The following is a 288,358-nucleotide window of genomic DNA, read 5'->3' on the forward strand; positions in this document are numbered from 1 at the left end:
ATTTATTTTTATTCTATGTCTAGCTATTTTCTTTACTTTTCGAAATTTGTCTATGTTTTCATGCATTTAACAATGTGCCACACATTGTGTAATGTAGTATATATTTAATAATTTATGAGTGGTATTCTCATTATTATACATTTTATTATTACCCAACCATGCTTGCTTTATAGATTTTACTATTTCATGCATTTTGTGGAGCAAATGACGTCAATTGTTATTATTGTTGATCTTTGGTTATGTTGTCTGTTAGTTATTTATTATTACAGTTCGCTCCTCTCTGTTCTCCGCCACGAATGAACACAACAACGCCTTCCCGCCCGCACGCGCCTTATTTTATTTCATTCATTCATTCATTTATTATTTATTTAGTTGGTTTTTTTGTGCTTTTTAGCTAACGGCACATATCGTGCCTAACATGAAGCCGATGTGCGCGCATGTGCACCGATATATTGACTTGCTGAAGTTTGTTAGCAAAAGTCTTCCCCCAACTCCCCCCTTCCAAACAATACAATACAGTTAAGTTGTTTACTTGCACCCAAAAAAATTAGAAAAAGAAACAACTCTAAAAACCAGAAATAGGTAAACACAAGCAATAACAATGATAATGTTATAACAATTGCCATTGCATTACCACTTGAAATAGAAGACATGGATATGAAATACAAAAATAAAAAAGAAAAATATTAAACAAATATTCATAGTTTTGTGTTGCTATTAAAATAATAATAACAATAAGGGAAAATCGTAATTAACAAAACTCGAAATGTATACAAAACTGAAGAGGAGAGGGGAGGGGAATAAATCAAATGATGTTGGTTTGCTCACACATTTAAAGGCACCATTATGTATTTTTGTTTTTATTAAAGTTCAACGAAGCTTGACATCTGCAAACAAGTGAAAATTTATGGTTGTACATTATAAAGTTTCACCTGTTATAATCCAAATAAACGAAACATTGTTCCATCTAGGAGTAATTATCAACAACAAAAAAAAATGAATGGAGTAACTCTCCAGCACGAAGACTAGTAAAATAAAGAAAATAGAAATTTATAAAAATTGTTGGTTATAAACATAATGCAGGGTTATGTTAAGTATAGTGGCAGCCCGATATTTCAGGCTCAGACTATTCAGTCCATTGTGATACCACAGTGGTGAACTTTTCTCTTATCACTGAGTGCTGCCCGGTTCTATGTTAAGCTCAATGACAAGGGACCTCCTTTTTATAGCCGGAACGGCGTTCCACATTGCAGTGAAACCACTTAGAAAATCTTTGAAACCCTCAGAAATGTCACCAGCATTACTGAGGTGGGATAATCCACCGCTGAAAAACTTTTTGGTGTTTGGTCGAAACTGGGTTTGAAGCCACGACCCTGTGTATGCAAGGCGGGCATACAATGGTTAGCACCACGGTGGCTCCCTAATGCAGGGTTAATAAGACTATAGGTGCAAAAGAAGCATATCAATTTTCCAAATACGAGGGTTAGATTAGGTTAGGTATAGGGCAGCCCGATATTTCAGGCTCACTTAGTGGTGGACTTCTCTCTTCTCACTGATTGCTGCCGGTTTCTATGCTAAGCTCAATGACAAGAGACCTCCTTTTTATAACGGAGTCCGAACGGCGTTCCACATTGGGTTGAAACAACCACTTAGAGAAGCTTTGAAGCACCACTGTCCATTGCACCGAACTATTGGGTTGATGACAAATCTTCTCCCAAGCAAATCAGTTCAACCAGTACGCTTCCCGAAGAAAAAAATTAAAGATTCTACCTATGAAGACCAGCTCAGATTCTGGATTTATGCGAACCAATTTTGTTTGAGTTTTAGAGAAATCATAAACATATCGTGTATATGATGAAATAACGCCTTGATTTGAAGTCCTAGAAATAAATTCGGGAGTTAGGTCTATATGGGGCCTATACCAAAACATGGACCAATACTCACCACCTCTTAATGTTCCTCAAATACCTCTATAATTCCACTTTCAGACGAATTGGTGAAAACTACGAATTCTAGAAGCCCAAGAAGTAAAATTGAGAGATCAGTCTATATGGGGGCTATACCAAAACATGGACCGATACGGACCATTTTCGACACACCTCTTTAAGGCCCCCAAATACCTCTAAATTTCCAATTTCTGCCAAATCGGATATTATATACATTTTCTAGAAGCCCAAGAACCAAAATCGGGAGATCGGTCTATATGGGGGCTATACCAAAACATGGACCGATACGGACCATTTTCGACACACCTCTTTATGGTCCTAAAATACCTCTAAATTTCCAATTTCTGGCAAATCAGATAGTAAATACAGCTTCTAGACGCCCAAGAAACAACATCGGGAGATCGGTCTATATGGGGGCTATACTAAAACATGGACCGATACGGACCATTTTCGACACACATCTTTAAGGTCCCCAAATACCTCTAAATTTCCAATTTCTGGCAAGTCGGATAGTAAATACATTTTCTAGAAGCCCAAGAAGCAAAATCGGGAGATCGGTCTATATGGGGGCTATACCAAAATATGGACCGATACGAACCATTTTCGACACACCTCTTTAAAGTCCTAAAATACCTCTAGATTTTCAATTTCAGGCAAATCGGATAGACGCCCAAGAAGCAAAATCGGGAGATCGGCCTATATGGGGGCTATACCAAATAGAGGTGTGCACGTGAGTAATAGTTTACTCACGCTCACGCACACTCACGACTGAAAAATCATACTCACGCACGATATTTTTTGGTAGGACTCACGCTCACGCACGCTTACGAAAAGAAAATTTGTACTCACTAACGACCTTCCAATTTTTTGATACCATTTTGGTAGTACTCCTTCGGTTTTGCTTAAAAATAGGCCTCAGTTTCGGCGATCACCTCTTCATTGCAGCCAAATTGTTTCCATGCGAGCATCCTTTTGAGATCTGAGAACAAGAAAAAGTCGCTGGGGGCCAGATCTGGAGAATACGGTGGGTGGGGAAACAATTCGAAGCCCAATTCATGAATTTTTGCCATCGTTCTTAATGACTTGTGGCACGGTGCGTTGTCTTGGTGGAACAACACTTTTTTCTTCTTCATATGGGACCGTTTTCCCGCGATTTCGACCTTCAAACGCCCCAATAACGCCATATAATAGTCACTGTTGATGGTTTTTCCCTTCTCCAGATAATCGATAAAAATTATTCCATGCGCATCCAAAAAAACAGAGGCCATTACTTTGCCAGCGGACTTTTGAGTCTTTCCACGCTTCGGAGACGGTTCACCGGTCGCTGTCCACTCAGCCGACTGTCGGTTGGACTCAGGAGTGTAGTGATGGAGCCATGTTTCATCCATTGTCACATATCGATGGAAAAACTCGGGTGTATTACGAGTTAACAGCTGAAAACACCGCTCAGAATCATCAACACGTTGTTGTTTTTGGTCAAATGTGAGCTCGCGCGGCATCCATTTTGCACAGAGCTTCCGCATATCCAAATATTGATGAATGATTTGACCAACACGTTCCTTTGATATCATTAAGGCCTCTGCTATCTCGATCAACTTCATTTTACGGTGATTCAAAATCATTTTGTGGATTTTTTTGATGTTTTCGTCGGTAACCACCTCTTTCGGGCGTCCACTGCATTCACCGTCCTCCGTGCTCATTTCACCATGCTTGAATTTTGCATACCAATCAATTGTTGTTGATTTCCCTGGGGCAGAGTCCGGAAACTCATTATCAAGCCAAGTTTTTGCTTCCACCGTATTTTTTCCCTTCAGAAAACAGTATTTTATCAAAATAAAATTCCTTTTTTTTCCATTTTTTTCACAATAACAAAAGTTGCTTCACAAAAGACGCTCTATCTCACAAACTAATTGACTTACAGACGTCAACTTTTGACACGAATCATTTGAATGTTGGTACTATATAAAAATAATATGCATTTAATACTAGCGACGCCATCTATGTGTCAGACCGGGGACTTATCAGCCAACCTGTTACAACAGACAGACAGACGGACATGCTTATATCGTCTTAGAATTTCTCCCTTATCAAGACTATATATACTTTATATAGTCGGAAGTCGATATTTCGATATGTTACACACGGAATGACAAACTTATTATACCCACATCACCATTCTATGGTGGTGGGTATAAAAATAGTGTTTTTGTACTATTTATCCCTTCATTTTGTATAAAATACTGTTGAGAAAAATTCCCTGGAATTCCCGCAATTACTTCCCGGGAAAGTGAGAGCGAGAAAAATAGCGAATTCCCGGGATCCCGGGAAGAACCCTAGTTATTATATATCACCTCAAAACAACTTCTTTTGAAATGAAAACTAGGCCCAAGAACTTTTTTGGATGTAAAGGGTGATTCTTTTGAGGTTAGGATTTTCATGCATTAGTATTTGACAGATCACGTGGGATTTCAGGCATGGTGTCAAAGAGAAAGATGCTCAGTATGCTTTGACATTTCATCATGAATAGACTTACTAACGAGCAACGCTTGCAAATCATTGAATTTTATTACCAAAATCAGTGTTCGGTTCGAAATGTGTTTCGCGCTTTACGTCCGATTTATGGTCTACATAATCGACCAAGTGAGCAAACAATTAATGCGATTGTGACCAAGTTTCGCACTCAGTTTACTTTATTGGACATTAAACCAACCACACGAATGCGTACAGTGCGTACAGAAGAGAATATTGCGTCTGTTTCTGAGAGTGTTGCTGAAGACCGTGAAATGTCGATTCGTCGCCGTTCGCAGCAATTGGGTTTGTGTTATTCGACTACATGGAAGATTTTACGCAAAGATCTTGGTGTAAAACCGTATAAAATACAGCTCGTGCAAGAACTGAAGCCGAACGATCTGCCACAACGTCGAATTTTCAGTGAATGGGCCCTAGAAAAGTTGGCAGAAAATCCGCTTTTTTATCGACAAATTTTGTTCAGCAATGAGGCTCATTTCTGGTTGAATGGCTACGTAAATAAGCAAAATTGCCGCATTTGGAGTGAAGAGCAACCAGAAGTCGTTCAAGAACTGCCCATGCATCCCGAAAAATGCACTGTTTGGTGTGGTTTGTACGCTGGTGGAATCATTGGACCGTATTTTTTCAAAGATGCTGTTGGACGCAACGTTACGGTGAATGGCGATCGCTATCGTTCGATGCTAACAAACTTTTTGTTGCCAAAAATGGAAGAACTGAACTTGGTTGACATGTGGTTTCAACAAGATGGCGCTACATGCCACACAGCTCGCGATTCTATGGCCATTTTGAGGGAAAACTTCGGAGAACAATTCATCTCAAGAAATGGACCGGTAAGTTGGCCACCAAGATCATGCGATTTGACGCCTTTAGACTATTTTTTGTGGGGCTACGTCAAGTCTAAAGTCTACAGAAATAAGCCAGCAACTATTCCAGCTTTGGAAGACAACATTTCCGAAGAAATTCGGGCTATTCCGGCCGAAATGCTCGAAAAAGTTGCCCAAAATTGGACTTTCCGAATGGACCACCTAAGACGCAGCCGCGGTCAACATTTAAATGAAATTATCTTCAAAAAGTAAATGTCATGGACCAATCTAACGTTTCAAATAAAGAACCGATGAGATTTTGCAAATTTTATGCGTTTTTTTTTTTTAAAAAGTTATCAAGCTCTTAACAAATCACCCTTTACAATAAAACGAGTGGTTAAATGTGGGTATTAATTTCGAGTTCAGCCGCTAAAATCGAAGTTTTTTAAAACGGCTAATTTAGTGCGACAATGCAAACTTAATACCGACCTTTAATTGGCCATTTTTCACCGTTACTTTTCTTTAGTAATTCATTTCACAGAAAATAAACATTTTAAATAGGCGAATTGTGGATCATTCCCCATCAAGTTAAAATAAAGTTTCCAACAAGAAGATATCATTTTATTTTTTTCTTGCAGATTTATTTTTGATTTAAGCGGCTAAACTCGAAATGAGTACCCACCTGGGAAAACTAAATTTTGTTTTGCTGTGATGCTATTAAAAACATAGGACACACATTTGATACGAGTTTGTGTCTTATTATGCAGGATCATGAACAACAAAAATAAAAAAGGAATAGTAGAAAGGTACATGGTAAAATGCAATACAAAAATGTCATAATGATCGCTTCCACCCCAGTCACCCTTGTTTATGTATGTCTTGTCGTCATTGTTGTTTTTTTTTTTTTTTTATCATGTTTTGTTTTTAGATGAATGTTATATACATAGAGATGTTTATAATTATTGGTGTTGTTTTATTCAGTGTGTATATAGCCTAACTTATAAATATATTCATTTTAAATTGGTTTTTGGTATGCAAACAATAGGTCCGTTTGAATAATTTTTTGGGTGAATCTCTTTTTCAGTCATTTTGAATGCAAAATTATTCTACATTTTTGTTGTTGTTTTCAATCGACAAAAAAACCAACGATGATCGAACCACCTGGGGACATAGGAATAAAAATTTCTTTTTGTTAGTCTTAATGGTTAGTGTTAATATTATACAAAAATGTGATACAATTATCAAGACAAAAACGAAACTCGAAACGAAAAAAACAAATGAAAGTATTAGGAGATTGCAAAATAGAAAATAAAAAATTTTGAACATAATTTTGAATGAAAAAAAAACGAAAAGAAAGAAACAATGGTCATTGAGAAAATGATTCCAAAACTCACCATGCTATTGATGTTATTCCATAAAAAAAACTTCGTTGTAGTGTTATTAGCTACAGCTTGTCTATAATTTTGTTGAATATCTAGGCCGACTATTTTCTTTGTCGTTTGGTAATTGCTTATATATTTTTTTCAGCTCTAATTCTTTCTCTCTCGCACACTGTCATCATCGAACATAAACGTTAATTAAGCTTTTTTCTGACCGTTAATGGTTGTTGAACTAAGAAAAATTAAAAGTAAACCGATTTGGAATTTTGAAAATTATATAAGTACGTCAAGTAAATCTGTAAATTGACATTTGACACTTGCATCGAAACAACTTTGCTGCTACCCAGTGGCGTATTTGGTTACTTCTCTCAAAAACATGTCTCGCATTAAGGCCGGTACTATGTTCATTCTTGCGAAAAATGTTTATGGAAACCATTATTTCGCACATAGAAAACGGCGTTTTTTTAGGTAGCTTGGAGCGCTATTTTACAGGGAGCGATATTGGATTAAGTTGGTGGTGTTGCTTGTTTTTACAAAATAACATTTTATTTTTACTTGGGCAATTGATCTGCTATTCCTTTGATCCTTTGTATAGTTTCGGAACAAAAATATAGTCCGTGTTTGATTTATAAACCCGCACAAATAGTTTTTAATAAATAAATTATTTCTTAATTCACATTGCAAATGGCGCCGTGCTATAAACGTCAGTTTTTCAACTCGAAAAAACAAAGTATCACAAATGGAAAAAATTTCGCAAATTTTTCGCATTTTTTGGTTTTGTATGGAGTTTCAACGCGAAAACCGAACAGAGTACCGGCCTTTAGGTATTTTTTTCTAATGATATTATGCTATGTACTACTTTTTTACGAATTAATTCAGGGGGTCCCTGCGATATAATTCACATTTCGTATATGAGGCCTTTTTTTAATGCAATGTGTCTAGCATACTTATTTGGATTTGCAAGTTATAACGCTTTGTTGCTCCAAGTATCTAAGGCGCACTGTTATCACGCTCAGAATATTCAAATCAAGTAAAAAATAAAAATATAAGAAGTAGTTGGATAAGGGCGATGCAAAATTTTCGGTTTTTTTAATAATTTATTGAGATTAAGTGTTTTATTAACCGGCCTTTATTCGCAATGACACTCTGTACAAAAAAATATGTATATAAAATTGGCGAACAGGGCCCACTAAAAATTATATAAAGTTGACGGACACGGTCCACTATTGTAAAATCAGCATTGGCATCAGACCTCCTACGTACCACTTTGTCGCCACTGGGTAAGCTTTCCCGACAAACAAATGCACACACACACACACAAACATTCACACACGTAATAAAGTAACGTTAGTTTTCCACTATTTTGCAAGACTTTCTTTTTTTCTTGCTTTAATTGAATTATCCACCAGTCAAGCGTTTCGTAAAAAAGATGAAAACACAAGAGGGATGGGGAGAATGAAAACCGAAGACTGAAAAGTGCTTACAGGAAAAACTAATTACCTATATACATCACATGGATATGCAATTATATAGAGCAGACATTTGATATCGATTTTTCCCCCATATAGGCTCTTTTATTAAAACATGTTTTTAGGAATTTCTTTTATGAAAAACCATAATCTCACATCCTTTAGTTTAACAATGCACAAACCTTCCATGTGAAAAAAATAAACTATCTAACAATTTTCATTTCCACTGTTTTCCTCCCCGCAGCTGTCATTTTTATTTTACACACACACGCACGCAAAGGCCGAATCTACTTAGTATATTTTATGCATCCATTTAGTATCTTTAATTCAACCGTCTTTGTAAATGGAGACGTTTTCTTAATACACTTGCATGAATTTAATTATTTTCAATTGTTTTTAATTAATGTTAAATTAAAAACAGCAACAACAACAAAAAACCCACTTGCACTCACACAATACACACACAAATTTTCCTCTTGTTTTGTTTTTATTGATTGCATTTATTGTCACACAGCCGAGCCGAATATCAATGACTTGAATTTAAATCGAAGAAACAAATTATGAAATGATTCGATAACTTCTTTTTTGTTTTGAAGACTCGTTTATAAAGATTAGTTTTTGAGTTTTTCTGTCATAATTTTACACATTTACGAAATATCTAGCGTTTTTTCCACACGGCTACAACAAATCCATCTACTTTGTAAGAAGTGGATAATGTGAATGATTTGTGTTTGGAATAATGTGAATGGTTTTCGTATATTTTACGATGTTGCTGCTTCCTTGGTGACTGCGTTGTTATTAAACTGCGACTATGTGGTGAGACAAGAACAATTCACAATGGGGGTGTGAGCATTTGCAGATATTGGCTGTTAACAACTAATTTGAGATATACTTATATTCAAGTCTATTTCAAATATATTTCTATAGAGCAATCCTAGAATTATACAAGAGAAATCACATAGGACCAGAGAATGAAGCCGCCGAGTCGCGCCGCCGATTTTAGCCGCCGCCGACTAGTTTCTACCAGTCGAAGCCGTCGCCGAATTTGTCGACTCATCTCGACTCAAAGTTAGCCGCCAATTAATCAATAATATTGATTTGAATCAGAAAAAAATTATTAATAATGGTTGCATTTTTTGTCAAAATGTTTAATTTTCCACCCAAAATCCGTCAGTATCAAGTTGCTATAATAATTTTGCAAAAATTTGGCTCAGAACATTGGAATTATATGTAAATGTGGTTGTAAGATAAGTTGTACAACTAATCTCATTACCATTCGGATAACATCAAATTGATTTTATTATGGATAATTGCCCGCCGTCGATAAGACAACTTTATATCGGATTAGCCATCAAGCCGCCGCCGGAGGCAAAAAATTAGTATTAGCCGCCGCCGACAAAAAATGGGTCGGCTTCATTCTCTGCATAGGAGGTATCCCAATAAACACAAACGTTTGAAAAATGCTAAATTTCAACAATTTTTCAAACATTTTTTCAAAGGATAAGGGTAATATTCAAGTTGAGAAACTCGCGTTCTCAACAAAAAACAGACATTAGCCTCAACAGGGAAATTCAACACATTAGCAATAATATCTCAAGTGTTATCCTCAAATTGAAATGCATCGCTACTCAATAATTTGTCAAACAATTTTCGATGCGAGTCGAAATCAAAATTAACATCGTTGCAAATACTTTTCAACCTAAACTTGTAGTCAAATTGATAGTCAAAGCCAAAATGCTATGAATTTTGTATAATTTATTCATTTTCATCAAAATAAAATATAAAATAATACACTACACTACATAATACACTATAATACCAATTGATAAATAATAATCTTGTTAAACATATAAACAAATAAGAACAAAAAAAAAAAACAAACAAACAACAAAACTTTAAATATGTTAAACATTATTAGTAAACACTTTTGCATTGATAATTCGTTTTCCTTCCTTTTGGTTCCTTCCTTTTATTAACATGCGGGCAATTTGAAATTAGGAACATACTGGACCGCGTGTTAGAATTGATTTCCAGCAGAAGGAATTCACAAAATATCCATTTTAAACTGATAATAGCATATGAATTAAACTGACGATGTGATGCACATTTTCGTCCAGAAGTTGTTGATTTCAACAATTTGTTGTTTTTAACAATTTTAATTGGTTGCGCTGGTAATGTTTCTGGAAACCTTTTCTTGTCGATAAGCCACTCATTCTTCATTGGTCAGCTTCTTATTGTTTGCAAGAAAGTAGCATCCAAAGAATTTAGTTTTCTGCAAAGAGATTTAAATTCAGTGACTTCTTTAGTGTTGATTTAATTTTTCATATCGACGTACCAATTATTATAAACTATTTGAAGCAGTTCCAGTTAATTGTCCACCATTTTTTCATTGGTCAGCTTTTTAATGTTTTCAAGAACGTAGAATGCATAATCTTAGTTTTCTGCAAAGAGATATACATTTAGTGACTTCCTTAAAGTTTTATATCATTTTTTATTTTCACTTACCTATTTTTATAAACTATTTGGTTTGTCTAAAATTTTCCTTTTTTTATTTCTTGCAATTGACCACGAACTTCGTTGCACAAATAAGTATTGAAAACCACATGGTTTTTTCGTTGCATTTTAGGGTAGTGTTTTGTCAAAGTTTTCTCATATTATCTTCAACACCTTTTCAAAAATTTCGTCAACATTTTGGCAAATTGGAAGTAATTCGCAAACAATTTGAAGATGTATTGAAGATGAGCTCTTTCAAGTCAAGTTGAATTTATGTTGAAAATTATATTTACCCTCAAACTGAAAAGTTGTTGCATTTGAAAAACGCTCATCCTTGAAAAATAGAGCAAAAATGAAATGAAATTAAATAAATCTAGTTTTTATATATGCCCAGTTTCACGAATATTGTTGTTATAAACATTCTTCTTGGTCTATTATAACAAGTAAAATATATTGACTATTGCATGAGCTGTCATGATGAGGAGTAAAATTAATTAATTAAAAATCTGCTGCACAAGTGTCCTGTATTTGTCTTATGGGGAGTACTAAGTTCGAATTTAGCCGCTAAACTCGCAATTTTTTTATACCCTACAGCACTAAGATGTATTAATAAATACCGGGTTTGTGTTAAACCCAATACCGTTTTGGTATTATTTGGTAATACCTCACTGTTTATACATCAATACTTCTATGGTATAAATATTAATACCGGTTAGGTATTACTTACAATACCATATTGGTATTTTCATAATACCATATGGTACTTTCATGCTTTGCGTACCGCTTGCGAACTATCAATAACGTACGGTATCGATTTGAGACCGTATGGTAATAATTTTTCAATGGGTGTATATGTAATAGGTATAAGTAAACATTTAAAATGCGGACTGCCATTTAAACCTAAAGGTGGGTATTAAGTTCGAGTTTAGCCGCTAAGTCTCCACTTTTTATGATTACTTTTCTTTTATAATCCATGTTAAAGTATATAAACATTATGAAAAGTTATCTTGGGCCTTGTTTGGAACAGCTAGAAGAGTAAACAATGACCTCTCAAAAAAATGCTATTAAGTCCGAATCTTTGAAGTAATGGGTTCTATTACCAAAGATTTAAGCGAATGAACTAATAGTAAACTTTTTTAATAAGCCCAGTGGCACTAGAAAAAAACCAAACTAAAAGATTCCGAGACACGGACTGAATAAGTAAAGAACAAAACAAAGGTATAAATTATCATTCTATCAGGCCAATGGATTTTCTTGGAGAAATTAATAAAAGGCTTAATGCAGATAAAAACGGTACAAAACGAAATATCAATTTTAAGCATATAAAAATTTGGAAAACACCATATACGGAAGGACAAATGCGAAAACTAATGTCTTCTAGGAATCTTCAATGGCAATGGAACGCCATTTCGAAAGCCATATGCTTATACGCAGCTGGACCACGAGCTTACAAGCATTCCAAAAGATTTCCTCTACCTGGTTAAAATTTCAAGGGCCGACGTTGATTTTGAATAAAACACAAACTATTTAGGAAATTATTGAAATTTTATTTTATCATATATTGGTATTACTCAATTATGTATGGAACAAAATGTCGGCCAAATGGGCGCCGCGACCTCGGTGGCACACCATCATCCGATAGTACAAATTTTCGATGACGCTGAGGCATAATGGAGGTTCTATGCCGTTATTGTGCCGAATTATCTCAGCCTTTAGCTCTTGAATTGTTGCTGGCTTATCGACGTACACCTTTCCTTTCAAATTACCCCAAAGAAAAAAGTCCAACGGTATCAAATCACATAATATTGGCGGCCAATTGACATCGTCATTAAGTGAGATTACACGGCCATTGAATTTGTTGCGTAAAAGAGCCATTGTTTCGTCATCTCACGATAGCGAACACCATTCACAGTAACTGCCTGACCGGCCTCATTTTGGAAAAAATACGGCCCGATGATGCCGCCAGCCCATAAACCGCACCAAACAGTCACTCTTTGTGGGTGCATTGGTTTTTCGACAATCACTCTTGGATTCTCATTCGCCCAAATGCGGCAATTCTGTTTATTGACGAATCCACTGAGGTGAAAATGTGCCTCATCACTGAAGATGAAGATGTACAATATGCATTTTGATTTGAACGCCCATTTTCGTAATAAGTCTGGATTGTGTATCTCTCCATGGTTCAAATTGAGTAAGTCTAAAATAGAGAAATGTCAAATAAAATTCGGAAAAAACTTGGCGTTTAGGTGTGGTTCACATTCAACATCGGCCCTTACACTTTAACCACCCTTATTTATCTCGTGAAGATAAAGTATGTGTACTTGCCTTCGACGAAATTAAAAAAAAATGAGGTAGCGAAAACATTAAATGCGAAAATGCCAGAGATTTTGTGAGAGAGCCCGTAACAATGTGTAAGTTGTAATGGCTCGTGAGCTCAGGAAGCGACCTCGAATAAAAAATAGAAAAGAGGGCATGCGAAAAGATTTAGATGAAAGTATATACCAATTTGGATTACTACAAAAAAATAGAAAAACTTAAAACAGATAATGCATTGGTGAGGAACCAAATCCAGAACTGCCATAAAAATAGCATCGTTGCAACACCATTAGATCAGGCAAAACTATTTGCAAAAGTATCTTGCTAATGAAACAAAAAAAAATGCATTTCCTAAATCGATAGAGTTTTTGCGAGATAGGAATAGTGGCAGCCCGTTATTTTTAGATTCAAGATCGCAATTTTCCTCAAGAACTACAATACATGTTTTCTAAATAGGGTCATTTCAATTTAGCTTAATAGGTACTTATTACGAATTTAAAGTATTATATCCAGCCAACATGCAATGAAATTCGTAAGCAATCAGGAGAAATTCCCATATTCCATAATATATGTATATTATATAGGAAGTACTAAGAATGAATGAGAAGTGGACGCTGGAAAATTGTCTAGGGGTAAATCTATGCCCAGGTCAATTTCATCCACTTAGGTAGTTTTAGAAACCCAATTACCTGAAGAAATATGAAATAAGATTCTGTTTTTATTGATATAACTAGCGTAACACGGCCCGCTTCGCTGCGCCTTCCGAAGCGTATTTGGAGGAACATTTTGCGTTAACTTAGTCAACTATATCCTTCGTGCTGAAAACAAATTCGAAAAGATTTGATTTTTTAAGGTACAGTGAAAATAAAACTAAACTCCCCCGACTGAAATTTTAGGGAAAAAATGGGTGAGGTTATGAAATTTATATCAGGTTGCTGATTTTTTAATAAAAATAAAAGGGCATAGGGAGACATCCGCTTCTCTTAAGTACATACAGAGAAACAATTGGACTTTACCGAGTTACTTGAAATTTACAGAGGACTGGGGAGAGGTTACGATATTAATAGTTGATACCTGATTTTGTGATATTTGGACGGAAGAGAGGCCGCCCCTTTAGACTTATAATTTGCTTGCTATTTTCTGGGACGTTTACAAAAAATATGCTACATCTCTTTTCGATATTTGGTCGGGGAGGAGGTCCTGCTCTAAAAAAAATCTTAAGTTTTCTTGAAATTTGCAAAGGCAGTGGGGGAAGGTTATGAACGAAGAGGCAACCTTCCTTGCCCAAAAAGTTTAAAGTTTAAAGAATTTTTAGGGAAGGTTAGGGGTGCTATTCACTACGGTGTTTGTCGATATTGTATCGGGGAAAGTGACGTCCCTTTAAAACAATAGAGCAAAATTTAAACATCTCCGATCTACTTGAAATTTACAGGGAACCTGGGAGGAGGTGATTACATTTATACATGATTTTTCAATTAGTATATGATTTTTCGATATCTGGTTGGGGAAGGGGAAAATTGAAATAAACTTTGTCGATTTACTTCGATAGAATTTATAGGGACTATTGAGTAGTTGTGAAATTAATATAGGGAACGTGATAGTCCGATATCAGGTCGGAGTGGAGCGAAGGTGGGGTGAGGGTTCCCTTTTGTCCGTTTTTTTTTCTTAAATTGAAAGTAAAGGGTTGTCCGTAAATGGGAACTCGGTACATAAATTTATGATTTTTGCACAGACTTCTTTTTAGTAATGAACTTAAATTTACATGAAATTGGCAGCCAACTTAGAGGGTGCATCATTTTCCAACATTTTAGCAAATGTTAAAGTGGTAAAATTTGTTTGCCATTTTTGCTTTTTCCGATTTATTGGATGGGAAACAGTAATAATTTTCAGATATGTTGATTTTTTTTAGCAGATATGTTGCTTTTTTTTAGCACGAAGGATATGGTTCACTAAGTTAACGCAAAATGTTCCTACAAATATGCTTCGCAAGGCGCAGCGAAGCGGGCCGGGTTACGCTAGTCTGATATAAATTTCATAACCTCACCCATTTTTCCGTAAAATTTCAGTCGGGGGAGTTTAGTTTTGTTTTCACTGTACTTTAAAAAAAGTCGGGCAAAGGGGTGGCCCCCCTCCCCGACCAAATATCGAAAAATAATGTAGCGGATTTTTGTCTAGATGCCAACCCCAACATTCAATGAAAATTTCATGCAAATCGCATAATTTTGTTCCAAGTTTCAAAAAGTAAAGCAAGGGGGAGGTCCCCCTCCCCGTCCGCATATGAAATCATCAGGTACCCCATATTAATTCCATAACCTCACCGCATGTTCTCTTTAAATCTCAGATAATTTAGAGAATTTTAGTTTTTTTCACCGTACTTTAAAAAAAGTCGAACAAAGGGGAGGTCCCCCTCCGCCACCAAATATCGAAATATAAAGTAGCGGATCTTTGTCTAGTTGCCAACCCCAACCTTCAATGAAAATTTCAAGCCAATCGGTCAACTTTGGTCCAATTTTCAAAAAGTCCGACAAAGGGGAGGTCCCCCTCCGCGACCTGGTGTCAAAAAATGAGGTACCCTATTTTCACCACATGAACGTCTCCTATGATCTCTGAAAGTTTCAAGTAAATCGGTTCAGCCGTTTCGGAGCCAACTCGGTTCATACAAACAAACAAACAAACAAATAAACAAACATAGATTGAATTTTATATATATAGATTTATAACTTATGACTGACAATAAGGGTTGAGTTACATATCATGCGTTAATCCGTGCTTTTATATGTAACTCAACCTTCAATAATAATTATAATCACAAAATTAACTGATAAATGACTATTTGACAATTTAAATGGACCTCCGGGGAATATTAGGAAAAATTCACTCTGGGACCCTAATAAACCCTGGATTGTATTAAAAAAAGCGTTTCTTTCCACAATACAACCATCCAATTCCCGGATACAGACTCGCACTCTCTTTAATTTTAGATATTGAGTATTTGACCCAATCTGAATAAAATGAAGCATGGAATATATATTCGGGCACTCTAGTTAATCCTCCATATGTTGATACAAGTGAAATTATATGTAAACGACTTGCATTGGCGCGTACCTCAAATTGAAGAGCCAAAGACCTCTTACGCATCTGATACAGCAGCCACAACTCTTCCAGCATTTTTCTGGATAGGGGACAAAAACTCCCATAACCTTCCGGATAACCTAGACCGCACGCTAACATCGAATGGGGTATGAGCACCTCCTGTCCCTTGGGTATTTGCATAAAGCACTGAAAATATGCCTCATATTCAGACACGGTGCAATTTGTTGTAATACCATTAATTGAGGAATTTTCCGAAAAATCGGAAAAATCCACACATTAAATGTCGCCAACCACACTATCATATGAGGACTTAGTTGACTTAGTTAGCACGTCCTCGATACAAGGTAAGAAATCATCTAAATCAGATTCGTTATCGAAGTCATCAACCAAAAAAACACTATGTGGAAACATAACTTTCAGCCATTTTTCCGTGGAACACTTAAACAAAAAAACAATAACTTTTTATTAGCTATAGCTAGAAAAACATGCAACGCCAATCCTCTCCGAACACAAAAAGACAATATGACCACATCCTGTCCATTGGGTATTTGCATAAATCACCGAAAATATGCCTCATATTCGGACATGGAGCCATTTGTTGTAACACCATTAATTGAAGAATTTTCCAAAAATCGAAAAAAAAACTTTGGATATCGCCAACCACACTATCATAGGAGGAACTAGTTGAGCAACGCACATCCTCCTTACAAGCTAAGAAATCAGCTTGATCAGATTCGTTGTCGAAGTCATCTCCCAGTAAACCATTATGTAGAAACCTAACTTTCAGCCATTTTTCCGTGGAACACTTAAACAAAAACAATAACTTTTTACTAGCTATAGCAAGAAAAACATGCACCGTCAATCCTCTCCGAAAACAAAAAGACAATATTGACTACTCGAAGTGATCTTTACCGAATTCATATAGTATAATTGTATTCATAGCTCTAAATTAAAATTAAGCCCTTTAAATCTCTTTAATCTTAATATTCATAATTCTTATCAATTGGTTTAAATAAAGAGCCAAAGACCTCTTACGCATCTGATCCAGCAGCCACAACTCATAGCATTTTGCTGGATAGGGGATAAAAACACCCATAACCTCCCAGACAACCAAGACCGCTCGCACACATCGAATGGGGTATGACCATCTCCTGTGCATTGGGTATTTGCATAAAGCACCGAAAATATGCCTCATATTCGGAAATGATGCCATTTGTTGTAACACCATTAATTGAAGAATTTTCCAAAAATCGAAAAAACAAACTTTAAATATTCCCAACCACACTATCATAGGAGGACCTATTTGAGCAATCGATACAAGCTAAGAAATCAGCTTGATCAGATTCGTTGTCGAAGTCATCTCCCAGAAAACCATTATGTAGAAAGCAATCCCCAACATAACTTTCAGCTATTTTTCCGTGGAACACTTAAACAAAAATAGTAACTTATTAGCAATAACAAGAAAAACATTCAACTATGGTACAATACACGCCAATCCCCTCCGAACACAAAACGACAATATTGACTACTCGAAGTGATCTTTACCGAATTCATGTAGTATAATTGTATTTCATAGCTCTAAATTAAAATTAATCCTTTTACATCTCTTTGTACTCTTTAATTTTAATGTTCATAATTCTTATCAATTAATTTAAATAAACCTTATTCAGGGATGTTTGTTTAATTTATGTTCTTTAATTATTTTAGAGACAATAAACTTGAAAATTAAGTGGTTTTCAACTCGAAACCCATTCATAGTATCGTCCTTTGATTGATTAACACATAATTATATGGAAGGAAATGGCCCAATCATAAATTTATTGAAAAGGAAAATATTTAATCTAAAAAATCTTATTCTACACTTAAAAGTGGCAAATGTTAACTTAAGCTGTCTGCTAATGTTTTTGGAACAAAAAAGTTGGCTTAACAGAAGAAAATAATAAGGGGTTCAATTGCAAAAACTATAAGTAAAGAACAAAACAAAGGTATAAATTATCATTCTATCAGGCCAATGGATTTTCTTGGAGAAATTAATAAAAGGCTTAATGCAGATAAAAACGGTACAAAACGAGATATCAATTTTAAGCCATTTCGAAAGCCATATGCTTATACGCAGCTGGACCACGAGCTTACAAGCATTCCAAAAGATTTCCTCTACCTTCCGTTTTATCTCTATACCGTTGGGCAAGTAAAATTGATGCAAATTAAGGAATTTTAACTAATGCTATTGAACTAATGAGCCATAACACATAAAGGGTGGTTAAAATTTCAAGGGCCGACGTTGATTTTGAATAAAACACAAACTATTTAGGAAATTATTGAAATTTTATTTTATCATATATTGGTATTACTCAATTATGTATGGAACAAAATGTCGGCCAAATGGGCGCCGCGACCTCGGTGGCACACCATCATCCGATAGTACAAATTTTCGATGACGCTGAGGCATAATGGAGGTTCTATGCCGTTATTGTGCCGAATTATCTCAGCCTTTAGCTCTTGAATTGTTGCTGGCTTATCGACGTACACCTTTTCTTTCAAATTACCCCAAAGAAAAAAGTCCAACGGTATCAAATCACATAATATTGGCGGCCAATTGACATCGCCATTAAGTGAGATTACACGGCCATTGAATTTGTTGCGTAAAAGAGCCATTGTTTCGGCATCTCACGATAGCGAACACCATTCACAGTAACTGCCTGACCGGCCTCATTTTGGAAAAAATACGGCCCGATGATGCCGCCAGCCCATAAACCGCACCAAACAGTCACTCTTTGTGGGTGCATTGGTTTTTCGACAATCACTCTTGGATTCTCATTCGCCCAAATGCGGCAATTCTGTTTATTGACGAATCCACTGAGGTGAAAATGTGCCTCATCACTGAAGATGAAGATGTACGATATGCATTTTGATTTGAACGCCCATTTTCGTAATAAGTCTGGATTGTGTATCTCTCCATGGTTCAAATTGAGTAAGTCTAAAATAGAGAAATGTCAAATAAAATTCGGAAAAAACTTGGCGTTTAGGTGTGGTTCACATTCAACATCGGCCCTTACACTTTAACCACCCTTATTTATCTCGTGAAGATAAAGTATGTGTACTTGCCTTCGACGAAATTAAAAAAAAATGAGGTAGCGAAAACATTAAATGCGAAAATGCCAGAGATTTTGTGAGAGAGCCCGTAACAATGTGTAAGTTGCTCAGGAAGCGACCTCGAATAAAAAATAGAAAAGAGGGCATGCGAAAAGATTTAGATGAAAGTATATACCAATTTGGATTACTACAAAAAAATAGAAAAACTTAAAACAGATAATGCATTGGTGAGGAACCAAATCCAGAACTGCCATAAAAATAGCATCGTTGTAACACCATTAGATCAGGCAAAACTATTTGCAAAAGTATCTTGCTAATGAAACAAAAAAAATGCATTTCCTAAATCGATAGAGTTTTTGCGAGATAGGAATAGTGGCAGCCCGTTATTTTTAGATTCAAGATCGCAATTTTCCTCAAGAACTACAATACATGTTTTCTAAATAGGGTCATTTCAATTTAGCTTAATAGGTACTTATTACGAATTTAAAGTAGTATATCCAGCCAACATGCAATGAAATTCGTAAGCAATCAGGAGAAATTCCCATATTCCATAATATATGTATATTATATAGGAAGTACTAAGAATGAATGAGAAGTGGACGCTGGAAAATTGTCTAGGGGTAAATCTATGCCCAGGTCAATTTCATCCACTTAGGTAGTTTTAGAAACCCAATTACCTGAAGAAATATGAAATAAGATTCTGTTTTTATTGATATAACTAGCGTAACACGGCCCGCTTCGCTGCGCCTTCCGAAGCGTATTTGGAGGAACATTTTGCGTTAACTTAGTCAACTATATCCTTCGTGCTGAAAACAAATTCGAAAAGATTTGATTTTTTAAGGTACAGTGAAAATAAAACTAAACTCCCCCGACTGAAATTTTAGGGAAAAAATGGGTGAGGTTATGAAATTTATATCAGGTTGCTGATTTTTTAATAAAAATAAAAGGGCATAGGGAGACATCCGCTTCTCTTAAGTACATACAGAGAAACAATTGGACTTTACCGAGTTACTTGAAATTTACAGAGGACTGGGGAGAGGTTACGATATTAATAGTTGATACCTGATTTTGTGATATTTGGACGGAAGAGAGGCCGCCCCTTTAGACTTATAATTTGCTTGCTATTTTCTGGGACGTTTACAAAAAATATGCTACATCTCTTTTCGATATTTGGTCGGGGAGGAGGTCCTGCTCTAAAAAAAATCTTAAGTTTTCTTGAAATTTGCAAAGGCAGTGGGGGAAGGTTATGAACGAAGAGGCAACCTTCCTTGCCCAAAAAGTTTAAAGTTTAAAGAATTTTTAGGGAAGGTTAGGGGTGCTATTCACTACGGTGTTTGTCGATATTGTATCGGGGAAAGTGACGTCCCTTTAAAACAATAGAGCAAAATTTAAACATCTCCGATCTACTTGAAATTTACAGGGAACCTGGGAGGAGGTGATTACATTTATACATGATTTTTCAATTAGTATATGCTTTTCCGATATCTGGTTGGGGAAGGGGAAAATTGAAATAAACTTTGTCGATTTACTTCGATAGAATTTATAGGGACTATTGAGTAGTTGTGAAATTAATATAGGGAACGTGATAGTCCGATATCAGGTCGGAGTGGAGCGAAGGTGGGGTGAGGGTTCCCTTTTGTCCGTTTTTTTTTTCTTAAATTGAAAGTAAAGGGTTGTCCGTAAATGGGAACTCGGTACATAATTTTATGATTTTTGCACAGACTTCTTTTTAGTAATGAACTTAAATTTACATGAAATTGGCAGCCAACTTAGAGGGTGCATCATTTTCCAACATTTTAGCAAATGTTAAAGTGGTAAAATTTGTTTGCCATTTTTGCTTTTTCCGATTTATTGGATGGGAAACAGTAATAATTTTCAGATATGTTGATTTTTTTTAGCAGATATGTTGCTTTTTTTTAGCACGAAGGATATGGTTCACTAAGTTAACGCAAAATGTTCCTACAAATATGCTTCGCAAGGCGCAGCGAAGCGGGCCGGGTTACGCTAGTCTGATATAAATTTCATAACCTCACCCATTTTTCCGTAAAATTTCAGTCGGGGGAGTTTAGTTTTGTTTTCACTGTACTTTAAAAAAAGTCGGGCAAAGGGGTGGCCCCCCTCCCCGACCAAATATCGAAAAATAATGTAGCGGATTTTTGTCTAGATGCCAACCCCAACATTCAATGAAAATTTCATGCAAATCGCATAATTTTGTTCCAAGTTTCAAAAAGTAAAGCAAGGGGGAGGTCCCCCTCCCCGTCCGCATATGAAATCATCAGGTATCCCATATTAATTCCATAACCTCACCGCATGTTCTCTTTAAATCTCAGATAATTTAGAGAATTTTAGTTTTTTTCACCGTACTTTAAAAAAAGTCGAACAAAGGGGAGGTCCCCCTCCGCCACCAAATATCGAAATATAAAGTAGCGGATCTTTGTCTAGTTGCCAACCCCAACCTTCAATGAAAATTTCAAGCCAATCGGTCAACTTTGGTCCAATTTTCAAAAAGTCCGACAAAGGGGAGGTCCCCCTCCGCGACCTGGTGTCAAAAAATGAGGTACCCTATTTTCACCACATGAACGTCTCCTATGATCTCTGAAAGTTTCAAGTAAATCGGTTCAGCCGTTTCGGAGCCAACTCGGTTCATACAAACAAACAAACAAACAAATAAACAAACATAGATTGAATTTTATATATATAGATTTATAACTTATGACTGACAATAAGGGTTGAGTTACATATCATGCGTTAATCCGTGCTTTTATATGTAACTCAACCTTTAATAATAATTATAATCACAAAATTAACTGATAAATGACTATTTGACAATTTAAATGGACCTCCGGGGAATATTAGGAAAAATTCACTCTGGGACCCTAATAAACCCTGGATTGTATTAAAAAAAGCGTTTCTTTCCACAATACAACCATCCAATTCCCGGATACAGACTCGCACTCTCTTTAATTTTAGATATTGAGTATTTGACCCAATCTGAATAAAATGAAGCATGGAATATATATTCGGGCACTCTAGTTAATCCTCCATATGTTGATACAAGTGAAATTATATGTAAACGACTTGCATTGGCGCGTACCTCAAATTGAAGAGCCAAAGACCTCTTACGCATCTGATACAGCAGCCACAACTCTTCCAGCATTTTTCTGGATAGGGGACAAAAACTCCCATAACCTTCCGGATAACCTAGACCGGACGCTAACTTCGAATGGGGTATGAGCACCTCCTGTCCCTTGGGTATTTGCATAAAGCACTGAAAATATGCCTCATATTCAGACACGGTGCAATTTGTTGTAATACCATTAATTGAGGAATTTTCCGAAAAATCGGAAAAATCCACACATTAAATGTCGCCAACCACACTATCATATGAGGACTTAGTTGACTTAGTTAGCACGTCCTCGATACAAGGTAAGAAATCAGCTAAATCAGATTCGTTATCGAAGTCATCAACCAAAAAAACACTATGTGGAAACATAACTTTCAGCCATTTTTCCGTGGAACACTTAAACAAAAAAACAATAACTTTTTATTAGCTATAGCTAGAAAAACATGCAACGCCAATCCTCTCCGAACACAAAAAGACAATATGACCACATCCTGTCCATTGGGTATTTGCATAAATCACCGAAAATATGCCTCATATTCGGACATGGAGCCATTTGTTGTAACACCATTAATTGAAGAATTTTCCAAAAATCGAAAAAAAAACTTTGGATATCGCCAACCACACTATCATAGGAGGAACTAGTTGAGCAAGGCACATCCTCCTTACAAGCTAAGAAATCAGCTTGATCAGATTCGTTGTCGAAGTCATCTCCCAGTAAACCATTATGTAGAAACCTAACTTTCAGCCATTTTTCCGTGGAACACTTAAACAAAAAACAATAACTTTTTACTAGCTATAGCAAGAAAAACATGCACCGTCAATCCTCTCCGAAAACAAAAAGACAATATTGACTACTCGAAGTGATCTTTACCGAATTCATATAGTATAATTGTATTCATAGCTCTAAATTAAAATTAAGCCCTTTAAATCTCTTTAATCTTAATATTCATAATTCTTATCAATTGCACGCTCACAAAAAATCGCTTCTGTAACATATACTCCCAAACATATTTTGCTTCAAGCATATACATTTTTGGGTATTGCCCAAACATTTATATGTTTGATCTCTTCCAATATATAATATGTTTGAAAGCATATTGGTCTAAACGATATATGTTTGGGTGGTCTAAGTTCCAAACATTTTGTATTTTTGCATCCAAATTCAATAATGTTGTCTTCCAAAAAACAATATGTTATTATGTGAACATATAATATGTTTGGAAGCATTTTGCACCCAAAAATATTATACGCTTAAAAAAAATTCTCCCAAACAATATTGTGCTCAAAATTTTATTTATTTATTTATATATTTACAATCATAATGAATTATGAAAATAAACAGGTAATATAGGTGCTAACAACATAGGTTTTCGACCTGAATGCTCAAAATTTTGTTTCTGCCCAATTGTATATTCCCCGACATCTTTCTTACTTCCACGAGATTTTTTAGTTCCTTTTTTCTGTAATACAAACATTGTAGAAGAAATTATTCAATTTTATGATTTTTTATTTTATTTTAATTTTACCTTTTGCCGGACGGGGATTCGAACAGCGGACCACACAGTTTGTAAGGATCAAAGAAGTAGCTGATCAATTGCCCAAGGAAAAATAAAATGTTAATTTTGTAATAACAAGCAACAACCACCAACTTAATTCAATATCGCTCCCTGTTAAATAGCGCTCCAAGCTACTAAACACATATATGTTTATAGGCTATTTCTAAATTAATATATGTTTGCATCCAAGCATATTATATTTACAAACATTTTATGTCCCAAACATAATATGTTCTAACATATTAACATATATGTCCCAAACATGTTATGCTAGTTTATGAACATTATATGCTTGCACTCAAAAATATTGTGTTTAAAAATTTGTGTTCCAAACATATAATGTTTATAGCCAAACATATGAAAAACAGTCTTTTTCAACCGTGTGGTTTAAATAAAGAGCCAAAGACCTCTTACGCATCTGATCCAGCAGCCACAACTCATAGCATTTTGCTGGATAGGGGATAAAAACACCCATAACCTCCCAGACAACCAAGACCGCTCGCACACATCGAATGGGGTATGACCATCTCCTGTGCATTGGGTATTTGCATAAAGCACCGAAAATATGCCTCATATTCGGAAATGATGCCATTTGTTGTAACACCATTAATTGAAGAATTTTCCAAAAATCGAAAAAACAAACTTTAAATATTCCCAACCACACTATCATAGGAGGACCTATTTGAGCAATCGATACAAGCTAAGAAATCAGCTTGATCAGATTCGTTGTCGAAGTCATCTCCCAGAAAACCATTATGTAGAAAGCAATCCCCAACATAACTTTCAGCTATTTTTCCGTGGAACACTTAAACAAAAATAGTAACTTATTAGCAATAACAAGAAAAACATTCAACTATGGTACAATACACGCCAATCCCCTCCGAACACAAAACGACAATATTGACTACTCGAAGTGATCTTTACCGAATTCATGTAGTATAATTGTATTTCATAGCTCTAAATTAAAATTAATCCTTTTACATCTCTTTGTACTCTTTAATTTTAATGTTCATAATTCTTATCAATTAATTTAAATAAACCTTATTCAGGGATGTTTGTTTAATTTATGTTCTTTAATTATTTTAGAGACAATAAACTTGAAAATTAAGTGGTTTTCAACTCGAAACCCATTCATAGTATCGTCCTTTGATTGATTAACACATAATTATATGGAAGGAAATGGCCCAATCATAAATTTATTGAAAAGGAAAATATTTAATCTAAAAAATCTTATTCTACACTTAAAAGTGGCAAATGTTAACTTAAGCTGTCTGCTAATGTTTTTGGAACAAAAAAGTTGGCTTAACAGAAGAAAATAATAAGGGGTTCAATTGCAAAAACTAGCATATATGTAATAGGTATTTTTAGTTAACAATGGTCTAAGTGAGTCTGAAATAATAACGATAGCCTCTAAACCTAACATAATCTATAACAAAGCGTTTACTAATAAGACATACTATTTTTAACTAAATGCTTGAAATTCATTTTATTTGTCGAAAGCGTTTCAATAAAGACGCCAAAGACCTATCTAGCGGTGGAAATACTCCCTCTGCAGAAGAGGGAATATTTCCACCATTTGACAATTTAAATATACCTCCGGGGAATATTAGGAAAAATTCACTCTGGCACCGTAATAAACCCTAGATTGTATTAACAAAAGCGTTTTTTTTTTCACAATACAACCACCCAAGTCCCGGTACAGAGCCGCAATCCCTTCAAATTTAGATATTGATCATATGCCCAATCTGAATAAAATGAATCGTGGAACATAGATGTGGGCACTCCAGGTACTGCCCCATATGTTGATAAAACTGAAATTATATGTAAACGACTGCCATTGGCGTGTAGCTCAAAATGAAGAGCCAAAGACCTAATATGCATCTGTTCCAGCTCGATATCCACCAGCAGCCACAACTTTTCCAGCATTTTTCTGAATAGGGGACAAAAACACCCATAACCTTCCGGACAACCAAGACAGCACGGTCACATCGAATGGGGTATGACCACCTCCTGTCCATTGGGTATTTCATTAAGCACCGAAAATATGCCTCATATTCGGACACAGTGCCATTTGCTGTAACACCATTAATTGAGGAATTTTCCGAAAAATCAAAAGAACCAAACTTTGAATATCGCCAACCACACTATCATAGGAGGACCTAGTTTAGCAAGGCATATCCTCGATACAAGCTAAGAATTCGGCTAAATCGGATTCGTTATCGAAGTCGTCTTCCTGTAAAACACTATGTAGAAAGAAATCTCCAACATAACTTTCAGCTATTTTTCCGTGGAACACTTAAAAAAAAATAATAATAATAACTTTTTATTAGCTATAACAAGAAAAGCGTTCAACTGTGGCACAATACACGCCAATCCCCCTCGAAAATATAAAATCTTATTCTAATGAATATTCTACAATTAAAATTGGTAAATGTTAACTTAAGTAGTCTGCTAATGTTTTTGGAATAAAAATGTTGGGTTAACAGAAGAAAATAATCGGGTGTGTTCAATGGTAAAAACTAGCCTATACACTCATGGAAAAAAGTCTGCTAAAAACAGCAGTCGATGTCTGCTGTTATATTTTTGTACTTCAGGGCCTAATGAACAACAATTTATAAATTTTTTAGGTTATAAATTTTTCCCCAAAGCAGGACCAAGAACAAAAAGTAGTTTTTGGTATATTTTTGCACTGTAATACATTTTGTTTGCTGTTATGCCTCAATTCGATAAATATTCAGATTTTTGGTCAAGTACTATTGATATTCATAAAATATTGTTTTTATTATGTTAGGATAGCTCCTAAGTTGACATTTTTATTTGTTTTAGCCAAAATAAAACATGTTTTAGTGTAATCGAGCTTCAAAAATAGCAGGAAATGTTTGCTATTTCAGCAAACAGTGACTGCTGTCCCTTTTTCAGCAGACTTTTCTGCTGTCCCTACTAACAAATTTATTTGGGTGTATGTAATAGGTATTTGTAGTTAATGTGGTTTCACAATGTGAGCCTGAAATAATGACGGCAACCTCTTAACCTAACCTAATCTATAATGAAACGCGTATAAATATGGCACACTATTTTTAACGAAATGCTTGAAATTCATTTTATTTGTCGAAACCGTTTCAATCAAGACGATAAATATCTATTTTGCGGCGGAAAAACTCCCTCTGCTGGAGAATACCTTACTAATTTTGCGAGCATTTCAAAGTTCGATTTTATCATAGACAATAGATCTTATATAGATAGGCCATGGGTATCAAACTATGCTTAACAGTTCCGAAGATTAAGAATAAACGAGAAAAATAAGAGCACGCGTACAATCTTCTTCGTTTTCCTTTTTGTAGTTTGCCAATTTTACACAAAATTAGACCGTTTATGATGCACCAGAGGATTTATAAATAAGTTTATTAAAAGTTCATATTTGAACAAAAAATTGTGACCAAAACCGCGAAAATCGAAATTTAATTTTGAGCAGCATTGCTCTTTACGAACAACACAAAAGCAAATGCACGAAAATTAATGTTTGGGACTGACTCTTTACGAAAAAATCAAAACGAAATGTCAGAAAATTAATTTTTGGAACTGACACATTTTTTTTAAAGAGACACATGGCCTATCTATATAACATCTATTGTCTATGGATTTTATCACCACACACACTTTCAAAAGACACTATAACGATTGCTAATTGCGATGGGGAAGTATACCAAAATTGTTGAAAGTATTTTGCTATCCCTAGTGCTAGTAGATCATTTTGTGAAACACCTGGAGTAAATAGCTTTTTATAATTTGGAGAAAAAACATTTTTTTAATTTAACTAGATCCCCAACACTTCAAAAACAGTCGTAAGCGACATTTAAAACCCACCGATAAAGCGCCGTCACTATTGAGAAGATGAATCACTCCATGTTACTATATTAAAATTAGAGGATTGTTCGAGTATCTCTAAAATGTTTCTATTTTGAAACAAACCCCAGTATATTATAAATAGGTAGTAAAATTATCATTTATTGATAAGTGACTAAAATTAAATTCGGATTTTAATCCTTCGAATTTTTTATCACCATTTCCAGTTTGACTCATCTTAAATGCGTTCTACGCAACGTACTGTATTAGGTTTTCACTTGGTAATATGGCAGCATTAATAATAGATGCTGCCAAAAATGTTTTAAACGTCGTTTCAAAGCATTCAGCGTTTGTTTTGGCGTAATAAAAATTATTGCAATATAACTAGTATCATGTAAACAAAATTCTTTCAAATAAAATTTGCAAAGTAATTAAAATAATTGTGAACTTATGGAATCAAAACACTGCAACACTATGTGGTGGTGTCTATGCCAGCACTCTAGTAAATGTCAAAGTTGAACTTTGGATTGTTAACGCCGGTATAAGGCTCGATGTTGTTTATAAAACAATCGGTTCATAAATGGAATTTACCCTAAAAGATAAAACCGGTTACAATATAGGAAATTCGATGTTTGGCGTCGGAACTCATCTGAGGCGATGGACGACTAACGAACAAGTTTTATGGCTTAAAAATATATGTCAAGTTAAACTGTATCTTTTTTTAATTTAACGGGCTATTTTCATTTATTTTTTTTATTTAATGTTAACTTTTCTTTTCTAAAGGTATTTACTACGTTCTGTTTTCGGTTCCGAAAATCATTTTATTTTCCCATTTTGTAAACAATTTCAAAAGACAAAATATTGCGCAATCAATGGTTTGAATTTTTTCCATCCAGGTTATGAAAAAATTGTATACAAATATAATCCCTGGATTTTGGAACACATACGGGGCACTCACCATAAGCACTCGTAGACGATGTATACATTTTGTCTATACATTAGCATCCCCACAATTGAGAAGTTTGGTAGAGTCCAGAATCCAAGGATTTTATTCTAGGTTAACTGCATGAGTAGATATTTATGAGTGTATATATTATAGGGCTGTCATTCGGAATCGATTTTTAAAAAACCCGGGATTCGGGATTTCAAAATATAGAATCCCGGGATAGTTTTCGGGATCCCGATTTCTAGATTAGGTGTATTTTCGTATACTTGCGATAATCCTTTTGTGCTTCGATTTAAGTAAAAATATCAAGGCATCCAAATTTTTATCATATAAACGCGATCTTGTCATATTTTCGACGAACTTTTTATCACTGTTTTTTATTTTATGTGGCACGAATCCCATTTCACATGAACTCATTATTCAAAGGACCTTATCGTTTACTTCGATTTTTGGTAAAATTGTGCTATTTAGTATACCTCCTATATAATAAATTCTTACTTACGGAATAACTGATAGTGTGTAAAGCGCATAACATAAATGTTTATTAATGCCCTTTACAGACTATCAGTTATTCCGGACGGAATGTCGGTGTTTGTAAAGAATCTTACAGTGTGTCGGATCGATACGACTTGTCGGCGATGATTAAGTCATCGGTAAATGTGTTATCGATCCCATAAACATGCAGCAGTATCGATTATGCCTTCGCACAATATATGGGATATGTTCGACACGAGCACTGTCGTCCGGAATAACTGATAGTCTGTAATGCGCATAACTCAATTTGTCTGGAATGGAATCTAAGGACCGTTTACACTGATTGAAGACTCCAATTTATTAATTAAAAAAATCCCGGGATTCGGGATGAATCCCGTCCCGAAAATCCCGGGATTTCGGGATGGTATTTATCCCGGGTGATAATAATATAATAATAATTGCGCAAATATTTTGTATAATACATTTTCGTGCAAAAACGTGAACTTAGTACTAGGCTATAATGCACGTTAACTGATGGTTTTAAAGTCACAAGCACCCAATTATTGTTCGCACACTCGTATAATTATGTGCGTTGCAACATTTTTCATCTTCGATTCATGAAAAACCGCTTACCGCCATTCGCTTTTGATCTGGCCTATCATTTAGTGGTGTAATACCTAAAACCCGGTTCATACATGTCGCTCTAAAATGTCAATGCAGTGAAATGTCAATGCTGTAAAAAAGTATAGAGTCTTGGCATAAAAAAAGTTCCAATGGTCAAGCCAAAATAGAAAAATATAAACAAAAGCCAAACAGAACAAATGTACAAAAAGACAAATTAAAAAACTGCAAACAAATTTTCGAAATAATTAATTGTATTGAAATATTGTTGGCTAGAATACGAAACCAAAAGAATTTGGTTGTGGTGGTGGTGCCTTGTGTCCCAGTGAACAAGAGAAATAAACTTCAAGAAAAAAAAACTTATATATAGGGTTTTGTGACGTCGTGTGTTTTCTTTAGCGGGAACAAAAAGTGTATGTGCGTACGATTTTTATTAAAGTATTTGGAGAATGAAGATGATATAGACCGAAGGCGAAGGCCCTCAGTGGTGGCCATTGATAAATGACAATCGATTAAAACTCTTTTTTCCGTGTTTGATAGACATCAATAGCGAAATTTCGAATATCTAAAACCAGTTCCACCCATTGAGGTCCCTTAAGACCGCTGGTGTCTTCCAGTTTACCACCATTGGACGTGGCCATTAAACGCGCGGTGACATGGAAAGCATCTGCAGATTGTGTTTCCAGCCGGCAGCGGTAAGTTTTCCCAATGTTTTCTTTTATCTACACTTTTTTCTAGCGCTCGTATATCCCCACTGTACTCTTTGGTGGCGTTCAACCTTTTGGGTTAGGTTAAAATAACAATTTGCGCGCGTCTTTTATTGCTTTTGCAAAAATGTGTGTGTATTTTGTTGTTTTTATTGATTTTAGTTCTTAGCGCCTTCTTAAGCGTTCTTGTCGCCCCACCAACATCTCATTTTAGAAAATGCTCCACTAAGAAAGATGGTCTCTTGCCTTTTAGGTGGTATATGTATGGAATCCGGATGGTGGTGGTGTGGCTTTGAAAACTTAGAAAACTTTTCTCCACTAATAGTTTTTGTTGTACGTATATATATATATATAAAGTAGAGACGCCTCGACTCACATCCTAAGGCATCCCATCAACAAAGTAGCACCAATTTCAACACCCCCCCAAAAAAGGGGCGGGGATGTTACAAAACTAAACTCTATTGCAAACTAATAGCATCCATCCAAATACCAAAAATATAATAAATATATTCTGCCCCCTATGGGATGTGTGGAAATGGTGGATGTCAGCGGCAATGCTGTTGCTGCCTCTGCTTAGAAAAAGGCTTAAAATTTTTCACAATAACAATTGTCCATAACTCCACACACACACACATTTTATACTTTTTGGGTGCGTATTTTAAACTCCAACTACAATTCCAGCATACTTTCTCTCGATTTTTCCTTGTTGCTTTGCTCTCTTGTTGGAGGAGAAATGCATGCATTCGTTTGATGCCGTGATGCCTATGTCGACGTCGTTGCTTTTGTCATTAATTTACTAGCCGAATAAAATACATGGGGAATCGTAACAAATGAAATTATTTGCTGAGAAATTGGTTACCACAAAGAGAGAGCAAGCAAGCGAGAGCAATATAAAAGTAGGAGAATCAAGTTTAGATATGTGGCAATGTGTGTGCGAATACGTTTATTACAAAGTTTTGTTTTTGCCTCTGCCTTTGTTTTTGTTCTTACTATGCATTATTGTTGTTGATGCTGCTTCTACTAATTCAACTAACTTGGCGAATGTCAAATAATTTATATCTTTTTGGGCGGTTGGGGCTGTTTAATTGAAGTTTGTGCGTGGTTGTGTGTGCAATTCACATAAGGGTTGTCCACATCGACAAAGTAATGACTATTTTTGAGGTTCGTCAAAGAAAAGGATTTTTCATTATTGATAGATTCTGGTTTCTTCACATAGGGGTTTTTCCATAGGTATATGATGGTCCAGTTAGAACACAGCAGATCAGTGGACACTTTTTAGAATTAGGGTCAAGCCGAAAAGTTAATATTTATTAATAAGAATATTTGCATCCCTATTTGCTATTCAACATTTTCGTAAAAGTCTTTTTTGTAGATTTTCGTAAAAGTCTTTTTGGTAGATTTTCGTAAAAGTCTTTTTGGTAGATTTTGACCAACAACATAGTCGATCTGAGTTGATTTTTAAAGATATCCAAATATGATTATTCGAATTTATGGAATAGAAATATTTGATTTCAACATTTTTTTTCGATTTTTGTATCTCTGCTAAAGAAAAATGTATCAAATTTCCAACAGAAACTGGCCCCAACAAGGGTAGATGAATACTTGCTTTTCAGTGCTTTTCATAACGAAAATATATTTTGTTGGAGGCTACGATATCTCGCTTTAACAAATGGCGAAATTTCAAATGTCAAACAATAAGATTTCGAGCACAGTCTAGAAGCATAAGAGAAGCGTGAGAAGTTGATATAGGATTTAGGCTAGGAGTTATGGGAGCCACCGTGGTGCAATGGTTAGCATGCCCGCCTTGCAGGGTTCGATTCCTGCTTCGACCGAACACCAAAAAGTTTTTCAGCGGTGGATTATCCCACCTCAGTAATGCTGGTGACATTTCTGAGGGTTTCAAAGCTTCTCTAAGTGGTTTCACTGCAATGTGGAACGCCGTTCGGACTCGGCTATAAAAAGGAGGTCCCTTGTCATCGGGCAGCACTCAGTGATAAGAGAGAAGTTCACCAATGTGGTATCAAAATGGACTGAATAGTCTAAGTGAGCCTGATACATCGGGCTGCCACCTAACCTAACCTAGGCTAGAAGTTATTTTCATCGCCTGTTGTTCCCAGATAAACTTGTCCACTCTGATACCAAAGATGAACTTTTCTTTTACGGAAGATTTCCGCATATTACTAAACGATAAGAAAAGTCGACCCCTTACAGCGTATTACATCCTGTCAAATGCTGAGAATACTGTCAATGATGTGGCTGACCAGTCCAACATTCACCTGACAAGGGTGCCCGCCAGCATGCAAATGTTGAGGAACAATGCAATTGGTATGCGTATTGAAAAAAATCTCATGAATTTTTATTCTAGCTTACAGGTGACACAAGATTCTAGGGTTCCCACTAGATTGAAGATGTTGAGGACGCGGTTGGAAAAAATCTCATGAATTTTTGTTCTTACTCATACATGACACAAGCTTGCCAGATGGAAAGATGATGGAAGATGACTCTGTATAATTTCTAGTCATATTCATTGCAAATGAGTCCGATGACACTTTAAACTTATCCATTCCTGGTTGTTTAGTGCCAGAGAATGTTGGGGAATAACTCAATTGGTATCCGATTTGAAAAATCTGCTCGCACATAACCCAAGATTAACTAGCAGGTGTTGCGAATATTTTCTTGATAACTTCTAGTCACATGATCATAGCAGATCAGTACTGAAGACGATTAAAACCGATTTACCTATCCTTAGTTATATGGAATATATTGGCATGGCTGGAATAATTTTCCAAGTATTCTGCTTAAGATTTCAAAAAGTTTCACTGAGAATGGCATATGAGTTTTATGTTCTGGTTTCGAAGTCGCCAAGCAATTGTGGTTTCATACAAGTTTAATGTGATTATAAAATTTTCAAATGTTCCCGGATGAGATACATCATTAAAGCTCGCATATGACACGAAATAAACGCATAGAAAACGATAATTTTTTTTAATTTTACATAATTTCTATTCTCATCGCCATAGCAGAAGGCCGGAAGGCTATTAAAAGTGATTTACTTGTACCTATTCCTAGTTATTTCGAATATATTGACATGGTTCGAATCATCTTCCAAACATGATGCTCCAGAATTCAAAAATTCCTGTCTGTGAGAATGTAAAAAACCATATGAGTTACATGCACTGGTTTCGAACCCGCCAAGCAATTTTGGCCTCATCCAAACATAATTCGATCTTAAAAATATTCCCAGGATGTGGGATATTATTACAGCTATCAGAAATAATGAATTATTTGAAAACAAAAAATTGCATGCATTTTTATTTTCACACACACGTGACACAGGTTTAGAGATACATGGCCAAAATTAATGAGTCCGGAAGACTATTAACCCTTATAGTACGTTGGGGTCATTTGATGACCCATATCGTATTTTTCAACACCGCATATCTTACTGTTCGAATATAATTAACAATTTCTATTACTCAGTGCATTAATTGGTAACATATGCTGAATTCATGCTGAGTAGTAAGAACTTTTAATTATAATCCAAAAGTAAGAAATTCGGTGATGAAAAATACGACCTAATACCCAACGTAGTATAAGGGTTAAAACTGATTTACCTATTCCTGAAATATATTGGTATGACTCGAAATTAATCTTCCAAATATAATGCTTCAGCTTTCGAAAAACCCTCTGTGAGAGAATGGAGTAGTAGAGCATATGAGTTTGATGCATTGGATTCAAAGCCGCCAAGCAATTGTGGCGTCATCCAAACTTAATGCGGTCATAAAATTTTCTAATGTTCCAAGGATTAGGGATATAACTACAGCTATGTGAGATAATGGATTATTATACGTAAGAGAAATCAGGAATTTTCCTACTCTTTTTGAATAAATTTGAAACATTGATTTTTCCAGAGTTCCTTTTGATATGGATCAAGCATTTTGCATACTCGTATTGTTTTACAAATTTCGACTGTGAAGACTATCACAATGATGGCAAATCAGTTTGAGTTTTGTGAAAATAGTAGAGTCCTATGAGCTACCGACGACTTCACAAGCTAAAATTCGAAGGAGATTAAAGTAAAAAGTTAATGCTTCGACTTAACCCACCGCCATGGTATGAGGCAATAATAAATTTGCCATTTCCTTTGTACCACATCCATTTCTGACGATAAAAAGTATATATTAATATATATTAAGAATATATAATTATTCTAAGACTATCTAACCATGTTCAGGAGCCCTCGTGATGCAAGAAAAAAAGACCCTAGTTAAGGAAGTAAAAAAGTGAGCTTACACCATGTGAATGGTACGTTAACTTCTCGCGCCTTGCTATCAAATTGGTTGTGGTACGAACTTCAGCCCCATCTGCTATATTCTTTCGATTTTGCCATTGCACAGGATGCTTTGGAAACTTTAAAAAGTGCTTCCCAGAGCGCTAATAACGAAGCTTTAAAGTCTTAAGAAATCCTATTTTTCAAATTCGTTAAAAAAGTTGAAACATTGCTGAACGAAGTATATCTAGTTAAAGAGCCAGCGTGGTGCCATGGTTAGTATGACCGCCTTGCATACAAAAGGTGATGGGTTGAATCCCACACACAAAAATTTTTTTTTCTGATTCAATCACGAAATTAATTGATCCAATTAATTTTTAATTGAAATGTCAATTAAAAAATTAATTGAAGGTCAATTAAAAAGTTAATTGATCCAATAAAAAAATTAATTGATACTATTATTTTTGTGATTGATTTTTGTTTCAATTAAAAAATTTGTTGAATCAATAAAATTTTTAATTGAATATTTTTTAAAACTCAATTAAAATTTTAATTGGAAAAGTTTTCGTGAAATTTTTTTGTGTGCAGTTTCGACCAAACACCAAAAAATTTTTCCAGCGGTGGATTATTCCCTCTCAGTAATGCTGGTGACATTTCTGAGTTGAGTCAAAGTTTCTCTAAGTAGACTCGGACTTTCTGACTCGACTATAAAAATAAGTTACCTTGTCATTGAGCTAAACAAGGAATCGGGCAGTATAAGAGAGTCGTTTACCACTGTGGTATCTCAATGGACTGGACAATGGAATAGTCTTAAGTGCGTTTATTAGTGTATCAAAACTAATCGAAATGTTTGAAAACATAGAGTGGTCTATCATTTTGAATCGGATTTCCAAAAAAATGGGAAGGCTTGTTGTCATTGGCATAGATATACCTACCAGGATGTAATTACTTACGCATGTTAACTTCTGTCACGGACGGGCATGATAACCGACCGCTACAAGCTTTTTTGTTAAGGGGATTCAGTGTTTTCATATTTTCTGTCCAAGTAATTTGAATTTTCAATATTTAATTTTTGGGTATTTCAGTATTTTTAGACTTTTAAAGAAGTGGAATTTCTTCGATTTGAGGAGATTCTGAAAGTCATCGCCATTTTTTTTTTTTTTTTTGAAAGAAAATTGAAAAAAAATCTGGCAAGAATTGATAGCCACTCAGACCATGTTGGTCCATTGTGATTCAATGTTATTTTTCATTGTTAGGATTATTTCTATCATCTATGCATTATCCAATAAGATTTCCTTCATTTGCAGTCTAACCTGAAAGAAACCAAGGATCGCAGTATCTTGTTTCCACTGTAGCCTCCGGGTCCAGTCACTATCTACAAATATCATCAATCATTAAGGCATGTCTTTTTCCAAGTTTGTTATTTCCTGTTGTGATGACTACTAAGGGTCTAAAATCCGCCATTAGAATTTCAGAGTCCTTAATATTCTTGCCGTCTCATATCAAATTGGCTTGTCCACCCACATCAACAAGCCATTATATTTAAAAATTACATTGTCGATATACAAAGCGAGCGGAGAAAAATATGGAATATTCCAAAATTTCTGGGTACCCATTATAGAGTAATATTGGGCTGTTCTAAGCTACGACATGGGCGGATTACCGTCGCTGCCACTGCCTTCAAATATTTTTGATCCATCCCTACAGGTATTCAGATCTCAGAAAATTTATCTTCTTTATTTCCCAATCAAGAACAGGGTCAAATGTTTAAATTCGAATCTACAAGTCATTTAATTCTTTACAACAAAATTGTAATTTTTCTTTGTACACTCAAAAAAAGTTTACCTTTTATTTCACTAAAGCCAAATTACCTTAATTTTATTTCATGTACTTATTATTTTTGGAGAAAGTTTCCTTTACTCTAATAATTTTTTGCGCATGTAAGTTAAATGAACTGAAAAAACGGGGAAAATACCAAGAAAACACAAATGAAGCATAAATATTCTCGAAATTCGTACTTCTCACAAAATAATGAACTATTTTCTCTTTAAATTTGTAAATTTTACTACAAATGCGCCCTTCTTGAACTTCGTATGGTACTAATGATATTCTTTTAATTTTAAACTCGAATTTTGTTCATTAAAACTACAACATTTTCTTTAACAAATTACTTATGTCTAATAAATTTTCTTGAATTTGTCGAAAAATATTTACTTATTTTATGATATCGGCGTGAAGTCAGCGTTCTGTTTGTTTAAAATTTTCTAAAAGTAATCAAAATTTTCTAAAATTAAGGTGAGTACTATGTTCGGTTTTTTCACTAAAACACAAAATTAAATATTTTGATCCAGTCTTGCCAAATAATGGATGGAAAAGATCCAAGGAATTGATTGCAAATAATGTTATATTTCTAAATTAATTAATTAAAAAAAAAGTAACCATGAAAACAAACTTGTTTTCAGCTTGAAAACTGAATATAGTACTCAGCTTTAACCAAAATTTTTTTCCTGGTAGCTTCACTGGTTTTTCAGTGTAATATGATAAAATAATGTTATTTTTTTTAGTTCTACTACGAGCCACTGTACAAAGTTGGTTACATGAGTTTTTAGAGAAACAATTTTTATTCTCTGGGAATTTGGCGAGTTTAGAGAACTTTTTATGGGTCATAGTGTAAACTTGACCATTTGCGATGGACTTGCAAACTCTCTCTGTTGCTCTCACTAAAAAACACATGCATTACACAAATCCCCCTCTTTAAATACGTAGCACAAATACCGGCAAGCAGCTGGTACAAATCAATTCAGTGAGTGTTTACGATATAACGGTAGAGTGCTGCTATTATGCTCTGGCTTGTGTGTGACTCTTTTTGAATTCACAACTATTTACTATGAAACGCTCTTTTTAGTAACTGTTTTTTAGGGGTAAGTTTTTGTTTTGCCTCTGTCTATAGTCCTTGGGAATAATAACATAGCCAGGCGGCTAAGGAGCTTCAGAGTGTCTTTATAGAATTTCTCACATATACACATATACATCACCACCATCAAATACTCTGAGTAAAAGAGTGCCAGCAGCTGCTATCATACTCATTGCTGTTTTTTACCAGAGGGCAAGGCAAGGCAAGGCAGTGTAGTATTGTTGGTGTTGTTTTGATTCCTCTTTGGAAGTTTTGCATTGCAATAGCGAACAAGTGTTTTGTGTTTGCAAATAAATCAAGTTAAATTTTTTTTTGGGTAAAAAAATCCAGCAAAACAATGTGTATGGGTAAAAGTTCATAATCAAAACAAAAACCGAGAGTAAAAACGACAATGATGCCATGATGTTGGCGACGACGATGATTAAAAAACGGAAACTGGTAAAAAAGAATGACTGCCGAAATAAGGCAAGCACAACATAAACATCATCATACGTACCGGTGGTCTCCAAACAAAAAACAAAATGCAAAATGGGGAAAACACATGTTCTTGCATATGCATGTGATGCGTGTTTATTTTAGTCTACAACTAGCGAGTATTGAACAAAGACTATTAATAAAGAAGACATGAGATAAGCTTGCTCTTCCTCTTTTTCTTGAAAAAACAGAGATTAATATCATACATGTTCCATGAGACGTTGCAACTTTTTTTCGGTTTCTCTTTTCATTTTGCATTCGTAACAAAACTTAATTCGCTTATTTTAGCAATTTTTTTAACTCTTAAACGAACAAAAACACTTTGTGAAACATTTAATTAATAATTTAGTGCAACCGACACAGAAATTTGCGTGAAATGTTGGAGAAAATAGCTAAATAAAAATTGTCTGCATCAAACCAGTAAGTTCGGAGCGCTTTTCCAACAAGTATGATATTAATCTCTGTTTTCTAGTACTAACACTATCAAAGCCCATTTCACGTCTTCTTTATTAATAGTCTTTGGTATTGAATAGTAAGTATATTGCCTATGTATTTGTACGAGTTGTAGTAATACTTATACACACACACATATACATAGAATAGTAAAAAAGTAAGTAAGCAAAAAATAGAGTAGGATTAAAAGGAATTTCGATAAAAAATGAATCAAAACAACAACAGCAGCCACAAACATTACACCTACTACACAACCATCTACAACAACAAAAACACCAAGACAAAAAAGAGAGAGTAACAGCATGTGAATGCTAAGTAAGGAAAACTTAGTTTGACGTTATCAAAAAGTAAGTCAAACAAATGCTAGGACAAAAACCCATGAATGAACGAATGAATGAATGAATGGATGGATGGATGGATAGATGGTTGCTGGCTTTTGGTTATGATGACTATCACTCTCTAGTGGTACTCTAAATGGCTAGGCTCTTCTGGCCATATCATGAAATGAAATGAAGAAGAAAGGATGACTGTGGATCGTTGGCTCTTGGCTGGCTGGCTGGCTGACTGTGACTGCATGAATAGATGGTTGTTGGTTTACTGGCTAGATAGTTGTAAGGGTTTTTGTTCGTCCGGTCAGATGGTATAAAAAACGAAAGTGTATTTATGGAAATTTCGTATGAAAGAAGCATTAAAAGCCAAAGAAGATAAAGCATCCGTACTGCTGTAGCAGTAGCAGAAGAAGTCCTAGCCAAGAACGTGATTAATTAAGAGAAACGTAAAAAGAATTGAACACATTTTAATGGCAATGTAGGAAAGGGGGGATGCAGAAGGGGGAGACATTTATCAAAAGTGGGGGGATTTGCAAAACAAAACAAAAAACACCATAGTCGAAAAAAATATGACAAATTGAAAAGAAAATGGGCGCATAATGATTTCGCAGTTATAATTTGAAAAATATGAAAACGACAAAAACGAAAAAAAAACAAGAAATAAAATGTTTGTAATTAAGATGGAGCACAAAAGAAAGTAAGCAAAAAAAAAAAAAAAAAAACACATCCAAAATACAATTACACATAAAAATTTCCAAGTGGATGGTAATTTGAGGGTGGGATTGGGAGGGAGTACTGGAAAATCGTCTGCGAAAAAAAAAACACACACACAAACTTAATGACTAAATGAAAATATATACTGTAGAAAAAAACTAATATTCGAAATAAAATTTGTAGAGATAATAAATTTTTCTCCTTCTACTCGTAAATAGAAATTACTACGAATTTAATTAGAAGATGGCAACAATGTTTTCTTAAACTAAATTATGGCAATTCTTTAGCGATGAATATAGAAATTTAATCGTAGATATATTAATGGTAGATATATTATTAATTGAAATAATTTCCTTTCGAAATTAATTATTTTTAAAATTAAATTATAACTAATTTAAGTTAACAAAATATGAAATGTTTTTTTTTTGTGAAATTTTATTTGAATTCCAAAATATTAGACATTATATTAAAGAATTCTAAATAGGTATTGGATTCAAAAACGTCTTTACTTTATATTTATTACTTTTGAACCCCAAAGGTATCCAAAAAGAATATTTTCAGTTAGGTTTTGAAGACTCATTTTTTTTCGTGGCAAACGAATTGCGTCTTCTACTGCCACATTTTGTATCAAAACATGGGCCTATTTAGCATATCGTCAAATGTTAACTTGCTTCAAACAAACAACTAATCTGAAGATTGAATCGTGATTATAAGATAGACGGATCCCATGGTGGATCTCAACAAACTTTATAATTAAGGATTTCTAAAAAGTGGCGCTTGCTATAAAAAGTGGCACTTTCATTTTGAAAAAGTAGAATAAATGGTGGCACACTTTTCCAAAAGCAAAAGTGTGAAGTATTTTTTTTTTTAATTTCTAATACAGAATTGGGAATTTGTACTTTTATAATTATCTCCATTACATCGAAAATCACTGCTTGAAATTGACAGTTCGGGATATTAACCAAGTTAACCTATTGTAGAACATTTTCTTTGCATACTTTTTGGCGTTCCATGTATTCGTTAAAAAAGTTTAAAATGTAGTGGAAAATACAAAAGGGTAACACTATTCCCAATAAAGATTAGAAGATAGACGGATCGTTCAGAATTTCTAAAAAGTTGCACAAAAAAATGGCATTTGCAATAAGTACCACAAAAGGTGTCACACTTTTCTAAAAGTAACAAGTATATACGGCCGTAAGTTCGGTCAGGCCGAATCTTATGTACCCTCCACCATGGATTGCGTAGGAACTTCTACTAAAGGCTGTCATCCACAATCGAATTACTTGGGTTGCGATAACACTTGCCGATGGCAAGGTATCGTAAAGCTTTTTAACACTGTCTTCTAAATTGTAAGTTAGCCCATACGGGGTATATATTAAACAAAAAAAGGCCGATTAAATACGTATATAATATAGTTTGACAAAATTTTCTATAGAAATGAAAACTTGACAAAATTTTCTATAGAAATGAAAACTTGACAAAATTTTCTATAGAAATAAAATTTTGACAAAATTTTCTATAGAAATAAAAACTTGACAAAATTTTCTATAGAAATAAAATGTTGACAAAATTTTCTATGGAAGTAAAATGTTGACAAAATTTTGTATAGAAATAAAATGTTGACAAAATTTTCTACAGAAATAAATTTTTTACAAAATTTTCTATAAAAATAAAATTTTGACAAAACTTTCTATGGAAATAAAATTTTGACAAACATTTCTATAGAAATAAACGTTTGACAAAACTTTCTATAGAAATGAAATTTTGACACAACTTTCTATAGTAATAAAATTTGACAAAATTTTCTATGGAAATAAAGTTTTGGTAGATTATTTTTGGCGATATGGACCAATTTTTGTGTAATAAGTCATCGGCTATATATAACTAAAGACCGATATTGACCAATTTTTACATGGCTGTTAGAGGCCATATATTGACAAAATGTACCAAATTTCAACCGCATCGGATGACTTTTGCTATATATAATTATGGACCGATATGGACCAATTTTTGCATGGTTGTTAGATACCATATACTAACACCATGTACCAAATTTCAACAGGATCGGATGAATTTCGCTCCTCCAAGAGGCTCCTGAGGTCAAATCTGGGGATCGGTTTATATGGGAGCTATATATAATAATGAACCGATATGGACCAATTTTTGCATGGTTGTTAGAGACTATATACTAACACCACGTACTAAATTTCAATTGGATCGGATGAATTTTGCTCCTCCAAGAGGCTCCGGAGTTCAAATCTGGGGATCGGTTAATATGGGAGCTATATATAATTATGAACCGATATGGACCAATTTTTGCATGGTTGTTAGAGGCCGTATACTAACATCAGGTACCAAATTTCAACAGGATCGGATGAATTTTGCCCCTCCAAGAGGCTCCGGAGGTCAAATCTGGGGATCGGTTTATATGGGGGCTATATATAATTATGGACCGATATGGACCAATTTTTGCATGGTTGTTAGAGACCGTATAATAACATCATGTACCACATTTTAACCGGATCGGATGAATTTTTCCCCTCCAAGAGGCTCCGGAGGTCAAATCTGGGGATCGGTTTATATGGGGGCTATATATAATTATGGACCGACATGGACCAATTTTTGCATGAATGTTAGAGACCGTATACTAAGACCACGTACTAAATTTCAACCGGATCGGATGAATTTTGCTCCTCCAAGAGGCTCCGGAGGTCAAATCTGGGGATCTGTTTATATGGGAGCTATATATAAATATGGACCGATATGGACCGATATGGACCAATTTTTGCATGGTTGTTAGAGGCCGTATACTAACATCAGGTACCAAATTTCAACCGGATCGGATGAATTTTGCTGCTCCGGGAGGCTCCTCAAGCCAAATTTGGGGATCGGTTTATATGGGGGCTATACGTAAACGTGGTCCGATATGGCCGATTTTCAATACCATCCGACCTACATCAATAACAACTACTTGTGCCAAATTTCAAGTCGATAGCTTGTTTCGTTCGGAAGTTAGCGTGATTTCCACAGACGGACGGACAGCCGGACAGACGGACAGACGGACGGACGGACGGACATGCTTAGATCGACTCAGAATTTCACCACGACCCAGAATATATATACTTTATGGGGTCTTAGAGCAATATTTCGATGTGTTACAAACGGAATGACAAAGTTAATATACCCCCATCCTATGGTGGAGGGTATAAAAATGTTAATTAGATGAACGTATATTAACTGCCCTGTATAGAACTGTGAAACGTCACTTCTAAATTTTGATCTAAACTTATCTAAAAATAATTTTATCTCCATTTCATCGAAAAAAACTCAGTTTAATGCTAGTATAGAACATACCCCTTGCATACTTTTAGGCGGTTCGGATAAATGAAAAAAATATTTTGGGGAAAAATTAAAATTGCAATAAAAGGTGGCATTGTCATTTTAAAAAAGTTGCACAGAAGGTGTCACAATTTTCCAAAAACAAAAATTCAAATTAAATAAACATACAGTTGTGCTCAAAATAATAGTAGTGCTGTGCTGAATTTTTTTTTCTGCTTCTTCTATTCCTTCCACTAAAGGTTTATTTTATCTTTGTTTTTTACTATATCATTGTTTGGAGTGTGCATAATAAAAAAATACCGTTGGTTTAATTTCTGATGCTATTGTTGTTGTAAAAAAATCGACATAAGAAGAATCCCTTTGCAAGCTCCAAAACAAATAAAAGGGTTATAAGCTAGCTTACAAACAATTAAAAGACGAAAATAATTTAGCTGTCCATAGTCCAAGAAAACTCACTCTCCTTTAAAAAAAAAACATGTATCGAAAAGAATAAAGTATGCCCAAGAGGATTTCCATTGGTCAGTACAGAAATGGAGGAACATTCCCCAGTACAGAAATGGAGGAACATTGGATGGATGAGTCAAAAATGGTGCTTTATGATTGAAGAGGATCCCGTCTATATGTTCGGCAACCTAAAAACACTGAGTACAGTACCAATTTTACGACAAAAACTGTAAATCACGATGGTGCTTTAATTTATTTGCTACTACTATTATTTTGAGCGCAGCTGTATATTAACTTTTATGTATAGCATTGAAAGCGAAATGGCCCTATTAAAAAAATTATTTATTTATTTATTTATTTATTCAGTCATCAATACAAATACAATTAATTGAGTTTTGCGAACACAACCTTTCAACGTTTTAATTAAAATTAATTAATTCTGCTATTGATACTATCAATTTAGTGATTAAAGACATCATTTCAATTAAAAACATAATAGGATTAATTAATTTCGTGTTTGAATGGCAAACAAAAATTTTCTGTGTAACCAAACCTATGATAGAAAATTGTTTGACATGTTACAAAAGGAAAGACAAACTTATACACTCCCTCCTATGGTAGAGGTGACATCGAGAAGCAAACTAGAAACTTCTTTGCATAAAACTTACAAAATATCTTTAAACATGAATGCTACTTTAATATTTCGGATTTAATTTACACATTATATTACGGAAAGAATAAAGTCCGGCGGAGCCGACTATATTGATCCTACACCTCCTTGATGTCTAGAACTACATCTTCACTTCACTTCATTGACAAAAATATCGACCTAACACCGAAAAAATAGCACCAAACTATTTCCAATTACAAAGTTGATTGAAGTTGAAAACTTAATTTAAAAAATTGATATAATTAACTTTTTAATCAAATTAAAAAATAAAGTCAATGAGGAACATTATTGAAAATTTTTACATTTTCAATTACAATATTTCTTATCCCAATTAATGTTTTAATTAACTAAAACAATAATTAAAAGTATAATTAAAAATTTCGTGCGGAAATAATTAAATTCAATTCAATTAAAATGAAATTAAATTATATTAATTTTGTTTTTTTTTTCATTCAATTAAAATTTATTTCAATTCATAAACCATAAAGTATTTTTAGTTTAAATAAAAAAATGTATATTTATTAATAAAGTAAACTAAATTAATGTGAATATTTAATTTAAATTAATCGAAATTATATTAAATTATTTCAACTGACTTTAATAAAATTGAATTAAATTTTACTTAAATTAGATAATATAAAATTAAATTAAATCAAATTAAGTTAAATTAGACAATATAAAATTAAATTAAACCACATTGAATGAAATAAAATTACTGAAAAACAAACAAAACTAAAATGGCTTTGTATTTTTTTTTTAATTCACAGAAACGATCTTTAGTTTAAATACACAGAAAAAAATTCACGAAATTGTTTCCAATTAAAATCTTAATTGAGTTTTAAAAAATATTCAATTAAAAATTTAATTGATTCAACAAATTTTTTAATTGAAACAAAAATCAAGCTCAAAAATTGATAGTATCAATTATTGTTTTATTCGCATTTAAAGTGACGATTAAAAACCAAAAATTATTTTTTTAATTGGATCAATTAATTTTTTAATTGGCATTCAATTAATTTTTTAATTGATACTATCATTTCAGTGATTGAAGACATTTCAATTAAAAATTAATTGGATCAATTAATTTCGTGATTGAAGACAAAAAAAAATATTTTTTTTGTGTGTAAAATAATATATTTATTTTTAATAAAGTAAACTAAATTAATGGAAAGATTTAATTCAAATCAATCGAAATTATATAAAAATTATTTCAACTGGACTTAAAAAAAATTAAATTCAATTAAATTCAATTAGATAATTCAAAAAATAAAATAAATCTATTTGTTTTAATTTCATGTAATTTTATTTTTTTTTTAATAAATTTTATATTAAATTAATTTTGGGTAACCCATATTTCCTTAAGTAATGAATTTTATAATTTCAAGCAATTTTGTTACAATTGCTAATTCCTAACTTTAAAATTAAAATTTAATTTCAATTAATCGAAATTATATTAAAAATAATTCAACTGAATTAAATAAAATTTAATTAAATTTAACTTAATTTCAATTAGATAAAATAAATAAATATAACAAAATTATTTCGTTTCGTTTCGTTTAATTTAATTTTATTTTTTAAATATTTTTGTAAATTAATTTGGGTAACTTATATTTTTAGTAATGAATTTTATAATGCTAATTCCTAACTTTAAAATTTGAATTTAATTTCAATTAATCGAAATTCTATTAAATTCTATTTTTGGGTAATCCATATTTCCTTAAGTAATGAATTTTATAATGCTAATTCCTAACATTAAAATTAAAATTTAATTTCAATTAATTGAAATTATATTAAATTAATTCAACTGAACTAAAAAAATTAAATGAAATTAAATTCAATTCAATTAGATAATTCAAAAAATAACATAAATATATTTGTCTTAATTTCATGTAATTTTATTTTTTTTAAATAAATTTTATTTTAAATTAATTTTGGGTAATCCATATTTCCTTAGGTAATGAATATTATAATTTCAAGCAATTTTGTTACATTTGCTAATTCCTAACTTTAAAATTAAAGTTTAATTTCAATTAATCGAAATTATATTAAATTAATTCAACTGAATTAAATAAAATTTAATTAAATTTAACTTAATTTCAATAAGATAAAATAAAAAAATATAACAAAATTATTTCGTTTCGTTTCGTTTAATTTAATTTTATTATTTAAATAATTTTTGTTTAATTATTTGGGTAACTTATATTTTTTAGTAATGAATTTTATAATGCTAATTCCTAACTTTAAAATTTAAATTTAATTTCAATTAATCGAAATTATATTAAATTAATTTAAGTGAACTAAATAAAATCCAATGAAATTTAACTTAATTTCAATTAGATAAAATAAACAGTACAACAAAATTATTTCGTTTAATATTATTTTTTAAATATTATTTTTTTTTAAATTAATTTTGGGTAGGCCATATTTCCTAAAGTAATGCATTTTATAATAATAATTCCTAACTTTAAAAATTAAATTTAATTAGATAATATAAAATTAAATTAAATCAAATTAAGTTAAATTAGACAATATAAAATTAAATTAAACGACATTGAATGAAATAAAATTACTGAAAAACAAACAAAACTAAAATGGCTTTGTATTTTTTTTTATGCATTTATAATAATAATTCCTAACTTTAAAATTTAAATTTAATTTAAATTAATCGAAATTATATTCAATACAATTCAACTGTACTAAGTAAAATTTAATTAAATTTGACTTAATTTCAATTAGATAAAATAAAAAGTATAACAAAATTATTTCGTTTCGTTTAATTTTATTTTTTAAATAATTTTTTCTTTAATTAATTTTGGGTAACTTATATTTTTTTAGTAATGAATTTTATAATTTCAAACAATTTTGTTTAGTTTGCTTATTCCTAACTTTAAAATTTAAATTCAACTGAACTAATTAAATTTAATTAAATTTAACTTAATTTAAATTAGATAATAAACAGTACAACAAAATTATTTCCTTTAATTTAATTTACTTTTTTAAATAATTTTTGTTTATAATAAATTTTGGGTTATCCATATTTCTTTTAGTAATGAATTTTATAATGCTAATTCCTATTAAATTAATTCAACTGGACAAAATAAAAATTAACTTAATTTCAATTAGATAAAATAAAAAGTACAACAAAATTATTTCGTTTAATTTAATATTATTTTTAAATAATTTTTGTTTTTAATTGATTTTGTGTAACTCATATTTCCTTAAGTAATGAATTTTATAATAATAATTCTGAGCTTTAAAATTTAAATTTAATTTAAATTAATCGAAATTATATTAAATTAATTCAACTGAACTAAAACAAAATTAAATGAAATTAAATTCAATTAATTAATTCAAAAAATAAAATAAATCTATTTGGTTTAATTTCATGTAATTCTATTTCTTTTTTTTTAAATTTTGTTTTAAATTAATTTTGGATTTCCTTAGGTCATGAATTTTATAATTTCAAGCAATTTTGTTACAATTGCTGATTCCTAACTTTAAAATTAAAATTTAATTTCAATTAATCGAAATTATATTAAATTAGTTCAACTGAATTAAGTAAAATTGAATTAAATTTAACTTAATTTCAATTAGATAAAATAAAAAAATATAACAAAATTATTTCGTTTCGTTTAATTTAATTTAATTTAATTTTTTAAATAATTTTTTTAAATTATTTGGGTAACTTATATTTTTTAGTAATGAATTTTATAATGCTAATTCATACACACAAAAAAAATTTTTTCTGATTCAATCACGAAATTAATTGATCCTATTAATTTTTTAATTGAAATGTCTTCAATCACAGAAATGATAGTATCAATTAAAAAATTAATTGACAGTCAATTAAAAAATTAATTGATCCAATTAAATATTTAATTGATACTATTAATTTGTGTGATTGATTTTTATTTCAATTAAAAAATTTGTTGAAACAATTAAATTTTTAATTGAATATTTTTTAAAACTCAATTAAGATTTTAATTGGAAAAATTTTTGTGAAATTTTTTTCTGTGTAACTTTAAAATTTAAATTTAATTTCAATTAATCGAAATTATATTAAATTAATTCAACTGAACTAAATAAAATTCAATTAAATTTAACTTAATTTCAATTAGATCAAATATACAGTACAACAAAATTATTTCGTTTAATTTAATTTAATTTAAATTTAAATTAGATAAAATAAATAATACAACAAAATTATTTCGTTTAATTTAATTTTATTTTTTAAATAATGTTTGTTTTTAATTAATTTTGGCTACCCAAAATATTTCCTAAAGTAATGAAGTAATGAATCGTAACATTAAAATTAAAATTTAATTTCCATTAATCGAAATTATATTAAATTAATTTAACTGAACTAAATAAAATCCAATTAAATTTAACTTAATTTAAATTTTCAATTATAAAAAAAAATACAACAAAATTATTTCGTTAATTTTGTTTTTATTTTTTAAATAATTTTTGTTTTAAATTAGTTTAGGGTAACTTATTAGTAATGAATTTTATAACTTTAAAATTTAAATTAATCGAAATTATATTAAATTAATTCAACTGTACTAAGTAAAATGTAATTAAATTTAACTTAATTTCAATTTTCAATTATAAAAAAAAATCCAACAAAATTATTTAATTTAATTTAATTTTTTTTTTAATTTTTTAAAAATTAATTTTGGGTAACTTATAACTCTAATGAATTTTATAATTTCTAACAATTTTGTTTATTTTACTTATTCCTAACTTTTAATTTTTATTTGTTTTTACAATATTTGTTAACTTATTCCGCGAATCGTTTAGAAACGTTATTTTCATTAAACAACAAATTTCTCAACATACCGACACCCCACCACCCCTGCCCCCTTGCTGTTTTGTTGTATTTCAAGACCCTCGAATCTAAATTAAAAGTTTGCAAATTTTTGGAAAAGTTTTTCTAAAATTTTCTTTTGTGATTAATTGAAAAATACGTGGATTTCGTTTTTTTGTGTTTTGCGCTCAGTTCTCTCGCTCTTTTCGCTTGCTTGTTTTTTTTTGTTCGCGCTAAAGAAAATTTTTGTGTTGCGGTTGTATTGGTGCTAGTGTCTGTGAGAGTGTATGCGTGAGTTTTCTTTTTTCCAGAATTCAAATATTTGTATTCAAATATATTTTAAAGTTGTATTAGTAATGTTGTTTGATGCAGGCAGTAGTGGATAATATGGCGGGGTGGGGGTCGGGGGAATTAGATGGTTAGATGGTGATGGGGGTATTTTCGCAACGTGGCAGCGAGGAAGTTAAGCCATCATCATCATCGTCATCGTCAAGGTGGTACATAGGTTGGTGGCCGATGGTGGGAATATAAATGGAGTTTGGTGTGACCATGGCAAGAGCGCGCTCGAAAGGAGATGTCGTTGCCGTTGCCCTTATCGTTGTTGTTGTTTTTGTTTTTGTCGTTCTCGTCGTCATCGTCATTTAGTTCGTGGGGGGAGAACGCATTGGCAAGTACAACGAAGAAAGCTGATGATGTTGGGGCATGTAAGCAAGGAAACACACAAGGAGGTGAATTCGTGGGCAAAGGGTTATTTTTGTTGGCGGGGAAGAACACAGTTTATTAGGAGTGGGTGGGTGGTGTGGGGCATGGAGACCGGGCAGAAAATGATGCTGCTTTTGCATGCTGCCTTTGTGTGTTGGTCGATGGCTGGCTCTTTATGTTGGTGTATATGAGCAGCCAGCTGCTTGGATGGCTGGCTGGCTGGCTGGTTGTGTGACTATTGCTATGTCTTTGTTGTTGTTGTTGTTGTGACTGTAGCATAGCATAGCTGTATAGTTTCTAATGAGTGTATTGGGAGAATTAGATAGATTTAAAAATTTGTGTCTGCTCATGACAAAATTTCAAAAAAGATTCATATTTTTGAGTTATAGAGGTTTTCGGTCGGTCGGTCGGTCGGTTGGTCGGTCGTTTGGACTATCGGTTGGATGACAGCACACAACGGTACACACACACACACACACTGAAGCAGCAGCATTTGCATCAGCCAGCGCGGCTAGGACTACGATTTGTGTGTTATTTGTTGTATTCCTTGTCCTGGGTTTCGCGTGTGTGGTGCGTTCTTCTCGGCGAGAAATTTCTTCATCGGTAGTACTTGTGTGCGAATGCGAATAACTTAGAAATTGTAAAAGTTTTCTTTTAAAATTAATCAACACCGAAATAACGCCGCGATCACGTCAAAAAAACAAAAAATTGAAATCCGTTTTTGACCGTTGGCTAGCTAAGCTGTGCTGGACTTCTTCTGTCTATCTGTCTGTCCATTTTTGTCTTCTTGACTCTCGTCGAATTGGAAAATCCCTCAGGGACTATTCTGAATCGATGCTCTAGGAAGGCTCTCTGAACATTTTTCAGACATTACGGACCGATGGATATATGGATGTGGATGCCCTTACAGCTTTTTCTAAGGAACAGGATTTGGATGACTTGTGGATACTAAAGTTGCTACTGGTTGTTTTGTGTGAGCTGTTGTTGCTGCACTCAGGAGAAAAAGGCTTGCAACGAGGTGCATATGACAACAACAAGCAGAATAACGACGACGACGACAACGACATCGACTACTACGACGAAAAACGCTCATAAAAAGTGAACTTAAAAAATCCCAACGTTTTTTTGCAAACTAAGAATACAAAAAATAAAGAGAAATTGCAAGTTGAAAAGTTTTCCCTTGAAAAAGCAAAGCAACAAAAAAAAAATATATTTTTTTGAAAATTTTGCACGAAAATCATTTGAAAGCAAAGAACAAAAGCATAAAAACGTAGAAAAGACCGGGAAAACTTGGTGAAAACAAAGGCACAAAAAATGCCCAAATAGACAAGTGAGAGATAGAAAAGTGAGTGTTTCTAAAAAAGCGCATAGGAGAAAGCAATTGAGCGCGTGTTGTTGGAAAAAGAGGAGTAAAAAACACACAAGGAGTACCACATATCAAAACAAAGTAGGTAACATTCTTATTTAGATCACTTTTGCATTGCATTGTGTTGGGGGATATTTAAGCGTTGATTTTTTTTATTGAAGTTTGAAAAATAAAATCGAAAAAAAAATCATTTTTAAGTAAACTTAAAAAAGAATTTAAAAAACTAATAAAAACTAATAAGAATCGAATAAGAATAAAAATATTGGAAAGCTTAAACTAAGCTTAAAGTAAACAAAACAAAAACGTTAAATAAAAAAATAAGAATTTTTGTCGTATTTTTTATTCAAAATAATATTAATATGAAGAAAATATTTAATTAAAAAAAAATACTAAATAATAAAATAAATTTAATAACGAAATAAAGTAAAACAAATTTTAATAAAAATAGGAATTTTTAGTTTTTTTTGTAATAAATATTTTTCTTTTAGTTTTTTTTTGAGCAAATGAAATACAATATATAAAAATAATATTAAATTACAATAAGTTAAAAAAAATAATAATTATAAAAAATATCTTAAGTGTAAAAAAATAGTTTGTAACGCATTAAGAATATAAAAAAAATTGAATTAAGCTTATAATAAAACAACGGTTAATAAACATAAAGATTTTTTTATTTTTATTTAATGTTTTTTTATTAAATGTTTTTGTTTATTTTTTAAGCGAATGAGTACAATTAAATAATTCACGGCCTTTTAATATTATATTTAAATAAAAAAATAGTTAAAAAAATAGAAGATCTTATTTTTTATTTAAAGGCTTAGTTTTGTTTTATGTTTAAATTTTTTTGCATTTTGTTATTAATAAATATAATAAACATAAATATAATTTTATTAATAAATTATATTATATTTATTAATAACAAAATGCAAAAAAATTTAAACATAAAACAAAACTAAGGCTTTAAATAAAAAGTAAGAACTTCTATTTTTTTAAAACTATTTTTTTAAATTTAAATATAATATTAAAAGGCCGTGAATTAGATTTAGCTACTAAAAACCTATTAGCAAAAATATTTAAATTATAAAAAATATATTTAACGAATTAATAAAAAATAAGAAATTTTATTTTATTTTTTATTAACTGTTTTTGTTTATTTTTTAAAAATTAAGTTAACTACAATAAATAAAAGTAATATTAAAATTTTTTAAGTACATGAGTACAATAAATAAATATAATAACAAAATGCAATAAATTTTTAAATATAAAAAACTAAGGCTTTAATAAATAAAAAAAAAGAACTTCTATTTTGTTAAAACTATTTTTTAAAATTTAAATATAATATTAAAAGGCCGTGAATTAGATTTAGCTACTAAAAACCTATTAGCAAAAATATTTAAATTATAAAAAAAAACATATTTAACGAATTAATAAAAAATAAGAAATTTTATTTTATTTTTTATTAATTGGTTTTGTTTATTTTTTATAAATTAAGTTAACTACAATAAATAAAAATAATATTAATTTTTTTAAGTAAATTAGTACAATAAAAAAATATAATAACAAAATGCAAAAAAATTTTAAACATAAAACAAAACTAAGGATTTAAATAAAAAATAAGATCTTCTATTAAAAGGCCGTGAATTATTTAATGTTTTTTTTATAAAATGTTTTTGTTTATTTTTTAAGTAAATGAGTACAATAAATAAATATAACAAAATGCAACAAATTTTTAAATATAAAAAAAACTAAGGCTTTAAATAAAAAGTAAGAACTTCTATTTTTTTAAAACTATTTTTTTAATTTAAATATAATATTAAAAGGCCGTGAATTAGATTTAGCTATTAAAAACCTAGTAGCAAAAATATTTAAATTATAAAAAAATATATTTAACGAATTAAAACTGAATAAATTGGATTTAGCTTAAAGTAAAACAAAGTTTAATAAAAAATAAGAAATTTTGTATTTTTTATTTTTCATTAAATTTTTTTGTTTTTGTTTAGTTTAAATATAATATTAAAAGGCCGTGAATTAGATTTAGCTACTAAAAACCTACTAGCAAAAATATTTAAATTATAAAAAAATTTATTTAACGAATTAAAACTGAATAAATTGAATTTAGCTTAAAGTAGAACAAAGTTTAATAAAAAATAAGAAATGTTGTATTTTTTTATTTTTTATTAAATGTTTTTGTTTATTTTTTTAAAATTTAATTAACTACAATAAATAAATACAATAAATGAAAGTTCAAATTCAGTAATTTATTTTAAATAAAGACTACTAAAAATCTATTATGTCTAAATTACAACTTTTTCTTTTTTAACAAATTAAAAATAAAAAAATACTTAAAAGCTTAAGTTAGGTGTTTAATAAATAATAATAAGTTTTATTTTTCTTATTTTTTATTTATGTTTTTTTTTTTTAAGTAAATGCATACAATAAATATTAATAAATTTGTAAAATAAAAATGCAATCAGCAAAAATATCTAAATTATAAAATAAATATTTTTCTATCGAATTAAAAATAATAATACATATAAGGTTGAATTAAAAGTACTAAAATACAAATAAATAAAAAAAATATTTAAAAGGCTAATTATCAAAAATATATAAATTATAAAAAATAAAAAATATTTTTTTATATCCCAGGGAGCCACTGTGGTGCAATGGTTAGCATGCCTGCCTTGCATACACAAGGTCGTGGGTTAGATTCCTGCTTCGACCGAACACCAAAAAGTTTTTCAGCGGTGGATTATCCCACATCAGTAATGTTGGTGGCATTTCTGAGGGTTTTAAAGCTTCTCTAATGTGAAACGCCGTTCACTGCAATGTGAAATGCCGTTCGGACTCGGCTATAAAATGGAGGTCCCTTGCCATTGAGCTTAACATGGTATCGGGCAGCACTCAGTGATAGAAGAGAAGTTCACCACTGTGGTATCACAATGGACTGAATAGTCTAAGTGAGTCTGATACATCGGGCTGTCACCTAACCTATATCCCAGCAAAAAAAGATCTTCCAAAATAGTAGTTTGGATCCTCTATTTGTGATCCGGAAGTAGTGCAAACTTGGATCATCCCCAATTAATTTTACATGGGCTTGTCATAGGACGGTTGTACTCCATTTTTGGATCCTTTGCATTGCTTTAGAAATTGTGCCTTGGAAGTTCATTTGGATGAAGAAATGTAAAAAAAGATTATAAAGCAAAAATCTTTTTCCAATTTCACTTTTTATTATATTTTGTTATACTTTTATTTTCTTATTATTTCAATTTTTACAAATTGAAAAACTTCTTCGCTCCACCGGGGGTTGAACCTGGGTCTGTTGGCATCATAACAGAACGCCTTAGCACACTCAGCCCCAAACGCCATTGAACACGATGCATCAAAACGTCTATTCAAATGGTTGTGATATGAAAGTAACCACACGCTCACCAAAAATCGCTTCTGTAACATATACTCCCAAACATATTTTGCTTCAAGCATATATATTTTTGGGTATTGCCCAAACATTTATATGTTTGATCTCTTCCAATATATAATATGTTTGAAAGCATATTGGTCTAAACAATATATGTTTGGGTAGTCTAAGTTCCAAACATTTTGTATTTTTGCATCCAAATTCAATAATTTTGTCTTCCAAAAAACAATATGTTATTATGTGAACATATAATATGTTTGGAAGCATTTTGCACCCAAAAATATTATATGCTTAAAAAAATTCTCCCAAACAATATTGTGCTCAAAATTTTATTTATTTATTTATATATTTACAATCATAATGAATTATGAAAATAAACAGGTAATATAGGTGCTAACAACAAAGGTTTTCGACCTGAATGCTCAAAATTTTGTTTCTGCCCAATTGTATATTCCCCCACATCTTTCTCACTTCCACGAGATTTTTTAGTTCTTAGCACCTTTTTCTGTAATACAAACATTGTAGAAGAAATTATTCAATTGTATGATTTTTTTATTTTAATTTTACCTTTTGCCGGACGGGGATTCGAACAGCGGACCACACAGTTTGTAAGGATCAAAGAAGTAGCTGATCAATTGCCCAAGGAAAAATAAAATGTTAATTTTGTAATAACAAGCAACAACCACCAACTTAATTCAATATCGCTCCCTGTTAAATAGCGCTCCAAGCTACTAAACACATATATGTTTATAGGTTATTTCTAAATTAATATATGTTTGCATCCAAGCATATTATATTTACAAACATTTTATGTCCCAAACATAATATGTTCTAACATATTAACATATATGTCCCAAACATGTTATGCTAGTTTATGAACATTATATGCTTGCACTCAAAAATATTGTGTTTAAAAATTTGTGTTCCAAACATATAATGTTTATAGCCAAACATATGAAAAACAGTCTTTTTCATCCGTGCACCACGGATTGACATTCTAACTACTTCCTTAGATGTTCTTTATTATTATGAATGAAAAAATAAAGAACGCTGGTTCAAATCTCACTAGCGGTAATTGTTTTATTTAACATTTTCTAAAAAAATATTTTTTTATGTTATACATCGTTTTTATTTTCTTTTTTGTTTGGCATATATTTTTGTATAAATTTTTTTTTCCATTAAAAAGTATCGTAATTTGCAAAACCTTCTCAAAAGAACTTCTTTGGATGTGAAAAAGTCAAACGGCACAGGTTAAAATCCCAACGGGGATGTTTTTTTTTCATTATTTGTTCTATTCTTTTTTGCGAAATTGATTTGTCCAAAACTTAAATTTTCCCTACAAACGACCTAATTCCTTACTTTCTAAGACTTGTCCAAAAGGACTGCACCGAAAGTGGAAAAAATCGATAAGGGATCCCGGGATGCGCTTTAAAAAAATGTTTGTGGACTTGTCCAAAAGGACTGCATCGGAAGTGGATTGATGGGGGATTCCGGGATGTTAGGATAGGTTAGGTTAGCCCGATGTATCAGGCTCACTTAGACTATTCAGTTCATTGTGATACCACATTGGTGCACTTCTCTCTTATCACTGAGTGCTGCCCGATTCCATGTTAAGCTCAATGACAAGGGACCTCCTTCTTATATCCGAGTCCAAACGGCGTTCCACATTGCAGTAAAACCACTTAGAGAAGCTTTGAAACACTCAGAAATGTCACCAGCATTACTGAGGTGGGATAATCCGGGATGCTCTTTAAAAGAAATGTTCGTGGAACAACTTCCATTTTTTTTGCTGGGTATATAAATTATAAATATTTTTTAATGGACTAAAAAAAACAATTACCAAAATATCTAAATATATATTTATATTTTATAATTTGCATATTTAGCGGACTAAATTAAAATTAAAGATAGAAAAGAATAATTTTTATTTTTAACATTTTTATTAAATATTTTTGTTTATCGTTTTACGCAAATGAAATACATTAAATAAAAATAATATTAAAATGCAAAAAAAAAATTTAAATTAAAAGGTCTAAATAACCAAAAATATATAATTAAAAAAATTTTAAGCAATTAAAAATAAAACTATTTAATACCTTGAAATAGATTAACAAAAATAATTTATCTTATTTTTTATTAAACGTTTTTGCTTATTTTTAATATTAATATTAAAGCGTTTATTGAAAGTATTGAACTCCCAATTAGATTATAAAACAAGTAAGAAAGTCTAAAGTCGGGCGGGGCCGACTATATTATACCCTGCACCACTTTGTAAATCTAAATTTTCGATACCATATCACATCCGTCAAATGTATTGGGGGCTATATATAAAGGTTTGTCCCAAATACATACATTTAAATATCACTCGATCTGGACAGAATTTGATAGACTTCTACAAAATCTATAGATTCAAAATTTATGTCGGCTAATGCACTAGGGTGGAACACAATGTTAGTAAAAAAATATGGGAAACGTTTAAATCAGAACCAATTTAAAGGAAACTTCAAAAAATTTTATTTATGATTTATCGCTCGATATATATGTATTAGAAGTTTAGGAAAATTAGAGTCATTTTTACAACTTTTCGACTAAGCAGTGGAAAATGTTGGTATTTTGACCATTTTTGTCGAAATCAGAAAAACATATATATGGGAGCTATATCTAAATCTGAACCGATTTCAACCAAATTTGGCACGCATAGCAACAATGCTACTTCTACTCCCTGTGCAAAATTTCAACTAAATCGGAGTTAAAAATTGGCCTCTGTGGTCATATGAGTGTAAATCGGGCGAAAGCGATATATGGGAGATATATCTAAATCTGAACCGATTTCAACCAAATTTGGCACGCATAGCTACAATGCTAATTCTACTCCCTGTGCAAAATTTCAACTAAATCGGAGCAAAAATTGGCCTCTGTGGTCATATGAGTGTAAATCGGGCGAAAGCAATATATGGGAGCTATATCTAAATCTCAACCGATTTCAACCAAATTTGGCACGCATATCAACAATGCTAATTCTACTCCCTGTGCAAAATTTCAACTAAATCGGAGTTAAAAATTGGCCTCTGTGGTCATATGAGTTTAAATCGGGCGAAAGCTATATATGAGAGCTATATCTAAATCTGAACCGATTTCTTCCAAAATCAATAGGGATCTATTCTGACCCAAAAAACATACTTGTGCCAAATTTGAAGTCGTTTGGACTAAAACTGCGACCTAGACTTTGATTACAAAAAATGTGTTCACGGACATGGCTATATCGACTCAGGAGCCCACCCTGAGCATTTTTGCCAAAGACACCATGTGTCTATCTCGTCTCCTTCTGGGTGTTGCAAACATATGCACTAACTTATAATACCCTGTTCCACAGTGTGGAGCAGGGTATAAAAAATATTTTTTATTATGTAGTATTTATCATTGGTCGATTTTAAGTATTTTTTACAGAAAATTTGAATATGCGAAAATAAAACATTCCGGATTTTTAAACACAAGGAAGAAAATGATGCATACACACAAAAAAAAAATTTCTGATTCAATCACGAAATTAATTGATCCAATTAATTTTTAATTGAAATGTCTTCAATCACAGAAATGATAGTATCAATTAAAAAATTAATTGAAGGTCAATTAAAAAATTAATTGATCCAATTAAAAAATTAATTGATACTATTAATTTTCGTGATTGATTTTTGTTTCAATTAAACAATTTTTTGATTCAATTAAATTTTTAATTGAATATTTTTTAAAACTCAATTAAAATTTTAATTGGAAAATTTTTCGTGAAATTTTTTTCTATGCACTAGAGGTGTGCGCGTGACTGAAATTTTACTCCCACTCACGCACATTCACGAAGCAAACTGTTTATTCACGCACGCTCACGCACGAACTACTTTTAAAGACTCACGTTCACGCACGATTCACGACAATTGTCGTGATTCACGACAAATTTACGAACCTCACGACATTTTCCAAATAGAATATAGTTAAATATAGTTAGTTCAGTTAACATACGAGTATGAATTAAATCTTGATTTTTTCGTGAGCGCGACTTGCAGAAATTTTATTCACGCACATTCACGAACAGATTTTATTTCTCACGCACGCTCACGCACGACATATTTATTTTAGTCCCATTCACGCACATTCACGAGACTTGGTTTGGATTTTGTTCACGACTCAGGTGTTCACGTGTGAGTCACGCGTGTCAAGCCCACACCTCTAATGTATACATTATGTGGTCTCAGACCAATATTTACATGAGTTACAAAACATAATGTCAAACCTAACGGGAAATAGACCAAACCCAAGACCGGTCAGGACTAGTATTGAAGCACAGAAAAAAATTTCACGAAAATTTTTCCAATTAAAATCTTAATTGAGTTTTAAAAAATATTCAATTAAAAATTTAATTGATTCAAAAAATTCTAATTGAAACAAAAATCAATCACACAAATTAATAGTATCAATTAATTTTTTAATTGGATCTATTAATTTTTTAATTAATTAATTTAATTTAATCATTTCTGTATTTTAAGACATTTCAATTAAAAAATTAATTGTATGTACCAATAGATTAGGTATGGTAAGAGTCCGATATTTTAGATCCACTTAAACCATTCAGTCCATTGTGTTACCACAGTGGTGAACTTCACTTAATCAGGACCATTTTTGACATTTAAATTTACGAACTAGAATACGTATAAAGGCTTTTACAAACGCCAATTTAACATGTGTTTGATTTCACTAAATTTGATTTTTTAAGAAAATTTCCAAGAAAACCAAAATATTGTTTTCACGCGGTAATATGAATTTAGAATTTTATGTTAATACCCTTAAACAGATCAGTGATCGGTTTATATGGGGACTATTCCTACAAATGTTCGGTATAGTCCATTTGCCTGATGCGGTAACCTACTACATTAAGAAGTTTCAAGAGGACAAACGATTACACCTGGGTCTATTCAGAACTTTCCGTGACCATAAGAATTTATGGTTAGCCTTTTTTGAGAAATAGAAAAAATGTTTGATTTCTGAGGGCATTTTGATCATAAAATCAGCAGGTTTTTTTCTATTTCAGTCAAACGAAAGAGTTCGTGTGACTTAGAGATTAAACAGATAAAACAGATTTGGGAGATTTCTAAATGTTTGTAAATTCCACCTAAAATCCCCAAGCTGCCTACTAAAAAAATCTTCCTCTTTCAAGGAAGAAATTCAAAAGTTGGGGAAAAATCTCATTGATTTGCATCAATTTCCCGTAGAGAAGTTAGTGCATCCCCCTCCTACACCCTCAAAAAAAATCGCTTTTGTAACATAAAGGGTGATACGGTCAAAATTTGGTCAAGGGAAAACGCGTTTAAATCGGTGAAATCGTTTATTTAAAAAATCTAATTAAATTTCTTTTTCAAGTTCAATTAGTATAAAATTCAGGAAAAATATTCAGTTAGGCTTTCGTTTTTCCAAATCCGAATTGCCGGGCCTCACGCTTGACACCTGCCATCAGATTTTGTACAGCCACCTTGTCCACTTTCTTCGCCGCAGAAAGCCAGTTTGCCTTGCAGTTTTCTTTAGGTTCTTCTTTAGGTTCCGCTTGACAATAGCCCAGTATTTCTCAATTGGGCGGAGCTCTGGCGTGTTGGGAGGGTTCTTGTCCCTGGGAACCACCTGCACGTTGTTGGCGGCGTACCACTCCATGGCCTTTTTACCGTAATGGCAAGATGCCAAATCCGGCCAAAACAGTACGGAACAACCGTGTTTCTTCAGGAAAGGCAGCAGACGTTTATTCAAACAATCTTTCACGTAAATTTCTTGGTTGACAGTCCCGGAAGCTATGAAAATGCTGCTTTTCAAGCCACAGGTACAGATGGCTTGCCAAACCAGATATTTATTTGCGAACTTTGACAGTTTTATGTGCTTGAAAATATCTGCTACCTTTCCCCTTCCTTTTGCCGTATAAAACTCCTGTCCCGGAAGCTGCTTGTAGTCGGCTTTGACGTAGGTTTCGTCGTCCATTACCACGCAGTCAAACTTCGTCAGCATCGTCGTGTACAGCCTCCGGGATCGCGCTTTGGCCGTCGTATTTTGTTTATCATCGCGATTTGGAGTCACTACCTTCTTGTAAGTCGATAGTCCGGCCCGTTTTTGGCTCGATGCACGGTTGTAGACGATACACCCAGCTTATTTGCGGCATCTCGGAGAGAGAGGTTAGGGTTTCGCTTGAAACTACCGGCAACTCTCTTTGTCGTCTCAGCGGCTTCCGGTTTTCGATTTCCCCCCGATCCAGACTTCCTGGCTGTCGGCAAACGTTCCCCAAACACTTTAATTACATTTGTAACGGTTGATTTGGCAACTTTTAGCGATTTTGCCAGCTTTGCGTGCGAGTAGCTCGGATTTTCGCGATGCGCGAGCAAAATTTTGATACGCTGCTCTTCTTGCTTGGACGGCATTTTGACAACTGAAGAGTGAATTCCATAATCAAAATAGGAGCAACATTCTACACACACGCACCTTCAAAATTCACGCGTGAATCACGTGAGTCGTGGACAAAACAAACAACTCTCGTGCGTAAATGAGGCTAAAACAAATATGCCATGCGTGAGAAATAAAATCTGTTCGTGAATGTGCGTGAATAAAATTTCTGCAAAATCACGCTCACGAAAAAAATCAAGATTTAATTCCTACTCGCATGTAAACTGAAATTAATTTAGCTGTCGAACTATATTCTTCGAATTTGTCGTGAGTTACGTGATTTGTTGTGAATCTTGAGTCTTTAACAGTAGTTCGTGCGTGAGCGTGCTTGAGTACCGGTTTTCATTTCGTGAATGTGTGTGAGTGGCTACCACACGTATCGTGTGGTTCTGTCTTTCCTGAATTTACCTCTAGAACATTCTCCCTCACCCATCGCTCAGTCAGGTTTATAGCTTTCGCTTGACATGTAGGTTGAGTTTCATTGTGAAACACAGAGCACCGTCAACTTCTGTGTACCACAAGAAAAAAATTACTTTCCTCCGCATTGATATTTTCGACAAAAGAAATTCCCTTTTCCAATAGAAAGGTAACCAAACCGATTAAACGTTAAAAGAAATCTTCGCTTAGGACATTTTTTCTGATTCAATCATGAAATTATTTCATTCAATAAATAATAAAATTTAAATAATATCCATTACATTTTTGGTTGGGCATAAAAACATACTTGATTAAAAAATTAATTAATTTGAAAATTTCAATTAATTTTTTAATTGATTTGAAAATTTCAATTAATTTTTTAATTGATTCAATCAAAAATATAATCGATGTCAATTGAAAAACTCAAATAATTTTTAAATTGATTCAATCAAAAATTTAATTGATGTCGATGGGAAACCTCAATCCGTTTTTTAATTGACTCATTAATTAATTGAGTCAATTTAAACTTCAATCCAATTTACAATTATCTTTTTAATTAAATCCTTTTTATACCCACCACCATAGAATGGTGACGGGGGTATAATAAGTTTGTCATTCCGTTTGTAACGCATCGAAATATCGATTTCCGACTATATAAAGTATATATATTCTTGATCAGGGAGAAATTCTAAGACGATATAACGATGTCCGTCTGTCCGTCTGTCTGTCTGTCTGTCTGTCTGTCTGTTGTAATCACGCTACAGACTTCAATAATGAAGCAATCGTGTTGAAATTTTGCACAAGCTCGTCTTTTGTCTGCAGGCAGGTCAAGTTCGAAGATGGGCTATATCGGTCCAGGTTTTGATATAGTCCCCATATAAACCGACCTCCCGATTTGGGGTCTTGGGCTTATAGAAATCGTATTTTTTATCCAATTTGCCTGAAATTTGAAATCTGGAGGTATTTTATGACCATAAAGAGATGTGCCAAAAATGGTGAGTATCGGTCCACGTTTTGGTATAGCCCCCATATAGACCGATCTCCCGATTTTACTTCTTGGGCTTATAGAAACCGCAGTTTTTATTCAATTTACCTGAAATTGGAAATCTAGAGGTATTGTAGGACCACAAATATGTGTGCCAAAAATTGTGAGTATCGGTCCATATTTTGGTATAGCCCCCATATAGACCGATCTCCCGATTTTACTTCTTGGGCTTATAGAAACCGCAGTTTTTATTCAATTTACCTGAAATTGGAAATCTAGAGGTATTGTAGGACCACAAATACGTGTGCCAAAAATTGTGAGTATCGGTCCATATTTTGGTATAGCCCCCATATAGACCGATCTCCCGATTTGGTGTCTTGGGCTTATAGAAACTGTAGTTTTTATCCAATTTGTCTGAAATTGGAAATCTAGAGGTATTTTAGGACCATAAAGAGGTGTGCCGAAAATGGTGAGTATCGATCCATATTTTGGTATAGCCCCCATATAGACCGATTCCCCAATTTTAATTCTTGGGCTTCTAGAATCCGAAGTTTTTATCCTATTTGCCTGAAATTGGAAATCTAGAGGTATTTTCGGGTCACAAGGAGGTGTGCCGAAAATGGTGAGTATCGGTCCATATTTTAGTATAGCCCCCATAAGAACGATCTCCCGATTTAACTCCTTGGGTTTCTAGAAACCGTAGTTTTTATCTGATATGCCTGAAATTGTAAATATTCTGGTATTTTAGGCTCACAAAAACGTGTATCGGATTAAGTTTATATCGGTCCATTTGGTAATGCCTCCATATAGACCGACTTCACTTCTTGAGGGTGTAGAAGGCGCACTGATCATGAAAATTGCTTGAAACTCAATGTAAAATTTCCAGATTTTACTTCTACAGATTTAAGATTTCAAATCAAGACGTTATTTTATAATTTTCTTGCACACTTACAAGAGATGTTAATGATTCCTCTAAACCTCAAACAAAAATGGTTCTTATAAATCCAGAATGTGATATAGTCCTCATAGGTGAAATCTTTAAATTTATCTTCGGGTTGTGTCCTCAAGTCCTCAAGCCCTCCTGAAATTTCAAAGGAAACCCTAATATTTGGTTCATGGTGGTGGGTATTTTAGATTCGGCCCGGCCGAACTTACTGCTGTATATACTTGTTTATTCATTTTTTTAATTGAAAAGTCTTCAATCATGAAATTGATAGTATCAATCACAGCTTTAATTGGGCATAGAAAAGATACTTGATTAAAAAAATTAATTGATTTCATTGGCAAATATCAATTCATTTTGTAATTGAATCAATAAAAAATTTAATTGATGATGATTGCAAAAATCAATTAATTTTTTAATTAAAAACGTAACTATTTTCAATTACTTTCTTAACTGACTTACCCCCATTTTCATGAAGCTCCGTTAGTGCTACGTTAGCTAACGAACTTTTAAACCGTTATATATATAGATATCTGTCATCTTGCGTATAGATTTCCTATACCAGTTAGAAACTTAACTGCTGAAAATTTTTCAGTTAAAGTTAACCGGAGAAAAGATATTTCCATTTTTCTTTCTGTTAACTGGCAGTTAAAGCCTAACAGAGCTACATGAAAATGGCCGTTAGTGTTTTTAGTTTGATTAAAAAATTGATTGTTTGAAATAAATGTTTAATTAAAAAAATTTCCATCACTTTTTCTTTCACTGACTTAGTCTTCCGAGTTTGATTAAAAAGTTGTTTGTATTAATTAATTTTTTTAATTAAAAATTTCAATAATTGTCTTAATTATTTTAGTATTTCTTAATTAATGTCTTAATTATTTTAGTATTTCTATCTTGATTAAAAAGTTAATTGTACCAATTAATTTTTTAATTGATTACGTTTTCATCCATTCAATCAATTTTTTAATTGAAAATATTTTGGTGATAGTTTTTTTTGTGAAATTTTGATAAAAACCATTTTAATTTGAATGAAGTTTTCTTTGGGTTTCTTCTGATAATGTTCTTGGTATTTCTAAATATAATGAACATTTTCATAGCATTTATGAATATAATGTTTAAAATATTATACTTATGGATGGAAACTTTACAATATTAACAAATACGTGGTGGTTTCAATCACAAAATTAATTGATGTAAATAATAACATCAATCACCGATACCAATTAAAAAATTGATTCAAAATTTAATTGATCGAAATAATCTATCGAGATTGATTTCTATTTTGATGAAAAAATTAATGAAATGAATTACATTGTTTATTAAATATTCTCTCAGCTTCAATTAAGATTTTAATGTAAAAAATATTTATAATATTTATTTCCGTGAACACACAGATAAGAAAAATCTCCAAAATATATCCAATTAAAAAGTTGATTGAATTTGAAACTTTTTTCAATTAACAAATTATTTGATACAATTAACATTTTATTCAAGATAAAAGCATCAAGTTAAGTAAGTCAATTATTAAAATTTTAAAAATTTTTAATTAAGAAACAAGTATATACGGCCGTAAGTTCGGCCAGGCCGAATCTTATGTACCTTCCACCATGGATTGCATAGAAACTTGTACTAAAGACTGTCATCCACGGGTTATAATTAAACAAAAAAAAGCCGAATAAAAAATTTTCTATAGAAATAAAATTTTGACAAAATTTTCTATAGAAATAAAATCTTGACCAAATGTTATATAGAAATAAAATCTTTACAAATTTTTGAATAGTAATAAAAATTTGACAAAATTTTCTATAGAAATAGAATGTTGGTAGATTATTTTGGGGGATCGGCTATATATAACTATAGACCGATATGGACCAATTTTGGCATGGTTGTTAGCGGCCATATACTAGCGCAATATACCAAATTTCACCACGTACCAAATTTCAAACGGATCGGATGGATTTTGCTCCTCCAAGAGCTACGGCGGTCAAATGTGGGGATCGGTTTATATGGGGGCTACATAAAATTATGGACCGATGTGGACCATACATATAATATAATATTGGCCGATGTGGACCAATTTTTAGAGACCATATACTTACACCATGTACCAAATTTCAACCGGATCGGATGAAATTTGCTTCTCTTAGCCAAATCTAGAGATCGGTTATATAGAGGCTATATATAATTGTGGACTGCTGTGGACTAATTTTTGCATGGTTGTTAGAGACCATATACTAACACCATGTATAAAATTTCAGCCGGATCGGATGAAATTTGCTTCTCTTAGAGGCTCCGCAAGCCAAATCTAGGGATCGGATTATATGGGGGCTATATATAATTATGGACCGATATGGACCAATTCCTGCATGGTTGGTAAAGACAATATACCAACACCAAGTACAAAATTTATGAATAGGATGAATTTTGTTCATCCAAGAGGATCAATTTTGGAGGACCAATTTTTGCATGGAGGACCAATTTTTGCATGGTCATTAGAGACCATATACTAACACCATGTACAAAATGTATGAATAGGATGAATTTTGCTCATCCATGAGGCTTCGGAGGCCAAATCGGGTGATCGGTTTATATGGGGGCTATATATAATTATGGACCGATGTGCACCAATTTTTGCATAGTTGTTAGAGATCATATACTTACACCATGTAGCAAATTTCAGCTGAATCGGATGAAATTTGCTTCTCTTAGAGGCTCCGCAAGCCAAATCTGGGGATCGGTTATATGGGGGCTATATATAATTATGGACCGATGTGGACCAATTTTTGCATGGTTGTTAGATACCATGTACCAAATTTCAACCCGATCGGATGAATTTTGCTCCTCTAAGAGGCTCCGCAAGCCAAATCTGAGTGTCGGTTTATATGGGGCCTATACGTAAAAGTGATCCGATATGGCCTATTTGCAATACCATCCAAACTACATCAATAACAACTACTTGTGCCAAGTTTCAAGTCGATAGTTTGTTTCCTTCGCATGTTAGCGTGATTTCAACAGACGGACGGACGGACATGCTTAGATCGACTCAAAATTTCACCACGACACAGAATATATATATACTTTATGGGGCAATATTTCGATGTGTTACAAACGGAATAACAAAGTTAATATATGGTGGAGGGTATAATAAGACTAAGTCTATTAAAAAAAGTGATGTATTTTTTTTTTCTAATTTTTAACTAAAAATTTGTTTCAAACAATCAATTTTTTAATCAAACTAAAAACACTAACCCCCATTTTCATGAAGCTCCGTTAGCTAACGAACTTTTAAACTGTGATATCTACATATCTGTCATCTTGCGTATATAATCCATATGCCAGTTAGAAACTTAACTGCTGAAAATTTTTCAGTTAATGTTAACCGGAGAAAAGATATTTCCATTTTTCTTTCTGTTAACTACCAGTTAAAGCCTAACGGAGCTACATGAAAATGGCCGTAAGTCAGTTAAGAAAGTAATTGAAAATAGTTACCTTTTTTAAATAAAAAATTAATTGAGTTTTGCAATCAACATCAATTAAATTTTTAATTGAATAAATTAAAAAATTAATTGAAATTTGCTAATGAAAGCAATTAATTTTTTTAAGTATTTTATTCTTGTCCACACAAAAAAGTTTTTTTCTGATTCAATCACAAAATTAATTGATCCAATTAATTTTTTAATTGAAATGTCTTCAATCACAGAAAAATTGATTGAAAGTCAATTAAAAAAATAATTGATCCAATTAAAAATTAGTTCATACTATTAATTTTTGTGATTGAGTTTTGTTTCATTTAAAAATTTTGTTGAATCAATTAAATTTTAAATTGAATATTTTTTAAAACTCAATTAAAATTTTAATTGGAAAAATGTTCGTGAAATTTTTTTCTGTGCAATTAAAACTATAATTATCAATTATATCATCATTTTCGTGATTGAAGACATTTCAATTAAAAAACTAATTGGATCAATTAATGTCGTGATTAAATCCGAAAACATTTTTTTGTGTTCACTAATTGAAAACCTATTTAATTTTAGTTGAGTCCATTGTCAGGATAGACAATTTGGAATACAAATGATTTCTTTCATGATTTCTACAAAGGAGCAAATGCCAAATTTTAACTAAACTTTTTTCTTTAGTATATAAAAAAAAAAACACAAAAAAAAAAAAAATTTGAAAGCAATTTCCAAGACTTGTTTGCTTTCTATATAAAAAGTAAATATTATTTCCGTTCTACTATGATATTTCGAAGAAATGTCTTAAGGTTTCGGGCGATAATGATGGTAGTCTCTATATACTTCTTTATGTATATACTACATAAATTTCCAAGAAAATACTTCTAAATTGGATGGTCTTGCCCCATCCTCTTCGCCCTTTTCCCAACCTCAACCCATTCCCCCCTACTACACAATATTAAAATAAAAAAACAATCAGTCTTTAATTCTTATTATTTTTTTTTTCTTTTTATTTCTTCTTACTCTGGCTTCCTTCCTTTTTCCTCTTGGCCGTTTAATTTAAATTTTTTTTTCTTGATTGTCTTTGTAACGATGTTGTTTCAAATTGCTAGCGAGGAGCTTGAAAAAGTACCTCTATCAATAGTAGTACATAGACCAGCAGCAAGTAGATCTACAACCATGGCCATAACGTCCACCCCTATATAAAAGTCCATTTGCTTCAATATTTCTTTTTTAACTGTAGCAAAAACAACAAAAATACACCGACACAATACAATAAAACAAAAAACTACTAAAACAACAAACGAACACACTCACACTACTAAACCATAAATACACCCAGCTAACAGACATAACGGAAAAAAGGCAACGAGAAAAAATTACAAATCAAATAAAAAAAATACAAGGAACGAGAAAAAAAGTCTTCATCATCATTTTGCCAGCCAGCCAGCAGTTAAAAAAAATCCAACGCTATTATTTTCTATAAGTAGATGAAGAAGAAGAAGAAGCACCACAAATGAAGGGATTTCAAAATGGGTTGGGGGCCACATCAAGGGTTGGGTGATATTTCTATTGTAGATGGGTGGGGGTAAATGAAGCTGTGGCGTTAGCTAGCCATAGTGGCCAAAGAACAAGAAAACGAAGTAAAAGGAATACAAAAGAAAGCCAAGCAAAGTAACCAACACAAGCATACAGTTGTAGTAGACACTGGCCACCTCATATACACTCAAGGAGAGTTTTTGCCATGTACAGCAACCAACAATTTTAATACTCACAGTCCACCTCTCAAAATCACACACACACAGACACAGACTTAAGGCACTCACAAATATAATGATAGCCATGCTCATTTTAAAATCCCCCTCAAAACCCAAAAAGCAAAGGCGCAAAGACAGCAAACCAAAGACACACAACTTCAAGTCAAAGACAGTGTAAAGACAAGGTGAATACAGGAGTGGGGAGTTCAACAACTAACGGCGTCGGTGGTGGCCGGCAACGCCGTCATATACATTCGGGTGTGTGTGTGTGCAAAGCAACCATTATATGCCGAGGCATTCGTCCTTCCGCCGTTGCCTTGCAGCAGAGGTGTTAAAAGGGTTGTTAATTACTCTCTTAAAATCTACATAGCTCGCACAAAAACTGAGTATGTCCGAAGATGATGAAGAAGAAGCATAAGAACACAAACAAGAAATAGATGTAGAAGAAGAAGAAGAAATATAAACACAAGACAAAACAAGCACCGCCAAAACACAGCCACATTCAGCCAGCCAGTCATCCATCCGGCCGCAGCCGAAGTCTGCTACAATGAGAAAAGGAATTAAATGAAATAAATGACAAGGACTTCGTTAGGTCAGTGATGGAAACTGCATAGGTCCCAATGGTACTAATTTGAGATTTTTTTTATTGTTCTATAAAGACCTTTCAATTTTCATGGCATTGTTTTAAATTTGTCATGTAAAGGAGTTATATTACTCCGTATGCAGGAGCATAGAAGGAGCATTCAATAATAGGTCCTTTCGCGTATCCGATAATTTTTAGCATAAAAATTAGCATAAAGGTTTACTGGAAGTCGATCATTTACTCATCATCATAAAAGACCCAGAGAGTGAGGGAGGGAGATCAAATTTGACATTTGGTATTATCTGGACATTGAAGGAATTTTAAATAATGGTTCCGTTCGCGTATCCGATAATTTTTGTTAATTGTCACAAATATTTAGTGCAAGTTGTTCGTTTCCTCCAAAAAACTATCAAACAAGAGCCAGGGAGAGAGAGAGAGAGAGATCAAATTTGACATTTGTTATTATCTGGACATTGAAAGAGCATTCAATAATAGCTACGTTTGTGTAAGCGATAAGTTTTGATAATTATCACAATCCAGCAAAAGAGAGCCAGGGAGAGAGAGAGACATCAAATTTGAAATTTGAGAAATAAAATAGAGAAAAATAGCATATGATTGCTATCGATTTTTTAGGAATATGTTTACTGTTTTCATTGGTTTAAGAGGCCATAAATTAGTTCATGGTAAATTGGTACGAGAAGGCGTTAGACATAATATGAACCAATAAACATATCTGTGGCCATTGCAGATATGAGATCTGGGGATGAAATCCTGTCATTCAAATTTTTGGAAAGACACAAGAATTTGTTTATATTTATTTTTTAATTAAAATCTTAAATGAATTCGCACAGAATTTTTTATATGATGTTCACGTTTAGTTTATGCTATTTAATTTCATTTAAATTCACAGCCAATCAAACTGAAGCCATTCATTGATTTGGATTTTCAACAATCTATGGTCATTTCGAGTTGAGGAAAATAGAGTCCAAGAATGTTAATGCAGCTTGTATTGGACAATTTTTTTGGAATAATACATCTCAGCCAAGTAACCGTTCTTATTATTTAACCCTCTAACGCCCAATCCCGCCTTTAGGCGGTCTACTATAAAACAAGACGTTTATAGTGAACACACACTTAAAGACAGCAAAAAATGCGTAAAATAAGAGCATAACTTTGTCAAAACTCTACAAGAGACTTTTGCAGAATACACTGAATTTTACCGTATTGATTTTGCTTGTTTCGTTCTCTGTCGTAAACCTAGACTATTTTATCAGATAGCAGAAAAAATGGGGCATTAGAGGGTTAAGGAGCCAGACTGATATAATAGTTAGCATGCATTATTTGCATAGAAAGAGTCCTGAGTTGAATCCCAGTTTCAGCGGCATTTTGTACCCTTTCAATAATGCAGGTGGCATTTCTAAGCTTCTCAAAGTGTTTCACCGTAATGTTAAACGTCGTTCGGCCTCGGCTAGAAAAAGAAAGTCCCTGAGCTAAACATGGAATCGAACAGTACTCAGCGATAAGAGAGAAGTTCACTGCTGTAGTATCACAATGGAATGGATACTTTAAGTCAGCTGGTTCAAAAAAAAAAAACAAAACAGAGGTGCCTTCCTATAAGTCTTGGAGCACGGTTGCTAGAGTTGGTAGAATTCTACCAAAAATGGTCGATTTTCTACTGTTTGGTAGATTTGTGGAATTCTTGATGTTTTGGTAAATTTTGCAAAATATTCCTCTCCACCAAAGAGGCTTTACAAATTTTCTATAGAAATAAAATTAAAAAGTTTCTATAGAAATAAAATTTTGACAAAGTTCTCTATAAAAATAAAATTTTGAGAAAATTTTTTATAGCAACAAAATTTTGACATAATTTTTTATGCAAATAAAATTTTGACAAAATAGTCTATAGAAATAAAATTTTGAGAAAATTTTTTATAGCAACAAAATTTTGACATAATTTTTTATGCAAATAAAATTTTGACAAAATAGTCTATAGAAATAAAATTTTGACAAAATATTCTATAGAAATAAAATTTTGACAAAATTTTCTATAGAAATAAAATTTTGACAAAATTTTCTATAGAAATAAAATTTTGACAAAATTTTCTATAGAAATAAAATTTTGACAAAATTTTCTATAGAAATAAAATTTTGACAAAATTTTCTATAGAAATAAAATTTTGACAAAATATTCCATAGAAATAAAATTTTGACAACATTTTCTATAGAAATAAAATTTTAACAAAATTTTCTATAGAAGTAAAAATTTTGATAAAATTTCCTAAAGAAATACAATTTTGACAAAATTTCCTATAGAAATAAAATTTTTTTTTAGAAGTAAAATTTTGACAAAATTTTCTATAGAAATAAAATTTTGAGAAAATTTTTTATAGCAACAAAATTTTGACAAAATTTCCTATAGAAAAAAAATTTTTACAAAATTTTCTATAGAAGTAAAATTTTGACAAAATTTTTGATAGAAATAAAATTTTGAGAAAATTTTTTATAGCAACAAAATTTTGACATAATTTTTTATGCAAATATAATTTTGACAAAATAGTCTATAGAAATAAAATTTTGACAAAATATTCTATAGAAATAAAATTTTGACAAAATTTTCTATAGAAATAAAATTTTGACAAAATTTTCTATAGAAATAAAATTTTGACAAAATATTCCATAGAAATAAAATTTTGACAAAATTTTCTATAGAAATAAAATTTTAACAAAATTTTCTATAGAAGTAAAAATTTTGATAAAATTTTCTATAGAAGTAAAAATTTTGACAAAATATTCTATAGAAATAAAATTTTAACAAAATTTTCTATAGAAATAAAATTTTGACAAAATTTTCTATAGAAGTAAAATTTTGACAAATTTTTCTATAGAAATAAAATTTTGAGAAAATTTTTTATAGCAACAAAATTTTGACATAATTTTTTATGCAAATAAAATTTTGACAAAATAGTCTATAGAAATAAAATTTTGACAAAATATTCTATAGAAATAAAATTTTGTTGTTGTTTTTTTTTTTTTATTTCAGCTTAAAACCATACATTGACTAAACTACAAGAGTAGCTTAACCAACAGAGGAAAAGAATGTTTGTCAAATTTATTTGGGCAAAGCCCTATAGACTGCAAGATGGTTGGATGGACGCACGTTTCGGAATTACCACATTCCTCATCAGCATCCTCTACTTGCAGCAAAACTATCAACCAATTATCAGAATAAATTCAGGCAGTTTATTAAACCCAACAAAAACCACACTTGAACCCTCCGAAAAAAGGTTTTACATTGATAGCCGGCTTATGCCGGCTATCAAATTGACAAAATTTTCTATAGAAATAAAATTTTGACAAAATATTCCATAGAAATAAAATTTTGACAAAATTTTCTATAGAAATAAAATTTTAACAAAATTTTCTATAGAAGTAAAAATTTTGATAAAATTTTCTATAGAAGTAAAAATTTTGACAAAATATTCTATAGAAATAAAATTTTAACAAAATTTTCTATAGAAATAAAATTTTGACAAAATTTTCTATAGAAATAAAATTTTGACAAAATTTTCTATAGAAATAAAATTTTGACAAAATTTTCTATAGAAATAAAATTTTGACAAAATTTTCTATAGAAATAAAATTAAAAAAATACAATATACGTTTTTTAAATTTTGTAGAGTTTTTGGTAAAATTTTCTTCAAAATTTAATAGATTATTTTTGCTGACAGCAATCTCTGGAGTGGCGTACGTGATAAATTTAAATAGTTTGGTCAGTTGTATATATTTTGGATTTTGGAAGCTCGCAGCTTGTGTCAAAAAAAATGAACTTAGATCCCACAATCGGTTTGTTTTATATATAGAAATAAAATTTTGACAAAAAAATTTAGACAAAATTTTCTATATAATTACAATTTTGACAAAATTTTCTATAGAAATAAAATTTTGACAAAATTTTCTATAGAAATAAAATTTTGACAAAATTTTCTATAGAAGTAAAAATTTTGACAAAATTTTCTATAGAAATAAAATTTTGACAAAATTTTCTATAGAAATACAATTTGGACAAAATGTCCAATAGAAATAAAATTTTGAGAAAATTTTCTATAGAAATAAAATTTTGAGAAAAATTTTTATAGCAACAAAATTTTGACATAATTTTTTATAAAAATAAAATTTTGACAAAATATTCTATAGAAATAAAAATTTGACAAAATTTTCTATAGAAATAAAAATTTAACAAAATTTTCTATAGAAATAAAATTTTGACAAAATTTTCTATAGAAATAAAATTTTGACAAAATTTTCTATAGAAATAAAATTTTGACAAATTTTCTATAGAAATAAAATTTTGACAAAATTTTCTATAGAAGTAAAAATTTTGACAAAATTTTCTATAGAAATAAAATTTTGACAAAATTTTCTATAGAAATAAAATTTTGATAAAATTTTCTATAGAAATAAAAATTTGACAAAATTTTCTATAGAAATAAAATTTTGACAAAATTTTGTATAGAAATAAAATTTTGACAAAATTTTGTATAGAAGTAACAATTTTGACAAAATTTTCTATAGAAATAAAATTTTGACAAAATTTTGTATAGAAATAAAATTTTGACAAAATTTTGTATAGAAATAAAATTTTCACAAAATGTTGTATAGAAATAAAATTTTGATAAAATTTTCTATAGAAATAAAATGTTGACGCGGGCTGCCTTTAATATATTTCGGGATTAGAGGACAAAAACAAATATTAATCATCGAATATCGCTTTTTTGCTTTTCAAAATATTCCCCATTAACTAACATATACATGCGTTTGTAGCAATTGACGAAGCATTTTCGCTTCGTCAATTGCTACAAACGCCTCTTAGAGTTACCTCTTATTGAGGTAACTCTAAAACATGCATTCTGAACCCATAAACCGTTTCTTTAGGTGTAGAAATTTGGACAGCTGTTTACTTTTGGGCTCATAGGCGTAAATCCACAATTCATCACCGGTCATGATGTTATAGACGTGTTTCGAAGCACCGCAATTATATTTTTCGGGCATTTCTTTCGACCAATCGACATAAGCCTTTGTTGAGCGATTGGCAAGCTGTGATGGGATCCAACGTGAAAAGTTTGTTTGACGGTCAAATTTTCATGAAATATTGAAATATAAGCTCGGGTCCCAATAATATCTAAAGTTGTCTCAATCTCACGATAGGTGACATGACGATCTTGCAATATTGCAAGTTGGCTTACAGTATCAATGGATTCCGGAATAACAACTGATTTTGGACGACCTTCACGAAATTCGTTGAATTCATCATAACACTGATAAACACTGGTCCTTGACGGAGCTTCATTGCCAAAAATTGAATTAAGTTCATCAATGTACTGTTGTTGAGTTAATCCATCGATGAAAAATAATCGCATGAAAATGTTCACAATTTAATCTCGCCAATTTTTGGGCGATATGAATTATTGAAGTTGCTGTAACACAGAAAATAATTTCACCAAAATTTAAACTTTTAATTGAGTTTTAAAAAATATTCAATTAAAAATTTAATTGATTCAACAATTTTTTTAATTGAAACAAAAATTAAAAGTATCAATTAATTTTGTAACTGGATCAATTAATTTTGTAACTGGATCAATTAATTTTTTAAATTGATACTATCATTTCTAAATTAGGCATCTTTTATTGAACAGGCTTTGACAAAGCGATAATTAAAGATGTGATATTAAATAGCTTTGCAAAGACTGTGATCATCAATGCAAATGTTATGATCATGTCGGTGATTTTCTATTGCACTAAAAAAAACGGTATAATTTCCAAACAACCATAAAATCTCTTCTCTTGCATAAAGAACAAATGCTCTTCTTGTGAGAAATATAATTAAAATTTGTACAATTTCTCCCCCTCAAAATGGTACCATTATTGCTTCATTAAATCTCTTCTCTATTTGGGGTGGATGGTTGATGAGTAGCTGGACTTCTATGGACGATGATGATTATAAACAACAACAACAATAAAAGCGGCAAGACAAAGATGTTGTGGCTGCAGCTGCGGCTGCTGCTGCTGCCTCTACATTTTGAAATTGCAGTAACGTCTGCTAATGTTATTCTGCTGCTGCTGCTGCCTGCCACCTTCGAAACAGTTGTTCTTGCATTTTGTGTACTTGTATTTGTTAATAATAACAATAATAAGGTTGTACACATTTAGTTGTAGTTGTATTGGTGGTGGTGGCCATTGGCAATACTTAATGCGATGCTTAATGTGTCTTTGATTCTCCCCTCTTGTGCAATAGATTTGGAGATTTAGGCTGCTCATTATCGTTTTCTTCTTCTTCTTCAATAAATGCGGTGGCAGATTCTTCTTCTTCTTCGACTTCATAATCGTCTAAGGCTTGTTTGCTTTCTTGTGTTACCGTTAGTTGGCAGTTAGTAGCAGCAAATCGAGAACTGAGCAGAGCTGCCTCATTTCCATATATATTTTTTTCTTCTTCCTAATTATAAATTAGGGTTGCGAAATAATTGTTTCACGTTTTTACTGCTTTCTAACATATAACAATAAGAACAACAACAACAACAACATCAATAATAGCAATCGTAATGGTAATAGCAATGACAATAACAACAATTCTCCTTTATATTTTACACTCAACAAAGATGCTCTTAGCTCAAAATTCATCAGAGCCACACACACATACATACACTCCCAAACATCTAACTATTTTGCTACACCGACACTACTCTCGGGAAGCATTAAAGAGGCGAATGAGCGCCACCATATCGCCACCAACAACAACAACAGCGACAACAACAAAACTATTAATTTTTGGTACGCATGTCCCCGTTTTTGAGATAAATGGAAATTACTTTATAGTTTTAAGATGTTATTCTAAGAAATTATAGATTTTTCTTTTCTAAGACGACGATGGCAATGTCGTCGACGACGCCGACTACAACGAACAAGGCAATGGTAACGATGATGATGATAATGATGCTTAGATGGGCAAAGAAAGAAATTTTACGCGGGGGTGTTATTGTTGTTGTGTTGCGTTGTTGAGGAGGGCCAAGAGCATTGAGAGGAGATGAGGAGTTGAGTTCTTAGAGGAGAAAATTGTATTCTAATACATCTAAGAACCAACCAACCAGCATTAGAAACGATAGCAGAAGCCCCAGCTTCTATCGTCTTACAATAGCCCAGCCCCAACTAATGCCTGCACCAAACATCTCACCCCCCTCCCCACTCAACGAAGAGGTTTCTTTGAAGCTCTCTTATCCCCCTTCAACTATTGAACAACAATCTAAACACCCACTTTCTTTTAGTTTTACTATACCAAAGAACCGTTAAAAAAAAAGAAAAACTATAGAATTTTTTTCTAATTCTAACTTGGGTTACCATCACACCATAGACTATCATCAACCCTGTGTAGCATACGGCGGCAACATTGTTTGTAATTTCAATGTTTTATGGTTAAAGAAATCCTGTTTTTGGGGATTTTTGGTTTTTTTGTAATGAGTCGTAATTTTTTGTGAATTCAAGGTAACCCTTTCATATGCTGATGGTGGATAGAAAAGCAATTTTGTAGTGAAATGAAGTTTTTTTTGTTTTTTTGGGAAAAGTGAATGAAGAATATAAGAGATTGTAAATTATCAATAGATTGGGATATTAAAGGAATGTAGTCCGTTTTAGGACAATAATCTTTTTTCCTTTAAGCCTAAGAGTATGCAATAATTATTTGTTATGATTTTGAGAATTTATAAACAAAAATTATCAATAGTAAAAGTAAACACTAAAGCCTAAATACAGTTTAAATATTGGATAGTTTTATTGGCGATGATTTTCCCCCTCAAGGTGGGTACTATGTACGGCTTTCCCACAAAAACAAAAAAGTAAAGAATGCGTTTATTTTGTATTTGCTCATATCTTGTCAATTAATAGATGAAATTCTATTGCTTAATATTTCGTCTTTCTAAATTATAACTTTAGAGAACAAAAACAAATATTAACCATACACCGAAAAAAGACCGCAGTTAAACTAAAGCTAATTTAAATTTTTTATTAAAATTTTATATTAAAAAAAAAATTATTTGTTTGCAGTTAAATTTTATTTTTTTTTTTTTTTCAAAGCCCAATGAAATTTTCCTTTTGTTAAGTAAGTCTCAAAAATGTTATTAACCAAACGTGGATATAAAGTTCAAGGACCGTACACATAAGTTCTATATGAACTAAAGCAGACATTTTCGTACGATTATCAAAAATAGTGAGAATAAACTACTGCACGGTTAAAATGTTCACGATTTGGCGCCATTTTCATTAATTTTAGTTTATTTTTTCTTTCTTTTGGGAGGATATTTTAAAGTTGTGTATTTAGAATAGCTTCCAGCTGAGAAGTGCATCGTGTGCGAGCAACTTTTGTTGTATTTGCCTTATCCTGAAAGGCCCATAGGTTAAAGTAAGTTAAAGTGGCAGCCCGGTTACGATTCAGGCTCACTTAGACTATTCAGTCCATTGTGATAAAAAAAGGCCCATAGAGTCGGGCTTATACGCGTAAATCTACGATTCATCACTTGTCGCGATGTCATAGACGTATCTCGAAGCATCGCGATGGTACTTTTTTCGTATTTTTTTTTACCAAATTGTGTGGAATCCAAAGCGAACAATTTTTTTTGACGGTCAAAAATTCATTCAATATGAATGTATGCTGGTCCCACTAAGTTTGTGAACAAACAAAATGATGGGGTTTACTTGCCAAAGACGTCAACCGAAATTTACACCATCGATTGGCCAACAGCCGCCGTAACGTCCGATGGTTGCTCCACGCTCATTGACCTTTGCGATAAACTAAATGTGAAATATTATAGGGCAAATGTTCTAACAAATGTTCTGACAGCATTGAAGCCCTGGGCAGTGTTACCGTTGGAAATTTTGAAAAAGTCGCAAAAAAAGTCGCATATTCAAAAAAAAGGTCGCACAAAAAAGTAATGATAATGACAAAAAAGTCGCTTACATTTGTGATGTCTTTTTATTACAAAAAATGTTCTATAAAACAACACAAAAACAATAAAGGAACAGTCCCTTTAACATAAGAAGATATTTTACCAACTTATTATAACATAAAATCGAGTAAAATATAAACTTGACAGAGAGTAAAAATGGATTTTTTTCTCTTTGATAAAATTAGCAGAAATGTACGCGAACATCATCCAAGTACCAATGTACCAACAGCCAATTTAAAGTTTTTAAATCAATGAAAATAATAAAAATAATTATTTTTTATACTACACTTCTAATTGACTCTTTTAAAAAATATATTGCACATATGATTTGTTTATGACAAACTCTTCCAAATTTTTACGGGGGAAAACAATCCTAACAAAAGCTTGCTAACATGCCACATTTGGCTCTTATTTGCTGGCTTTTAGGAGTAAACGAACGACTTCCAGCAAAAATTTGTGATAATTATCAAAAATTATTTGGTACTAGAACGGATCTAGTGGTTGAAATGGTATGCAATAAAACTATCAAATCAGAACACCGAGTAGGTTAGGTATCGTATGTTAGGTGTCCATTGTGATATCATAGGTGATTTACTTCTCTCTTATTAATGAGTGCTTCTATGGGTAGGTTAGGTTAGGCGGCAGTCCGATGTATTAGGCTCACTTAGACTATTCAGTCCATTGTGATACCACATTGGTGAACTTCTCCCTTATCACTTAGAGAAGCTTTGAAACTCTCAGCATCCACCGCTGAAACACATTTTGCTGTTTGGTCGAAACTGGGATTGAATCCATGACCAAGGAGGGTCATTGCAACGCGTGGATCCTACTTAAGGTATACGGCAATGAATTCCCATTTATAAAAATTGCTTCAAATTGAAGTACCTGCCTTTTGTACATGCGTGCGACTAAAGTCGCACATTTTGCATATTTTAAAAAAGTCGCATGACGTCAGAAAGGTTGCAAAATTCTACTAAAGTCGCACAAGGGTAACACTGGCCCTGGGTAGATAAACATTTCGACCGCCGTAACGGTCTACGGTCGCTCCCGCTCGTAAACATCGAACGAATAATAAATACCTAATATTATCAGGGACATATCCTAAAGACATTATTGAACCCAATTTCATCCGCAGACTATGGACATTCCAACCGGACTCAGCATTCATCAACCTAAAATGCCTTAAAAAGGAGGTTCCTCATTTCATATCAACCACACAATAGCCATCAAAATCTCCGGATCCCAGTTCGTTGGACTTTTGAGCCTAGGGCATTTTGGAGAGTCGAGAATGGGCCAAAATACGGCAGAGCAACTTTTCCTATAAAATTCAATTTTGACAAAATTTTCTGTTAATATAAAAATTTCACAAAAATTTCTATAGAAATAAAATTTTGAGAAAATTTTCTTAAGAAACAAAATTTTGAGATAATTTTCTATAGAAATAAAATTTTGAGGACTGTGTACTTGAGTACCATTAACTTCCAAAATTTTGAGAAAATTTTCTATAGAAATAAAATTTTGAAAAAATTTTCCAAGGAAATAAAATTTAAAAAAAAAAAATCTATAGAAATAAAATTTTGAGAAAATTTTCTATAGAAAGAGAATATTGAGAAAATTTTCTTTAGAAATAAAAATTTGAGAAAATTTTCTATAGAAATAAAATTTTTAAAAAAATTTCTGTAGCAATAAAATTTTGAAAAATTTTCTATAGAAATAAACTTTTGAGAAAATTTTCTATAGAAATAAAATTTTGCGAAAATTTTCTATACCAATAAAATTTTGACAAAATTTTCTATGGAAAAAAAATTTTGCGAAATTTTTCTACAGAAATAAAATTTGAGGGCTGTGTACTTGAGTACTATTAACTTCCAAAATTTTGAGAAAATTTTCTATAGCAATAAAATTATGACAAAATTTTCCAAGGAAATAAAATTTTGAAAAAAAAAATTCTATAGAAATACAATTTTGAGAAAATTTTCTATAGAAAGAGAATATTGAGAAAATTTTCTTTAGAAATAAAATTTTGAGAAAATTTTCTATAGAAAGAGAATTTTGAGAAAATTTTCTATAGAAATAAAATTTTGACAAAATTTTCCAAGGAAATAAAATTTTGAAAAAAAAAAAATCTATAGAAATAAAATTTTGAGAAAATTTTCTATAGAAAGAGAATATTGAGAAAATTTTCTTTAGAAATAAAATTTTGAGAAACATTTCTATAGAAATAAAATTTTAACAAAATTTTCTATAGAAATAAAATTTTGCGAAAATTTTCTATAGAAATAAAAATTGAGGACTGTGTACTTGAGTACTATGAACTTCCAAAATTTTGAGAAAATTTTCTATAGAAATAAAATTTTGACAAAATTTTCCAAGGAAATCAAATTTTTAAAAAAAATTCTATAGAAATACAATTTTGAGAAAATTTTCTATAGATAGATAATATTGAGAAAATTTTCTTTAGAAATAAAATTTTGAGAAAATTTTCCATAGAAATAAAATTTTAAAAATATTTTTTTATAGAAATACAAAATTTTCTATAGAAATACAATTTTGACAAAATTTTCTGTAGCAATAAAATTTTGAAAAATTTTCTATAGAAATAAACTTTTGAGAAAATTTTCTATGGAAATTTTACGAAAATTTTCTATAGAAATAAAATTTCAGAACTGTGTACTTGAGTACTATTAACTTCCAAAATTTTCTATAGAAATATAGAAATAAAATGTTGACAAAAATTTTCCAAGGAAATAAAATTTTGAGAAAATTTTCTATAGAAAGAGAATATTAGAAAATTTTCTTTAGAAATAAAATTTTGAGAAAATTTTCTATAGAAATAAAATTTTGACAAAATTTTCTGTAGCAATAAAATTTTGACAAAATTTTCTGTAGAAATAAAATTTTGATAAAACTTTCTATAGCAATAAAATTTTGACAAAATTTTCTATAGAAATAAAATTTTGATAAATTTTCTATAGAAAGAGAATATTGAGAAAATTTTCTTTAGAAATAAAATGTTGACAAAAATTTTCCAAGGAAATAAAATTTTGAAAAAAATTCTATACAAATAAAATTTTGCGAAAATTTTCTATAGAAAGAGAATATTGAGAAAATTTTCTTTAGAAATAAAATTTTGAGAAAATTTTCTTTAGAAATAAAATTTTGAGAAAATTTTCTTTAGAAATAGAATTTTGAGAACATTTTCTATAGAAATAAAATTTTGACAAAATTTTCTGTAGCAATAAAATTTTGACAAAATTTTCTATAGAAATAAAATTTTGACAAAATTTTCTGTAGCAATAAAATTTTGACAAAATTTTCTAAAGAAATAAAATTTTGATAAAACTTTCTATAGCAATAAAATTTTGACAAAATTTTCTATAGAAATAAAATTTTGATAAATTTTCTATAGAAATAAAATTTTGACAAAATTTTCCAAGGAAATAAAATTTTGAAAAAAATTCTATACAAATAAAATATTGCGAAAATTTTCTATAGAAAGAGAATATTGAGAAAATTTTCTTTAGAAATAAAATTTTGAGAAAATTTTCTTTAGAAATAGAATTTTGAGAAAATTTTCTATAGAAATAAAATTTTGACAAAATTTTCTGTAGCAATAAAATTTTGACAAAATTTTCTAAAGAAATAAAATTTTGATAAAACTTTCTATAGCAATAAAATTTTGACAAAATTTTCTATGGAAATAAAATTTTGAGAAAATTTTCTATAGAAATAAAATTTTGACAAAATTTTCCAAGGAAATAAAATTTTGAAAAAAAAAATCTATAGAAATAAAATTTTGAGAACATTTTCTATAGAAATACAATTTTGAGAAAATTTTCTGTAGAAAGAGAATATTGAGAAAATTTTCTTTAGAAATAAAATTTTGAGAAAATTTTCTTTAGAAATAAAATTTTGAGAAAATTTTCCATAGAAATAAAATTTGAACAAAATTTTGTATAGAAATTCTTTTTAGAAAATGTTCAATACAAATAAAATAAAATGTTGACAAAATTTTTGCAGAAATAAAATTTTCTATAGGATTTTATATTTTGACAAAATTTTCTATAGAAATAAAATTTAAATCTTCTATAGAAATAAAATTTAAATTGTCACGGTTAAATACTTCTTTGTTCGTAACACTTCCACTTGTAAATCTGCGGGACTATGTACTGGAGTGCCACTAACTACCAAAATGTTGACAAAATTTTCTATAGAAATAAAATGTTGTTAAAATTTTCTATAGAAATAACATTTTGTTCAAATTTTCTATAGAAATAAAATTTTGTTCAAATTTTCAATAGAAATAAAATTTTGATAAAATTTTCTATAGAAATAAAATTTTGACAAAATTACCTATAGAAACGAAAATTTGGACAAAATTTTTTAAAATTTGTTTCGTTGGCTCAATTTCAGTGACACAAGCTTTTTTCCCATGGATAGATAGGCCTAGATAGATTAACATTGTAACAGCCAATGGAATCTATAACCATTTCTCACCACCAGTTTTTAAATTTGCTCAATTACATTTTGGTTTCCGTTATTTATAGAGACCCTTTAAATAAATTCCTTTTAACTTTTGGCCTCTTTTGGACTTATCAGAGTTAATCTGTTCTCTCTCTCCCCATCTACCAAAAGTCTATTAAATCTTTATATTATTTTCATTTCCTTCCTTTATGGCCTTCTCCGTCTTCGGTCTTTTACTTTAACTACCAACGGAAGTGCAATCAGGCGAAAAGTTCGCAGGACACAATATTCTCCTATGGCATTGAATGTATTCCAGAGCTGCATTGACATATTTTCTTCATCTTCTTTAGTTTACTTAACATCCTGCTACGTCTACGTCTACATCCCTGCCTCATCTTTGGGGGTTTAGTTTTTGTTGCTGTTGTTTTCGATCACAAATGACCTTTGACAAGGTTAAACACTTCGCCTTGTTAGAACTTTTCAAGAGTGTTAACTTCATTTTGACCACTTTGTTGTATTGCCAAAGTGTGATGCTGTTATAGCCCGGTAATGTTACTACATTGGAGGTAGTTGGTTGGTATTGGTGTTGCCTGCTGGTTGCTGATACTTTGGAATGCTATTGCTGCGTTTGGTTCGTCCTTCATCTGCAATCAGGATTTTGGAAATATGCAGTTCTTGTGTTCATCCTTGTGATCTCAGTGAGCCATACGCACAACTATGCCATAGACAAAACCAAACACTTTAACAGACACACACTCACGAACATACACATATACCCATACACACACACTCACATCTACGCATAGAATACCTCGTGCGTGCAATGACTCTAGAATACGGTAAAGCTTTGTTGGTAAAGAACATCTTTGTGGAATATGTTCCGGTATGTAGTGATGGCCCTTAACTTGAAATTTTGTCTGAACTGAGACGGGGTTTCCTTAAAACTTTGTCTGCCTAAAAAATGAAAGCACAGTGGCCTTAAAAAGAGAGAATAGTTTGGGAGTTTTTTTATGGGGGATGGGGGGAGGGTAAATGGTATATGTGTTTACCTTTTAGACTTTTATTGAGAGACTAGCATCGTGATGATGACGTTGCTGATGATGTTGATGATGACAGAAAGTCAAATGTTTTCTATTTGAGTAATATTGGTCACTGGTTCATTTCTGTCAATTTGTCTTGGCTAAAAAGCCTACTACGAGTATAAGGAATGCAGTTTGCAATTTGGTTTATAATCCTTTGGCATTTGGAAAATCCATTGAAATGTATACGTTTTGATAAATCATTCAGACGCATGTTGAATGCCGCATGGGCAAGATATTTGTATCAACTTTGAGGAAATTTATCAATGAATTTTGATTCATATCTCAAAGAAAATAAAAAAGTCGAAAATTTTGAAATTTTAACAAAATTTTCTATAGAAATAATAATTTTGACGAAATATTCTATAGAAATAAAATTTTGACAAATAATTTCTATAGAAATAAATTTGTGACAAAATTTTCTATAGAAATAAAATGTTGACAAAATTTTCTATAGAAATAAAATTTTGACAAAATTTTCTATAGAAATAAAAATTTGACAAAATTTTCTATAGCAATAAATTTTTGATAAAATTTTCTATAGAAATAAAAATTTGACAAAATGTTCTATAGAAATAAAAATTTTGACAAAATATTCTATAGAAATAAAATTTTGACAAAATTTTCTATAGAAATAAAATTTTGACAAAATTTTCTTTAGAAATAAAATTTTGACAAATATTCTATAGAAATAAAATTTTGATAAATAAATAAAATTTTGACAAAATTAACTATAGAAATAAAATTTTGACAAAATTTTCTATAGATATGAAATTTTGACAAAATGTTCTATAGAAATCAAATTTCGACAAAATTTTCTATAGAAATCAAATTTTGACAAAATTTTCTATAGAAATAAAATTTTGACAAAATTTTCTATAAAAATAAAATGTTGACAAAATTTTCTAAAGAAATAAAATTTTGACAAAATTTTCTACAGAAATAAAATTTTGACAAAATTTTCTATAGAAATAAAATTTTGACAAAATTTTTTATAGATATGAAATGTTGACAAAATTTTCTATAGAAATACAATTTTAACAAAATTTTCTAAAGAAATTAAATTTTGACAAAATTTTCTAAAGAAATTAAATTTTGACAAAATTTTCTATAGAAATAAAATTTTTGACGAAATTTTTTATTGAAATAAAATTTTCTATAGAAATAAAATTTTGACAAAATTTCCTATAGAAATAAACTGTTGACAAAAATTTTTATAGAAATAAAATTTTGACAAAATTTTCTATAGCAATAAAATTTTGACAAAATTTTCTATAAAAATAAAATTTTGACAAATATTCTATAGAAATAAAATTTTGATAAATAAATAAAATTTTGACAAAATTTTCTACAGAAATAAAATTTTGACAAAATTTTCTATAGATATGAAATTTTGACAAAATGTTCTATAGAAATCAAATTTTGACAAAATTTTCTATAGAAATAAAATTTTGACAAAATTTTCTATAAAAATAAAATGTTGACAAAATTTTCTAAAGAAATTAAATTTTGACAAAATTTTCTATAGAAATAAAATTTTTGACGAAATTTTTTATAGAAATAAATTTTCTATAAAAGGTGATACGGTCAAAATTTGGTCAAGGGAAAACGCGTGTAAATCGGTGAAATCGTTTATTTAAAAAATCAAATTAAATTTCTTTTTCAAGTTCAATTAGTATAAAATTCAGGAAAAATATTCAGTTAGGCTTTCGCTTTTCCAAATCCGAATTGCCGGACTCACGCTTGACACCTGCCATCAGATTTTGTACAGCCACCTTGTCCACCTTCTACGCCGCAGAAAGCCAGTTTGCCTTGAACTGCTGCTCGTCCTTAGCAGTTTTTTTGGTCTTCTTTAGGTTCCGCTTGCCAAACCAGATATTTCTTTGCGAACTTTGACAGTTTTATGTGCTTGAAAATATCTGCTACCTTTCTCCTTCCTTTTGCCGTATAAAACTCCTATTCCGGAAGCTGCTTGTAGTCGGCTTTGACGTAGGTTTCGTCGTCCATTACCACGCAGTCAAACTTCGTCAGCATCGTCGTGTACAGCCTCTGGGATCGCGCTTTGTCCGTCGTATTTTGCTTATCATCGCGATTTGGAGTCACTACCTTCTTGTAAGTCGATAGTCCGGCTCGTTTTTTGGCTCGATGCACGGTTGTAGACGATACACCCAGCTTATTTGCGGCATCTCGGAGAGAGAGGTTAGGGTTTCGCTTGAAACTACCGGCAACTCTCTTTGTCGTCTCAGCGGCTTCCGGTTTTCGATTTCCCCCCGATCCAGACTTCCTGGCTGTCCAAAAACGTTCCCCAAACACTTTAATTACATTTGTAACGGTTGATTTGGCAACTTTTAGCGATTTTGCCAGCTTTGCGTGCGAGTAGCTCGGATTTTCGCGATGCGCGAGCAAAATTTTGATACGCTGCTCTTCTTGCTTGGACGGCATTTTGACAACAGAAGAGTGAATTCCAAAATCAAAATAGGAGCAACATTCTACACACACACACACCTTCAAAACGAGGGGTGTTCAGATGTTTTAAATGCAAAATTTAAAGAAATACGTCAAGTTTATATTGACCAAATTTTGACCGTATCACCCTTTAGAAATAAAATTTTGACAAAATTTTCTATAGAAATAAACTGTTGACAAAAATTTTTATAGAAATAAAATTTTGACAAAATTTTCTATAGCAATAAAATTTTGACAAAATTTTCTATAAAAATAAAATTTTGACAAAATGTTCTATAGAAATAAAATTTTGACAAATATTCTATAGAAATAAAATTTTGACAAATATTCTATATAAATAAAATTTTGATAAAATTTTCTATAGCAAATTTTTGACAAAATTTTCTATAGAAATCAAATTTTGACAAAATTTTCTATAGAAATAATATTTTGACAAAATTTTCGATAGAAATAAAATTTTGACGAAATTTTCTATAGAAATAGAATGTTGAAAAAAATGTATTGAAATAAAATTTTGCCAATTTTTTTATTGAAATAAAATTTTGACAAAATTTTCTATAGAAATAAAATTTTGACAAATTTTTCTATAGAAATAAAAGTTTGACAAATTTTTCTATAGAAATAAAATTTTGACAAAATTTTCTATAGAAATAAAATTTTGACAAAATTTTCTACAGAAATAAAATGTTGACAAAATTTTCTATAGAAATAAAATGTTGACAAAATTTTCTATAGAAATAAAATGTTGACAAAATTTTCGATAGAAATAAAATTTTTACAAAATTTTCTATAGAAATAAAATTTTGACAAAATTTTCTATAGACATAAAGTTTTGACAAAAGTTTCTATAGAAATAAAATTTTGAAAAAATTTTCTATAGAAATAAAATTTTGACAAAATTTTCTATAGAAATAAAATTTTGACAAAATTTTCTATTTCTATAAATTTTTTTTTGGCTCGAGCGGCAACCGTGTATGCAACTCCGACATTTCATTACCATTCCTAGCCATTTATTTCGAATTTGTTGGTCCTTTTCAATGAATATTTAAGCTAGGCTAGAATTTTCTGAACAAAATTCAATGAAGCATTTTTTGAGAAGAAACTGCTTTGGAGTTAGTCGAGAAGGAGGACTAAAAGCTTGTCTATTTATCATGAAGATCAGACAAATGCTATCAATATCCTAATTTAATTTTATAGATCCCATCTTTGAGGCTAGATTACTTTCTAAAAATATCTCTTTATATTAAAGGAGCCGGAGTCTCGGAGTCAATAGCAAAATCCTTAAGAGAGTGTCAAAATGTTTGGATTGAGGTAGAGTTATTTTATGGCGAAGCTTTGTGATGATTGACAATTTTAAATTTTTTAGTGTCAATTAAAGGTGGCACATTCATTTTAAAAACGTGACACAAAAAGTTTCACACTGTTTCATAAAGAAAATTCAAAAATTAAACCCTTGAATATCAGTGTATTATATAGCGTAGTGAAATAACTTATACTTGTTTCGATCATAACTAGTCTAACATTAATTTTGCCTACATATAGTTGAAAATCTATGAAATTTTATATTCAAAAGCTTAACCTGGTTTATTTGCTATAGAACATTTTTCGTGCATACTTTTAGGTGGTAAAAGCAAAACGTAAAATGTATTGCAGCATAAATGAACGTAATTAAAACGTGGCACAGACCGACAAAAAAAGTAGCACAAAAAAGTAAAAAGTAACACATGAACTCGCTTGAGGTAAAAATGATATCAGAAACAATTTAATTTAAGATTTTACTTAACCGTAGAAAAAAACTTTAAAATTGATAAAAATATCGTGCACCATCGTAAAAAAATTAAATAATTTAATAACCGCAAAATTGTCTTCAGGGCCAAATCATGATCATTTTTACCATCATTTAAGAAAAACAGCCATTAATATTTATAAAAATGAACTGACTGGTATGAAAAAACTTTTGTAATATGTGTAAGTAAAAATTTCGTTACTGGCACAAAAAACTGGCCAAATCTTTGTAATTTCAAACTCAATTTTTACTCGGGTATAATTATTAAACAGAAAAAAATATCGCCAAAATATTTCCAATTAAAAAGTTGGTTGAACATGAATTTTTTTTTTTCAATTTTAACCAAGTTAATTAAGACAATGTATTGAAAATTTTAAATTTTAATTAATTTAATTAAGTCAATGTATTGAAAATTTTTAATTTTTTAATTAAAAAATTAATTGATACAATTAACTTTTTAATTAAACTGGGAAGACTAAGTCAGTTAAAAAATGTGATGGGAATTTTTTTTGAATTTTTAAATAAAAATTTATTTCAAAACAATCAATTTTTTTTTATCAAATTAAAAACACAAAGTCAGATAAGAAAGTAATTGAAAACAGTTACGTTTTTAATACAAAAAAAAATAATTGAGTTTTGCAATCAACATCAATTAAATTTTCATTGAATCAATTTTCATTGAAAATTTTTAATTAAAAAATTAATTGATACAATTAACTTTTTAATTAAACTGGGAAGACTAAGTCAGTTAAAAAATGTGATGGGAATTTGTTTTAATTTTTAAATAAAAATTTATTTCAAAACAATCAATTTTTTTTATCAAATTAAAAACACAAAGTCAGATAAGAAAGTAATTGAAAATAGTTATGTTTTTAATACAAAAAGTTAATTGCGTTTTGCAATCAAAATCAATTAAATTTTTCATTGAATCAATTCAAAAATTAATTGAAATTTTCAATTAATTAATTTTTTAATCAAATATTTTTATGCCCAATTAAAACTGTGATTGATACTATAATTTTAGTGATTGAGGACATTTCAATCAAAAAATTATAACTAAAATTAATTGGATCAATTAATTTTGTGATTGAACCAAAAGCAAAAAAAATTGTATGATATATATAATATAAAAACCAATTATTTCCAAATAAAATTATCAACTAGGATTTTAATTTGAAATCAAGTTTTTTATTTAAATAATTAATGAGACAATTATTTTTTATTTATTAAATTTATTTAATTAATGGGACAGGACAATTAATTGTATAGTTACAAACTGAAGAAAATTTCAATCATTTTCTTAACTGATTTATTTTTTTAATTTGATTAAAAATTTAATCGTATCAGTGATTTTTTAATGTTTACGTTTTCAATTGCACTAAAATGTTTAATTGGAAATTTTTTTGGCGATATTTGTTTCTGTGTAAAGATTGGCGTATCTATAGTCTTCAAAAAAATTTTATGCCCTATATCTCAGTGCTTAATTCTATATTTTTTTTTAGACATTTGATAGAATTTTCTCTCTGCATATAAGCTGTTAGGTCAATTAACAGTTATAATTAATTAATTTATATAAATAAAAGCCAAATTTATTAATTCCCTTAACATTATGTTAATATTATGAATTACTTTCTTTTTGTTTTTAATTGACCCTCCTTTGAGCCACTGTCCTTTTTTTACATTTCCCCCAAAAACCAATGGTAGACTCCTTTTGTTGTTGTTGCTGTTTGTATTAGTTTTCAATATTGATGATAGTTGATTGCCGGGTCGTTGGTTGTTGTTGTTAATGCTATTTGGTATGTCTTGTAATTTTGTTGTTGTTGTTGCTATTGCCGATTTTGACTGCCAACCATATTCGCATACGGATTTTATCCAATGAAACTAAGCACAAAAAAAAACAAGAAATCGCACGCCGACAACAACGAACCGCAGAGGTGCACCAGCTCAAAGCCACGATGTGCATCTTTACACTCCGCCTTTTTGCCAATCTTATGACGGGTAAGCAAAGAGGAGTTACACAAGAACGATGATGAGCCGGCAGGAGAAGATAACGACTACGAGAAGAATTGTTGCAACAACCCCTTCCATCGCCCCCACCCACCCAAATGCCTATCATCGCGAAAAACATTCTCAAGTCAAGCCATAGTCATAGTCATAGTCAACGTCTTCGTTGTCCTCCTCGTCATATTTCGCCACATTGTCGGCCTCGTCATCGCCATCGCAATAACCATCGTTGTGATGTTTTATTCTTTTGAGAGGAGCAATCTTGAAACGAAGCACATAGACGCACACACACACACACACACTCGTCTCCCTATACATTCCAAAGCTTGGGAATCACATGAACGTACGCACTCACTCATTCACTCACTCAGAGAGTGATAAAAATCAATAGTTGGTCACTTTAAAGTGTGGCTGGTTGGCTCTTTGGTCTGCCAAGAAATTCGTTTGAGCTTGAGGTAGGTACGAAGGTGTTGGTGGGTGGAGGATATGTGGTCGTCTAACCGATGGTCTCTACTACAACAACACCAATACGCCGACGAAGACGATGATGATGATTTCCTTAAAGACGTTGGGTGTTTGGCCAAGGATTCTGTAAATTGGTGCTTCTTCGATTCTGTTGGGTGCCTGAAGGGGGGTGAGGCGGAGGTGGTGTGCGATGGTGTGAGTGTTTAGGTTTTTATTCCTTTGCCATAGGGTTGAGAGGAGCTGTATTATGTATTTGTATTGTAAATGCTGGCAATTCTGCCTCTGATAGATGGCGGGGTTATTTATTAACCGCTTTAGCGTCTTGAAACTTTGCTCGCAGCCCACGTATAGTTTTTGAGGAAAATAATGTTGTTTGCGGCATTACGACGACTATGATGACTGTGAGAAAGGCTACAATTCCATATTCAAACACCATTCCAGCAGGAGTCATTCACACAAACACAAGCACACACACACACACACGCACATACACATACATTCGCATTTGAAATTAAGGCGTGTCCTAAGGTAGTTCATTTCTAAATTAGAAAGAACTCCAAGATGGCAAAGGGTGTCAGGGAAGAGGCTTAGATATTGAGTGGAGCAATTGCTTAGGCTTTGAGAAGAGAGTGGGGGATTACTGGTGGTGGGATGGCGTGGGACTATAAAAACCTAACGCGGCTTTAGCGACGGCATTGGTAGCGGCGGTTCCTAGCGGCATTCATAGCCTGGCTATAAAAGCCTCAAATATGCTGAAACTTTCCCAAGACACTAAACACTGGGATTTCAATCGTATGGATAGATGGATAGCTCTCTGAATACCGACGATGCTGATGCTGACAATGATGATGATTACATAGATTTCCAATCAGGGTTGACAATATTGAATGAGAAATAATTTTGTAGTCAAGTGTAAGCAGTTCGCCTCCTCCTGCTCCTCGTCATCGCGACTGTAAGGCCTTCTAAAACTCCCCAAAATCTTCGGGTAGGCTTTTGTTTGTCTCTAAACTCTAAACCGTCTTCTCTTTACCCCTACCCCTACCCCCAACTCATTAGAATTGTTCCTTCCTTACCGTCTTTGAAGGCTCATACAAAAAAACCCCAAAACTATTTTTTTTTCTCTGAAATAATTATGCGTACATGGCGGGTGTAGTTGGGTTTTTTCCTTCTTCTTTTGTTTGGCTTTCCTTTATTTTTTCTTCCCTGTTGTAGGATTGGGTTTTTTCGATTGTGTGTGTGTGTGTTTGTGTTTGCCCATCATTCTGTCAGCCGCCAGCCAGGTCTTCTTTTTTACCAAAATTCTACAAAACTTGAAAGTTTCTAAATCTACATATGCAAATGTCCCAAATGGGGATGATCAGTTAGTGCCTTCATCTCACTGAGGTTGTAACAATGACAATTGATTCATTTTAATGCACTGAGAGCAAATGGGACATTGAAGTGTTAATAGACGAATTGATTTTTACGGCTAATTGGTAATAATTTCCGGGAAATTAAATTTTTTCTTATCATACATATTTATAGGCTCAATCGCGTTTTATGAAAACTAAGGCATACTTTTAGGCGAATGTTAGAAAATTTTCTCAAGATTTTAGTTTTATAGAAAATTTTGTCAAAATTTTATTTCTATAGAAAATTATGCCAACATTTTTTTATTCAACAGAAAATTTTGTCAAAATTTTATTTCTATAGAAAATTTTGTCAAAATTTTATTTCTATAAAAAACTTTGTCAAAATTTTATTTCTATAGGAAATTTTGTCAACATTTTATTTCCATAGAAAATTTTGTCAAAATTTTATTTCCATAGAATATTTTGGCAAAATTTTATTTCCATATAAAATTTTGTCAAAATTTTATTTCTATAGAAAATTTTGTCAAAATTTTGTTTCTACAGAAAATTTTTTGAAAATTTTATTTCTAAAAAAATTTTGTCAACATTTTATTTCTATCGAAAATTTTATCAAAATTTTATTTCTATAGAAAATTTTGTCAAAATTTTATTTCTATAGAAAATTTTATTTCTAAAAAAATTTTGTCAACATTTTATTTCTATCGAAAATTTTATCAAAATTTTATTTCTATAGAAAATTTTGTTAACATTTTATTTCTATAGAAAATTTTCTCAAACTTTTATTTCTATAGAAAATTTTGTCAAAATTTTATTTCTAATGAAAAATTTTCAAAAAATTATATTTCTTCTTCACCGAATAACTAATTTAATTAAACGCAATAAAAGTGCAAACGTTCTACAGGTCTTGTGCTTTTAGACATTGAGAAAGCGTTTGACACTATTTGGCATAATGGACTAGTATATAAATTGCTTATTAACAATGTTCCCAAATATCTATGTAAAGTTATTTTAGACTTTCTGGAGTCGCGATCATTTATTGTATCAGTCAATTCAGCCAATTCGTCTCCAAAACTACTTAACACTGGACTTCCCTAAGGATCTGTACTGTCTCCATTACTATTTTCCATTTTCACATCCGATTTTAAAACACCATCTTATGTTAAAACGGCTTACTATGCGGACGATACGGCTTTAATCACCTCCAGCAAGCTTACGAAAGCCTTACTAAAAATGATGGAAAAAGGATTAACAGCATGCAGCAAATTCCTTACTAAATGGAAAATAAAAATCAATCCAGCTAAAACCCAGGCAATTATATTCCCTTTTAATAAATCTCCCAAACGTCTGCCCAGCCGTTGCCTAAACTTTGGTAATGAGAGAATCACTATATCTGGTAGTGTGAAATATCTAGGCGTCACACTTGATAAAAAACTCACATTTGGTAATCTCATTGATGATATCCGCCAAAAGGTGCTCAAAACTATCACTGCCTTATGGTCACTACTTCACAGAAACTCGTATCTCAATCACGAAAATAAAAATCTGCTATTCAAAAGTGTAATTAGACCTACTATCACATACGCGTGCCCAGTTTGGTGCAGAGCAGCAAAGTCGCACTTGAAAAAGTTGCAAGTTCTTCAAAACAAATGCCTAAAGATGATATATAATAAGCATTGGAGATACTCCACATCTCTACTCCACAACGAAACAGGATACATGAAATTGGAAGAATTTGTTGTTATGCTTAATTCCAATTACCTGAACAAAGCAAAATATTCTCCTTATCCGCTGATAAGGTCTTGCAGTGAATAAGACTTCTATTAATACTACAATCATTAGAATTATCAAATTGGAAGTCGTATGTTTATCGTGGCTATTTCTGTAATATCTCTGTATAGTCATACATATTCCAAAATATTTGAATTGTTTATGAAAATGTAAATAAAGGTTTTATCCTAATTTTTCCCTTTGATAATGTATAGATAAAAAACAATCTCATTCAAGCATTGTAATTATATTGAGAAATGAAAACTAATAAAGACGAATTCAAAAAATTGAATTGAAAAATTGATCGACAAAATTGTCTAAAGAAATACAATTTTGACAGAATTTTCTAACGAAATACAATTTTGACAAAATTTTCTATAGAAATAAAATTTGGAAAAAATGTTCTATAGAAATACAATTTTTCAAAAATTTTCTATAGAAATAAAATTTTCCATAGAATTAAAATTTTTCAAAAATTATATAGAAATAACATTTTTCACAAATTTTCTATAGAAATAAAATTTGGAAAAAATTTTCTATAGAAATAAAATTTTGAGAAATTTTTTTAAAGAAATAAAATTTTGACAAAATTTTCTATAGAAATAAAATTTGGAAAAAATGTTCTATAGAAATAAAATTTTTCAAAAATTTTCTATAGAAATAAAATTTTCCATAGAATTAAAATTTTTCAAAAATTTTCTATAGAAATAAAACTAAAATTTTGACAAAATTTTCTAAAGAAGTAAAATTTAGACAAAATTTTCTATAGAAATAAAATTTTGAGAAAATTTTCTATAGAAATAAAATTTTGACAAAATTTTCTAAAGAAATAAAATTTTGACAAAATTTTTGATAGAAATAAAATTTTGAGAAAATTTTCTAAAGAAATAAAATTTTGACAAATTTTTTATAGAAATAAAATTTTTCAAAAATGTTCTATAGAAATAACATTTTTCACAAATTTTCTATAGAAATAAAATTTTTCAAAAATTTTCTATAGAAAATTAATTTTTCAAAAATTTTCTATAGAAATAAAATTTTTCAAAAATTTTCTATAGAAATAATTTTTTACAAAAATTTTTTATAGAAATAAAATTTTGACAAAATTTTTTATAGAAATAAAAATTGTGAAAAAATTTTCTATAGAAATAAAATTTTGACAAAATTCTATAGAAATAAAATTTTTCAAAAATTTTCTATAGAAATAAAATTTTTCAAAAATTTTCTATAGAAATAAAATTTTTCAAAAATTTTCTATAGAAATAAAAGTTTGAGAAAATTTTCTATAGAAATAAAAATTTTTTAAAATTTTCTATAGAAATACATTTTTTCAAAAATTTTTTATAGAAATAAAATTTTGACAAAATTTTTTATAGAAATAAAAATTTTGAGAAAATTTTCTATAGAAATAAAATTTTGACAAAATTTTCTATAGAAATAAAATTTTGACAAAATTTTCTATAGAAATAAAATTTTGACAAAATTTTCTATAGAAATAATATTTTGACAAAATTTTCTATAGAAATAAAATTTTGACAAAATTTTCTATAAAAATAAAATTTTGACAAAATTTCTATAGAAATAAAATTTTGACAAAATTTTCTATAGAAATAAAATTTTGACAAAATTTTCTTAGAAATAAAATTTTGACAAAATTTTCTAAAGAAATAAAATTTTAACAAAAATTTCTATCGAAATAAAATTTTGACAAAATATTCTAAAAAACTCAAATATTCTATAGAAATAAAATTTTGACAAAATTTTCTATAGAAATAAAATGTTGACAAAATTTTCTAAAGAACTAAAATTTTCACAAAATATTCGATAGAAATAAAATTTTGTCAAAATTTTCTATAAATTCAATATTTTTAAAAGTTTTAATTTTCTATCAAAAAAAGGTTTGGTAGATTATTTTTGGCATCGTGGTTGCGATGCCTTACCGCTAAGACTCTCCAACTCTCTTCTTACTTCTCTAACAGCACAAATTTTGGTTAAACGTTCGCCTGCATATTTATAGGAAACTAAGGCATACTCTTAGGCGAATATATAAATAAATATAATTTAAAATAGTTGTGTTTATTTACCTTACTCGTAGTAAAACAAACCATAAATGAGAGAAATGTGAAAAATGAAATAAATTTGGCTAAAAATACCGGAATGGAAGAATCACTAAAAATCAAAATCTTGGCAAACGTTTTTTTATTGAGTGATGTTACCTTTTTTCTAATTTAATTTCTATAATTTATTTAATTAATTTTTATAAATTTTAATTAATTTAATTTAGATGAAATTTCCACAAAATTTCCCTCTCGTCAAATTTTCCAAGTGTATGTATTCAAATAAAATTCCTTGTCTTGGCGTTTCTTTTGTTTAAAAAAAATCATTTTGCGTTTGGGATAATCATCAACCTTTTTGCCTAAGAAAACAAGTTCGTGCCAAAGTTCTTTTACACACATGTGTTGTGTGATTTGCCTTGAAGGTGGTTGAAATATTTTTAATTTTTTTTTATTCAAATTTTTTTGGGTAGTTTTCCTTGGCAATTTCAAATCTAAAATAAAACAAAACAAAAAAACTAGTTTTACTTCTTCATATGTTTGATCTTCAGAAATAAGGGTTAAAAATTTTCATTTTAATTTTTTTTGCTATCCGGTTTGGGAATACTCGTTAAAATTTGTTTGAGACAAAAAAAAAAAACAGAAATCTTCACCTCATGCCAAAAGCATTCCAATTTTATATTCAACGAAAAGTAATTTAATTTTTTCCGCTTTTAATGAAAGCGCTGAATATCCCAGAAAAAAAAAACACACAAAAAGAATTAAAACAAGTTTTTCTTGATTTTTTCCCTCATATGCAAGGATTTATCCACGTATGGGACAGCAGCGCGTGCCACTTCACGCGTTTTCACCCCCTTCCCTCCCAATGTCACATATGCCTGCCCTACCGCTGCCAGCAAACGCCATTGCCGCAGTAATTCATATATGTTTTCTCCCCGTATGATATGTGGTGATGTGTGATGCCGTCGCCGCCTATAGATGTACCAATCGAAAATTTTTCTGTCATTCTTTTTTTAACTTTTGAAGTTAGAAAGTGAATGAGTTTTTTTCCAAAGTGCAATAGTTTTTAATTATAAAAAAATCAAAAAATAAATTGATTAAAAAACGTTGAAATTTTGTGGTTATTTTGACAAGTTGTTGGTGATTGAATGATTGTTTGCATTAAGAAAAAAATCAAAATTAATTTTTTGTAAGGTAAAAAAGTGAAAATTAAATTTGGATTTTTTTTTGGAATATAATTTTTGTGAAATCAATGTCGAAAAATATTCAAAGCTCAAAAAAAAAAAACAGATCTTCCAAATAAGTGCTTTAGATCCCCAACATGTGTTTGGGAAGTAGTGAAGATGTAGATCATGGTGCTTTAGGGAGAAGGTCTTCTATTTCTCCATCCTTTTCCCTATTTCAAAAGTTATGCCTTAGAAATTCAATGACGAAAAATTATTTTAGGCCCAATAAAAAATACTTTCCAAAAAAGTGGTTTGAATCTCTGGAAGTAATGAATATGTAGATTATTTCCAATGAATTTTACATGAATCTGTCATAGGGAGAAAGTCCTCTATTTCCCCATCCTAAGGCTCAATAAAAAAGAGCTTTCAAAATTTTGGTTAAATCCTTGGAAGTAATGAATATGTAGATCATCCCCAATGAATTTTACATCGAAGTACTTTAGAGGAGAAGTCCTCCCTTTTGGCATCCGTTTTCCTACTTCAGAAGTTATGCCTAAGAAATTCAATTCCGCAATGGATTTTGAGCTCAATAAAAAAGAGGTTCCAAAAAAGTGGTTTGAATACCTGGAAGTAGTGAATATATATCTCATCCCCAATGAATGTTACATGGATTTGCCATAGGGGAAGGAAGTCCTCTATTTCCGCATCCGTTTCCCTACTTTAGATGTCATGCCTTAGAAATTCAATGCAAAAAAAATTTAAGGCCCAATAAAAAAGAGCTTCCAAAAAAAAAGGGTTTGAATTCCTGCAAGTAGTAAACATATAGACCACCTCCAAAAAATGGACTTACATGGACTTGCCATAGGAAGGAAATTCTCTATTTTCGCATCCTTTTCCCTACTTCAGATGTTAAGCCTTAGAAATTCTATAACGCAAAGGATTTACAGTTCAAAAAAAAAAAAAAAAAAAAAAAAGAACCTTTCAAAAAATTAGTTTGAATCCCTGGAAGTAGTGATTATATAGATCATCTCCAATGATTTTTATATGGACGAGCTTTAGGGAGGAAGTCCCCTATTTCCGCATCTGTTTCCCTACTTCAGCAGTTATGCCTTAGAAATTCATTTGAATTTCAATTTTAAAAATTTAAAAACAAAAAATGTGCATATAAGACCCGTATTGCATTGATTTGCATGCCTGAATTTAAAAAAAAGCCCAGTAAAAAGAGAACTTACAAACTTGTGATTCGGAAGTAGTGCAAATGTGGATCATTTCCGATGAATTTTGGGCTCAATAAAAAAAGGCTTCCAAAGACGTGTACATCATTTAAAATTAATTTTACATCGTCATGGGGAGGAATTAATCTATTTCCGCATCCGTTTCCCTACTTCAGAAGTTATGCCTTAGAAATTTTTTTGAAATTAAAAAAAAAAAAATAAATTTCCTATTAGAATTGCATTGTAATGATTAATGAAATATGTCACAGCAAGGAAGGTCTCTATTTTTGCCTACACTTCCAATTAATTTTTAGGGTAAATTATGGCAAAATTTTTTGACCGATTACCCGGCATAACCTCGGTAAGTAGTTGAGGTTAAAAACTCAACTACTTACCGCAATATCGATAGGATCCACGGGCAGCAATACAGGAAAAATCCAAGAAATGAAGGGACTTTGAATGATCGTTCATAAATAGAGTTAAAAGTAATAGAACACACAACAAACTCAGTGTTGGTTCTAGGTTTAAGTCTGAGGACATGAGGTTGAGAAATTGCGAGCTCCAAAATATCTAAAGAAAAAACTACAAAAATATTTCTATATACCAAGTACACCACTCTAAATCGCGAATATCTTCACGAAATCATACAAACTCGGTATTGATTATTCATGAACGCTTGTTCTTGAATTCGTGACCATACGTTCACGGTCTTGCACTGTCGTTACTCAAACATAATAGGATCCAATTTCGATATGATCCACGCGCAGGATATACATAGACAAACGAAGAACTTTAGTGATTTTTTATTATAGATAAATAGAGTAATAAAGAATAAATAGAGTAATAAAGAAATAAACGTGTACCGAAAACGTTTTTCTTTTGTTAGAGTTTTTTGAATTGCTTCGAAAATTATAAACTTTTATCACCAAAAAATTCGTTTGTTACAAAATTTTTATTTTTTCAATAAAAAAAGTTATATTTGAAACAACAACACAGTCCATTTCGTTTATATCAAACACTGTTCTTTTCTGAATTTAGGTTTTTAATAAGACACATTTTACAGTTCAAAATTAAATATAGTACAATGTAATGTTGAACATTTTTTCGGAATCTTTCGAACATATCTGGAATATATGTAAAAAAACAAAAAAACTTTGGTCGAATCAGGGATTGAACCCACGACCCTTGGCATGCAAGTCGGACGTAGCAACCACTGCTCCACGGTGCCAAACTAAATGTTTGTTTCTGTTAAATAAACTTTATTCGGTTCGTGGGCGCCGCAAGCTATGCTATATAAATATAACTTATATGGATAATTATCTATAGATGGCCATAACAGGTACATAGCTCAGTGGTTAGTGTGTTGGCTTACAAAGTGCATGGTCCGGTTCGATTCTCCGTCCAGGCGAAAGGTAAAAAAAAATTTTAAAATTTATAAAATCGTATAATTTCTTCTATATTGTTGGTATTACAGGAAAAGGTGTTAACTAAAAAACCTCGTGGATGTGAGAAAGATGTGAGGGAAAATGCAATTAGCAAGAAAACAATGTTTTTCTTTTTTTTGAGTTTGACTTTATGAAATCGTTTTTACATCCTGGAAAAGAATAAACGTTTATCACAAAAAGTATATACTTTTCTTCCAAATACACTTCCTTACAGCGAAAAGCAAATGAGAAACGAACTTTGTTTGTCTAAAATTTCGTTTGGGAGGAAAGAATTATTTTTTTGAGTGTATGGACTCTAGGTTTATGTCTTTGGACATGAGATTTATGAGCTGCGAGCTTCAAAAATCCAAAATATCTAAAACTGACCAAAACATTTCAATTTATCAAGTACACAACTCCAGTGGATTGCCGTCGGCAATCGAATAACAAGAGAATTTTCTCAAAACTATATTTCTATAGAAAATTTTGTTAAAATTTTATTTCTATAGAAAATTTTGTCAAAATTTTATTTCTATAGAAAATTTTGTCAAAATTTTATTTCTATAGAAAATGTTGTCAAAATTTTATTTCTATAGAAAATTGTGTCAAAATTTTATTTCTATAGAAATTTTTTTTCGAAATATTATTTCTATAAATTTTTTTCTCAAAATTTTATTTCTATAGAAAATTTTCTCAAATTTTATTTCTATAGAAAATTTTGTCAAAATTTTTACTTCTATAGAAAATTTTGTCAAAATTTTTTACTTCTATAGACAATTTTGCAAAATTTTATTTCTATAGAAAATTTTGTCAAAATTTTATTCCTATAGAAAATTTTGTCAAAATTTTTACTTCTATAGAAAATTTTGTCTAAATTTTTATTTCTATAGAAAATTTTGCAAAATTTTATTTCTATAGAAAATTTTATCAAAGAATTTCTCAGAATTATTAAAGTTTACCTTACTCTTAAGGACAGGAAGCCATCGTGGTGCTATGGTTAGCATGCCCGCCTTGCATACACAAGGTCGTGGGTTCGATTCCTGTTTCGACCGAACACCAAAAGTTTTTCAGCGGTGGATTATCCTACCTCAGTAATGCTGGTGACATTTCTGAGGGTTACAAAGCTTCTCTAAGTGGTTTCACTGCGGCGTTCCACATGTCGTTCGGACTCGGCTATAAAAAGTAGGTCCCTTGTCATTGAGCTTAACATGGAATCGGGCAGCACTCAGTGATAAGAGAGCCTGATACATCGGGCTGCCACCTAACCTAACCTAACCTACTCTTAAGGACATGAAATCTTTGGCTCACGACTATATTTTTTCAGTGTACAAGAGAGCTTCAAAAATCCAAAAATGATTTCTTTTATTCCTACACTAGATTGCCGCCGGCAATCGAATAATAAATTATTTTTATTCTCATACATATTAAAAGTAACGTGGACAATTCGACAATTCGAAGGAATTAAAGATGCCAGCAAAATTTTTTTTTTACTTCTATAGAAAATTTTGTCAAAACTTTATTTCTATAGAAATTTTTTTTCAAAATTTAATTCTATAGAAAATTTTGTCAACATTTTATATCTATAGAAAATTTTGTAAACATTTTTTTTCTGTAGAAAATTTTGTCAAAATGTTTTTTATTATAGAAAATTTTGTCCAAATTTTATTTCTATAGAAAATTTTGTCTAATTTTTATTTCTATTGAAAAATTTGTCAAAATGTTATTTCCATAGCAAATTTTGTCAAAGTTTTATTTCTATAGAAAATTTTGTCAAAACTTTATTTCTATTGAAAATGTTATTTAAAATTTTATTTCTATTGAAAATTTTGTCAAAATTTTATTTCTATTGAAAATGTTATTTAAAATTTTATTTCTATTAGGTTAGGTTAGGTTAGGTGGCAGCCCGATGTATCAGGCTCACTTAGACTATTCAGTCCATTGTGATACCACATTGGTGAACTTCTCTCTTATCACTGAGTGCTGCCCGATTCCATGTTAAGCTCAATGACAAGGGACCTCCTTTTTATAGCCGAGTCCGAACGGCGTTCCATATTGCAGTGAAACCACTTAGAGAAGCTTTGAAACCCTCAGAAATGTCACCAGCATTACTGAGGTGGGATAATCCACCGCTGAAAAACTTTTTGGTGTTCGGTCGAAGCAGGAATCGAACCCACGACCTTGTGTATGCAAGGCGGGCATGCTAACCATTGCACCACGGTGGCTCCCTTATTTCTATTAAAAATGTTATTTAAAATTTAATTTCTATAGAAAATTTTGTCAAATTTTTATTTCTATAAAAAATTTTCGTTTCTGTTTTTTATTGTTGGTTTGTACTTCAATCATATTTGTTGTTTTGATCTCAGCTTAAAAACCATTGCGTTGACTAAACTACAAGAGTAGGTTAGGTTAGGTTAGGTGGCAGCCCGATGTATCAAGCTCACTTAGACTATTCAGTCCATTGTGATACCACATTGGTGAACTTCTCTCTTATCACTGAGTGCTGCCCGATTCCATGTTAAGCTCAATGACACGGGACCTCCTTTTTATAGCCGAGTCCGAACGGCGTTCCACATTGCAGTGAAACAACTTAGAGAAGCTTTGAAACCCTCAGAAATGTCACCAGCATTACTGAGGTGGGATAATCCACCGCTGAAAAACTTTTTTTGGTGTTCGGTCGAAGCAGGAATCGAACCCACGACCATTTATATGCAAGGCCGGCATGCTAACCATTGCACCACGGTGGCTTCCTACAAGAGTAGCTTAACCAACAGAGGAAAATAATGTTTGTCAAATTTATTTGGGCAAAGCCCTATGGTTGGATGGACGTACGTTTCGGAATTACCACATTCCTCATAAGCATCCTCTACTTGCAGCAAAACTATCAACCAATTATAAACTCGGTTAGTTCAATAAACCCAAAGTGAACCACACTCGAACCTTCCGAAAAAAGATTTATGATGGTCTCTGCCTAAATAAATCTTTGTACAAACATCTTTCTTTGCCTTTGCCACTGTCAAATCATCGATTTGAGTGCAGTTGGCTGTTTTTTTTTTAGCGTGCTTCCTCTTACTTCATTCGTTTCTGTTTTTTATTGTTGGTTTGTAGTTGTTGGAGGAAAAGAATATTTGTCAAATTCATTTGGTCAAAGCCCTATAGACTGCAAGATGGTTTGATGGACGCACGTTTCGGAATTACCACATTCCGCATCAGCATCCTTTACTTGTAAAAACTTTTACTTCTATAGAAAATGTTGCCAAAATTTAATTTCTACAGAAAATTTTTAGAAAACTTTGTTTCTATAGAAAAAAATTGTCAAAATTGTATTTCTATAGAAAATTTTGTAAAAATTTTATTTCTTTCGAAAATTTTGTCAAAATGTTTTTTTACTATAGAAAATGTTGTTTTTAAAAATTTATTTGTATACAAAATTTTGTCAAAATTTTATTTCTGTAGAAAATTTTGTGAAAATTTTATTTCTATATTGGGTCAAATTTTAATTTCTATAGAAAATGTTTCCAAAATTTTATTTCTATGGATAATTTTGTCAAAATTTTATTTCTATAGAAAATTTGGCAACATAGAAAATTTTGTCAAAATTTTACTTCTATAGAAAATTTTTTTTAAAATTTATTTCTATAGATTTTTTTTTTTTTTTTTAATTTATTTCTATAGAAAATTTTGTCAAAATTTTATTTCTGTAGAAAATTTTGGGAAAATTTTATTTCTATAGAAAATTGGGTCAAATTTTAATTTCTATAGAAAATTTTTCTAAAATTTTATTTCTATGGATAATGTTTGTCAAATTTATTTGGGCAAAGCCCTATGGTTGGATGGACGTACGTTTCGGAATTACCACATTCCTCATAAGCATCCTCTACTTGCAGCAAAACTATCAACCAATTATAAACTCGGTTAGTTCAATAAACCCAAAGTGAACCACACTCGAACCTTCCGAAAAAAGATTTATGATGGTCTCTGCCTAAATAAATCTTTGTACAAACATCTTTCTTTGCCTTTGCCACTGTCAAATCATCGATTTGAGTGCAGTTGGCTGTTTTTTTTTTTTGAGCGTGCTTCCTCTTACTTCATTCGTTTCTGTTTTTTATTGTTGGTTTGTAGTTGTTGGAGGAAAAGAATATTCGTCAAATTCATTTGGTCAAAGCCCTATAGACTGCAAGATGGTTTGATGGACGCACGTTTCGGAATTACCACATTCCGCATCAGCATCCTTTACTTGTAAAAACTTTTACTTCTATAGAAAATTTTGCCAAAATTTAATTTCTACAGAAAATTTTTAGAAAACTTTGTTTCTATAGAAAAAAATTGTCAAAATTGTATTTCTATAGAAAATTTTGTAAAAATTTTATTTCTTTCGAAAATTTTGTCAAAATGTTTTTTTACTATAGAAAATGTTGTCAACATTTTACTTCTATAGAAAATTTTATCATAACTTTATTTCTATAGAAAATTTTTTTAAAAATTTATTTGTATACAAAATTTTGTCAAAATTTTATTTCTGTAGAAAATTTTGTGAAAATTTTATTTCTATATTGGGTCAAATTTTAATTTCTATAGAAAATGTTTCCAAAATTTTATTTCTATGGATAATTTTGTCAAAATTTCTATAGAAAATTTGGCAACATAGAAAATTTCGTCAAAATTTTACTTCTATAGAAAATTTTTTTTTAAAATTTATTTCTATAGATTTTTTTTTTTAAATTTATTTCTATAGAAAATTTTGTCAAAATTTTATTTCTGTAGAAAATTTTGTGAAAATTTTATTTCTATAGAAAATTGGGTCAAATTTTAATTTCTATAGAAAATTTTTCCAAAATTTTATTTCTATGGATAATTTTGTCAAAATTTTATTTCTATGGAAAATGTTGTCATAATTTTATTTCTATAGAAAATTTTGTCAACATTTTATTTCTATAGAAAATTTTGTCATAATTTTATTTCAATAGACAATTTTATCATAATTTTATTTTTATAAAAAAATTTGTCATAATTTTATTTCTATAGAAAATTTTCTCAAACTTTTACTTCTATAGAAAATTTTCTCAAAATTTTATTTCTATAAAAAATTTTGTCATAATTTTATTTCTATAGAAAACTGGGTAAAATTTTAATTTCTATAGAAAAATTTTCCAAAATTTTATTTCTATTGAAAATTTTTTCAAAATTTTATTTCTATAGAAAAATTTTGTCAAAATTTTATGTCTATAGAAAATTTCCTCAAAATTTTATTTCTATAAAAAATTTTGTAAAAATGTTTACTTCTATAGAAAAATGTTGTCAAAATTTTATGTCTATAGAAAATTTCCTCAAAATTTTATTTCTATTGAAAATTTTGTCAAAATTAATTTCTATAGAAATAAAATTTTGTGAGTTATATTTAAGTCGGTTTAATGGATTGCTACTTGTTTTTTATTATTTTTTTTTTTGTTGTATTTATATAAATCCTTTGTATTGATCTGATTTATATACTAAGCTAAAGCTCCTTTCCTGTAGTTTTAGCATGGTCTTCTTTCTATGAGGTATCGTTTATTTTTTCTGCGCTTGTGTTGTTTCATTATGGTTATTTTCTTTTTTAATTTTGTTGCACTTTTTTTTGTAGAGTATATCTTCATTGTGATTATATTTTGTTGTCTCTCCTCTCTAGTGTTGTTGTTTCTTTTTCCCTAGTAATTCGCTATATTAAGAACTGCTTACTGCTGGCTACTATAGTAGTGCATAGGACAGGTGTGGTGGTGGGGGTAGAGAGTAGTAGAAAGAATTAAGAGAAGGTCTAAACAGTGTACGGGTCTCTCATGGCTACACCGACGAGGGTTCCGGAGATATAAAGATAACGACACCAACAACTTACAACAACAGTTTGCTATGAGCTTTGAATGTTGTAGTTGTTGGAGATTTTATTTCGATTTTTTCCTGTTTTGTTTTTTTTTTCCTCTGTTTCTCATTTTTTTGTGCTTCATGTGTTTTTTTTTTTTGCTATAGCAGTTGACCGGTGCCTTTACAGCCAAAGAAAATGGGTATAAATAAATGCGAATTTATGTTGTATAATACTCTATGTATAATTAAGACAATACATTATAGTCTTAAGGATTTCCTGCTAACCTTTGATTGTATCATTTACGTAAAAAAAAAACAGACTCAATAAATACAAATTACAAATTATATAATAATTTTATATAAAACAAAATATTTTATTTTAAATAGATTTAAATTAATCTAGCAATTATTTTACTTTTATTTCATTACAAATTATTCATTCCAATTGGTAGATCAGGGTAGTTACCTCGTTTGCCTACTGTAGAAAATATCCATTGATATCGTTGCATACTTTTAGGCGTTATTCATAAAGTATGAGCTGTATGATAAAGTTCTTACATACACGCAGAGAAGGAATATGATCACCTCAAACATGTTTCAAGAGCAAAATGTTATTTGTGTATGGTGACCATGTAACATATTTGTCACTAAAATGTTATTTTGTCGTCAAATATAACCTGCTTGCCGAAACCATGTTAAATGGTCACCACCCAAAAATAACATTTTGCTCTTAAAACATGTTTGAGGTGATCATATTCCTTCTCTGGGTGTAGAAAACAAAGTAAAAATTTTATGGGGAAAATAAACTACTTCGTGTGCAAATTGAACTACATTCTACTCCAACTTTTTGAGATTTCCACAATGTCTTGTTAAACCAAGGAAAAGTATTAATTTACAAATTACACTTTCTCACAGAAGCAAAAATGAACTAAATGTAAAGACAAAAAATCATTGGCGACAAATCATGACTTTTTTTATACCCTCCATCATAGGATGGGGGTATATTAACTTTGTCATTCCGTTTGTAACACATCGAAATATTGCTCTAAGACCCCATAAAGTATATATATTCTGGGTCGTGGTGAAATTCTGAGTCGATCTAAGCATGTCCGTCCGTCCGTCTGTTGAAATCACGCTAACTTCCGAACGAAACAAGCTATCGACTTGAAACTTGGCACAAGTAGTTGTTATCGATGTAGGTCGGATGGTATTGAAAATGGGCCATATCGGTCCACTTTTACGTATAGCCCCCATATAAAGGGACCCTCAGATTTGGCTTGTAGAGCCTCTAACAGAAGCATATTTCATCCGATCCGGCTGAAATTTGGTATATGGTATTGGTATATGGTCTCTAACAACCATGCAAAAATTGGTCCATATCGGTCCACTTTTACGTATAGCCCCCATATTAACGGACCCCCAAATTTGGCTTGCGGAGCCTCTAAGAGAAGCAAATTTCATCCGATCCGACTGAAATTTGGTACATGTGTTGGTATATGGTCTCTACCAACCATGCAAAAATTGGTCCACATCGGTCCATAATTATATATAGCCCCCATATAAACCGATCCCCAGATTTGGCTTACGGAGCCTAAAAGAGAAGCAAATTTCATCCGATACGGCTAAAATTTGGTACGTGATGTTGGTATATGGTCTCTAACAATCATGCAAAAATTGGTCCATATCGGTCCTTAATTATATATAGCCCCCATATAAACCGATCCCCAGATTTGGCTTGTAGAGCCTCTAACAGAAGCATATTTCATCCGATCCGGCTGAAATTTGGTATATGGTGTTGGTATATGGTCTCTACCAACCATGCAAAAATTGGTCCACATCGGTCCATAATTATATATAGCCCCCATATAAACAGATTTGGCTTGCAAAGCCTCAAAGAGAAGCAAATTGCATCCGATCCGGCTGTAATTTGGTACATGGTATTGGTATATGGTCTCTAACAACCATGCAAAAATTGGTCCACATCGGTCCATAATTATATAAAGCGCCCATATAAACCGATCCCCAGATTTGGGTTGCGGAGCCTCAAAGAGAAGCAAATTTCATCCGATCCGCCTGAAATTTGGTACATGATATTGGTATATGGTCTCTAAAAACCATGCAAAAATTGGTCTACATCGGTTCATAATTATATATAGCCCCCATATAAAACGATCCCCAGATTTGGCTTGCGAAGTCTCCAAGAGAAGCAAATTTCATCCAATCCGGTTGTAATTTGGAACATGGTGTTAGTATATGATCTTTAACAACCGTGCCAGAATTGGTCCATATCGGTCCATAATTATATATAGCCCCCATATAAAACGTTCTCCAGATTTGACCTCCGGAGCCTCTTGGAGGAGCAAAATTCATCCGATCCGGTTCAAATTAGGAACGTGGTGTTAGTATATGGTCGCTAACAACCATACCAAAATTGGTCCAATCACACAAAAATTGGTCCATATCGGTCCATAATCATGGTTGCCACTAGAGCCAAAAATAATCTACCAAAATTTTTTTCTATAGAAAATGTTGTCAAAATTTTATTTCTATAGAAAATTTTGTCAAAATTTTATTTCTAGAGAAAATTTTTTTAAAATATTATTCGGTTCATAATAAAATTTTCATCATTGTCAAAATTTTATTTCTATAGAAAATTTTGTCAAAATTTTATTCGGTTCATAATCATGGTTGCCACTCGAGCCAAAAATAATCTACCAAGATTTTATTTCTATAGAAAATTTTGTCAAAAGTTTATTTCTATAGAAAATTTTGTTAAAATTTTATTTCTGTAGAAATTTTTGTCAAAATTTTCTTTCTATAGAAAATTTTGTCATACAATTTAGAAGATGGTGTTAGGAGGTTTTAAGATGCCTTGCCATCGGCAAGCGTTACTTAAGTAATTCGGTTGTGGATGGCAGTGTTTAGAAGAAGTTTCTACGCAATCCATGATGGAGGGTACATAAGCTTCGGCCTGGCCGAACTTACGGCCGTATATACTTGTTTTTACTCATACAGTAGTTCCTATTACTATTTTTGGGTATCGTAAGAATATTTTCTTCTGATTTAGTTCACATTGAACTTATGTGTACGGTCATTGAACTTTATACACATATTTACTTTAAAAAATGTGTGAGTGGAAAATTTCGAAAAAAAAATTATTAAAACTAACTAGAAGCAAATATTTTCTTCGCAATAAAATAAATATGGATTGTCTGCTCCATACGTCTTAGCATATTGCACCACCGACGGAGTTGCCATCAAAACGTCTAACGATTATTTCAAGATTTTTTCCGGGCCAAAGAAAAGCGAACTCATCGTGACATATTATTACAATTTTAATAGGAGCTTTTTGGATATGAAGATTAAAGAATTGTCAGATACCAATCTCCACAAACCTAACTAGACATAGGTTTCATTGCTGGCTAATGCAAATTTCCAAAGTGTTTTCCATAGATCTGGCGGGGTGAGATGAGATGATTCAATTTGGGTCTTATATGCCAATTTCCTATGGAAATTACATATGACAATTATTTTACCCAAATTGAACCATTTTTCACCACCACTGTGCATCATTTTCTCACATAACTACAATTCTTTAAACTTATTTTTTTTATACCCACCACCATAGAATGGGGGGTATATTAACTTTGTCACTCCGTTTGTAACACATCGAAATATTGCTCTAAGATCCCATAAAGTATATATGTTCAGGGTCGCGGTGAAATTCTGAGTCGTCCGTCCATCCATCAATCCGTCCGTCTGTTGAAATCACGCTAACTTCCGAACGATACAAGCTATCGACTTGAAACTTGGCATAAGTAGTTGTTATTAATATAGGTCGGATGGTATTGCAAATGGGCTATATTGGACCACTTTTACGTATAGCCCCCAGATTTGGCTTGCGGAGCCTCAGATCCCCAGATTTGGCTTGCGGTGCCTCAAAGAGAAGAAAATTCCACCGGAACCGGTTGAAATTTGGTACATGATGTTACGATCCCCAATCACACAAAAATTGGTCCATATCGGTTCATAATCATGGTTGCCACGCGAGCCAAAAATAATGTACCATTTCTATAGAAAAAATTAAAAATTTATTTCTATAGAAAATTTTGTCAAAATTTTATTTCTATAGAAAATTTTGTCAAAATTTTATTTCTATAGACAATTTTGTGAAAATTTTATTTCTATATAAAATTTTGTCAGAATTTTACTTCTATAGAAAATTTGGTCAAAATTTTATTTCTATAGAAAATTTTCTCAAAATTTTTTTGTATAGAAAATTTTGTCAAAATTTTATTTCTATAGAAAATTTTGTCAAAATTTTATTTCTATAGAAAATTTTGTCAAAATTTTATTTCTATAGAAAATTTTGTTGAAATTCTGTTTCTATAGAAAATTTTGTTAAAATTTTATTTTGTAGAAGTTTCTACGCAGTCCATGGTGGAGGGTACATAAGCTTCGGCCTGGCCGTACTTACGGCCGTATATACTTGGTTTTAAATTTTTGGTTGTTACTACACTAATGCAACAACAAATCGAAATCTATTTAGATACATTGCTGAATACACCTGATTGGTGAACGATCACACAATGTATTGATGATCGCTGTTCATGAAATCGTGAACGTCCGTAGACGAAATCGTGAACGCCCGTAGACGAAATCGTGAACACTCCGTTACATTTTGTTACCGTCCGTTCACTATTTTCGATCGTAATTTTTTCTAATAGTCTACAGCCTAAAGATAATGTCTATACAGACAAGCCCGGTTCAAATGAAGTATTGGAAGTCAACAGCATTGAAGCTTTTTTTCTTGAAATACTAGCCGTCATGTTGTCTAGCAGTTCTATTTATAGATAAAAAATTCGACTCGTGGACACAAACAAGTCGATTTAAAGAAACTTTATTTAAAGAAAATAAAGCTCTTTCGTTGTTACCTTCCCCACATGAAAAAAATGTGGAAACGGAATAATACATAAAGGGTGATTTTTAAGAGGTATAGGAAATTTATAGATCAAAAATTCGACTTATGGACACACACAAGTCGATTTAAAGAAACTTTATTTAAAGAAAATAAAACACATTCGTTGTTACCCTTCCCGTATAAAAAAATGTGGAAACGGAATAATATATTTTTACGTAAAAAGTGATTTTTATAAGCTATAGGAAATTGTTAAAAAAAAACACAAATTCATGAAATATTTTTTTTTTGAATCCTATCGATAGTCCATATAATTTAAAGATTATTTCATACTAATATTGATCGCGACTGGACCTCAAATGGTCCGTCCCCTTAGTCCAATTTTGGCATACTCTTTGCAACATTTCGGCTGGTTTCTCAAGAATAAAAGCTTCAATGCTGAATACTTCATTTGAAGCGGGCTTGCCTGTATCAGCGTTGCCAATTTAGCTTTTTTCCCGCTAGATTTGGCTTTTTTTGAAGACGTTTAGCGGGAAAAAAATGCATTTAGCTTTTAGCTTTTTTTCTGGCTTTTTTTCATGACCCTTTTAGCTATTTTTAGCTTTTTTATTTTCGACATGTTTCTATTGAAATATGGATAAATCGGCGTTTTTATCTAAAGGGCACCTTATACGGTCGGATAAACCCTGCGACACAACACGTTGCGGCGACAAATCCGGTAGTATAAGGCCATGTTCGCGTGTTGCGGGGACGTGTTGGTATAAAATCAAAACAACTTTGATTTTTTCCGGTTGGGAGGCACAAATCTTCACGTGTAAGGGGATGTTCGCCAAACATTAGCAAAAACAAATTTATTTTCATAATTAAAACAAGCATTTCTGGGATGAAATTAATGAGGGATCGCTAATTAGGCTTGGAATTTTTATTGTTTCTTCCATTTTTACTAAAAAATGGCTTTACACCTAACTTTTCGTCCATCTTCATTGTTTGTGTTTATGCTTCTTCTTATTTCTTCATGTTGTTATCATAATTGTTCGTACAGTGTGAGGGTAAAACTTGAACGAACACACAACAAATAGGCGAACCTCTGTCGTAGTGTTTATCCGACCGTCTAAGGTCCGCTTAAGCCTTGCTGCAAGTATAAGGGTTTTCACATATTTCAAAGCTCAGTTGAAACATTAATAATGAGTCCAGCCATTATGCAGGCATTTTTGTAGCAAATACACCTTGTTGTAAAGTTTTTTCATTATATACATAAAAGTTATCGTAAACTTTAAATCTACTATTACCATACAAATTTGTTAGATACTCTGTCAGTAAATTATTGGGAATATTATCATTTGAGTCGTTTATCCTTTTTATGTTATTATAATATTCTAAAGTTATTACGATATTACTAAATTAAAATAGTGGATGTGAATAGCTTTGTGCACTGAAAAAATATTGTCGTCTCCTTAAAATACGAACGCGAATTTTGGTTATAATAGCATTTGTGAATTTCTTTTATATAAACTGTTTTCCTTGTCCAAAAGACGATAAAGTCGTTTTGTCCTTATAATTAAGTGATTCAACTTAAAAATGGGTATGTTTTCATGAAAGAAGGAAGAATTAATGAAATAGTCTTTAAATGTGAGGAGTTTTTGCATCTTAACCACAAACCAAAATAGCGTTCAAAAATAGAAGATGTTTTTCAACACTTTATTTTAAAAACGTATATATACAATAATTTCTACTTGATGTCGAGTCTGAATTTGGAAATTTAAGTTGGCGTTAGCACGTTTTTAAAGCACTTTGATAGCTCATGAAGAAAAGGAAAATGTTTTTACTGGGAAATGTAAACTATAGGTATTTTCTACAATTTAAATAAAAGTAATGTATTTCGAATTTTTCACAATTTCAAATCCAAACTAAAATTTTATTTAAAAAAATGACAAATCATTTTTTTACCAAATCCAAAGCATGCTTAGATCATTTAATATTTTAAAATAACAAGTAAATAAAATAGAGGTGTTGGGAAGGTAGCTCCCACAAAACGAAGGACTTCCAGTAAAAAATTTGTGATAGTAATCAAAATGTATCGAATACTCAAACAGAGCTAATATGCCTTAGATATTGTTACAGTCTCACAGAAGTGGAATTAAAATGAAAATAATATGCATTGTAAGTGAAATAAAGCCTTTAAGTTTGTTAAATTTCAATCAAAAATGTGACTTTTGATACAAAAAAAAATTAGCTTTTTTTCTAGCTATTTTTTAACATTTTTTAGCTTTTTTTTAGCTATTTTTTTGGGCAAATCTAGCGGTTTTTGGTGAAACAATTCTGGCAACGCTGGCCTGTATAGACATGGTCTTTAAAATAGCCTCACAAACAATAGTCTAAAGGCAGTGCGTCAGCTTTTTAAACCAGTGTTGCCAAAATGATAATAGAAAAAAAATCACCGTTTACATCAGCTTTCCAAACAACATGTGTTATGACACAATGTTGCTGGTAACACTGGCGCGATAGAAGACATCAACGCCATCTATTAACAAAATACCACAAAAAAAATATTTTTGTTTTGTCTGCTATCACGAAATTAATTGATCCAATAAATTTTCAATTGAAATGTCTTCAATCACGGTTATGATAGTATCAATTATCAAAGTCAATTAAAAAATTATTTGTTCCAATTAATTTTTGTGATTTTGTTGCAACTAAAAAATTTGTTGAAGCAATTAAATTTTTAATTGAATATTTTTAAAAATTCAATAAAATTTTTAAATGGGAAACTTTTGGTTCTAATTTTTTCTATGCAAAATAAAATTATTGACTGGTGCCAAATAATGTTTGAATTTCTGTATAAAAATAATTCTAAAAAAAAAATCGAAATTTTTTATTAGGTTTTTTTTTAGGATATGCCAGGATATGTCTGAAAATTTGCAACCCTGTATCATCAGCTGTTTAAAAATAGAATCACAGAAAACTAGTGAAATCTTGGATTTTTAATGTATGCATTTCTCAAATAGTAATAAATCATTACTGCTGTGATTATTTATGACACTTTTTGTCACTGTTAATTTCGTATTATTCGATAAATTCCTCACTAAAAATCGATATTGAGAATCTCGGGAAAACGTTACTTTATCAAAATGCAATCTGGCAACACCGACGCGATTTTCACTTATGAGATATTCTGGATAGCTCATACAATTATTACATCGAGTACTAATTGAAAACAGGCCTATTATTATTTTTATTTGTCTCTCTTAGGATCAATATTTTTTCCTTGAGTGTATTCTGGGGGTTTCATATGGTTTTTTATTTTTCATTTTTTTTTCTTCTCATTTTTTCCCCCATTTGGTTTGATTTAGATATGTAGGTTTCGTTGTTGTTTTCCTTGGTTCCCTTAGTAGCCTTAAAGCCACACAGGGCTAAAGTAGCATTCTTAAGAGAGTTGAAAAAAATAAATGTAATATAGAGAAAATCAAAATTTCTTTAAATTTATTAAAAAAAAAAAACAAAATATTTATAAATATTATAAAATGTTCTTTTAAATAATTTATACTAATGTAATTGTTTTAATTATTTTCTCATTACAGTTGTTCCAAGTTCCCGGCTATAATATACCCACCTGTGTAAAGTGTTCGGAACATTTGACAAATAGTGGTAATGGTTTTTATCAATCAGTAGCTGCTTCCGCTGCATCCGGTCAACCGGCATTGTCAGCAACAGCTGCTGCAGCAGCCGTAGCAGCTGTGGTAAATAGTACAACTAATTCAGCAAATGCATTGAATCAACAGCAAATGCCTCAGCAACTTCAACAACAGCAACAACAGACATCGTCGAACCAGCAACAGCCTAATCAACAGCAACAACAACAACAGCAGCAACAGCAACAACACCAGCAACTGCAAAATTCCACAAATTCAACAAATAGTCTACAGTCGCAGGACGATTCAGAAGATGTAAGTGTTTCTTCACCCAGTTTTTTAAGTCAATCAAGCAGAAGAGCAAAAAAAAACCCACCAAAATAAAAAAGTATCCATCAAGTCCAAGTTAAAATTGGATCGTACCGCAAAACCTTAACCGCAAACACCTCCAACTTTTAATAAACCTTCTTTTAGTAGTTGTGCTGTAAAAGCAATATCCTTTCAACCCATCATCATCAGTGTGTTTGTGCTCGCTGCTCTTTCCCAAAAACCTATGACGAAACGTTCGTCCCATGAGTCCCTCTCCCTCCCTCTCCTCTATTTTGTAAACAATTTTTTATTATAATAATTGTCTTAACCATTGAATTTTTGTCTTCTCTTTTTTCTCTTTCTCCCATATTCTCTCTTTGGATATCTTTTCTGTTTTGTTTTTATTTTTTTTTTTAATTTTTTGTTTCTTCTAATTTTACACATGCTGCATCATTTGTTTACGGCAAACAAAAACAAACAAAAAAAAAAAAAACTCTAATGTCGTCTTGCAATGTTCGTTCGTTCGTTCTTTGACCTTCTCCCCCCCAAAAACAAAAAACAAAACCCAAAATGCCACAAACTATTACAATTTTCTTCTAATAATTGTAAAACTATGAAAAAACAACACACACTCTCTCACCCATATTGGCAATATCCTGGCCATACTCCCACAAATACAAATGCATTTGTTTCCATTTAAAAAACTGCATTCTCTTTTTATATGATATCTCTTATGAAATGGTGAATTTTCTCTCTTGAACACTCTCTCTCTCTCTCTCTCTACGTGTGTGTTTCTTATATGTTTTTGTATTCCATGTTATCATTCTCAATTATATCTGCTGCTGTTGCAGACGACAGTTCAGCAACAGCAACAGCAACCAACGCGCCGTCCACGTCAAAACGGTGTTAAAAATAAATTACAACAAATCACCATGTCCTCCTATGAATTGGAGAAGACCATACAACATTTAGATGTACCTATTATTTCCATATATATAAAACTATTGTAGAAACATTATATTACTTTCAAATCACAAAACAAAATGTAAGCTTAAGCTTTTGAAAAGAGCGCATATAACGGTGCCGCCCTATTATTATGTTTAACGATAATTCAAACAACTAATCAAGCTGAACTAAAAAAAGTGTCGGTATAACAGTTTTTTGAAAATATTAAAAACAAAAATGTGCTTGCTGTTTAAAACATCTTCTGAAGAAAACGGTATAATTACTTTATATACACATGTTAACAATCTCATTATCCCCAAAAGCCCATTTCAAAAAAATTAAATTCAATATCAAACATTCAAAATCCAACAATTATTTCCAATTTAATAAGTGCTTAATAAAATTCAACATACTGGCCTTGAATTTTATATTAAATATATAGTTATAACAGTTTTAAATCCCATTTTGTAAACTTTAGTTTATGCAAAAAAGGTTTCATAAAAATCAATTCCAGATATTGCTGTTAGTTCCGAGCATGAAAAATAGTTTAAAACAGTTTCAGAGCCAGTGTTTATTAAAATTCAAAATGAATCTTTTCAATTTTATAATATTCATTCAGTTATAACAGTTTTAACATATTTGGGCCGTAAAAGTAGTTCCAAACGGTTGATCTTTTTAAGTATAACAATTTTAAAACAAGTGCTTAAAGAAAATTTAAAATGACTCGATTTTTATGTTACTAATTGAGTTATAACAGTTGTAAAACATTTTGGGAAAATATAGAATATGCAAAAATAGTTGATGGCCTCAGTAGCCAATGCTTAAAATAAACAATAAATAAATAGAATATGCAAAAAAACTTTCATAAAAATCAATCCCAGATATTGATGACATATTCGATTAATTACTTAATTTTACGATATTTATTCAGTTATAACAGTTTTAATATATTTTGTTGAAGTTAGCATATGCCAAAAGCTTTCATAAAAATCATTAACAGATTTTGATGATAGTTTCAAACGAAAAAATAGCTAAAAAGAGTGGAACTTCTAGACTTTAACATTGTCTCAAAACAAGTGATTACAGAAAATTCAATTTTATTATACTTATTAAGTTATAACAGTTTTACAACATTTTGGTCAATTTAGATTTCAAAAAAATTTATTCCAGATATTGATGATAGTAAGGAAAAATATCAAGGAAAATAGTTTAAAACACTTGATCTTTTTAAATCTGAAGAAAATTCAAAATTGCTCGAATTTTAGGTAATTTAATCAGTAATAACATTTTAAAAACATTTTGGAAAATGTAGAATATTCAAAAGGCTTTCTTAAACATCAATCCCAGACTGATAATTGCGAAGAAATAACTTAAAATAGTGGATTTTCTCTAGTATACCAGTGTCTCAATACATGTGATTAAAGAAAATTCAAAATGAATGGCTTGAATTTTACGATATATATTCAGTTATAACATTTATGAAACATTTTAGGTAAATTTGATTTCTATCCAAGGTATTCATGATATCTTCGAGCAACGAAATTATTTTAAAACAGTAGATCTTTTCAAATTTAAAGAAAGAGGCTTTCTAAAATACCAGATATTAATGATATTTTCAAGCTATGATATTTTCTTCTCAAGTATAACAGTTTCAAACAAAGTGCTCAATGAAAATTCAAGGCGATATTTGATCAGTTATATTATAAAACAATTATAAAACGTTTTGGATAAATTAGATTTCATAAAAATTTATCTCAGATAGTTGACGATAGGTTCGAGCAAGGAAAATATTTTAGAACAGTTGATCTTTTCAAGTATAACAGTTTTTGAACACAAGCGCATAAAGAAAATTCAACATGGCTCGAATTATACGTTATAACAGTTTAAAAACATTTTTGAAAATATGGAATATGCTAAAAAGCATTCAAAACAATCAATCCCACATATTCATGATATTTTCGGGGGGAAAATAGTACAAAACAGCTGATATTCTCTTTCTCTTGCTTTCATAAAAATTTACATTGATGACATTTTCGAGCAAAAAACAGTGGATCTTCTCAAGTATTAGAGTTTGCAAACAAAATGCATATTTATTAAGTTATAACAGTTTTAATACATTTTGAAGAAGTTAGAATATACAAATCGCTTTCATAAAAATCATTTCCAGATTTTGATGATAGTTTAAAAGAGTGGATCTTCTCAAGTAAAGAAATTTGAAAACAGATGGCTTGAATTTAACGATATTTGTTCAGTTTAAACATATTTTCGAGAATTTAGATTTTATAAAAATCCATTCCAGGTATTGCTATAGTTTCGATCTTTCGATATATATAGTTAGTTTATTTTAAAATAGTTGATCTTTTCAAGTATGACAGCTTTAAAACATTTTTAATTTTCTTAATGCACTAAGAAAATTAAAAATGGCTCGGACTTTATGTTATTTATTCACTTTCAACAGTTTTAACATATTTTGGAGAATTTAAAATATGAAAATAGCTTTTATAAAAATTATAAAAATCGGTATTATAGTTTCGAGCAAAAATATTGCTTAATAGAATGTATCTTCTCAATTATAACAGTCTCAAAATAAGTATTGAAAATATTTTCAAACTGTAATCCTATATAGTTCTAACAGTGTATAACGCGGAGACTTATAATATGACTATAACATTATAAAAATAGTAAAATTTATTATTAAAAATACATAAAGATTAACCCATATAACCAAAAAGTTAATATGGAATTTAAACCTTTCTTATCCAATTCCTTCGATAAATTGTCAGTAAAACTAACTGCAAAAATGAGCACAATTTTTCGTCGTTTATTACAGGAATATATAATTATTTTTCTTTTGAAATATAAAAGTCTAGCAAAAGAAATTGTTAATAAATTTCTTATTTATATGCCAAAGATTCCAGTAATGGCTGGTTTCTTAGAATTAATTTGTTTTTTTCCGAAAAAGTTAGTGTTGTCTGACTTTAATAATATCTTGAGCACTTTAGTACTTGTTGACACATTCTTCTCTTTAATATTAACAGTGTTGGCTGTTAGAAAAGAGAAATTTATTAATTTCTTATGAAAATAACCAGTGTTGGCTGGTCAAATTTCAAAGGGCATATATGAACTAAACACGTTGTATAACAGTTGAGATCTTTGAGATTTAATTCGTTAAATATCTAAAAATGAAGCACACAAGTAATGAATAAAAACATTGGTTTTTATTCAATAATAATTTATAAATTTACTTAAAAAAGAATTAATTATATATTATCTTGTGTTGTTATTATATTTTTTTTTTGGTTGTGTTGTGTTATACGTTTTGTTCGAATATATCCTATGTTGGTTTAATTTTTTTCGTTACGTAAAATAAGAGTGGAAAAAGTTTTCAGAATATAGGTTAACAACCCTGACCTTTATAGGACTATTGACCTAATTCATTGCCGTAGCATTGAGTTCCGGATTCGTAAGTTGCAATATTTTTCTCTCTTTGACCATTATTCCTAGTATAACACTATGATTATAATATCCTAGATTTAAGTTTCCTCAAGGAAATTTGACATTATCGTTCGTGTTTTATCCTCATTTTGATACAATAGCCCAGAGTTAATTTGGTAAAAGTAATTTCAGTTTTGCTCACGGCACATATACCTACAAAAGAAAATCATTTTTGTAAAGTATTGGTACTGAAAGTAATGAATTGCCACTCTGCAGATTACTTGGCACCAGTCTATAGAAAATTTTGTCAAAATTTTATTTCTATAGAAAATTTTGTCAACATTTTATTTCTACAGAAAATTTTGTCACAATTTTATTTCTATAAAAAATTTTGTCAAAATTTTATTTCTATAGAAAATTTTGTCAAAATTTTATTTCAATAGAAAATGTTGTCAAAATTTTGTTTCTATAGACTATTAATTTTGTTAAAATTTTATTTCTATAGAAAATTTTGTCACAATTTTATTTCTATAGAAAATTTGGTCAAAATTTTACTTATAGAAAATTTTGTCAAAATTTTATTTCTATAGAAAATTTTGTCAAATTTTATTTCTATAGAAAATTTTCTCAAAATTTTATTTCTATAGAAAATTTTCTCAAAATTTTATGTCTATAGAAAATTTTGTCAAAATTTTATTCCTATAGAAAATTTTTTTCAAAATTTTATTTCTATAGAAAATTTTGTCAAAATTTTATTTTGGTAGAAAAATTTGTAAAAATTTTTTTTCTACAGAAAATTTTGTCAAAATCTTAAATCTATAGAAAATTTTGTCAAAATTTTATTTCTATAGAAAATTTTGTCAAAATTTTATTTCTATAGAAAATTTTGTCAAAATTTTATTTCTATAGAAAATTTAGTCTAAATTTTATTTCTATAGAAAATTTTGTCAAAATTTTATTTCTATAGAAAATTTTGTCAGAATTTATTCCTAGAAAAAAATTTGTCAAAATTTTATTTTTATATAAAATTTACTCAAAAATTTTATTTCTATAGAAAATTTTCTCAAAATTTTATTTCTATAGAAAATTTTGTCAAAATTTTATTTCTATAGCAAATCTTGTCAACATTTTGTTTCTATATAAAATTTTGTCAGAATTTTATTTCTGTAGAAAATTTTATCAAAATGTTATATCTATAGAAAATTTAGTCAGAATTTTATATCTATAGAAAATTTTGTCAAAATTTTATTTCTATAGAAAATTTTGTCAAAATTTTATTTCTCAAATTTTGTCAAAATTTTATTTCTATAGAAAATTTTGTCAAAATTTTATTTCTATAGAATTTTGTCAAAATTTTATTTCTATAGAAAATTTTGTCAAAATTTTATTTCTATAGAAAATTTTCTCAAAATTTTATTTCTATAGAAAATGTTTGCCAAAATTTGTTCCTATAGAAAATTTTCTCAAAATTTTATTTCTATATAAAATTTTCTCAAAATTTTTTTTCTAGAGAAAATTTTGTCAAAATTTTATTAATATAGAAAATTTTGTCAAAATTGTATTTCTATAGAAAATTTTGTCAAAATTTTATTAATATAGAAAATTTTCTCAAAATTTTATTTCTATAGAAAATTTTGTCAACATTTTATTTCTACAGAAAATTTTGTCAAAATTTTATTTCTATAGAAAATTTTGCCAAAATTTTATTTCTATAGAAAATTTTGCCAAAATTTTATTTCTATAGAAAATTTTGTCAAAATTTTATTTCGATAGAAAATTTTGTCAAAATTTTATTTCGATAGAAAATTTTGTCAAAATTTTGTTACGAATTTATTTCCGCATAAGCCGGCTATCATACAAAACCTTTTTTTGGAAGGTCCAAGTGTGGTTCATTTTTATGAACTGCCTGAATTTATTCTGATAGTTTTGCTGCAAGTAGAGGATGCTGATGAGGAATGTGGTAATTCCGAAACGTGCGTCCATCCAACCATCTTGCAGTCTATAGGGCTTTGCCCAAATAAATTTGATAAACATTCTTTTCCTCTGTTGGTTAAGCTACACTTGTAGTTTCGTCAATGTATGGTTTTAAGCTGAAATAAAAAAACAACAACAAATTTTATTTCTATAGAAAATTTTGTTAAAATTTTATTTCGGTAGAAAAATTTTTAAAAGGTTTATTTCTATAGAAACTTTTATCAAAATTTTATTTCCATAAAAAATTTTCTCGAAATTTTATTTCTATAGATAATTTTGTCAAAATTTTTTATAAGAATAAAATTTTGTAAAAATTTTATTTCTATAGAAAATTTTGTCAAAATTTTACTTCTATAGAAAACTTGGTCAAAATTTTATTTCTACAGAAAATTTTGTCAAAATTTTATTTCTATTGAAAATTTTCTCAAAATTTTATTTCTATAGAAAATTTTGTCAAAATTTTATTTATATAGAAACATTTTTAAAAATTTTATGTCTATAGACATTTTTTTTTTTAATTTTATTTCTATAGAAAATTTTGTCAAAATTTTATTTCTATAGAACATTTTGTCAAAATTGTATGTCTATAGAAAATTTTGTCAAAATTTTATTTCTATAGAAAATTTTGTCAGAATTTTATTTCTATAGAAAATTTTGCCAAAATGTTATATCTATAGAAAATTTAGTCAGAATTTTATGTCTATAGAAAATTTAGTCAGAATTTTATGTCTATAGAAAATTTTGTCAAAATTTTATTTCTATAGAAGATTTTCTTTAAATTTTATTTCTATAGAAAATTTTGTCAAAATTTTATTTCTATAGAAAATTTGATCAAAATTTTATTTCTACAGAAAATTTTGTTGAAATTTTTCCTCTGTTGGTTAAGCTACACTTGTAGTTTAGTCAATGTATGGTTTTAAGCTGCAATAAAAAACAACAACAATTTTATTTCGATAGAAAATTTTGTCAAAATTTTATTTCTATAGAATATTTTGTCAACATTTTATTTCTATAGAAAATGTTGTCAGAAAAAAATTTGTCAACATTTTTTTCATATAAAAAATTTTGTCTAAATTTTATTTCTATATCAAATTTTCTCAAAATTTTATTTCTTTATAAAATGTTCTCAAAATTTTATTTCTATAGAACATTTTGTCAAGATTTTATTTATATAGAAAATTTTGTCAAAATTTTATTTCTATAGAAAATTTTGTCAAAATTTTATTTTTATAGAAAATTTTGTCAAAATTTTATTTCTATAGAAAATTTTGTCAACATTTTATTGCTATATAAAATTTTGTCAAAATTTTATTTCTATATAAAATTTTGTCAAAATTTTATTTCTATATAAAATTTTGTCAAAATTTTATTTCTGTAGAAAATTTTGTAAAAATTTTATTTCTATAGAAAATTTTGTCAAAATTTTATTTCTCCAGAAAATTTTGTCAAAATTTTATTCCTATAGAAAACTTTTGCCAAAATTTTGTTCCTATAGAAATTTTTTCAAAATTTTATTTCTATAGAAAATGTTGTCAAAATTTTATTAATATAGAAAATTTTGTCAAAATTTTATTTCTGTAGAAAATTTTGTCAAAATTTTATTTCTCTAGAAAATTTTGTCAAAATTTTATTCCTATAGAAAACTTTTGCCAAAATTTTGTTCCTATAGAAATTTTTTCAAAATTTTATTTCAATAGAAAATTTTGTCAAAATTTTATTTCTATTGAAAATTTTGTCAAAATTTTATTCTATCAAAAATTTTGTCAAAATTTTATTTCGTTAGAAAATTTTGTCAGAATTTTTTCAAAATTTTATTTCTATAGAAAATGTTGTCAACATTTTATTTCTATAGAAAATTTTGTCAGAATTTTTTCAAAATTTTATTTCTATAGAAAATTTTGTCAAAATTTTATTTCTATAGAAAATTTTGTCAGAATTTTTTCAAAATTTTATTTCTATAGAAAATTTTGCCAAAACTTTATTTCTATAGAAAATTTTATCAAAATTTTATTTCTATAGAAATTTTTCTCAAAATTTTATTTCTATAGAAAATATTCTCAAAATTTTATTTCTATAGAAAATTTTGTCAACATTTTATTGCTATATAAAATTTTGTCAAAATTTTATTTCTATATAAAATTTTGTCAAAATTTTATTTCTATATAAAATTTTGTCAAAATTTTATTTCTGTAGAAAATTTTGTAAAAATTTTATTTCTATAGAAAATTTTGTCAAAATTTTATTTCTCCAGAAAATTTTGTCAAAATTTTATTCCTATAGAAAACTTTTGCCAAAATTTTGTTCCTATAGAAATTTTTTCAAAATTTTATTTCTATAGAAAATGTTGTCAAAATGTTCCTATAGAAATTTTTTCAAAATTTTATTTCAATAGAAAATTTTGTCAAAATTTTATTTCTATTGAAAATTTTGTCAAAATTTTATTCTATCAAAAATTTTGTCAAAATTTTATTTCGTTAGAAAATTTTGTCAGAATTTTTTCAAAATTTTATTTCTATAGAAAATGTTGTCAACATTTTATTTCTATAGAAAATTTTGTCAGAATTTTTTCAAAATTTTATTTCTATAGAAAATTTTGTCAAAATTTTATTTCTATAGAAAATTTTGTCAGAATTTTTTCAAAATTTTATTTCTATAGAAAATTTTGCCAAAACTTTATTTCTATAGAAAATTTTATCAAAATTTTATTTCTATAGAAATTTTTCTCAAAATTTTATTTCTATAGAAAATATTCTCAAAATTTTATTTCTATAGAAAATTTTGTCAACATTTTATTGCTATATAAAATTTTGTCAAAATTTTATTTCTATATAAAATTTTGTCAAAATTTTATTTCTATATAAAATTTTGTCAAAATTTTATTTCTATAGAAAATTTTGTCAAAATTTTATTTCTCCAGAAAATTTTGTCAAAATTTTATTCCTATAGAAAACTTTTGCCAAAATTTTGTTCCTATAGAAAACTTTTGCCAAAATTTTGTTCCTATAGAAATTTTTTCAAAATTTTATTTCTATAGAAAATGTTGTCAAAATTTTATTAATATAGAAAATTTTGTCAAAATTTTATTTTTATAGAAAATTTTGTCAAAATTTTATTTCTATAGAAAATTTTGTCAACATTTTATTGCTATATAAAATTTTGTCAAAATTTTATTTCTATATAAAATTTTGTCAAAATTTTATTTCTATATAAAATTTTGTCAAAATTTTATTTCTGTAGAAAATTTTGTCAAAATTTTATTTCTCTAGAACATTTTGTCAAAATTTTATTCCTCTAGAAAACTTTTGCCAAAATTTTGTTCCTATAGAAATTTTTTCAAAATTTTATTTCTATTGAAAATTTTGTCAAAATTTTATTCTATCAAAAATTTTGTCAAAATTTTATTTCGTTAGAAAATTTTGTCAGAATTTTTTCAAAATTTTATTTCTATAGAAAATGTTGTCAACATTTTATTTCTATAGAAAATTTTGTCAGAATTTTTTCAAAATTTTATTTCTATAGAAAATTTTGTCAAAATTTTATTTCTATAGAAAATTTTGTCAGAATTTTTTCAAAATTTTATTTCTATAGAAAATTTTGCCAAAACTTTATTTCTATAGAAAATTTTATCAAAATTTTATTTCTATAGAAATTTTTCTCAAAATTTTATTTCTATAGAAAATATTCTCAAAATTTTATTTCTATAGAAAATTTTGTCAAAATTTTATTTCTATAGAATATATTGTCAAAATTTTATTTCTATAGAAAATTTTGTCAAAAATTTATGTGTATAGAAAATTTTGTCAAAATTTTATTACTATAGAAAATTTTGTCAAAATTTTATTTCTATATAAAAATTTCTCAAAATTTTATTTATATATAAAATTTTCTCAAAATTTTATTTCTATAGAAAATTTTGTCAAAATTTTATTAATATAGAAAATTGTGTCAAAATTTTATTTCTATAGAAAATTTTATCAAAATTTTATTTCTATAGAAAATTTTGTCAAAATTTTATTTCTACAGAAAATTTTGTCAACATTTTATTTCTATAGTCCACATTTTGTCAAAATTTTTTTTCTATAAAAAATTTTTAAAAATTTTATTTCTATAGAAAATTTTGTCAAAATTTTATTTTGGTAGAAAAATTTGTACAAAGTTTATTTCTATAGAAAATTTTTTCAAAATTTTATTGCTATAGAAAATTTTGTCAAAATTATTTTTCTATTTTCTATTTTATTTCTATAGAAAATTTTGTCTAAATTTTATTTCTATAGAAAATTTTGTCAAAATTTTTTTTCTATAGAAAATTTTATCAAAATTTTATTTCTTTAGAAAATTTTGTCAAAATTTTATTTCTATATATAAAACAAACCGATTGTGTTATCTAGGTTCATTTTTATTTAGATTCGATTATATTAAATCTGAGCTACATATACTAAATATTTTTATTTAATTTAACTAACTTCAGTTAAATTGGTTTAGACTAAACAATTGTGATACATTTAGTCTCACAAAAGGGAAGCATGGTCATAATAGGCCCTTGTCAATGCTATTTGCCTTTATAGAAAATATTTAATGGCCGAATGGAAATTTGTCTAAAATTTTATTCATGACAAAGGAAAGCTAATATTTTAGTGCAGTGTTAGACAAATAAAAATCTGCTCTTATTTCACAAGTATTTTTTTTTTTTCGTTTAAATATTAGATTATTTATGAATCTATTACGTTTTGTTTGTATGATATTATTTTTATAATTTTTTTTTTTTTTTTAGTTTTATTAATAATTATTTTTTATATATAATTTTATTTATATTGAATAATTTTATTTATATCAATTTTTAAATAAAAATCTGCTCTTATTTCACAATTATTTTTTTATATAAATATTAAATTATATAATGAATCTATTAAATTTTTTTATATGATATTATTTTTATAATTTTTTTATGATTATTATTAATTATTATTTTTTTTATATAATTTTATTGACATTGATACTGAGTTTCAATTTTTAAGACTTTTTAAATTAAATCTTGTTGGAGATTTATTATTAAATAAGATTTAAAAAGAATATGTCTTTTTAAAATCTAAGACTTAAGCTTGCATTTTATAAATGTATTTAATATATAAAAATTATATCTATAATTATATATATCTCGAAACCCTTATTCAAATGCTGATTTGAAATAGTGCAATCATTAAATATTCTTATATATGTAAATATAAAGAAAAAAACTAAAAAAAGCTTAAAGCTATTACACAAAAAAAATATATTAAAAAAAACGAAAACACTATTACAAAATCCATTTGAATTAAGAAAAGCAAAATATATATTCCTTTTCTTTTCTTTTTCTTTAATTTCGAACATTTTTTGCACAAAATTTTTCCCCCTAGGTGGACTTAGTATCTTGTCCTTTATGTAATAAAACATTTTCAGGGAACTCACCCTTGATCTCACATATACGTAATCATGCAGCTGAAGTGCTAATATTTACAGTAATATGTGCTAAACTTACCTTATACTCTTATTATTATTATTATTAACTAATTAACAAACTAACTAATTTAACTACTAACTTACATATTTTAAGCCACAAAAAAAAAAATAAGAAATAAAACAAGTAACTAAATAAAAACCTATAAAGAGATAAACAAAAATACAAATGAAATTAACAAAGCTTATATAGGTTTTTATTTATGGAACTTTCAAACACTTTCTTTATATTTAATATTGTTTTGCGATAACAGCTGAGATGTGTGGAGTGTATTTATTTAATATAATTATAAATAAACAAAAATTGAAATTGATTGGAATGGTTCTAGGGAAAAAGTAACAAATGTGTGATTAAATAAAAACAAATAATAATGGATTTTAATTTCTTTTGTTGGAAAGAAATTAAAAGGCATAATTTCTAAATGGTAATAGAAGAAAATTTCTTTTGTTGGAAAGAAATTTTATAAAAATCAAAACTTGTATCGAATGTTTGTAACAAAAAATAAATTAAATTAATTCTTATTGAAATCATGATTAATTGAATAACTATAAAAAAAATCTTTGTATATTGTAACAAAAAATAAATAAAAATTAATTTATATTGAAAAATCATGATTAATTGAATAATTATAAAAAATCTTTGTATAAAGTCTATGTAAATAATCTTATACGCTTTTATAGAGCTATATAAAAATTAGAAACCAAACTATTTTAGGGAACACATGTATGAACTGTATGAAATTGTAATTTTTTTTATAATAATGATCTAAAAAAGAATATTTTTTGATTAATTAAAAGAAACCAAGTTAACAGGTTATAATTAGAGCGATCACAAACCGGATATTTTGAAAGTCTTTTTTCTAGCTTTTAAAAACTTGGACGGTTTCCCCAAACCCGTGGGGGGAAACAATTAACCGGCATAACCAGTTCAACCGGTTTTCATAAAAACACGAATTTTTCAAAGAAATTCTAGTTTTATTGTCACTAAAAATCAACGATAATTATTTAAAGTTGGATAATTTATTAAAAGTTGGACACAATTTAATTGAAATGTACGTTATGTCTATTTGGAAGTGCTACACAGAAATTTTTTTCAATTAATAAATTAATTGATACAATAAACTTTTTAATCATGATAAAAAAAATTAAGTTAATTAAGTCAATTATTGAACATTTTTTTAAATGTTCAATTGAAAAATTAAAGTTGGATTAAAAAGTTAATTATAACAGGTTGGCTGATAAGTCCCCGGTCTAACAAATAAAAACACTTTTTTTTTTGTCAAAATTAGTTTTTATTAAAAATTTTGTCAAAATTTTATTTCTATAGAAAATTTTGTCAACATTTTATTTCTATAGAAAATTTTGTCAAAATTTTATTTCTATAGAAAATTTTGTCAAAATTTTATTTCTATAGAAAATTTTGTCAAAATTTTATTTCTATAGAAAATTTTGTTAAAATTTTATCTCTATAGAAAATTTTATTTCTATAGAAAATTTTGTCAAAATTTTATTCCTATAGCACATTTTGTCAAAATTTTATTTCTATAACAAATTTTGTCAAAATGTTATTTCTATAGAAAATTTTGTCAAAATTTTATTTCTATAGAAAATTTTGTTAAAATTTTATTTCTATAGAAAATTTTGTCAAAATTTTATTTCTATAGAAAATTTTGTCAAAATTTTATTTCTATAGAAAATTTTTTAAGAATTTTATTTCTATACAAAATATTGTCACAATTTTATTTCTATAGAAAATTTTGTCAAAATTTTATTTCTATAAATAATTTTGTAAGAATTTTATTTCTATAGAAAATTTTGTTAAAATTTTATTTCTATAGAAAATTTTGTCAAAATTTTATTTCTATAGAAAATTTTGTCAAAATTTTATTTCTATAGAACATTTTGTCAAAATGTTATTTCTATAGTAAATTTTGTCAAAATTTTATTTCTATAGAAAATTTTGTCAAAATTTTATTTCTATAGAAAATTTTGTCAAAATTTTATTTCTATAGAAAATTTTGTCAAAATTTTATTTCTATAGAAAATTTTGTTAAAATTTTATTTCTATAGAAAATTTTATCAAAATTTTATTTCTATAAAAAATTTTGTTAAAATTTTATTTCTATAGAAAATTTTGTCAAAATTTTATTTCTATAGAAAATTTTATCTAAATTTTATTTCTATAGAAAATTTTGTCACAATTTTATTTCTATAGAAAATTCTGTCAAAATTTTATTTCTATAGAAAATTTTGTCAAAATTTTATTTCTATAGAAAATTTTGTCAAAATTTTATTTCTATAGAAAATTTTGTCAAAATTTTATTTCTATAGAAAATTTTGTCAAAATTTTATTTCTATAGAAAATTTTGTCAAAATTTTATTTCTATAGAAAATTTTGTTAAAATTTTATTTCTATAGAAAATTTTGTCAAAATTTTATTTCTATAGAAAATTTTGACAAAATTTTATTTCTATAGAAAATTTTGTCAAAATTTTATTTCTATAGAAAATTCTGTCAAAATTTTATTTCTATAGAAAATTTTGTCAAAATTTTATTTCTATAGAAAATTTTGTCAAAATTTTATTTCTATAGAAAATTTTGTCAAAATTTTATTTCTATAACAAATTTTGTCAAAATGTTATTTCTATAGAAAATTTTATCAAAATTTTATTTCTATAGAAAATTTTGTTAAAATTTTATTTCTATAGAAAATTTTATTTCTATAGAAAATTTTGTCACAATTTTATTTCTATAGAAAATTCTGTCAAAATTTTATTTCTTTAGTAAATTTTGTCAAAATTTTATTTCTATAGAAAATTTTGTCAAAATTTTATTTCTATAGAAAATTTTGTCAAAATTTTATTTCTATAGAAAATTTTGTCAAAATTTTATTTCTATAGAAAATTTTGTCAAAATTTTATTTCTATAGAAAATTTTGTCAAAATTTTATTTCTATGGAAAATTTTGTCAAAATTTTATTTCTATAGAAAAATTTGTCAAAATTTTATTTCTTTAGTAGATTTTGTCAAAATGTTATTTCTAAAGAAAATTCTGTCAAAATTTTATTTCTATAGAAAATTTTGTAAACATTTTATTTCTTTAGTAGATTTTGTCAAAATTTTATTTCTAAAGAAATTTTTGTCAAAATTATAATTCTATTAAAAATTTTGCCAAAATTTTATTTCTATAGAAAATTTTGTCAAAATTTGATTTCTATATAAAATTGTTTTTTTTTTATTTAGTTAAGCGTATACAAGTTGCTTAAATGTTTACTACAACTAGTCTCAAAAATTTTATAAATGTGACTAACTAGTAGCTTTGATATTGATAATTATAACATATCAACTTTTTAATTCAACTCGGGAAGACGTAAGTCAATTAAAAAAAATGATGGAAATTTTTTTTAACTAAAAATTTATTTCAAACAATCAATTTTTCAATCGAACTAACAACACTAAATAGTTACAAAAGTAATTTAAAATAGCTAAGTTTTTAATGAAAAAATTAATTACATTTCGCAATTAAATGTTTAATTGAATTAATTAAAAAATTAATTGAAATTCACAAATGAAATCAATTAAGTTTTTAAATGTCCAATTAAAACTGTGATTGATACTATAATTTTGGTGATCATAGACATTTCAATTAAAAAATTAATTGGATCAATTAATTTCGTGATTGAATCAGGATTTTTTTGTGTGTCTACCTAGATGTATGTGCGTAAATTTGGCATTAAATTTGCAATTTTACAATGAAAATATAAAAAGGGGCGTTGAGGCCTTGAAAACGCCGGCTTGTCTAAAATGGGATTTTAACGAAAATCGAGAATCGGTGTAAGAAGATAAACAGGTATACCGGGTTTTATCTACCGGTTTTGATCACTCCACAGAAAAAAATTTACGAAAATTTTTCCAATTAAAATCTTAATTGAGTTTTAAAAAATATTCAATTAAAAATGTAATTGATTCAACAAATTTTTTAATTGAAATAAAAATCAATCACACATATTATTAGTATCAATTAAGTTTTACTTTGGATCAATTAATTTTTTAATTGACTTTCAATTAATTTTTTAATTGATACTATCATTTCTATGATTGAAGACATTTCAATTAAAAAATTAATTGGATCAAGCAATTTCGTGATTGAATCAGAAAAATATTTTTTGTGTGTCTAATTATAATAATTATTTTAATTTGTTTTACTTAAATTTTTTATTTTAGCCGAATTTTCATACCCTCCACCATAGGATGGGGGTATATTAACCTTGTCATTCCGCTTGTAACACATCGAAATATTGCTCTAAGACCCCATAGAGTATATATATTCTGGGTTGTGATGAAATTCTGAGTCGATCTGAGCATGTCCGTCCGTCCGCCCGTCCGTCTGTTGAAATCACGCTAACTTCCGAACGAGACAAGCTATCGACTTGAAATTTGGCACAAGTCGTTGTTATTGATGTAGGTCGGATGATATTGCAAATGGGCCATATTGGACCACTTATACGTATAGCCCCCATATAAACCGACCCTCAGATTTGGCTTGCGGAGTCTCTTAGAGAAGAAAATTTCATAAGATCCGGTTGAAATTTGGTACATGGTGTTAGTATATGGTCTCTAACAACCATGCATAAAATTGGTCCATATCGGTCTATAATTATATATAGCTCTCATATAAACCGATCCCCAGATTTGACCTCTGGAACCTTTTGGAGGAGCAAAATTCATCCGATTTGGCTGAAATTAAGTACATTCCCAGCAAAAAAAAAAGCGTCGCCAAAAAAGTAATGAAAATGTTCTTTTTAGATCCGGAAATGGTGCAAAATTGACGCAGAAGCGATGAATTTAACATGGGCTTGTCATAGCACGGATGTCCTCTATTTCCACAGCCGTTGCACTGAATTTGCATCACTTCTTTAGGTGTGATCCAAATTCAATGGATGTAAATTAAAAAATTCTGTGTTATTCTGTCAAATAAATAATTTTTATAACTTTTTATAATCTTTAATGGATTCTCTAACGCTTGTCGGAAACGTTTGACCTCAAATATTTTCAAAAATTCACAATTTTTTCAGAATGGATTTTGCAAATTTTTCATCAATATTTGAATAATTTATACCATTTTATTAATTCTTACTCTGTTTTTAACGTATTTGAAACAAAAAAAGTTAAAATTACCCCTTATAAGTATGAAAAACCCGAGTCATAAAAAATTATTTAAAAGAACTTCCTCGGTAGTTAAAATAAAGAACATCATTGGGACTGCATCTTCTGGAAGTGCTATTAAAGTTGTGCCTTTGAAAGAACTTCCAAAATTTTTTGCTAGGTTGCGCTAACAACCATACCAAAATTGGTCCATATCGGTCTATAGTTATATATAGCCGATCCCCAATTAAACAAAACTTGGTCCATATCGGTTCATAACCAAGGTTGCCACTCGAGCCAAAAAAAAATTACCAAAATTTTATTTCCATAGAAAATTTTGTCACAATTTTATTTCCATAGAAAATTTTGTCAAAATTTTAGTACGATGGAAAATTTTGTCAAAATTTTATTTCTATAAAAAATTTTATAAAAAATTTATTTCCATAGAAAATTTTGTCAAAAATTTATTTCTATAGAAAATATTGTCAACATTTTATTTCTATACAAAATTTTGCCAAAAAATTTATTTTTATAGAAAATTTTGTCAAAATTTTATTTCTATAAAAATTTTGTCTAAATTTTATTTCTATATAAAATTTTGTCAAAATTTTATTTCTATAGAAAATTTTGTCAAAATTTTATTTCTATAAAAAATTTGTTTAAATTTTATTTCTATAGAAAATTTTATCCAAATTCTATTTCTATAAAAAATTTTGTCAAAATTTTATTTCTATATAAAATTTTGTCAAAATTTTATTTCTATAAAAAATGTTGTCTAAATTTTATTTCTATAAAAAATTTTGTCTAAATTTTATTTCTATATAAAATTTTGTCAATATTTTATTTCTATAGAAAATTTTGTCAAAATGTTATTTCTATTGAAAATTTTATCCAAATTTTATTTCTTTAAAAAATTTTGTCTAAATTTTGTTTCTATAAAAAATTTTGTCAAAATTTTATTTCTATAGAAAATGTTGCCAAAATTTTATTTCTATAGAAAATTTTGTCAAAATTTTATTTCTATAGAAAATTTTGTCAAAATTTTATTTCTGTAGAAAATTTTGTTAAAATTTTATTTCTATAAAAAATTTTGTCTAAATTTTATTTCTATATAAAATTTTGTCAAAATTTTATTTCTATAAAAAATGTAGTTTTAATTTTATTGCTATAAAAATTTTTCTATATAAAATTTTGTCAAAATTTTATTTCTATATAAAATTTTGTCAAAATTTTATTTCTATAGAAAATTTTGTCAAAATTTTATTTCTGTAGAAAATTTTGTCAACATTTTATTTCTAAAGGAAATTTTGTCAAAATTGTATTTCTATAGAAAATGTTGCCAAAATTTTATTTGTATAGAAAAATTTATCGAAATTTTATTTCTAAAAAAAATTTTGTCAATATTTTATTTCTATAGAAAATTTTGTCAAAATTTTATTTCTATAGAAATTTTTGTCAAAATTTTATTTCTATAGAAAATTTTGTCAAAATTTTATTTCTGTAGAAAATTTTGTCAAAATTTTATTTCTATAGAAAATTTTGTCAAAATTTTATTTCTACAAAAAATTTTGTCTAAATTTTATTTCTATAAAAAATTTTGTCTAAATTTTATCTCTATAAAAAATTTTGTCTAAATTTTATTTTTATATAAAATTTTGTCAAAATTTAATTTCTATAAAAAATGTAGTTTAAATTTTATTGCTATAAAAAAATTTGTCAAAATTTTATTTCTATAGAAAATTTTGTCAAAATTTTATTTCTGTAGAAAATTTTGTCAACATTTTATTTCTAAAGGAAATTTTGTCAAAATTTTATTTCTATAGAAAATGTTGCCAAAATTTTATTTGTATAGACAATTTTATCGAAATTTTATTTCTAAAAAAAATTTTGTCAAAATTTTATTTTTATAGAAAATTTTGTCAAAATTTTATTTCTATAGAAATTTTTGTCAAAATTTTATTTCTATAGAAAATTTTGTCAAAATTTTATTTCTGTAGAAAATTTTGTCAAAATTTTATTTCTATAGAAAATTTTGTCAAAATTTTATTTCTATAGAAAATTTTATCCAAATTTTATTTCTATAGAAAATTTTGTCAAAATTTTATTTCTATAAAAAATTTTGTCTAAATTTTATTTCTACATAAAATTTTGTCAAAATTTTATTTCTATAGAAAATTTTGTCAAAATTTTATTTCTATAGAAAATTTTGTCAAAATTTTATTTCTATAGAAAATGTTGCCAAAATTTCAATTCAAATTTCAGAAAATTGAAAAAAATTAGAACGTTTTCGATTTTTTTACTTTATTTTATTTTTTTTTATTTTAATTAATTTATTCTATTCTTTATTTTATTTCAATTCCATATAATTCAATATAGTATAATTCAACCTAATTTAATCTCTTTTAAAATCTATATTCGCACGAATGTGTGCATACCCCTCACATACAGAAAAAAATTTTTCACAAAAATTTTTCCAATTAAAGTCTTAATTGAGTTTTAAAAAAATATTCAATTAAAAATTTAATTGATTAAACAAATTATTTAAAAATTAATAGTTTCAATTAATTTTTTAATTGGATGAATTAGTTTTTAATTGACTTTCAATTAATATTTCAATTGGATCAATTAATTTTTTAACTGACTTTAAGTTATTTTTTTTTCATTTCTCTGAGTGAAGACATTTCAATTAAAAAATTAATTGGATCAATTAATTTCGTGAGTGAATCAAAAAAATCTGTTTTGTGTGCATATGCAATGCAAGGGTTCGTTTATTAACCTCCCAAAGCAAGTATTTTATTTGTTGTCATCTCAAAAAAATTGTTTCGTATATGAACATCCCAAACAGTTTTTTTTATTGAATAAAGATCTGCTACTTCCAAGTAGACAGTATTAGAGAAGTCAATTTATTTTATTTTAATTTTGTCCTCGTTGTGTAAGATTTTTATCATTTATTTTATTTTAATTCTTAAAAAAAAAAAAAAAAAAAACAAAACAAAAATAATAAATAAATAAAAATCAAATTTACAATAAATACAGTTCATATACAAAACCATTCCAATCTTGCATAATGCATGTTTGTATAAGTAAAAATAGACTAAGATTGAGTATACAGTAGAAATAGTACTTAAAAACGCTAAGATTTATAAAGGCAAATAATTTTGGTTATTTTGCCTTTAATGGCAAATAATACGTTGGCGGTTTGTTTGATTAATGACTCAAAAATTTTCTTTAATAAAAACAAAATAAATAAAATAATAATATTATAAACTGATCGACTTAGCGGTTATATCTGTTATAATTTTTAATTATAATAAAGATTAAAATTAAATATATATTTAATATATATTTTTTATATATTTTATTTAATATATATTTAAATATATATATATTTTTTAAATTAATAATATATTTAAATAATTTTATATTAATCCGAAAATCGTAAACATAATCTTTGATAACAATTTTTAAAAATTTGCGAATTTTATTACCAATTGGTGCTGGATGCTACAAACCCGCCATAGTATTATTATAAAATAAATTTTATTTAATTTTTTTATTTTATAAAATCATATTCTAAGTAAAAAAAAACTTGCATATAACAGAGTATACATTTTACTAAGTAATTGTTAAGTGTTTAAAAGTATCAGATTAATCCTTGATAATAGTACAATATCTAGTGTGCGACCTCAGGAGATGCTCGATGTTTTTGATAAAAACGAAAATTCAAAACGCTCTCCCAGTCGAACCTAGACGCGAATTTCTAGGAATTCGTCTTTAGTCTTAGTAGTTGTGTATTGTGATTAATGTTGAGATAAAAGAAGGTTGAGTATAAAAGAAAAAAAGTTAGGGACCGACCCCCCACCGCCCCCCTGCCCTGCCTCACCGCCTCAAGACCACAATCTTCGAAAATCGTCCTTTGCATAAACCAAATGTTGAATGATGTGGACCTAAACTGTGGAATTAAAGTGTGGAGTTCCCTCGCGAAATAAAAGCTTCTTCAGATTGCCTAGGATCATCCAGAACATCATGTATACCCCCATTCCCCCTTCAGTCATCTAAGAATTAAAGAAAGCCCTCAATGAATCGTCCTTTATGTTTAGATGGATGAAGGTTACGATGCAGTCTCAGGTACGTAGCGTTGTAATTGTATTTGTTTGGGGAATTTTTATCCAGTAATTATCATTGTTTTGCTTCTATTTTCAGAGATATCAAGAATTTTGCATTCATTTCAGACTAAACCAAAAAAAAGAAGAAACAAGTGGAAATTTTGCTAACTAACTAAGGAAAAGTATCAAAGGCTTTAGTAACAAGAGTTTCTAAGAAAATGAAACTCATGTCATTAAACAAACGGGGGAATACAGAATGTAATTAATACAAATGTCAACAAATTTTATTTTATTTTATTTTTATTAAAAAAAAAAAAATTTCTCCAAATTTTGGTTTACATCCAATGATTGTGTATTATTATCTCTTTTTTCTCTCTTTCTCTCTCTCCTTCTTAATTATATGCTCTATGTGTATAACATTTTTTGTCTATGCTAATTTTTTTAGTCTATAGGCAATAAAACAGGAGACTTAAGCTTAAGCTCGGCAAGGACATGTGGTTCCCAGCTCTTCAAACACAAAGAAATTAAAACCTGATCAGGAAACCAACAAAAAAATATCTAATCTAATTCCCCCCAAAAAAACACAAACTTTTTAGAGATCTCTAACAAAAAAGTACTGTATACAATTTTATTTATTAGAATTTTCTTGTTTTTTGAAAATGATGGTTTTTATAACAAAAAAAAAAAAAACAACAAATGGTATTGTATACTCACTATGGGAGTGTTGGCTCCAAAAATAATTTTTTTTTTTTTTATTAGAAAAAAAACGTTTGATCGATCGAACATTATTATTTTGTATCAATTATAATTAACAAACCAACTATAAATAGACAATAAATACAAAATAACACAATTATAACAGTATAACAGTATAACAGTTTAACATAATAACATCTAACACCCTAACACAACTCTTTTTTATTGACAATACCTAATTATATACTCCTTATAGATAAGTTATAGATTATAAATTATAAAATATTAAAAAGAAAATTAAATTATAAACTCGAGTCCTAAATGAAAAAGATGTCAAAATTCATATATTTTGGATCATGATTACGTACAAAATTTAATCAAAATTTATCTAACTTAAAATTTTTGGAAAAAAATATTTACACAAAAATGAAAGAAATAATAGAAAAAGAAAAGATTTTTATAGATGAAAAAAAAAAAACAAAATTAAAAGGCTTTAGAATTCGAAAAGATTTATTAAGACAAAAAATTTATAATTATTTTTTAAAAAATTATAAGTACCTAAAAAGGATTTTATTTTATTTTTATTATTTAGTATAGTTTATATATATATTTTTTAATTATACATAAAACCAATTTTTTGCGAGACGAAATTTTATACCATTAAAATTTCCTAGGGTTCTTAAAGTTCTTTTTTTTTCAAGCTCAAAAAAAATTTTGAGGACAAACGTTAGCTATTATTTACAAAAAGGAATTCCGTTGGTCTTATAATGGAAATTAAATTTATTTATATTAAGTTTACGACTACGTTTCGTTGAAAATATGTTTCCTTAGTGCTACACTACTTTTCCCCCATTTTCGCGCCATTCCGATGTTATTGTTACTGCATAATATTGTGAGGGATTCTATATGCAAAACCTAGGAAAAAGTCTTTAACCAATTGCAATTGATTTCCAGAAAATCGATTTTCTACAAATTCCCTAATTCTATAAAATTGTTAGCTAAATTTTATAATATGGCACCTACTTCTTATAACTGTATCCAAAAAGATAAATTTTCGACTTTTTTTTGCCAAAAATGTCTTTAGTCTCCTTTTTGCAAAATTGAGCCAAATCGAAATTTCATTCTCTTGGGCTATGTTACCTACAAAATTATTTGGTAATGAGAGTTTTTCCTGGGTAATAAAAACAGTTTAGTTAATAAACTACTTACTACGAGAGTTTATACCATACCCACTGCAATACCGTATGCATGGAAATAATGACTTTCGTTTACCATATATCAGATTTTTACGAGAACTGTAGCTACCAATTTTGAAAAATTAAAATTTCATTAAAATTTTAATTGGAACCATAATTAACAGACTGATGTTTTTATCACAAATATGATAGTTTTATAGTTTTTAAAATTAAATTTTGACAAAAAATTTCCTATAGAAATAAAATTTTGACAAAATTGTCTATAGAAATAAAATTTTTACAAAATTTTCTATAGGAATAAAATTTTGACAAAATTTTCTATAGAAATAAAATTTAGACAAAATTTTCTATAGAAATAAAATTTGGACAAAATTTTCTTTAGAAATAAAATTTTGACAAAATTTTCTATAGAAATAAAATTTGGATAAAATTTTCTATAGAAATAAAATTTGGATAAAATTTTCTATAGGAATAAAATTTGTACAAAATTTTCTATAGATCTAAAATTTTGACAACATTTTGTATAGAAATACAATTTTGTGAAAAGTTTCTATAGAAATAAACTTTTGACAAAATTTCCTATAGATATAAAATTTTGACAAAATTTTCTATAGAACTAAAATTTTGGTAAAATTTCCTATAGATATAAAATTTTGACAAAATTTTCTATAGAAATAAAATTTTGACAAAATTTTCTATAGAAATAAAATTTTGGTAAAATTTTCTAAAGAAATAAAATTTTGGCAAAATTTTCTATAGTAATAAAATTTTGACAAAATTTTCTACAGAAATAAAATTTTGACAAAATTTTCTATAGAAATAAAATTTTGGCAAAAATTTCTATAGAAATAAAATTTTGGCAAAATTTTCTATAGAAATAAAATTTTGACAAAATTTTCTATAGAAATAAAATTTTGACAAAATTTTCTATAGAAATAAAATTTTGTTTTGTTTTGTTATTGTTGGTTTTGTTCTTTAAGCATTGTTGTTGTTTTTTATTTCAGCTTAAAACCATACATTGACTAAACTACAAGAGTAGCTTAACCAACAGAGGAAAAGAATGTTTGTCAAATTTATTTGGGCAAAGCCCTATAGACTGCAAGATGGTTGGATGGACGCACGTTTCGGAATTACCACATTCCTCATCAGCATCCTCTACTTGCAGCAAAACTATCAACCAATTATCAGAATAAATTCAGGCAGTTTATTAAACCCAACAAAAACCACACTTGAACCCTCCGAAAAAAGGTTTTACATTGATAGCCGGCTTATGCCGAAATAAATTCGAAACAAACATATCTCTTTTCCTATGCCACTGTCAAATCATCGATTTGAATTCACATGGCTGGGTTTATTTTGAGCGTGCCTCCTCTTCTTTTTCCATTTGTTTTGTTTTGTTATTGTTGGTTTTGTTCTTTAAGCATTGTTGTTGTTTTTTATTTCAGCTTAAAACCATACATTGACTAAACTACAAGAGTAGCTTAACCAACAGAGGAAAAGAATGTTTGTCAAATTTAAATTAAAATTAAAATTTTGACAAAATTTTCTATAGAAATAAAATTTTGACAAAATTTTCTATAGAAATAAAATTTTGACAAAATTTTCTATAGAAATAAAATTTTGGCAAAAATTTCTATAGAAATAAATTTTGACAAAATTTTCTATAGAAATAAAATTTTGACAAAATTTTCTATAGAAATAAAATTTTGACAAAATTTTCTATAGAAATAAAATTTTGGCAACATTTTCTATAGAAATAAAATTTTGACAAAATTTTTTATAGAAATAAAATTTGGATAAAATTTTCTATAGAAATAAAATTTTGACATAATTTTTTATAGAAATAAAATTTGGACAAAATTTTCTATAGAAATAAAATTTGGACAAAATTTTCTATAGAAATAAAATTTTGGTAAAATTTCCTATAGAAATAAAATTTTTACAAAATTTTCTATAGAAATAAAATTTTGACAAAATTGTCTAAGAAATAAAATTTTGACAAAATTATCTATAAAATAAAAATTCTTCTATAGAAATAAAATTTTAACAAAATTTTCTATAGAAATAAAATTCTGACTAAATTTTCTATAGAAATAGAATTTTGACAACAGTTTGTATAGAAATTCAAATTTGTGAAAAGTTTCTATAGAAATAACATTTTGAGAACATTTTCTTTAGAAATAACGTTTTGAGAATATTTTCTATAGTTCTAAAATTTTGAAAACAATTCTTTAGAAATTAAATTTTGCAAAAATTTTCTATAGATATAAAATTCTCATAAAACTAAAATTTTGACAAAATTATCTATAGAAATAAAATTTTAAGAAAATTTTCCATAGAACTAAAATTTTGACAATATTTCCTAAAGAAATAATTTTTTAAACAAACTTTCCTAAAGAAATAAAAGTTTGACAAAATTTTCTATAGAAGTAAAATTTTGACAAAATTTTGTATAGAAATGAAATTTTGACAAAATTTTGTATAGAAATGAAATTTTGACAAAATTTTCTATATAAATAAAATTTTGACAAAATTTTCTACAGAAATAAAATTTTGACAACATTTTGTATAGAAATACAATTTTGTGAAAAGTTTCTATAGAAATAACATTTTGAGAACATTTTCGTTAGAAATAACGTTTTGAGAAAAATTTCTATAGTTCTACAATTTTGACAAAATTAAATAAAGAAATCATTTTTTAAACAAAAGAAATCATTTTTTAAACAAAAGAAATCATTTTTTAAACAAAATTTCCTAAAGAAATAAGATTGTCACAAAATTTTCTATTGAAATAAAATTTTGAAAAAATTCTTTAGAAATTAAATTTTGCAAAAATTTTCTGTAGAAATAAAATTCCCATAAAACTAAAATTTTGACAAAATTATATATAGAAATAAACTTTTAACAAAATTTTCTATAGAAAAAAAATTTTGACAACATTTCATAAAGAAATAATTTTTTAAACAAACTTTCCTAAAGAAATAAAATTTTGACAAAATTTTCTATAGAAATAAAATTTTGAGAAAATTTTCTATAGAAATAAACTTTTGACAAAATGTTCTACAGAAATAAAGTTTTGAAAAAACTTTCTATAGAAATAAATTTTTGACAAAATTTTCTATAGAAATAAAATGTTGACAAAATTTTCTATCGAAATAAAACTGTGACAAAATTTTCTATCGAAATAAAATTTTGACAAAATTTTCTATCGAAATAAAATTTTGACAAAATTTTCTATCGAAATAAAATCTTGACAAAATTTTCTATAGAAATAAATTTTGACAAAATTTTTTGGCTCGAGTGGCAACCATGGTTATGAACCGATATGGGCCAGTATGATATGATTGGGGATCGGCTATGTATAACAATAGACAGATATGGACCAATTTTGCCATGGTTGTTAGCGCAATGTACCAAATTTCGACCGAATCGGATGAATTTTGCTCCTCCAAGAAGTTCCGGAGGTCAAATCTGGGGATCGATTTATATGGGGGCTATATACAATTATGGACCTATATGGTCCTATTTTTGCATGGTTGATAGACACCATATACTAATACCACGTACCAAATTTCAACCGGATCAGATGAATTTTGCTCCTCCAAGAGGCTCCGGAAGTCAAATCTGCACGCAGAGAAGGAATATGATCACCTCAAACATGTTTCAAGAGCAAAATGTTATTTTTGTATGGTGACCATGTAACATGTTTGTCACTAAAATGTTATTTTCTCGTCAAATATAACCTGCTTGCCGAGATCAGATACATGATTTCCGAGAAAATAACATGGTTGCGAAAACCATGTTACATGGTCACCACCCAAAAATAACATTTTGCTCTTAAAACATGTTTGAGTTGATCATATTCCTTCTCTGGGTGTGAGGATCGGTTTATATGAGGGCTATAAATGGCTAGGTTAGGTTAGGTGGCAGCCCTATGTATCAGGCTCACTTAGACTATTCAGACCATTGCGATACCATTGCGATACCACATTGGTGAACTTCTCTCTTATCACTGAGTGCTGTCCGATTCCATGTTAAGCTCAATGACAGGGGACCTCCTTTTTATAGTTGGGTCCGAAGGGCGTTCCACATTGCAGTGAAACCACTTAGAGAAGCTTTGAAACCCTCAGAAATGTTACCAGCGTTACTGAGGTGGGATAATCCACCGCTGAAAAACTTTTTGGTGTTCGGTCGAAGCAGGAATCTAACGCACGACCTTAGGTATGTAAGGCGGATATGCTACCCATTGCACCACGGGGCCATATATACTTATAGACCGATATGGACAAACTTTTGCATGGTTGTTAGACACCACGTACCAAGTTTCAACCGGATCGAATGAAATTTGCTTCTCTTTGAGGCTGCGCAAGCCAAATCTGGGGATCGGTTTATATGGGGGCTATACGTATAAGTGGTCCAATATGGCCCATTTGCAATACCATCCGACCTACATCAATAACAACTACTTGTGCCAAGTTTCAAGTCGATAGCTTATTTCCTTCGGAAATAGCGTGATTTCAACAGACGGACGGATATGCTTAGATCGACTCAAAATTTCATCACGGCCCAGAATATATATACTTTATAGGGTATTATAACAATATTTCGATGTGTTACAAACGGAATGACAAAGTTAATATACCCCCATCCTATGGTGGAGGGTATAAAAAGATTTCCGCTACCGTGACTCGAACTGTGTTGAGTTGCCATTTTTGGTAAACTTTTTACCACATTTATTTTTAAATGAATTGGTATTATGACCGTCTTAGCTCCTTCGACGGTAATGTTGCTACCGATACTCTCAAACTTATCATAGAAATATTTCCCTCATATTCGCCTTTTTAAAACCAATATCGACTTTTGGACATTTTCTTTAAAAGTGGATGAGTCAATTTGGCTAACATTAAAAGTCAAAAGTCGAAATGTCGACATTTACATCACTATACCTCACCTATTTATTCCTTATGAAGCCAAACATTTTAGCAAATTTATTTTTTTTAAATTAATCTTTTATTCTATCCGTCTTGGGTCCTTCGACAGTAACGCTGCTAGCGATACTTTCAAACTTGCCATAGAAATATTTTGTTCATATATGTCTGTTAATTCAAAGTCGATTTTTTTACTTTTTCATTAAAAGTGGAGGGGTCGATTTGATTAACATTAAAAGTCGATTTTTAAAAATGTCAAAAGTCGATTTTCAACTTTCGTAAGCCTATACCTAACCTATTTATGCCTTACGAATTTTATGGCCTTATGCGTTACGAATTATAGTCGATATTGAAAAATGTCAAAAGGTAAAATGTCAGTTTTCAACTTTTGTGATCTTTATGCCTTACAGATTTATGCCTTATGAAGCCAGACTTTTTACCATATTTATATTTAAATTAATCTGTCTTTCATCCTTCGGTACATGGTATGCGGTACATGGTGTGGTTTTCTAAAATTTCAGACCGATACTCTCAGACATACCATAGAAATATTTCTTTCATATTCCATTCAATGTCGACTTTTGGACTTTTTCATTAAAAGTGAACGAGTCGATTTGGCTAATATTAAAAGTCGATTTTTAAAAATGTCAAAAGTAGAGAATGAAGCCGACCCATTTTTTGCCGGCGGCGGCTGACACTTATTTTTTGCCTCAGTCAAGCCGCCGTGACGGCTAAGCCGATATAAATTTGTCAATTCGGCAATTTCCTGATTTAAATCGGTATTTTTTATTAATTGGCGGCTAAATTTGAGTCGACATATTCGGCGCCGGCGTCGACTGACAATAAATGGTTGGCGGCGACTGAAATCGGCGGAGCAACTCTGCGGCTTCATTCTCTGGTGAAAAGTCGATTTTCAACTTTCGTAAGCTTATACCTAATCTATGTATGCCTTACGAATTATATGTATGTTCAGAGGTATTTCTTGTTTGTGGTTCATGGTTTTCGAAAAATTTGGAGATCCAATCTTTTTATCACATTTATTATACCTTTCACCACTACTGTGGTACAGGGTATAATAAATTTGTGCATTTGTATGTAACGCCAAGAAGGAAAAGTCTGAGACGTTTAGTATAGTATATCGTTTAGTATACCGATCGTCTTAGAATTAAATTCTGAGTCGATTTAGTGATGTCCGTCTGTCCGTCCGTCCGTCTGTCTGTATATGTAATTTTGTGTGCAAAGTACAACTCGCTGTTTAAGTCCGATCGTCCTCAAATTTGGCAGAGAGTTTTACATTGACTCAAAGACAATCGCTATTGATTTTGAAAAAAATCGGTTCAGATTTAGATATAGCTGCCATATATATTCATCACCGATCTGGTCATAATTGACGTATTTATCAACGTATTTTCTAAAAATTTCGGTCAGCCAAATGTTTTGGGGCTTTCGTAAGATATGCAAAATATTAGCCAAATCGGTTCAGATTTAGATATAGCACCCATATATATCTTTCGTCCGATTTGCACTTAAAAGCCAGAGACTTGCCTTAATTTTCTTCAAATTTTGCACAATGAGTACGTTTAATAGTATCATTAAGAGTGTCAATTTTCGTTGAAATCGGTTCAGATTTAGATATAGCTCCCATATATATCTTTCGTCCGATTTGCACTTATATGTCCTCAAAAGCCAGAGTTTTGTCCTGAGTTGCTTCAAATTTTGCATAACAAGTACGTTCAATAGTATCGTTAAGTGTGCCAAAATTTGATTCAAATCGGTAAAGATTTAGATATAGCTCCCATATATATCTCTCGTCCGATTTACACTTATATGGCTTCAAAAGCCATAGTTTTGCCCTAATTTCCTTAAAATTTTGCACAAGGAGTACGTTTAATAGTATCATTAAGTGTGCCAAATTTAGATGAAATCGGTTCAGATTTAGATATAGCTCTCATATATATCTTTCGCCCGATTGATACCCATATGACCACGGAGGCCAAAATTATTCTCCTTTTATTATTGTAACTATGCATGTCAAATTTAGTCAAAATCGGTTCATGTACGCCAGAGTATTTTCGACCCATTTTCAATGGGAGTTTCCTCCAATTGACTCGATAGTTTCCACAAAGACTACATCCTACACAAAATTCTGTGATGATTTCCCCATATCGTAGTCATTTCCTACACACTGTAATGCCAAACTTTCCACAGAACGGTCGAATTTTAAAGCTCCGACTTGTGGAAATATCGCCCAAATTGGCCATATAATATATCACAACCCACAATTGACCACATATCTTGGCGAGATCTAACCAATTTCCTTGTAAAATCGCCACTGCTGAGTGGCAAAAATTGTAAATATTACTCAAGTTGTCCTATATCTCCAATACGTATGTATCACCACATAAATCATAAATGTTCTTTTGTACAATTGTATCAAAATTGCCCTAGCTATCATCCCAGGGTGTTAGCCGATTTAATTTTTAGTTCTATCGATTATGTAGAAGTACAAAAAATTGTCTCCAAATCGTTTCAAATATAAATAGGACTATAACCCTTGATAATAACTCCAAACAAATTTGAAGGAGTTGAGATGGTAACACAAGTTTTGGTCTACATAGTGGTGAAGGGTATAATATAGTCGGCCCCGCCCGACTTTAGACTTTACTTACTTGTTTTTAAATAATAATTAAAAATTGGAAGATGGAAATCTGAGCATAGGTTTTATTTCGAAGGTTGATTTATTATTTTAATCCAAAAATTAGTTTTAGCAAAGAAAATTAAATTTGAGAATTTCGTGTATGTGGTCCATGTTATGATGAATTTCCTTAAATGCTGGAGAGTCGAACTTTTTCTCGACATTTATTCTTACATGAATCTGTATTCTATCCGTCTTAGAAAAAATTAGAAGATGATATTCTGGGATGTAGGCTTTATTTCATACGTCGATTTATTATTTTAAAGCTCGAAGAAAAATAAAAGAACAACTATAAAAAAAAAATAATTAAATTAAAATATTATTATATCTAAATAAAAATAAAATTGTAGCAAAAAGTTTAGGAAAATATATCCAGAAAAAAAATGTAATTAAAATTTATATGAAAAAAAAATATCTAATACAAATGTATAGATAAATATTTTGGCAAATTTATAAAGAAAAAAACGCTTACAAATTTGAATTATTTTGGCAATATGTTTCTATAATAGTTTTTATATATTTAAAAAAATGTAAATTATTTACACAAAAAATCAAAAAAAAAAAAATCATAATTGGCATTAACCTTTGACGAACGTATGAATATTTCGGTGTCATTAGAATATTTTGAGAGATTCGCAATCGCACACTACGTGAAATCTGATACACGAATAACTCAATCCCTCATACCCCCACCCCCCCTCACAAAAGAAATACTCTCTTTCAATCTCTTGCTGTAACATTCGCAAACAAACAGATCACTAGAATACATGAAAATAGAAAATACACTCACACACATTCATATATACATTACTCTCTTGAACTCTATCTCTCTACATATTTCTCTTCAACTCATATACACTTACAACATACACAACAAAATCAACTCTACTATCTATCCTACACTTGGCTTTTTCCCCCTCTTTTTCCGAAAATCTTACGCAAAATTTTTTCCTTAGGTGGACTTAATATTTAACGAAGAAGGCTCATGTCCTTTGTGTAATAAGACATTTTCAAGGAAATCCTCCTTGATAACCCACATTCGAAACCATGCGGCCGAAAGAAAATTTGTTTGTAATTATTGTAATAAAGGTAAATCAAAAGAATGTTTGTTTATTTTTAATCAATAAAATAAAAAGAAAAAACAAAATATTAAAAAAATCCCTAAAATATTCCTTTTCTCCCCCCATATTCCTGGACATTCCCCTCCATTATAACAAAAAAAAACTAGGTTTTACTCAAGCGGCCAATTTACGGAATCATGAGCGTATACATACCAACGATCGTCCCTATGTATGTGTGGATTGTGGCAAAACGTTTACTCAGGTGAGTTGTTTTTGTTTTTGCGTCGTTTTATTAGTAAATTTAATTTATTTTCTTTAATTTCCCCCTCAGATTACCAACCTCAATAACCATAGACGATTACATACGGGCGAAAGACCTTTTGTATGCATTGAACCGGAGTGTGGACGCTCCTTTGCCCAGGTCACTAATCTCAATAATCACATGAAAACCCACCATAAAGTCCAGCAATATTGTTGTAATCAATGTCCGAAGAAATTCACCCAAGTCACCTCACTGAATCAGCATCTGCAAGCGCATGCCGGCATTACCGGCTACTATTGTCCCCGATGTCCGGAGAAAACGTTTAAATTACAATCACAATTGCATACGCACATGAAAACGCATGGCCTACAATATCCCTTCGAATGTACGAAATGTGATGAGAAATTCTTGCAGCAAACGCATTTGGAGACCCATCTCAAGATGCACGAAGAATTCAAATACAAGTGCAATATATGTCCGAGTTCGTTTAATCAGGAATCACTGCTAAAGAAACACGAACAACGTCATTTAGAGGGCAGGTGCTGGCTAAAGAACCTTAAAAAGTTCACATGCTTAACTAATTATGTAGTGGAATATAGTTGTAGAAATTTGCAAATTGACCCCATAGAATGGTCGATTATTTAAGTGATTTTGCTATTGATTGACATAGACATAGATAGACTTTTCAGTTATTTTTGTGATACCGATACAGGGTGAATGATATGTAAAGTGAAGCGCTATTTTTAAAATTTTTATGTCCAAAAGCAAAAAATATCGAAAATATCTTCAAATTTTGGTATCAATTTATTCGAATTGAATACCTTTGGCTCGGATTATTGGTCTTCAAAGCCATCCCCCGCGGCGATATTTTGGCTCATTCACGCCGATACTGGTATTTTTTGTGCCATCCTTACTCTTCAAAAAGTCTCAATCATAAAACTCCAATGGATTGAGATCCGAAAATTTTGTGTGGCGGAAGGGAAGCAACGATTGAATCTCCTTTTTAAACCAATCTTCGTTGACTCAGCACGCACCATCTTTGGTAGAATTCTACCAGAAATGATAGATTTTTTACTGTTTGGTAGATTGGCAAAATTCTAGATGTTTTGGTAGATTTTGGACAATATTCCTCTCCAACTAAGAAGAACTTCACAAATTTTCTACAGAAAAAAAATTTTGACAAAATTTTGTATAGCAATAAAATTTGACAAAATTTTGTATAGCAATAAAATTTTGACAAAATTTTTTATAGAAGTAAAATTTTGACAAAATTTTCTATAGAAATAAAATTTTGACAAAATTTTCTATAGAAATAAAATTTTTGCCAAAATTTTCTATAGAAATAAAATTTGGCAAAATTTTCTATAGAAATAAAATTGTGAAAAAATTTTCTATAGAAATATAATTTTGAAATTTTTTTTTTATAGAAATTCTATAGAAATAGAATTTTGACAAATTTCTTTTATAGAAATAAAATTTTTACAAAATTTTCTATAGAAATAAAATTTTGACAAAATTTTCTATAGAAATAAAATTTTGACAAAATTTTCTATAGGACTAAAATTTTCTATAGATATAAAATTTTGACAAAATTTTCTATAGAAATAAAATTTTGACAAAATTTTCTAAAGAAATAAAATTTTGACAAAATTTTTTATAGAAATAAAATTTTGACAAAATTTTCTATCGAAATAAAATTTTGACAAAATTTTCTATAGAATTAAAATTTTGACAAAATTTTCTATAGAAATAAAATTTTGATAAATAGAGTGGTAGTTTTGTTGGTTATTTTTGACTCGGCTGGCAACCGTCGTCACGTGCGATGATGTTGAGTCCCGCTCCCGGCGAGGCGTTGTCTTGAGTTGATCGAAATTTTGTAGTGTCGACCTTGCTCTCCAAAATGCCCCAGGCCCAACAAAAGATCAACAGATTGAAATCCGAAGATTATGGTGACCATTGTACGATAGAAATGAAGCAAAGAACTTCCCTTTGTAAGTCATTCTTGAGTTGAGGCGTGCCGAGGGCAATGGTATTGAGTCCTCTTGAAATGGTCTACGACCGACATATTTGTCTTCATTCATTTGGCTTCAGTATTGTCTTTAGGACATTTTTCATATATTATTCGGCATTTATTTTGACCCTGTGCTCGAAAAATTCGAGCGGTGAGCGACCATCGGCCTTTACGACATGGTATTTTTTAATTCCAACCTTACTCTCCAAAATGCCCTAGGGGCAAAAGGTAGAGATTTGTGTGTGCATTCTGTGGTAGAAATGAAGTCAGAAACCTCCTCTGGTGTCCGGTATTGATGTCCACGGCCTTTTTGACTTCCGTTCTACGCTTTTTCCGCTTTTCCAGGCCGTTACACTGATCTCATCATTTTATTTGTCTACCATGTCCCATCCATATCGGCCCATGTAACCTCTATGAACTTTGTGTTCTCTAACTTCACATTCATTTATTTCTTATGCTATGGTCACACTAGGCAAACATTTGACCAAAATGAGGGTCCAACATTTTTCCAGAACCATTTTCCATATATGTGGATACGGTTTTTGGAAAATATTCATACCATGATGTTCTATATCCAATATGAGCTAAAAATGTCTGCTGGTTTGGCTATGCCGACGGATTCTTTTTTGATTTCTGTCAAATATTTGCCCAATGTGACCATAGCATTAGTTTTAATCTCCAGTTCCTTTGCCTTCAGGCACCCATATGATGCACATACAGTGAAATCCCAGATATTGGTGTTTGTTTTGCATTCCAATATGAGCAGTCATAAACCTGTTATTGCTCTCAATGTCCTCAGGCTATTGATGAATGTGGACATTTTTAGATATTAGTATTTTGAAACTCACCTCTCAATTTTGTCTATATTTTATATCTATGGAAAATTTTATTTCTATAGTATATTTTGTAATATTTTATTTCTATAGAAAATTTTGTCAAAATTTCATTTCTATAGAAGATTTTGTTAAAATCTTATTTCTATAGAAATAATTTGACAAAATTTTATGTCTATAGAAAATTTTGTCAAAATTTTAATTTTTAGAAAATTTTGTCAAAATTTTATTTCTATAGAAAATTTTGTCAAATGTTTATTTCTATAGTAAATTTTGTCAAAATTTTATTTCTATAGAAAATTTTTTAAAACTTTTATTTCTTTAGAAAATTTTGTCAAAATTTTATTTCTATAGAAAATATTGTCAACATTTTATTTAATTTTATTTTTAGTCAATTTTGCTAAAATTTTATTTCTATAGAAATAATTTGACAAAATGTCTATAGAAAATTTTGTCAAAATTTTATTTCTATAGAAAATTTTGTCAAAATTTTATTTCTATAGAAAATTTTGTCAAAATTTTATTTCTATAGAAAATTTTGTAAAACTTTTATTTCTTTAGAAAATTTTGTCAAAATTTTATTTCTATAGAAAATTTTGTCAAAATTTTATTTCTTTAGAAAATTTTGTCAAAATTTTATTTCTATAGAAAATTTTATCAAAATTTTATTTCTATATATAAAACAAACCGATTGTGGGATCTAGGTTAATTTTTTTTTTGACACAAGCTGCGAGCTTCAAAAATCCAAAATATATACAACTGACCAAACTATTTAAATTTATCACGTACTCCACTCCAGAGATTGCTGTCAGCAAAAATAATCTACCAAATTTTGAAGAAAATTTTACCAAAAACTCTACAAAATTTAAAAAACGTATATTGTATTTTTTTTTTTAATTTTATTTAATTATTTAATTTTATTATACCCGTGTAAAAATTGGGGGATCTGATTTGATATGGTTAGATATGAGCCAAGATATGGTCAGATCTGAGCAGATCCGAAAAATGGTTATATCTGGTCAGATCTAAATACTATGAAATTGGATCTGATCAGATCTCAAAAATGAGACACATCTAATCAGATCTAATTTGATATAATTGTATATTATTTGATACAATTGTATCTTTCGAGATCTTTCAACACATAAAAGCCCATAATTTGTATATAAAATGAGATCAATTGTTTTATTTAATAATACAGACAAAAAGTATGTGCATAATTAATATGTTTAATTTAAATTGATCCATCAAAGCTATTTAAGAGTATTGACAGTTGAGTTAGAGTGTTGTCCAAGGGTTTTTTCGTTTGTTTCTTCTGCTTTGGACTTAGACACGCGACTAAAGTATTACAGCGTTAAGGCAATCTGCAATGAAATTAAGTAAAAAAACAATTATTAAACATATATAGGAATAAACAAATATGGGAATATATTGAACTATGTAAGCAAGTATTAGTATTGTTTTGGATCATTCTTCTTTAAGTTGCAATAAAAATTGCCATATAATTTTATGTTGCTTTTAATACTCACATTTAAAGTGTATTTGGGATTAGGTTAGGTATAGCGATAGGCTGTTATTTTAGGCTCATACATACTATTCAGACCATCATGACATCACAGTGATCAACATCTCACTTATCACTGACTGCTGCTCGATTCAATAATTAGCTCAATAACATGGGACCTCCTTGTTATAATCGAGTCCTATCGGCATTTCACGTTGCGCTGAAACAACTTAGAGAATCTTTGAAGCAGAAATATCACCAACATTACTGCGAGGAGATAATCCACCGCCGAAATAAGTTTTGGTGTTGGTCGGAACTGGGATTGAACCCGTGACCTTTTGAATGCAAGACGGGCATGTTAACCAGTACACCACTGAGGTTTCCTTTTTTCCAAATCTAGAAAATAGTAAAACAATATGAAAATGACTACTAAGGAAATAACAAATACAATCTACTTACCTACACAATCTCCGCAATAAAGGAAACGATATACACTTTATCAAAGGAACACATTTAAAACAATTATATTAAATTTCTTAATTTTCTCAGCTAGTCTTGCGTTAAATTTGTTTAGAAGTGATGTCCCTGACGGCGTTGACATTTGACATAATGACATTGAGGTTTAGACGTGTATTTCAAAATTCTTTTTAACTTGTTCATGATTTTTTATTATATTTTGGACCGTATTTAACCCCATATATAGTCAGATATGATGTTATATCTACCATATCTTATTAGATATAGTGCTATATATGGTCCTATCCAAGCATATATTATTAGATATGCCAGATATAATTAGATATTATACTATATATGATGAGATATGCAATTATATCTAACCAGATCTAGCACCATATATAGCATATCTGTGCATATCTAATTATGTCTGAACCAATATCTGAACAGATCCAATTTGATATTATTAGATAGGATTGGATCCTCCAATTTTTACACGGGTATAGAAAATTTTGTCAAAATTTTATTTCTATAGAAAATTTTGTCAAAATTTCATTTATATAGAAATTTTTGTCAAAATTTTATTTCTATTTTTCTATTTTATCTCTATAGAAAATATTTGGCAAAATTTTATTTCTATAGAAAATTTTTTCAAAATTTTATTTCTATAGAAAATTTTGTCCAAATTTTATTCCTATACAAAATTTTGTCAAAATTTTATTTCTATAGAAAATTTTGTCAAAATTTTATTTCTATAGAAAATTTTATCAACATTTTATTTCTATATATAAAACAAACCGATTGTGGGATCTAGGTTCATTTTTTTACACAAGCTGCGAGCTTCAATAATCCAAAATATATACAACTGACCAAAATATTTAAATTTATCACGTACGCCACTCCAGAGATTGCCGTCAGCAAAAATAATCTACCAAATTTTGAAGAAAATTTTACCAAAACTCTACAAAATTTAAAAAACGTATATTGTATATTGTATTTTTTTTTAAATTTTATTTCTATAAAAAATTTTGTCAAAATTTCATTTCTATAGAAAATTTTGTCAAAATTTTATTTCTATAGAAAATTTTGTCAAAATTTTATTTCTATAGAAATAATTTGGTAAAATTTTGTTTCTATAAAAATAATTTGGCAAAATTTTTTTCTATAGAAAATTTTGTCAAAATTTTATTTCGTTGGAAATAATATGTCAAAAATTTATTTCTATAGAAATAATTGGCAAAATTTTATTTCTATACAAAATTTTGTCAAAATTTTATTTCTATAGAAAATTTGTCAAAATTTTATTTCTTTAGAAAATTTTGTCAAAATTTTATTTCTATAGAAAATTTTGTCAAAATTTTATTTCTATTTTTCTATATTTCTATTTTATCTCTATAGAAAATATTTGGCAAAATTTTATTTCTATAGAAAATTTTTTCAAAATTTTATTTCTATAGAAAATTTTGTCAAAATTGTATTTCTTTACAAATAATTTGACAAAATTTTATTTCTATACAAAATTTTGTCCAAATTTTATTCCTATACAAAATTTTGTCAAAATTTTATTTCTATAGAAAATTTTGTCAAAATTTTATTTCTATAGAAAATTTTATCAACATTTTATTTCTATATATAAAACAAACCGATTGTGGGATCTAGGTTCATTTTTTTTACACAAGCTGCGAGCTTCAATAATCCAAAATATATACAACTGACCAAAATATTTAAATTTATCACGTACGCCACTCCAGAGATTGCCGTCAGCAAAAATAATCTACCAAATTTTGAAGAAAATTTTACCAAAACTCTACAAAATTTAAAAAACGTATATTGTATATTGTATTTTTTTTAAATTTTATTTCTAGAGAAATTTTTGTCAAAATTTTATTTCTATAGAAAATGTTGTCAAAATTTTATTTCTATAAAAAATTTTGTCAAAATTTCATTTCTATAGAAAATTTTGTCAAAATTTTATTTCTATAGAAAATTTTGTCAAAATTTTATTTCTATAGAAATAATTTGGTAAAATTTTGTTTCTATAAAAATAATTTGGCAAAATTTTTTTCTATAGAAAATTTTGTCAAAATTTTATTTCGTTGGAAATAATATGTCAAAATTTTATTTCTATAGATATAATTGGCAAAATTTTATTTCTATACAAAATTTTGTCAAAATTTTATTTCTATAGAAAATTTGTCAAAATTTTATTTCTTTAGAAAATTTTGTCAAAATTTTATTTCTATAGAAATTATTTTTCCAAATTTTATTTCTATGGAAAATTTTGTCCAAATTTTATTCCTATACAAAATTTTATTTCTATAGTAAATTTTATCAAAATTTTATTTCTATAGAAAAATTTTGTCAAAGTTTTATTTCTATAGAAATAATTTGTCAAAATTTTATTTCTTTAGAAAATTTTGTAAAAATTTTATTTCTATAGAAAATTTTGCCAAAATTTTATTTCTATAGAAAATTTTGCCAAAATTTTAGTTCTATAGAAAATTTTGTAAAAATTTTATTTCTATAGAAAATTTTGTCAAAACTTTATTTCTATAGAAAATTTTATCAAAATTTTATTTCTATAGAAAAATTTCTATAGAAAATTTTGTCAAAATTTTATTTTTATATTTTTGTTAAAATATTTCTATAGAAAATTTTGTCAAAATTTTATTTCTATAGAAATAATTTGTCAAAATTTTATTTCTATAGAAATAATTTGGCTAAATTTTTTTGTCTAAATCTTATTTCTATAGAAAATTTTGTCCAAATTTTATTTTATAGAAAATTTTGTCAAAATTTTATTTTATAGAAAATTTTGTCAAAATTGTATTTCTATAGAAGATCTACCATTTTTGTTAGAATTCTACCAACTGTGACAACTGCGCTTGGGATCCCCAAAGAAATATGCAAAATATGACTCTTGTCTGTCCAGATTCGTAAGCGCATAGAAGCCTCTACATTCATTCGATTTGACTAAAATTTGAGCCAAGTCAATATGAAATTAAAGTTTTTCACATCAGCTTCTCCAAGCTGCTACAACAACAACGCTCTCATATAAATGTTCTTACGAATTGGCAAAGATACCCTAAATTTTTCTTGTTAAATCGCCACTGCTAATTCGCAAAACTTATGAACATGACTCAAATGTTCCTGTAACTTTAATACATATTATCGACCAATAAATCATAAATTTACTTATACGAAATTGCATTGCATACGAAACATTGTGTTCCTCTAGGGTATTAGCCGATTTAAATTTTAAGTCTAGAGATTTTGTAGAAATCAATTTTTTTTTTCAAAATCGGTTCAGATTTAAATATGTATACGGGAATATAAGTCTTTATACATACCACCCAACAAATTTTAAGAATTTGAGATGGTATCGAAAATGTAAATCTACAAAGTGGTGTGCAGGCTATAATAGAGGCGACCCCGCCCGACTTTAGGCTTTACTCTGTTTTGCATACCAATAAGAATCGTGATTGAGATGATATTGAAAATGTAGATCTACAAAGTGGTGCAGGCTATAATACAGTCGACCCCGCCCGACATTAGACTTTACTTGTTTTGCATATCAATAAGAATCGCTATACATGTTGTTTACATGTTGGCATCTGATTTCGCAACCTTAGCTGCCCGTCCATTATTCGGTGGCGTTAAAGAATGGCTTGTTTTTTTTTTCAAAGCAAGGATAATCCCGATCAATTTTTGACATAGAATATGTAAGGGTCTATAGGACCCTTAGGAATTTCAGAAAAGATATAAATAATATAAATATATACACATTGTATAGAATTTATTTTTTGTCTGCTTTTTTTTGGAAATTGTCATAACCAATAGCAAAATCAATTAAAATCAATTAGTTTAGTTAAATTTAGTTTTTATAGTATTTTCATTGGAATTTTCTTCAAAACAAAAAAATAATTAAACTACATTTCATTTATTTTCCTCTCCCCACCGTATATAGATACCTCACTTGCCCTGTGGCCAGTTGTAATGAGGCCTTTGCTGTTCGCCAACATCTCTCGAAACATTTGTTAAATAGTCATTCACATACGGAATTGCCGCCTCCAAAACGTTCGAAGAAATGTATAACATTACAACCGCCTCAACAACCATTGGCAATGGTGGGTCAGCCATTGTCGCTGCAACATGCTCCCCAACGTATGTTTATAAAAAACGAAGATGATGATTGAGAATAAGAGAAAAAGAAATATGACTAAAATACACAAAAGAAAACAATCCCAATATCCAAACATCCAGATTTCCCCACCTGAAATTCCTTTTTTATTAAACACAAGAACAAGAAGAAAAAAAAAAAACGAAATTACCCAACTATCTCCCTATCAAACTATTAATTCTCTGTTTTATTTTTCTTTTGCTTAAACTAATTTATAAAAACATAAACAAAAAAACATATTTAATTAATATACATACTAATATATATCTAAATGATATACACATACACACTTATATATAGATCTACTTAAACATGAGATTTTTGAAATACTGCATAAATTGTTATTTAAAAACAAACAAAAAAAGTAAAAAAAGAATTTGTAAACCTTCTTTTTATAAGACTCCATGTTCTTCTGCCTTTTATCAATATAAAATTATTTATTGGAATTTTTTTTTCTTTTTCTAAATTTACCTAACTAAGTTTTTAATATGTTGGCAGGAGTATACAGCATGGAGTTCTCAAAAGTGTTGTAATGGAATAATTAATTATTATTATTAGTTGTATAAATGTATAATTTATACCAAATTATGTGTATACAACAATTGTGGAATAAATTGAAATTTTCTATGTTCGAACATGATTGTAATGTATGGAGATTATGTTGCAAAAAAACGGCAGTTATCTAGCTTTTGAGTTCGCTACAAAAAAAAAAAAAAACAAAACGATTTATGATTAAAGTACCCAATCTTGTATCATGCGTTGGGATGTTGTTTCTTGATATTTAAAATCACATTTTCTTTCCGTTCTATTCGCTAAAACAATAACGATTTATGATAAACTATCCAATGTCATATCATTTATTCTGATATTCTTTCATGAAATTTAGAATCACAATGTCGACTTTTCGATTTTATTTTGGAATTTTCCGCTCTAAAACTTGAAGAAAATTGGACAAACTTTTAAACATTTACTATATTCGATTTGTATACCCTTCACCACTACTGCGGTACAGGGTATAATAAGTTTGTGCATTTGTATGTAATGCCAAGAAGTAGCCCATTGAGACCCATCGTTTGGTATCGTCTTAGAATTAAATTCTGAATCGATTTAGCGATGTCCGTCTGTAAGTATTGCTTGCAATTTAAGTCGTCCGATCGTTCTCAAATCTGGCATAGGGTCTTTCTTCAGGTCAAAGACAATCGTTATTTGATTTTTTTAAAATCGGTTCAGATTGAGATATAGCTGCCATATATATTTATCACCGGTTTGATCATAAATGATGTTTTTATACCCTCCATCATAGGATGGGGGTATATTAACTTCGTCATTCCGTTTGTAACCCATCGAAATATTGCTCTAAGACCCCATATATTCTGGGTCGTGGTGAAATTCTGAGTCGATCTAAGCATGTCCGTCCGTCCGTCTGTTGAAATCACGCTAACTTCCGAACGAAACAAGCTATCGACTTCAAACTTGGCACAAGTAGTTGTTATTGATGTAGGTCGGATGGTATTGCAAATGGGCCATATCGGTCCACTTTTACGTATAGCCCCCATATAAACGGACCCCCAAATTTGGCTTGCGATTGCTCTAAGAGAAGCAAATTTCATCCGATCCGGCTGAAATTTGGTACATGGTGTTAGTATATGGTCTCTAACAACCATGCAAAAATTGGTCCATAGCGGTCCATATTTACATATAGACCCCATATAAACCGATCCCCCGATTTGGCTTGCGATTGCTCTAAGAGAAGCAAATTTCATCCGATCCGGCTGAAATTTGGTACATGGTGTTAGTATATGGTCTCTAATAACCATGCAAAAATTGGTCCACATCGGTTCATAATTATATATAGCCCCCATATAAACCGATCCCCAGATTTGGGTTGCGGAGCCTCAAAGAAAAGCAAATTTCATCCGATCCGCCTGAAATTTGGTACATGGTATTGGTACATGGTCTCTAATAACCATGCAAAAATTGGTCCACATCGGTTCATAATTATATATAGCCCCCATATAAACCGATACCCAGATTTGGCTTGCGAAGAAGCAAATTTCATCCAATCCGGTTGTAATTTGGAACATGGTGTTAGTATATGATTTTTAACAACCGTGCCAGAATTGGTCCATATCGGTCCATAATTATATATAGCCCCCATATAAAACGTTCTCCAGATTTGACCTCCGGAGCCTCTTGGAGGAGCAAAATTCATCCGATCCGGTTCAAATTAGGAACGTGGTGTTAGTATATGGTCGCTAACAACCAGACCAAAATTGGTCCAATCACTCAAAAATTGGTCCATATCTGTTCATAATCATGGTTGCCACTAGAGCCAAAAATAATCTACCGAAATTTTATTTCTATAGTAAATGTTGTCAAAATTTTATTTCTATAGAAAATTTTGTCAAAATTTTATTTCTAGAGAAAATTTTGTTAAAATTTTATTCGGTTCATAATAAAATTTTCATCATTGTCAAAATTTTACTCCTATAGAAAATTTTGTCAAAATTTTATTTCTATAGAAAATTTTGTTCAAATTTTATTCGGTTCATAATCATGGTTGCCACTCGAGCCAAAAATAATCTACCAAGATTTTATTTCTATAGAAAATTTTGTCAAAAGTTTATTTCTATAGAAAATTTTGTTAAAATTTTAGTTCTGTAGAAATTTTTGTCAACATTTTCTTTTTATAGAAAATTTTGTCAAAATTTTTATTTCTATAGAAAATTTTGTGAAAATTTTATTTCTATAGAAAATTTTGTTAAAAGTTTATTTCTGTAGAAAATTTTGTCAAAATTTTATGTCTACTTTGTCAAACTGAATTATATACGTATTGGATCGATCTTTTTTGATTTAATATATACCACGTATGGACTTACATACAATTTAGAAGATGGTGTTAGGAGGTTTTAAGATACCTTGCCATCGGCAAGTGTTACCGCAACTTAAGTAATTCGATTGTGGATGGCAGTGTTTAGAAGAAGTTTCTACGCAATCCATGATGGAGGGTACATAAGCTTCGGCCTGGCCGAATTTACGGCCGTATATACTTGTTATGAACCGATTTTAACTTTTCTAATTTCGTACATCTGAGTGGCTTGCAAGTCCCGCAAACTTGCAAAACATGAGCCAAATCGGTTGAGATTTAGATATAGCTCCCATATATATCTTTCGCCTAAAATGCAATGGCGTCAGAGGCTAGAATTTTAATTGGTTAAAATTTTGCAAAAGGAGTACAGCTGCTGATAGTATCGTCAAGTATGCCAAAATTGGTTGAGGTTTAGCTCCCATATATAAATTTCGTCAGATTTTCATTCGTATAACCACCGGAGGCCAATGCTTTACTCCGATTCTCATGAAATTTGGCAGAGATAGTAGAATTAAAATTCTTTTGCCCGATATCCACTCATATGGTCAGATTATCACCGTAATTTGCTTCAAATTTTGCACTTAGAGTACATCTAATAGTATCATCAAGTATAATATGGTTGAAATCGGTTCAGAGTTAGATATAGCTCCCATATATATCTTACGCCCGATATAAATTCATATGACCATCGGAGGCCAAAGTTTCATTCCGATTTACTTGAAATTTTGTACTGAGAGTAGAATTTTGACAATGTCAAATTTGGTTTAAATCGGTTAATATTTAGATATAGCTCCCATATATATATGTACGTCGGATTTGGGAAAATATGGTGGAATATTTCATATTTATACCCATTATTTCGACTCTTTTTTTTTTTATTCGGTTAACTCAAATATTTTAAACAGAGAATTCCTTCAAAAGTTGACAAACATTTTACAATTTACAATTCCGATTTCAAATTAGAATAGAAGATTGTGTGGGACTTTGTAAAAATTGCTAATACAGAGATATACACGCAAGAAAACGGGTATCGTAAACTTTTTTGTTAGAAAATCATAATCAATTTCGTTTATATCAAGCACTGACTTTGTTTAAACAAAATACATATTTTTCACATCCTGTAAAAAGAGTCAACGTTTATCACGAAACTGGGATTGGAACCATGACCCTTTATATGCACGGCCATGCTACCACGGTTGCCATAGTTGGTAGAATTCTACAAAAAATGATCGATTTTTACTGTTTGGTAGATTGGTCGAATTCTAGATGTTATGGTAGATTTAGCAAAATATTCCTCTCCAACTAAGAGAAATTTTCTATAGAAATAAAATTTTGACAACATTTTCTATAGAAATAAAATTTTGACAAAATTTTCTATAGAAAAAAAAATGTTGACAAAATTTTCTATAGAAATAGAATTTTGATAAAATTTTCTATAGAAATAAAATTTTGACAAAATTTTCTGTAGAAATAGAATTTTGACAAAATTTTCTATAGAAATAAAATTTTGACAAAATTTGACAAAATTTTCTATAGAAATAAAATTTTGACAAAATTTGACAAAATTTTCTATAGAAATAAAATTTTGACAAAATTTTCTATAGAAATAAAATTTTGACAAAATTTTCTATAGAAATAAAATTTTAATAAAATTTTCTATAGAAATAAAATTTTAATAAAATTTTCTATTGAAATAACATTTTGACAAAATTTTCTATAGAAATAAAAATTTTTATAAAATTTTCTATAGAAATAAAATTTTGACAAAATTTTCTATAGAAATAACAATTTTGACAAAATTTTTTTTGTTGAAATGGAATTCTGACAAAACTTTCTATAGAAATAAAATGTTGACAAAATGGTCTGTAGAAATAAAATGTTGACAAAATTTTCTATACAAATAAAATTTTTTATAAAATTTTCAATAGAAATAAAATTTTGACAAAATTTTCAATAGAAATAAAATTTTGAAAAAATGTTCTATAGAAATAAAATGTTGACAAAATTTTCTATAGAACCGAAATTTTGACAACATTTCTTATAGCAATGAAATATTTCCTTCAAAATAAGATTTTTTAATATTTGGTAAAATTTTCTTCAAATTAATCTTTCAAGATTGTTTTTGGCACGAGTGGCAACAGTGCATGCTTCCCATTGCACCACGGTGACTCGTAAGGTAGGATTTAGAAAATATCTATTAGTCCAAAAATCAAGATTTTAGTAAATGCAAAAGTAGACTCTAAAATTCGGAAAATTCTAAAACAGTCAGAGACAGAGATTTTGAAAAAAAAAAATCGAAAACTCGAAATGTCCAATTTTCCAAGGATTTAAAATAAGCCAACATATCCAAAATTTGAAAAAGTCGAGACGTCAGTGCGAAAAGTCATCATTTTGATTCTGATTGTAATCCCTAATACAACAGTTTTCACATTTCTCAGAAAGAGATCGAAAAGAATTTTCAAAAAGCCAACATATCCAAAATTTGAAAAAGTCGCGATGTCAGTGCGAAAAGTCATCATCTTGATTCTGATTGTAATCCCTAATACAACATTTTTCGCATATCTCAGAAATTTTGTCAAAATTTTATTTATATAGAAAATTCTGTCAAAATTTTATTTATATAGAAAATTTTGTCAAAATTTTATTTATATAGAAAAATTTGTCAAAAATTTTATTTCTATAGAAAATTTTATTAAAATTTTATTTCTATAGAAAATGTTGTCAAAATTTTATTTCTATAGAAAATTTTGTCAAAATTTTATTTCTATAGGAGATTTTATTAAAATTTTATTTCTTTAGAAAATTTTGTCAAAATTTTATTTCTATAGAAAATTTTGTCAGAATTTTATTTCTATAGAAAATTTTATTAAAATTGTATTTCTATAGAAAATTTTATTAAAATTTTATTTCTATAGAAAATTTTGTCAAAATTTTATTTTATTTCCATAGAAAATTTTGTCAAATTTTTTTTTCTATAGAAAATTTTGTCAAAATTTTATTTCTACAGAAAATTTTGTCAAAATATAATTTCTATGGAAAATTTTGTCAAAATTTTATTTCCATAGAAAATTTTGTCAAAATTTTATTTGTATAGAAAAATTTTGTCAAAATTTTATTTCCATAGAGAATTTTGTTAAAATTTTATTTCCATAGAAAATTTTGTTAAAATTTTATTTCCATAGAAAATTTTGTTAAAATTTTATTTCTATAGAAAATTTTGTCAAAATTTTATTTCTACAGAAAATTTATCTTAGTTGCTAAATCTACCATAATATCTAGAATTCGACCAATCTACCAAAAAATCGATAATTTTTTTGTAGAATTCTACCAACTATGGCAACCGTGGTAGCTGGCCGTCTTGCATATAATTTTGTCAAAATTTTATTTCCATAGAAAATTTTGTCAAAATTTTATTTCTATGAAAATTTTGTCAAAATTTTATTTCTATAGAAAATTTTGTCACAATTTTATTTCTATAGAAAATTTTGTCATTTTTTTTTTCTATAGAATTTTGTCAAAATTTTATTTCCATAGAAAATTTTCTCAAAATTTTATTTCTATAAAAATGTTTGTCAAAATTTTATGTCAATAAAAAATTTTGTCAAAATTTTATTTCTATAGAAACTATGGCAACCGTGGTAGCATTGCCGTCTTGCATATAAAGGGTCATGAGTCCTATCCCAGTTTCGTGATAAACGTTGACTCTTTTTACAGGATGTGAAAAATATGTCTTTTGTTTAAACAAAGTCAGTGCTTGATATAAACGAAATTGATTATGATTTTGTAACAAAAAAAGTTGACGATACCCGTTTTCTTGCGTGTATATCTCTGTAATAGCAATTTTGACAAAGTCCCACACAATCTTCTATTCTTTCTTCTAGAGCAGCGTAAAAACTAATTTTAAATCGGAATTGTAAATATGTTGGACAACATTTATTTTTGACGCCGTAAAAACCGAAATGTTGGCTTTGAAGCATAAAAAATTGCTCGATTTTTTTATAAACTTGAAGTTGTCGTATTTTTTTGGTACTGCTGATATATGGAATATGGAATAAATGCGTCTTGTATGAAAAGCTAACGGCGGCTGTCCCTTCTCATCCATTGTTAATGAGTTGACAATGGATTAGACTTATGGTTGGTCGACGACGACTTTAGTTGGGATTGTAAATTGAATCAAAAAGTCGAATATTCCGATTATTGGTCAATTTTTAATGAGCTTCGTTCTTGTGAGAGACGGTCAAACATTCGACTTCGAATTAGGCATAAGATAATCGATTAATCAAACAACTTTTAGCCACTATACACTAAATCATATAATTTTCTAAAAATTTTTTTTTTTTACGGTCAAAGGTCGACTTTGATTTTTCTAATTTTCGCTTATACCATTGTCGGCTATGGCAGTTAATTTATGACGATTTATTGCGGGAAAGATTTTTCTACATTTTATATTTTTGAAGAAAGTGGATTTGACTTTGGTGATTTAAAAAAAACCCCCTACCGGTGTAGGTATAGTGACAGCTCGTTATTGTAGTTTTACTTAGATATTGGTGCTGAAAAACACTTTTATCAATGAATTCTGCCCGATTCTTTGTAATGACAAGCCTAGTCGGAAGGATTTTCCATATTACTCTGAATCAAAAAATCGACTTTACGAATTTTTAACAATTTTGGAATAGCATATTTGTGACTTTTTAAAAACTCGATGTTCGAAAAATTTGATTTTGGTGGTTATTAAAAATCGATTTTTAACGAAACTACTTTTTGCAAATTTGTCGAATTTTCGATATTCGAGGCTGTTGAAAATTTTGAAAATTTTGTCATCGCCACTTTTGACAGTGCTACATGACGTTACCCGTTCAAAATATTTTAAAATGACAACTTTCAAACTTTTGAGATTAATAAAGTATCGAATTTTGACTTTGCAACATTCGACTTTTGTATGAGTTCCCCAATCCACTCAAATTTCACATATTCGTGAAAATAATAAGAGAGAAGTTCACCACTGTGGTATCACAATGGACTGAACAGTCTTAGTGAGCCTGAAATATCGGGCTGCCACTATATCTAACCTAGTCGAAGAAAGTGGATTTTCGACATTCAAGATCATTAAAAGTACTTTTCGAATTTTAAAAGTACTTTTCGATTTTTTTTTTGCATAAATTTTGAATTTTAACATTCGAGATTCTTTTTTCAATTTTGACTTTATGATATCGGCTCAAGGTGATACCTTCCCTGGTAAATTTAATTTCGACTCTTCGATTTTGTTCATTATAAAAAGTCTATATAGTCCAACATGTAAGGTCGATTGGTACATTTGGTTAGGATTTTCAAATAAATCAAAAGACGATTAGTCTAGTTTATAGATTACAAAATCACTTTTTCAGATAAAAGGTTTTTGTTTTGTAAAAAACTATTTTCCTGTTTTATTAACTAAAAAAAAGTCAATTAGTCGATTTTCCAAAATCTATAATCAATTATTAGTGGACTTGATTCGATTTTCAAAGTTATCAAAAGGCGATTAGTAGCATTCGAAGATTACAAAAAGTCGACCTAGAATTTATCTCACAAAAAGTGTCGACTGATCGACTTTCGATATTTGACTACAGAGACTACAATTATTTTAGTATTCCGCTGAATCAAATTTCGATTTTCATTGCATTAAAAGTCGATCATTCGAATATGGGCAATGTCCAAAGACGATTTTGATATCGATGCTTGACACGCTTAGCTGGTTTGCTTAACATAAAAATGGGAGCCACCGCGGTGCAATGGTTAGCATGCACGCCTTGCATACACAAGGTCTGGGTTCGATTCCTGCTTCGACCGTACACCAAAAAGTTTTTCAGCGGTGGATTATCCCACCTCAGTAATGCTGGTGACATTTCTGAGGTTTTCAAAGCTTCTCTAAGTGGTTTCACTGCAATGTGGAACGCCGTTCGGACTCGCCTATAAAAAGGAGGTCCCTTGTCATTGAGCTTAACATGGAATCGGGCAGCACTCAGTGATAAGAGAGAAGTTCACCAATGTGGTATCGCAATGGCCTGAATAGTCTAAGTGAGCCTGATACATTGGGTTGCCACCTAACCTATCCTAACCTAACATAAAAATTCGATTAGCGGTGCGCGAAGAACATCAATATAGTCAAAATTGATCTCCACATAAAGTTCGCATTGACTCTTAAAGTTGTTTTTTCATAAAAATTAGTCCTTTCATTTACGAAAAAAAATATAGATCTTTGCCAATAGATTTTAATCAATTTGATGGTTCGTCTTTGAAACCCATTGTATTTCAAGAATCTCTAAACAGAAACAAATCGACATTTGCAATACAACTTTTTAGGTTATGTAGAGCATTCTAAAATGGCTCTTAGTAAAACTTCAATACATATATTTTCTTAAGTTTATGAATTTTGCTTTATTTTCCCCCCAATACTAACGTATAAGATTTACAAAACAAATTAATATTTTTAATTTAAGATGCTTTAAATTAACTCAGTTTATTTTTTCTTTGATGTATACGAAAAATATTTTTACTTATTAATTAAATATATATAAAAAACTAAAAACAGATTTTTAATTAGTTTTTTTTTTAATAAGTTTTAAAAATATACGCTCTCTTTGTTTGAAAAATATTAAATAAGTTTTAGAAATTGTGATTTTATTCGATCTTTCTTTTATTCAATAGAAAATAATTATTCAAGCTTGAGATCGTACTTGAATAATTATTTTCTATTAAATAATTTTTAAAAATACCCAAGTAAAAATTACGAGATCTGATTTGCTATGATTAGATCTGTGCAGATAAAATCTGATTATATCTTTTCTGATTAAATCTTAGTATTGGACTAGATCTAATGACTTGATATAATTATATGTATATCTGGATCTGATTTTCTATCTCACATATATCATATCTACACAGAAAAAAATATATTTTTCTTCCATAATGAAATTAATTGTTTTTAGTTAAAAAAATTTTAAATTTCATCTAAAGATGAAGTAATTATAAATAAATAATAATATAATAAATAATTGATTGTCTCTATTAACAAATTAAACTGTAATTGAACCAATTAAAAAATCAATATATTTATACCCTAAACCACATAGTGGTCAGGGTATAATAAGTTTGATCGGCCAAAAAATGTGCCTACCTGAAATATTGATTTTAGACCCCATAAAATATATACCGATCGACCTCCTGAGTCGATCTAGCGCTTGGTGTCCGTCCGTCCGTCTGTCCATGTACTTGTTATTCACTGGATTCCGGTCGCAATTATTAACCGATTTGGATGAAATTTGGTACAGGGTTGTTTTTGAGCACAAGGACGAACGCTATTGAATTTGGAAGAAATCGGATCAAATTTAGATATAGCTCCCATATATATGTATCGCCCGATTTCGACAAATGGAGTCACGTTGCGCTTTTTTACAAACCGATCGTCATCAAAATTTGCGCATAGTAATCTTTTTCATCGCCCTTTAAGTCTGCAAAATTTCATCGAACTCGGTTCAGATTTAGATATAGCTTCCATATATATGTATCGCCCGATTTTCCCAAATTTGGCCATAAAAACCTTATTTATTAAGCGTTATTACTCAAACTTGGCTTACTCTAATCTTTTATGGTACTGACAATATGTGCCAAAAATAATCGAAATCGGTTCAGATTTAGATATAGCTCCCGTATATACGTATCGCACGATTTTGCCAAATTTGGCCGTAAAACCCTTATTCATCAACCGATAGTACTCAAAGTTGGCTAAATTTAATATTCTATACCTCTAACAGTACGTGCGCAATTTCATCGAAATCGGTTCAGATTTAGATATAGCTCCCATATATATGTATCGCCCGATTTGGTCAAATTTAGCCGTAAATCCCTTATTTATCAACCGATCGTACTCAAAGTTGGCTAAATGTAATCTTCTATAGCTCTAACTGTATGTGCGAAATTTCATCGAAATCGGTTCAGATTTAGATATAGCTCCCATATATATGTATCGCCCGATTTTCCCAAAATTTGGCCGTATAACCCTTATTTATCAACCGATCGTAACCAAGGTTGGCTAAATGTAATCTTCTATAGCACTAACTGTTTGTGCAAAATTTTATCGAAATCGGTTCAAATTTAGATATAGCTCCCATATATATGTATCGCCCGATTTTGAAAAATTTGCCCCTAATAACCTTATTTTTGACCATAGGGGCCTCATTTATTAACTGATCGTACTCAAATTTTACACCAAGTGGCCTTCTGTGGTATCAATCATACCTGCAAAATATTATACAAATTGGTTCAGATTTAGATATAGGTCCCATATATATGCATCGCTCGATTTTCCCAAATTTTACCATAATACTTTTATTTATTAACCAATGTTACTCAAATTTCAAATTTTGATGTACTAGCCGATCGTATTTAGACTTACATTTAGCTCTTACATAAATCTATTGCCCTATTTGCAGAAATTTGGATTTACTACCCACAACTAATTGACCGATTTCCTCTTTTTTAATAATGGACTCAATATTAGTAGCATACTAACTCTTTTGGTGCAAAATAAACCATAGCTGCTAATATTAGACATTTCTGCTCAGATTGTGACAAGACACCCATAAACATGTACCCCCTTTATGTTCCCCAAAACCTATACCAATAATACCCCACAAATGCTTATGTTTACTAATTCAGTAGGGGTGGTTTAGGGTATGATATAGTCGGCCCCGACCGACTTTCTACTTTACTCACTTGTTTTTAATTAATTCTGTGATTGAGGCAAATTTATCTAAATGTTATCCAATTAATAGTTTGAATGCAAAAATTACTAAACCAAATTTTTTTTCTGTGTATGATTGAGTTTTATAAAAAAATAGAAACAAAAATGTTGAATCATTTAGATTTTTTAATTAAATTTTAATTGTAAACATTTGGTTGATATTCTTTTCTGTGTATGTATATCTGTTCGCGTCTACTCAGGTCAATCTTAAGATCAAGTCACATCAAATAAAATCCCCCAATTTTTATAGGTGTATTTTTTTTTTATTTTAAGGGTTTAAATATATTTCATAATTTTTGTCTAAGGAAAGCCAATTTAATTTAACATATTTTATAACTTTTAATTTTATTTTTCCCCTCATAACCCATCCATGACCCTCTACAGTTAAAAGAGAAACTTTTCGGCTTCAAAACCGATCATTGTACCTACCAGATGTCTGTATATGTGAATCGCAAATATTTGAAGAGTTATCATATTCCCTATTTAACCCAAAGACAAAGCCGTTTAATTGATTTTGGCCAGCAAAAAAATAGATTTTCAATATATACTATCCAAAGTGGATTAATCGAATTTAACAAAAATCCGACTTTAAGATTTTTTTTTTGTTGAAAAAAATCGACTAATTGACATTTTGTTGTCTTTTGCCCAAGGATGAGGGATTCAATTATTTTTTTTTTTAATTTCTTAATAACTCCAATTTTAATTTAATTTAATTTAAATATTTCTTTTGCTATTTTTTTTTTAATTTTGATAACTCCATTTTTTCTCCTGATTCAATTATTACTCCTAACTTTAAAACAAGATTTTTTTGGATTCAAATCCGATCATAGTACCCTCCACATGTATAAGCAAATCTTACATACTTTCAGAGTTATTCTCCTTTTAAAAATTATTTTTGAAAAAAAAAAAGACTAATCGTAATTTTTTTGTCTTTTTTGCCCAAGGATTAGGGATTAATTTAAATTGTTTTATAAATTTTAATTTTAGTAAATATTTCTTTTGCTATTCTGTTTTTAATTTTTTGATAACTCCAATTTTAATTTAATTTAAATATTTCTTTTGCTATTTTTTTTTTTAATTTTTTGATAACTCCATTTTTTCTCCTGATTCAATTATTACTCCTAAATTTAAAACAAAATTTTTTTCGGCTTCAAAACCGATCATAGTACCCTCCACATGTATAAGCGAATCTTACATACTTTCAGAGTTATTCCCCTTTTAAAAATTAGTTTTGAAAAAAAAAATCGACTAATCGTATTTTTTTTTGTCTTTTGCCCAAGGATTAGGGATTAATTTAAATTGTTTTATAAATTTTAATTTTATTAAATATTTCTTTTGCTATTATTTTTTTTTTTAATTTTTTGATAACTCCAATTTTAATTTAATTTAAATATTTCTTTTGCTATTTTTTTTTAATTTTTTGATAACTCCATTTTTTCTCCTGATTCAATTATTACCTCTAACTTTAAAAAAAAACTTTTTTCGGCTTCAAAACTGATCTAGTACCCTCCACATGCGTAAGCGAATCTCACATACTTTCAGAGTTACAATTATATACCCCTTTTAAACCAAATTCTACATTTCCGCTCAAAGTCATCGATTTTGGCCAACCTAAAAAGTCCATTAGTCGAATTTGAAGTTTACAAAAAGTCGACTTCCACTTTTAAGATATTTTTGACAAACAAATCGAACGTTTTTCCAAAAAAACAAAAATGTTTTTTTTTCATAATTTTTGCCTATGGAATTAATTAATTTACATAGTTTTATAAATTGTAATTTCATTATTATTTTTCCCCTATTTTTTTAACTTTTCCCCTGATAAATCCCATCCCTGACCTTCCAAATTTTTAATTTTTTTATTAAATTTTATTATTATTTTTTTTAAATTTTAAATAAATTAAAAAATAAATAAATGTCTGTTTTCTACGACTAATCGACATTTTGTCAAAAATCATCATGATTGCTAAACTTTTTTTTATAAATTTTAATTTTATTATTTTTTTAATTATGTTTATGTCATTTTTTTTAACTCTTTTTCCCCCTGATAAGTCCCATCCACGAACTCCTAATTGAATTTTAAACAAATTTTTAGAAAGTAAATTGTCTTGTTTTTATGACTAATCAACATTTTGCCAAACACATATTTTGCATATTTTTTTTATAAATTTAAATTTTTATTTATTTTTTTATTTTATTTTATTTTTTGTTTTGTTTTGTTTTTTTTTTCTTTTTTTTAATTTTTTTTTACTTTTCCCCTGATAAGTCTTATCACTGACCTCCCAAATTTAAAAGTTTTATATTTAATTTTAGTTTTTCAATTTTAAATAAATGTTTAAAAAAATAAATATAATTTGCATAATTTTTTTTTTATAAATTTTAATTTTAATTTTATTTTTTGTTTTGTTTTGTTTTGTTTTGTTTTTTTCTTTTTTTAATTTTATTAACTTTTCCCCTGATAAGTCTTATCACTGACCTCCCAAATTTAAAAGTTTTATATTTAATTTTTGTTTTTCAAATTTAAATAAATTTAAAAAAATAAAATGTATTTTTTTACAAAAAAAATCTAAAAATAACTTTTTGTAATCTTCAAATTCGACTAATCGACTTAAAAAAAATATTAATAAATTAGAAAAAAAAAAGATTTTTTTACAAAAATTTTGATAAGTGGTTTGTTTTTACTACCACTTATCAAAATTTTTGTAAAAAAAATATTTTTTTTTTCTTTATATTTTTTTTTTTTGTAAAAAAGAATACCTTTTGGAATTTTGTTTTTTTTTTACATTTCTGATAAGTCCCATTACTGACTTCCCAAATTGAAAAGTGTAATATTTAATTTTTTAAATTTTAAATAAATTTTTGAAAGAAAAATAAATTGTCTTGTTTTCATGACCAATCGATATTTTGTCAAAAATCATAATTTTTACATAATTTAATTTTTTTTTTATAAATTTTAATTTTATTACTTTATTGATTATTTTCTGACATTTTTTTTTTAAATTTTGTAACTCTTTTTTCCCTTGATAAGTCACATCCATTACCTTCTAAATAAAATTTTATTTGATTTTTTTTTCAACTTTAAGCTTGATTATTTTTTTTAATTTAATTTTTATTATTACTTTATTAATTATTTATTGTCATTTTGTTTTCTTTTTAACTTTTCTGATAATGCCCATCCCTGCCTTCACAAATTAAAAATTTTAATATTTTTTTTTCAATTTTAAATAAATTTAAAAAGAAAAATAAATTGTCTTGTTTTCACGACCAATCAAAATGTTGTCAAAAAATCATAATTTTTTTCTAATTTTTTAGTCGATTAGATTACAAAAAGTCAACTTCGACTTTTACACATTGTTGACCAAAAAATCTTCCTTTCTTCGAAAAAATTTATATTTTTCATAATTTTTGCCTAAGGAGAGCTTAATTTAAATTGCTATTCTTTTTTTAATTTTTGATGTTTTTGTTTTTGACCACTTATCAAAATTTTTGTAAAAAAAATAATTTTTTTCTAATTTATTAATATTTGTTTTTTAAGTCGATTAGTCGAATTTGAAGATTATAAAAAGTCATTTTTAGATTTTTTTTTTGTACAAAAATACCTTTTGGCATTTTGTTTTGTTTTTTTTTTTACTTTTCTGATAAGTCCCCCAAATTGAAAAGTTGAATATATAATTTTTTCAATTTTAAATAAATTTTAAAAGAAAAATATATTGTCTTGTTTTCATGGCCAATCGACATTTTGTCAAAAATCATAATTTTTACATATTTTTTTTTTAAATTTGAATTTTATCACTTTATTGATTATTTTCGGACATTTTTTTTAAATTTTTGTTAACTTTTTTCCCTTGATAATTCCCATCCACAACCTTCTAAATAAAATGTTATTTGATTTCAACTTTAAGCTTGATTATTTTTTTTAATTTAATTTTTATTATTATTTTATTAATTATTTATTGTCATTTTGTTTTTCTTTTTAACTTTTCTGATAAGTCCCATCCTTGACCTCCCAAATTAAAATTTTTAATATTATTTTTTTTTCAATTTTAAATTAATTTAAAAAGAAAAATATTTTTTTTTTTTTCACGACCAATCGAAATGTCAAAAATCCTTCATCATTTTTTTCTAACTTATTAGTTTTTTTTAAGTCCATTAGATTAAAAAAAAGGCAACTTCGACTTTTACACATTTTTGACCAAAAAAATCTACCTTCGAAAAAATTTATATTTTTCATAATTTTTGCCTAAGGAGAGCTTAATTTAAATTGTTTTCCAAATTTTGATTTTATTATTATTTTTGAAATTATTTGTTTTTTGCCACTTTTTTAATTTTCAAATTAAAAATTTTAATATTTAATTTTTTTTTCAATTTTAAATAAATTTAAAAAGAAAAATATATTGTCTTGTTTTCACGACCAATCGAAATGTTGTCAAAAAATCATAATTTTTTTCTAATTTATTAGTTTTTTTAAGTCGATTAGATTACAAAATGTCGACTTCGACTTTTAAACATTTTTGACAAAAAAAATCTACATTTCTTCGAAAAATTTTATATTTTTCATAATCTTTACCTAAGGATAATTTAAATTGTTTTCTAAATTTTAATTTTATTACATATTATTTTATTAATTATTTTTTGCCATTTTTTAACTTTTCTAATAAGACCCTTTCCTGACCTTTCAAATTAACCCTCTAATGCCCAATCCCGCCTTTAGGCGGGCTTCATTAAATAAGGAAGCTTTTAGTAAAACACACCTTAAGACAACAAAAATGAATAAAATAAAAAGAAAACTTAGTTGGACCTGTTCCAGAGCCTTTGCAGCATATTCCGAACTTTACCGTATAAATTTTTCTTGATTAGTTTTTTTTTGCTGTGGCGTCGTTAACATTGAATATTTAATCAGCTGACAAAAAATGGGGCATTAGAGGGTTAAAAATTTTAATATTTAGTTTTTTTTTCTTTCAATTTTAAATAAATTTAAAAAGAGAAATAAACTGTCTTGTTTTCACGACCAGTCGAAGTTTTGTCAAAAAGTCACTTTTTTTAAGTCGATTAGATTATAAAATGTCGACTTCGACTTTTCGACATTTTTGACAAAAAAAAATCTACATTTCTTCGAAAAAATTTATATTTTTCATAATTTTTGCCTAAGGAGAGCCTAATTTAAATTGTTTTCTAAATTTTAATTTTATTCCAATTTTATTAACTATTTTTTGCCATTTTTTAACTTTTCTGATAACTCCCATCCTCGACCTTTCAAATTAAAATTTTTAATATTTTATTTTTTTTTTCAATTTTAATTAATTAAAAAAAAATAAATTGTCTTGTCTTGTAGATTACAAAAAATCGACTTCGACTATTAGACATCTGCGAGAAAAAAATCGACCTTTTCATAAAAAAAAAAAAATATTTTTCATAGTTTTTGCCAAAGGGAAGTTTAATTTTAATTTTTTTTTTAAATTTAATTTTATTATTGTTCCCATTTTGTTTTTTTTTTTAATTTTCCTTTGATAAGTCCCATCGCTGACGTCACAAAATAATCTTAATTTTTGCAATTAATGAATAAAGTTTTTTTTTTATAAATTTTAATTTTATTATTATTTTATTAATTATTTTTTTTGCCATATTTTAATTTTTTTTTATCACTGATAAGTCCTATCCATGACCTCCTAAATTTTATTTTAACAAACAAATTTTTAAAAAATAAATTGTCTTGTTTTTATGACTAATCAACATTTCTTCATAATTTGTTTCTAATTTATTTTTTTGATAAATTTTATTATTATGTTATTATATATTTTTCTGCCATTTTGCCAAATATTTTTCATATTTTTTTTAATTTTGTTATTATTTTATTAATTATTTTTTTGCCATTTTTTACATTTTTTGTCACTGATAAGTCCTATCCTTGACCTCCTAAATTTTATTCTAACAAACAAACAAATTTTTAAAAAATAAATGGTTTTGTTTTTATGACTAATCGACATTTCTTCAAACAAATATTTTTCATAATTTTTTCTAATTTATTTTTCTTTTTTGTAAATTTTAATTTTATTATTATGTTATTAATTATTTTTCTGACATTTTGATAAATAATTTTCATAATTTTTCCCAATTTATTTTTTTAAATATTAATTTTATTACTTTTTTTTGCAATTTCGTTTTTAATTGTTGTAAACCTCTTTTGTTTTTACGACTGATCGACATTTCTTCAAGCAAATATTTTTCTTCAATTTTTCTAATTTTTTTTATAAGCTTTATTTTTATTATTATTTATTTATTTATTTTTATTATTATGTTATTAATTATTTTTCTGCCATTTTGCCAAATATTTTTCATAATTTTTCCCATTTTTTTTTATAAATATTAATTTTATTAATTATTTTTTCACAATTTTTTTTGTTTTTAATTGTTTTAAAACTTCTTTTTTCTCCCTGATAAGTCCCATCCCTGACACCTTAAATTTAAAATTTTTATCATAAATTTTAAACCAATTTTTATAAATTGTCTTGTTTTTATTGCCCTGACCCCTCTCTTTTCTCACTGGTTTCAATCTTTCTCTCTCTGTTTCTTCCCCACCCCCCAAACCGGGCATTTATATCCTCTTTCATAGGTGGTCGTCCTCCCAAAAATAAATCCAAGGCGAATGCTTTGAATATTCCCTCATTGATTAAAGTCGATATCAATGATGTTCTGCCTTATAATCAGAGCGTTTTGAGCAATGTCAGCGGACTGTCAATACCCCAGCAAATCAATCAACACCTCCAGCAGCAGCAACAACAACAGGCCGCCCAACAACAGGTCCAGCAACAATTACTGCAGCATGTCCAACAACAGGCCCAACAACATGCCCTACAGCAACAGCAACAAGAGCAGCAGCAGCAATTGAATGCCCAGCAACAACAATTGTTACAGGGTAACCAGGTGAAGGTGCGCTATATACCCAATACTCAAATCAAATAAAATCCCTTGTTGCGGTTTCCTGTGCCAGCGTTACCCTTCCATCCCCACCATCATCACTACCACCTGGACCGGTGATAAATTCTTGTCCTCGTAATGGTCGTCTTCTCAGTTGAAAGCAAATGTGTTTGTTTTTAACTAATCTACAAAATAAATATTATTATTATTATTATTAGCAATAATAATAAGACAAAACAAAATAAAAAAACAGAAAAAAATATATATAAAAATTTTAAATATAGTCTACATTTGTTTATAGATTGTGTTTTGTTTAATTTTTCCTTTAAAAGATTTTTTTGTAAAGCCCTCCCCTCCTCGACCCCCTAACCAAGCCTTCCTTTTTGCTGTGTAATTAGGAGGGTATGAGCATGTTTTTCTGGAATTCTGTTCTTCCTTGAATTTAATATAAATAGTCTAGTATATATAACCCCAATAATGATGATGCAAATAATGTAAAATGTATTAATAATAATTAATTTTATTTTCATATTTTGTAAAACAAACCGAAAGAAAAAAAAAAAGAAATAACAGAAATTATCTTTTTATTATTTTGTTGGTCTTAAATAATGTGGAAAAAAACCCCGAGTAACAACAACACAGATAAAGTGAAAGAAAAAAACTCAAAAATTAGTAACAAAAATAAAATTAAATCAATAATATAAGTAAGTTTAAATAGTTTATAATATAAACAAAAATTTTTTAGATGTATAACATATCTTCGAAATTTTTTTAAATAAATTTATAATTAATGAAATAATGCATAACAAATGATAAAACAAAATTGTCTTTTTTATTTACCCCAAGGAGGTTACTTTATATAGGGCAGGGATGATGAAAAAGTACTAAAAATTTATTTAAATGTACTTTTCGAAGCCAAAAGGTGCTAAAATTACATAATATCAAATTTAAGGACTATTGTAAAAGTATACATATATTTTAATTTAGACCGATTTGGACAATTTTTTTAGATTTTCTAAAAAATCTAATTTTGCACAATTTTATTCTTATCGAAAATTTTCTCAAAATTTTATTTCCATAGAAAATTTTGTCAAAATTTTATTTCTATAGGAAATTTTGTCAAAATTTTATTTCCATAGAAAATTTTGTCAAAACTTTATTTCCATAGAAAATTTTGTGAAAATTTTATTTCCATAGAAAATTTTGTGAAAATTTCTTTTCCATAGAAAATTTTGTGAAAATTTCTTTTCCATAGAAAATTTTGTTTCCATAGGAAATTTTGTCAAAATTTTATTTCCATAGAAAATTTTGTCCTATTTTTATTCTATAGGAAATATTGTCAAAATTTTATTTCTATACCAAATTGAGTCAAAATTTTATTTCTATAGAAACTAGTTGTCCAAATTTTATTTCTATAGAACATTTTGTACAAATTTTATTTCTATAGAAAATGTTTTCAAAATTTTATTTCTATATAAATAATTTGACAAAATTTAATTCCTATACAAAATATTGTCATAATTTTATTTCTATAGAAATTATTTGCCGAATTTTATTTCCATAGAAAATTTTGTCAAAATTTTATTTCTATTGAAAATTTTGTCAAAATTTTATTTCCATAGAAAATTTTGTCAAAATTTTATTTCTATTGAAAATTTTGTCAAAATTTTATTTCCATAGAAAATTTTGTCAAAATTTTAGTTAGTAGAAAATTTTGTCAACATTTTATTTCTATGGAAAATTTTGTCAAAATTGTATTTCCATAGAAAATTTTGTTAAAATTTTATTTCTATAGAAAATTTTGTCAAAATTTTATTTATATAAAAAATTTTGCCAATTTTATTTCTATAGAAAATTTTGTCTAAATTTTATTTCTATAGAAAATTTTGTCAAAATTTTATTTCTATAGAAAATTTTATTAAAATTTTATTTCTATAGAAAATTTTGTCAAAATTTTACTTCTATAGAAAATTTTGTCAAAATTTTAGTTAGTAGAAAATTTTGTCAACATTTTATTTCTATGGAAAATTTTGTCAAAATTTTATTTCCATAGAAAATTTTGTTAAAATTTTATTTCTATAGAAAATTTTGTCAAAATTTTATTTCTATAGAAAATTTTGTCAATTTTATTTCTATAGAAAATTGTGCCAAAATTTTATTTCTATAGAATATTTTGTCAAAAATTTATTTCTATAGGAAATTTTGTCAACATTTTATTTCCATAGAAAATTTTGTGAAAATTTTATTTCCATAGAAAATTTTGTCCTATTTTTATTCTATAGGAAATATTGTCAAAAGTTTAGTTCTATAGAAAATTGTGTCAAAATTTTATTTCTATAGAAATTATTTGGCAAAATTTTATTTCTAATTAAACAATTATTTTTCGAGCTTTATGGATAGATATAGATTAAGCAACATGGTTAATAGAGCCATTGAAAAAAAAATTATTTATGTAGAAATTAGTTGTCCAAATTTTGTTTCTATAGAACATTTTGTACAAATTTTATTTCTATAGAACATTTTGTACAAATTTTATTTCTATATAAATAATTTGACAAAATTTTATTCCTATACAAAATATTGTCATAATTTTATTTCTATAGAAAATGTTGTCAAAATTTTATTTCTATAGAAAATTTTGTCAAAATTTTATTTCTATAGAAAATTTTGTCAACATTTTATTTCTATAGAAAATTTGGTCAACATTTTATTTCTATAGGAAATTTTGTCCTATTTTTATTCTATAGGAAATATTGCCATAATTTTAGTTCTATAGAACATTTTGTCAAAATTTTATTTCCGTAGAAAATTTTGTCAATTTTGTTTCTATAGAAAATTTTCTCAAAATTTTATTTCTATATAAATATTGTCATAATTTTATTTCTATAGAAAATTTTGTCAAAATTTTATTTCTATAGAAAATTTTGTCAAAATTTTATTTCTATAGAAAATTTTGTCAACATTTTATTTCTATAGGAAATTTTGTCCTATTTTTATTCTATAGGAAATATTGCCATAATTTTAGTTCTATAGAAAATTTTGTCAAAATTTTATTTCCATAGAAAATTTTGTCAATTTTATTTCTATATAAAATTTTCTCAAAATTTTATTTCTATAGAAAATTTTGTCAAAATTTTATTTCTACAAAAATTTTTATTAAAATTTTATTTCTATAGAAAATTTTGTCAAAATTGTATTTCTATAGAAAATTTTGGTAACATTTTATTTCTACAGAAAATTTTGTCAAAATTTTATTTCCATAGAAAATTTTTTGAAAATTTTATTTCTATAGGAAATATTGTCGAAATTTTATTTCTATAGAAAATTTTGGCAAATTTTATTTCCATGGAAAATTTTGTCAAAATTTTAGTTCTATAGAAAATTTTGTCAACATTTTATTTCTATAGAAAATTTTGTCAAAATTTTATTTCTATAGAAAATTTTGTCAAAATTTTATTTCTATAGAAAATTTTGTCAAAATTTTATCTCTATAGAAAATTTTGTACAAATTTTATTTCTATAGAAAATTTTGTCAAAATTTTATTTCTATAGAAATTATTTGGTAAAATTTTATTTCTATAGAAAATTTTGTCAAAATTTTATTTCTATAGAAATTTTTGTCAACATTTTATTTCTATAGAAAATTTTGTCAAAATTTTATTTCTATAGGAAATTTTGTCCTATTTTTATTCTATAGGAAATATTGCCATAATTTTAGTTCTATAGAAAATGTTGTCAAAATTTTATTTCCAAAGAAAATTTTGTCAATTTTATTTCTATAGAAAATTTTCTCAAAATTTTATTTCTATAGGAAATTTTGTCAAAATTTTATTTCTATAGAAAATTTTGTCAAAATTTTATTTCTACAAAAATTTTTATTAAAATTTTATTTTTATAGAAAATTTTGTCAAAATTGTATTTCTGTAGAAAATTTTGTCAACATTTTAATTCTACAGAAAATTTTGTCAAAATTTTATTTCCATAGAAAATTTTGTCAAAATTTTATTTCTATAGGAAATATTGTCGAAATTTTAGTTCTATAGAAAATTTTGTCCTATTTTTATTCTATAGGAAATATTGTCAAAATTTTATTTCTATAGAAAATTTCGTCAAAATTTTATTTCTATAGAAAATTTTGTCAAAATATTGTTTCTATAGAACATTTTGTAAAATTTCATCTCTAAAGAAAATTTTGTCAAAATTTTATTTCCATAGAAAATTTTGTCAACATTTTATTTCTATAAAAAATTTTGCGAAAATTTTATTTCTATAGAAAATTTTGTCCAATTTTATTTCTATAGAAAATTTTGTAAAATTTTTATACCCTTCACCACTACTGTGGTACAGGATATAATAAGTTTGTGCATTTGTATGTAACGCCAAGAAGGAAAAGTCTGAGACCCATCGTTTAGTATACCGATCGTCTTAGAATTAAATTCTGAGTCGATTTAGCGATGTCCGTCTGTCTGTCTGTCTGTTGGTGTATTTTTGTGTGCAAAGTACAGCTCGCAGTTTTAGTCCGATTGTCCTAATTTGGTATAGGGTTCTGTTTCGGCTCAAAGACGATCCCTATTGATTTTGGAAAAAATCGGTTCAGATTTAGATATAGCTGCCATATATATTTTTCACCGATCTGGTCATAATTGGCGTGTATATCAACCGATCTTCCTCAAATTCCGTACATCCGAACATTTTACGAGTCTCGAAAAACGTGCAAAATATCAGCCAAATCGGTTCAGATTTATATATAGCTCCCATATATAGCTTTCGCCCGATTTACACTCATTTGCCCACAGAGGCCAATTTTTTGCTCCGATTTAGTTGAAATTTTGCACAGGGAGTAGAATTAGCATTGTAGCTATGCGTGCCAAATTTGGTTGAAATCGGTTCAGATTTAGATATAGCTCCCATATATATGTTTTTCTGATTTCGACAAAAATGGTCAAAACACCAACATTTTCCTTGTAAAATCGCCACTGCTTAGTCGAAAAGTTATAAAAATGACTCTAATTTTCCTAAACTTCTAATACATATATATCGAGCAATAAATCATAAATAAACTTTTTCGAAGTTTCCTTAAAATTGCTTCAGATTTAAATGTTTCCCATATTATTTTACTAACATTGTGTTCCACCCTAGTGCATTAGCCGACTTAAATTTGGAGTCTATAGGTTTTGTAGAAGTCTATCAAATTCTGTCCAGATCGAGTGATATTTAAAGTATGTATTTGGGATAAACCTTTATATATAGCACCCAACACATTTGACGGATGCGATATGGTATCGAAAATTTAGATCTACAAAGTGGTGCAGGGTATAATATAGTCGGCCCCGCCCGACTTTAGACTTTCCTTACTGGTTTTTTATTTAATTTTATTTCTATAGAAAATTTTGTCAAAATTTTATTTCTAGACAATTTTGTCAAAATTGTATTTCTATAGAAAATTTTGTCAACATTTTATTTCTATAGAAAATTTTGTCAAATTTTTATTTCCATAGAAAAAATTATGAAGAATAACTCTATATAGAGTAATTGTGATGAAAAAGTACCAAATAGCTCGCGGTCGTGCCACGGTGCTTTTGGTAGTCGAAATGTATCAAAAAAAGCACAAAAGTGTCAACTTTATCAACCTTGATAAAGGGCTTGTTATTTTTTAGTACTGCACTTTTTGTACAAGCCTTGAGGGACTAAAGGAAAACTTAGTAATGTAGAATAAGTACACAATTAGGCAACATTGGCATCAGCTGTTCAAAAATATGAAGACTGAAAATAAGTGTCATCCTGCTTTTTCATAGCCTCATAGGACCTCTGGGTCCAAATGGAGAAAAAAATCAAGCCTCGTGAGTCCACAAATAAAAGTCACTCAGGAAGAGTGACATATTCAAAAAAAAAAAACATTTAAGGAAAGTCTAAAGTCGGGAGGGGCCGACTATATTATACCCTGCACCACTTTGTAGATCTAAATTTTCGATACCATATCACATCCGTCAAATGTGTTGGGTGCTATATATAAAGGTTTGTCCCAAATACATATATTTAAATATCACTCGATTTGGACAGAATTTGATAGACTTTTACAAAATCTATAGACTCAAAATTTAAGTCGGCTAATGCACTAGGGTGGAACACAATGTTAGTAAAAAAATATTGGAAACATTTAAATCTGAAGCAATTTTAAGGAAACTTCGCAAAACTTTATTTATGATTTATCGCTCGATATATATGTATTACAAGTTTAGGAAAAATAGAGTCATTTTTACAACTTGTCGACTAAGCAGTGGCGATTTTACAAGGAAAATGTTGGTATTTTGACCATTTTTGTCGAAATCAGAAAACCATATATATGGGAGCTATATGAACCGATTTCAACCAAATTTGGCACGCATAGCCAACAATGCTAATTCTACTCCCTGTGCAAAATCGGAGTTAAAAATTGGCCTCTGTAGTCATATGAGTGTAAATCGGCCGAAAGCTATATGGGAGATATATCTAAATCTGAACCGATTTCAACCAAATTTGGCACGCATAGCTACAATGCTAATCCTACTCCCAGTGCAAAATTTCAACTAAATCGGAGCAAAAAATTGGCCTCTGTGGTCATATGAGTGTAAATCGGCCGAAAGCTATATATTGGAGCTATATCTAAATCTGAACCGATTTCAACCAAATTCGGCACGCATAGCTACAATGCTAATCCTACTCCCTGTGCAAAATTTCAACCAAATTGGGGTAAAACTCTGGCTTCTGGGACCGCATTAGTCCATATCGGGCGAAATATATATATGGGAGCTATATCTAAATCTGAACCGATTTCTTCCAAAATCAATAGGGATCTATTCTGAGCCAAAATACATACTTGTGCCAAATTTGAAGTCGATTGGACTAAAACTGCGACCTAGACTTTGATTACAAAAATGTGTTCACGGACAGACGGACATGGCTATATCGACTCAGGAGCCCACCCTGAGCATTTTTGCCAAAGACACCATGTGTCTATCTCGTCTCCTTCTGGGTGTTGCAAACATATGCACTAACTTATAGTACCCTGTTCCACAGTGTGGCGCAGGGTATAAAAATTGGAAAATCCCTAAATTTTTGATAAGTCCCTATAAAATCCCCAGTGTTTAGTGGTAACAATACCTCCTAGCACCTCTGGGGTCACATGGATAAAACATTTAGATCTCATGAGTTCACCAACAACAATCGTTCAGGAAAATTTACATAAAATTAGTCCCGAAAAAAAATTGAAAAATCCCAAATTTCTGTTAGCTCTCCGTAGCACCTCTTAGGGTCGCCTTGAGAACAGATCTCGTGAGTTCACAAACAAAAGTTGTTCAGGTAGAGTGGCATTTCATTTGATTCTGAAAAAAATTGGAAAATCCTCAAATTTGTGAAAACTCCCTATTAAATCCCCACTGTTACTGGTAACACTACCTCTTAGCACCCCTAGGTTCACCGGAAGAAAAATCTCAATTTTCGTTAGTTCACAAACAAAAGTCTTTCAGGAAGAGTGGCATACAAATTGATCCCGAAAAAATTCGAAAATCCTCCTCTTTCTGATACCTTCCCATAAATTACCCAATGTTACAATGTAATACTGTCTTTTAGCATCTCTGGAGTCGGCTGGAGAAAAAAAACGAAATTTCGTGAGTTCACAAACAAAAGTCGTCCAGGAACAGTGATATTAAATTGATACCGAAGAAACACTGGAAAATTCCCAAATTTGTGAAAACTCCCCATAAAATATCCAATGTTACTGGTAACACTACCTTATAGCACCTCTGGAGCTACCTGGAGAAAAAAACCAAATCTCGTTAGTTCACAAACAAAAGTCGTTCAGGACGAGTGGCATAAAATTGATTCCGAAAAAAAATTTAAAAATCCCCAAATTTCTGAAAACTCCCCATAAAATCTCCAGTGTTACTGGTAACACTACCTTATAGCACCTATGGGGCTACCTGCAGAAAACAATTCAGATCACATGAGTTCACAAACAAAAGTCTTCCAGGAAGAGTGACATAAAATTGATACCGAATAAACACTGGAAAATCCCCAAATTTATGAAGACTCTCCATAAAATGTCCAGTGTTACTGGCAACACCACCTTATAGCACGTCTGGGGCTACCTGATCTTGTTAGTTCAAACACAAAATTCGTTCAGAAACAGTGGCACAAAAAATTGATCCCGAAAAAATTGGAAAATCCCCAAATTTTCTGAAAACTTCCCATAAAATCCCCAGTATTACTGAAAACACTACCTTTTAGCAACTTTTACCACTTGGAGAAAAAATCAATTCTTGTATGTTTATCCCAAAAAAGTTTGTAAAATCAATGCCATATCGCTTAAGAGAAGTAATTCGCTATATTTACGCCCAGCGCTAATTATTCTTTACTTAACTTCCAGTATGTCCCTGGTTCGATTGACGGATGGATGGTACAATACACACGGTTGCCACAGTTGGTAGTATTCTACCAAAAATGGTAGAATTTATACTGTTTGGTAGATTGGTAGAACTCTTGTTGGTTTGGTAGATTTTGCAATATATATCATTCAAACTAAGAAGTACTTACAAAATTTTCTATAGAAATAAAATTTTGAGAAAATTTTCTATAGAAATAATCTTTTTATAAAATTTCCTATAGAAATAAAATTTTGTACAGAAATAAAATTTTATCAAAATTTTCTACAGAAATAAAATTTTGACAAAATTTTCTACACAAATATAATCTTGATAAAATTTTCTATAGAAATAAAATTTTGACAAAATTGTCTATAGAAATAAAATTTTCTTTAGAAATAAACTTTTGACAAAATTTTCACTAGAAATAAAATTTTGACAAAATTTTGTACAGAAATAAAATTTTGACAAAATTGTCTATAGAAATAAAATGTTGACAAAATTTTCTATAGAAATAACATTTTGACAAAATTTTCTATAAAAATAAATTTTTGACAAAATTTTCTATAGAAATAAAATGTTGACAAAATTTTCTATAGAAATAAAATTTTGACAAAATTTTCTGTAGAAATAAAATTTGGATAAAATTTTCTATAGAAATAAAATTTTGATAAAATTTTCTATAAAAATAAAATTTTGACAAAATTTTCTATAGAAATAAAATTTTGACAACATTTTCTATAGAAATAAAATTTTGACAAAATTTTCTGTAGAAATAAAATTTTGATAAAATTTTCTATAGAAATAAAATGTTGACAAAATTTTCTGTAGAAATAAAATTTTGATAAAATTTTCTATAGAAATAAAATTTTGATAAAAGTTTTATAGAAATAAAATTTTGATAAAAATTTCTATAGAAATAAAATTTTTACAAAATTTTCTATAGAAATAAAATTTTGACAAAATTTTCTACAGAAATAAAATTTTGACAAAATTCTTTATAGAAATAAAACTTTTACAAATTTTTTTTATAGAAAATTTTCTACAGAAATAAAATTTTGACAAAATTCTTTATAGAAATAAAACTTTTACAAATTTTTTTATAGAAATAAATTTTTGACAAAATTTTCTATAGAAATAATATTTTGACAAAATTTTTTATAGAAATAAAATTTTGACAAAATTTTCTTTAGAAATAAAATTTTGATAAAATTTTCTATAGAAATAAAATTTGGATAAAATTTTCTATAGAAATAAAATTTTGACAAAATTTTTTATAGAAATAAAATTTTGATAACATTTTCTAGTGAAAGAAAATTTTGACAAAATTTTTCATAGAAATAAAAGTGTGAGAAAATATTGACAAAATAACATTTTGACAAACTTTTTTATAGAAGTAAAACTTTCACAATTTTTTTTATAGAAATAAAATTTTGACAAAATTTTCTATAGAAATAAAATTTTGATAACATTTTTTATAGAAATAAAATTTGGATAAAATTTTCTATATAAATAAAATTTTGACACAATTTTCTATAGAAATAAAATTTTGACAAAATTTTCTACAGAAATAAAATTTTGACAAAATTCAATATAGAAATAAAACTTTTACAAATTTTTTTTATAGAAATAAATTTTTGACAAAATTTTCAATAGAAATAATATTTTGACAAAATTTTTTATAGAAATAAAATCTTGATAAAATTTTCTATAGAAATAAAATTTGGATAAAATTTTCTATAGAAAAAAAATTTTGACAAAATTTTCTGTAGAAATAAAATTTTGACAATTTTTTTTTATGGAAATAAAACTTTCACAAATTTTTTTTATAGAAATACATTTTTGACAAAATTTTCTATAGAAATAAAATTTTGATAACATTTTTCAATAGAAATAATATTTTGACAAAATTTTTTATAGAAATAAAATCTTGATAAAATTTTCTATAGAAATAAAATTTGGATAAAATTTTCTATAGAAAAAAAAATTTGACAAAATTTTCTGTAGAAATAAAATTTTGACAATTTTTTTTTGTAGAAATAAAACTTTCACAAATTTTTTTTATAGAAATACATTTTTGACAAAATTTTCTATAGAAATAAAATTTTGATAACATTTTCTATAGAAAAAAAATTTTGACAAAATTTTCTGTAGAAATAAAATTTTGACAATTTTTTTTTATAGAAATAAAACTTTCACAAATTTTTTTTATAGAAATACATTTTTGACAAAATTTTCTATAGAAATAAAATTTTGATAACATTTTCTATTGAAAGAAAATTTTGACAAAATTTTTTAAAAATAAAAGTGTGAGAAAATATTGACAACATTTTCTATCGAAATAAAATGTATAAACTTGTTAGGTTTGTGGTAAAATTTTCTTCAAATGTTGGTAGATTTTTTGGAAATAGTAGCAACCGTGATAATACTTCGTGGTCCTGGCTGGTACACAGCGTTTCTCCATAGGGTATGAAAACTTAGTTGTATGTTATATGCTCGTAGTTGTTGTACTAAACTTCCGATTTCGAGGCTTTCTCTGCCACTTATTCTTTTCACATAAAGATTTAATAAAAAATTCAGCAAGTCAGCAAAACGTCCAACATTTCAATGCAGTTAGTGACCGGATGTATGTCTGTCATCTTGTGTTCACTCTATTGATTTGTAGTCAAAGGGGCACAAAAAAGTCTTTTTTTCTTTACTAATTTTACGAGTCTATAGAACAGCATTGGCTTCTTTTTTTTTGAAAAGTCCCTTTGATTTTGTTAAGGAAATGATGATTTGTTCTTCTTCACTTGGTTTAAGATTTGGTATCTTTTTTTTGGCTATTGTTCGATTTGTCTTTCTATCTACAAATGCCTTTTGCTGGTGTTTTTGATGATTCGAATTATTAGCCGGTTTCACTGGAAGTTATCATTGATGTTGTTATACTTAAGATGGGAGGGGTAGATTTTTTTCCATGGCATTGAAGAAAATGAAATGACATTGGAAAAATATAAATCTTTAGAGATATATCTTTAGATATATGAGATTTATCTTTACCAAACACCAAAAAGTTGTTCAGCGGTGCATTATCTCACCTCAGCAATGCAGGTAACATTTCTGAGGTTTTCAAAGCTTCTCTAAGTGGTTTCAGTGCAATGTGGAACGCCGTTCGGACTCGGCTATAAAAAGGAGATCCCTTGTCATTGAGCTTAACATAGAATCGTTTAGCACTCAGTGATAAGAGAGAAGTTCACCACTGTGGTATCACAATGGACTGACTAGTCTAAGTGAGTTTGAAATAACGGGCTGCAACTATACCTAACCTAACCTAACCATCATCCGAGGAGAAATGATGAAAATTTTACTTCTATAGAAAATTTTTTCAAGATTTTATTTCTATAGAAATTTTTATCAAAATTTTATTTCTCTAGAAAATTTTCTCAAAATTTTATTTCTATAAAAAATTTTGTCAAAATTTTATTTCTATAGAAATTTTTATCAAAATTTTATTTCTATAGAAAATTATGTCAAAATATTATTTTTTATATTATCTCTATAGAAAATTTTGTCAACATTTTATTTCTATAAAAAATTTTGTCAAAATTTTATTTCTATAGAAAATTTTCTCAAAATTTTATTTCTATAGAACATTTTCTCAAAATTTTATTTCTATAGAAAATTTTGTCAAAATTTTATTTCTATAGAAAATTTTGTCAAAATTTTATTTCTATAGAAAATTTAGTCAAAATTTTAATTCTACAGAAAATTTTGTAAAAATTTTATTTCTACAGAAATTTTTATAAAAATTTTATTTCCATAGAAAATTTTGTCAAAATTGTATTCTTATATAAAATTTTATCAGAATGTTATTTCTATAGAAAATTTTCTCAAAATTGTATTTCTATAAAAAATTTTGTCAAAATTTTATTTCTATACAAATTTTTATCAAAATTTTATTTCTATAGAAAATTGTGTCAAAATATTATTTTTTATATTATCTCTATAGAAAATTTTTCTCAAATTTTTTTTTTTCTCAAAATGTTATTTCTATGAAAAATTTTATCAAAATTTTATTTCTATAGAAGATGTTGTCAAAATTTTATTTCTATGGAAAATTTAGTCAAAAATTTTAATTCTATAGAAAATTTTGTCAAAATTTTATTTCTATAGAAAATTTTGTCAAAATTTTATTTCTATAGAAATTTTTATCAAAATTTTATTTCTATAGAAAATTTAGTCAAAATTTTAGTTTTATAGAAAATTTTTTCAAAATTTTATTTCTATAGAAAATGTTGTCAAAATTTTATTCCTATAGAAAATTTTGTCAACATTTTATTTCTATAGAAAATTTTTATCCAAATGTTACATCTATAGAAAAGTTTTTCAAAATTTTATTTCTATAGAAAATGTTGTCAAAATTTTATTCCTATAGAAAATTTTCTCAACATTTTATTTCTATGGCAAATTTTTTCAAATTTTATTTTCATAGCAAATTTTGTCAAACTTTTATTTCTATAGTCCACATTTTGTCAAAATATTATTTCTTTACAAAATTTTGTCAATATTTTATTTGTATAGAAAATTTTGTCAAAATTTTATTTCTATAGAAAATTTTGTCAAAATTTTATTTCTATAGAAATTTTTATCAAAATTTTATTTCTATAGAAAATTTAGTCAAAATTTTAGTTTTATAGAAAATTTTTTCAAAATTTTATTTCTATAGAAAATGTTGTCAAAATTTTATTCCTATAGAAAATTTTGTCAACATTTTATTTCTATAGAAAATTTTTATCCAAATGTTACATCTATAGAAAAGTTTTTCAAAATTTTATTTCTATAGAAAATGTTGTCAAAATTTTATTCCTATAGAAAATTTTCTCAACATTTTATTTCTATGGCAAATTTTTTCAAATTTTATTTTCATAGCAAATTTTGTCAAACTTTTATTTCTATAGTCCACATTTTGTCAAAATATTATTTCTTTACAAAATTTTGTCAATCTTTTATTTGTATAGAAAATTTTGTCAAAATTTTATTTCTATAGAAAATTTTGTCAAAATTTTATTTCTATAGAAAATTTTGTCAAAATTTTATTTCTATAGAAAATTTTGTCAAAATTTTATTTTTATAGAAAATTTTGTCAAAATTTAATTTCTATACAATATTTTGTCAACATTTTATTTCTATAGAAAAATTTCTCAAAATTCTATTTATATAGAAAATTTTATTTCTATAGAAAATTGTCTCAAAATTTTATTTCTATAGAAAATTTTCTCAAAATAGGAAATTTTGTCAAAATTTTATTTCTATAGAAAATTATTTCAAAATTTTAGTTTTATAAATTTTTTTTTTTTTTTGCGAATAATTTTCTATTTTGGAATGCAAAAGATCAAAATGTAAGCTTGTATACAAAAAAATGAAATTTTTCCCAATTTTCCTACCATTGGGCCGGGGGCGGTATTTTCTAAAATTCAATTTTAATTAGAAGAATATTTTGATTCGTAGTTAGCTATATCATATCTTTCACAACCGAGAATTATAAACGACCAATGAAACACTTCAAGTACCGCCCCTCTATGATGGAGTATGGTATAGTCAATTGGATGGTTATAAAAACAAAGGCGATAAGAACTTGGCCTAATAATGGCAACGAAACAAGTGCGCCCTATCATATGATAACGATAAGGGTATGGAACTATAGATGAGTGTACATTCATAGACGTATGGATTCAATTGGGTACTCTCTTCCTAACCAACAATGATTCATTTATATTCAAAAAAAAAAAAAAAAAATAATAAATAAATGGCCAAGAGAAAAGAAGGAGTGGTTTATTGTTTTTTTAATATGAGTTATCTCTAAGTTGATAACTCATATTTTGGTATTAGGACCACGGTTATCACAATTGGTAGAATTCTACAAAAATGATATTTTACAGTTACGTAGGGTGGTTGTTTGTTTTGCACAGCTGCTTTTATAGAAATAAAATTTTAACAAAAATTTCTATAGAAATGAAATTTTGTAAAAATTTTCTATAGAAATAAATTTTTGACAAAATTTTCTATAGAAATAAAATTTTGACAAAATTTTCTATAGAAATAAAATTTTGACAAAGGTTTCTATAGAAATAAAATTTTTGACAAAATTTTCTATAGAAATAAAATTTTGAAAAATTTTCGATAGAAATAAAATTTGGACAAAATTTTCTATAGAAATAAAATTTTGACAAAAATTTGTATAGAATTGAAATTTTAACAAAGTTTTCCATGGAAATAAAATTTTTACAACATTTTCTATAGAAATAAAATTTTGACGAAATCTTCTTCATTTAAAATCCAAAGGATATTTATACAGATTTTGTTTAAATTTGAAAGATTTTTATTAAAATTTTCTTTTAATTTTGGTAGATTTTTTTTTGCACGAGTGGCAACAGGGATTGGAGGTGATTTTTGGAGTAAAACAAAAAAAAAAAAAAGAAGTATATACAGCCGTAAGTTCGGCCAGGCCGAATCTTATTTGTACCCTCCATCATGGAGTGCGTAGAAACTTTTTCTAAATATTGTGATTGTGGTAACACTTACAGATGGCCAGGTATCTTAAAATTTAACACCGTCATCTAAATTGTAAGTTAGTACATACGTCGTATATATTAGACAAAAAATGTCTATATAGAAAATTCTATAAATGCGCGGTAATTAGAGAGAAAGAATTGAAATATACGGGTCGCTTTATATGGGGGCTACATACAATTATGTTATGAGCCGATATGCACCAATTTTTGTGTGATTAGGGATCGGCTTATCTGAGGGTTATATATAACTATAGACCGATAATGACCAAGTTTGGCATGGTTGTTAGCGGCCACATACTAACACAATTTACCAAATATCAATCGAATCGAATGAAGTTGCTTCCTCCAAGAGGCTCAATAACCAAATCTGAGGATCGGTTTATATGGGGCTATATACCATATAATTATGGACCGATATGGATCAATATGAGCATGGTTGTTAGACCAAACTTTCAACCGGATCGGATGAATTTTGCTCCTCCACGAGCCCCGGAGGCCAAATGTGGGGATCGGTTTATATATAGGCTAAATTTAATTATGAACCGATATGGAATAATTTTTGCATGGTTGTTAGTGTCCATATAGTTACACAAAATACCAAATTTCAATTGAATCGGATGAAATTTGCTCCTCCAAGAGGCTCCGGAACTCAAATTATATATAGCCGCAATATAAACCGATCCCCAAGGTTTATATTGCGGCTATATATAATTATGGGCCGATATGGACCAATTTTGGAATGGTTGTTAGATACCATATACTAACATCATGTACCAAATTTCAACCTGATCCGATGAATTTTGCTCCTCTAAAAGGCTCCGCAAAGCCAAATATTTGGCGTTGCACAGTGGTTCCAAAACGCTTTTTTTAAATAATTTTGCAACTTTTGAACGGATAAAGATATCAATATAATTTTCTGTTGTGAAAGCTGAGGTGTTTTCCTCTAAGTTTGCAAATTTGTGGGGGCCAGTTGGTCCACGCGCTGACCTGTAGGCGTTGAAAGTGGGTCACCTCGGGGGGTATGAAATTTTGTTTTATCTGTCAACTCCGCAATTTTGAACCCATTTCGTTTATCTTTTACGGTTCGCAAGATATGGGCCCCACAATTTATTTTTTGCAAAATTTTGACAAAGTGGGATCAGTATTTTGAAGCTAGAAGCTCCGTTTTTTAGTGGATTCGTAATTTTGTCTTCTTAACTGCATTTCCTACAAAATACTAATTCTAGAAGAAACAAGTATATACGGCCGTAAGTACGGCCAGGCCGAATCTTATGTACCCTCCACCATGGATTTCGTAGAAACTTCTACGAAAGACTGTCACTGAATCAGATGAATTTTGGTCTTCCAAGAGGCTCTGGAGGTCAAATCTGGTGATCGGTTTATATGGGGGCTATATGTAATTATGGACCGATGTGGACCAATTTTTGCATGGTCATTAGAGATCATACACTAACGCCATGTACCAAATTTCAGCCGGATCGGATGAAATTTGCTTCTCTTAGAGGATTCGCAAGCTAAATTTGGGGGTCCGTTTATATAGGGGCTATACGTAAAAGTGGACCGATGTGGACCAATTTTTGCATGGTTGTTAGAGACCATATACTTACACCATGTACCAAATTTCAGCCGGATCGGATGAAATTTGCTTCTCTTAGAGGCTCGCCAAGCCAAATCGGGGGATCGGTTTATATGGGGGCTATATATAATTATGGACCGATGTGGACCAATTTCTGCATGGTTGTTAGAGACCATATACCAACACCATGTATCAAATTTCAGCGGGATCGGATGAAATTTGCTTCTCATAGAGGCTCCGCAAGCCAAATCGGGGGATCGGTTTATATGGGGGCTATATATAATTATGGACGGATGTGGATCAATTTTTGCATGGTTGTTAGAGACCATATACTAACACCATGTACCAAATTTCAGCCGGATCGGATGAAATTTGCTTCTCTTAGAGCAATCGCAAGCCAAATTTGGGGGTCCGTTTATATGGGAGATATACGTAAAAGTGGACCGATATGGCCCATTTTCAATACCATCCGACCTACATCAATAACAACTACTTGTGCCAAGTTTCAAGTCGATAGCTTGTTTCGTTCAGAAGTTAGCGTGATTTCAACAGACGGACGGACGGACGGACGGACGGATATGCTCAGATCGACTCAGAATTTCACCACGACCCAGAATATATACTTTATGGGGTCTTAGAGCAATATTTCGATGTGTTACAAACGGAATGACAAAGTGGAGGGTATAAAAATGTGTACCCATGTGCTTTAGATTAAAAGTTGTAAAGTCCACAAAAATGATTAAATTTTGACAATTATTTAGAAAGGGGCACGTACATTCTTTCTGTCGTAATTTTTTTTTTTATAGATTTCTCCCAATTTTTTTTAACTTATTATCGGCCATTTTGGTCTAGTAGAATATAAGTTCTTCTCTTCCAAAAACGGCAATTTTTCAAAAAGAAAAAAAATTGTTTTCAAAATTCTCATTTGGCAAAGCACAGATTGCTAATGCGCTTTACAGACTATAAGTTTATCCGGACGACAGTGGTCAACATATCCCATATATTGGCCACATTATAAGTTAAGTCCGAAGGTATAATCGATACTGCTGCATGTTTATGGGATCGATAACACATTTACCGATTATTTAGTCATCAACGAATTGTCGTATCGATTGGACATACTGTAAGATTCCTAACTTATAGTCTGTACACGCAGAGAAGGAATATGATCACCTCAAACATGTTTCAAGAGCAAAATGTTATTTTTGTATGGTGACCATGTAACATGTTTATCACTAAAATGTTATTTTCTCGTCAAATATAACCTGCTTGCCGAAATCAGATATATGATTTCCGAGGAAATAACATGGTTGCGAAAACCATGTTACATGGTCACCACCCACAAATAACATTTTGCTCTTAAAACATGTTTGAGGTGATCATATTCCTTCTCTGGGTGTAAGATACATAAGTCGATCTGTTTTCCAAAAAGCTCTATATGTCCATTAACTAGCTGTAAAAGGTTTCAACATCCTACCAATAAACAGCTGAAAAATATACAAATTACAAAAAATAACGTTTTTATGTCCCTACTTTGGGGATTTTTTTTACCAATTTTGGGAATGGTATATTCAGCAATATTTCTTAAAACAATTTTCTCTGCAAAAATCAATAAAGATCATAATGATATCACAATTAGTTCAAAAGATATTAAGGTTTCAATTCATATTTTTAATTCCCAAAAAATTGGAATTTTTGAAAAAAAAAAAAATGTTCCGTGATCCAAAAACTTTAAATGTTCGTATTTTGGGTTCTTTTCAATTGCATAGAAATAAAGCTCTCTCATATACCTTTCCAACGATGTATTATATTTAGAACCGTGCTTAGCCAAATGCGCCAAAAACTTGCACTCAAACGTCACTAACTGGGGTAAAATAATGCATTTCTGCAAATTTACGGGCTATACCTAAATGTGAACCGATTTAAATCAAACTCGGCACACTTGACGATATTATCAAATATACTTCTTCTTGTGTAAAATTTGAAGCAAATTAGAGAAAAAGCTGGCTTCTGGAGTCATATAAGTGCATATCGGGCGTAAGATATATATGGGGGCTATATCTAAATTTGAACCGCTAAATTTGAACTAGATGCCGTAGCTAGTTGTTAGTATGCGTAGCTAGAATGTTAATTATGCTACCTGTGCAAAATTTCAAGTAAATCGGAGTAAAACTGTGGTCTCGGAGTGAAAATTTAGTTTCCGATGGACATGTAGATGAAGAATTAAAGAAAAATTATCTTGATATCTTTTTCGGTTCAAAAGTTGCAGAATTATTTAAAAAAAAAAAACAAGTATATACGGCCGAAGCTTATGTACCCTCCACCATGGATTGCGTAGAAACTTCTACTGAAGACTGTCATCCACAATCGAATTATTTGGGTTGCGGTATCACTTGCCGATGTCAAGGTACCTTAAAACTTCTTATCACCGTCTTCTAAATTGCAAGGTAGTCCATATGTGGTATATATTAAACTAAAAAAGGCCGATTAAATACGTATATAATTAAGTTTGACAAAATTTTCTATAGAAATAAAATTTTGATAAAAGTTTCTATAGAAATAAAATTTTGACAACATTTTCTATAGAAATAAAATTTTGTCAAATTTTCTATAGAAATAAAATTTTGACAAAATTTGCTATACACTGAAAAAACAGTGAACCCACCAGGAAGAAAACTTTTGATTAATTTTAGAAAATTATGAATAATTTTAGAAAATTTTAACTAAACAGTATTACAAGCGCTGGCATCACGCCGATATCACAAAAATAAGTAAATATTTTTCGACAAATTCAAGAAAATTTATTAGACATAAATAATTTTTTTCACTTTTTAAAGAAAATTTTGCAGTTTGAAGGAACAAATTGGAGTTCAAAATTTCAAGAATGTCTTTAGTGACATACGTAGTTCATGATGGACGCTGTTGTAGTAAAATTTACAAATTTAAAGAAATAATGAACTATTTTGTGAGAAGTACGAATTTAGTAAAACTTTTTACTTCATTTGTGTATAATTTTTTTCCCGTCTTTTAGTTCATTTAACTAACGTGCGCAAAAAATTATTAGAGTAAATGAAACTTTCTCCAAATATAATAATTTCATGAACTAAAATATAGTTAAATTGGCTTTAGTGAAATAGTGAGTTCACTTTTTTTTGAGTGTAGAAATAAAATTTTGAAAATTTTTTCTATAGAAATAACATTTTGACAAAATTTTCAATAGAAATAAAATTTTGACAAATTTTTCAATAGAAATAAAATTTTGACAAAATTCTCTATAGTAGAGGTGTGCGCGTGACTGAAATTTCACTCACACTCATGCACATTGACGAAACAAAATGTTTATTCACGCACGCTCACGCACGATACGCGTTGTAGCCAATCCCACTCACGCACATTCACGAAATGAAAACCAGTACTCACGCACGCTCACGCACGAACTACTTTTAAAGACTCACGTTCACGCACGATTCACGATAATTCTCGTGATTCACGACAAATTCACGAACCTCACGACATTTTCCAAACGGAAATCTGCAAAGGTAACAAACTTCAAAAATAGAATATAGTTCGAGAGCTAAATTAATTTCAGTTAAAATACGAATATGAATTAAATCTTGATTTTTTTCGTGAGTGTGACTTTGCAGAAATTTTATTCACGCACATTCACGAACCGACTTTATTTCTCACGCACACTCACGCACGACATATTTATTTTAGTCCCATTCACGCACATTCACGAGACTTGCTTTGGATTTTGTTCACGACTCACGTGATTCTCGCGTGAAGCACGCGTGTGACGAGAATTTCGTGTCACGCGCACACCTCTACTTTATAGAATTAAAATTTTGACAACACTTTCTATAGAAATAAAATTTTGACAACATTTTCTATAGAAATAAAATTTTGGTAGATTATTTTTGGCTTGAGTGGCAACCATGATTATGAACCGATATGGACCAATTTTTGTGTGATTGGGGATAGGCTATATATAACTATATATCTATATGGACCAATTTTAGCATGGTTCTTAGCGGCCTTAGACTAACACCACGTTGCAAACTTCAACCGGATCGGATGAATTTTGCTCCTCCAAGAGGATCCGGAGGACAAATCTGGGGATCGGTTTATATGGGCGCTATATATAATTATGGACCGATATGGACCAATTTTTGCATGGTTGGTAGAGACCATATACCAAATTATATACCATGTACCAAATTTCAACCGAATCGGATGAATTTTGCTCCTCCAAGAGGCTCCTGAGATCAAATCTGGGGAACGGCTTATATGGGCGCTATATATAATTATGGACCGATATGGACCAATTTTTGCATGGTTGTTAGAGACCATATACTAACACCACATACCAAATATCAACCGGATCGGATGAATTTTGCTCCTCCAAGAGGCTCCGGAGAACGAAACTGGGGATCGGTTTATATGGGCGCTATATATAATTATGGACCGATATGGACCAATTTTTGCATGGTTGGTAGAGACCATATACTAACACCACATACCAAATTTCAACCGGATCGGATGAATTTTGGTCCTCCAAGAGGCTCCGGAGGACAAATCTGGGCATCGGTTTATATGGGGGATATATATAATTATGGACCGATATGGACCAATTTTTGTTTATATGGGGGCATATATAATTATGGACCAATATGGACCAATTTTTTGCATGGTTGTTAGAGACCATATATTAACACCACATACCAAATTTCAACCGGATCGGATGAATTTTGCTCCTCCAAGAGGCTCCGGAGGACAAATCTGGGGATCGGTTTATATGGGGGATATATATAATTATGGACCGATATGGACCAATTTTTGCATGGTTGGTAGAGACCATATACTTACACCATGTACCATATTTCAGCCACATTGGATGAAATATGCTACTCTTATAGGCTCCGCAAGCCAAATCTGGGGGTCCGTTTATAGGGGGGCTATACGTAAAAGTGGACCGATATGGCCCATTTGCAATACCACCAGACCTACATCAATAACAACTACTTGTGCGAAGTTTCAAGTCGATAGCTTGTTTCGTTCGGAAGTTAGCGTGATTCAACAGACGGACGGACGGACGGACATGCGTAGATCGACTGAGAATTTCACCACGACCCAGAATATATTGTTACGAATGTGATATTTCTAGATTTAAGTTTATTTAAATTAGTTTACGTTAATTTTCAAATTGTAACGATAAAATTACGTCATAACTTGTTAGAGTCATTTCTTTATTTTCTAGTACTTCCTTAAACATCTTTTGTGTTTCCAATCGTTCATTGTAAAAGTAACGCCTTTGGTTTTATACCTGCACGACATCTACCTAATCTAGTAGAATGCACTAGATTACTAGCATAAGCCTAAAAGTATGTGTGCCATATCACCTGTAAAATAACGCCGATGGAATATTCCAGATGGCTGTAGGCAATGAAGATAACCAGTTGAATATGTGGTGTTAGATAAATTGTATCAAGATAGTTCTCGATGGTTGTAGGCCAGACTATCCAGAATTTTCGAAATCGTCAAATCACGGTATATAAGCCCCTGGCGGAGGGTGCAGTCAAGTCAGTCGTAAGCTAAAGTTTATACAGTACACATCGTAGAGCAAATAAGTGAAACCAAATCAGTTAAACAAATAAATTGTAGATTAACGTTATTGAAAAGAACTGTCTTTTTAATTATCGGGTAATTAAATACGCCTCAATATAAAAACGTAACAATTGGTGTCGGAAGTGAAATAACGGAAAAAAATCTACAATGAAGTTTAATCAGCTTCGAGTGGAAGACTTGAAGAAGGAATTGAGCAAAATGGAGCAGCCGACTACAGGAAACAAGGCTCAATTACAAAAGCGACTACTGGAAGAGTTCGAGCGGCGCAGTATTGATATCGAAACACATGAGTTCGATTATAAGGAAGATCTTGACGAATCAGTAGTAGCCAGCGCCTCGGAAACTCCATCTGTAGCTTCTAATGTTGTTGATTACACATCGATGGTCAATATTTTGAGCAAAATGATGGAAGAAAATTCTCTAAAAATCCAAGAGAATTCTAGAAAAATGATGGAAGAAAATTCTCTAAAAATGCAAGAGAATTCTAGAAAATTGGAAGAAAAATTCGACGAAAATTCAAAAAAAATGGACGAAAATTCTAGAATTCTAAATGAGAATCTTCAACAAATTGCTGAAGGCATGGAAAAACGTGTGGACCATATCGAAAGCCAAATTGGGGAGCTGGATAAGAAGATTATTTCTGTGGATGAGAAAATTATGGTTCATGATGAGAAGTTTCTACACATTGAAAGAAAAATGTCAGAGCTGGAAATTAAAGGTGGACCAGTGCGCGTTATCGAGGGCTCGAAAACCAAACCTCCTGTTTTCGATGGCTCAACTTCATTTGATGTATTCAAATTCCAATTTGAAATGGTTGCTTCTAGAAATTTATGGAACGACAATGACAAAGCAATTGAACTTCTATTGGCATTAAAGGGCAACGCCGCTGATGTGATACAAAGCATTCCCGCTGCCTCTAGAAATAATTATAATGAAGTAATAGCGGCACTTCAACGTAAGTACGGCGGAGAACATAAGCAAGACATCTTCAGAATGGAATTAAGAGGAAGAGTCCAGAAGTCAAATGAGACTCTACAAGACTTTGCAACAGAGGTTGAGCGGTTGGTGCTTTTGGCATACCCAGGAGAGAGTCACCCACTTGTGGACCGCATCAGAATTGAGACCTTTGTGAATGGCATTCGAGACCCAGACATAAAATGTGCAACATATGCGTCACAAAAAGCTACATTTGTGGAAACTGTAACATTTGCCCTTGCACAAGAGACAGCGAGAGTACTAGCACGTCCTCAAGTTCACAAAGTACGTAAGGTGGAGACTGAGAATGACGAATCAAATTCCGTGATTGATTCAGTGAAAGAAGCCGTTAAGCAGGCAATGCAAGAAATGAAGCAGGAGACAACAAAATCCAGAATGAAGTGCTATAACTGTGATAAGCCTGGACATGTTGCTCGGGAATGTAAAGCACGTCGTAAGCGATCAAGATCGAAATCGCCATACCCATCCCCATCAAACAATAGCCATTTGTGGGTGAACCCACAGTCCAGTGAGTCACCTTTAAACTAAATAGAGCTAGTTCAGCGGGGCAAGAGCTGGCTCCCACATATGATGGCCCCACAATCTCCATAGCAATAGTACAACAGCAAAATAACAATTTAACTGTCGCGGGGTGTGTTAACGGCGACAAGCGTACATTGACGTTGGATACGGGTGCGTCGAAGTCTATCATTAGATCAGACATAGTAAAAGAGAAAGTTACACCATTGATTGGAGTCAGACTACGCACGGCTACAGGTGAACCCGCAACTGTATATGGAAAGGTTCCTGTAAAGTTAACCATTGCAAACAAATCCGTTAATTATGAATTCATTGTGGCCGATATAGTGGACGAAGTTATAATTGGAGCGGATTTTATGATTGCTTTTGGTCTCAACTTGGATTTGAAGCATCGTGTAATGACCTGGTGCGATATCGAAATACCGGTAAACGTGGGCTACAGTGAGAATACACCTGTCAGATATTTGACAATGAGCCAGCCAGAGTCAATACCACCAAATTCCGAAACAATTATATGGGTTTCTATGAATGGAGATTGTGAAGTCGGCAAATTGTGGGTTGTTGAACCAGCAGAAAATAAAAACAACAACATCTTGATAGCAAATGCCCTGGTAACAACAAATGAAGAGGGACTTATACCAGTTCGAGTTTTGAATTTATCTGACCATCAAGAGCAAATTGGAAAATTTTCGGACATTGGCAAATGTACTCCTGCCGAAGCAATAGTCAACTTGGAAAGCAAATCTCCAAAGAAGCATAATGAAGTGATGAAACATCTGGAAGGTTATGTCGAAACTTGGACACGTCATCTATCACCGTCCGAGAAAAATAAAGCCAAGAAATTGTTATGGAAAAATGCCTCCGCCTTTGCCATTGAGAAGAAAAATCAAGGGAGAACATCTGTGGTGAAGCATGAAATAAATACCACAGAAGAAAGACCCATAAAACAGGCACCACGAAGTGTCCCTCTAGCAAAACGAGATGAGGTTCAAAAGCTCGTTAAGGAAATGGCGGAAAGTGGTGTGATCGAGCCATCATCAAGTCCTTGGTGCTCGCCAGTTGTGCTGGTCAAAAAGAAAGATGGAAGTACCCGATTTTGCGTGGACTACAGAAAATTGAATGATGTTACCAAAAAGGACAGTTATCCGCTTCCACGCATTGATGACACGTTGGACACACTAGCCGGAACAACATGGTTTTCCACGCTTGATTTGCAGAGTGGATATTGGCAAGTAGAGATCGCCGAGAAAGACAAAGAAAAGACAGCTTTTGGCGTTAATGGCGGTCTTTGGCAATTCAATGTAATGCCATTCGGGCTCTGCAATGCTCCGGCTACGTTCGAGCGATTGATGGAACGGGTGCTAAAGGGGTTGCATTGGAAGTCCTGCTTGATATACCTCGACGATATCATAGTGATGGGCAAAACATTTGACGAGCACCTTAAGAACTTGAAAGACGTTATCCAGCAATTGTCAGCCGCTGGCCTACGACTTAACGCCAAGAAGTGCTCGCTTTTCCAGCGAGAAGTTAAGTACCTGGGTCATCATGTTACAGCAGAGGGCATATCCACCGATGAAGACAAAATTCAAGCAGTAAAAGATTGGCCTCGTCCACGGAATCTCCACGAGTTGCGCAGCTTCCTTGGTTTATGCACATACTACAGGCGTTTCGTACCAAACTTCGCCAGCATCGCCGCAAGCCTCCATAAATTAACGCAAAAAGGTACGAAGTTCCAGTGGAGTGAAGAACAGGAACAGTCATTTCATCATCTAAAAGAACTTTTATGTTCAACTCCTGTTCTGGCGTATCCAATTCCTGGCGAAAAATTTATTTTGGATACAGATGCTAGTGCGTACGGAATTGGTGGTGTACTATCTCAACAGATTGAAGGTAAAGAAAAGGTCATCGGATATTTTAGCCGAACGTTATCCAAGCCCGAGAAGAACTATTGCGTAACAAGAAGAGAGCTGCTTGCTGTCATAGAAAGCGTGAAGCATTACCACAAATACTTGTATGGACAGAATTTCTTGTTAAGAACTGACCATTCAGCTCTACGATGGTTGCTTCAATTCAAGAATCCGGAAGCTCAGCTGGCACGTTGGATAGAAAGACTCCAAAGCTATGATTTCAGTATCGAGCATAGAAAAGGTGGCAAACACGGCAACGCGGACGCCTTGTCACGTCGACTTTGTAATGTCGAGTGCAAACACTGCTCGAAAGCTGAACATAAGGAAGAAATCGTGGATATCAGGCTGTTGCACGTCGAATCTGGAGTGGACTGGCCAGCAGAACAGCGTAAAGATCTCATTTTGAGCAAAATTATTTCGGCGAAAGAAGAAGATAAGAAACCCAGTAAGAAAGACATCGCAGCCGAAAGCCCACTTATGAAATCATACTGGGCTCAATGGGACAGTCTATGTCTGGTCAACGGAACCCTACAACGTAAGTGGGAAAGTGAAGATGGCAAGAATAGCCGCAACTTGATAATCGTGCCAGATTCCAAGGTAAAGGATGTTTTGACGGAATTCCACAATGGACCTAGTGGAGGTCACTTAGGAATAACCAAAACAGCCGAGAAAGTGAAGCAACGATTCTACTGGGTTGGATGCCAGAAATCAATTGCTGAATGGGTGGCAAATTGTGAGAAGTGCATAAAGGCGAAAGGGCCAAGACGAAAAAGTAGAGGTCTTATGCAAGAGTATAGGCCAGGAGCGCCTTTTGAAAGAATAGCAATGGACGTTGCAGGGCCTTTCCCAGTAAGTGATTCTGGAAATCGATATGTCCTTGTGGTCATGGACTACTTCAGCAAGTGGCCAGAAGTTTATGCCATTCCTAACCAAGAGGCGAAGACGATTGTAGATGTAGTCGACAAGAACTGGATATGTCGCTACGGTGTGCCGACCGAGATACACTCAGACCAAGGAAGAAATTTCGAATCGGCCATATTCAAAGAGATGTGTGACTCCCTCGGTATCAAGAAAACAAGGACTACGCCATTGCATCCGCAATCTGATGGCATGGTAGAAAGGTTTAATCGCACTCTGGAAGAACATCTTCGAAAGGTAGTGGATAACGGCCAACGAGACTGGGACGATCATATACCAAAGTTTTTGCTGTCGTATAGATCAGCCATACATGATTCTACGTCACGAACACCGGCCAAGGTCCTATTCGGAACGGAATTGAAGTTGCCCGGAGATTTGATATTTGGCGCTACACCCAATGAGCTCGCCATGGAAGAAACCAGTAACGACATACCAAACACATTTGGTAAAGTTCACGAATCAGTGCGAAACAAAATAAAAATGGTTAGCAACAGAATGAAGGCGAGATATGATCGTGCAGCAAACACTGAGGGCTTTAGTGAAGGACAACTGGTTCTGCTATTCAACCCGCACCGAAAGAAAGGATTATGTCCTAAACTACAAACACAGTGGGAAGGCCCATATAAAGTCATCAAGAAGATCAATGATGTTGTATACCGCATTCAAAAAGACGACAGCCCAAGGTCAAAGATGAAAGTCGTTCACCTGGAACGTTTGGCTCCATACGGAACGGGTTCTGTGCCTATTCGGGACGAACAGGCTTAAGCGGGAGGCAGTGTTACGAATGTGATATTTCTAGATTTAAGTTTATTTAAATTAGTTTACGTTAATTTTCAAATTGTAACGATAAAATTACGTCATAACTTGTTAGAGTCATTTCTTTATTTTCTAGTACTTCCTTAAACATCTTTTGTGTTTCCAATCGTTCATTGTAAAAGTAACGCCTTTGGTTTTATACCTGCACGACATCTACCTAATCTAGTAGAATGCACTAGATTACTAGCATAAGCCTAAAAGTATGTGTGCCATATCACCTGTAAAATAACGCCGATGGAATATTCCAGATGGCTGTAGGCAATGAAGATAACCAGTTGAATATGTGGTGTTAGATAAATTGTATCAAGATAGTTCTCGATGGTTGTAGGCCAGACTATCCAGAATTTTCGAAATCGTCAAATCACGGTATATAAGCCCCTGGCGGAGGGTGCAGTCAAGTCAGTCGTAAGCTAAAGTTTATACAGTACACATCGTAGAGCAAATAAGTGAAACCAATCAGTTAAACAAATAAATTGTAGATTAACGTTATTGAAAAGAACTGTCTTTTTAATTATCGGGTAATTAAATACGCCTCAATATAAAAACGTAACAATATATACACGTTATGGGGTATTAGAGCAATATTTCGATGTGTTACAAACGGAATGACAAAGTTAATATACACCCCGTCCTATGGTGGGGGGTATAAAAATATGAACAATTTAATATTTGGAAATCTTCAAGTGTTGGGATTTTTCTACCCAATAGGCATAATTTGTAAAGGATGCCAAAGAAATTTATATCTTTAAATTTTATTTTCTCATTTATTTTTGGGTTGACTATAATTTATGTTATTGAATTAAAATATAAATAATATGAAAATATAAATAAAATGTATAAACTTCTGCTATTTTTGTTTAGAAATATTTTTACTTTTGGAGTAAAAATTTATTGGTAGTACCCCCTCATTTCTAACAACGAAGAGATTTTGGAAGAACGATTTATTGTCATGTCTTACGTTTTATGCTATTATTTGTTTTCAATTTTAGTTTATGTTTCTTGCTAACTATCGACCATAAAAATATAATTTTGTGAACTTGAAAAACATAAACGCTATTATTATTTTTTTAATTTTCACACAAATATGCTGTTTTGGCCATCTTAATAACATTTTTGAATTTCATTTCTTTCTTTGGTTTTAACTTTTTTTTGTTAGTTTTCAACCCAAAAACTAAAATGTTGTAATTTGAAGTAACGTTCATTTTTCAAAAAGGTGAAAATTTTCACATTTGTTTGTCCATCATGGTGGCATTTTGAGGACTTGTAACAAAAATTTATATCTATGAATTTCATTTTTGTTTTCAATTCAAAAAAAAAAAAAATAAATAAATAAATAAAAAAATAATAAATAAATAAATTTGAAGAACTAGAGTGGCTTATATAGGTACTAAATTTGCCTTTTTCTAACATATACTCTTTGTAGTCGACATGGGTTTTTCACATGACCTAAGCAAGTGATAGTTGACTTGACTTTGAACATTTGCCTGTTACCAAAGTTCCCACGTTTCCCGGAATATGCAAATGTAAGAATGCATACACTTGGCAAACGTCATCATTAATGATAGCTAAGAGAAGACACTATCACTGTTATTACCATTCTCACTCCCTTGATTTCGCACACTCAAAATTGCCTCTCAAATTTAAATTCACCACACAAAATCTCTTTATAATGCTAGCCCCTCACCATTCTCTATGCAAAACAACCACACAACATATAAACATCCATTAGCCTGGCATATGCCGCCTTCCTTTATTCGTTTATAATGAAAAAATGAAATAAAAAAATAAATAAAGAAAGAAAGAAAATTATGAATAACAATAGATGATGACTTTGTTTGCCATTTGGTTATTGGGTTCATTTCCATATCGAACGCCCCTCATTCCACATAATGAAAATGATTGGAAGCCGCCGTTAGCATGTAACGATCTGAGGTTTAATTTTCCACTCCCACTCGTGCTTCTGTGGCATATCATATTCCGTATTATCGTAATACGTACAACCGTAATGTACGTGTGTATCCAGTGAGAAATGGAAGTGAAGTGGAATGGATGGTGAAAGCTTGGTTGGGGTAGCTATAAGGCCTGAAGTTGTCATATACGTTCACTTCAAAATAACAGCGTAACAGGTTGGCTGATAAGTCCCCGGTCTAACAAAGAAAAACACATTTTTTTGTCAAAATTCGTTTTTATTCAACATAGTTCCCTTCAAGAGCGATACATTGGTAGTACTACTTCGATTTTGCCTCAAAATAGGTCTCAGTTTCGGCGATCACATCTTCATTGCAGCCAAATTTTTTCCCTGCGAGCATCCTTTTGAGGTCTGAGAACAAGAAAAAGTTGTTGGAGGCCAGATCTGGAGAATACGGTGGGTGGGGAAGCAATTCGAAGCCCATTTAATGAATTTTTGCCATCGTTCTCAATGACTTGTGGTACGGTGCGTTGTCTTGGTGGAACAACACTTTTTTCTTCTTCATATGGAGTCGTTTTGCCGCGATTTCGACCTTCAAACGCTCCAATAATGCCATATAATAGTCACTGTTGATGGTTTTTCCCTTCTCAAGATAATCGATAAAAATTATTCCATGCGCATCCCAAAAAACAGAGGCCATTACTTTGCCAGCGGACTTTTGAGTCCGCCACGCTTCGGAGACGGTTCACCGGTCGCTGTCCACTCTGCCGACTGTCGATTGGACTCAGGAGTGTAGTGATGGAGCCATGTTTCATCCATTGTCACATATCGAGTGAAAAACTCGGGTGTATTACGAGTTAGCAGCTGCAAACACCGCTCAGAATCATCAACACGTTGTTGTTTTTGGTCAAATGTGAGCTCGCGCGGCACCCATTTTGCACAGAGCTTCCGCATATCCAAATATTGATGAATGATATGACCAACACGTTCCTTTGATATCTTTAAGGCCTCTGCTATCTCGATCAACTTCATTTTACGGTCATTCAAAATCATTCTGTAAAATTTTTTAATGTTTTCGTCGGTAACCACCTCTTTCGGGCGTCTACTGCGTTCACCGTCCTCCGTGCTCATTTCACCACGCTTGAATTTTGCATACCAATCAATTATTGTTGATTTCCCTGGGGCACAGTCCGGAAACTCAGTATCAAGCCAAGTTTTTGCTTCCACCGTATTTTTTCCCTTCAGAAAACAGTATTTTATCAAAACACGAAATTCCTTTTTTTCCATTTTTTCACAATAACAAAAGTTGCTTCACAAAAGACGCTCTATCTCACAAACTAATTGACTTACAGACGTCAAATTTTGACACGAATCATTTGAAGGTTGGTACTATATAAAAATAATATGCATTTAATACTAGCGACGCCATCTATGTGCCAGACCGGGGATTTATCAGCCAACCTGTTAGAAGTGCCCATATGTACTTTTAGTTAATGTGGTATCACAATGGACTGAATAGTCTAAGTGAGCCTGAAACTAAACCGGGCTGCCACTTTAACCTAACCTAACATAGAAAATTTTGTCAAAATTTTATTTCTATGGAAAATTTTGTCAAAATTTTATTTCTATAGAAAGTTTTGTCAAAATTTTATTTCTATAGAAAATTTTGTCAAAATTTTATTTCTATGGAAAATTTTGTCAAAATTTTATTTCTGTAGAAAATTTTGTCAAAATTTTATTTCCATAGCAAGTTATGAAGGCATTTTTGTTGCGTTACTTTTCAATTTTCCCCGCTGGGTAAGTATGTATTTGCATATAATTTGTTTATGAGCACAATAAATAGTGTGAGTTAGAGTGTGTATGCCGTGGCTTTTAGTAACCCCCCCCCCCGCCCTCTCACACGTTGCTAGATGAATCAAATAAAAGCCAAAAATCCATTAGGTTTTTTAAATTGTTTACCAGCCACACTTACCTGCCAAAAAGGTCATCATTGTATATCCTGTAAGGTTGTCTCCTTGTTTGGTTTTCATGAATCGAAAAACGGAAAGAGCACAGAAATTTCCCACACAACACGTGAGTACGAGAGGGTAGGTGTAAAACAACCAACAGCAACAGCGACGCTATTACAATATTAAAACGACGGAAAAATCACCAAACAAATTATTTTCAAACATATCACATTTCCTCAAGAAAAGTGTCCCCAAATCATTTTTGTTTGAAAAGATGGTCGGTGGAAAACACAATAAGACCTTTTCGAATGTGAAAATTATGAAGGAAGAAATTTATGGTGTGCCAAATGAGGAGAACAGTATAAACAATAACAACAACCCTTTGACACCCATGTAAACACACATACACATACTGTATAACTTCGGCTATATGGCTGGCGACGAAATAACAAACGGCGTTATAAGCAATTAAGCGACTTGGTGGTTAATCAATGTGGCCGCCAATCAAAATTGAATGCAGTCCATAAAAATTTGTTAGCAAATGTTTATAAAAATATGTACATAACTCATATATGTACATATTTTTATACCCTCCACCATCCCTGCCAGCATTTCAAAGTTCCATTTCATCCTCATCGCTACCACAGACTCGTAAGTGATACTGCAACAATCGCCAACTGTGATAGTATTTTGCCATCACTATTCGCATGAAAGTATTTTGCCATCACTATTGTTACAAGAGCCATTTTATATTTTGTGAAACACCAAGCACAACTAGCTTATTTATTTAAATAAAAATGATAATGAAGTGCTGAAAACATAGTTATTTCGCTTAAAATTGTGAAAGGTATATTGGTGAACAATTTTTGACTTTCCAAATGGAATAAAGTGATAGTTTTTCAAATATTTTTCCAGACACGCTGCCTCCATTGGGAATAAAAGCACTGGCTGATAGACACTACAACATGTAACTTGCAACTTGTAACTCAACATCAATCTTTTATTAATGCATAAAAATATGTTAAATGTGATGTGATAGTCGTATAAATGTAATATTTATGAGAATTTATAAATGTTTAACAAAATTAATAAACAATCGTGTTTTACTTGACCACAACGATTCTTTTACAACTATCTTAAAATTCACTTTCTCTGATTGTTTGAAGGGGCTCTTATTGGCGTCCTTCTAAATGTATCCAGAAGGGCACCTAATAATTGCACTCATGCGATACTTTTTTGTAGTAACTTGGCGTGGTACAACTTCTCAATAGTGACGGCGCTTTTCCGAGGAGTTTTGGATATCGTATACGACTGTTTTCGACGTAGTGGGAATTCTTAGAAGCGTCCCCAAATTCAAAAAATGTTGGCAGGGATAGGATGGGGGTATATTAACTTTGTCATTCCGTTTGTAACACATCGAAATATTGCTCTAAGACCCCATAAAGTATATATATTCTGGGTCGTGGTGAAATTCTGAGTCGATCTGAGCATTTCCGTCCGTCCGTCTGTTGAAATCACGCTAACTTCCGAACGAAACAAGCTATCGACTTGAAACTTGGCACAAGTAGTTGTTATTGATGTAGGTCGGATGGTATTGCAAATGGGCCATATCGGTCCACTTTTACGTATAGCCCCCATATAAACGGACCCCCAAATTTGGCCTGCGATTGCTCTAAGAGAAGCAAATTTCATCCGACCTGGCCGAAATTTGGTACATGGTGTTAGTATATGGTATCTAACAACCATGCAAAAATTGGCCCATATCGGTCCACATTTACGTATAGCCCCCATATAAACGGACCTCCAAATTTGGTTTGCGATTGCTCTAAAAGAAGCAAATTTCATCCGATCCGGTTGAAATTTGGTACATGGTGTTAGTAAAGGGTGATACGGTCAAAATTTGGTCAATATAAACTTGACGTATTTCTTTAAATTGTGCATTTAAAAAACCTGAACACCCCTCATTTGGAAGGTGTGTGTGTGTAGAATGTTGCTCCTATTTTGATTGTGGAATTCACTCTTCAATTGTCAAAATGCCGTCCAAGCACGAAGAGCAGCGTATCAAAATTTTGCTCGCGCATCGCGAAAATCCGAGCTACTCGCACGCAAAGCTGGCAAAATCGCTAAAAGTTGCCAAATCAACCGTTACAAATGTATTTAAAGTGTTTGGGGAACGTTTGTCGACAGCCAGGAAGTCTGGATCGGGGAGAAATCGAAAACCGGAAGCCGCTGAGACGACAAAGAGAGTTGCCGGTAGTTTCAAGCGAAACCCTAACCTCTCTCTCCGAGATGCCGCAAATAAGCTGGGTGTATCGTCTACAACCGTGCATCGAGCCAAACAACGAGCCGGACTATCGACTTACAAGAAGGTAGTGACTCCAAATCGCGATGATAAACAAAATACGACGGCCAAAGCGCGATCCCGGAGGCTGTACACGACGATGCTGACGAAGTTTGGACGACGAAACCTACGTCAAAGCCGACTACAAGCAGCAAAAGTTTTATACGGCAAAAGGAAGGGGAAAGGTAGCAGATATTTTCAAGCACATAAAACTGTCAAAGTTCGCAAAGAAATATCTGGTTTGGCAAGCCATCTGTACCTGTGGCTTGAAAAGCAGCATTTTCATAGCTTCCGGGACTGTCAACCACGAAATTTACGTGAAAGAGTGTTTGAATAAACGTCTGCTGCCTTTCCTGAAGAAACACGGTTGTTCCTTACTGTTTTGGCCGGATTTGGCATCTTGCCATTACGGTAAAAAGGCCATGAAGTGATACGCCGCCAACAACGTGCTGGTGGTTCCCAAGGACAAGAACCCTCCCAACACGCCAGAGCTCCGCCCAATTGAGAAATACTGGGCTATTGTCAAGCGGAACCTAAAGAAGACCAAAAAAACTGCTAAGGACGAGCAGCAGTTCAAGGCAAACTGGCTTTCTGCGGCGAAGAAGGTGGACAAGGTGGCTGTACAAAATCTGATGGCAGGTGTCAAGCGTGAGGCCCGGCAATTCGGATTTGGAAAAGCGAAAGCCTAACTGAATATTTTTCCTGAATTTTATACTAATTGAACTTGAAAAAGAAATTTAATTTGATTTTTTAAATAAACGATTTCACCGATTTACACGCGTTTTCCCTTGACCAAATTTTGACCGTATCACCCTTTATATGGTCTCTAACAACCATGCAAAAATTGGTCCACATCGGTCTATAATTACATATAGCCCCCATATTAACCGATCCCCCGATGTGGCTTGTGGAAGCTCTAAGAGAAGCAAATTTCATCCGATCCGGCTGAAATTTGGTACATGGAGTTAGTATATGGTCTCTAATGACCATGCAAAAAATTGGTCTACATCGGTCCATATTTATATATAGCCCCCATATAAACCGATCACTAGATTTGACAACCGGAGCCTCTAGGTAGACCAACATTCATCTGATTCAGTTGAAATTTGGTACGTGGTGTTAATATATGGCCTCAAACAACCATGCAAAAATTGGTCGAAATCGGTCAATAATTCTATAGGCCCCATATAAACCGATCCCCACAGTTGACCTTCGGAGCCCCTTGTAAGAGCAAAATTCATTTGATTCGGTTGAAATTTGGTACGTGATGTTAGTATATGGTATCCAACAACCATGCAGGAATTGGTTGATATCAGTCCATAATTATATATAGCCCCCATATAAACCGATCCTCAGACTTGACCTCTGGTGCCTTTTGGAGAAGCAAAAGTCATACGATCTGGTTGAAATTTGGTACGTGGTGGTAGTATATAATATTTAACAACCATGCTAAAAGTGGTCCATATCAGTCCAAAATCATATATAGACCCCATATAAACTGATCCCGAGATTTGGTTTTGGAGCCTCTTGGAGGAGCAAATTTCATCCGAGTCAGTTGAAATTTGGTACATTGTGCTAGTATATGACCGTTAACAACCATGCCTAACTAGGTCCATATCGGTATATAGTTATATATAGCCCTCAGATAAATCGATCCCCAATCACACAAAAATTGGTCCATATCAAGTTCATAATTCTATATAGCCCCCATATAAGCGAACCCCATATTTCAATTCAAAGTCCATGTCGATTCGTGATTATTTGTAGACTTACCTATACATAACTTTTTTGTCTAATATATACCACGTATGGACTAACTCACAATTTAGAAAACGATGTTAAGAAGTTTTAAGATACCACAACCCAAGTAATTCGATTGTGGATGACAGTCTTTCGTGGAAGTTTCTATGTTACGCAATCCATGGTGTGTACCCTCCACCATGAATTCATCTGGCCGAACTTACGGCCGTATATACTTGTTTCCCTTGGGAGCCACCGTGGTGCAATGGTTAGCATGCCCGCCTTGCATACACAAGGTCGTGGGTTCGATTCCTGCTACGACCGAACACCAAAAAGTTTTTCAGCGGAGGATTAACCCACCTCAGTAATGCTGGTGACATCAGTAATGCTGGTGACATTTATTCTCTAAGTGGTTTCACTCGAATGTGGAATGCCGTTCGGACTCGGCTATAAAAAGGAGGTTCCTTGTCATTGAGCTTAACATGGAATCGGGCAGCACTCAGTGATAAGAGAGAAGTTCACTACTGTGGTATCACAATGGACTGAATAGTCTAAGTGAGCCTGATACATCGGGCTGCCACATAACCTAACCTAACCTAACCTACTTGTTTCCCTTATTAATTATTTGAACATACGTTGCATATATGTGAATTTCGAGTAAATGTGAATTTCTAGTTTCCATGGTATCTGTCAAACTAAAACATCTCAACTCGGTGTGAACGGTGAAATATTTTGGAAAAACGAATGAGGAAAAACGAGTCAGAGGGAACATAAGCTAGTCGGCAAAAATTTCCTTGTTTCCGAGTATTTTTTGACATCAATATACCATGCTTTTCCAGTATTTAATATTGAAGTTGAATAAAAACATGTAATATCTTGTTATTTGTTGCGTTATTCGAAGATAAACAAATGTCTACGTGGCCAGGTAAAAAATTGATAAGCAATGGCAACACTACATCACTACCCGCCAAGTAATTGGAATTGATTTTAATTTGGAGACACGCTGCTAGCCGTCACGGTATTCCGTCGCGGAGTTTGAGCTTCCCATATTTAGTTCATTAATTTATTCTAGTTCATGAAGATTAGTTGATTTTAGTTAAAATTTGCCCAATGTGAGCAAATGTTCCTTATTTGAATAATTGTTTGCTATCTTTAATCAGAAAAAAGGTTGTGTACAAATATAGTGCAAAGTGGGATAAGTCTGCTTAAATTGGGTTCATAAGTCTCTCTTGAACTTCATATAGCGCTAAAGATATTTTAACAATTTTTAGATTTAGATTTTTGCTTCAACATACATATGCAATTTTCTTAAACAACCGAAAACAATTTATTATATTTAATAAATTTTCGAAACATTTTTTCTGTGAGGACATATACAATAAGCTTGTCAGCAAATATTTCGTTCTTTCTTGTGTCCGAGCGTTTTAGTTGTCAATACAGCATGCGTTTGCAATATTAAGCATTGAAGTTGAATAAAAACATGTACTGACTTGTAATTTGTTGTGTTATTTCAAGAAAAAGGAATTTTCACATGGCCAAGTAACAACAATGCCTAGTGGTGAGTTCAAAAAATTGGTAAGCGATGGCAATACTATACCTTTTCCCGCCAAATAATTAGCGTAGATTTTAATTTGGCAACACGCCGCTAGCCGTGGCGGTATTCCGTCGCCTATCGCTATGGTTATATTTACACACTTTCTCTCCAGGTGGGTTCATCTTTTTTTGGGTGTGTAACTTTAATTCTTTTTCTTGATACTTATTTAAATTTCTTATTTAAATGCAGTGCTGCCGCTACTACTTCAATCGAAGTATTTTGCTTCATTTTCACAAAATTTACTTCGTCACTCCTTCTTCCAAAAATCTGCTTCACTTTTTGTTCTGCTTCAAATTTTACAATTTTTCCCCATATTACCTAATTGTTTTTCCTATTCCTTTAATTACGATGAACATAGCGGTTTTAATCATTGAATTATTAACCGATGTGGACCAATTTTTGCATAGTTTATAGAGACCATATACATACACCATGTACCAAATTTCAGCCGGATCGGATGAAATTTGGTTCTCTTAGAGGCTTCGCAAGCCAAATCGGGGGATCAGTTTATATGGGGTCTATATATAATTATGGACCGATGTGGACCAATTTTTGCATGGTTGTTAGAGATCATATGCTGAAACCATGTACCAAATTTCAGCTGGATCGGATGAAATTTGCTTCTCTTAGAGTCCCCGCAAGCCAAATTTGGGGATCGGTTTATATGGGGACCGATATGGCCCATTTGCAATACCATCCGACCTACATTAATAACAACGACTTGTGGCAAGTTTCCAGTCGATAGCTTCTTTCGTTCGGAAGTTAGCGTGATTTCAACAGACGGACGGACGGACATGCTCAGATCGACTCAGAATTTCACCACGACCCAGAAAATATATATTTTATGGGGTCTTAGAGCAATATTTCGATGTGTTAATAAACGCCCATCCTATGGTGGAATAAAATGAATTCTATTGTTTTATTTTCAAAAATGTATGCTACTTCAATTTTATTCAATCTACTCCACTTTTTTCCAAAATCTACTTCACTCAATTTTTCACTAGCGGCAGCACTGTTTTAATGCCTACCAATCGACGGCCTACAGAACGCCGTTAACATTTGCGACATTGTTGTGTAAGTCTATCGACATGTGTGTGTGTGTGTGTTTATGTGCAAGCGTTGTATTTCCGGAGCTAATTGTTCTTCCTTTGCTTTTGATGGCTGTGGTTTAAAAAAAAAACTTTCTTTCCGTTGTAATTTTCTACGCTTCTTTGTCGTGACTATGACTCGGATTGTTGTGACAATTGTTGTTGTCGTTTGTTAGTGGTGTTGCGTAATCATTAAATTTCTATCGTTAATTGTCGTAAAATGATTGTGTGGGTTGGCCAAAAAGGGTAACGTGACTACAAATGCACAAATGCAACACCAAAGGCGATGAGAAAAAACTGATTGGGAAAAGGGTTGAGCATGCGAGGAAATAGATACCAATGACAATTGAAAGAATAATGTAACAATGGTCAACTTTTGACACCAATATTCGATGTTATGACCACAATGTCACATAAGCCATAAATTTTGTTTGGCTACAATTTTAATTACCTTTGCAGAGTGGGGGAGGTTTGTATTTGAAATCAGAGAATTGGACATTTTGGTGGGAATCTAGGATTACATGCACGGTTGACACTCGAGCCAAAAATAATCTACCAAAATTTGAAGAAAACAAACTTATTTTACACTTTTTGATCAAATTATTGTGATTATTTTAGAATTTTATTTATTACTAGCGTAACCCGGCCCGCTTCGCTGCGCATTCCGAAGCGTATTTGTAGGAACAATTTGCGTTAACTTAGTCAACCATATCCTTCGTGCTGAAAACAAATTTGAAAATACGGAGGATATTCATATGTAAAACGGTTCGTCTTAATAAATGTCTGGGAGAGGATGTACCCTTTCCTCCAAATTTTTTAAATAATGTTCTGTATTCAAGTAGTTGGACAATCTTCTATATTTCTTGAGAATTTTAAGTGTGGTTTGTTTGAAAGGTATCCTTCTCCTCAAAATTAAGCACTATATTATAATAACATACAAAGAATTACTGTTTCCCATCCAATAAATCGGAAAAAGCAAAAGTAGTAAAAAAGTTTACCACATTAACCCTCTATGTTGGCTGCCAATTTCATGTAAATTTAAGTTCGTTACTAAAAAGAAGTCTGGCAGAAGCCTGTGCAAAAATCATAAAATTATGTACCGAGTTCCCATTTATGGACAACCCTCTACTTTCAATTTAAGAAAAAAAAAAAACGGACAAAAGGGAACCCTCTCCCCACCTTCACTCCACACCGACCTGATATCGGAATTATAAGCCTAAAGGGGCGGCCTCTCTTCCGTCCAAATATCACAAAGTCAGGTATCAACTATTAATATCGTAACCTCTCCCCACTCCTCTGTAAATTTCAAGTAACTCCGTAAAATTTCAGTCGGGGGAATTTAGTTTTGTTTTCACTGTACTTTAAAAAAAAGTCGGGCAAAGGGGTTGATCCCAACCCACCCCCCCCCCCCCTCCGAGCAAATATCGAAAAGTAATGTAGAGGATTTTTGTCTAGATGCCAACCCCAACATTCAATGAAAATTTCAAGCAAATCGCATAATTTTGTTCCATGTTTCAAAAAGTAGGGCAAGGGGAGGTCCCTCTCCCCGTCGACATATGAAATCATCAGGTATCCGATATTAATTAAATAACCTCACCGCATGTTCTCTGTAAATCTCAGATAATTTAGAGAATTTTAGTTTTTTCACTGTACTTTAAAAAATGTCGAACAAAGGGGAGGTCCCCCTCCGCCACCAAATATCGAAATATAAAGTAGCGGATCTTTGTCTAGCTGCCAACCCCAACCTTCAATGAAAATTTCAAGCAAATCGGTCAACTTTGGTCCAAATTTCAAAAAGTCCGACAAAGGGGAGGTCCCCCTCCGCGACCAGGTGTCAAAAAATGAGGTACCCTATTTTCACCATATGAACGCCCCCTACGATCTCTGAAAGTTTCAAGTAAATCGGTTCAGCCGTTTCGTAGCCAACTCGGACCATACAAACAAACAAAAAGTCGCTTAAGGGGAGGTACCCCCTCCCGATAAAATTTCGAAAAAAAAAATTGCGAATCTTTGTCTAGGGATCACCCCCTACCATCCCTGAAAACTTCGTGCAAATCGGTCAAGTTTGGTTTAATTTTCAAAATGTCGGACAAAGGGGAGGTTCCTCTCCGCGACTATATGTCAAAAAATGAGGTACCCTATTTTCAGCACATGAGTGCCCCCCACGATCTCTGAAAGTTTCAAGTAAATCGGTTCAGCCGTTTTCGCGCCAACCCGGAACATACTAATAAACAAACAAACAAACAAACATAATTTGAATTTTATATATATAGATTTTATGATCACTCCTATCCCTTGAATTATAAATGAGTCGAAATTCTAAATATTTTTAGTTTGCACCGTCAAGGAAAAATTTCTACTTTTACAAAAAGGGGAGAATTTACTCACAATGACATTTGATAGCATATACCTATAGAAAAGTTTGTCATATCATATTATCTATAGAAAATTTTCTCATTATTTTATTTTTATAGGAAATTTTCTCAAAATTTTATCGCAATAGAAAATTTTTTCAAAATTTTATTTCTATAAAAAATTTTGTAAAATTTTTATTTCTATAGAAAAATTTGTCAAAATTTTATTTCTATAAAAATTTTGTCAAAAATTTATTTCTATAGAAAATTTTGTCGAAATTTTATTTCTATGGAATTTTTTTTCAAAATTTTATTTCCTTAGAAAATTTTATTTCTATATAATATTTAGTCAACATTTTGTCAACATTTGTTTTCTATAGTAAATTTTGTAAAAATTTTATTTCTATAAAAATTTTCTCATCGTTTTATTTCTATAGAAAATTTTCTCCAAATTTTATTTCTATAGAAAATTGTCTCATTATTTTATTTTTATAAGAAATTTTCTCAAAATATTATTTCTATAGAAAATTTTGTCAAAATTTTATTTTTACAGAAATTTTTTTCAAAATTTTATTTCTAGAGAAAATGTTGTCAACGTTTTATTTCTATAGAAAATTTTCTACAAAATTTAGAAAAATTTGTCAAAATTTTATTTTTACAGAAATTTTTTTCAAAATTTTATTTCTAGAGAAAATGTTGTCAACGTTTTATTTCTATAGAAAATTTTCTACAAATCTTTATTTCTATAGAAAATGTTTTCAATATTTTATTTTGACAAAATTTTATATCTAGAGAAAATTTTGTCAAAATTTTATTTCCATAGAAAATTTTCTCAAAATTTTATTTCTATAGAAGATTTTGTCAAAATTTAATTTCTATAGAAAATTATGTGAAAATTTTTTTTCCATAGAAAAAATTTTTTTTTTATTTTATTATATTTTCTCATTATTTTATTTTTATAAGAAATGTTCTCAAAATATTATTTCTATAGAAAATTTTGTCAAAATTTTATTTTTACAGAAAATTTTCTAAACATTTTATATCTAGAGAAAATTTTGTCAACGTTTATTTCTATAGAAAATTTTGCCAACATTTTATTTCTATAGAAAATGTTTTCAAAATTTAATTTGACAAAATTTTATATCTAGAGAAAATTTTGTCAAAATTTTATTTACATAAAAAATTTTCTCAAAATGTTATTTCTGTAGAAGGTTTTGTCAAAATTTTATTTCTATAGAAAATTTTGTCAAAATTTTATTTCTATAGAAAATTTTGTCAAAATTTTATTTCTATAGAAAATTTTGTCAAAATTTTATTTCTATAGAAAATTTTGTCAACATTTTATTTCTATAGAAAAATTTGTCAACATTTTACTTCTATAGAATGCTTTGTCAAAATTTAATTTCCATAGAAAATTTTCTCCAAATTTTATTTCTGTAGAAAATTTTGTCAAAACTTTGTTTGTATTTTTGTCAAAATTTTACTTCTAAGAATTTTCATTGTTGGGTTTAATGAACTGTCTGAATTTATTCTGATAATTGGTTGATAGTTTTGCTGCAAGTAGAGGATGCTGATGAGGAATGTGGTAATTCCGAAACAGCTGCACATCCAACCATCTTGCTGTCTATAGGGATTTGTCCAAATAAATTTGACAAACATTCTTTACCTCTGTTGGTTAAGCTACACTTGTAGTTTAGTCAATGCATGGCTTTAAGCTGAAATCAAAAACAACAATAATGATTGAAGAATAAACCAACAATAACAAACAAAACGAAAATTTTATTTCTATAAAAAAATTGTTAAATTTTTATTTCTATAGAAAATTTTGTCAAAATTGTATTTCCATAGAAAATTTTGTCAAAACTTTATTTCCATGAATTTTTTTTTTAATTTTATTTCCTTAAAAAATTTTGGCAAAGTTTTATTTCTATTTAATATTTAGTCAACATTTTATTTCTATAGAAAATTTTGCAATAATTTTATTTCTATAGAAAATTTTGTCAAAATTTTATTTGTATAGAAAATTTTTGTCAAAATTTTACTTCTATAGAAAGTTTTGTCAAAATTTTATTTCTATAAAAATTTTCTCAAAATTTTACTTCTATAGAAAGTTTTGTCAAAATTTTATTTCTATAAAAAATTTCTCATCGTTTTTTCTATATAAAATTTTCTCCAAATTTTATTTTATAGAAAATAGTCTCAATGTTTTATTTTCATAAGAATTTTTTTCAAAATGTTATTTCTATAGAAAATTTTTTCAAAATTTTATTTCTATAGATTTTTTTTTTTTAATTTTATTTCTAGAGAAAATTTTGTCAGTTTTTGTTAAAATTTTATGGAAATTTTGTCAACATTTGAATTTTGTCAAAGTTTTACTTGTATTTTTGTCAAAATTTTATTTCTACAGAATTTTTTTTTCAAAATTTTATTTCTATAGAAAATTTTTCAATTTTTTTTCTATAGAAAACTTTTAAAAATTTGTGTTTCTATAGAAAATTTTTAATTTTTTTTCTATAGAAAATAAAATTTTTCAAATTTTTTTTATATAGAAAATTTTTCAAATTTTTTTATATAGAAAAATTTGTCCAAATTTTATTGTTATTACAAATTTGTAAAATGCCTCTTAGTTGGACAGGAATATTTTGCAAAACCTACCAAGACATCGAGAATTCTATCAATCTACCAAACAGTAAAAAATCTACCATTTTTGGTAATCGTGCTGTTAACGTGTATGGAGTAGATGTTAGATAAAACAAGTATATACGGACTTAAGTTCGGCCGGCCTAATCTTAAATACCCACCATCACGAATAAAAGATATAACTGTCCCTTTAAAAACGTACCCCTAGATTTTGAATTTCGGATAAAAATTGAAATATCTAGACGCTCAAGAAGTCAAATCGGGATATCGGTCTATATGGGGGATCGGGCTATACCATTTCCGGCATACATCTTAATGTCGGATAATATATGTGGTGTCTAGAAGCGCTAGAAGTTAAATTGGGAGATCGGGCTATATGGGAGGCTTACCAAACCATTAATCGAAACACACCATATTGGGTACACTTATGTATGGGCCCAAAATATCTTTAGATTTCCAATGTGAAGCAAATCAAATGAAAATTACGGTGTTTAGAAGCCCAGGAAATCAAATCGGGGGATCACCATATTCGGTACACCTATTTATGGACCCAAAATAACTTTAGATTTCCAGTTTCAAGCAAATCAGATGAAAATTACGGTGTCAAGAAGCCCAGGAAATCAAATCGGGGGATCGGGTTATATGGGGGCTATACCAAACTATGAACAAATTCACACCATATTCGACATACTTATGTGCGGACCTAAAATACGTATAGATTTTAAATTTCAGGCAAATTGGATAAAAATTGCGACTTTTGTTCTATTCCTCTCAAAGCTCTCAAGGCAAATACAAACAGAAATGTTATTGACACCTTAAACAATTGCCATTTGATGATGACATCATTGTCTCATTAGCACTCATTTCAAGGCTATCAATCACTAGAACCTTATGAAACCGTTTAGCACAACCATACCATCATACCACCAAGGAGTACTAAGATTTTCTATTTGTTTGCCCAGACTTTCATTAAGAAAATATTCTCTCACACCACACGACACCATCCTGTGTAAATACGGCACACCATTCAACCAACAGTACTTCTAATTGGTCATAAATGTCAAATGAACTAAATATCAATGTATCACTCTCACACAATGACTATTAAGGGAGTGGGGGGATTGCTCTACTCTTCGCTCTCATGATGGGGTGGATGGGGGGTTGAGTAATTTCAAAATATTTCCCACATTCGCTCTGAGTTCTCCCCCTTCCCCAACCAAAGAGTGTTTTAGGGAAATTTTGTATTTTCCTTAATTGTGGGAAATTCTCTCACAATAAGAATTTGAGATTGCGGGAGTTTATTTGAAAGAGAGAGAATTAGTAAAGAGGTTGATTTCTTTGCTTTGCTCTCCCAATGGGGTGGAGTTTAGCTGAAGCAAAGCAAATAGTATGTGCTTCATGTTTGACTCTCCAGTGACTAACTGTATCCATTGCCCTCTACGAGTGTATATATGTGTGGGTGTGGGAGTACAGAACAAATCTCCTGAAATTCAATAAACAGAACTCTAACCCAAAATATAAGGCGAGTTGGGGGAGGTGTGATGTGGGTGGTGATGGCATTGCTGTTGGTGGTAGAAAAAGTCATAAACACTTTGTAGCACAAATTGAAATCTGGTTAATGATATTGTCTCACAACGGGGTATTCCAACTGGCTGCTTATGAAAGGGATCGACTTGTAGTGATGTGGGGGGGATGTCATAAATAACCCTCAAATACTGAGATTTTCACAAAATTAATATTGCAATGAGCTTGGTGTTGGTGGGTCAAAGGGGAGGATGATGGGAATTGCTTTTATTTTATAGATTCCTTGGAAGGATATTCTTCCCGCCCTCCCCCAAAAACTGAAGTGAGTTTCTTTCTTTGCTTAGTGGCTATACGTATACACATTACGTGTTTTGTTTTTGGTGTTGACAAAGGATGGTCCTTGGGAAAATTTCATAAAGATTCACTGGAGGTTTATCTGCCTAAATACAGTCCATCTCTTAAAAGAAAGTTAAATATTTGCGTTCGTTTTTTCATTTACCTACCACAAGTCAAACGACTTATGTAGCGTTGGGAAGCTGTGATGATCTCTTCGGATGATTTCTGGGGAAATACGAAAAGGAAGAGTTGGACAAACAAGGTGATTAGTACCCGAATATTGAGGACCAATCTGCAAACTCTTTTATACCTAATATTTACAGCTGGAAGCCGCGAAGCCACGGTCTTGTAATCTTTGAGTGAGGTTACGATCCTGCTCTTTTTGAGTGGATACCAAGTCACATCCTGTAAATCCCAAAATCCGACGGTCATAATCTCTCCCGACGAGGGGACTCGAAGTTCACCGCGTGGAGTCCACTTTTCGGTTGCTCCTTCTTCTTCTGTGGATACCAGTGTATTCGTGTTTCGTTGACGATTTTGAAAAGACACAGACACTTACGAGGTTCGAATCTTGTTGTCCGAAACAAGCGAATACGCACGGCCTTTTAAAAATCGGTGGGGAGATATATTGAGTTACAGATTAAAAGTGAGAACTCCATGGCGGCCATGAGATTAAAGCTACTGCGAAAACGAACAGAATCATCAATGGATAATAGGAGAGACGATGGGCTTAGCAACTGATGTCGCAACAATTCATGATCGTATATCTGAAGTGGCTATGGCCGCCGATTGTGAAATTCTGATTTAAATATTTTAGGTCCACAAAGACCTGAGTCGAATTTAGTTTTTATTGGACCATTTTTTGGTTAAGCCCCCATATAGATCTATCTCCCATTTGACATCTTGAGGGGATAGAAATCGCACTAGTTTTTCAAATTGTTTGAAACTAAGAGTAAAATTTCCAAATTTTTCTTATCGTACTCATTCCAATAATGGGGGTAAAAACCTACAACATTTTGATTTCAAATCAGGGCGATATTTCAAAAATATTGGCAAAATTTTCAATAGAAAAAAAAATTTGGACAACATTTTCTCTAGGAATAAAATTTTGACAAAATTTTCTATAGAAATAAACATTGGACAAATTTTTCTCCAGGAATAATATTTTGACAAAATTTACTATAGAAATAAAATTTTGGAAAATTTTTTCTACAGAAATAAAATTTGGAAAAAATTTTCACTAGGAATCATATTTTGACAAAATTTTCTACAGAAAAAAATAAAATTGTGACAAAATATTTGATAGAAAAAAATTGACAAAATTTTCGATAGCAATAAAATAACAAATAAAATTTTGGCAAAGTTTTCTTTTGAAAAAAAAATTTGACAAAATTTTCTATAGAAATAAAATTTTGACCATTTTTCCAAATAAAATTTTGGCAAATTTTCGACAGGAATAAAAGTTGGCAAGATTTTCTATAAAAAAAAACACTTTTGAAACAATTTTCTAAAGAAATAAAATTTTGACACAATTTTCTATAGAAACAAAAATTTGACAAAATTTTCTATAGAAATAAAATTTTGACCATCTTTCTTATACAAATAAAAGGTTGGCAAAATTGTCGACAGGAATAAAAGATTTTCTATAAAAAGTTTAGAAACAATTTTCTAAAGAAATAACATTTTGACAAAAATTGTCTATAGAAGTAAAAAACAAAGTCTTCTCTAGGATTACATTTTGACAAAATTTTCAAAAAAAAAAAAAAAAAAACAAATTGACAAATTTTCTATAGAAATAAAATTTTGACAAAATTCTGTATAGAAATAAAATTTTGACAGAATTCTTATAGAAACACAATTTTGACAACATTTTCCCAGGTACGACATTTGAACAAAATTTTTTACAGAAATAAACGTTTGACAACATTTTCTATAGAAATAAAATTTTGGCAAAATTTTTGACAGGAATAAAAGTTGGCAAGGGTTTCTATAAAAAAAAAAACTTTTGAAACAATTTTCTAAAGAAATAAAATTTTGACAAAAATTGCCTATAGAAGTAAAAAAAACAAAGTTTTCTCTAGGATTACATTTTGACAAAATTTTCCAAAAAAAAAACAAATTGACAAAATTTTCTACAGAATTAAAGTTTTGACAAAATTTTCTATAGAAATAAAATTTTGATGGAATTCTTATAGAAATACAATTTTGACAACATTTTCTCTAGTACTATATTTGAACAAAATTTTCTACAGAAATAAAATTTTGACACAATTTTCTATAGAAATAAAATTTTGACAAAATTTTCTATAGAAATAAAATTTTGACCATCTTTCCTATATAAATAAAATGTTGGCAAAATTTTCGACAGGAATAAAAGTTGGCAAGATTTTCTATAAAAAAAGTTTAGAAACAATTTTCTACAGAAATAAAATTTTGACAAAAATTTCCTATAGAAGTAAAAAAATAAAGTTTTCTCTAAGATTAAATTTTGACAAAATTTTCAAAAAAAAAAAAAAAACAAATTGACAAAATTTTCTACAGAAATAAAGTTTTGACAAAATTTTCTATGGAAATAAAATTTTGACAGAATTCTTATAGTAACACAATTTTGACAACATTTTCCCTAGTACGAAATAGAAATAACATTTTGACAAAATTTTCTATAGAAATAAAATTTTGACCATCTTTCCTATACAAATAAAATGTTGGAAAAATTGTCGACAGGAATAAAAGTTGGCAAGATTTTCTATAAAAAGTTTAGAAATAAGTTTCTAAAGAAATAAAATTTTGACAAAAATTTCCTATAGAAGTAAAAAACTAAATTTTTCTCTAGGATTAAATTTTGACAAAATTTTCAAAAAAAAATTGACAAAATTTTCTACAGAATTAAAGTTTTGACAAAATTTTCTATAGAAATAAAATTTTGATAGAATTCTTATAGAAATACAATTTTGACAACATTTTCTCTAGTATGACATTTGAACAAAATTTTCTACAGAAATAAACGTTTGACAAAATTTTCTATAGAAATAAAATTTTGACCATCTTTCCTATACAAATAAAATGTTGGCAAAATTGTCGACAGGAATAAAAGTTGGCAAGATTTGCTATAAAAAAGTTTAGAAACAATTTTCTAAAGGAATAAAATTTTGACAAAAATTGTCTATAGAAGTAAAAAAACAAAGTTTTCTCTAGGATTAAATTTGACAAAATTTTCCAAAAAAAAAAAAAAAAAAACAAATTGACAAATTTTCTATAGAAATAAAATTTTGACAGAATTCTTATAGCAACAAAATTTACTATTAAAATAAAATTTTAGCAAATTTTTCTGTAGAAATAAAATTTTGGAAAATGTTCTCTATAGAATATAAAAACAAAATTTCTACTAGGAATAATATTTTGACAAAATTTTCTGCAGAAATAAAATTTTGGTAAAGTTTTCTATAGAAATAAAATTTTGACACAATTTTCTATAGAAATAAAATTTTGACCATCTTTCCTATACAAATAAAATGTTGGCAAAATTTTCGAAAGGAATAAAGATTGGCAAGATTTTCTATAAAAAAAGTTTAGAAACAATTTTCTAAAGAAATAAAATTTTGACAAAAATTTCCTACAGAAATAAAAAAACAAAGTTTTCTCTACGATTAAATTTTGACAAAATTTTCATAAAAAAATACAAATTGACAAATTTTCTATAGAAATAAAATTTTTACAGGATTCTTATAGCAATACAATTTTGACAAGATTTTCTCTAGTATGACATTTGAACAAAATTTTCTACAGAAATAAACGTTTGACAAAATTTTCTATAGAAATAAAATTTTGACAAAATTCCCTAAAGAACTCTCTTGGCAAAATTTGCTATAGTAATAAGATTTATTTTCTATATAATACAATTTTCTATAATAATACAATTTTGATAAACTGTTTTGTACACTCAAAAAAAAAGTGAACTCACTATTTCACTAAAGCCAATTTAACTATATTTTAGTTCATGAACTTATTAAATTTGGTGAAAGTTTCATTTACTCTAATAATTTTTTGCGTGCGTTAGTTAAATGAACTAAAAGACGGGAAAAAATTATACACAAGTTAAGGACAGAGATTTACTAAATTTGTATTTGTTATAAAATAGTTCATTATTTCTTTAAATTTGTAAATTTTACTACAAAAGCGTCCATTATGAACTTCGTATGTCACTAAAGACATTCTTGCAATTTTGAACTCCAATTTTTTCCCTCCAACTACAAAATTTTCTTTAAAAAGTGAAAAAAATTATTTATGTCTAATAAATTTTCGTGAATTTGTCGAAAAATACTTACTTATTTTTGTGATATTGGCGCGATGACAGCGCTTGTAATACTGTTTAGTTAAAAATTTCTAAAAATATTCAAAATTTTCTAAAATTAATCAAAAGTTTTCTTCCTGGTGGGTTCATTGTTTTTTCAGTGTAGAAATAAAATTTTTGTTATAGAACATTTTGTTCTATAGCAATCAAATTTTGGGAAATAAAATTTGGATAACATTTTCTCTAGAAATAATATTTTGACAACATTTTCTATAGAAAAAAAAAAATTAGCAAAAATTTTGCCAAAAAAAAATTTTTTGACCAAGTTTTCCATAGAAATAAAATTTTCACAAAATTTTCTATAGAAAACTATTTGACAAAATTTCCTATAGACAAAAGATATAGACAAAAATTTTAATAGGAACAATATTTGACAATTTGTTCATAGCAATTAAAATTATGACCAAGTTTTCTATAGAAATAAAATTTTGACCAAGTTTTCTATAGAAATAAAATTTTGACCAAGTTTTCTATAGAAATAAAATTTTGACAAAATTTTCTACAGAAATAAAATTTTCCACAGGTATAAAATTTTGATATAGATATACATTTTTGACAAAATTTTCTATAGAAATAAAATTTTGACAAAGTTTTCGCTAGGATTAAATTTTGACATAATTGTCCATAGAAATAAAATTTAGCCAAAATTTCGTATAGAAATAAAATTTTGACTAAATCTTCCATAGAAATAAAATGTTAACAAAATTCTCTCTATGAATAATATTTTGACAATTTTTTCTATAGAAAAACAATTTTACAAAATTTTCCATGAAATAAAATGTTGAACAAATTTTACCAAGGAATAATATTTAGACAAAATTTTCTATAGAAATAAAATTTTGTCAAAATTTTCGTTAGAAAAAAATTTTGATAAAACTTTCTATACAAATAAAATATTGACAAAATTTTCTATAGAAAGAAACTTTGAACAAAATTTTTTCTAGGAAGAATATTTTGACAAAATTTCATATAGAAATAAAATATTGGCAAAATTTTTGATAGAAGAGAATGTTGACAAAATCTTCCAAAGAATTAAAATTTTCACAAAATATTCTTTAGAAATACAATTATGACAAAGTTTTCTATAGAAAAAAAAAAATTTGACAAAATTTCCTATAGAAATAAAATTGTGCCAAAATTTTCTATAGAAAAAAAAATTGACAACATGTTTCCTAGGAATAACATTTTGACAAAATTTTCTATATACAATTTTTTTCTATAAAATATAAAATTTTGACTACATTTTCTATAAATTCTGTATTAAGTCAACATCTTTAATAAATTCCTTTTTTGGTGTAAACTAAAAATATTTAAAACTCCGACACATTTTTAATTCAAGTTATACTCGTAGTAATAGACCCAAGCAAAGTATCGCTTTTAGGATTGATCATAAAATAATTTCTAAAATAAAATTCTAAATCATTTCTTTCGATGAACATTTTTTTCATAATAACCACAAACATTTTACCAAAAGTTACAAATTAAGTTGTATTTATTTGGTAACATTTTCTTTTTATGCTGCGATATTAAATCTCAATATCGCTTTAAGCTCTTAGTGTAACGCATCCCAATATCCAATACCTAACCAATAAATTGATTAAATTTTCATCTTAGCCCACGATCACATCACTCATGCCCTCAGATAATGACCAATTTGTTCAGAGAAGCCTTAAGAAGATTGAAGGACAAAAACATAACCAAGGAAATCATGAATAATTTATTTCAAGTTTTCTGCTTCAAAGCTGGATGGGAGATTTCCAATAAATCACTGTAGAATCATTTGGGCTATCAAATGAAATGAGTATCTCATGGCCATGATGGCCGTAAGGACATCTTTGGCTATAACCTCCCTCCATCCATGAAAAATCTTTAGCTTGTCTTAATTGAATTGATTGACAATATTTTATTTGGCTCATACACACTTGTCTCAGACTCAGTCTCGGACCTTCGGATATGGGGTGAAGCAAAAAAAAAAAAAAAAAAAAACATAAATAAAAAAAGAAGAACGCACAAAGAAACTAAAACCGAGATACTAGAATTGGACCTTCCTAGCTTCTATGTTTGGTGGTTTTGAGTGGGTGTTGTTTCCTCTAAGGGTTTTGGTTTTGTCCGTCCTTCTGACTGATAAAAAAAATTTGTTTAGATTAGCAATAATGATGATGACGATGTTTGCATCAACATTGGCGACTATGTCACCATCCACCCATCCCAAGTCAAAAAAAAAAAAAAAAAACAACAATCGTCACATGACCTATGATCTGGAACATATGACCCAACTGCGAAGCCACGCAAAGACGACGAGCAACAATGGCACTTAATATTCTTAAAAGGCCATAAAAAATCACAATGAAGTTGTCAAGTTGTACAAGGAGATATAAAAAGGACGAGGCCAATAAAAAGGAAATACTTTAAGCGGAAAAACAAACTCGATAAAAAGCTAAACCATTGTGAAGAAATATCATTGCGCCATGAAGCAATGGCCCCGGCACAAACATTGACATATGCTAGCCAAGTGATTTTGGGCCCAAAGACTTGTGAAGCATATCACCCTCTTCTTGGTTTGTAGCGATTTTTTGCCTTCATCTCCTCCCTTCCTTTGGGCTTTGGATTTTATTCCCTTGTATTTTTTATGGTGAACAATCATATCATCATGGATAGCAGCATCCTGCCATTGGAGAGCCATAAAAAGTGATTTGTAAAGTCAATAGCCAAAATATCTCCTGCCATGCCAGGAATCGTCGTTAAATGCAGATTGAGAATTGAGAAAAACAACTTTGAATGCCTGTGAAAACAAAAATATATCGGAAAATTGGTGGGGTTGTTGATTTTGATTTGGGCTATTAACATAGTGTACACTGAAAGAAATGATCTCTAATGGAAAAAAACATTTCTAAGCAACAAAAAGTGTTAAAACTTATTTAAGTGGTTTCAATACAATGTGGATACCACTACTATCGCGTACCACTCAAAATTTTCCTAGAAATTTTGACAACATTTTATATAGAAATAAACTTTTGACAAAATTTTATATAGAAATAAAATTTTGACAAAATTTTATATAGAAATAAAATTTTGTCAAATTTTTCTCTATCAATACAATTTTGATAAAATATTCTACAGAAATAAAATTTCGACAAAATTTTCTATAGAAATAACATTTTCACAAAATATTCTATAGAAATAAAATTTTCACAAAGTTTTCTATAGAACAAAAATTTTCTATAGAAATAAAATTTTGACAAAATTTTCTGTAGAAATAAAATTTTGACAAAATTTTCTATAGAAATAAAATTTGGACAAAATTTTTCATAGAAATAAAATTTTGACAAAATATTCTATAAAAATAAAATTTTGTCAACATTTTCTACAGAAATAGAATTTTGACAAAATTTTCTGTAGAAATAAAATTTTGACAAAATTTTCTATAGAATAAAATTTGGACAAAATTTTTCATAGAAATAAAATTTTGACAAAATATTCTATAGAAATAAAATTTTGACAATTTTTTTTCTAAGAAATAAAATGTTGACAAAGTTTTTTATAGAAATAGAATTTTGACAAAATTTTCTGTAGAAATAAAATTTTGACAAAATTTTCTATAGAATAAAATTTGGACAAAATTTTTCATAGAAATAAAATTTTGACAAACTTTTTCATGGAAATAAAATTTTGACGACATTTTTCATAGAAATAAAATTCAGACAAAATATTCTGTAGAAATAAAATTTTGACAAAATTTTCTATAAAAATTAAGTTTAAACAAAATTTTCTATAAAAATAAAATTTCGTCAAAATTTTATTTCTTTTTTTTTTAGAAAAACAGACAGCGCAGTAACAAGAGAGCGGAGAACATCTTTGACATACACTGTTGACAAAATTTTCTATAGAAATACAATTTGGACAAAAATTTTCATAGAAATAAAATTTTGACAAAATTTTTTCTATAGAAATAAAATTTTGACGAAAGTTTCTATAAAATTGAAATGTTGAAAAAAATTCTATAGGTATAAAAATTTTCTATAGAAATAAAATTTTGACAAAATTTTCTATAGAAATAAAATTATAACAAAATTTTTTGTAGAAATAAAATAGAAATAGAAATACATTTTTCTCTAGGAATGCAATTCTGATTAAAAAAAACTTTCTAAAGAAATAAAATTTATTTCTATAGAAATAAATTTTTGAAAAACAATTACTACAGAAACAAGTATATATGGCCGTTAGTTCGGCCAGGCCGAATCTTATGTACCCTCCACCATGGATTGCGTAGAAACTACTACGACAGACTGTCATCCACAATCGAATTACTTGGGTTGTGGTATCTTAAATCGTTTTCTAAATTGTGAGTTAGTCCATACGTGGTATATATTAGACAAAAAAGGTATGTGTAGGTAAGTCTACAAATAATTACGAATCGATACTTTTGCACAGTACGTAGGGAGCCAGAATTGAAATATGGGGGTCGATTATATCGGGACTATACAGAATTATGAACTTGATATGGACCAATTTTTGTGTGATTGCGGATCGATTTATCTGAGGGCTATCTATAAATATAGACCGATATGGACCTAGTTAGGCATGATTGTTAAAGGCCATATACTAACACAACGTACAAAATTTCAACTGACGCAGATGAAATTTGCTCCTCCAAGATGCTCCAAAACCAAATCTCGGGATCGGGACTGATATGGACCACTTTTGGCATGATTGTTCAATATCATATATCAAAAGGCATCAAAAGGTACCGGAGGTCAAATGTGGGGATCGGTTTATATGGGGGTTATATAATTATGGACTGATATGGACCAATTCCTGCATGGTTGTTGGATACCAAATACTAACATCACGTGCCAAATTTCAACCGAATCGGATGAATTTTGCTCTTCCAAGGGGCTCCGGAGGTCAAATCTGGGGATCGGTTTATATGGGGGCTATATATAATTATGGACCGATTTCGACCAATTTTTACATGGGTGTTTGAGGCCATATATTAACACCACGTACCAAATATCAACTGAATCAGATGAATTTTGGTCTTCCAAAAGGCTTCGGAGCTGAAATCGGGGGATCGGTTTATATGGGGGCTATATATAATTATTGTGGTATCACAATGGACTGAATAGTCTAAGTGAGCCTGATACATCAATAACAACTACTTGTGCCAAGTTTCAAGCTTGTTTCGTTCGGAAGTTGGCGTGATTTCAACAGACGGACGGACGGACATGCTCAGATCGACTCAGAATTTCACCAGGACCCAGAATATATATACTTGATGGGGTCTTAGAGCAATATTTCGATGTGTTACAAACGGAATGACAAAGTTAATATACCCCCATCCTAATAAATTTTTTGAAAAATTTTTCTATAGGAAAAAAATTTACAAAATTTTCTATAGAAATAAAATTTCGACAAAACTATTCAGTCCATTGTGATACCACAGTGGTGAACTTCTCTCTTATCACTGAGTGCTGCCCGATTCCAATTAAGCCCAATGACAACGAACCTCCTTTTTATAGCCGAGTCCGAACGGCGTTCCACATTGCAGTGAAACCACTTAGAGAAGCTTTGAAACCCTCAGAAATGGCACCAACATTACTGAGGTGAGATAATCCACCGCTGAAAAATCTTTGGTGTTCGGTCAAAGCAGGAATCGAACCCACGACCTTGTGTATGCACCACTGTGGCTCAACATTTTCTATAGAAATAAAATTTTGCAAAATTTTCTATAGAAAAAAAATTTGAGAAAAATTTCTATAGAAATAAAATTTTGACAAAATTTTTTATAGAAATAAAATTTCAACAAAATTTTCTATAGAAATAAAATTTCAACAAAATTTTCTATAGAAATAAAATTTAAAAAAAAATTCTATAGAAATAAAATTTCAACAAAATTTTCTATAGAAATAAAATTTTGACAAAATTTTCTATCGAATCAAAATTTTACGATAGTAATAAATCCTTTACAAAAGATTCTATAAAAATAAAATTTTGGCAAAATTTTCTATAAAAATACAATTTGGACAACATTTTCTATAGAAATAAAATATAAAAAAATTTCTATAGAAATAAAATTTCGACACAATTTTCAACAGAAATAAAATTTTTGGAAAATTTTCAATAGAAAAAGTTCTCTGACCTCAAGCAGAACAAAATTAATAATCAGAATAAACAGAAAATAGGTCAACAACACTCAAAATTACGGAAATACAATTTTGACAAAATTTTCTATAGAAATAAAATTTTCTCAGAATTTTCCAAATTCTATAGAAATAACATTTTGACAAAATTTTCTATAGAAATAAAAGTTTGACAATATTTTTTATAGAAATAAAAGTTTGACACCATTTTTTATAGAAATAAAATTTTGACAAAAATTTTCATACAAATAAAATGTTGACAAAATTGTCTACAGAAATGAAATTTTGACAGAATTGTCTATAGAAATAAAATTTTGAAAAAAAAATTCTATAAAAATAAAATTATGACAAAATTTTCTTTAGAAAAAAAATTTTGACAAATTTTTTTATCGGAAATAGATTTTTGACAAAATTTGCTATAGGAAATTTAATTTCGACATAAGTTTCTATAGAAAAATGTTGACAAAATTTTTTATGGAAATTAAATTTTGAAAAAATTTTCTATAAAAATACAATTATGACAAAATTTTCTTTAGAAATAAAATTATGACAAAATTTTCTTTAGAAATAAAGTTTTGACAAATTTTTTTATCGGAAATAAAATTTTGACAAAATTTTCTATAGGAAATTTAATTTCGATATAAGTTTCTATAGAAATAAAATTTTGGCGAAATTTTTTATAGAAATAAAGTTTTAACAAAATTTTCAGCAGAAATAAAATTTTGAAAAATTGCATAGAACTAAAATTTTGACAAAACTTTCTAAAGAAATAAAATTTAGATAAAATTGCTGTAGAAATAAATTTTTGAAAAAACTTTCCACAGAATTACAATTTTGACAAAATTTTCTATTAAAATAAATAAATTTGACAAACATTCTTTTCCTCTGTTGTTTAAGCTACACTTGTAGTTTGGTCAATGCATGGTTTAAAGCTGAAATAAAAAAAACAACAAAAATAAAATATGGACAAAATTTTCTATAGAAATGAAATGTTGAAAAAATTTTCTACAGAAATGAAATTTTTACGAAATTTTCCAAATTCTATAGAAATAAAATTTTGACAACATTTTCTAAAAAAACTAAAATTTTGACAAAATCGCTCATAGAAGTAAATTTTGACAAATTTTTTTATAAAAGTAAAATTTTCACAAAATTTTCTAAAGAAATAAAATTTTCGTTCTGTTTGTTATTGTTGGTTTATTCTTCAATCATTATTGTTGTTTTTGAGTTCTGTTTAAAACCATCCATTGACTAAGCTACAAGTGTAGCTTAACCAACAGAGGAAAAGTATCCTTGTCAAATTTTGACAAAATTTTTAAAAGAAGTAAAATTGTGGAAAAAATTTCTATAAAAATAAAATATTGACAAAATTTTCATAGAAATAAAATTTGGACAATATTTTCTATAGATATAAAATTTTGTTGAAATTTTCTATAAAAATAAAATCTGGACAAAATTTTCTATAGAAATAAGAGTTTAACAAAATTTTCTATGGAAATAAAATGTTGACAAAATTTTCTATAGAAATAAAATTGTGACACAATTTTCTATGGAAATAAAATTTTAATTGTGGCAAATTTGCCACTTTTTGCAACCATGTAATTACTTCTTTTGATTCTGAATGCTGTAAAATTAAGGATGTTGCCTTAAACATTGATTTTTTCTCTCAGTGTATATCAAACTCCTTAAAATTCTTCAGAATAATCTACATTGTCTCTCTATCTTTCAGTCTGTCTCTTATGCTCTTGTTATGTCCTGAAAATGATTTGTTAAATGGTATGTAAACAAAAAACTTCCTCCTGCAGTCTGAATGTCCTCAATTTGAAAGGAGTCTAACAAAGTTTCAACTGTGCAACGAAACGTAACGAATGTTCGTTTTGTTCGTTTTTTTGCGCTCATTTGATTTTTGGTGGCCAAACAAATACAAATGAGAACAGGAAACGGAAATGTACGGAATAGAGAAGTACTGAGTAACTGCCACTATAGCTTCATAACAACTTTAAAGTTTTCTTTGGGGAATGAAGGACGGTTGGGGGGTTCAATTCAATTTGTTCTTCCACTCACAGATCTGATTTTTTTTTTCTCAAAAAGGACATTAGCTGTTGTGTAAGTGGAGCGGGTTTTTATGTTTGAAAGGATTGAGGGGGAGGAAAATAAATATGAGAGAATTCAGTTTTAAAATTTGAAAATTTATTTTTAAAAATCGTTTGTGGTTTCAAAAAGAATGAAGTGTCAACCAAAGGATAAAACAAAACGCTTGGCTTAATTCAATTTTAGCGATGGTTTTTCTCTTGCCACCAAGAAGGGGAGAAGGGTTAAATATCATCCCATAGATTGGTATTTATTTTTGCTCCTCCCGTGTTCATAGAAATGAATAAAAACTTATGGTCTATACAAAAAGAATAATAGCCCAGATAGTCGGGAAATCATTTTTATGATTTATATGGACCGGAAGGGTTGTTTAATTTTTCTGTTATTTATAACTCGTCCCTGTGTTTGGTTTTTGGATTTTGCTTGAAGTTTACCGAGGAAAATAAATAAATTATAATTTTGTTATTCCCGTGCTCAACTCTAGAAGCTCGTTTGCAAACTTCCTTTTTTGGTTGGGAAATTTTGGTCTTGGCATGAAATCTATGGAGTTCCATGCAAATTTCTCTTTATTCCTCTAATGTTTTCTTGGTACTTTGGTGGTTTACTAGCCGTTATGGTTGCTCTTGTCTAACATCCGGCTGTTAATGGTCTGAATCCTTTTATGTTTGGCTCCATGAAATTGTTGGTTAAACGGTTTTTGTTTTGTGTGTTTGGTGGCTTCTCAGTTTAAGGATACATAGCTAGTAGATAAGGAAAATGTGAATATTCTAAAAATCTTGAAAATATTCCCGAAGAATTACAGATTACTTTTCAATTTTAATTTTAACGCAAATAGGAAATAGAGAATAGAAAACAAGTATATATGGCCGTAAGTTCGGCCAGGCCGAATCTTATGTACCCTCCACCATGGATTGCGTAGAAACTTCTACGACAGACTGTCATCCACAATCGAATTACTTGGGTTGTGGTATCTTAAATCGTTTTCTAAATTGTGAGTTAGTCCATATGTGGTATATATTAGACAAAAAGGTTATGTGTAGGTAAGTCTACAAATAATTGCGAATCGATATGGACTTTTGCCCGGTACGTAGGGAGCCAGAATTGAAATATGGGGGTCGCTTATATGGGGGCTATATACAATTACGAACTTGATATGGACCAATTTCTGTGTGTTTGGGGATCGATTTATCTGAGGGCTATATATAACTATAGACCGATATGGACCAATTTTGGCAATGGTTGTTAACGGCCATATACTAGCACAATGTACCAAATTTCAACTGACTCGGATGAAATTTGCTCCTCCAAGAGGCTCCAAAACCAAATCTCGGGATCGGTTTATATGGGGGCTATATATGATTATGGACTGATATGGACCACTTTTGGCATGGTTGTTAAATATCATATACTACCACCACGTACCAAATGTCAACCGAATCGGATGAATTTTGCTTCTCCAAAAGGCACCGGAGGTGAAATTTGGGATCGGTTTATATGGGGGCTATATATAATTATGGACTGATATGAACCAATTCCTGCATGGTTGTTGCACACCATATACTAACATCACGTACCAAATTTCAACCGAATCGGATGAATTTTGCTCTTCCAAGGGGCTCTGGAAGTCAAATCTGGGGATCGGTTTATATGGGGGCTATATATAATTATGGACCGATGTGGACCAATTTTCGCATGGTTGTTAAATACCATATACTAACACCATGTACCAAATTTAAGCCGGATCGGATGAAACTTGCTTCTCTTAGAGGCTCCGAAAGCGTAATTGGGGGATCGGTTTATATGGGGGCTATATATGATTATGAACCGATGTGGACCAATTTTTGCATGGTTGTTAAAGACCATATACTAACACCATGTACCAAATTTCAGCCGGATCGGATGAAATTTGCTTCTCTTAGAGGCTCCGAAAGCGTAATCGGGGGATCGGTTAATATGGGGGCTATATATAATTATGTACCGATGTGGACCAATTTTTGCATGGTTGTTAAAGACCATATACTAACACCATGTACCAAATTTCAGCCAGATCGGATGAAATTTGCTTCTCTTAGAGGCTCCGAAAGCGTAATCGGGGGATCGGTTTATATGGGGGCTATATATAATTATGGTCCGATGCGGACCAAATTTTGTATGGTTGTTAGAGACCATATACTAACACCATGTACCAAATTTTAGCCGGATCGGATGAAATTTGCTTCTCTTAGAGCAATCGCAAGCTAAATTTGGGGGTCCGTTTATATGGGGCCTATACGTAAAAGTGGACCGATATGGCCCATTTGCAATACCATCTGACCTACATCAATAACAACTACTTGTGCCAAGTTTCAAGTCGATAGCTTGTTTCGTTCGGAAGTTAGCGTGATTTCAACAGACCGACGGACGGACATGCTCAGATCGACTCAGAATTTCACCACGACCCAGAATATATATACTTTATGGGGTCTTAGAGCAATATTTAGATGTGTTACAAACGGAATGACAAAGTTAATATACCCCCATCCTATGGTGGAGGGTATAAAAATTATTAATTTTTTTAAGGAGAATATTAACATGGATCGCGTCCACTCTTATGGAGGCTACTCTGCAGTGATACATGGAACAGTTTCGGGTACCCGATCTTGCAATCCCTGTTCCTATAAAGAAACCCTCGTCCTTGCGGCAATCTTCGGCTCTAAATCCTTACTGAGACCGTCGGACTTATGATTTCAACTTTGAGACCTTCTGGTCTCTGTTCCCATACTGATGTTCGTGATTTTCACACACCTGAGTCTTTGACATCCATAGTTTCTACGTTGAAGCTTCTCGTCTACATTGCGAACCTCTGGTCTATATTCCGTAGCTCAGACCTTACGATCTACATTGAGAGCCTCTGGTCTACATTCCATAGCTGAGACCTTACGGTCTATAGTTCCACATCGATGACCTTCGGACCCAAACAGTTTTCGCAGTGAGACTTTTGTGCCTTTAATTCCTGCCTTGAGAGCTTCTGGTCTACTTCCCAAACCCGCAATGAGACCTTCTGATATTTATCCCTATAATGAAATCTTTGTGATGTTCACACACTTCAACCTTAAAATCTGCGGTTAAAGCACGGAGACCTTGGATCCATAGTTCCTACATTTAGAGCTTCTTCTTTAAATTGAGAGCCTCTGGCCTACATTCCATAGCTGAGACCTTACGGTCTGCATTGAGAACTGCTGGTCTTCAGTCGATAGCTGAGACCTTCCGATCTACAATTCCACATCAGAGACTTTCGGGCCTTCAATTCCTGTCTTCTTGTCTACAATTCCACATCGGAGACTTTCGAGTCTTCAATTCCTGTCTTGAGAGTTTCTGGTCTACACTCCAAAGCCGAGACCTTACGGACCGAACACAAAAAGTTTTTCAGCGGTGGATTATCCCACCTCAGTAATGCTGGTGACATTTATGAGGGTTTCAAAGCTTCTCTAAGTGGTTTCACTCGAATGTGGAACGCCGTTCGGACTCGGCTATAAAAAGGAGGTTCCTTGTCATTGAGCTTAACACGGCATCGGGCAGCACTCAGTGATAAGAGAGAAGTTCACCAATGTGGTATCATAATGGACTGAATAGTCTAAGCGAGCCTGATACATCGGGCTGCCACCAAACCTCATGCCTGTAGTTTCCACAGTTCCCACGCAGAGAACTTCGAGTTTATACTTCCCACACCGGACCTACACTGTACCCAAACAATTCCCACAAAGAAACAACCCCACACTGAGATAATGGCACAGACCTTCAGGCCTATAGTTCCGTAGCGGATACTTTAAGGTCTACTGCTCCTTTTCGTGTTTACAAAGAATACAGTTCCCGCCCCGAAACCTTGGGACCTACAGTTTCCATAGAGAGGCCATCGGGCTGATAGTTCCTACCTTTAGAGGGTTCCTGGCTTGAGAGCCGAGAACTTATGGTCCACGTTTCCCACACCAATACCTTTTTGCCTACTGTTCCCACATCGGAGACATTTGTACCCCAATAATTCCCACAATGAAACACTCTGGGGCCTTCATGCCTACAGTCCGCATTCTGAGATAATCAAGTAGGTAAGACCTTCGGGCCTATAGTTCTACAGCGGAGACCTTCAGGTCTACAGTTCTCATATTGATACTTTCGTGCTTACAAAGGATACAGTTCCTGATCTGAAACCTTCGTGCCTACTGTTCACACAGTGAAACTTTCAGGTCTGCTGTTTACACAACGACCTATAGGGGCCTATAGTTCCCATAGTGAGGCCATCGGCCTGATAATTCCTACCATTAGAGCTTTTGGTCCACATACTAACACTGAGACTTTCCGGTATATAGTTCCAATACTGAGATTTTCATACCTACAATCCACATCGAAGACCTTAGGGCCTTCAATTCCTGGCTTGAGAGCCGAGAACTTATGGCCCACGTTTCCCACACCGAGACCTTTTTGCCTACTGTTCCCACATCGAAGACCTTCGGACTCAAAGAATTCCCATAATGAAGCATTCCCACACTGGGGCCATTATGCCAATAGACCCCATGCTGAGATAATCGAGCAAATACGCCCTTCGGATTTATGGTTCCACAGCGGAGAACTTCTGTTATCCCAGAAAAGGGTGATACGGTCAAGGGAAAACGCGTGTAAATCGGTGAAATCGTTTATTTAAAAAATTAAGTTAAATTTCTTTTGTCAAGTTCAATTAGCATAAAATTCAGGAAAAATATTCAGTTAGGCTTTCGCTTTTCCAAATCCGAATTGCCGGGCCTCACGCTTGACACCTGACATCAGATTTTGTACAGCCACCTTGTCCACCTTCTTCGCTGCAGAAAGCCAGTTTGCCTTGAACTGCTGCTCGTCCTTAGCAGTTTTTTTGGTCTTCTTTAGGTTCCGCTTGACAATAGCCCAGTATTTCTCAAGTGGGCGGAACTCTGGCGTGTTGGGAGGGTTCTTGTCCTTGGGAACCACCTGCAAGTTGTTGGCGGCGTACCACTCCATGGCCTTTTTACTGTAATGGCAAGATGCCAAATCCGGCCAAAACAGTACGGAACAAGCGTGTTTCTTCAGGAAAGGCAGCATACGTTTATTCAAACACTATGAAAATGCTGCTTTGCCACAGGTACAGATGGCTTGCCAAACCAGATATTTCTTTGCGAACTTTGACAGTTTTATGTGCTTGAAAATATCTGCTAACTTTTTCCCTTCCTTTTGCCGTATAAAACTCCTGTCCCGGAAGCTGCTTGTAGTCGGCTTTGACGCAGGTTTCGTCGTCCATTACCACACAGTCAAACTTTGTCTGCATCGTCGTGTACAGCCTCCGGGATCGCGCTTTGGCCGTCGTATTTTGTTTATCATCGCGATTTGGAGTCACTACCTTCTTGTAAGTCGATAGTCCGGCTCGTTTTTTGGCTCGATGCACGGTTGTAAACGATAGACCCAGCTTATTTGCGTCATCTCGGAGAGAGAGGTTAGGGTTTCGCTTGAAACTACCGGCAACTCTTTTTGTCGTCTCAGCGGCTTCCGGTTTTTGATTTCCCCCCGATCCAGACTTCCTGACTGTCGGCAAACGTTCCCCAAACACTTTAATTACATTTCTAACGGTTGATTTGGCAACTTTTAGCGATTTTGCCAGCTTTGCGTGCGAGTAGCTCGGATTTTCGCGATGCGCGAGCAAAATTTTGATACGCTGCTCTTCTTGCTTGGACGGCATTTTGACAACTGAAGAATGAATTCCAAAATCAAAATAGGAGCAACATTCTACACACACACACCTTCAAAATGAGGGGTGTTCAGGGGTGTTTAAATGCAAAATTGAAAGAAATACGTCAAGTTTATATTGACCAAATTTTGACCGTATCACCCTTTACTGTGAATTTCTTGACTACAGTTCTTACGCTCGAGGATATTTAAGGTCTGCTGTGTACACAACGAGACTTTGGGACCTACAGTTCAAATCCTGAGATCATCAGGCTCATTGTCCCTACCTTTAAAACTTTTGCTATGCATACCAACGCTGAGACAGTTCGCACACTGAGATCTTCATATATACAGTTTTCACATTGGATACAATTGGACCCAAACAATTTTCACAACCGAGACCTTCAGTTCCTACCTTGAGAGCATCTAAGGCTACAATCCAAAGCTGAGACATTCTGGCCCACCTCGAGAACTTCTGGCCCACTTATGCAACATTCGGTTCTAGAATTCCTTTCCTGAGACCTTCGGATCTAAAACACTCAGAATGAGACCTTCTGACTTTTGGTTCGGCACTGAAATTTTCATGCCTACTGTTCGCACCCTACATCCTAAAGGTGTACTGTTTACACACCGAGATCATAGTGCCCACCTTCTGACACAAACAATTCCCACACTGAAACCTTCGGTTTTTCAATTCCCAAATTGGCTCACTACAGTCCCCATTCGAGCAGATAGGACCTTTGGTCGTATAGTTCTACAGCGGAGACCTTCAGGTGTACAGATCCAACATTGAGACTTTCGTAATTACAGTTCCCTCCCTGAGACATACTGATATACTGAAATCTTCTTCATTATTGCATCCTTCGGTTCTAGAACTCTCTTACTGAGACCTTCGAACTTACAATTCCATATTCGCACCCTGCAACCTAAAGGTCGTTATCTTTCGTTCATACTGTAACATTTGGTACCATAATTCCCTTACTGAAACCTTCTCTTCCCTGCTCCCACACTGGTTGTTACTGTTCACAAACTACAACTTTGAGGTCTGTTTACACACTGAGATAGACCTTGGTGCCTACCGTTCCCAAGATCGAAGACCTTAGGATCCAAACAGTATGGACTTCGGCCATTGGATCCATAGTTTCTACCCTGAGACTTTCGAGCACACAGTTTCCACTCTGAGGCATTCGTGTTTACTGTTGACAAACTGCAACCTTAAGGTTTGCTGTTTATACACTGAGACATTGGGGCCTATAGTTCTCACAGTAAGGTCATCGGTCCCATAGTTTCTACCATGCGAGTTTCAAAACTGCGATCTTCCGTTCTAAAGTTCCCAAACTGAGATCTTCATGCCTACAAATCCCACATCAGAGACCTTCGGACCCAAACAATTCCCATACCGAGACCTTAGGGCCTTCTGTTCCCACCTTGAGAGCTTTTAGTCTACTTTCGAAAGCTAAAACCTCCTGACTCTCGGATCCTATACCGAGACCTTTGAGTCTACAATTCTCACATCGACGACTTTCGAACTCAAACATTGCCAACACCGAGACTTTCGGACCTATAGTTCTGGTCTTAGAGAGCTTCTGGTCTACTTTCCCAAACTGAGACATTCGTGCCTGCAGTTCTTACATTGGAGACCTTTGGACCAAAACAGCTCTCACACAGGACCATTTTCACATCGGAGTCATTCAGACATAAACATTTCCAACGCTGAGATTTTCGGACCTTTTTGTTCGTATCTTGAGAGATTCTGGTCTACATTCCGAGACTGAGACCTTAGTGTCTACAGTTCTCACATCGAAGACCTTCGGACAAAAACAGTTCCCACAATGGGAAATTCGAGCCTACATTTCGTACATCGGAGAACTTTAGACCAAAACATTTCCAACATCGAGACTTTCGGACCTTTAGATCCTATATGAGAGCTTCTGGTCCATATTCCCGGATTGAGACATTCGTGCCTACAGTTCTCACATCGGAGACCTTCGGACATAAACAGTTCCCACTCTGAGACATTCGAATCTACAGTTTGTATATCGGAGACCGTGGAAAAAAACATACGGCAATGCCTATACCGAGACCTTTGAGCCTTCAATTCCCACATCGAAGACTTTCGAATTCAAACATTGCCAACACCGAGACTTTCGGACCTTTAGTTCTGGTCGTAGAGAGCTTCTGGTCTACTTTCCCAAATTGAGACATTCGTGCAGTTCGTACATTGGAGACCTTTGGACCAAAACAGCTCCCATACAGGACCATTTTAACATCGGAGTCATTCAGACACAAACATTTCCAATACTCAGATTTTCGGACCTTTTGTTCGTATCTTGAGAGCTTCTGGTCTACATTCCGAGACTGAGACCTTAGTGTCTACAGTTCTCACATCAAACACCTTCGGACACAAACAGTTCCCAAAATGGGAAATTCGAGCGTACATTTCGTACATCGGAGACCTTTAGACCAAAACATTTCATACACCGAGACTTTCGGACCTTTAGTTCCTACCTTGAGAGCTTCTGGTCCATATTCCCAGATTGAAACATTCGTGCCTACAGTTCTCACATCGGAGACCTTCGGACATAAACAGTTCCCACTCTGAGACATTCGAATCTACAGTTTGTATATCGGAGACCGTGGAAAAAAACATACGGCAATGCCTATACCGAGACCTTTGAGCCTTCAATTCCCACATCGAAGACTTTCGAACTCAAACATTGCCAACACCGAGACTTTCGGACCTGTAGTTCTGGTCTTAGAGAGCTTCTGGTCTACTTTCCCAAATTGAGACATTCGTGCCTGCAGTTCTTACATTGGAGACCTGTGGACCAAAACAGCTCCCACAGAGGACCATTTTCACATCGGAGTCATTCAGACACAAACATTTCCAACACTGAAATTTTCGGACCTTTTTCTTCGTATCTTGAGAGATTCTGGTCTACATTCCGAGACTGAGACCTTAGTGTCTACAATTGTCACATCGAACACCTTCGGACACAAACAGTCCCCACAATGGGAAATTCGTGCCTACATTTCGTACATCGGAGACCTTTACACCAAAACATTTCCAACACCGAGACTTTCGGACCTTTAGTACCTACCTTGAGAGCTTCTGGTCCATATTCCCGGATTGAGACATTCGTGCCTACTGTGGTATCACAATGGACTGAATAGTCCAAGTGAGCCTGATACATCGGGCTGCCACATAACCTAACCTAACCTAACCTTCGTGCCTACAGTTCTCACATCGTAGACTTTCTGACCTTTAGAGCTTCTGGTCCATATTCCCAGATTGAGATATTCGTGTCCACTGTGGTATCACAATGGACTGAATAGTCCAAGTGAGCCTGATACATCGGGCTGCCACATAACCTAACCTAACCTAATCTTCGTGTCTACAGTTCTCACATCGTAGACCTTCGAACATAAACAGTTCCCACTCTGACAAATTCGAATCTACAGTTTGTATATCGGAGACCGTGGAAAAACAGGGACATTCGAATCTTCAGTTCGAGCATCGGAGACTTTTGAACCAAACCAGATGCCACACCAAGACTTTCGCGCCTAAAGTTTACTCTAAAATCTTCGGGCTACAGGTCGCACACGGAGACATCCGGACCTACAGTTCCAACATTCAGGCCTTCTGATTTACAGTTCACACACTGAAACTTTCTTGTAACAAAATTGTCTCTAATTTCGAAGACCATTATCGTACTCCTATGAGCTAACCCCAAAGCAAGGGAGCCACCCGCCTTGCATACACAAGGTCGTGGGTTCGATTCCTGCTACGACCGAATACCAAAAAGTTTTTCAGCGGTGGATTATCCCACCTCAGTAATGCTGGTGACATTTCTGAGGGTTTCAAAACTTCTCTAAGTGGTTTCACTGGAATGTGGAACGCCGTTCGGACTCGGCTATAAAAAGTAGGTCCCTTGTCATTGAGCTTAACATCGAATCGGGCAGCACTCAGTGATAAGAGAGAAGTTCACCACTGTGGTATCACAATGGACTGAATAGTCTAAGTGAGCCTGATACATCGGGCTGCCACATAACCTAACCTAACCCCAAAACAGCAAGACCAATAACCAACGATAGTATAACTCTCACTACAGTAGGGTCTACGGACCTGCTCTACACCTCTGACGAAGGAGTACAAAACCTCTATTGGGCAGAATTTACCACTTCACACACAGGGGCATTCGAACCTACGATTCGTACATTGGAGATCTCTGGACCATATGGACCACCAAGACTTTCACGCCTAACGTTCACTCTAAAATCTTCGGGCTATAGATCTCATGCTGAGACATCCGGACATTTACAGTTCCAACACTCAGACCTTCTGATTTACACTTCACACATTGAAGACCACTACCACATTCCAAGGCAGCAAGGATAACAACCTATGGGCCTGGTCTTCAACTCTACCAAAGGACTAGGGGGTTTTCTATTGGGCAGAATCTACTACGTCACCAAGGAGTTTTCTTTGGTGACCGATTTCTTTTCCCAGATAGGGTAGCTATCCTTGAAAGCTTTTACTAAACATTACCATTGGGTCGATATTCTATCAATCTCTTCTAAGTGTGAACAGTTTTCACCGAACTCCTTCCCTTCTTTATAGGAGGCCCTTTTCTTGATTCGGACAATGCTGTGGCCTAGCCTTATTTACCGAGTGATTCTCGAAGACCAATCCCTACGATGTTGTGGACTAAAGAAGTCTAAAATTTTTTAATGTTTAAAAGATAATCTTTGAATTCCAAATTCCCCCTAAAAAATCCTTAACTAATCACCGTATAGAGTAGACCTTTATTAGATTTTTAATAACTACCTAATTAAACGAAATCTTGGAATATTTTGCAAAGTTTTTAATAACAATCTTTTCCTGTCATGTTGGATTTTTTTCGGCGTTGTGATGAATCTTCGTACTAAGCTAATTAACATAATTTGGTGGCTGATAATCGGTGCGGTCTACCCAGGACACGAAATGGGGGTTGTTGTAAGGATATTTCATCACACTAAACCACACATCAATCAAATTTTAAAACTAAATTAAAAAGGTAAATGTTTTAAATGAAGAAGTAAAAAAAAAGAGAAACATAAAAGTGTAGGTAACATTAAAAAAGGGAGTCCCATAATAAAGCTACTCATTTTATGCCACACCATAATCCCAAAGGATAAATCAAATAAAATTCTTTATTAAATGTGGATGAGTTAATGCTACAAGGGTTTGGAGATTGTTGTAGCCAAGCTAATGAAAATGGGAATCTTTCGTTCTTTGGACAGACATTTAACACTTGTTTAATTTATTGTAAAGTCATGAAAGATATGAAAATGACCTGTCACTTCACGCATTTGATGGAGTAGCTGACATAATGAATAGTTGACACTAAACAGAAAGGATGCTGAATATGAAATCCTTCATGGAATCTCTGGACCTCTTTTGATTTATTCATCACAATTTTTGGTAATGAGACCAACAGAAAAATTTCTCAAAATGTTCCTCTATTTCTATCTGCTAATTTCTATCGAACCCATCTCACATTATCCTTTGAATTGAGTAGACTACCATCCTTTGTGCCTTCGCAAAATTGTTTAGTCATTGGGTCATCTTGATTTCGATGTGTTTGTGGCAATAGGAAACTATTAATATTCCTCGATGATGGAGCTTATTTTTGCTGACCTTTGCAAATAACGGAGTACAATCACTGCTTGACCAGCAGTGGCAATAAATCAATTGCCAACCAGAAGATTAAGTCAATGTATGGCACGTGTACCCTACATTGGGTAATGTGGATTGAATTTCTGGCATTTGAAAGTTAATTATTATATTTTTCCTTGAAAAATATTTCTAGAAAATATTGTATATTGCTGGTCATGTATCCAAAACCATGTTCCGTCTTAGCTTTGGCTCGACTACTCTTGACTTACATTGCCACACTCGACCAGAGTTCTGTGTTAATTTTTTTTATACATGTGCTAAGGAGTTCGGTCTGGGTACGTTACTATGTTATCCTAAAACCTAAAATCCTACCCGAAATCCTTCTTCGTTCCCTCATAGAGTTCTTAGGATTTACATTTCCCCAACGAGTTCCTAGGATTTTTTAGCTCCCCTAATAACTACTTCGCCGACTGAGATCTTCGGATCAACAGTTCTCACACAGACTTCTAGGATTTTCAGTTCTCCCACAGATCTTCGGATATACAATTCCTTCACTAAGTTTTTTTTCGGATTAAGAGTTGCCTGAATGAGTTAGAGGTCCTCGGTTTTAGAGTTTTTCGGTGGAATGCTTCGCCACCTGAGCTCCTCAGATCAACATTTCCTTCACGGAGTTCTTAGAATTTACAGTTTCAGTACAGAGTTCTTCGAATATATAGTTCCTCTACTCAGTTCTTCGCATTTACAGTTTCCTTAATGGGTTCTTTGAATCTACATTCCCCAATTCAGTTCCTCGGGTTTGCAGTTCTCCCACTAAGTTTTTCGGATTTACCGTTCTTCCCAGAGTTCTTCGGATCTTCTGTTCCCCATTCAATTGTTAGGATGTACCCTACTGAGTACTTGGAACTCAAATGATATCCACTGAGATATAAGATTTTTTTCAGTTCTTCGCATGTACAGTTCCCTCATTGAGTTCTTAGGATTTACGGTTCCCCCACAGAGATCTTCGTATGTATAATTCCTCCATTGAGTTCCTCGGATTTAGAGTTCCCCTGATGAGTTCTTTGAATCTTCGGTTCCCCCATTGAGTTGCTCGGATTTACAGTACCCCACTAAGCTCGTCGGATTTACAATTTTATGTACGGAGTACTTCGCCCACTGAGTTCTTCGGATCAACAGTTCACTCACTGAGTTTTTAGGAGTTACAATATCAACACTGAGTTCTTACGGATTATAGTTCTCCCACTGAGTTCGACAGATTTAAATTCCCCTAGTGGCCACTTCGGATCCACACGGTCCCTAATTGAGATTTACCGTTCCCCCAATGTTTTCTTCAAAGTTCTACTGACCCTCATGCTCTCCAATTGAGTTGACCGGATCAGTGATTCTGTCCAACTGGGATCTTTCTGTCTAAGGCTCTTCCACATAGGTCCTCGGATGCACTGCTCCGCTCTTAGTTCCTTCGATCTACTGTTGCCTTAAGGGAGCCACCGTGGTGCAATGGATAGCATGCCCGCCTTGCATACACAAGGTCGTGGGTTCGATTTCTGCTTCGACCGAACACCAAAAAGTTTTTCAGCGGTGGATTATCCCACCTCAGTAATGCTGGTGACATTTCTGATGTGGAACGCCGTTCGGACTCGGCTATAAAAAGGAGGTCCCTTGTCATTGAGCTTGACATGGAATCGGGCAGCACTCAGTGATAAGAGAGAAGTTCACCAATGTGGTATCATAATGGACTGAATAGTCTAAGTGAGCCTGATACATCGGGCTGCCACCTAACCTAACCTACTGTTGCCTTGCGGAGTACTTCGGATCCACATACACCACCTCAGATTTCATCGGATCTACGGTTTCCCCACTGAGTTCTTCGGATCTAAAAATTCTCTCTATTAGTTCTTCGGATCACACATTTCATATTGAATTCTTCGTAGCTGTTGTAGAAGGGGCCAATTCCGGTTTTGGACGAATGCAAAAAGTTTTTCAGCTGTGTTTTGTCCCTTCTCAGTAAGGTGGTTTCTATGCAATATTCGGAATAGACTAAGTGAACTGGATAGTTTAAGTGAATCTTAAATAATAGGCTGAATTTTTGGGATGTATACTTCCTTCACTGAGTCCTTCTGATCTAAATTTCTCCCGTATAGTTTTTCGATCCACAGCTCCCTCACTGAGATGTTTAGATATTCATTCCCCCACCGAGATCTTTCCATCCCTCATTGAGTTCTTCGCAGTTATAGCTACCACATCGAGTTCTTCTCATCTAAAGTTCTCCCACAAAGTTCTTCGGATCTAGATCTCCGCGTTAAGTTCTTTGGTTCTAAAGATAACACTACAAAGTTCTTCTGATACGCGGCTCCTCTACTGAGTAATTAGGATTTATATACTCCCCCGGCTGAATTCTTTGGATCCACAGCTCCCCCTCTGAGCTATAGTCCCCCAGCGTGGTGGAATGGTGAGCTTAACCGCTTTATATACCAAAGGTCATGGGTTTCATCCCAGATGTGGCCAAGCACCAAACCGTTTTCAGCGGTGGATTATCCCCTGCCCAATAATGCGATTTTTCTGAATCTTTCAAAGATTCTTTAAGTAGTTGCACACAATGTGAAATGCTGACTTAACTGGTCTATAAAAATGGGGTTGCTTGTCATTGTACTAAACATGGAATAGGGTAGAGGGAGATTCTTCACTGTGGTATCACTATAGTCTACGTGCGCCTGATATAATGTGCAGCCACTTTAACTAACATAGTCTCTCCTCAAAAGTTTTTTGATCCTCATTTCCCCAACTGAGATTTGGAATTTTCACTTCCCACATTGAGATTTTCGCTTCCCCCAATGTGTTCTTACTACCCCACAGCTCCACACTGAGCTCCTTGGATGTACAGGTTCCCCTACTGAGTTCTTCTGATCTACATTTATCCTACTGATTAATTGGGATTTTCATACAATATGGTACGGATTCACCCTCAACTCTGGGTGTCCGATAAAGATTCCCATTTCTGACCGTCTGTGTACTACAATCATTCATTATTTCTCCTGTTTTCTTGTTTGGGTCATCCCATAGTATTTTCGTTTTATGTGTCTCCATGTTCATCCATCCAATTCGACTGGCATAACCTCTAGGCGTTTTATGTCCTCTAAGTTCACTTCCTTGTTATCCTTTGCCTTTATCTTTCGCCGGTCTCGTGTCGTTTCTGATCCATTCTCCACATTCCGTTATCGCCTATATTTCTACCTACAGTGCTTTTGTCTGGCTATCGGAACATCGGATCTCGGTGTCTAGGTGCACAACTCATGCCTTCCGTTTTCAACCCATCTTTGATGCATGGGTGGTGTAGTGTCACTGGTGTCTTTTCTGGGGTGTCATTCTTCTAGTTATAGCTCGCACCATAGCTTGCAGGACTATCTAGACTATCTAGGTCTGACAATCCGAATAGGATCTCGTTGCTTGGGTTCACCATGTATACTTTCTCAATTAATCGATGTGATATTCATTTTCCTCTGGTATCTCCCAGGGTCCCATCTGTCTGGTGTCAGAATTTCATACTAAAAACAATTTCACACATCAGTATTATCGTGGCTTCTGTCTCTTAGAAAGATTCCTTTCTAAAGTTGCTCCTTAACGTTATCGCATACTGGAATCAACTGACCAAAAACAAACTCAGTTGATCCATAGATCTACTGTTGTATTTTTGTGAACGGGCATAATTCTATCTTTTCCAGGTTCTCCATCAAGCCACTGGGTCTTCACTCAGTCAGGTGTTATTCCAAGGACTCCCTCCTGCAGCGACTGTTAGCATCCGTTCTCGCAGAAGTATAATAAGAGGGGGTTCAAATTTTGTGAAAAGTTTATATCTATAGAAAATGTTGTCAAAATTTTATTCCTAAAACTTTTTGAAAATTTTATTTCTATAGAAAAGTTTGTCCATATTTCATTTCGATAGAAATTTTTGTCAAAAAATTTTGTCAAAATTTTATTCCTAAAACTTTTTGAAAATTTTATTTCTATATTTCATTCCGATAGAAAATTTTGCCAAAATTTATTTCTTTCGTTTTTGTTTTTATTGTTGGTTTGTACTTCTATCATATTTGTTGATTTGATCTCAGCTTTAAAATCATTGCGTTGACTAAACTACAAGAGTGGCTTATTTTCTATACAAAATTTTGTTAAAATTTTATTTCTATAGAAAATTTTGTTAAAATTTTATTTCTATAGAAAATTTTATCAAAATTTTATTTCTAAGAAAATATTGTCAAAATATTATTTCTATAGAAAATTTTAGTCAAAATTTTATGTCTATAGAAATTTTCTATAGAAAATTTTTATTTCTTTAGAAAATGTTGTCAAAATTTTATTTCTATAGAAAATTTCTTCAAAAGTTTATTTCTAGAGAAAATTTTGTCAAAATTTATTTCTTTCGTTTTTGTTTTTTATTGTTGGTTTGTACTTCAATCATATTTGATGTTTTGATCTCAGCTTTAAAACCATTGCGTTGACTAAACTACAAAAGTAGCTTATTTTCTATGGAAAATTTTGTCAAAATTTTATTTCTATATAGAACCTTGCCGATATTTTATTCCTATAGAAAATTTTGTTAAAATTTTATTTCTATAGAAAATTTTATTTCTGTAGAAAATTTTATCAAAATTTTATTTCTATCAAAAATTTTGTCAAAATTTTATTTGTATAGAAAATTTTGTCAAAATTTTATTATTTTAGAAATTTTCTATAGAAAATTTTTATTTCTTTAGAAAAAATTTTCAAAATTTTATTTCTACAGAAAATTTTGTCAAAATTTTATTTCTATATATAACCTTGCCGAAATTTTATTTCTATAGAAAATTTTGTTAAAATTTTATTTCTATAGAAAATTTTATTTTCTATAGAAATACCTGGTCGCGGAGAGGAACTCCCCCAAAATGAGGTACCCTATTTTCACCACATGAACGCCCCCTACGATCTCTGAAAGTTTCAAGTAAATCGGTTCAGCCGTTTCGGAGCCAACTCGGTACATACAAACAAACAAACAAACATAAATATATTTTATATATATAGAGTTACTCAATAGTTTATTTCTATAGAAAATTTGGTCAAAATTTTATTTCTATAGAAAATTTTGCCAAAATTTTATTTCTATAGAAAATTTTGCCAAAATTTTATTTCCCTAGAAAACGTTGTCATAATGTTATTTGTATAGAAAATTTTGTCAAAATTTTATTTCTATAGAAAATTTAGTCAATTTTTTTCTACAGAAAATGTTGTAAAAAATTTATTTCTATATAGAACCTTTCTGAAATTTTATTTCTATAGAAAAAAATTTGTTCAAATTTTATTGCTATAGAAAATTTTGTCAAAATTCTATTTCTTTAGAAGATTTTGTCAAAATTCTATTTCTTTAAGATTTTGTCAAAATTATATTTCAGTAGAAAATATTGTCAAAATTTTATTTCTATAAAAAAATTTGTCACAATTTTATTTATATAGAAAATTTAGTTAAAATTGTATTTTTATAGAATATCGTGGGAAAATGTTACTTCGATTTAAAATTTTGGGAAAATTTTATTTCTATAGAAAATTTGCTCAAAAGTTTATTTCTATAGAAAATTTGGTCAAATATTTATTTCCATAGAAAATTTTGTCAAAATTCAATTTCTATAGAAAATTTTGTCAAAATTCAATTTCTATAGAAAATTTTGTCAAAATTTTATTTCTATGGAAAATATTGTCAAAATTTCATTTCTGTAGAAAATTTTGTCAAGATTTTATTTCTAAAGAAAATTTGGCAAAATTTTATTTCTATAGAAAATTTTGTGAAAATTTTATCTCTATAGAAAATTTTGTCAAAAATTTATTTCCATAGAATATTTGGTCCAAATTTTATTTCTATAGAAAAATTTGTCCAAAGTTTTATTATTCAAATACCTACTTGGTCAGAATACTTAGTAGGCCGCTGTTAATTCAATAGATATCCTTTTTCCCTACAACTACCGAATTATAGATCGCTGACGGCCATTTGCTCCAATAAGTGTTATTGTCATCAGCTTCAACGTCTACCATAGCCATATACGATATCTATAATTCACGCATAAGCGATTTTGAGATACATACGAAGTCACTTGCTCTATGTTGCCAACGAAATTCAATCGATTTGACTATCCACTCACTTATTTCCCATTCCAAGAAAATCAAGCAAAATATTGATAGCACTTACCCATACCCATGGCATAGAGAACTTAACCAAACAAAAATGGAAAAAAGGTCATCTACAACGTGGAGAACAACAGCATCACAGAAAATCAATTCACAAGAAATGATGCGTGCCACATGCTTTAGTCGTCCATCGTTCCAAAGGACATCGTTACAAAATCCATGTATAAATCATAACCAACAACAAAAATTCTTAATCGCTACCATGTAATCAACACACGACAAACAAATGGACAATGGAAACTATGGTCTTATCCTTATAGATGATGGTGGAATCAGTACAACTGCCACCAGTTTGTAATGCTTATGAATTATAAGTGTTAACAGTCTATTATCTTTGAACCATCATCACATGAAGGGATCATTACTGTTATCCTTGTTTGGAGATACGCAGGAATATTAACTGACGGGGGAGTATAATGAAAATCATTGATTTTATTCTTCTTGGTATAGCATATAGAGCATACAAATTAATGTCCTAGTGATAATAGTTTGATGGTATCTGCTCTAAAAATATGCTATATAAATAGTTTTGGTTGACATCTAATGGTATGCAGTTTAATAGCAAATAATGGAGACATTTTTATATTCACCTCACATTTGGATGGTAATTGGTAATATGAACACGGTTGCCACAAAACATGAATAGAAATAAAACTGTGACAACATTTTTTATAGAAATAAAATTTTAACAAAAATTTCTGTAGATATAAAATTTTGAGAAAATTTTCTAAAGAAATAAAATTTTGACAAAATTTTCTATAAAAATAAAATTTTGACAAAATTTTCTATAAAAATAAAATTTTGATAAGATTTCTATAACAATAGAATTTTCAAAAAATTTTCTATAGTAATAAAATGTTGATAAAATTTTCTATAGATATAAAATTTTAACAAAATTTTCTATAGATATAAAATTTTAACAAAATTTTCTATAGAAATAAAATTTTGACAACATTTTCTATAGAAATAATATTTTGACAAAATTTTCTACAGAAATAACATTTTGACAAAATTTTCTAAGAAATAAAATTTTGAAAAGATTTCAAATAGAATTTTGACAAAATATTCTATAGTAATAAAATTAGCACAAAATTTTCAATAGAAATAAAATTTTGACAAATTTTCTGAGAAATAAAATTTTGATAAGATTTCTATAGCAATAGCATTTTCACAAAATTTTCTATAGTAATAAAATTTTGATAAAATTTTCTATAGAAATAAAATTTTGACAAAATTTTCTATAGAAATAAAATTTTGACAAAATTTTCTAAGAAATACAATTTTGATAAGATTTCTATAGCAATTGAATTTCGACAACATTTTTTTATAGAAATAAAATTTTGATAAAATAGTTTATAGAAATAATATTTTGAAAAAAATTTATAGAAATAAAATTTTGACAAAATTTTCTATAGACATAAGATTTTGACAAAATTTTCTATAGAAATAATATTTTGACAAAATTTGTTTGACAAAATATTCGATAGAAATACAATTTTAACAAAATTTGCTATAGAATTGAAATTTGGACAAAATTTCTTATAGAAATAAAATAAGGACCAAAATTTTTTACAGAAATAAAATTTTGACAAAATTTTCTTTATTAGTAACATTTTGCAAAATTTTCTATAGAAATAAAATTTTGTATAGAAATAAAATTTTGAGCAAATGCTCTATAGAAATAAAATTTTGAGCAAATGTTCTATAGAAATAAATTTTGAGTAAATGTTCTATAGAAATAAAATTTTGACAAAATTTTCTATATAAATAAAATTTTGACAAAATTTTCTATAGAAATAAAATTTTGACAAAATTTTCTATAGAAAAAAATTTTGACAAAATTTTCTATAGAAATACAATTTTGATAAGATTCTATAGCAATAGAATTTTGACAAAATTTTTTATAGAAATAAAATTTTGATAAAATAGTCTATAGAAATAATATTTTGAAAAAAAAAAATATTGAATTAAAATTTTGACAAAATTTAGAAATAAATTTTTTTATTTCTATAGAAATAAAATTTTGCCACTGACAAAATTTTCTACAGAAATAAAATTTTGACAAAATTTTCTAAGAAATAAAATTTTGATAAGATTTCTATAGCAATAGAATTGTGACAAAATATTCTATAGTAATAAAATTAGAACAAAATTTTTAATGGAAATAAAATTTTGACAAATTTTTGTAAGAAATAAAATTTTGACAAAATTTTCTTTAGAAATAAAATTTTGATAATATTTCTATAGCAATAGAATTTTGACAAAATTTTCTATATAAATAAAATTTTTCTATAGTAATAAAATTTTCACAAAATTTTCTATAGAAATAAAATTTTGACAAAATTTTCTAAGATATAAAATTTTGATAAGATTTCTATAGCAATAGAATTTTGACAAAATTTTTTAAAGAAATAAAATTTTGATAAAATAGTCTATAGAAATAATATTTTGAAAAAAAAAATTATTGAAATAAAATTTTAACAAAATTTTCTACAGAAATAACATTTTGACAAAATTTTCTAGGATATAAAATTTTGAGAAGATTTCTATAGCAATAGAATTTTGCCAAAATGTTCTATAGTCATAAAATTAGCACAAAATTTTCAATAGAAATAAAATTTTAACAAAATTTTGTATAGAAATAAAATTTTGACAAAATTTTCTAAAAAATAAAATTTTGATAAGATTTCTATAGAAATAGAATTTTGACAAACTTTTCTATAGTAATAAAATTTTGATAAAATTTTCCATAGAAATAAAATTTTGACAAAATTTTCTATAGAAATAAAATTTTGACAAAATTTTCTATAGAAATAAAATTTTGACAAAATTTTCTAAGAAATAAAATTTTGATAAGATTTCTACAGCAATAGAATTTTGACAAAATTTTCTATAGTAATAAAATTTTGACAAAATTTTCTATAGAAATAAAATTGTGACAAAATTTTCTAAGAAATAAAATTTTGATAAGATTTTTATAGCAATAGAATTTTGACAAAATTTTCTATAGAAATAAAATTTTGATAAAATTTTCTATAGAAATAATACTTTGACAAAATTTTCTAAGAAATAAAATTTTGATAAGATTTCTACAGCAATAGAATTTTGACAAAATTTTTTATAGAAATAAAATTTTGATAAAATTTTCTATAGAAATAAAATTTTGACAACATTTTCTATAGAAAAAAAATTTTGACAAAATTTTCTATAGAAATAAAATTTTGAAAAAATTTTCTAAGAAATACAATTTTGATAAGATTTCTATAGCAATAGAATTTTGATAAAATTTTTTTATAGAAATAAAATTTTGATAAAATAGTCTATAGAAATAATATTTTGAAAAAAATCATTGAAACAAAATTTTGACAAAATTTTCTATAGAAATAAAATATTTTATTTCTCTAGAAATAAAATTTTGCCACTGACAAAATTTTCTACAGAAATAAAATTTTGACAAAATTTTCTAAGAAATAAAATTTTGATAAGATTTCTATAGCAATAGAATTGTGACAAAATATTCTATAGTAATAAAATTAGGACAACATTTTCAATGGAAATAAAACTTTGACAAATTTTTGTAAGAAAATAAAAAAAAAAATTGATAAAATAGTCTATAGAAATTAAATTTTGAAAAAAAAATTATTGAAATAAAATTTTAACAAAATTTTCTACAGAAATAACATTTTGACAAAATTTTCTAGGAAATAAAATTTTGAGAAGATTTCTATAGCAATAGAATTTTGACAAAATGTTCTATAGTAATAATATTAGCACAAAATTTTCAATAGAAATAAAATTTTAACCAAATTTTGTATAGAAATAAAATTTTGACAAAATTTTCAAAAAAAAAAGTTTTGATAAGATTTCTTTAGAAATAGAATTTTGACAAAATTTTTTTATAGAAAAAAATTTTGACAAAATTTTGAATAGAAATAACATTTTGACAAAATTTTCTAAGAAATAAAAATTTGATAAGATTTCTATAGAAATACAATTTTGAGAATATTTTCTATAGAAATAAAATTTTGACAAAATTTTCTATCGAAATAAAATTTTGACAAAATTTTCTATAGAAATAAAATTTTGATAAGAAATAAATGCGTACAAACATATCTCTTTTCCTATGCCACTGTCAAATCATCAATTTGAGTGCAGTTGGCTGGGTTTATTTTGAGTGTGCTTCCTCTTTTTTTTTATTCGTTTTATACGTCAAGTTTATATTGACCAAATTTTGACCGTATCACCCTTTATACCCGAAAAATAGAATGAAAATTCGATAAATGAGATCTGTATCCCAGTTTTAATTTTATAGGTCTTAGATATAAAGCCAGATAGGTCGCAAAAAAATTTCCTTATTTTAAAGAACCCGCTTCTTTGGCTCGGAATCAATACCAAAATCCTTAAAGGAAGTTCAAAATCTTTGGGTCCAAGTAAACTTTTTTTGAGTGTACCGAGTTCCCATTTATCGACAATTCTCTATTTTCTATTTTCAAAAAATCGGCAAAAGGGAACCCCCCTCCTTCGCACCTCACCGACCACATATCGTAAATTCACGTACCCTATATTCATATCACAAACTACCCAACTTCACTTTTCCCCTTCCCCAACCACACACCGAAAAATCATGTACCTTGTATAAATTTAATCATCTTCTCCCAATTTCATGTAAATCGGAGAAGGTTAGAATTTACTAAAGGAACGTCACTTTCTCTGCAAATTCCAAGAAAATCTGTAAACTTTCCTTCAAGTTTCATAATTTGGGGCAAGGAGAAGATTCCCCTCAAATATCCAAAAATCGAGAACACCGTATTTATTGCATAACGTTCCCCTACGACTTTTGTAAATTTTAAGTAAACTTGAGAATTCTAGTTTTTTCCAGTTTTAGAGAATATCGTGCCAATATCGAAAAATGTAGCATATATTGTGTAAACGTCCCAGAAAATCTCAAGCAAATTATAAGGCCAATTTTTAAACAGCAGGGAATATATATTCTTCCTTTCCGAATATCACAAAATCAGATATCAATTATAATAATAAAACCTACCCCACATCCTCTGTAAATTTCAAGTAAATTGGAAAAGTTTGTTTCACGGTATGTACTTGAGGAGAAATGAGGTCTCCCTGTGCCATTTTATTTTCCCCCGACCAAATATTAAAAAGTTGCTGCTCTTTGCCTAAACACCCCCTTCAGGGAATTTCAAGCAAATTGGATAATTTTGTTCCAATTTTGAAAAATTCGGGAAAGGGGGATGTCCCCCTCCCCCTCCAGATATCAGAAAATGAGGTACCATTTCACCACATAGTTACCCTCTACATTCTCCGAACAGTTTTCATGTGAAAATATAAAATTATTTTATAACAAAAGCAATAATGAATTAAAATTATAAATTTTTGTAAAAAAAGATTTTCCCGCTATTCCGTTGAAAGTTTTCTTGAATTTTCTTTGCTATAAACCCCACAGAGACCGAGAAATTTCCAATGAATGCAAAACCGGTTCGTGCGTTCTGGAGTTATTGCGTCAGGAAGGAAAACCCGACTTATTTTTATATATTAAATTTTGACAAAATTTTCTAAAAAAATTAGATTTTGACAAAATTTTCTGAAGAAATAAAACTTCGACAAAATTATCTATAGAAATAAAATGTTGGCAAAATGTTCTGTAGAAATAAAATTTCGAGAAAAGTTTCTATAGAAAAAAAATTTTGACAAAATTTTCTATAAAAAAAAAATTGATAAAATTTTCCATAGAAATGAAATTTTTACAAAATTTTCTATATAAATAAAATTTTGACAAAATTTTCCATAGAAATAAAATTTTTATAAAATTGTATATAGAAATAAAATGTTGGCAACATTTTCTATAGAAATAACATTTTGACAAAATTTACTATAGAAATAAAATTTTGACAAAATATTCCATAGAAAACAAGTAGAGGATGCTGCGGAGGAATGTGGAAATTCTGAAACAGACGTCCATTCAATCATCTTACAGTCCTAAGGGCCCAACTAAATGAAATTATTTCACTCCAAAATGACCACGAAAAGTTTTCTGTTTCAGCATATGGCAACTGCTTAATCATATTCTACAGATGTTTTGCTTTGCAGACTTATCTGCCTTTCGATTTCTTGTTAAAGGTATTTTCGCCCTTTATTTCGCTCAAAATTACTGGAAACCCATTTTATAGACATTTGAGAAAAACATTCCCGAAATTAATGATGTGAAAATGGAGACTATAAATGTATATGGCCTTTGGCTTATACCCAAAAATCTTCATGCCTACCCCTTAAGTCCCCAAAAAGCCATCATCCCTAACCAAAATTGTCGATTTTTTTCAACTTAATTAGTTTGCGTTTAGCCGCAATCAATTTTAAGCAGTTTAATATCATTCCAGCTAACTAAGTGATGAAATCCCAGGGTATTATACAGAGCAAAGGCAATTCACAGGATAAATATTCCCACTCACTCACTTACATACACCAGGGATTGGATTGGAAAGCAGGGAGTGAGACACAAATCAAATTAAATGAGCAACACAACATTAATGGGCTTTAAAATCCTTGTTTTACATTTTCATTAAATGTGGCGGCAGCAACAGTCGCCATAACTTGCCACACTTGCCCCCCACCACCCGTTTGTCTTTCGTTGTGGTTGGTTCGTTGGTTTGTTATTTGGCAGACATCAACAGGAAACCAAGCCATAAGGATAAAAAGGACCATCAATGACTACATCAAGTCTCAAGCTTGCTACACACTCCACTCTCTTTCTCTATACATTTGGTTACGGCATTGTATCAAGTGATTGAGAGTGAAGAATTTGCTGGCGCTTCGGTTTTTCGATGGTAGCTTGCCATGGTCACAGTGGGACAAAGATATCAAAATATGGAAAATTTTATTTCCATAGAAAATTTTGTCAAAATTTTGTTTCTATAGAAAATGTTGTCAAAATTTTGCCAAATTTGATTTCTAAAGAAAATTTTGTCAAAATTTTATTTCTATAGAATATTTGTCAAAATGTTCTTTGTATCTAAATTTTGTCAAAATTTTATTTCTATAGAAAATATTGTAAAAATTTTATTTCTATAGAAATTTTGTCAAAATTTTATTTCTGTAGAAAGTTTTGTCAACATTTTATTTCTATAGTATATCTTGTCAAAATTTTATTTCTATGGAAAATTTTATGTCTACAGGAAATTTAGTCAAAATTTTATTTTTTATAGATAATTTTGTCAAAACTTTATTTCTATAAAAATTTTTGTCAAAATTGTATTTCTATAGAAATTTTGTCAAAATTTTATTTCTGTAGAAAGTTTTGTCAAAATTTTTCGGAGGGTTCAAGTGTGGTTTATTGTTGGGTTTAATGAACTGCCTGAATTCTGATAATTGGTTGATAGTTTTGCTGCAAGTAGAGGATGCTGATGAGGAATATGGTAATTCCGAAACGTGCGTCCATCCAACCATCTTGCAGTCTATAGGGCTTTGCCCAAATAAATTTGACAAACATTCTTTTCCTCTGTTGGTTAAGCTACACTTGTAGTTTAGTCAATGTATGGTTTTAAGCTGAAATCAAAAAAACAACAAAATTTTATTTCTATAGAATATTTTGTCAAAATCTTATTTCTATGGAAAATTTTATCAACATTTTATGTCTATAGAAAATTTAGTCAAAATTTTATTTTGATAGAAAATTTTGTCAAAATTTTATTTCTATAGAAAATTTTGTCAAAATTTTATTTCTATAGAAAATTTTGTCAAAATTTTATTTCTACGGAGAAATTGTAGAACGTCTTAGTTGTAGGGGAATGTTTTGCAAGATCTACCAAAATATCAAGAATTCTACCAATCTATCAATTTATCAAAATTTTCTATAGAAATGAAATTTTTCAAAATTTTATTTCTTTAGAAAATTTTGTTAAAATTTTATTTCTATAGAAAGTTTTGTCAAAATTTTATTTCCAAAGAAAATTTTGTCAAAATTTATTTCTATAGAGAAAATTGTCAAAGTTTTATTTCTACGGAAATTTTTATCAACATTTTATATCTACAGAAAATTTTGTCAAAATTTTATTTTTATAGAAAATTTTGTCAAAATTTTATTTCTATAGAAAGTTTTGTCAAAATTTTATTTCTAAAGAAAATTTTGCCAAAATTTTATTTCTATAGAAAATTTTGTCAACATTTTATTTCTATAGAGAAAATTGTCAAAATTTTAATTCTACGGAAATTTTTATCAACATTTTTTATCTACAGAAAATTTTGTCAAAATTTTATTTTTATAGAAAATTTTGTCAAAATTTTATTTCTATAGGAAGTTTTGTCAAAATTTTATTTCTAAAGAAAATTTTGTCAAAATTTTATTTCTATAGAAAACTTGTCAAAATTTTATTTCTAGAGAAAATTTTGTCAAAAGTTTATTTCCATAGAAAATTTTATGTCTACAGAAAATTTTGTCAAAATTTTATTTTTATAGAAAATTTTGTCAAAATTTTATTTCTATAAGGAATTTTGTCAAAATTTTATTTTTTGGAAAATTTTGTCAATTTTTTTCTATATAAAACGTTGTCCAAATTTCATTTCTATAGAAAATTTTGTCAAAATTTAATTTCTATAGAAAATTTTGTCAAAATTTTATTTCTATAGAAAATTTGTAAAAATTTTGTTTCTAAGCGAAAATTGTACAACGTTTAATTGTAGGGGAATGTTTTGCAAAATCTACCAAAACATCGAGAATTCTACCAATCTATCAATTTGTCAAAATTTTCTATAGAAATGAAATTTTGTCAAAATTTTATTTTTTTAGAAAATTTTGTTAAAATTTTATTTCTATTGAAAGTTTTGTCAAGATTTCATTTCTAAAGAAAATTTTGTCAAAATTTTATTTCTATAGAAAGTTCTGTCAAAATTTTATTTCTATAGAAAATTTTGTCAACATTTTATTTCTATAGAAAAAATTGTCAAAATTTTATTTCTATGGAAATTTTTATCAAAATTTTATATCTAAAGAAAATTTTGTCAAAATTTTATTTCTATAGAAAGTTTTGTCAAAATTTTATTTCTAAAGAAAATTTTGTCAAAATTTTATTTCTATAGAAAACTTGGCAAAATTTTATTTCTAAAGAAAATTTTGTCAAAATATTATTTCCATAGTAATTTTTGTCAAAATTTTATTTCTAGAGAAAATTTTGTCAAAATTTTATTTCCATAGAAAATTTTATTTCTATGGAAAATTTTATCAACATTTTATGTCCACAGAAAATTTTGTCAAAATTTTATTTTTATAGAAAATTTTGTCAAAATTTTATTTCTATATAATGTTTTGTCAAAATTTTATTTCTATAAGGAATTTTGTCAACATTTTATTTTTTGGAAAATTTTGTCAATTTTTCTCTATAGAAAACGTTGTCCAAATTTCGTTTCTATAGAAAATTTTGTCAAAATTTAATTTCTATAGAAAATTTTGTAAAAATTTTGTTTCTAAGGAAAAATTGTGGAACGTCTTATTTGTAGGGGAATGTTTTGCAAAATCTACGAAAACATCAAGAATTCTACCAATCTATCAATTTATCAAAATTTTCTATTGAAATGAAATTTTTCAAAATTTTATTTCTTTAGAAAATTTTGTTAAAATTTTATTTCTATAGAGAAAATTGTCAAAAGTTTATTTTTATAGAGAAAATTGTCAAAATCTTTTTTCTATAAAAAAATTTTGTCAAAATTTTATTTCTATAGAAAATTTTGTCAAAATTTTATTTCTATAGAAAATTTTGTCAAAATTTTATTTCTAGAGAAAATATTTTCAAAATTTTATTTTTATAGAAAATTTTGTCAAAATTTTATTTCTATAGAAAGTTTTTAAAAATTTTATTACTATAGAAATTTCTTTTGGAAAATTTTTATTTCTTTAGAAAATTTTGTCCAAATTTTATTTCTATATAGAACCTTGCCGAAATTTTATTTCTGTTAAAAATTTTGTTAAAATTTTATTTCTATAGGAAATTTTATCAATATATTATTTCTATAGAAAATTTTATTAACATTTTATTTCTATAGAAAATTTTTTCAAAATTTTATTTCTATAGAAAATTTTGTCAAAATGTTATTTCTATAGAAATTTCCATAGAAAATTTTTATTTCTTTAGAAAATTTTGTCAAAATTTTATTTCTATATAGATCTTGCCGAAATTTTATTTCTATACAAAATTTTGTCCAAACATTATTTCTTTAGAAAATTTTATCAAAATTTTATTACTATAAAAAAAAATTTGTTAAAATTTTATTTCTATAGAAAATTTTTTCAAAATTTTATTTCTATAGAAAATTTTGTCAAAATTTTATTTTTAATGAAAATTTTGTCAAACTATTATTTCTATAGAAAATTTTGTTAAAATTTTATTCTATAGAGAAAATTTTTAACATTTTTTATCAAAATTTTATGTCAACAGAAAATTTTGTCAAAATTTTATTTTTATATAAAATTTGGTCAAAATTTTATTTCTAAGGAAAAATTGTAGAACCTCTTAGTTGTAGGGGAAAGTTTTGCAAAATCTACAAAAACGTCAAGAATTCTACCAATCTATCAATTTATCAAAATTTTCTATAGAAATGAAATTTTGTCAAAATTTTATTTCTTTAGAAAATTTTGTTAAAATTTTATTTCTATAGAGAAAATTGTCAAAAGTTTATGTTTATAGAGAAAATTGTCAAAATTTTTTTTATGGAAAATTTTGTCAAAATTTTATTTCTATAGAAACTTTTGTCAAAATTTTATTCCCATAGAAAATTTTGTCAACATTTTATTTATATAGAAAATTTTGTCAAAATTTTATTCTTATAAAAAATTTTGTCATAATTTTACTTCCAAGAAGAATTTTGTCATAATTTTATTTCTATAAAAAATTTTGTCAAAATTTTATTTCTATAGAAAATTTTGACAAAATTTTATTTCTATAGGAAATTTCGTCAAAATTTTATTTCTATAGAAAATTTGTTTAAAATTTTATTTCTATAGAAAATTTTATCAAAATTTTATTTCTATATTTATACCCTTCACCACTACTGTGGTACAGGGTATAATAAGTTTGTGCATTTGTATGTAACGCCAAGAAGGAGTAATCATAGACCAACCTTTTAGTATACGGATCGGCTTAGAATTAAATTCTGAGTCGATTTAGCGATGTCCGTCTGTCTGTCTGTCCGTCTGTCTGTCCGTCTGTCTGTCCGTCTGTCTGTCTGTCTGTCTGTCTGTCTGTCTGTCTGTCTGTTGATGTTTTTTTGTGTGCAAAGTACAGCTCGCAGGTTTAGTCCGATTGTCCTAAAATTTGGTGTAGGGTCCTGTTTCGGCTCAAAGACGATCCCTATTGATTTTGGAAAAAATCGGTTCAGATTTAGATATAGCTGCCATATATATTTTTCACCGATCTGGTCATAATTGGCGTGTATATCAACCGATCTTCCTCAAATTCCGTACATCCGAATATTTTATGAGTCTCGAAAAACTTGCAAAATATCAGCAAAATCGGTTCAGATTTAGATATAGCTCCCATATATAGCTTTCGCCCGATTTACACTCATTTGCCCACAGAGGCCAATTTTTTTGCTCCGATTTAGTTGAAATTTTGCACAGGGAGTAGAATTAGCGTTGTAACTATGCGTGCCAAATTTGCTTGAAATCGGTTCAGATTTGGATATATCTCCCATATAAAGCTTTCGCCCGATTTACACTCATATGACAACAGAGGCCAATTTTTAACTCCGATTTAGTTGAAATTTTGCACAGGGAGTAGAATTAGCATTGTAACTATGCGTGCCAAATTTGGTTGAAATCGGTTTAGATTTAGATATAGCTCCCATATATATGTTTTTCTGATTTCGACAAAAATGGTCAAAATACCAACATTTTCCTTGTAAAATCGCCACTGCTTAGTCGAAAAGTTGTAAAAATGACTCTAATTTTCCTAAACTTCTAATACATATATATCGAGCGATAAATCATAAATAAACTTTTTCGAAGTTTCCTTAAAATTGTTTCAGATTTAAACGTTTCCCATATTTTTTTACTAACATTGTGTTCCACCCTAGTGCATTAGCTGACTTAAATTTTGAGTCTATAGATTTTGTAGAAGTCTATCAAATTCTTCTAGATCGAGTGATATTTAAATGTATGTATTTGGGACAAACCTTTATATATAGCCCCCAACACATTTGACGGATGTAATATGGTATCGAAAATTTAGATCTACAAAGTGGTGCAGGGTATAATATAGTCGGCCCCGCCCGACTTTAGACTTTCCTTACTGGTTTTGTTTTCTATTTGATTTTATTTCTATAGAATTTTTTTTTTGACAAAGTTATTATACCTCCATTTTGACCCATTGTGCATTTTTCTACGAATGGGGCAAAGCCCTCAACCAATGCTCTTAGGATTCTCTCCCTTTTTTGTTGGTTGTTCAGTGATACAGTCATTTGTTGGTTGGTTGTTTTCTTCCTTCAAATCGAGGTGTTTATTATTTTATGCTCCTGTTCCTATTATCCAGGCCATGTTTAGTTGAGTTTTGCATACATTTTTCATTGTTCGCGCTTTGTTCGTTTTATTCCTTTATACTTCGTCCTTTTTGTGTCCCACTCTCCATGGCCCTCACTCCCACCACGACGTTCATTCCGCTGTTCATTTTGGGTAATTTCTCATTTTCAACGTCAATTAAGTCAATCACACGCCCTTTTAGGCCAAGAAAAAAAGTTTATTTAGTTTGGTGTTTTTTTTTGTTTTTCGATGAAAGCCGCAGTGTGAATAGAAGGGGTGGGGGTGAGTTGCACACGTTTCCACACAACGTATGTTCGGCCAAAGAGATAATGCGTGTTGGTGGTGTATTTCCGTTTCCGTTGATGAAGAAATTTTTAATTTGTATTGTAATAGCAAATGCCTTTATCACTTCCCCCTCCCTCCATGTGCGCCTTTCGCCCACACATTGGCTTTCTATGTTCTTCACCCCTCCCCCACATTCTTCATAACCAACTCTATTGTCGACAATATTGCCTAATAATGTTTATCGTTATTATTTTCATTACTTGTGGATGGAACGATGACTTTGATTAAATGCTTGACTGGTGTGTTATTTTTGATGTACAGCCCTAGTAGGTACATTAAGGATATTTAAATTTGAGTTTTTTTCTCTTTATAATAGCGGAAGATAATGACGTTTTTGTTTACCCATATATGAGAAATAGGACTGAGTATATTAAAAACGATGGTTTTTTTATTATTACACTTAGGTTGAAAAGAGGATCGTGGTGCTTAATGTCGGCTGTCATATATCTAAGCTAATATTTTCTTCTTCTTTCCAACGTAACTTTTACTATCTCCAGGAACTCCTCCGTGTCTATAAAAAAGTCTCCCAATTTGGTTTCTGTTCTTGTTTCCAAGGTGGCCTGGTACCTTATCACTTCTTCCCGTTGTAATTGGCTCTATACCTCGTGTAAGCAGGTGACTGATTTTTTTCTCCTGCTTCGATTGGACACGGGTGCTTAAAAGTCTAGGTAACCAATACTTTGTGGTGTTCGGCCGAAACTGGGATTGAACTCATGACACAACGAGATCACATCCAAAATCTTGACGAGAGCCGAGGGATCATCATTTTCAAAATCAATAAAAATGTAATTGATTAAAAAGTGGCACAGTGCGGAAAAAAGGTTGCACAAAAGTGTAAATAGTGTGATCTACAGGTACAATGGTAACACTGGTGCCACACCGTTGCCACATTTTTGAAATAGCTTAATAACCAAGAAATAAATTGACATTGGTTCATTGTTACCAATTCAATGAGCCAGAGAAGCTCCACCTCTGTAAAGGGACTAAATTGGACCGTATTACCTCGAATTCTACAAAAATTACCTGAAATGGGACGATTGCATCACCAATGGGATGTTGGACTATATTAAGCCTAGCATATCTGAAATGTTGACAATAAATCTAAATGCCACTAAATGTAACATTTTTTACATTTCTGTGCCACCTTTTCGTAATGTAATTGACTAAAAAGTGGCACAACGCGGAAAAAGGTTGCACAAAAGCGTAATTAGTATGATCTACAGGTACAATGGTAACATTGGTCGGTGTTAAAATTTTTGCAATAGCGTAATAACCAAGAAATAAATTAACATTGGTTCCAATTCAATGAGCTAGAGAAGCTCCACCACTATTTAGGGACCAAGTCGATCCGTTGATCCTCCTCGAATTTTACAAAAATTACCTGAAATGGGACCATTGCATCACAAATGGGATGTTGGACTATATTTAGCCTAGCATATCTGAAATGTTGACAATAAATCTAGATGCCACTAAATGTAACACTTTTTAAATTTCTGTGCCACCTTTTCGTCAAACTGTGCCACTTTTTATTAAAATTTATTGTCAGACTTATTATACATTGTAACCCCAAATACCGTTAAGATTACAGATATGGTTGGTGTCTTAATAAATAATTACGTTTACCATTCGAATCACGGTTGCCACAGTTTGTAGATTTCTGGATGTTTTTGGTAGATTTTGCAAAATATTTTTCACAAACTAAGAGGTACTTCAATTTTCTATATACAGTGAAACCTCTCAAACTTGGATACTCTGAAAACCGGACACATCCCACATGAAAAAAGTTGTCTAGGGACGTTTGTTATATTAAGACATTAAAATTACCCTCTCATAAGTGGACACTTCCCAAATGAGGCTAAAAATTTAAGCAATCATGAGTGTTCACCTTTCAGAGGTTTCGCTGTTAATATAAAATTTTGACATAATTTTTTATAGAAATAACATATTGAAAAAAAAATTATAGAAATAACAGCTTGCAAAAATAAAAATAAAAAATTTTCGATAAAAATAAAAAAAAATATTTCTATAGAAATAAAATTTTGCAAAAATTTTTTATAGAAATTAATTTTTTTTGCAAAAATTTTCTACAGAAATAAAATTTTGACAAAATCTGCTATAGAAAAAATAAATTTCCAAAAATTTTCTATAGAAATTAAATTTTTGCAAAAATTTTGTACAGAAATAAAGGTTTGCAAAAATTTTCTATAGAAACTAAATTTTTGCAAACATTTTCTACAGAAATAAAATTTTACAAAAATTTTCTACAGAAATAAAATTTTGCAAAAATTTTCTATAGAAATTAAAATTTTGCGAAAATTTTCTATAGAAACAAAATTTTCTATGGAAATTCAATGTTTGCAAAAAATTTCTACCGAAATAAAATTTTGCAAAAATTTTCTATAGAAATTAAATTTTAGCAAAAAATTTCTACAGAAATAAAATTTTGACAAAATTTTCTATAGAAATTAACATTTGTTAATAATTTTCTACAAATTGAAACTTTGCAAAAATTTTCTACAGAAATAAAATTTTGCAAAAATTTTCTATAGAAATAAAATTTTTGCAAACATTTTCTACAGAAATAAAATTTTACAAAAATTTTCTACAGAAATAAAATTTTGCAAAAATTTTCTATAGAAATTAAAATTTTGCGAAAATTTTCTATAGAAACAAAATTTTATATGGAAATTCAATGTTTGCAAAAAATTTCTACCGAAATAAAATTTTGCAAAAATTTTCTATAGAAATTAAATTTTAGCAAAAAATTTCTACAGAAATAAAATTTTGACAAAATTTTCTATAGAAATTAACATTTGTTAATAATTTTCTACAAATTGAAACTTTGCAAAAATTTTCTACAGAAATAAAATTTTGCAAAAATTTTCTATAGAAATAAAATTTTTGCAAACATTTTCTACAGAAATAAAATTTTACAAAAATTTTCTACAGAAATAAAATTTTGCAAAAATTTTCTATAGAAATTAAAATTTTGCGAAAATTTTCTATAGAAACAAAATTTTATATGGAAATTCAATGTTTGCAAAAAATTTCTACCGAAATAAAATTTTGCAAAAATTTTCTATAGAAATTAAATTTTAGCAAAAAATTTCTACAGAAATAAAATTTTGACAAAATTTTCTATAGAAATTAACATTTGTTAATAATTTTCTACAAATTGAAACTTTGCAAAAATTTTCTACAGAAATAAAATTTTGCAAAAATTTTCTATAGAAATAAAATTGTGACAAATATTTTCTACAGAAATTAAATTTTTGCAAACATTTTCTACAGAAACAAAATTTTGCAAAAAATTTCTATAGAAATTAAATTTTTGCAACAAATTTCTACAGATATAAAATTTTGACAAACATTTTCTATAGAAATTAAAATTTTGCAAAAAATTTCTATAGAAACAGAATTTTGGAAAAATTTTCTATAGAAACAATATTTTCAAAAATTTTATATAGAAACAAAAGTTTGCAAAAATTTTGTATAGAAATAAAAGTTTGCAAAAATTTTCTATAGAAACTAAATTTTTGCAAAAATTTTCTACAGAAATAAAATTTTGCAAAAATTTTCTACAGAAATTAAAATTTTGCAAAAATTTTCTATAGAAACAAAATTTTCTATGGAAATTCAATGTTTGCAAAAAAATTGTACAGAAATAAAAGTTTGCAAAAATTTTCTATAGAAATTAAATTTTTGCAAAAAATTTCTACAGAAATAAAATTTTGACAAACATTTTCTATAGAAATTAAAATTTTGCAAAAAATTTCTATAGAAACAGAATTTTGGAAAAATTTTCTATAGAAACAATATTTTCAAAAATTTTCTATAGAAATTAAATTTTTGCAAAAATTTTCTACATAAATAAAATTTTGACAAAATTTTCGACAGAAATAAAGTTTTGACTAAAATTTCTATAGAAAAAAAAATTGATAAAATTGTTTATAGAACTTAAAAAATTTAATAAAATTTTCTATAGAAACGAAATTTTTGAAAAAATTTTCTATAAAAATAAAATTTTGGAAAAAATTTCTATAGAAACAGAATTTTGGAAAAATTTTCTATAGAAACAAAATTTTGCAAAAATTTTCCATAGAAATTAAGTTTTTGCAAAAATTTTCTACAGAAATAAAATTTTGACAATATTTTCTATAGAAATTAAAATTTTCTACAGAAATAAAATTTTAACTAAAATTTCTATAGAAATAAAATTTTGACAAAATTGTTTATAGAAATTAAAAAATTTAATACAATTTTCTATAGAAACGAAATGTTTGGAAAAATTTTCTATAAAAATAAAATTTTGCAAAAATTTTCTATAGAAACAAAAGTGTGCAAAAATGTTCAATTTTCTACGAAAATAAAATTTTCTATAGAAATTAACATTTGTTAATAATTTTCTACAGAAATACAATTTTGACTAAAATTTCTATAGAAATAAAATGTTGACAAAATTGTTTTTAGAAATTAAAAAATGTAATACAATTTTCTATAGAAACGAAATTTTTGCAAATTAAATTTTTGCAAAAATTTTCTACAGAAATAAAATTTTGACAAACATTTTCTATAGAAATTAAAATTTTGCAAAAATCTTCTATAGAAAAACAAATTTCCAAAAATTTTCTATAGAAAAATTTTTTGTAAAAATTTTGTACAGAAATAAAATTTTGCAAAAATTTTCTATAGAAACTAAATTTTTGCAAAAAATTTTCTACAGAAATAAAATTGTGCAAAAATTTTCTACAGAAATAAAATTGTGCAAAAAATTTCTATAGAAATTAAAATTTTGCAAAAATTTTCTATAGAAACAAAATTTTCTATGGAAATTCTATGCTTGCAAAAAAATTCTACAGAAATAAAATTTTGCAAAAATTTTCTATAGAAATTAAATGTTTGCAAAAATTATCTACAGAAATAAAATTGTGACAAATATTTTCTACAGAAATTAAAATTTTACAAACATTTTCTACAGAAACAAAATTTTGCAAAAAATTTCTATAGAAATTAAATTTTTGCAAAAAATTTCTACAGAAAAAAAATTTGACAAACATTTTCTATAGAAATTAAAATTTTGCAAAAATTTTCTATAGAAAAATAAATTTTTACAAGAAATTTTCTATAGAAACAATATTTTTCAAAAATTTTCTATAGAAATTAAATTTTTGCAAAAATTTTCTACATAAATAAAATTTTGACAAAATTTTCTACAGAAATAAAGTTTTGACTAAAATTTCTATAGAAATAAAATTTTGATAAAATTGTTTATAGAACTTAAAAAATTTAATAAAATTTTCTATACAAACGAAATTTTTGGAAAAATTTTCGATAAAAATAAAATTTTGGAAAAAATTTCTATAGAAACAAAATTTTGAAAAATTTTTCTATAGAAACAAAATTTTGCAAAAATTTTCTGTAGAAATGAAGTTTTTGCAAAAATTTTCTACAGTAATAAAATTTTGACAATATTTTCTATAGAAATTAAAATTTTCTACAAAAATAAAATTTTAACTAAAATTTCTATAGAAATAAAATTTTGACAAAATTGTTTATAAAGGGTGATTCTTTTGAGGTTAGGATTTTCATGCATTAGTATTTGACAGATCACGTGGGATTTCAGACATGGTGTCAAAGAGAAAGATGCTCAGTATGCTTTGACATTTCATCATGAATAGACTTACTAACGAGCCACAACGTCGAATTTTCAGTGAATGGGCCCTAGAAAAGTTGGCAGAAAATCCGCTTTTTTATCGACAAATTTTGTTCAGCGATGAGGCTCATTTCTGGTTGAATGGCTACGTAAATAAGCAAAATTGCCGCATTTGGAGTGAAGAGCAACCAGAAGCCGTTCAAGAACTGCCCATGCATCCCGAAAAATGCACTGTTTGGTGTGGTTTGTACGCTGGTGGAATCATTGGACCGTATTTTTTCAAAGATGCTGTTGGACGCAACGTTACGGTGAATGGCGATCGCTATCGTTCGATGCTAACAAACTTTTTGTTGCCAAAAATGGAAGAACTGAACTTGGTTGACATGTGGTTTCAACAAGATGGCGCTACATGCCACACAGCTCGCGATTCTATGGCCATTTTGAGGGAAAACTTCGGAGAACAATTCATCTCAAGAAATGGACCGGTAAGTTGGCCACCAAGATCATGCGATTTGACGCCTTTAGACTATTTTTTGTGGGGCTACGTCAAGTCTAAAGTCTACAGAAATAAGCCAGCAACTATTCCAGCTTTGGAAGACAACATTTCCGAAGAAATTCGGGCTATTCCGGCCGAAATGCTCGAAAAAGTTGCCCAAAATTGGACTTTCCGAATGGACCACCTAAGACGCAGCCGCGGTCAACATTTAAATGAAATTATCTTCAAAAAGTAAATGTCATGGACCAATCTAACGTTTCAAATAAAGAACCGATGAGATTTTGCAAATTTTATGCGTTTTTTTTTTTTTAAAGTTATCAAGCTCTTAACAAATCACCCTTTAGAAATTAAAAAATTTAATACAATTTTCTATAGAAACGAAATTTTTGGAAAAATTTTCTCTAAAAATAAAATTTTGCAAAAATTTTCTATAGAAACAAAAGTGTGCAAAAATGTTCAATTTTCTACGAAAATAAAATTTTGACAATATTTTCTATAGAAATTAAAATTTTGCAAAAATTTTCTATAGAAAATTAAATTTTTGCAAAAACTTTGTACAGAAATAAAATTTTGACAAAATTTTTTATAGAAATTAAAATTTTTAAAAAATGTTTCTCCTGAAATAAAATGTTGACTAAAATTTCTATAGAAATAAAACTTTGACAAAATTGTTTATAGAAATTACAAAAATTTAATACATCTATATATATAAAATTCAATTAATGTTTGTTTATTTGTTTGTATGTACCGAGTTGGTTCCGAAACGGCTGAACCGATTTACTTGAAACTTTCAGAGATCGTAGGGGGCGTTCATGTGGTGAAAATAGGGTACCTCATTTTTTGATACCTGGTCGCGGAGGGGGACCTCCCTTTGTCGGACTTTTTGAAAATTGGACCAAAGTTGACCGATTTGGTTGAAATTTTCGTTGAAGATTGGGGTTGGCATCTAGACAAAGATCCGCTACTTTTTATTTCGATATTTGGTGGCGGAGGGGGGCCTCTCCTTTGTTCGACTTTTTTTAAAGTACAGTGAAAAAACTAAAATTCTCTAAATTATCTGAGATTTACAGAGAAGATGTGGTGAGGTTATGGAATTAATATGGGGTAGCCGATGATTTCATATGTGGATGGGGAGGGGGACCTCCCCCTTGCCCTACTTTTTGAAACTTGGAACAAAATTATGCGATTTGCTTGAAATTTTCATTGAATGTTGGGGTTGGCATGTAGACAAAAATCCGCTACATTATTTTTCGATATTTGGTCGGGGAGGGGGACCACCTCTTTGCCCAAATTTTGTTTTTTTTTTTTTTGAAAGTTCAATCAAAACTAAACTCCCCCGACTGAAATTTTACAGAAAAAATGGGTTACGAAATTTATATCAGGTTCCTGATTTTTTAATAAAAATAAAAGGGCATAGGGAGACATCCGCTTCTCTTAAGTACATACAGAGAAACAATTAAACTTTACCGAGTTACTTGAAATTTACAGAGGACTGGGGAGACATCGTAACCTCCGTCAACCGTAATAGTTGATACCTGATTTTGTGATATTTGGACGGAAGAGAGGCCGCCCCTTTAGGCTTATAATTTGCTTGACATTTTCTGGGACGTTTACAAAAGATACGCTTTTCGACATTTGGACGGGGAGGAGGTCCTCCTCTAAAACTACAAAAAAAATTTAAGTTTTCTTGAAATTTACAAAAGCAGTGGGGGAAGGAAGAGGCAACCTTCCTTGCCCCACACTTGAAGGAAAGTTTAAAGAATTTTCAGGGAAGGTTAGGGGTGTCGATATTGTATCGGGGAAAGTGACGTCCCTTTAAAACAATAGAGCAGAATTTAAACATCTCCGATCTACTTGAAATTTACAGGGACGTGGCAGGAGGTGATTAAATTTATACATGATTTTTAAATTAGTATATGATTTTTCGATATCTGGTTGGGGAAGGGGAAAATTGAAATAAACTTTATCGATTTACTTCGATAGAATTTATAGGGACCATTGAGTAGTTGCGAAATTAATATAGGGTACGTGATAGTCCGATATCAGGTCGGAGTGGAGCGAAGGTGGGGAGAGGGTTCCCTTTTGTCCGTTTTTTTTTTCTTAAATTGAAAGTAGAGGGTTGTCCGTAAATGGGAACTCGATACATAATTTTATGATTTTTGCACAGGCTTCTGCCAGACTTCTTTTTAGTCTTCTTTTTAGTAAAGAGAGGGTTCCCTTTTGTCCGTTTTTTTTCTTGAGTTGAAATTAGAGGGTTGTCCGTAAATGGGAACTCGGTACATAATTTTATGATTTTTGTACAGGCTTCTGCCAGATTTCTTTTTAGTAAAGAACTTAAATTTACATGAAATTGGCAGCCAACGTAGAGGGTGCATCATTTTCCAACATTTTAGCAAATGTTAATGTGGTAAAATTTTTTACTACCTTTCCTTGACAAACCCCACTTAAAATTCAAAAGAAATATAGAAGATTGTCCAACTACTTGAATACAGAACATTATTAAAAAAATTGGAAGAAAGGGTACACCCTCTCCCGCCGTATTTGTACCTATAAACGAAAAATCAAGTAGTCCGATTTGTTTAAAAGAATTGAAATCTTTTCGAATTTGTTTTCAGCACGAAGGATATAGTTGACTAAGTTAATGCAAAATGTTCCTCCAAATACGCTTCGGAAGGCGCAGCGAAGCGGGCCGGGTTACGCTAGTTTTCTATAGAAACGAAATTTTTGGAAAATTTTTCTATAAAAATAAAATGTTGAAAAAATTTTCTGTAGAAACAAAATTTGGCAAAAATTTTAAATTTTCTATGAAAATAAAATTTTGACAAAATTTCAATAGAAATTAAAATTTTGCAAAAATTTTCTACAGAAATAAAATTTTTGCAAAAATTTTCTACAAAAATAAAATTTTGACAAAATTTTCTATAGAAATTAAAATTTTTCAAAAATTTTCTACAGAAATATAATTTTGGCAAAATTTTCTATAGAAATTAAATTTTTTTAAAATTTTTTCTACTGAAATAAAATGTTGACTAAAATTTCTATTAAAATAACATTTTGACAAAATTGTTTATAGAACTTAAAAAATTTAATACAATTTTTTATAGAAACGAAAATTTTGGAAAAAAATCTATAGAAATTAAAATTTTGCAAAAATTTTCTACAGAAATAAAATGTTGACAAAATTTTCTGTAGAAATAAAATTTTAACAAAATTGTTTATAGAAATTAAAAAAAAATAATACAATTTTCTATAGAAACAAAATTTTCTATAGAAATTAAATTTTTGCAAAAATTTTCTATAGAAACAAAATTTTGCAAAAATTAGAAATAAAATTTTGACGAAATTTTCTATATATTCAATATTTTTATAAGTTTTAAGTTTCTTCCAGTTTTTAGAAGTAGTAACTTTCACTTGTTTGTGAAAGTTAAAATCGTTAAAAGATTCAAAACATTTATGAGTAAAGCGATCGTGCACGGATGAAAAAGACTGTTTTTCATATGTTTGGCTATAAACATTATATGTTTGGAACACAAATTTTTAAACACAATATTTTTGAGTGCAAGCATATAATGTTCATAAACTAGCATAACATGTTTGGGACATATATGTTAATATGTTAGAACATATTATGTTTGGGACATAAAATATTTGTAAATATAATATGCTTGGATGCAAACATATATTAATTTAGAAATAGCCTATAAACATATATGTGTTTAGTAGCTTGGAGCGCTATTTAACAGGGAGCGATATTGAACTAAGTTGGTGGTTGTTGCTTGTTATTACAAAATTAACATTTTATTTTTCCTTGGGCAATTAATCAGCTACTTCTTTGATCCTTACAAACTGTGTGGTCCGCTGTTCGAATCCCCGTCCGGCAAAAGGTAAATTTAAAATAAAAAAAATCATAAAATTGAATAATTTCTTCTACAATGTTTGTATTACAGAAAAAGGTGCTAAGAACTAGAAAATCTCGTGGAAGTGAGAAAGATGTGGGGGAATATACAATTAGGCAGAAACAAAATTTTGAGCATTCAGGTCGAAAACCTATGTTGTTAGCACCTATATTACCTGTTTATTTTCATTATGATTGTAATATATATAAATAAATAAATAAAATTTTGAGCACAATATTGTTTGGGAGAATTTTTTTTAAGCATATAATATTTTTGGGTGCAAAATGCTTCCAAACATATCATATGTTCACAAAATAACATATTGTTTTTTGGAAGACAACATTATTGAATTTGGATGCAAAAATACAAAATGTTTGGAACTTAGACTACCCAAACATATATTGTTTAGACCAATATGCTTTCAAACATATCATATATTGGAAGAGATCAAACATATAAATGTTTGGGCAATACCCAAAAATGTATATGCTTGAAGCAAAATATGTTTGGGAGTATATGTTACAGAAGCGATTTTTTGTGAGCGTGTGGTTGTCCAACTTTCAGAGGTTTCACTGTATATATAAAATTTTTACATAATTTTATATAGAAATAAAAGTTTGCAAAAATGTTCTATAGAAATAAAAATTGTGTAAAAATGTTCTATAGAAATTGTCACAACTTTATTTCTATAGAAAATTTTCTCAAAATGTTATTTCTATAGAAATCAAATTTTTGCAAAAATTTTCTATAGAAACAAAATTTTGCAAACATTTTCTATAGAAATAAAATTTTGACAAAATTTTCTATATATTCAGTATTTTTAAAAGTTTTAATTTTGGTGGTAGGTTAAACTATCAAAGTCGTTTGTGAATAATTTCTTCCTATTTTCCATCGAAGAAAAAAAAAAACAGTTTTTCATAGTAACCACAAAATATTGATCAACAACTTTAAACTTCATGATTTTTTTTAAATTTGGTAAAATTTTCTTCAAATTTTAGTGGATTATTTTTTTGAAATGAATGACAACCGTGATTCGAATACCACATTTGTGGACAATTTGCTCTTTTGTGTGATAATGTTCTCAGTGGACAAGTGTTTCGCCTAAAAGTTTGCAATGGAAATTTTCTATAGTAGATAAACCGAGTTCAAGGAATGCCTTAAAATGAAATGGAGATAAAACGATTGTTAGGTCAGTGAGGATCCAAAAAAATATTTAACTAATATAAATGCGTTTAATTGTTAGTTTTTCATTATTAAAATATGTGCCACTTTTTGTGCCACCTTTTATTGCGAGTGTCACTTTTCAGAAATTCTCAACGGTAACGGTTATATAGAATATTGTAAGTTTTCCTCTCTATCGTATAGCAAATGCTAAATTATTCATAACCCTAAACCGAAAAGAAAGGCGTCAATAGTAATATTGACGTAAATATTAGGGGAGTCGAATTCGAATAACAAATTTTTTGTAGTCATTGATGTGAGAGGGTGGGTTATGGCCCAAATTCAAACAATAACCACTGCAACACCCATGGCCCATCAAACGACACCACATTTAAGAATCAAACTTTCATTTCTGCATCTTTGGCCATTCACATCCTTAGCCATTGAGGCAAATGGCAGCGGCAGTGGTGGCTACGACGGTGTTAACAATCTGAAGCACTATAATGACACGTGGCAGCTGCTTTTAAAATTCAATTTCCGTCATGTAATCCATGGTTAACATCAATTGTTCATCATACCCAATTTCGCTGAATGTCTTCCTCCTCGCCCCTGTATGTTTTTGAGCTTGAATTCCGAGTGTATTTTCAAAGCACCCAACACCAGTCACCAGACTCTCACGTGCTTCCCAGACAGATACCAGAGTTTGTCCGTCCTTCCCATGTTATATGGGAGGGTAAGGTGTATTAGAGCAAAAGTCAAAATGCGAGGGGGTGTTTTCCTTTTTTTGTTCCAGTGGTTGTAAGGACAATTGAGTTGTTACATTTGTTTGTATAAAGGCAATTTCGGGAGCGGTTACAGGAAACATATTGTTCTGATGTTCGAATGCCTGGTTTAAGCATTAATCGTTTGTTGTTAACAAGATTTGATTTGTGGTGGAAAAAGAAGATTTTCAATTGATTTTTGCGAAAGCCCAATACGAAAATTAGTTTTTTTTCGTATTCATTCAGAATTAATTAGAAATAATAAAAATCTGTTATAGAAATTTTATTTCTATAGAAAATTTTGTCAAAATTTTATTTTTATACAAAAATTTTCAAAATTTTATTCCTATAGACAATTTTTTCCAAATTTTATTACTATAGAAAATTTGGTCAACATTTTAATTCTATAGAAAATCTTGTCAATATTATATTTCTATAGAAAATTTTGTCAAAATTTTATTACTTTAAAAAATTTTATTTCTATAGAAAATTTTGTCAAAATTTTATTACTTTAAAAGATTTTATTTCTATAGAAAATTTGGGCAAAATTTTATTTCTATAGAAAATTTTGTCTAACATTTATTTATTTAGAAAATTTTGGCAAAATTTTGTCAAAAATTGATTTCTATAGCAAATTTATTCAAAATTTTATGTCTATAGAAAATTTTCTAAAAATTTTATTTCTATAGAAAATGTTCTAAAAATTTTATTTCTATAGAAAATTTTCTAAAAATGTTATTTTTGTGGAAAATTTTGTTAAAATTTTATTTCTATAGTAAATTTTGTCAACATTTTATTTCTAGAGAAAATTTTTTCGAGATTTTATGTCTGTAGAAAATTTTGTCAAAATTTTATTTTTCAAAAATTTTCAAAATTTTATTCCTATAGACAATTTTTTCCAAATTTTATTACTATAGAAAATTTGGGCAACATTTTAATTCTATAGAAAATCTTGTCAATATTATATTTCTATAGAAAATTTTGTCAAAATTTTATTACTTTAAAAAATTTTAGAAATTTTAGAAAATTTGGGCAAAATTTTATTTCTATAGAAAATTTTGTCTAACATTTATTTATTTAGAAAATTTTGGCAAAATTTTGTCAAAAATTGATTTCTATAGCAAATTTATTCAAAATTTTATGTCTATAGAAAATTTTCTAAAAATTTTATTTCTATAGAAAATGTTCTAAAAATTTTATTTCTATAGAAAATTTTCTAAAAATGTTATTTTTGTGGAAAATTTTGTTAAAATTTTATTTCTATAGTAAATTTTGTCAACATTTTATTTCTAGAGAAAATTTTTTCGAGATTTTATGTCTGTAGAAAATTTTGTCAAAATTTTGGTTCTATGGAAAATTTTGTCAAAATTTTATCTTCTAGAACATTTTCTCAATATTTTATTTCTACGGAAAATTTTGTCGGAATTTTATTTATATACAAAATTTTGTCAAAATTTTATTTCTATATAAAATTTTCCCACTATTTTATTTTTATAGAAAATTTTTCTATAGAAAAAATTTTCAAAACTTTATTTTTTTAGAAAGTGTTGTGATAATTTAAATTTAATAGAAAATTTTGCAAAATTTTATTTCTATAGACAAATTTCTGAAAATGTTATTTCTATAGAAAATTTTATCAAAATTTCATTTCTTTAGAAAATTTTGTAAAAATTTTATTTCTGTAGATAATTTTGTCAAAATTTCTTCAAAATTTTATTTCTACAAAAAATTTTTTTAACATTTTATTTCTATAAAAAAATTCTCAAAATTTTAATTCTATAGCAAATTTTCACAAAATTTTATTTCTTTAGAAAATTTTCTCAAAATTTTATTTCTTTGGAAAATTTTGTCAAAATTTTATTTCTATAGAAAATTTTGTGAAAATTTTATGTCTATAGCAAATTTTGTCAAAACTTTATTTCTATAGAAAATTTTGTCAAAATTTTATTTCTATAGAAAAAATTTTCAAAATGTTATTTCTATAGAAATTTTTGTTAAAATGTTATTTCTGTAGAAAAAATTTTCAAAATTTCATTTCTATAGAAATTTTTGTTAAAATGTTATTTCTATAGAAAATTTTGTCAAAATTTTATTTCTTTAGAAAATTTTGTTAACATTTTATTTCTATAGAAAATATTGTCAAAATTTTATTTCTTGTTGTTTTTTTATTTCAGCTTAAAACCATTCATTGACTAAACTACAAGTGTAGCTTAACCAACAGAGGAAAAGAATGTTTGTCAAATTTATTTGGCCAAAGCCCTATAGACCGCAAGATGGTTGGATGGACGCACGTTTCGGAATTACCACATTCCTCAACAGCATCCTCTACTTGTAGCAAAACTATCAACCAATTATCAGAATAAATTCAGGCAGTTCATTAAACCCAACAATGAACCACACTTGAAACTTCCGAAAAAAGGTTTTGTATGATAGCCGGCTTATGCCGAAATAAATTCGAAACAAACATATCTCTTTTCCTATAGAAAATTTTGTCGAATTTTTCTATACAAAATTTTGTCGAAATTTTATTTCTATAGAAATAAAATTTTGTCGAAATTTTATTTCTATAGAAATAAAATTTTGAGAAAATTATCTATAAAAAATTTTGTTTTCTATAAAAAATTTTGTCAAATTTTATTTTTATAAAAAATTTTCTTAAAATTTTATTTCTATAAAAAGTTTTCTCAAAATTTTACTTCTATAAAAAATTTTCTCAAAATTTTATTTCTATTAAAATTTTTCTCAAAATTTTATTTCTTTAGAAAATTTCGTGAAAAATTTATCAAAATTTTATTTCTATAGACAAATTTCTGAAAATTTTAAAGAAACGAAAATTTTTTCAAATTGTATCTCTATAATTTTGTCAAAATTTTATTTCTTTAAGATATTTTTTTTTTAGTTTTATTTCTATTGAAAATTTTGTTAAAATTTTATTTTGACAAATTTTTCTACGGAAAATTTTGTCAAAATTTTAGTTCTATAGAAAATTTTGTCAAAATTTTATTTCTATAGAAAATTTTATTTCTATAGAAAATTTTTTTCTATAGAAAATTTTCTCAAAATTTTATTTCTATTAAAATTTTGTTTCTATAAAATTTTTTTCAAAATTTTATTTCTGTAGATAATTTTGTCAAAATTTCTTCAAAATTTTATTTCTACAAAAAATTTTGTTAACATTTTATTTCTATAAAAAAATTCTCAAAATTTTAATTCTATAGCAAATTTTCACAAAATTTTATTTCTTTAGAAAATTTTCTCAAAATTTTATTTCTTTGGAAAATTTTGTCAAAATTTTATTTCTATAGAAAATTTTGTGAAAATTTTATGTCTATAGCAAATTTTGTCAAAACTTTATTTCTATAGAAAATTTTGTCAAAATTTTATTTCTATAGAAAAAAATTTCAAAATGTTATTTCTATAGAAATTTTTGTTAAAATGTTATTTCTGTAGAAAAAATGTTCAAAATTTCATTTCTATAGAAATTTTTGTTAAAATGTTATTTCTATAGAAAATTTTGTCAAAATTTTATTTCTTTAGAAAATTTTGTTAACATTTTATTTCTATAGAAAATATTGTCAAAATTTTATTTCTTGTTGTTTTTTTATTTCAGCTTAAAACCATTCATTGACTAAACTACAAGTGTAGCTTAACCAACAGAGGAAAAGAATGTTTGTCAAATTTATTTGGCCAAAGCCCTATAGACCGCAAGATGGTTGGATGGACGCACGTTTCGGAATTACCACATTCCTCAACAGCATCCTCTACTTGTAGCAAAACTATCAACCAATTATCAGAATAAATTCAGGCAGTTCATTAAACCCAACAATGAACCACACTTGAAACTTCCGAAAAAAGGTTTTGTATGATAGCCGGCTTATGCCGAAATAAATTCGAAACAAACATATCTCTTTTCCTATAGAAAATGTTGTCGAATTTTTCTATACAAAATTTTGTCGAAATTTTATTTCTATAGAAATAAAATTTTGTCGAAATTTTATTTCTATAGAAATAAAATTTTGAGAAAATTATCTATAAAAAATTTTGTTTTCTATAAAAAATTTTGTCAAATTTTATTTTTATAAAAAATTTTCTTAAAATTTTATTTCTATAAAAAGTTTTCTCAAAATTTTACTTCTATAAAAAATTTTCTCAAAATTTTATTTCTATTAAAATTTTTCTCAAAATTTTATTTCTTTAGAAAATTTCGTGAAAAATTTATCAAAATTTTATTTCTATAGACAAATTTCTGAAAATTTTAAAGAAACGAAAATTTTTTCAAATTGTATCTCTATAATTTTGTCAAAATTTTATTTCTTTAAGATATTTTTTTTTTAGTTTTATTTCTATTGAAAATTTTGTTAAAATTTTATTTTGACAAATTTTTCTACGGAAAATTTTGTCAAAATTTTAGTTCTATAGAAAATTTTGTCAAAATTTTATTTCTATAGAAAATTTTATTTCTATAGAAAATTTTTTTCTATAGAAAATTTTCTCAAAATTTTATTTCTATTAAAATTTTGTTTCTATAAAATTTTTCTCAAAATTTTATTTCTATATAAAATTTTGTCAAAATTGTATTTCTATAGAAAAATTTTGTCAAAATGTTATTTCTATAGAAATTTTTTGTCAAAATTTTATTTTTATAGAAAATTTTATCAAAATTTCTATAGAAAATGTTCTCAAAATTTTATTTCTATAGAAATTTTCTCAAAATTTTATTTCTTTGGAAAATTTTTTCAAGATTTTATTTCTATATAAGATTTTGCCGATGAAATCATGGTACAATAATAAAACAAGTATATACGGCCGTAAGTTCGGCCAGGCCGAATCTTATGTAGCCTCCAACATGGATTACGTAGAAACTGCTACGAAAGACTGTCATTCACAATCGAATTACTTGGGTTGTGGTATCTTAAAACTTGTTAACATCGTTTTCTAAATTGTGAGTTAGTCCATACGTGGTATATATTAGACAAAAAATTTATGTATAAGCAAGACTACAAATAATTACGAATCGATATGGACTTTGGCACGATACGTAGAGAGCCAGAATTGAAATATGGGGTTCGCTTATATGGGGGCTATATAAAATTATGAACTTGATATGGACCAATTTTTGTGTGATTGGGAATCGATATATCTGAGGGCTATATATAACTATATGGACCTAGTTAGGCATGGTTGTTAACGGCCACATACTAGCACAATGTACCAAATTTCAACTGACTCAGAATAAATTTGCTCCTCTAAGAGGCTCCAAAACCAAATCTCGGGATCGGTATATATGGGGGCTATATATGATTATGGACTGATATGGACCACTTTTGGCATGGTTGTTAAATATCATATACTACCACCACGTACCAAATTTCAACCAGATCGGATGAATTTTGCTTCTCCAAAAGGCACCGGAGGTCAAATCTGGGGATCGGTTTAAATGGGAGCTATGTATAATTATGGACTGATATGAACCAGTTCCTGCATGGTTGTTGGATATCATATACTAACATCACGTAACAAATTTCAACCGAATCGGATGATTTTTGCTCTTCCAAGGGGCTCCGGAGGTCAACTCTGGGGATCGGTTTATATGGGGCCTATATATAATTATGGACCGATGTAGACAAATTTTTGCATGGGTGTTTGAGGCCATATATTAACACCACGTACCAAATTTCAACTGAATCAGATGAATTTTGGTCTTGCAAGAGGCTTCGGAGGTTAAATCTGGCGATCGGTTTATATGGGGGCTATGTATAATTATGGACCGATGTGGACCAATTTTGGCATGGTCATTAGAGACCAAATACTAACACCATGTACCAAATTTCAGCCGGATCGGATGAAATTTGCTTCTCTTAGAGGCTCCGCAAGCCAAATCGGGGATCGGTTTATATGAGGGCTATATATAATTATGAACCGATGTGGACCAGTTTTTGCATGGTTGTTAGAGACCATATACTAACACCATGTACGAAATTTTAGCAGGATCGGATGAAATTTGCTTCTCTTAGAGGATCCGCAAGCCAAATTTGGGGGTCCCTTTGTATGGGGGCTATACGTAAAAGTGGACCGATATGGCCCTTTTGCAATACAATCCGACCGACATCAATAACAACTACTTGTGTCAAGTTTCAAGTCGATAGCTTGTTTTGTTCGGAAGTTAGCGTGATTTCAACAGACGGACGGATGGACATGCTCCGATCGACTCAGAATTTCACCACGACCCAGAATATATATACTTTATGGGGTCTTAGAGCAATATTTCGATGTGTTACAAACGGAATGACAAAGTTAATATACCCCCCATCCTATGGTGGAGGGTATAAAAATCTTAATAATTAAAGGACTCCTGGGTGTGGATACATATCAATGACTGAATTTCAATCTGAATTTTATTAATGAATTATTATTCGATAATACCTTGATTTGAATTAAATATTCAATCAATTATTCTCTAGGCCATCAATACTAAATGCATATGTCCATTATTAGAATATGACAAGAAATGGACAATTCGATTTCCATGTGAATTGGAGGGGGAAATATAGATATGGATATTAAAAATCTACACACATATGGCTGCTTAGGATGGTTTCATTCACTTGGTATAGTCTGATGATATGATACATGACCCATTATTGACAATTCCAAATCAATGATAAGGAAAGCAATGAAAGCAAAATTTAACTTTTTCGTATCCAAATAAACAAAATAATATTGATTAATGAAAAGACAGTTTGGTATACATTACAGTATAGCATTTAGCCTCAATTCATTGATTATTAGGGTGATTACCGAACAAATGTGTGATAAGATAGGGGATTAACTTACAACGACCATGAATGTGATTAATTGTAACTAGTAGAATTATTCTTGGATTTTATTAATAACAATTATAATGTTAATTATTGTAGTTCCAAAAAGGTAAGGGTCTATATGCTCTATATAGAAGAGAAAATATAATAAAAAAAGCTTACTTAGTTCCAAAGTTATTGTTGTTCCCTTATAATTTTTTTTATTAATGATTCTGGGCCAAGGACGCGGCTTCTTTAAATTAATCAAGACGGTTTAAAACTAATATTTATAAAATTAAAATTAAGGATACAGACCTCAAGCCCTTCCAGTAGTGTTTTTAGGGGAGTTAAACTTCCAGTGGGTTATTGAGAGGAGTTAAGATCCCTATGTGTGACATAGAATAGTTAATGTCCCAGTAGGGGTTTATGAGGTTTAGAGGAATTAAGCTCCCTGTAGCGCATTGAGAGAATTTAAACTCCCCATGGTTAATATAGAAGAGTTGAGGTCCCAGTCGTGTAACAGGTTGGCTGATAAGTCCCCTGTCCAACAAAGAAAAACACAGTTTTTTTGTCAAAATTCATTTTTATACCCTCCACCATAGGATGGGGGTATATTAACTTTGTCATTCCGTTTGTAACACATCGAAATATTGCTCTAAGACCCCATAAAGTATATATATTCTGGGTCGTGGTGAAATTCTGAGTCGATCTAAGCATGTCCGTCCGTCCGTCCGTCTGTCCGTCTGTCCGTCTGTCCGTCTGTCCGGCTGTCCGTCCGTCTGTGGAAATCACGCTAACTTCCGAACGAAACAAGCTATCGACTTGAAACTTGGCACAAGTAGTTGTTATTGATGTAGGTCGGATGGTATTGAAAATGGGCCATATCGGACCACGTTTACGTATAGCCCCCATATAAACCGATCCACAAATTTGGCTTGGGGAGACTCCCGGAGCAGCAAAATTCATCCGTTCCGGTTGAAATTTGGTACGTGGTCTTAGTATACGGTCTCTAACAACCATGCAAAAATTGGTCCATATCGGTCCATAATTATATATAGCCCCCATATAAACCGATCCCCAGATTTGACCTCCGGAGACTTTTGGAGGGGCAAAATTCATCCGATACGGTTGAAATTTGGTACCTGATGTTAGTATACGGCCTCCAACAACCATGCAAAAATTGGTCCATATCGGTCCATAATTATATATAGCCCCCATATAAACCGATCCCCAGATTTGACCTCCGGAGCCTCTTGGAGGGACAAAATTCATCCGATCCGGTTGAAATTTGGTACCTGCTGTTAGTTTACGGCCTCTAATAACCATGCAAAACTTGGTCCATATCGGTCCATAATTATATATAGCCCCCATATAAACCGATCCCCAGATTTGACCTCCGGAGCCTCTTGGAGGGACAAAATTCATCCGATCCGGTTGAAATTTGGTACCTGATGTTAGTTTACGGCCTCTAATAACCATGCAAAACTTGGTCCATATCGGTCCATAATTATATATAGCCCCCATATAAACCGATCCCCAGATTTGACCTCCGGAGCCTCTTGGAGGAGCAAAAGTCATCCGATACGGTTGAAATTTGGTACATGGTGTTAGTATATGGTCTCTAACAACCATGCAAAAATTGGTCCATATCGGTCCATAATTATATATAGTTCCCATATAAACCGTCCCCAGATTTGACGTCCGGAACCTCTTGGAGGAGCAAAAGTCATCCGATACGGTTGAAATTTGGTACATTTTGCCTCTAACAGCCATGTAAAAATTGGTCCATATCGGTCTTTAGTTATATATAGCCGATGACTTATTACACAAAAATTGGTCCATATCGCCAAAAATAATCTACCAAAACTTTATTTCCATAGAAAATTTTGTCAAATTTTATTACTATAGAAAGTTTTGTCAAAATTTCATTTCTATAGAAAGTTTTGTCAAAAGTTTATTTCTATACAAATGTTTGTCAAAATTTTATTTCCATAGAAAATTTTGTCAAAATTTTATTTCTATAGAAAATTTTGTAATCTACCAAAACTTTATTTCCATAGAAAATTTTGTCAAATTTTATTACTATAGAAAGTTTTGTTAAAATTTCATTTCTATAGAAAGTTTTATCAAAAGTTTATTTCTATAGAAATGTTTGTCAAAATTTTATTTCTATACAAAATTTTGTCAACATTTTATTTCTATAGAAATTTTTGTCAAAATTGTATTGCTATAGAAAATTTTGTCAACATTTTACTTCCATAGAAAATTTTGTCAACATTTTATTTCTATAGAAAATTTTGTCAAGTTTTTATTTCTATAGAAAAATTTGTCAAATTTTTATTTCTATAGAAAATTTTGTCAAAATTTTATTTCTATAGAAAATTTTGTCAAGGTTTCATTTCTATACAAAATTTTGTCAAAATTTTATTTCTATAGAAAATTTTGTCAAACTAGATTATATACGTATTTAATCGGCCTTTTTTTGTTTAATATATACCCCGTATGGGCTAACTTACAATTTAGAAGACAGTGTTAAAAAGTTTTACGATACCTTGCCATCGGCAAGTGTTATCGCAACCCAAGTAATTCGATTGTGGATGACAGCCTTTAGTAGAAGTTCCTACGCAATCCATGGTGGAGGGTACATAAGATTCGGCCTGGCCGAACTTACGGCCGTATATACTTGTTATTATTCAATATAGTTCCCTTCAAGAGCGATACAACGATTATAACGACCTTCCTAATTGTTGATACCATTTTGATAGTACTCCTTCGCTTTTGCCTCAAAATAGGCCTCAGTTTCGGCGATCACCTCTTCATTGCAGCCAAATTTTTTCCCTGCGAGCATCCTTTTGAGGTCTGAGAACAAGAAAAAGTCGCTGGGGGCCAGATCTGGAGAATACGGTGGGTGGGGAAGCAATTCGAAGCCCAATTCATGAATTTTTGCCATCGTTTTCAATACCTTGTGTTGCGGTGCGTTGTCTTGGTGGAACAACACTTTTTTCTTCTTCATATGGGGCCGTTTTGCCGCGATTTCGACCTTCAAACGCTCCAATAACGCCATATAATAGTCACTGCTGATGGTTTTTCCCTTCTCAAGATAATCGATAAAAATTATTCCATGCGCATCCCAAAAAACAGACGCCATTACTTTGCCAGCGGTCTTTTGAGTCTTTCCACGCTTCGGAGACGGTTCACCGGTCGCTGTCCACTCAGCCGACTGTCGATTGGACTGAGGAGTGTAGTGATGGAGTCATGTTTCATTTAGTGTCACATATCGACGGAAAAACTCGGTTGTATTACGAGTTAACAGCTGCAAACACCGCTCAGAATCATCAACACGCATATCCAAATATTAATGAATGATATGCCCAACACGTTCCTTTGATATCTTTAAGGCCTCTGCTATCTTGATCAACTTCATTTTGCGGTCATTCAAAATCATTTTGTGGATTTTTTTTGATGTTTTCGTCGGTAACCACCTCTTTCGGGCGTCCACTGCGTTCGCCGTCCTCCTTGCTCATTTCACTACGCTTGAATTTTGCATACCAATCAAATATTGTTGATTTCCCTGGGGCAGAGTCCGGAAACTTATTATCAAGCCAAGTTTTTGCTTCCACCGTATTTTTCCCCTTGAGAAAACAGTATTTTATCAAAACACGAAATTCTTTTTTTCCATTTTTTTCACAATAACAAAAGTTGCTTTACAAAAGACGCTCTATCTCACAAACTAATTGACTTACAGACGTCAAATTTTGACACGAATCATTTGAAGGGTTGGTACTATATAAAAATAATATGGATTTAATACTAGCGACGCCATCTATGTGTCAGACCGGGGACTTATCAGCCAACCTGTAACACTTTTTATTGATGATTCTGGGCCAAGGACGCAGCTTCTTTAAATGAATCAAGAGGGGTTAAAACTAGTATTTATAAAATTTAAATTAAGCATACAGACCTCAAGCCCTCCCAGTAGTGTTTTTATGGGAGTTAAACTTCCATTTGGGTATTGAGAGGAATTAAGCTCCCCGTGGGTGATATAGAAAAGTTAATGTCCCAGTTGGGGTTTTTGAGGTTTAGAGGAATTAAGCTCCCTGTAGCGCATTGAGAGAATTTAAACTCCCCATGGTTAATATAGAGGAGTTGAGGTCCCAGTAGTGTATTTAGCGGGGTTATGCTCCTTATGGGTGATATAGAGGAGTTAAGTACCCTGTAGGGTTTTGAGAGGAGTTAGGCCCCTCTTGAGTAACATTAAGGAGTTACGCCTTCGATAAAGATTTTAGAAGAGTTAAGCTCCCAGTAGGGAATTGAGAGGATTTAAGTTCCCCGTTGGTGACATAGAGGAGTAGAGGTCCCAGTAGTATTTTTGAGGAGTTTAGATTTCAGTAAGGCTTTGAGAGAAGGTAAGCTCCCCGTGGGTGACATAGTGGAGTTCAACTCCCAATAGTGCTGTGAGAGGATTTAAGCTCCCGGTGGGTGACATAGAAATGTTGAGCTCCCAATAGCGCTTTAAGAGGAGATAAAATCCCAGTAGGGTATAGAGATGACTTAATTTCCCCATGAGTGACATAGAGAAGTTGAACTCCCATAAGCTCCCGTGGGTGACATAGAGGAGTTGAACTCCCAATAGTGTTGTGAGAGGAGTTAAGCTCCCGGTGGGTTACATAGAAATGTTGAGCTCCCAATAGTGCTTTTAGAGGAGATAAAATCCCAATAGGGTATAGAGATGACTTAATTTCCCCATGAGTGACATAGAGAATTTGAGCTCCCATTAGTGGTTTTAGAGGAGTTAGGTTAGGTTAGGTTAGGTTAGGTGGCAGCCCGATGTATCAGGCTCACTTAGACTATTCAGTCCATTGTGATATCACATTGGTGAACTTCTCTCTTCTCACTGAGTGCTGCCCGATTCCATGTTAAGCTCAATGACCTCCTTTTTATAGCCGAGTCCGAACGGCGTTCCACATTGCAGTGAAACCACTAAGAGAAGCTTTGAAACCCTCAGAAATATCACCAGCATTACTGAGGTGGGATAATCCACCGCTGAAAAACTTTTTGGTGTTCGGTCGAAGCAGCAATCGAACCCACGACCTTGTGTATGCAAGGCGGGCATGCTAACCATTGCACCACGGTGGCTCCCTTTTAAAGGAGTTAAGCTCTCAGTGGTGTATTCGGAGGAATTAAGTTCCCCATGGGGGAAAGAGTTAAGTCCGTCGTGGGTGATAAAGAGTAGTTAAGCTCTCAGTAGTTTATCTTGCGGGGTTACGGATATTGAGAGGAATTAGGCTCCTTATGAGTGATATAAAGGAGTTGAACTTGCAGTAGGGTATTGAGAGCAGTTAAGATCCCTGTGCGGTATTAAGAGGAGTTAAGTTCTCCGTGGATGACATAGGGGAGTTAAGCTCGCAGTAGTGTATTTATCGAGGTTAAGCTCCCAGTAGGATTGTCAGAGGGGTTAAGCTCGGAGTGGGCGATATAGAGGAATTGAACTTGCGGAGGAGTTAAGATTCTTGTGGGGTATTAAGAGGAGTTAAGATCCCCACGGGTGACATAGGCGATTTAGCTCTCAGTAGTGGTTTTAGAAGAGTTATGCTTCCAATGGGGCATTGAGAGGAGTTAAGCTTCCTGTGGGTGACATAGAGGAGTTGAGCTCCCAGTTGTATTTTTTGCGGCGTTAAGCTCCCGGTAGGATAGTAGTGCTTAAGATCGGAGTTGGTGATATAGAGGAATTGAACTTGCAGTAAGCTATTGAGAGGAGTTAAGATTGCTCTGGGGTATTAAGAGGAGTTAAGCTCCCCACGGGTGACATAGGCGAGTTAAGCTCTCAGTAGTGGTTTTAGAAGAGTTATGCTGTCAGACGGGTTAAGCTCGGAGTGGGTGATATAGAGGAATTGAACTTCCAGTTGTGTTTTTAGAGGAATTAAACTCCAAGTGGGGTATTGGGAGGAGTTAAGCACTCAGTAGGGTATTGAGACGAGTTAATCACCCTGTAGGGTATTTGAGAGGAGTTGAGCTTCAGTAGGATATTGAGAATAGTTACGTTCCCCATGGGTGGTATAGAGGAGTTGAGGTCCCAGTAATGCTTTTAGAGGATTTAACCTATTGAGCTGAGTTAAGCTACATGTGGGTGATACAGAGGAGTTAAACTCCCCGAGGGTGGCATAGTGAAGTTAAGATCCCAGTAGTGAATTTAGCGGGGTTATGATCCCTGTATGGTATTGAGCGGAGTTAAGCTCCATGTGGGTGATACAGAGGAGTTAATCTCCCCGTGACATAGGCGAATTAAGCTCGCAGTAGTGTATTTAGCGGGGTTAAGCTCTAAGTGGGGTAATCAGACGGGTTAAGCTCGGAGTGGGTGATATAGAGGAGTTAAGTACCCTTGTAGGGTATTTGAGAGGAGTTGAGCTTCAGTAGGATTTTGAGGATAGTTACGATCCCCATAGGTGGCATAGAGTAGTTTAGGTCCCAGTAATGCTTCTAGAGGAATTAACCTCCCAGTTGGATATTGAGCGGAGTTAATTTGGGTGACACAGAGGAGTTAAACTGCCCGTGGGTGGCATAGTGAAGTTAAGATCCCAGTAGTGAATTTAGCGGGGTTATGATCCCTGTATGGTATTGAGGGGAGTTAAGCTCCATGTGGGTGATACAGAGGAGTTAAACTGACCGTGGGTGACATAGGGAACTTAAGATCCCAGTAGTGAATTTAGCGGGGTTAAGCTCCCTGTAGGGTATTGAGAGGAGTCAAGCTCTCAGTGAGTGATATAGAGGAGTTGAGATTCCAGTAGTGTTGTTAGAGTAGTAAAGCTCCGATTGTAATATTGGGAGAATTTAAGCATCACGTGGGTGCTAAAGAGGGGTTTAGCTTCCAGTAGGATATTTAGTGGGCTTATGCTCCCTCTAGGGTGTTGAGAGGGTGGGTGAGTTTACAGTAGGGTATTGGCAGGAGCTAAGCTCCCCAAGGGTGATATAGATGAGTTGAGCTCCCAGTAGTGTTTTTAGAGGAGTTAATCTTCCAATAGTGCATTTAGCGGGTTTAAGCTCGCTGTAGGATACCGAGAAAATTTAAGCTCCCAGTGGCTGATATAGCAGAGTTGAGCTTTTACCAATGTTTTTGGAGGAATTAACTTCCCAGTGGGATATTGGCAGGAGTAAAGATACCCACGGTCTGGGTCGGGAGACCCTGTTAGTTGGTGCGTGGCAGTCGTAGTACCAGAAGAGATCCTTTTCCCATCCCCTTTCCCCATCCTATCCGTAAACGGCGAAGCGGTCGACACCATAGGGACCTGACCAACGTTTAACTAACTCTCTATGTTCTAGGTTAGGTTAAGTTAGGTATAGTGGCAGCCCGATATTTCAGGCTAACTATTCAGTCCATTGTGATACCCTGAAAAGGGGCCTCGTTTTTATAGTCGAGTCCAAACGGTGTTCCACATTGCAGGGGAACCACTTAGAGAAGTTTTGAAACACTCAGAAATGTCACCAGCATTACTGAGGTTGGATAATCCACCGCTGAAAAACTTTTTGGTGTTCGGTCGAAGCAGGAATCGAACCCACGACTTTGTGTATGCAAGGTGGGCGTGCTAACCATTGCACCACCATGTGGCTGCAAAAAAAGTGGTAACAGCACTAGAACTTATCCAAAAATGAAGATCAAATTGATTTAGATCGAAATCGCCGTAGTGGAAGAAAATTCGCTCTTGAGCTGAACATATTGCGAGAAAGGTAATTGATCACCAGAACTCAAATTAATAAAATTAATTACAATACAGTGAAACCTCTGAAAAATGGACACCCATTTTTTTCCACATTTCAGAGGTGTCCAGTTATGAGATTTTAATGCGTTAATATAGCAAACGTCACCAGACAAATGCCCACTTTTGGGAGGTGTCCGGTTATCAGAGTGTCCAAATTTGAGAGGTTTCACTGTATATAATTTTATTTATTTATTTAATGTGATTTTAATTAATTCACAGTTAAATTAATTTAACATATTTTTATTTAATTTAAATTAATTAAATTTAATGTAAATTAACATTATTGGAAAGACAAGTCTAGACATGAGATATGAAAACACAAGTTTTCAATTGCTCTACATTGAGTGCAACACATTGTTTTATTGAGTGCAACACATTGCAATATGGTTAATGGGTACATACCAGCTACTCACATCGATAAACATCGAATATATATCTGTGAAAATGCATGTGGAGTTTTTTCTGCCATGTTTACCAACTAATATTGTTTGGCGACTAGATATGACTGAAGGCATTAAAGATAGTGTCAATAAAGAGATATGAAATTCATATGAATTGCACAATATTCGAAAACATGGTCCGATGAATGCATTTTGTTTCAATATTTTGATTTTAGCATAACCCGATAGGAAATGGATCTAACACAGGATTGCTACATGACTAGACCCTGATGTGTGTGTGTGTGGATCAGTCTCAGTTTTGGTCAAACATTATGGAAGGGAACGGTCACTTAAATATAGGATTGGCATTGAT

The 288,358-nt window shown here is 30.2% G+C and overlaps 1 protein-coding gene and 2 long non-coding RNA genes across 7 annotated transcripts; 1 reads left to right on the plus strand and 2 right to left on the minus strand.

Annotated features, from left to right (window-relative positions):
* Nucleotides 1-9,964: 9,964 nt before the first annotated feature.
* LOC142230583 (uncharacterized) lies at nt 9,965-11,401 on the minus strand. The gene is made up of 3 exons (XR_012720740.1): nt 10,632-11,401; nt 10,462-10,567; nt 9,965-10,398 (listed from the first exon to the last, which is right to left on the minus strand). It is a non-coding gene; the product is annotated as an uncharacterized LOC142230583 (long non-coding RNA).
* An 18,392-nt stretch (nt 11,402-29,793) lies between these two features.
* On the plus strand, nt 29,794-174,115 carry LOC142228496 (uncharacterized). Of its 5 annotated transcripts, none has more exons than XR_012720186.1 (9): nt 29,794-30,380; nt 113,454-113,819; nt 114,665-114,787; nt 125,561-125,662; nt 145,382-145,514; nt 145,654-145,748; nt 145,818-146,283; nt 154,520-154,716; nt 172,988-173,128. XR_012720186.1 is itself a non-coding variant. In XM_075298932.1 (9 exons), exons 1-9 carry the CDS (start codon nt 30,342-30,344, stop codon nt 173,335-173,337), a joined length of 1,875 nt encoding a protein of 624 aa, XP_075155047.1. In that variant the 5' UTR covers nt 29,794-30,341; the 3' UTR covers nt 173,338-174,115. The 5 variants fall into 5 exon arrangements, 4 of the variants coding, with proteins under 4 accessions (XP_075155047.1, XP_075155050.1, XP_075155048.1 ...); XM_075298932.1 differs by having other exon boundaries at nt 145,818-146,287; nt 172,988-174,115; XM_075298935.1 differs by lacking the exon at nt 172,988-173,128 and having other exon boundaries at nt 154,520-154,777.
* On the minus strand, nt 172,725-204,803 carry LOC142228497 (uncharacterized). The gene is made up of 2 exons (XR_012720187.1): nt 204,481-204,803; nt 172,725-173,477 (listed from the first exon to the last, which is right to left on the minus strand). It is a non-coding gene; the product is annotated as an uncharacterized LOC142228497 (long non-coding RNA).
* Nucleotides 204,804-288,358: the final 83,555 nt, after the last annotated feature.

Source organism: Haematobia irritans, chromosome 3 (assembly GCF_050003625.1).
Source record: "Haematobia irritans isolate KBUSLIRL chromosome 3, ASM5000362v1, whole genome shotgun sequence".
Taxonomy (NCBI): Eukaryota; Metazoa; Arthropoda; class Insecta; order Diptera; family Muscidae; genus Haematobia; species Haematobia irritans.

Bases quoted from the DNA above. Each gene is read 5' to 3' on its own strand.
- LOC142228496 (XM_075298932.1), top strand. From the start codon at position 30,342: ATGGAAAGCATCTGCAGATTGTGTTTCCAGCCGGCAGCG. The intron at 113,820-114,664 runs GTAAGTGTTTCT...CTGCTGTTGCAG, and splicing joins CGCAGGACGATTCAGAAGAT to ACGACAGTTCAGCAACAGCA. The intron at 145,749-145,817 runs GTGAGTTGTTTT...TTTCCCCCTCAG, and splicing joins GTGGCAAAACGTTTACTCAG to ATTACCAACCTCAATAACCA.